The 288,358-nt window shown below is 43.0% G+C and overlaps 1 protein-coding gene and 1 pseudogene across 3 annotated transcripts; one reads left to right on the forward strand and one right to left on the reverse strand.

The window, feature by feature from the left end:
- Window positions 1-46,390: 46,390 nt before the first annotated feature.
- Window positions 46,391-212,409, forward strand: Khdrbs3 (KH RNA binding domain containing, signal transduction associated 3). Of its 3 annotated transcripts, XR_004946803.1 has the most exons (11): window positions 46,664-46,807; window positions 108,701-108,819; window positions 124,972-125,088; window positions 129,386-129,532; window positions 140,306-140,445; window positions 144,759-144,954; window positions 165,629-165,711; window positions 202,008-202,066; window positions 203,802-203,950; window positions 205,337-205,392; window positions 212,124-212,409. XR_004946803.1 is itself a non-coding variant. In XM_036208763.1 (9 exons), the coding sequence occupies exons 1-9, from the start codon at window positions 46,720-46,722 to the stop codon at window positions 203,891-203,893; spliced, it is 1,041 nt and encodes a 346-aa protein (XP_036064656.1). In that variant the 5' UTR covers window positions 46,391-46,719; the 3' UTR covers window positions 203,894-204,415. The 3 variants fall into 3 exon arrangements, 2 of the variants coding, with proteins under 2 accessions (XP_036064656.1, XP_036064657.1); XM_036208763.1 differs by lacking the exons at window positions 205,337-205,392; window positions 212,124-212,409 and having other exon boundaries at window positions 46,391-46,807; window positions 203,802-204,415; XM_036208764.1 differs by lacking the exons at window positions 46,664-46,807; window positions 205,337-205,392; window positions 212,124-212,409 and adding an exon at window positions 47,340-47,633 and having other exon boundaries at window positions 203,802-204,415.
- A 20,343-nt stretch (window positions 212,410-232,752) lies between these two features.
- LOC118597116 lies at window positions 232,753-233,525 on the reverse strand (annotated as a pseudogene).
- Between the last annotated feature and the right edge of the window lie 54,833 nt (window positions 233,526-288,358).

The following is a 288,358-nucleotide window of genomic DNA, read 5'->3' on the forward strand; positions in this document are numbered from 1 at the left end:
TTTCTTAGTCTAGTTTTGATGTTGGGCTAATGCTGACCTCACAGAAGGACTGAGAAAGTGGTCATTCTATTTTGATTTTTGTGAAAGAGAGTTGGTATCATTCATTCCTGAAACATTTGTAGAATTTAGCAACAGAATCATTTAAATCCAATGCTATTTTAGAGAGTATTAGTCATTGATTCGAATTATTTAATGATTACTATAAACTCATTCAGATCATCTCTTCCTCTGGGTGTGAATTTTACAAGGTTTTGTCTTTTTCAAGAAATTGTTCCATTTCATCAAATCATCACAGGAAATTATTCTTAATTTTTCTCATTGTCCTTAGACATCCACTGCATCAGTAGCAATTACCTCTCTTTCAATTCTGATATTGGTAGTTTCATTGTTGTTACTCAGTCAAGAAAAGTTTTAACAGAGTATCAATCTTTTTAAAAATTGGCTTTATTTTCTATTCTTTTCTTTCTTTCAAGCTTATTGTTTTTTATATATATTTTTCATTCTTTTCTGCTGATTTAAGCTTAAAGTACTCTACTTTCTTCTGACATAAACCTACATTGTTAATGCTAAATCTTTCTTTTTATATAATGCATTGTAGTAAAATGCTATAATTCCCTCCCTTAGCATTACTTTCACTGCTTCCAAAATTTCTGTCCAGTGATATCATCATTTTCTTTTTGTTTAAATTTTTCCTCATGTGAGAGGAGCTGTCATATAGGGGCATTGTGGGTCAAGGACATAGCCTGGCAAATAGAAGGCGTAGAGTGAGAGAGCAGAACGTGCCATGTTCACAGAATACAGATTGATTTTGTCTGATACTGAGAGGAAAGGCTGAGGGGGTAAGAAGTTAGACTGTGAACACCCTCATGTGTCATGCTGAGGGGAAGAAGAAGACAGAATTCTCTTTGCTCATTTTGAATCTAGATGCTGTCCTTCAGCAAGAACACAGTGCTTTGCTACCTAGGATCTAAAAATGTGCCTTATGGGGACCAACTGTCCAAAAACCACTCTGTCCAGGCACTGAGGGATACATACCATTGAAGCCTACACTTAAAGAAAGTGCTAACATGAACATAATTCTCTCTAGAGCATTACTCTAGGCTACCAGCTGCATCTGAGCATCCTCAGAATGTCTCCCACATGGCGCACACCATGGCCAATATGTCTGCCTCCCTCTCTGAAGGTGCAAGGTGGGTACACTAGGATTCCAAGATTTTTCTCCTCAGCTCTTTCAATGACTGAGCAAGATTGCACTTGTTTTTATTAAACTGTTTCCTGCTTAAAATGCCTGGGGGGGGGGGGTTACATTTCTGAAACATACCCAGTTTTCAGTACAATAGATCCAGAATCTGATATGCATTAGGTTTGACATAAGAATGGCTTCATGTCCAGCAGAAAATTGTATGTTGGGAGTGCTTAGCTAATATTGGCTTTTTGACAAGGTGCCACAAAAACAAGATGTATTCAGGGGACCATTAATTGGTTTATAAGCAAAAATGGAGTCGAGAGTCCAGAAATATGGGGCCTGGAAGGATCAGAAAGGCTGATTTTAGATTCCAAATGGCAGATAATAATATTGATAAACTCTTTTCTCTAAAAGGGCAAACAGTCTGATCAAACACTGCAACAAAAATCAAGTTTAAAATGTGGTCTGCCGCTTGATTCTGAAAGTGTCAATCAATGTACCATGAAATTGGAAGAGAACGGCCATTGGTAAGAAAGCAGAGAAACAACAGATTTGAAAAATTTAGCAGTTGGTGCTGGAGAGATGACTCTGTGGGTAAGAGCACTTTCTGCTTTTCCAGCGGACCCAAGTTTGATTCCCAACTGCCTTGTTGGTGGCAATAAACATTCATAACTCTGGCACCAGAGAATTTTATGCCCTCCTCTGGCCTCTGAGGGTAACACATACATGTGGCAGATACTCACACAGATACCCACACATACACAAATAAAAATACATCCCTTAAAGATCAACAGTCCACTAAGGCTTTGTGGGAACTATCTTACAAATTCAGATTAAATAGATCCTTGATAATTTGAAGCTCAGAGCCACCATTGGCCCTTCAACTTTCTAATAGCAAACAGTAGGCTGCACAAACTCCTTGGCTCGCAAAACTAGCTTCTGTCCAACACCTGCTTCAGATGTATTCATGGAAGAGATGAGAAATTAAATCCCTCTCCCCAGGAGGTGAAAAATGGTACCATAGAGGAAAATGGAACCAGGATATCTGTCCAAAGAGTGGAACAAAGTTTGGGGGATTTCCTTGATCAGGAAAGGATTCCTCATGAGGTATGTGCTTCAGGAATCCTACCCTGCTGTGGATCCTCAGTTGTATGTGTTTCACTGCTGACTTGTGAATGAACTTTGGAATTTTGTCTCTTACTCCTATACTGTATATATAAAGAAAAATTAATCTGTAAGTTTAGTTTTAAAGTGTCTGGACCCATACGATACCCATTGCGGTCCTTTCCCAACTAAGGAGGCAGTGCCCATTGAACTGGATCCCTGAATGACCATGAGGAATAGAACCCTCTTCTGGTAACACTGAATGATGAGTTGAAATTGTGGATCTGCTTGTTACAGCCACTAGAGTTAATCACTCTGACTAACTAATTGATTTAGAAGCTGACATCCCACACATAGCAATGCAGAAAATGCAGACTCTGAGCCCAGATCTCCTGAACCTCATCCAGCAAGTTTTCTGGTCTGGCAACACACCCTGTGCCAAATCTAAAGTGACCAGTTACTCCCCCAAGGCTTGCCTTCACTTGTTAGAATAATGAGAGGGTCTTGTTGTTTTGTGGCCAACCAATCTTGTCTAGCTTAGAACGAGTGATGGAAGCATCATCCACTGACCCAATTTCTCTCCCACTACCATGCTGAAGGATTTTTATGAAGGACTGTAACTACACAATCACCCTCCTCCTTTATGAGCTCAGACAACCTGCCCCCCTTTATTACATTTACTGTCCTTGCTTGCCAAGGCACTTTTACGACTCTGGGAACGATTGCCTCACTCTTGAGGACCCGGGAGTATCCCTCGGTGCTTCATATAACTTGTCACAATATTTTTAACAACAATTCTTTCTTGTGCGCCGCTGTGAGAACCTCTCGCCAGCGTCTCCCCTGACAGCACTGTTCAGGGCTGTAGCAGCAGGAATCATCTTCTTGAAGCAGCGCGAGGAATTTCCTCAGGCCATGCCCACCACCAGCTTCTCTGCTCTCTAAATTTGCTGTTCCTACTCTCCTCTCAAGCCCCGAGAGTTCAGGTTAGAGTGTGCAGGCCTGGTGCTTTTGCTGCATGTGTACAAAAAAAAAGAAAGAAAGAAAGAAAGAAAGAAAGAAAGAAAGAAAGAAAGAAAGAAAGAAAGAAAGAAAAGAAATAAACCATTCTGCTAGAGAGTCTGTGGTTCAGAGGATCAAGAGCAAAGAAATATCCTGACCCAAAGCAACAATGACATGAATAGCAACATTGATATGCACAGTGTTATTTTATGGAGTGCATTTCTATCATGGTACAGGAGACCAGAGAGGCAGTATTGTAACTGGTGGCCAGTCTTCAAGATTCAGGTCTTACTGGCCAACCTGGGAAGTCTCTGGGCTCCTCTCACCACCTCCACTTTATTTAGAGGCCTTGTCTTTCTTTTGTTCTCACTTAGTACCCATAGCTTATCTCTCTTGCAATATTTATCTGCTTTGAGAACAAAACAGCCATTCATCTCTGAATCCCAGACACCTTAACCAAGTGCCCGGCATGAAATGAGCAATCAATATTCATTAATCCAACATTGATTGAACACCTGCCATATGCCAGGGCCTGTACTAGGCACTGATGACACCAGAGTGAATGACACATGCAAAGCATGTGATCTCGGCAAGGTTTAATATTCGTCTGAGAAATGCATTAAAGATTAAAGGGAGCATGCCCAAGTGTAACATGGTCGTAGTCACGGTGAGTCAGAGTGGAGGGACAAGGAGATGGCCAAAGAGCCTCTCAGAGAAAAGATGTGCGGGCCAAAACCTGGATAAGAAGAAGGAGGGTGCAAGAACATTCTGCTGCAGAGGGAGTGGGCCTTAAGTTGTGAAAAAATAATAACAAAGGCACAAACAACCCAGTGAGGGCCGTGGTGTCAAAATAGGATGTGAAATAGCATAAGCAACAGACGATAAGGGCTGAAGCCATGGACGTTTGTTTATGAGGATAGTGGCAGCCACTGGAAATTCCAAGCAGGGGAGCCACATGATTTGGTTCATAATTTTTAGCAAGAGACCCAGATTGGCCGATGGGCAAGGGCTGAGAGCGATCACAGGGACAGAGAAGGAAGGCATTGCTGCTCCAGCAGGGGCAGGCACTGAGGGAGGGCATGGTGGGAGGCTGTAATGTGCTTTTGAGGTAAAGCTGACCAGAGCATGGCTTCCCATTGAGGTGGAGATAATCCAGCCTCAAGCACAATGTGCCATCTGTGGAGCAGCTACTGCCTGCCAGGGCTTTATGCTTGTTATCTCACCCTCGCATTTATAGAACATGGTTGGCTCATCCTATACAGCAGGTATTTGGAAGAAAGAAAACATCTCAGGGCTTGAGAAGCTCCATGACAGAAATAGGTATATTCAAAGTCTTTGAACTTGAACCCAGATACCAGCAAAACTTTATAGTCCATGCCACTCTAATGATGATAAACTACATGCCCTGTGATAGATTTCAGCAAGGGAGACATTCCAGGGGCTTTATTTCCTTCCTTAACATACTCTAACTACATGTAGTAAACTTACCTGGCATTCCATGTACAGTCATTATATCCTGGACACTGGCCAAAGAATGAAGTTTATCAGCTCATTTAGTTCTTGACAACTCAGTATAAGAGGGAATGAAACTGAGGATCAGAGAGCTAGTTAACTCACCCAAAGTCACTTACTTACAAGTGACCTTGCATGGTACCCATAATGAAGATAATCTTCAAGAATCACTAGGTAGTTGAACCAAGTTTGGAAACCCCCAGCTGTGTTAAGCAATGTGCTATCATGATGTTCTGTTACCCAGTGATACACAAATAGAATCTGAATTATAGAACCTGTATTATCCTTCATCGCACTGGGTACCCCTGCAGAAATCATATCAACCTCTGTAGGACACAGACTGTGGATAACCTCAGGCTTAGGAGTCAAAAGCCATGCAGACTGGGGGAGGTGATGCTGGGTGAGGTTGTCGGCAGAGACTCGGGCTTGCTCTGCAGGCGGATCTCCACAAGGAGAACAGCCCTGCAGCCCAGGGCTCACCTGTGTGGGTCAGCCTTCAGTGAGCACATCAAAGGGCCAGAAAATGCATGACAGTGAGATCTTTTCAGAATGACACAGGAGACCCTCCCCAGAATGATATTGAAAACATTGCCAATAAAAGTGATGAACCACTTTTGCAAGTGACCCGAGACTGAAACTTTTTTTTCTTCTTTGCCTAGCACGGCATCCCCTTCATCTGTCTTACATTGTAATCAGATACAACCTTGATAGAATGAAAGCAGAGGTCACGCTGAACAAACTGGCACTTTACGTGCTTGGGAAAAGGCTCCTTTGTAACAGGGAAATTACAGCATTTCTATAGAGCGATTTTTCTTAAAAGAACAGGTTGCTTTGTTCAAAATGCTGCTGATTTCAGCGCTCTGAGGAGATGGCCCGTTCACACTGTCGACCTGCAGAAATTTGTGGGGTTCCTTTTGTTTGTAGCAGCCTGCATATATTACATGGAGTGTATTAAAATAGAACATACAAGCCATTGTCAGGCAATCTTTTGATTGTCCAAAAAAAAAAAAATGCCAGACAAAATGCAAAAGGATTGATTCTATTCTCTCTGTACATTTTACCTCATGTTGGTGTCAGGTGGGAGTTCTGGGAAACAGGGTTCACCAGCTCCCTGTGGGTCCCAAGACCTGAATTTTGTCCCTAAATGGGATAAATATCCTAGGAAGAGAAGTAACACATTTAAGCAATGGTATTTCTGAGCACAGTATCTGACCATTGTGTAAAATGAAAATACCAATGTCACCCAAACCAAACTCTTGCATTTAGCTAATGCTTAAGAAAGAAGGAAATACAAATGAGTCTTCAATGCTCAGAAACCCATCTAGTGGAGCCAGGCCAAAATTTTGTGCTAATACCACAAAGTAGAGTGTGAAACTATAAGATGTATTTGAAAAAAAAAAAAAAAACCAAAAAACAAAAAACAAAAAAAACCACCGAGGTTTTGTGTCAATTGAAACACTAAGCATGCCATGTCTCAACATGAAATGTTATCAAAAATTAAGCAAAGTGTTTCATTTTCCTAGTGTCAGTTTTAACACTTAGCAATATTTTTGGCATTGTAATTACTGTTTTCATTCCATTAGGCCTTTTGTGAGTAGGGATGTTTGTCTACAATTCTAATAATCACTTATATTTTTACGAACAGATGTATTGCTTCATTAAACCTGATTGTTTATAGCTAATCATAAAAGTTTTACCAAACCAACTAAATCTCTTAATTTGTGCTTCGAGAGCATTTGTTTCTCACTCTTTTCACGTGTGAATGAAATTAGTATTGTCATTTTTTTTTCATAAAACAGCTATATTTGTGGATGGATAAAAGGAGACTTCTAATCTCTCCTAGTATTAAGAAGGACATGCTCTGACATGCTCTTTAATTGCATTTACCATGTAGAATGCTTTGTCATCTAACTCAGCAGGCAAGGGCTGCATTCATCAAAGCATCATACTTCTACTGCGTTACTTTCCCTAAGACATGGAGGTAAAAGTTTGATTAATGGGAAAATCATAAATGTGTGCACAGAACCATATGAAGAGGAAAAAAAATCCATTCTGTGGGTATCAAAGCACTTTGATTTTAGCTACACTGAGAGAAACCTAGAAATAGTCTAGAGGAAAAACAAGCCATTCTGCATCCGTGTTGCAATCCAGCCTGCCCAGTAAACTTCATTATGTTAAGCCCTTAGGATGCCAGGGTTTATGTGTTGCTGTAGTAGACACCTACTATTTCAACTAATATACCATCCCACTCAAGTCTGTCTTGAAGATCAGATGAGGATTGTATATAGACCTCCCAGAGCACTGCCTTGCATGTGTTCCCTGAATTCTAGCATCTCCCTGACCCAACCTGTCTATACACCAAGATTGGATCACGAGTACAGAGAAGGATAAAGAGGTTCCCTTGTGTAGAGCTGGGATGGTCTTTTTCCTGCCTTGGCTCACTTCTCTGAATATACCCACTGCCTGGACAATGTTATAGCCTATCAGTGTGGGCATTTGCAAATAAAATCCAATAGCCCAAACTACAGAAAGTTTGGGATGCTCTTGGGCTAAAAAAAGCAGCTCTGATGTAGAGTTAGAGAGTCTTTTGATGCAAATACCTGTTGGAATTTCCAATGATGAGATAATGAGTATTTAAAGCAGTATAGTTCTGTCCCAGGGGGTTGATTGAAATAGCACTCAGTGGAGATGGAGTGGCTAGGTGTTCTGGTACTGACTGTGGCCAGAGAAAGCCTGGGAATAGCTGCATTTGCTACAGAGGACATCTGTTCTTACTGAAATGGGCTCGGGCTTATTTGTTCCCTCCTGGACATAGAGCTCAAGTGTCTTTTCTGTCTCTAGCAAGCTATCTTTGGGGATGAGGACCCTGCTGTCTAGTGCTTCTTTCCTTACTTACAAACAGGTCAGGTGGATCAGAACAGATGAGATCTGCACATTTCTTGCAGCAGTAGTAGATTCTAACATAGTCTGAACATAGAAGTGTTGAGGTCAGCGGTTCTCAACCTGTGGCTCTTGACCCCTTTGGAAGTTGAATGACCCTTTCACAGGGTCGCATATCAGATATCCTGCATGTCAGATATCTACATTATGATTCACAAGAGCAATGAAAGTATAGCTGTGAAGTAGCAATGAAAATAATTTTGTTGTTGGGGGTCACTACAACATGAGGAACTGTAGTAAAGGATCAATGTATTCAGAAGGTTGAGAACCACTGATTTGGGTTGAGCAGCACAGAGGACAGTCACTAGTCACCACAGCAGCCCAGGAATCCTTCAAAGTCCCATGTGTTCTCAGACACATGTATCCCTTGAGTCTCAGGTGCCTATGGTTCTGTGAACCTCCACCTCTCTGTCCCATGACCCCAAGCAAAGCCCTGAGCTACCTGCTCTCTTGGATTTACTTTGCTTTGAAAGTTTTTTCTCTGGATTGTCTCAAATTGAAAGTTAGGACACTTTTCTTTCAATGGCCTGGAAAGTTGTCCTTTAATAACAGAATTGGGGCCCCTGTTTTTCAGGAGCTACCTGTGCCTTTGTTCAACTTAGACAAACATCAAGCAAAAGATAATGGTGCTAGGCTAATACAAGTATGTTTGAAATCTTTGGAGAATGGGAAAGGATGAGTAAACGTAGGGCCTTCTGTGCCATGCCACTTGCTCAGAGAAGAGCTCTGGGGCTACTGAGTCATGAGGTCTCTCATCAGGCCACCATTACCCTCCCTCTTGACCCCCACCTCCACCACCATCTCTTTTGGGCCACCACAGCTCTTACTTTCCTCTCTATCTCCTCAGCTCAGGGCCTACCTGACTGTTGCTTCCAGGTTTGCTAGGCATAGTGGCTCTGTTCTCTGTGTAGAGAGTACTCTCAAAATAAAGTAAGCCTGGATTCTCCCTGAGAGAGGAGAAGCCCCCCCCCCCCACTGCCTCCAACTCATCTGGAATACTGCATAAGCCATGTGTAGTAGCAGAACAGATATTCCAGACACCATCATCCAGCTTGTCCTGGGTTTCCCAGCTACCAAATTTCTGCTTCATCTTTTCTGTGTGTTGAACCCTAAAGTAGAGCATTAAGCAGGTGAAAGGGGGCTCTTATAATATAGAATAAGGCCCACTTCACCTGGACCAAGTTTATTGCAAGCTAAGGGTTAAGATGTTCAACATGGCTTGCTGTGTGTTTTTGTTGTTTGTGTGTATTTGGTTTCAGGGCTGACGACTCTGCATTGAACAACCAATAAAGGGCTCATCCCTTGGAGAAGCTCATTCTCCTCCCAGCAGTCATGCTGTAGTTCTTTGTCTAGGGGTAGGGCCTCAAGATATTACCTGCTTCCACATTGATGTGTCCACTGATATTGCCATTGTTTCAGTCTTGTTTATGCAGCCGTTTCTAGAAAAGACTTTCACAGCAGAGCAGACCTCCTGGGATTCTGGCTGATATAACCTTTCTGTCCCTTTCTCTGTGATGTTTTCTGAGCCATAGATGCAGGAGCTGTAATATATACGTATCTGTTGGGACTGGGCTCCTCATGACCTGTGGATCCCTGCATGGTGTGCCATTGTGGTTTTCTGTGATGGTCTTTATTTGCTGTAAAGAGAGGCATCTATGATGGGGGGGTGTCTATATCTGAGGATGTGAAACTAGGAAGGACAGGTGAGAGAGAACATGTTGCATTTGTCTTTCTGTGTCTGGGTTATTTCACTTGACATAATTATTTCTAGTCTCAGCTATTTATCTGCAAATTCATGATTTCATTTTTCTTTATAGCTGAATAGTATTCCAAAGTGTATATGTACCACATTTTCATTATCCATGTGTTGGTTGGAGGATATTTAGGTTGGTTCCATTTCCTAGATATTGTGCATAGAGCAGCAATGACCATTGCTGAGCAGCAACTGTGCAGTAGGATGTCCAGTCCTTTGGACATTGGCCAAAGAGCAGTATAGCTGGGTCACATGGTAGGCTTATTTTTGGTTTGGTGAAGAGTCTCTATACTAATTTCCAGAGTGGCTGCACCAATTGCTTTCCTACCAACAATGAATGAGGGTTCTTTTTCCAAGTCTCACCAGCATGTTGTTGGTTGTTTTGCTGATCTTAGCTATTCTGAATACTATATACATATAAACAACAAAAACAGACTCAGCAAGTTGTGGATGTGTATGTGTGTGTGTGTACATATTCTTGTGCATATACATACACACATGCATGCATGCATGTGTGTGTGTGTGTGTGTGTGTGTGTGTGTGTGTGTGTGTGTAACAATAACAATCACAGTAAATTAGGCATCAACTTGAGGTGGACATAGGATGGGTTCAAGAGAGAGTAGCTGGGAAGGGCTAGAGGGAGGAAAGGGAGGAGGGAAAGTGATGTAATTCTATTTCAATAAAAAGACATATTAAAGAATCTCTGGGGATTCTAAAGAAGAAAACTGGTAGCATTCTAAATTCACAAATGGAGGAGATAGTTAAAACATGCTGTGTGGACGTACAGGGTACTCCTACTGACAACAGATCATTGACCTTGCATTCTCTCTCTGTCTCTCTCTCTCTCTCTGTCTCTGTCTGTCTGTCTGTCTGTCTGTCTCTGTCTGTCTGTCTGTCTCTCTCTCTGTCTGTCTGTCTCTCTCTCTCTCTCTCTCTCTCTCTCTCTCTCTCTCTCTCTCTCTCCTGCTTCTGTTTCTCCAGCTTTTAGTGCAGTACTATATCTTTCAGTTGTTGTCCCTGGAAAGGAAACAAGACCATAAACTACCATTGCTTTGTATTACAAACAATTTTACTTGAAAACTATTAGACAATCTTTCAGAATGAGCAGGATTTTGTCTAGGCTATATCAACATTTGTAGGCTTGACTATGGAGATAATTAGCATGACCTAGAGTTTTCAAGGAAAGATTTATGGTCTCCAGCAGTGGGTCATAGCATAACTCTTAGACTATTAAATGGCAACAGCCATACCCACCTACTGACCAATCAGTCTAAACTGCTCTGTAATGCATCATATGACCTAAGAGCTGTCACTGCACTGAGACATTGTCACATGTACAAGGGAACCCAATTGGGTAGCGAGGAGCTGTGGCACAGTGTAGTTCCCAAGTTGTTTTGGTTACAGTGTTTATCATATCAGCCAAAAACAAGCTATAACAAAGACCAAGGGCAGAACACATCCATATACCAAAAGGCACCCAGAGTTGAAGCATCATGTCATAAAGTCTACTGCCCTCTAAAAAAAATAACAGAAACCCTGCTTTTGGGAGCAGAAGTTGGCAAAGAGATCTGGAGTGTCTTTATCTAGAGTGTGAACACTTGACTTGGCCTCTGCAAGGCACCTTCTTCACAGTTGTGCCTTGGAGCCTACACTATAGCATGATACATCTCCATAAGAATGAGTGCACTAGTCCTCCTCAAGACTCACCATAGTGTGGAGACAGTAAAGAACAACAGAGTAGAATGTGTGGATGCCTGACCTTGAGATGTTGCATCATCTTCAATGTTTAATAACATCCATAGGTTTCTATATATGCTTGGGGTGGGGTGAACTGGCCAGTGAGGTCCTTGAGTAGACAATAAATGGGCAGAAGTTGAAGAGAGTAGAGACATCACAGCCTGGAAAAGATGGCAAAGATATGCACATCTGAAGTGTAGTGTGCAAATTTCAATTCAACACATGAACAATAGAAATACCAGGGTGTTGAGAGAGAGAGAGAGAGAATAAGGAGAAAGTAAGTAAATATTGGCTAGTGTGGTTAGGCTTGACTGGGATGATGACATTTAAGATGTGACTTAAGGAGTGATAAGAAACTAATAGCCAGACAGTGGTGGCTCATACCTTTAGTCCCAGAACTCAGGAGGCAGAGGCAGGTGGATTGTTGAGTTCAAGGCCAACCTAGTTTTTAGAGCAAGTTGCAGGAAAGCCAGGGCTACATAGAGAAACCCTGCCTGGAAAAACCACCACCAACAACAACGAAAAGAGATTCCAGGTAAAAAGAACATGTAAAATGGTCCTGGGGAATAGAAGGAGCATGTCATGAATGATAGTAGATGAAAGCAAGGCATTAGAATGACTTGGACTAGAGAGGTAAACACGGAGTGATCACTTAGATCCTTGTGAGCTATAATGAGTTCAGATGCCCCTCACTAGAGAAGAAAGACACTGAGGGACTTCAGGGGAGCAAAGGCAAGATACAAGAAATGTTTTTAAATATCCCTTTGGTAATGTGTAGTCATTACTGTCTGGATCAAGGGTAGAATTCTGGGTGTCAGGAGGACATGGCCATGTGTTATACAAGGGGTCATGGCGACACTGCCCAGAGCAGCAGGAATGGGGAGGACACATGTAGATTTGCAAGTGCATTGCAATGGGAATCACCCAGGTTTACTAATTGCTGATGGATGAGACATGGGGATGAGAGAGGAATGAAGCATGATGTCAGGTTTCTGGCTTGAACCGTGACTATCATTTGTGAAAAAATTAACTGTGTCTGTAGAGGACTTAAAATATGACTATAACTGCAACCTCTTACCTCCCCCTCATCAAGAAGTGGATTCTATGACATCACCCATCAGCTCTTGTCACTATGTTGACTGAAGTACAAGAGAAATGACTAAGATGTTCAAGGTCAGCTCATAGCAGACAAGGACCCCCACCCTAAATTCTCTGTAGCACACATTCTCAAGTCCCCAAGTCACCACTGCTATGGTAGTTGTGACTACAAAGCAATGTACACAAAACTTTGGTGGCTGAGAAACTACATATGAGGCTTGAGAACTCTGAAAGTCAGAAACCTACACTGAATACAGCAGAATATTCTCATCAAGTTGGCTTGGAGATGGAGTGCTGGCCTGACCCAAAGTCTCTTCTTCACATAGTGGGGTATCTGGTCCTTTGAATACCTCTAATTCTATTACTATCTAATCTCTTTATACATTTTCTCCACATGATAGCTCCCGAGCCACTAGGCACAAACATGTTAATCCCATACTCAAGCTGTGCCTTGGGAAAGGGAACTAGGTTAAACTTGTAGCACTTTCTCTAGACTATCCCTGGAAGACATGCAGCATAATTGTATTCATTAGAATCCAAGCACTAAGGTCAGTCTGTATTTAAGGGATGAGTTTGAATCTACTTATGCTGCTATAGGCAATGATTTGTAGATGAAGACTTAGTTCTCCTAACTCTGGAAGGTGGACAGTTGTCTTAGTTAGAGTTTCTATTGCTGTGAAGAGACACCATGACCATGGCAACTCTTATAAAGAAATTTTTTTGATTGGGTAGTATACAGTTTCAGATTTTAGTGCACTATCAATGTGGTGGGTCATGGTGGCATTTAGGCAGACATGCTGCTGGAGAAGAAGATAAGAGTTCTACATCTTGATCTGATCTGCAGGCAACAGGAAATGAACTGTCTCCCACACTGAGCATAGCTTGAACATAACAGACCTCAATACCAACCCCACAGTGTAGCTGGAGAGCTTCTCTCCAGGTGCCACCAAGCCCTCGCAGTCCCACAACCCATGTATAAAATAATCACTCAGATGCTTACATTACTTATAAACTATATGGCCATGGCAGGCTTCTTGTTATCTACTTCTTCTATCTTAAATTAACCCATTTCTAGTAATCTGTAAGTTGCCACGTGGCTTGTGGCTTACCAGTACCTTACATCTTGCTTGTCATGGCAGCAGCTGCAGGTCTCTCCACCTCTGCCTTCCACTTCCCCCAATTATCTTCTCTTTGTCCTGCCTATACTTCCTGCCTGGCTACTGGCCAATCAGTATTTTATTTATTACCCAATCAGAGCAACACATCACACATAACATACAGAACCTCCCACAGCACACAGTGACACACTTCCCCCTATGAGGCCACACCTACTCCAACAAAGCCACACCCCCTAATAGTGTCACTCCCTATGAATTTATCTTGGCTAATTTCATTCAAACTACAACAGCAATCTAAGATCAAGGTTCTGGCAGAGTCAATTTCTGGTGAGGGCTGTTTTCTGCTTATAAAATGCTGCCTCTTGCTGCATCTTCACATAGCAGAAGTATAGAAGGATCTGAGGAGACCTAGCTAGTTACCCTGATCCTCTTTATAAAGTGTAATTACATCCAGTAAGACCAGGCTCTCAGGAAATAACCTTTTGCAGGCACCAGCTCTTCATAGTGATCCCTAAGGATTACATTTCAACATGAACTTTGGAGGAGTTACCAACATTCATACCACAACAGGGAAAAAATTGGACTTTCCCTCCTGTGGAATCAATGTTGTAAGAATATGGCTATGGCTAGGTAACATGTTTGATGACCTTAATTTTACCATGTTGGAGACTAGGCATCCATGAAGCCCAGATCCTAGCCATTCCCACCAAATTACCAGAGATGGGGACTTCTCTACATCCAGAATAGTCTATCCAATGGTTATCATCTAGTCCGATGTACTTGCTGCCCATGGAAAAGGTAAGTCACTCAGTTGAATCTTTTCCAGTAGGATATAATAAATTGATGGTTGTGTTAAGTCACTGAAGTTTTGGATAGTTTGTTTTATGATGATAGTTAACCATGCTACTAGGGAGATTTGGGTGTCTTTAGAGACAAAGGATGTTTGGTAAGAGGAAAAACCCATTAAGCTAAAAAGAAATGATGACAACCAGGTAACTAGAGAAGCCAGGCTGGAGCCAGCTGTATGGAGATGGTGAAAGGAAACAGTGGACATTGGTCAGATTGGGAGCATTAGAAACACTGAGTCACAGGCGCTACAGACATGGTTGTGTCCAGTTTCCTCATCTATACAGTCATTCAGTGTTGGCAGCTGCAGTTGAGTGGAGTGGTTAGTTCCCTGAGCTTTGATCCATTCACAGATGATGGAGAAGGCTTAGCACATATGACTTCTGTAGAAAACAGCATCCTGCTCTTGCTCCCTACCTTCTCTCTCAATGGCATGAGAAACTTCAAATCTGAAGCCTAATCCAAGCATAGAACCCTCATTATTGGTTTTTAATGAAGTAGAACACACTTTTTTAAAATATTATATTTGTCCAAATAATCCCTTTAAAAGACAATTTCAAAAACAAAATGCAATTCTAAATACAATTAAAAAACATCCAGGTCTCAGATGACTTCATCTTGCACAAATAACCAAGAAGCCCAGGTTAATTCTTCTTTTTATTCAAAATATCCAGGAAAAAAAAATAAATCCCCTTCCTTTCACTTTTATTCCTGAGCCACATTTACCAGGACTTTATTTTTTTTTTTTCAGCTGCAATTTACAAATGTGAAAAGCTGCCCCACCCTGCCTCCCACCAGAGACTTTGTTCAGGAACAAGGAGGAAGCAGGCCCTGCTGTGTCCTCCTTCTGTTCCTGTCTTTTTTTCTCTCACACTGGCAACACAAAGAGAAGGAAAATCACACATCCAGCAAGTCCTTGAATGCAAAACAGAAAACAGAAACACTGAAACGGAGAACTAGGGTCAGTGGCCCTTCCACATTGGGCCTTTTAGGGAGGGACAGTATTGAGGGAGATGCCTTATTTAGATTAACTCTTGTCTCTGGTACCAGAAATTAATATCAGTCCTCCTGCTCTGGTTCCCCATGACTCTACGAAAGATTTCTCTTGTGAAAAGAATGAGACAATAAGACAGTCATTTTCTTAAGGTAAGTTAAACATTATAATGTATTATCGGTATTTGGGGCAAAGGAAGATTTGGTGGGTGGGCAACGGAAGGTGGAAGTATATGCATATTGCATATTCTGTATTAATCCTCCAGAGCCCAAGGGATGCCCTTCTTCCAAAGGGAGAATCACAAAGGCTCTCTGATATTGCTTGGAGGCTTTCACAGAGCTGGAAGAGGACTGTTTGGAGCCCAGGTATGATGATCACAGGGGTTTGTCCTGGCCCCACAGTCTTGGGGTTACCTGGAGTCTTTCTTTTGTAGTTGAGAAAGGAGGAGGTGAGGGGGCAGGGTGAACACTGCATGCCAGTCAAACCAGAAGTAGAGCGAGGTGCCAGCTGGAGCTGGGCAAACCTGGTCTGAACTACAGAGAGGGCCACTTGCAAATGAGCTAGTCCCTAGCATGGTGCCTGTCACCCTACAGCACCCCACTGCTAGAGCCTTTTTGAAGTAAGACAGATATATCTCCCAGCAGCCAGGAACAGAAGATCTGAAGATACAAAGACTTAGTGACAAAGCAGAAAGTTGACAGCTATCCACACGGCTTTGGAAAAAATGGAGGCTAAGAGGTGTAAGGAAAGAGACAACCCTGGCCTTTAAAGGCCCACCAGGAAGGCTGATCCTCCTACACCCACAATTCACTGAAGCTTGCAAGCACAGAGATTAAAGACCTTGAAGCTGGTTTGTGCAACGTTTTTCTTACCCAGTAGTGAAGTTCCACCCTGTAACCTTTCCTGGGACAGCTCTGTTGGTGTCTTTTCCCAGGGGGGACATTACCTGCTGAGGTATCCTCCCCACATTTCTGAGAGGCAACCAGGGAACTTATCCCTGCCATGGAGTCCCCTAGAATTTGAAAGTGATATCTCAGACTCCCTTACTCTCCCCCCACACACACACTTGCCTTCTTCTCCAGGTGACCAACATCTGGCTGTAAGGCCTGGGCTGTAGGTAGGTCTAAGAGCACCCTGCATCACTATTACATATAAGGCTTGTCTATCAGGGTCTGTGGGCTGGAGTGTTGCCTGGTAACCTGGTTCTTCTCAAGCCCTGCCTCTATAGACAAGCATATCACCTTCTATATGCCCTCACTGCCTATGCAGGGAGGAGGGGTTGAGTGATCCTTGAGTGTCTTTGGTGTTCTCACCCCAAAAAGTCTCTCAGATTGGTCTCACCAGCAGCGAAAGAGTATTGAGCTAATAATGGATTTCACCAGCATTGCTCCTTCATGCCTCAGGGCTTGCATTTGAGGCAAATTAAAAATATAGTTCTGGAAGAGTTCAGAGCAAGTGAGGATAAAACAGGAGGAGGTTCCTCAGAAACAAGGTACTGCGAGTCACTCTGGACACAGAAGCAGATCTGGGTTAGTCTGCTATTGATGCTGTAACTAATAACCATCTTGGTGACCTAAACCATTAGCATGTATTAGCCCATAGCTCTAAAAGAGTAGACACTCCAAATACCTATCACTTGACAGAACTCAAGGTTCCTGAAGGGCTATGCTCCTTCTCAAGGCTCTAAAAGAACAGCCTTTTGTTTTTTTGTTTTTTTGTTTTTTTTACTTCCAACTTCTCCATAGGTCTACCACACTCCTACATTCTCCAGAGGTCCACAGTGCTCCTTGGTTTGACACTGTCACACATCCTTAAAGCCCACAGTGTAGCTTCTTCCACCATCTCTCTGGCTCTGTCAATCTTGTCCTGCCCTCTTCTGCATCGGAAGAACTTTATCAATACATTGGATCACCCAATCTAGGACAATTCAAGGTCAAATGAATAGCAATTTTAATTCTACATGAAACTTGCCCATTCTCTGTAAATTAGGTAACCATATATCCCAGAAATTGGACCATAAGCATTTTGGAAAGATAGTGAAACCAGACATCACAAAGACCCCAGCTCTGTCCCATAGGCTGTGATCTAGGGATTTTAATAGACTATCCAGCCTACCTGTAGCCTCATTGGCAACCCCTGATCTCACAGAATAGAGAATCTCCATGTATATATTTATGGATGTGTGTGTGTGTGTGTGTGTGTGTGTGTGTGTGTGTGTATGCATGTATGTTTGCATTCCTGCCATGTATTTGTATATGTGAGTACATGTGTATATGAAGGTGCATGCTTGGACATGTATGCACCTGTGTATGAAGATTTAAGAACAACTTGGGTATCATTCCTTGAGTGCTTTCCACTTTTTAAAGGTGTCATATTGGCCAGGAACTTCACCAAGTAGGTTAGGCTAACTGGCCAATGATCTCCAGGAATACCTCTTCTCTGCTTTCTATTACCCCAGTTCTTGGATTACATGTACACACCTCCATACCTAGCATTTAAAAACATGGGTCTGGTAAGGCATGATGCAACCTGCCTTTAATACCAGCCCTTGGGAGGCAGAGGTCTCTTGAACTCTAGGCCATTTTGGTCTATATAGTGAATTCCAGGCCAGCTGGGGCTACATAGTGAGATCTTGTCTCCGAAATAAACAATCTTGTTCCTGAGGTTCAAACTCAGGTTAGTAAGGAAAATGCTTTTACTAACTGAGTCATCTTCCCAGGAAAGTGCTTCCTGCATATTCCTTCCTTGCCTGTCCTGGATTCCAGTGAGTGGTAGTCCACATGACTTTATATAACAACTTTACTGGGTCTTTTAACATAGATATTTGTTCAAATATTAAAATATTATTGATGTTTCTGGGAACCTGTTTTTTTTTTTTTAGTTGAGATTTACAATTAAATTGGTAGATGTGGTAGTTTGAATGAGAATGACCTCCATGGTTCATATGTTTGGATACTTGATCCTCAATTGGTGAAACTTTGGGAAGGATTGGAAGGTGAAGCCTTGTTAGAGGAAGGTGTCACTGGAGAATGGGCTTTGTGGTTTCAAAATCCCATTCCATTCCCAGTTAGCTCTCTGTATGTCTCTCTTTCTATGTCTGTTTCTGTGTTTTTATGTCTCTGTGTCTCTGTCTCTTTCTGTCTCTGTTTCTCTCTGACTCTGTGTGTGTGTCTCTCTCTTTCCCTCTGTCTCTCTCTCCTTTTTCCTTCTTCCTCCTACTTTCAGATCAAGATGTGGGGACTCAGTGACTGCTCCAGAACCATCTCTGCCTGTCTGCAATCATGTTCCATGATTTGGTGGTCATGGACCATCTGAAACTATAAGTCCCAAATGAAATGCTTCCTTTTTATAAGTTGCCTTCATCATGGTGTTTCCCAGCAATTAAAAAGTAACTAAGACAGTAGATTTTAGGGAAAGCAGATTGGCCTCTTCCATGTGATTGGGCCTTATCCCACCACTTCAAGGTGTGAATAGGAAAGAAATCAATCTTCTCTCAATCAAGAGGGAATTCTGCAATCAAGTGCCCTCAGGATTTAAGAGCAACATCGGTTCTTCTGGCATCATGGGAAGATTGCCTTTGGACTTGAACTTCAGTCCTTTCCTAGGTCTCTAGTCTGTGAAATATGGACCCTGAAGGCCTCTGCAGTCTCCTAAGTGCTGTAGGATGTCTTTCTGAACATAGTGAATATGTGTTGCTCTGACTGGTTGATAAAGTCGTTTGGCCTATGGCAAGTCAGGTTATAGCTAGATGATGGGAAATTGAAGGGAGAGACAAGAAGAAAGGCAGAGGGGAGGGAGATGTCAGCACTGCCAGAGGAAGCAAGATGTGAAAGTACTGATAAGCCATGGCCATGTGGCAACTTACAGATTAATAGAAATGGGTTAAGTTATGAGAGCTAGCTAGTGAGAAAGTCTGAGCCATTAGGCCATACAGTTTGTAAATAATATTAGCCTCTGTGTGTTTACTTGAGTCTGAGCACCTGCGGGACTGGGTGGAACCAGAGAAACCTCCCAACTACACCTAGGCCAGTACCTTAAAATAAATCTCTTTTCATACAAGTACATATATGTGCAACATGTATTGTTTCTGTATCACCAGAGGATTTGAGATTTGTATTAATTGTAATTACTTGTCTAATAACTGTGTTTTTCCTGGGTGTAACTCCCATGAGGCATAAAACAGAGCCTCATTTCACATCAAGAATACACCATTAGCTAAGGTAAAAACAAGCTCCCACAAACACAGTGCCTTGTGGTGCTTTGTTTAATGATACAGGTTGGATTCAGGTCTACTCTACATGTTTTGACACCCAAAGATCCAGACAGGGTCAGGATGGATGATCTTATAGAAAAGAAAAAGAATATAATCAAATATACTCCATCAGTATCAATGCTTGAAAATGAGTGTTATTTGTTGAATATATAAATAGATGACACATATTGGTACAAAGGGGAAGAGTTGGAAAGGACTGGGAAGCTCTGTCTATTACTATCTTATTTAATCTTCATAACAAGTTGGCCAGGGAGGGCTCCTAGTTTTTGTTTTACAAATGAAGTTACTATCTGAGGATAGATATTAAGTCTGATTTTCTTTGGTTCATGCCCTTTGTCTGATTACTTTTCACTAAAGAATTCTTGGGAGCAGAAGGCAACTGAAACTTCTTAAAATATTTCTCTCCACTTTCTGAGCAAAAGCTGTCATAGTGGCAGGAAGTTTGGTTGATATAAATACACATTGCAAAAACAATTAAAGACGATTTATAAAGCTCTCAGGCCCTATAGACTTGTGTCTATAAACAATGGGTAAAGTAGAATTTTGAATGTTATCCTGCTTTACTCAGGTCTTTCTACTGTACATCTCTAGCTGGGGCTGCTTCTCTGTACAGCAACATGACTGAGTAGACACCAAACTGTGAAAATTGCATTTGCTTTTCATCATCTCCTAGGATATGGGAGTCAACGATCCGGTAACACAATTGTCGTGTGCCAATTGTATTTGAAATAATTGCTGATAAAATCAGAAAGAAAACTTCAGCAAATTTGAAAACAGATTATGGCAGAATTCCCTGGTACAATGGGCTGATATTAAATATTGTTTCAGTTCTGGAATCAGCCTTCATATTGAATCTAGATGAACACTGGGTCACAGGACTTGGAATAAAGCCAGGTAGAGTCAAGGCTCCTGTCATTCATGGTGCTTGGATTCAGATCTGGGGGCTGACTCCTCAAATATCTTACCTGTCTCCAATTCAAGTTCACAGTCATCAAAGATTTGGATTCAGGGACAGAATTACTTGAAATTAGAGTCATCTTCCTGACAGTTCCACTTATGTGCTCATGTCGTCAGCCATAAGCCCCCTGTCTCAGAAAATGGATATTGCTTTCTTCATATAAAGAGTAAGAATTTGGCTCTTTCTTTTCTTTCCAAGCTAGGTAAGCACTCCACAACAGAGCCACATTCCCAGTGAGCATGTAATTCTGGCTTTAGTCCACAAAGATAGCAAGCAGCAAAGCTAGGAGTCACACTAGGATAGTTTACTCTAAGGACTTGATCATCCCATTAGACCACCCTACCTTGTAATATGTTCTGAATGGTGGTAGTTATGTCATATAATCCAGGGTCAAAATACAACTATTTTACTTTCTACACTGATCAGTCTAATTATATTTCTACTACCATCCACTCTGTAAATGCTGCACAGAAAAGACCTGACTGCAATTAATATAAACAACGATTAAAACAGATGTACATCTGCAAAGCTGGGTCAAATTGCATCTTTTAAGCAATACATTTTGTTTTGCATGCAAAAACATCTCCATTAATTTGTTCACTCAACAAACATTTATTAGTGTCTTGATGCCAGTGGGCACCCTAATAGACCTTGGAGCACAAAGATGAATGTGATCTGATAGCTATCTTGAGACCCACAGATCTTTGGAAATGGGAACACCAAGGAAACCACATTTTGAGAAGACACCATCCTCTCCTCCCCACCCTGGACCAAGACTTTCATCGCATTTCTACCCCAGGTTACCCATAATTCTTTTCTCTTTTGGCACTGTGTTGAGTATTCTCATACTGCCCTGAGCCTCCCTTCTGTAAGCTTGTTCTCATTTCTATAAGAGCCTAGACTGTTCTTGAGCATCAGTACCATCTTTTTTTCCTCAAGTAACTGGGTATTGACTGGTTCCTATGCTTGAGAAAGCTGGACAAAATATTACCAGGCATATCACTCCGACTTTTTGCCCTGCTGGAAATCCAGTATTTACCAAAAAGAGGGGCCATGAAGTCACCACTCTCGGAGTTTCTTTATCCTCCCACATTTTTGTGCCTTCTCTGTCCTATACCACTGTGAAGGAGAATTTGCTCCCATTTCTGCATATCGGCTTATATGCACTGCTGTGGTTTGAATGTCCACCCCCAAACTCAGCAGGGTGGATTTCATTGGCTTTTTGAACTACATTCTGTTAGAATGCTTTCCTGGTATTTGGAAGGCTCTAGGTTAATTTTTCAGGACAAAGCCAAACAATTGTATAGGGTCTCATGAGAGCAACTTTCCCAGGGCATATGCCCAAGTGACCTAAAGATCACCCCACATCACTACCCCCAAAGATTCCACCAGTTCCAAATAGCATCACCCTCACTATTGAGCCTCCAATTATAATGGGCCTTAGAGAAGACAAACCATATTCAAACTACAGCTTAAGGTTATAGATGAAGATTGCAGTGGATCAGAGCAGGACTTGGATGCAGACATACCTGGAGTAGGGGGTTTCACTGGGTGTTGGCTGGACTTTAGAAAGGCATCTCATAAGCTGTGAAGACTGATGAGTTTATGTATGAAGAGCTCTTGTAATAGTGTCTGCCACAGAGTGAGAGATCAGTGCCACTTGGTGTCACCTTAAATATCTTCAGCATCTTCAGTATCACCCACCTGAAGCTGTACGATGAGGAGGGGTCTTTAAGAGGTGACCGGTCATGGAATGCTGCCCTCATGAATGGATTGATGCTGTCACCATAGAGACGGGATGTTTCTAACAGAGCCATGCACTGCTTAGCATATGCTTGCTTGCTCTTCTGCTATGCATGATTCATCCATAAGTTCCTCATTAGATGACACCATGTTTTTGGACTCCCAGACCCCATAGCTGTGCTAAATAAACTTCCACTGCTCCATTTGGGATATTCTATTATAACAAAAGACAAAGGAAGGCTTGCATACATATGCATACGATGGTTTCTCTTACGGTAATCCTGAGCTAAGGGGTACCCAGATGGCTGGTAAAAACGTCTCTAGGTGTATATTTAACAATGTTTCTCGTAACAGCTAGCAATTGCATCACCAATAGGCTAAGCAAAGAAGATCTCCTCGTCAACACAGGAGAACATCACCCATCTCCTGAGGGTTCTTTAGTGTTGGAGCACCCGCGCTCCCCCGCCGACCCCGCCCCCGCTAATCTCAGCGCCTAGAGATCTTGGTTCTAAGGTCTCTGGATTTAAACAGTGACTCCCGGTGGTCAGGCCTGTGGTCTCAGAATGGATTGTCCCACCAAGTTTCCTGGTACCCCAGACTGCACCTGAGGTGAGACTTCTTGGTTTCCGTAACTGTGTGACCTTGTTCTCAGAACAAACTATCTTGTCTATAGCCCAGATGCACAATTGGTTCTGGTTCTTTGCAAAATCCTGACAACACCCCACTTCCCTACAGTGCACGTGTGAGTTTGGTAGGCTTTGTTAAAGATTTGGTTGGTAGGGTAGCAAATGTTGCCTCACACACCACACCACATGTCTCGCCTCTGCTTGGTCCCACCCCCTTGGCCAGGGCACACTTCAAATTTTCCTCACTGTGTTATGTGGAACTATCCAGCTCCATACTCTCTGTGTCCTCACACACCAGCCCATCCTCACAGATGTGAGAAAAACCAAAAGCAGAATTCAGAGATTCCCAGTGAATTTCACTTTTCATACACTGCCTTGCAATCTTACAGTGAAAAGCCCGTGTTTCTACCTGCTAGGCCCACTACTTCACTCACTCAGCCAACTCACTGGAAACACACGTTGGCCAGCACTGTGTGGGGCTCTTGCAACACAGAAGTAAAGGAAAGTTTCCTGTTTGATCTTCTGCAGCTCATTATCTGGTCATTATGAAGCACGACCCCATTGACATTGCACTGCAGGAAGAGGCACTGGGGCCTCAGAGTGTTCACTAAGCAGCTGCTGCCCTTGTCTCCGTATACCTTTCCACCTATTCTGTCCTCTTTGCTTCTAGGCGAAGCAGTCCTTGGAGTCTGTATCACTGGGCAGCATCCAGAGAAGACAGCAACAGCTCCAAGTTAGTACCCAAGGTTTTTGCACAAATAATGAGACAGATGGGTGGAGGAGGACAGCCATGTTGTATCCTGGGCCTAGGTACCCTAGGGGAAACACCTGGCTACTGAAAATCAAGTCAACACATCTATGGGCATCACTCTGAATGGAGGACAAGGTATTTCAAGAAGAGGAGGGCAGGGCAGCTTGCTCTGTGAAGGTCAGCAACCAAATGATAAATAAATCAATGTTGAATATAGGGGGCATCCCTCACGAAGAGATCAGAATCTGAGCCTCCTCCTTAGATAGACTTCTGATAGTAGTTCTCAACAGGTTATGGTGGTTTCTGCAAAGTCAGGAAAGGCATGTCCAGAGGGTTCCAGCATAAGGTTCCTCCAGGAAAATATCAAAATGGGCACATAGTCCCTGGCAGGTAGAGAGCAATACTAAGAATTGTTACTAAGGCACTGGATGGCGGACATTGCATACTTCTGTGAACTAACTCACTTAGTACTAACAATAGCCCAGGAGGCAGATCTGGGGCCCAAGGACAAAGGAAACTCTCTGCTTTCTTTCTCTTAATCTGATTCTCATCACCAGGGGCCATACTCTCCCTGTACACAGACTCTCAAGTTATAGGTTCAAGAACTCTGTTGCCACCAGCCCTCAGGCTCAAAGGTCTCATGGCTCTGTCTGCCCTCAGAAGGATGCCCAGGAAGACACCCCAGAGGACTTGGAAGTAGATGACTTTGGAGCTGCCTGGGCAGCAAACTCTGGAGGCCTTTGGAGATGGCCATAGTTTGGAAGAAGAGAATGTAGAAGATCTCAGTGGAAAGGGACCTTGGTCCCTGGCATATGGCTTGGGGAGATCAGTGTAGAGCTATCCAAATCATGAGGTGTACATTGCCCTGGTCTAACCTGTTCTAAAGTGTATAGATTGAGATCATTATTTTTCAGATAAAGATCATTATTTTTCAGATGAGGAAACAAAGACCATGAAGGTTAAATAAATTTTCTAAAGTCTTAAAGTGATAAAGAGACAGCCTGCTTTCCAAGACTCTTCTTAACTCTATACCAGCTTCCAAAAATTGAGACCCCTGCTCCCCAAGGCTCAAGGACTCAATCTATAAAAAGGGTTCTGTTATTAGCCCTAATTTGAGGGAAGATGAAAACCAAAAGTGAGGTTCAGAGGTGATCATTTAACCACTTTGTAGCAGGGTCACTTCGGAGTCACCTTGGTGCTAAGTGATGCCAGCCACACATCTGCTCACATACTTGTGTGTTTGGTATGGTGGTGGTTTAGACAACTGGTGTTCCAATTTCCTCCAAACTGCAGACTGAACATAAAGAAACAGTTGCCCAGAGAATTTCTGACCTTATTGTCCCCTGGAAGACATGAAATCCCAGGGGTCCTGACACAGGACTGAGCATTAAGGAAGGTTAGAGGCAGGACAGCAAAACAAGGCACAAAATTACCATGTACAAAGAAGGCTGAGAGACATGAGGGCAGAATGTTATCTTCCAAAACTATCATAATAATCATTTATATTTACCGAGCCATTTATTATTCAATCTTCAGCAATCTATGAAAAAGGTTCTGTTATTAGCCCTAATTTGAGGGAAGATGAAAACTTAAAACTGAAGTTCAGAGATGAAAATGTAACCAGTTTATAGCAGGGTCACTGCAGAGTCACCCCGAGGGCAAGAGAAACTGGACACGCCTCTGCCCTTAAATGACGTGGAGTGCTGTCTCCCACTTGCCTTGGAATGTTTGTAGAATTAGATGAGTTAAGTTGGGTTTGGAGGTAAGAGCTGACAGGCCACCATCAATCAAGAATCCAGACTTCATCAGGGCAGACACTTAGGACCCAACAAAATGGAAACCCTCCTCAGAATGTCAGATTTCCATTAAAGAACCCAACATTTTCACAGTAGACAGAAACATTTCCAGTGCTTGCTTCAAGGTAACAATTATATTAAGTACGTTAACACTGAATCTATCCCACAGCCCATGAGGCCACTCTGTTCCTTTCCCAGTACATGCTGAGCTCAGAGCCGAGAGTGGTGATATGAGTAACTGATGCCCATTGGAAACACAGGGCTTGACAGTACCTTGGTGAAGAGCTTGCATGGTGCCTGACACATGGCAGGAGTTTGGTTAATGTGAACCGAATGAGTGCTTAGTAGGAGGATGAGGGCATGAATGAATGAGTTAAATACTTCTTAATCTAATTAAGTAGGGGAGACCAGAATGATGTCCTCTGTGTGTCTGTCTACTCACTCATTTTCCCGCAGGGCATTCAAGACCATACAGATGCAGCTTGCGGACAGCTCTAATTACCAGTTCAGGAAACTTTTGTACCAAGGTGCACTGCTTTGATGTCGCACCTGTAAGAAAATAGGGAAAAGCTTGATGAGTTTCTTGTCCACATTATGGAGATGAGCTGTGAGGATGAGGCGGCAATTGTTTTTATTCCTTAACCAGAGTTCCAGAGAGAGAAGGCACATGCTGAACTACACTGTTTACACCTTCCTTTTCACTGGCATCCAGGGGAGCTTGCAGCTGGCTCAGTTTGTTACCAAATAATTAGATGGATTAAATGATCTATTTGAGCATAATGGTTAGTTCCTTAAGGGCTAAAGCCCTTAGGGTTTTTTTTGTTTTGTTTTTGTTTTTTTTTTTTTTTTTTTGCATCCTACAGCACGGGAAGTCTGTAGGTAGAGTACATTCTTAACAAATGTGATAGTAGAATTTTCTTCATTGCACAAATAACGGGGGGGGGGGGGGGGGGGGGGGGGCTGGGAATGACAGCTTGCAGGTTCACTGTTCAGTGGAAGGAGAAAATGTTTTGCTGACAGCAAACATGCAGTGATCTGGAGTTGGAGGAGACCTGGTTGTGATTTTTACCTACACCCTCATGGAGCCCCTGCGATGTATGGTACCCATACTTTAAGATGGAGATGTCAAAATGAGAGAAATATTTTTTCCCCAAGTCTTGCCATTGCTATGAATCGAAAGTCAGAATTTGAACTCAGGTCTGTCTGATACACTCCATTGCATCATGAAAACAAAATTCTCATCTGTTTTGAATGTGAGTAGGACTAGCTGAAATTCTTTGCTCTTCAGTGGACAAGGCTGTACTGACTTTCATTCTATTCACTGCATTGTGGAAGTGCCTAGAGGTCATCAGCAGCTGACCCCTGCCCTGTGCAGAAGCAAGGGGGAGAATAAAATTTCCTCTATATTTGTCCCACTATCTTGGTGAGTGGGGGCTGATAGTTGTCTATCCCGAGTCCTGGAAGTACTCTCAGCTATGAGCAGACAAGGGAAGGACCAGCATGGCCATGGATGTCACCTTCTTATTTCTATTTCCACCCCAAATGTTGATGTACTGTGCTATTTTTGGTGGTAGGGAGACAGAGATGGAAGAATAAAGGCAGAGAGAACGAGCAACGGTAAGAAATAATAGAAGGAAAGAAGGGAGGATGAGAGGGAGGGGCGGAGTGGTGAGTAGAAGGAGAGGCGGGTGAATTGTTCCTATCAGAAATCTGTTCATCTTAAAACAAAGACTTAGATACAAAGGATGAAACTACTACAGGGAAATATCTGAGCACAGTTAGCAAAAGAAGACAGTATGTGCAGATCTGAGATATAGTCTGGAAATAACTAAAACTAAAATTTAGTAGAAGCACCTTGCCTACTGTAAAAATTTCCTTCTTCCTTTCTCCTCCCTCCCTTCCGTCCTCCTCCCTCCCTTCTTCCCTTCTTTTTCCCTCCCTCCTGCCCTCCTTTTTCATTTCCTTCCTTTCATTTACAAGAGTTTCTTTACAGCTACATACCACAGAAGGGAAAAAAGGGGAGATGTATTATGGGAAAAGTACTTCATATTAAAAAATAATGTTTGATGTCCTGTCAACAGGTATTTAAATATAATTTGTCTCTTTGCTTAATTAACTGATTATTGCATAGAACTTATTCCTTGGTGGGACTTTGTTTTATTAGCACCATTACCTAATGAGGTAGAAAATTATTTCAAGCTATTTTATAAAAGTATTTTGAATATTGATGATGGTTTTGTATATCAAGTTAAGCGTGGACTACTTGGCTGTACTTTTTTTAATCTCACCCTCATAGGTCTTCAATCAATTGTTCTATGTTAACATGATGCTCCACTTCAGGGTCAAATTATGCTGTAGAATAACACAGCCTTTAAACATTATATGGACACATATATGCAGATGTATGTAGCTAGATAGGACAAAAATTATTGTTTCAATGTTGAGTGTGGTGGTGTATGACTTTAATCCCAGCAAAAGCAAGTGGATCTCTGAGAGTTGGAAGCCAGCCTGGTCTACATAGTTCCAGGATAGCCAGAGCTATACAGAGAAACCTCAAAAACAAAAACAAGTTTTAGGAATCAGTTTATAATGGGATCAAGGAATTTATACATCATGATTTATAATGAGATCCAGAGTGTCTGAGTGGATTTTACACTCATTAACTGTTGAAGGGACAAAGCCTGTGAGTTAAGGCAAGGAGATTCAAGGCAGGAAGGCAGTGGAGAAAGCATGGGCTTGCAGAAGAGAAGTCCCAAGTTACCCCATTTCTGCTCCTGACCTTCCACAATGTGTTTGCTATGTGCCTTCCCTAGGCCAGGAAAGGAGAAGATTTCGTGTGCTCCCCTCTGTGATTGGCATGTGGTCCTCCATGGTTTGCTCAGTAAGTGTGTGAACCAGTGAAGGACTGAACTTTATTTGAATGGTGTTGGAGAAGGGTAGGGATGATAACAGGGGTCCTCTGTGCCTTAGTCATTAGTAGGAAAAGAGCGGCTTTTTGGGTCACATAGATTTCAGTTTTAATCAAATAAAATGGATTTTTTAAAAAGGTGATTGGCTTTCTAAACTTGGCATATAATTATACATACATATGTACAGAACAAACTATTAAGGAATTTAGCACTCATTTTTTCATGCATTTCTGGGTAAGCTCTGAAATAAGATGCTTATCTTGAGCACATACTAAGAAGAGAATGCCCTCCATTTAAGCCTTCTCACCCCCACCTCCTTAAACAGTTTCTGGATAATAGCTCCAGATCTTTCTTTTTACACTAAATGCTTAAACTGGTTGTCATTGTTGTTGTATTTAAAACTAGAAGCTTAGAACAAACCACCCTGCTACAAATTTGTTGGACTTGAAATATATGCTGATGGCTTAAATAGCTTATATTAAATATCTTTAATCTATAATTACATGAAGAATGTGCTACCAGTTCACATGGTTAAATAGTATTGGATTGTTGCTTTTTTCCTTTTTAAAAGATTAAGTCTATTTTATAAATTATGTTTATGCATTTATGTCTGAGTGTGGTGTGTGTATGTGTGGGTTGGTAACTGAAAGGCCCAGAAGAGGGCATGAGGTCACCTAGAGTTGAAGTTATAGGCATTTGTGAGCCACTTAATGTGGCTGCTGGGAAAGGAGTTCCAGTCTTCTGAAAGAGGAAGAGCAGTACATGCCCTTAACTGCTGAGTTATCTCTCTTTCTTCTCTTTCTTTTCTCATTGAACAAAGAAGTCGAGCTGGTGTCTGCCTAGAACCTTCACCTCTACTCACCAGTTCTCAGTGTTCATGGTACTGGGATGCAGGCTACCAGAGAAGAAAAGTGAACAGCAACTCAGCTACAAAACCCCTGGCCTACAATGGTGACCTGCTTGCATGATATACAATAGTGGCATAAAAGTTGGTGGAGTAACCAACCACTATTTTATTGGATTTAAGGCTTACTCCATGAGATGGAACCCATATCTGACACTGCTTAAGAGGCTGAGAACCTGAGACTGGATAGGCCATGGGCCTAGGGGAAAATCAAATACTCCTGTTCATCTAAAAGAATATAGTAATAAAATGACTCCTAATGACATGCTGCCACACGCATGAATCAGCTGGGGACAATAAACAGTCTCACATTATGTGGTGGTTTGCATGAGAGTGGCCCCCACAGGATCATGTATTTGAATGCTTAGTCCACAGTTGGAACTGTTTGGGAAGAAATAGGGGGCATGTATTTGAATGCTTAGTCCACATTTGGAACTGTTTGGGAAGAAATAGGGGGCATGGATTTGTTGGAGGGTATATATCACTGGGAGTGGGGCTTTGAGGTTTCAAAAGCCCACAATTACACCACAGTCCCTCTCTCTCTCTTTCTTTCGTTCTTTGTACCTTATGCTGGTAGATCAAGATGTAAGCTCCCAGCCACTGCTTTAGCACCATGGGCATGGTGTCTGTACAACATTAGAAATGTATGTAACTAAGACAGCTTTTGAGATGGATGCCCTGTCAGTGGTGGTGCAGTGAAACAGTGTGCATCTGGGATGGACTTTGGAGTGACAAGTGTACAGGTGTATATCCAGGTCAGGTGAGAAGTTATAGAGACCACTTGGACAATGGGCCCAAGAGGACAAGCACAGTTATTATTCTTGGAAAAGAATAATTATCATTATTTATTAGTTCAGGGCTTTATAGACCTGAAAGCTGAGACAATTTTCTACTTAAATTTCTTTATCCTCGAAATGGAAACCATACATTTTTTGATATTGCATACACACACACACACACACACACACACACACACACACACACACACACAGTGGGGGGTATGCAAAGAATTTGTCTACCTCCTCCTGAGGCCCCCAACCCAATTCTAATCTTTTGACCTCTTTGCATAGCCTCAGCATCCTTGTCAGAAGTGTGCCCTAATTCTTGTTCAAGAAAATGTGTCTTCTTCAGGGAAAGTACTTAATTCAGAGATTCTTCAGCCCCTGATTCCAGCTGTGAGGAAAGAGTGAAATCACTAGCAGCAGAATCACTGGGCTCATTTTTCTCTCCTGATTCTCTGTTGCCTCTCATCCAGTGTTGTCAGGACTTGCCAATTTAGCAAGTCTCTAGACCTGTGCAGCAGACAAAAAGAGACAAAAGGGGAAATGAATGAAAGACAAAGAAGGAAAGGGGAAGATGGGGAGGAAAGTAGGGAGTAGGTGCTATTTCAGCCTTGCTCCGGGGAGCATCTGAGAGGAAAGTTAGCCTAGAGCCTGATTTTCCCAGATCAGGTCAAATCACCCAGATCATCAAATCCTATTGTAACTCAGAATATTCCCGAAAGAAGTGGACAAGAATCTTCAGCAGACTCCATAGGTGGAAAAAGTTCCAGGCAGATATAATACAGGTCTGAAGCCAGAACATGGAACCTGACCTGAGGGCTCCATTGCTGGAAAAGTTTCCACATCCTCAAGGATTTCTCTCCTTCCCTCTTAGCCCACCCTCAAATGGGGAAAAGGTGGAAACAGGTTACTGAATGCATCAGTTACTTTTCTCACTGCTATGACCAAAAACAGTGGGGAAGGCATGGCAGTTGGAGGATGGAGCAGCTGGTCACATTGCACCCTCAGGCAGGAAGTGGAGAGAGATAAATGTCCCTGTGCAGCCCAAGACTCCAACCCATCAAACAGTGTCAACACCTTTAGGTTGGATGTTCCCATCTCAGTGAACTCAACCTAGAAAACATCTCACAGACATGCTCAGAAGCTTGCCTTTCAGGTGATGCTAGATCCCATAAAGTTGACCATCAATAGTAACTGTCACATGGAATCATTGTGAGAAGTGATGAGGGAGGTTTGGGAAAAAGTTCCAGCAAAACCCAAGTGGTTGACATGCCTGGCAGCTCTTGGCTATGACTCTGGTAGACTGAGTGGTGATGGGTAAGCATCCAGGGTTGGGAGATAGCCCCTTATGGCTTTGAACTCTGATGTACAGGGATGTGAGCAATCTGAGAGGTTGGAATTGCCAAATTTGATGAATACTTATAACTGGAAGCAGATGGAGAGACAGCCAGCAGCCAGCTTTTGTTAATGCCAGCCGCATGTGAGAGTTACTGCTTAGTATGTATATGAGTCATTTCTTCTACAAAATGGGCTGGAGAGGTTACTCAGTGGGGAAATGTCTGTCACTCTGGTGTAAGGGCCTGAGTTTAGTCCCAGAACCTCTTTGGAAGTGACATGCTTAGTAGGTATTCTTTTGTTTTTTTCTGTCTGTCTGTCTGTATCTATGTCTGTCTGTCTGTCTGTATGTATGAATGTATGTATGTATGTATGTATGTATGTATGTATCTATCTATCTATCTATCTATCTATCTATCTATCTATCTATCTACCTATCTATCTTGACAGGTTCTCATTTAGCCAAGGATAGCTTTAATCTTACTATGTAGCTAAGGTTGGTCTTGAATTCCTGATTCTCCTGCTTCTGCCTGTGTGCTGGGACTATTGGTGGGCTTTCCCATATTCCAGTATCATTCTTTATCACTAACCCTTTGTGATTTGTCTTTTGAGAAAACTAAATCACAAAGAGAAATATTACTACATTTCTTTGCTCACATAATAAAATATAAAGCCGTCACTTATTGAAGATATGTATTATCTTGATAATGTTCTAAGCACTATTCTTGCATTCTTCCATTATGTCTCATACCAATCTTGTGAGATTGGCACTTGCAAATTTGATGTTTTATTTAATTTCAGTCCATAATGACATTGTGAGGATGATATTCATAGCTCCAATCTTATAGACACTGGGTCTAAGTCACTTCTTTAAGTTTATAGAGCTGGTTACTGGCATTACTATCACCTCCAGTAGATTGTAGGTTTTATGAAGTCAGGAACCCTGTTGCTGTTATACCCAGATCGCAGGGACCCCCAAAAGACCACCATGGAGACCGAATCCCGTATGTTAAAGCAAAGAGCCTTTATTTTCAAGCTCTGAACTTAGACTCTCTGTCGGATGCAGCAGTGAAAGCAGAGAGCCCAGAGCCCGAGCAGAGTGGAGTTTTTAATCATAGCAGAGGTTGGGGTGAGGGGATTTTTCAGGGTTCAGGACTCTGATTGATTGGCTGACATGTGTCTAGGGGTATAGGGAATGTTTGGAATGTCAGGCATTTCGCCTTAAATGCAGGTCTCCCTGGGTGGGGTCAGCTTATGGCTTTTCCTGGGTCCAAGTGCTGCCTGTCAGAAGCTGGGTCTGGGCTTCTAAGCCTGTCATGGCAGAAGTATGGTCTAGCTGTTTTGGGTCTCTCCACGGTTGCAAAGTCTGGCACAGTAAAGGACACAGAACATACATACACATTATACACTGAGGCAATATAGAGATGAATACCAGGGGGAAAAACATGGAGGGGTTTCAGACCTAGTGAGGAGAATATTTTCATTTTGCTAAGGAATAGCTGCAGAATTGCTAGCCACTGATTTAAAGCATGTTTTTCATTTGTTGAGTGAGGTAATGTGTGTTTGTGTGTGTGTGTGTGTGTGTGTGTGTGTAAGGACAAATGGTCATGGGCACATTCATGTATAAATGTATGCATGCCCACTTGTGTATTTCTATATGTGTGCATGATATGGGATGATGGGCTGAAGTTGTAAAAGGTCATGTAATCTTACTTAGTTCATGACCAGGCTGGGAATGGAGCTTAGACATCCCCTATAAGCCTAGTATATGCAAAGCCCTGGGCTCTTTCTTCAACTTGCAGAAAGAAGAAAGTGAAATCAAGACTTGAAACTCTACAACCTGTGTCACCCACAGGGAGAGGCTAGCCACAGAAGAAACTTCTTTCTTGCTGCAAAGGAAGAGGATAAGGAAAGAAAATAATAAAAAATAGGCTAATAGGTTAATAGTTGATGCCACTGTACATTACATTAAGACACACCCATCTAATTTATTAATAGTATGTATGTTCCCCAGACTCAAAGGTCTGTGTGTCTGCAATGATGTTAGAATAAACCCTCAAAGTAGGAAGGACCAAATCCTGCAGCCTGTTATTGGGTTGAATAAAGAATCTGACCTTCATCTGAACCAACCGTGTGGGAGACCCTGAAGGGCTTTCAGTGAGGAAAGAAAAACCAGACTTGCATTTTTAAAGATCGGTGTGGTGCAGCGTGGCCAGTTGTCGAGGGGGATGCCAGCAAGCCTAGTATCAGTGAGCCCACTGGACCATGAGACAGAAGGGAGGGTTGATGGGGAGTGGGGGTGGGGCCGGGGGGGGGGGCAAGTCCAGGGACTCTTAGAAAAAAAGCCACAGGACTTGCAGACAAAGCCACTGGGGTGCCCGGAAAGGGCAAGGCTTCCAGACCTCTGGGATAATGAAGAGACCATTCAAGGGGATAGAGAATCCCAAGAGGGAAGAAAATGGGAGTGGAGTGGGGGAGAAACCTGGAGCTATTTGCAAAAGAAAGGACAACTATTTCCTTAGATACAGGAACACAAAAGCAAAACAAGACCACAGCAGTTCCTTAATCAGAGACACACTTGATTTAAGAACCCTTAGGCTAATTGAGGGGCCTGTTACAAAAGCAAATTTGACATCTTGGAGAAACTGTTCAAGGACAAACAACCACGGCTTCATGCACCCTGGGATCTTTGGCTCATTCTGAAAGCCTAGTCAAAAGCAATGTCCCCTGTACTGGATGGGTTTCATTTACTTCTGTGAAGTAAACTGTCCTTTTCCTATTACAACAGGCTCTTCAACACCAGTGGCATTATTTCTGTGGTGTATAATGTTTTTTATTCCTCTCTGTATTTTCGAAAACTCAGAAAACAAATCATCAGCATGGAAGCAATTTACATAGATTTTTTTTTTTTAAATGTACTTTATATAGATGTTTGGTTTGATGAGCAGCTGTGGTGGACTGAATGAGAAATGTCTCCTATAACCGTGGACATTTGAACACTTGGTCCCCAGTTGGTGATGCTGTTGGGATAGGCTTAGGTGGTGCAGCCTTGCTGGGCAAGGTTTTCACCGGGAGCAGGCTTTGAGAGTAAAAAGCCGCCGTACCTCCTTTGCTTGTTTTGTGATCGCAGTAAAGGATGTGAGCTCTCAGCCTCCTGCTCCGATTGCCATGCCTGCTGCCTGCTGCCATGCTTCTCTGCCCTCATGGACTCTTACCCCTCTGGAACCGTAAGTTCAAATAAACTCTTTCTTCTGTAAGATGCTTTGGTTATGGTGTTTTATCGCAGCACCAGAAAGTAATTAATACAACATCCTAATTTTTTTTCAAAGGTGCTCATGAACTTGCTGCCATATCAACCATGAGCTGAGAGATCCTGTGTAAGTGACTTGGGTGAACAGTATTGCTCCACCTCCATATTTCTGTGAGGGAGATGTTTCTGACTGAGGAAAATGAAGTGTAGTGGGGTCCTTTCCTTGCTGAGATCTGTCACAGCTTGGAATTGAGAAGCCAGCCTCCAAAGTCTATATTCTTTCTACTCTCTTCAGAAATACCTTGGATATGATTTGAATGCATGCCCAAGGGCTCACAGGTAAAAGCTTGAACCTCGGTTGGTAATAATAAGAGATGGTGGTACCTGTATGAGGTGGAGGCTTGTGGATCTTTTTTTTGGGGGTGGGGGGCATTTGAGACAGGGTTTCTCTGTGTAGTTTTGGTATCTATCCTGGATCTCACTCTGTAGATGAGGCTGGCCTCGAACTCACAGAGATCTGCCTGGCTCTACCTCCAAGTAGACAAGTAAAGACATGTACCACTACCACCCGGCTTTGTGGAATATCTTAATTCCTTTGGGCACTGCCTTCAGAAAGGTAAAAGCGGTGTTCATGAGAACCTGGTTAGGACCTGAGAAGGTTGCTAAGAAAAAAGGAAGGAAGACTAGCCCATCTCCAATCTCTGGATCCTATCTCATCCTGAATTCTTTCTCTTCCATGTACTCACTGGCTATGAAGCTCTCACCATAGGCTGAACTGATGGGACAATCAAATTCTGTATTTCAGCTCCTGAAACCCCAAGCTAAGTAAAGTTTTCTTCTGTATAAAGTCCTCGGCCTCAGTTCTTTAGTACAGAAACTGAAAACAGACCAATACAGGCTCATGGGTTTTGTTTCAAAGTAGAACAACGGAGTCCTCTTTTTGATAAGCAAGGTAAGGGGGAAAAAAAAATCAAAACCAGCAAAACAACTGGACATTGTTTTCCAAATTTTATTGATTCTGCATTAGTTAATGATGCTATCTGTGAAATAGGTTTCCCAAATTAGCTCTTCCCTAGACTTCTTCATTATTCACAGTTTCATAGATGAAAGACAGGGGAACTCCTTCCTTGAACTGAGTGGCTGTCCTGTGGTTGATGGGACAGTTGATACAGGAAATCACTACCCCCGTTTCACAGGGGAAAAGGAAGAGAAACACCTTGACTAGGTCCAAGTACACAGTAGTAACTCTGGGAGGAAGAATTTCATTTGTAACCTGCAAAGTCCACTGCTGTTCATCAGGGGGTATTGTTGGGGCTTTTGTTTTGTCTATGAAAGAAAATGTCAGATTACTCTCAGGCCATGGAATGCTAAACAGTGGATTTGAGTGACTTGTATCAATAAATCACTGCTTGATTTTTGCTGACCTTAATCTCTTTCTTGGATAGACAAACATAGTTTTTATTTGACCTCAACACCCAAAGGAGGGCAATATCTCAGACCAGTATTAAATATTTAAAAAAAAATCAACTTAAAAATTTGTTTACTGCATTGGAATTATTTTGTTTATCTAAGGAACCTTTACAAAAACAAAAACACACTGTGTATCTGGTCAGTTTGTAAAGCACTCACTGTGTACCTGGTCAGGCTATAAAGCACCCACTGTGTACCTGGTCCTGTGGTGTTTTCAAATATTAACTATTTTATCTTCATAATAATCCAGTACAGTAGGTACTGTTGTGATTCTCCTTTGATGATAGAGGAGAGTAAAATGTAAGTGTGTTAAATAACTATCTCAAGGTCACATTGGCATGAAGAAGCTGGCTCCTTAAGGTATCATCTTACCTATCTTGCTAAGTGGCCCTGAATGTCTTAGGCAGAAGATGAGTCTGTGGTTCTTGTGGGTTTATTCCCTTGAGGACTAACAGCCCCTACTCATGGAATCTGCTATATCCTCCACACCTGCTCAGATGACGAAACACTTCCATCAAATTTAACAGTGAAACAGCCTGGTCCTACTCTGGAAGAGGTCAGAGAGGGCGCTGTCCATGCCCTTGCTGCTGATTACTCCCTTTTCTTCTTTTAGGAAGAAGGGATTTGAACTCACCCTGTATGCTGCTTGGATCTGCACCTCTAATAGCAGATATATATTGGGTGCTGTACACTGTCCCAAACACTTTTTATGGTTTATGACTCATCTAATTATCACTGTTTTATATAGTGAGATGATTTCCCTCCATTTCATGGATAAAGTCCTGAGAAACTAAACAGTTAAGTAGCCCACACACTCAGTATGAAGTGACAGAGCTTGGGTTTGAACCCACATATTTTGTGCTGAGAACCTAGTTTTCCTCCTATGAAACAGAGAACTAGTCTTCCCAAGCCACATGGTTAGTGTGCGGGACAAGCGTGGTATGAAATTCTCTGAGTCCAGACCCTTCACATTTTAAATGGCACATGAAGTTTCTCTGAATGTGGACTCTTGTTTGGAAGTCATTTTTGTGTTCAGAGTCTGAGCAAGATTCCCAAATGACAAGGGGAAAAGTGAACCAACCAGAAAAGAAACCGAGACCAGTACTGGATACGCAAATGAGTAAAAATGTAAATATGTGAAGTGTGAATATGGAAAAACTCTTTACACCATAGCACATGGCACAGTAGTTTCATCATCCTTTTATCCTCTGAACCTACTGCATACCCACTTCAACCTCCTTCAGTGTCTGGAAGGTTCTGCTCTAAGTATGCCATTTGGACTTCCCTGACTCCTGCTTTCTGCCTGGACTCAGCCTAAGGGAGGTACCTGCTGGAGGAATGAGGTAAAAGCATGAGGCTGGGGCGCTTGGGCCCCTGGTCATTCCTAGATGTACCACTGGTTGGTAAGGGTCATGTTCCCCATCTTCAGCTCCATGTTTGATGAAGGTTTTCTTCTACCTCTACAGCTGGTAGTGTTCCTTGCCTCTCTGTACAGGCTGGATTGCAAAGCTTTCTGCTGATGTCTCACACAGTTACTCTTCCCTTTTAGTTTCTTTCTCCCTGCCCTAACCTTGTAAATAACCTCTTTGTAAAATCCTGTTATAGCCCTTTCTGAGTGCTCCATCTCTTCCCTCTCAGGACTCTAATAAATTGAAAGAGAGTATAAGCAAAAAGAAAATTGAGAACTCGCTGTTTGATAACATGGTAAGAGAAAACAATACACTATTACAATAGACATTTTCTGTATGTGGGGGCATATGTGTCTGTGTGCATTTGCTCATCTCAATGTTTCATTTGCTGTGTGAAGTGTCTTACCACGAGACTCTGGTTTTAAGCACCTCTTGGAGAATAAACCAGCTTATACCTGCATGATGCTGAGGTTGACAGCTTGGTGATAAATAGGGGTAGACTAAATAGACAGGGCATAGAAAATCAGCATCGATAGAAAGTCTCAAAGCAGTGTCTGATCCTAGACGGTCATCTCTGGTGACTGTAAGAAATGATGGCCCTCAGCAGGTAGCACGGATTTGCCTTCCGCAGTTACTCTCCCAGTGGCTAGAAGGAAAATCTCACCAAACACTAACTCCTGACTTTACTCTATTCTCACCAAGCAGGAATTTCCTGCCTGAATCATACCCAGAGAAGGCTGTTTCCCCTGCTATCCACAGTCCTCACAGGAAGCCAGTCCATCCCTCTTTCCTTCTTATCCCACATACCCTGATCCCAGGAGTTGTACTCAGATGGATTCTAAGATGTAAAGCCCTAAGTGTGTGTGTGTGTGCGGGGGGAGTATTGTCTTTAAATAGTGAAAACTACCTGATACAACTATTTTAACTTTTGAAGATTGTGAGACTCCCTGGGAGAATATCTGAGAGTTTGGTTGTAGCAGTTTGGTGATATTAGTAGTAACAGTAATAAATGTAGCCATGGCAATTGCAGATGCCACTTCAGTTGGAGGCTGTCTGTTGCTTACCAAGCATCCACTGTCTCTTTTTCCTCACTGAAGAACTCCAATGTTGTTGGAGATGGCAATGTAACCAAATGTGCTGGTTATTTTTTTGTTAACTTGGCACAAGGTAGAGTCATCTGGGAAGAGGGAAGCTCAGTTGAAATAATACCTCCACCAGACTTGCCTGAAGGGAAGTGTGTACGTGTGGGATCACATATTTTTGATTAATGGTTGATGTTGATGTGGGAGGGCTCATCCCACAGTAGGCAATGCTAACCCTGGCCAGGAAGTCCTTGGTTGTGTAAGAAAGCAGGCTGAGCAAGCAGGTAAGCAGCATTCTTCCATGGTCTCTGCTTCAGTTCCTGTCTTGACTTTCCTCGGTGACGGGCTATAATGTGGAAATGTAAGTTGGTTTGGGTCAGTGATTTATCACAGCAACAGAGAACCCTACTATAACACCAAGAAAGCATTGCATCTGTCACATCGGCCCCTTGCAAACAAGGATACCCACTGCGGTATACATCTTTAATGATACTTCATGGGGCTTCAGGAAAGCATCTCATCAGCAGCAAAGGATGAGCAAAGGCTAACCATTTCCTCTTTGGTTCTTCATGATTCCTTTTCTTCTTGTCTGGGATGAAGTCATGATACCCACAGTGGAAAGGGATCAAATTTGCCAATCTTACAATGGTGATCATCAATGGCATCTTGTAGCCACCACACTGGGTGTGCACACAGCATACTTTGGGACTTTGTGAAGGATGAGATAAGGCACATTTATTTGGTTAGGTACTGATAGCAGGCCTTTAACTCTGGATCACTTACTTCTTGTCACTCTGTAATGCCCAGTGTCAAAGCCATTGTTCACACATACATGAAGAATTAGCACATGAATGGATGTTACTATTAGTGAGGAATTACTTATAATGCTATTTAATCAATTGAATTTAAAATTTAAAAGAGCCCATGCTCTTCCCACTTCCTGGTGCTTCTTGGAGTCACCTTCCAAATATTTTGCTCTGGGCCATTATCTGGGGTATGCTTCTGGAGGATACACCCAAGGCTTTCACAGAGAACCAAATAAGCCACATGTCTAGGCTCTGCTATGGGCACAGCCTGGGACAGATTCCACGTGTTCAGAGCCCCACTAATCAATACTAAAACTAAATAAATTACAGTTTTGTATTTTTTGTTAATCACTGAAAATTTTGAATTGGATTGTGATGTGCTATGGTGGCTAAATACTAGATTCTAGAGATATTGCCAAAAGGAATATTAGAACTCATTAATGTCTTTAGATTATCAACTACAATATTGAATAACATTTGGAATACATGGGGTTGATTAAATGACTTCCTTAACTTCTGTCTCTCTTTACATTGTTGACTTCTAGACAATTTAAAACTATACACATAGCTCATACCAACTCCCCTCCCCCATAGAATGGTGATATTCTACTGACATGTTATCTGTCCTGGGCTCATGGGACCTGGGATCAGCATTTCACATTTATCTCATGAGGATCATAAAATAACTCTTTATAGTGAGTGATAGCACCCTCATTTTTCAATAGACACCTGAAGAAGCTGCTTTACCCCCAAGTCTGTCGCTGACTAGGAGGAGGCTGCTGGCTGTGTTTGGCTATTAGGGTGGTGGCTTCAACCACTGTGTCCTCTGGGTAACTCACCATGTGTAACTGCAGAGATCATTGAGCTTTCTCATTGATGTGGTGATCGATTGCAGATCACTTGCCAATGAGTAGAGCTAGAGAGACCAAGTAAGATCCAGTGAAAAGGTAACATTAGCTAGAGGAATCTGGGGTACTCCTGCCTGCCAACTGTCCTCTGAGGCAGAACGAGGTTGATTAAGGATGCCCTGCCTCTCTCCCCCATTAACAATAAGCAGGATCTTGGGGAATGTATATCAACCTGGTATAAATCCAGGCAAAGTAAGGGTGACAGCTGAGATTTGTGGGTGAGCTAGCTGTTGGTTGTTGAGAAACCAAAGAATGAAATGTTTGGCCACACATAGCTTGTCCTATAGTCACTGTCAAAAAGTCCACTTTTGTTCTGAAATAGTTTCCTTGGGAATTCTATGCTCTTATATGAATATACAACTTCAACTTCATATTTGCTTTTTCCCACAGACATTTTTGGTAAGCTGATATCATCTTGCTTTAACTACAGAAAAAGAACAGTTGCAAACTTGTATTCGTTTAAAAATGATTTATTTTAGTTTTAATTATATGTATATGTTTTTATCTGTATGTTGGTGTGTGCATGTTAGTGCAGATGCTTGTGAAGGCCAGAAGAGGGTATCAATGTCCTAGAACTAGAATTATAGGCAGTTGTGTGCCTTGGGTGCTGGCAACAGGACTCAGGTTTTATGCAAGAACCTCAAGTGTTCTTAACTGCTGAGCCATCACTCCAACCTCCAACACTGGCCTCTTTCTTTTCTTTTTCTTTCTTTCTTTCTTTCTTTCTTTTTTTTTTTTTTTTTTTTTTTTTTTTTTTTTTTTTTAAGGCAGGGTTTCTCTGCATAACAGCCCTGGCTGTCCTGGAACTCATTTTGTAGACCAGGCTGGCTTCAAACCCACAGGGATCCACCAGCCTCTGCCTCCTGAGTGCTGGGATTAAAGGCCTGTGTCACCATGCCTGCCTAACACTGGTCTTCTTATATGATGCCCAATGTACTGGACTTTAAAAACTTCATCATCTTACCCATTAGCTGTTCAAGTACAGATAATTTGATACTACCAAAAATATTGTATTTTGGATTATTTTACCGAACTCAGTATGTACAGTTTTACTGTTAACCACCCCCCCCCCCCAAAATCACATTCTAATGTAGACAGAATTGCTTTGTGTGTAACTTTATATATCCTGACAAGAAATAGTGGGCTAGTAGATGGACATGGATGTTTTTACTATAGTGGCAATAATGTTTTACATTTCAGCCGTGCTTTTCAAATCATAGCATCTTACAAAGCACCAGGGTTGGTGATAACTTGGTGCATTCTAGCACCACATATCACCCTTTTAGAAGAGGATGATGTGAAGGATGCAGGGTGGTTTCCACAGCAAGGAAAATAGTAAAACACATTTCCACGATGGCTGGATCAGAGAACGCACGGCAGTTCCCAGGGTCTTCTCTGCAAGTCTTTATTGGTCTCATCAGATCTCAGTAAAATAGGAAGAAAACAACTGTTACTTCTATCTACAGTTTCCAGGCTTAGAAATAGAGGCAGGAGGATTTGGAATCTGGAAAGAGCAGCAAGGCAGGTCCTGATGGGGTCAAATATGGGATCCCTGCCCCCCCTTTTCCTGCCTGGCTTATCTGTACACACCTGTCTGTCATGGGTTTGACCCTGGATATGCCACTTCTTGTTCCTTTGTTGCTTTGTGTGCCTACCTTTGAAGACAGGATGGCTTCCCTGACCTCCTGCTTCTCTGCTTTTCTATGCGTTGTTCCTTTTCTTCCCTTTGTTCTGCCCACTCCCGTGCTTCTCTTTTTCCTTCCCTTCTCCCTGTTTTCATTACTTCTTCCCTTTTCATTTTCTTCACATTACAACCACAGTCCCTTCTTTTCCTTCTCGGGCTGGCATCACAGTCCTACCTGGAGTTCTTTTCCATAGAGACCTGGCCAAACCCAAGTGGCTCTCACGCAACACTTTGGGGAGCATGTGCTTCCAAACTTGGCCACGAGGGGGTGTGTGCGCAATATCTATGGCACCTTTCCTGCTGGAACAGAAGTCAGATGGCTTCTGCTGTGGTGATAAGCAATGTGCAAGAGGACCTACCTGGGCTTGCCATCCACCAGATACAAAGGGGATTTGCAAAGCATGTGGATAGAGAGCCAGCAGGCTAGATGTCTCTAGGTATGTGTGGTTGGGCTGGAAGACATGGTTTTCCCTGTTTTTAGGAAAAACATTCCACTGGGTGGAATAGAGATAATAGATTGAGCATAAGGGTACGTGTGAGTGTGCCTGCATGTGTGTGTGCACTGAAGCGCTCGGTGTGTATACTCACGTGTGTATGCATGTGCACATGAGCAAATGTATCCGATTCTCCTTCCAACAGCTGGATTTTACCAATTTTCTTAGCCACATTTCTTAATCTGAGATTCCTTCCAGCTATCCTGTGCACTGAGCATGGAAAGCCTCATAGAGCCACTCCTGATCTCACGAGGGGCTTGAACTCTGAGGATTCCTGCCTACCAAAGTGTCTCCTACCTCTCCAGGGTTGCGGTCAGCCCTTTCAGCCATGCTCACAGCTCTGGAAATCTGTTTTCTGTGGCAACAACTGGACTCAGAGACCAGAGTGGATCTTCTTGGTGTCTTTTGCTGCAACACGCTGATGATGGATTTCGAGGTGAGGCTATGCCATCTTTTGGTGCCCTCCTTACATGACAAAGAGATCTGAGTAGGAGCGGTGCTACCAGAACCGCTTTATCAGGAGGAATGCTCCCCGGGTAAATGACTGCTTGCAGTGAACTGACACTGGGCTAAGGAGCGGAGCGGGTTCCCAGGACCCAGAAGTTGAAGAATCTCGGCGTGGTGAGTGTGAACAAGGGCAGAAGTAACGCTGGTGGAGAGGGAGGAAGAGTCAGAAAGCACTAACACTGTGCCCATGAGGAGGTTGGTGAGGTTTAAATCTAGTTGGAGGCTCGACCCTGCAAACTAGAGACAGTGAGAGCTGGTGTGAGCTGGGCAGCTAGCAAGCAACTGAAACGGGGAGGGGGCAGACCGAAACCTGATTTGGACTTCTCCACCCACATGGATGCGGCATAAGGCTCACCTCTCTTAAACAAGTAGAAAGAGAAGTTTGTAGCATGGGCAGCAATCCTTTCCTATAAGGAAACTATCTCACAGACGCAGAGCCTGTGATTGGTGCATGCCCTGATGATGTCAAGCACTACAGCAGTGTCTGACTCACTAGAGTTCATGTCAGTGGCCAGGGTTATGTCATCTGTCTCTCCTTGGGAGCAAAGGGCTGGAAGCAGGTGGAGATCATGAATGACAGCCACCTCACCCACGGGGCTTGCAGAGACCGGCTGGGCTTCCTCTGGTAGCCTGCAATGGTGGGTCAGGTTGGCTTGGAAAGTGCTCCTTGCATCTCAGGGACTGAAAGGCAAGTCCCTGACCTGGAGCTGAGGAAAAGGTAGTCCCCCTTCCTTACATCAGCTGAGGGACTCCATGAAGGGTGGACAGGAACTGTGGAGCCTTGTGCAAGATCTGTAGTGCCCTTGCCATGAGATGCCTTTGGAGAAGGCCCCTTTTGCCGTCCTATGCCCTCTAAATCCAGAGGAGTCTCTGCACACGGTGTGTGCTCGGCGAGAACCAGAGTATTCTGGAAAGGTCTCTGGCCTAGAAGCCCAAAGACCTGAATGTAATTACTGCCTGCCGATGTCTGCAGGAAAAGTTCCAACTTTTCCCGAGACCTAAGTGTCTTACTGTCTAAAGGACTTGAAAACTTGGGACTGCAGGATGGTAGGTTCATGAAGAATGGCACAGTCAGTGGTAGACATGGAGTGCCCTGCGTTGGAGCTTATGATCCTGCCAGACTGGTGGGTGGGGACAATTTCCTGATCCTCCTACAGGAACATCAGTCTTCTTCCCTGGAGGACCTGGCATGGGCAATCACAGTGCTGGGCGCCTGCCCTTTCCGAAGGTTCTGTGAGGAGGAGGAGGAGGAGGAGGAGGAGGAGGAGGAGGAGGAGGAGGAGGGTTCCAAGCAGATGCTTCCACATCTCTGCCATCAGCTTGGTGATGTCTAATCCTCCCCAGCTGCTGGCGGGGTCATGGCATCTCTGCCAAATACTTCAATGGGGGTGGGGCACAGATCTAGTCTCACAGGTCTCAGCTCACTACCTGGGAAGGTGCAGGTGGGGAAGGTTTAGAAGAGGAGGACCTGGAAACCCAGACTTACAGTGGTGGGACCGTTGGCAGAGTATGAAATGACTCAGCCTTAGTGCTTGATGAGGAAATGGTGATAAACAGAATCTTTGCTGTATGTATCGAGAGGACAACGTGTAAAGCTGCCAGAGCAGCCTGACACTTAGTAAATACTTAATAAAGATAATTGGTAAATGCTTAATAAAGATAATTATCAGAGAAGGTTTAGACTACCATTGAGGCAGAAGATGGGAGACAGAGAGCAAGAGGTACTTTCTCCAGGCCCTCTGTCCACTTGCCCTCTCTCTTCCTTGGTGATTCTCAGAGAATCAGCAGAACTCAAGTCTAGGGAGAAAAAAAAAAGACAAGCGAGAGGCATGTGTTTCCATTTAGATGTAAAAGGAGAAAAATTCTCCCTCAAGAATCCCACACCTGCCATGGGGTACTGCTGACAGTACTGGAGGTCCAGATGTGAGGTTCGGACTTGAGGCACACTGCCTGACCAGACCAGCCTGGGGCTCAGGGTCAGAAGCAGGATCTACCATTAGGATCCCTTGTTGACGCTGCTGGGGGTTGTGCTCCACATCCCGCAGCGAGGACCACACAGATGGTGTCTGCCTGCTGCCTTTCAAGGCTTCTGTGTCAGAAAGCAGCCATGCAGGGGAGACTGCCGACGAACAGCCAGGCTTTCTTCTTGTGCTGGGTGCTTGCGAAATAGCAAACCCTCATGAGCTTTCTATAGAATGACCTCTCATCTCCACTTGTCAGACAAGGAGACTGAGGCACCGGTGACCTAACTTGGCTAAAGGGCCACAAACTAGTAACCATTTCATTTTACTGCCTCCTGACAGTTTTGACTAAAGAGACCCGGGGACACGCTTGCAGGGGATTCTGGAGTTGCACCTTACTATGTACAGGGCTCAACTGATCAGCTGTCTGGAGGATTCCTTCACAAACTTTTCTGGTGCCCTCCCCATATTCATCCTAGGCATTAGGCGTTGGAGACCTCTCCCTCAGACAAAGCTTGCTGTGCCCTGAGATAGTTCTGGGCTATGAAAGCAGAGTTACAGTTCTATGAATGGTTTCAGAACACAGGGAAAGGAAAACGAAGCGATTCAGGGGTCTGGGGAAGTCTTCAGGGCTCTCAAGGGACTATGATCCGGACTTGAACAAGAACTCTGGAATCCCTGGCTTGGTGTGGGACATTTCTCCCACACACTTCAAGGGATCTGCAAGGGGCCTAGGAGAGCCTTTGCTGGGGTTTGGTTGGGTGTTTAAGAGGGAGACATCACCACCCGAGTGCGGTGTGGTAGGTTCCCTTCTGGGGACAGTTGGAGACTCACTCATCCATGTCCCAGGCACCCGCATGTTTATCGCTAAGGAGAAGGGCAACTCCGAGCAAGTCTTGGAAGACAAAGACAGTCTGAAGGGCAGGCGCTTTTACGTAACCGACCTCTGCGCCAAGGGTCTCAGGAGACTGGCGTTCCAAGCCCGATCCCGGCGTTATTATCGTACAAATACCAGCGGACAGCAAAGAGACCTAAGTTAGGCAAGTCCGCGGAGCTTTTGAGAACGAGGCACCGGGGTCGCATCGCCTGTTCCCCAGAACCGGGCCCGGTGAACCCGGAGTCCCCAGGTTCTGCCCTTGTTCCCTTCTCCCCAGGACGAGTGACCTTGGGCACGCCACTTGACCCGTGAGCCTCAGTTTCCCAACCTGTGCACCTACAAAGCAATGCTGGGCAGCTTAGAGACGCTTCCCGGGGAGCCAGGGGTAGAGACCGGGGGGGGGGGGGGGGCGGGGGTCGGGACGCGGCCCCCCACGATGTCCCCGCCGCGGGCCCGCGCCGTCCCAGTGCCCCCACGAGGCGGCGCGCGGCGGGCGGTCGGCGCAGCGCGCAGGCGCGCCGGGCGGGGCGGGGAGGGCGCGGGGCGCTGCGCGGCGGCTCAGAGCGCGCGGGGCGGCGCGCGGGGCGGGTCGCGGCAGAGCTAGGCGTCCGCGCGGCTGGCTGGCGGGCGAGCCCGAGCAGCGCTCCTCGGCTTCCCGGCCGGCTCCTTTCGCTCATCCCGCCGCCGTGCAGCTCGCGGCCCGCAGCGCGGTGATCTGGGGCTCCACGGGGCCGGGCTGAGCGGCCGCCGCCCGCCCCGAGCCGCCGCCGCCGCCCGGCCGCCCGCCCGGCTTGGCCGCCGAGGCGCCTGGCGGGGTCCGCGCCGCCGGGGGCGGGCGGCTCGGGCTGCGGGGCGGCTGGCGCGCGCGCGCCGCGGGGCGGAGAAGCGGGCCCGGCGGCCGGCGAGCATGGAGGAGAAGTACCTGCCGGAGCTGATGGCGGAGAAGGACTCTCTGGACCCCTCCTTCACGCACGCCCTGCGCCTGGTGAACCGAGGTGAGCGCGCCGGCCGTTAACGGCACCCGCGCAGCTGGCTCCCGGGTGGAGGGAGGAGGCCGGGCGTCTGTCTGCACGGGACTGGAAGCGCATCCGTGGGGACCCCGGTGGACCCAGGGGAAACTTCTGGGCGAAACACAGCGAGCGTGCAGGGGCCTGTGTCTGGGCCGATGCTGGATGAGCCCACTGGAGAGGGAGAGTGGGGCCCCCCAGGACCTGGGGTGTTCGGGCTGTCCAAGGAGCTGGAAGAAAGCGCTGCGGGGAAATGGATGGGCTTGAGCGGATTGGCTGCGCAGGAGGTGAAGGGAACAGGTGCTTGGGTTGTTAGTGAAGTTTGGGGACCTTGGGAAGAGGTTTAGGGTCAGATTCTCCAAGCAAGATAGAGGAGGAGGACCCCATCGTCCCCGAGGGAGGAGCTCAGTCCCCTCTCCCACGATCTTCTGTGTGTGCCCAGGCAGCCACGGGCTGGGCAGTTTGCCGTTCCTGGGGGCGGGCACTCATGCCTGCCTGGCAGTCAGGCGGCCCTTGGAGGACTCAGTTTGGGAGAGGAGGCCCGCCAGAGAGCCCGTTCTTGCTCGCCCTTTCTCTCTTTGAGACAAGCTGGGCGGGTGACCCTCATTGGTGGCAGGCTTAGGGTTGAGCATATTGCCAAAGGAGCCACCCGCCTGTGCCATTTTTCACACTCCTCCAACCAGCGCGGGTGGGAAAGGAGTCGGAAAGTGCCGAGGACAGAGACACCAGGGTTTATGGAGGCACGCCTACCCAGAACAGTATTCTTCAGGCTCACTTTTGCTTTGGCTTCCTGAATCATCTGCTAGGATGGAAGGTAAATGAAGCCAGCCTTGCCCGGATCTGTCTGCTACACCCGGGTCCAGCATATTTGTGTTTCAGAGGAAGATGGGCTGGGGACCTATGGCCTTCTTCTTTTTTATTTCTTTTTCTTTTTTCCTTTCTCTTTTTCAGGGACATGACCGAGACGTTATCTGGTCAGATCTGTAACCATTTTATGAATCACTCTGTACAGTGGTTCCTGGTTATGCTTCTCTCAGTGCTGGCCCTGACTCTTTTTATTGTTGAGAGAGAAAGATGAGGCAGACATATTCTATCCCTGTGTAGATACCTGTGTTTTAGAACCGCGACCTCTGCTACTTGTCTGTTGTAGACAGTTGTCAGGAGTAGGCTGTTGTCGCCTGCTGGGGGTGGTGGAGAGACTTCCCTTCTCCACGAATTTAAGCTTCTTTGAATTGTTGAACGGAAATACATTGGCAAGCCTCTCCCGTTAATGACATACTTATTTTGATTTCTCTACTATAGCAGGCTTGAGAAAGAGTCATGGGCATTCGCTCCTAAATTAGAGAAAAAGAATTTAAGTTTTACCGCCTGGCCCTTCTGAACAGTTTTGTAGTTAGATTTCTGCAGTTTGATTTTTTACACCTCACTCTTCGTGATTTACATATATCTTTTGCTGCCTGCTGGGCTGTCATCTCTGTAAGAAATTTCTTTGTACATTGTGTGAGATCAGTGGATTAGAAATGGTCTGGACTGTGAAACCAAGCACAGTTTTCCTAGTGAAGAGACAAAAATCAAACCAGGCATGTACTCAATTAGGGAGACGAGTTTTAAAGGATCATGAGTTATTTTTAAAGTCGGGGATTATGTTCCGTGGCATATTGTCATAGCCTTGTGTTGTTAAGATGTTCACAATTCTGTCCGTTCCTGCGTCTACTGGTCTTAATAATGGCTCCATTTCCTGAACCAGATACTGGAGAGGTGTTGTTATTTAGGGCTTGTTTGGTGTTGAACTTGGTTGCCTTGGTTTTCATCCGGAGTGTAATTCTTGTAAGAAGAACATTTCTCACCTGTGAAGGAAGCTCTGGTGCTAGGATGCTCCTGTTACTGTGAGTTTTTACATGACTTGAGATGGAGGCTGATATCCAGAATGTAGTGCTCTGTCATTTAAAATATTAATTATGGGCTGTTATGTAACTCCAGCGTTACAAGTGCCGTTTTAAAAACATCGGGTCTGAAGTCAGCATTCGGGTGATTGTTGGCAAAGTTTCATTTGAAATCTGAGAAAGCATTGTTATTCTTATTTTGCTGTGTTTTTTTCCTATGAGGAAGGTCTCTTTTCAGAAGTTATGCTGGAATCTCCAACAGTAGGGAATGGTTGGCACTATGAACCTTTACTGTCCTGTGGCATGTAAGAGACTCACTCGGCAGCTAATGTCTCCAAAGCTCACAGTATTTACAGAGTTTCCACGGCACTTTGAGGCACTTGCTATCGACCTCCGTCCTCACACTTGCAGCCCTGTAGGCAAGACAATCAGTGCTTTCCCAGGAGGGCTGCTGGGACCCCTGCTGCATATTAGCCTGTAGGTCCTGAGAGTTAATTTGAATCCACATCCTCTGTCTTGAAAGCCATTCTTCTTTCTACATGCGACTTCCCAAAAAGATAGAATGAACTCTTCCTGCACGTTAATTTAAAACACTATTGAAATCAATACAGTGACTATGATTGTCCCTGGATAAGTTAATGTAAGAGAGGGAAGTCATGTGTGTGCTTTGGGAAGATTGATGTTGCTTTAAAAGATAGTGGTCTCCTCCTGTACTTCTTTGAAGAAGCAGACCTCCGCTGTAGACTTGGGGATTGAATGCTGAGGCCAAGGCACCTGCGAATTAAAGCTTTCCTGTGACCTGTTGTTTAGTTTAGTAATCAGCACCGTGCGGTAATGAGACCGTTTGTCCACGAGACATAGTCATTGCAGAATGCAGTATTCATAAACATTGATCAGTGTCCTGGCGAGTTATTACTGTTGATAGTCTTTAAGTAAGGACTTGGGCGGATGTGCAGTCAGGTGCGCTCTCTTCTAGTATAGGTAGGCTTCTACCTTTTTTCCAGGCCAATGTTTTATGATGGACATTACTTACTGAGTTGATTTTTAATTTCCAAAGATAGCTTCTCTCTCTGCCCCAAATGTAAAATTTTATTCCCCAACAAAAGTAAGGCTAATGCTTAATTGATATGAAAGACAAAAGAAATCAGGTTTGATAAGAAATGAGAGAAATCGGGTTTTGGGGTCCTCTCACTGCTCCCCACTTGTTCCCACAGACTGCCTGTGGGGTAAAGTGATACTCCTCTTGCTAGGGAGTTGGAGATGCGAGTAGTGTGGCATGCTCGCATTTTATTAGCCCGTAGGAGATCTACCCACTTACTGAAACCCTCTCCAGAATGCCTTGTGTTCTGATTTAATCTAGCACTTTGGTCAAGGTTGGATGGCTCTCTGTCTGAGTCTGTCCAAGGCAGTCCAAGACACAGCCCGTGTTTTTAATGATCTGGTTATGTATGGATGGGTCGCTGTTCCTGGCCAAGTTAAATTTAGTTGTTGGTGACAGGAGGAAGTGGAGTAGAGGACACCAGAGTGGGGTAGCCCTTGTGTCCACACTGATAAGGCCTTTGTTGATATTTCAAAATAAATGGTTTTTATGGTACCTCAATTTTTCAAGTAAGAGGGTTCTTTGCATTACTTAGGCTGTATGTGGAGCTATCTATGTGCAGAAAGAGGGCCATTAGCCCATATTTCTTTGCGATGCACGAAGTTCGTGGTGTAGCATCCATTTTTGGGGAATCCCTTTTGCAAACCTTTTTGTTTTGCTTGAATGTGCTCAGACCTGTACAGTGAGGGCTCAACAGTGAGCTTTGTGCTGGGTAAGGTGTGTGCTGGGAGTGCGATTCCCAGCTTCATCCAGAGGAGGCTGCCGTTATTTCGGTTTTGATTGTTTCTCCTCTGCTTGTGTGTGTTTTGGTTTGTCTTTGTAGGAAATGGAGGTAGTGCTTCAGATTGAGGTCAGCCACTCCCGAGTTCTATGCAGTGCCTTATGGAGAGATAGTGTTCTAGCACATGGACCTTGGGGACCCAGCCTGGGTGCCAGGCTTCTTGTGCTGGGTACTAGAGAGGAGGTGAACAACTATGCTCCACTGTGTTTTATAAATGTCTTCTTTCCTCGGGCACTTAGTCACTAGGCTGTCTTTCTGGAATACGGAGTGACTAGGAGGTCCAAATGAGCTAGGACAGTGTTTCTGAGGCCCTCTCTCTGCCTGTCCCGGGTGATGCTTGTATTCTTTCTATTACCAACACCCCAGGATGGAGAGGTCCTTGGACCTGGCTTTCAGTTGTAGAACTTGCCCTGCATGGCACACTTTCAGGATGTCAGAGAGACGGCAAAACTTGGTGGTTGGTTTTGCCATGCTGCTCTGTACAGACCCCCGGGGTCTGGAAAGTGCAGTTCCTGTAAGACTGTTGGCTAATGACAGGCGGAGACTAGGAAAGCCTGGCTCCGTGATGCGCTGTTGCATTGCCTCTGTTTCTGCCTGACCACACTGGGTTGAGAGATGCATGATATGGCGTCTATTTTTATTCTCCCCCTTCAGATTTCTGCTTTAGTTCCCCGTCTACTTTCCTCTCTCCACCAAAGAGGAGGGCTCTATTGCTTTTTTCTTGTCTCCAGTCCCAGCGCTTACCTCTGCCCTGGTGTGATGCTGCTGTTCAGATCTCATCACTCTGCTGGGAGAGTGGGAGGCAGACCTAGCCTCACCCGGCCTTGTGGCTTCAGGAGGTAGCATCAAGTGTCATGCTTGGGCCTTGCAAGCTGAACTCCAGCCTTCATGGCTGTGCTGTAAGGACCATAAAGGTAATGAATGCGAATGTGCGCTTGGCATTCAGAGCCACAGAGAGCTCTGCTCCTATCCTCTGTGGCGTGCCAGGCCTGGGGGTGGGGATGAGGACTCTAGTGTGCACATCACTGAGGAAGGAAGGCAGGCTCTAAATGAAATGTGTTAAAGCAGGCAGAAGAGCACACCAGGATCCTAAATGTGGCAGAACAGTAGGGGTCTTTCTCCAGGAGCTAATGAGAAGATGTAGTCAGATCGGCTTAGAATCAGATGTTTATTTACTTTTTTTCTTTCTTGAGGAACTTGATAAATCAGTGCACTCTGGTGTAGTCAGCCTTCCTCCTGAAATCCACAATGAGATGATAGTTTTTCTTTTTTAAATAGAGTCAAAGTAGAATTATGGAAGCCCTTGGAACTTGTCTTATAAGCCTTTTTACCTGAAGGAGTTAATCTGCAATTCCAGGTACCAGCCAGAAACTTACCTACCTACCTACCTACCTACCTACCTTCCTTCCTTCCTTCCTTCCTTTTTTTTCATTTTTATTTTTTTGGATAGGGACTCATTATGTAGCCCTGGCTGGCCTAGAACTCACAATGTAGACCAGGCTAGCCTTAAGCTCATAGAGATCCACCTGTCTGCATCACCTCATGAGTGCTAGGATCAAAGGTGTGCACCACGGCAGTCCTGCTTAGCCAGAAGCCGGAAGTCAGAGGAACAACTGAAGGTCTGTGGATGCCAAATGCCAACTTCAACATGGGTATCCAAAGACCTGTTTGCCACAGTCACTTGTGTGGCTGAAAAAAGAGAGAATGGCATGAATTTTTACCAAAACAGTAAGCAGAGTGATTATAATTGGTTAAATGCAAGCTACCACATAGAGGGCCTCTTTGGTGCCAGGTGTGTCCTGTACATTATCTCTGACCCACACCAGATCTTGCAAGGTAGGTAATTTTATCCCTGCCTTGCTGCCTTGGTTCCTCCCCCCCCCCCCCCAATGAGGCATCCTTAGCTCCAAAACAAAAAGCAGTGGAGGTGGAGCTTATAGTCAAGTTGGAACTTCAGATCTTTGTGTTTTGAGAGGATGCTTTAAGAAAGGATATGCAAGGCTGTTAGTGTTGTTTTTAAAGAAAAGTTTGAGTATGGTAGAAGCCCATTAGGAATTTCCGTTGGTGATGATGAATTTTTAAAAGAGGTGTCTGAAAATGTGCTTAAACAGAAAGGTAGCTTCCTGTGCTCCGAGCTCTAAGGAGCACTTTGGAGGGTTTTCAAGGTGGGGATCCAGACTTAATGTATGCATTTCGTGAGTCAGAGAGAACAGGATAACATGGCATAGAAAGTGTGCAAGGGCGTTGAAGAAGTCCTATAGAGCTACAGAGCTCTTTGTGTTTAATACTCGATCTGCCAGGACTGCTTCAGAGTGTATTCGATTTTCACTTAGTTTGTGGTAGAGTGAGGAAGTTTCCATCCTTTAAAACCAGGCTCCAAAAGAAAGAAGGAAATAAAGAATGTTGCGTTAACACACCAGATCACATTTCCACAAATAATAGTTTGGGCTTTCTGGAAGGGAGTGTATTTAAACACATGTGCCTCGTATTGCTAATGGTAGCAGCTGCCATTTATCAGGGGCCTTTTCTTGTTTACATGCTTTATGTGTATTATTTCATTTGATTCTTCTAATATTCTTAAAAGAATTCATCATTTTACCAATGAGAAAACTGAGCTCAGGAAGGTCAGCTAATTAATTAACCCAGCTCATGCGCCTTGGAGCACCAGGTAGAGTAGAAGTAGGTAGGCCCTATGACTGGTGTTGCTGGTTCAGCTCCTTGAATTACCTGCGAAGCGTTGCACAGTGCTCTGCCAAGCAGAACAGATTCCCCGTGTGCAGAGGGGCGGACTGGGACTGCTGCCAGTGTGGAGACTGGTGGCTTACTTTGGAACTAGCCATACCGAACAGGGACCAAACTGTGCGGAAAGAATCCTGTGATTATGGAAGGTGACACCCTTCAGGGTTGTCCATTTGTATAATTTGTCAGGCCCTCAGTGTGCCCGTCAGCAAATGTAGGATGCCGTGCTCTGTTGGCATGATTGATGGTTTACACATACGTTATGCAGAACACATAGTAGGTCCTACATTATTATTCCCTGCTGTTTTTGTAGACTGTCCTGAGACAGATGTGTGAGGTCAATGCCGGGGTCACTTTCCAGACACACAGTGTCGAGTGACACCCTAACACACAGGTCCTAACTCCATTGTGTACAGTAATCTTAGTATGATACTAGTATGGTTTTGGTTTTCCAGTCCTGGAAGTATGGGAAGAAGAATCCCTGGCTTAGGAAGCCTCTTACACCCCACCACAATCAGCAGGTAGGGTTGATTTCATGATGCTAGCTGAGGCATAGCGCCCGAAGCCTAAATTTAACAAATGAAGTTCCATAAACATTTCTTATGACTGCACAGCTTAAAGCGTGTCTGGCCCCGCAGCCTCCACAGCACAAGAGAGCTAGCTCTGAGTTGGAGGCTGGAAATTTCCATGGTTTTCACCAATCAGCTTCTGCTGCTATTTTAAGGATTTTAAAGGTGTTCTGGCATATTATCGGTGCTCTTCCTTGGCATGGTAAAGGGCATGGATGTGCGACGGCCACCTCTTTGATCTCTCCTTTCAGCATAAATCCAACACTTGGGATCGCTATTGGTTCGAGGTCCCATTGAGAAATGAGAAGGGAGCAGGGAGGGGCAGTTTTCATTCTCATTTTCCTGGTGTTAGTCTCCTGATCATGATATACATGATATACAGTTGTGCTCTCCTTGTCTTCCACTAGATGGCACTCCACATAGCTGCTGATCGGCTTCTACCTGTGCTAGCTTAACTCCTGAACTGAAATTAGTGTTAATGGACAAGCTTGAGTTTCTTTGGGTTCTCATGCATTTCTCTTACTTTTTTCAAATCTAGGGCTGTTTCTGGCCAGCATTTCGGAAGACAGTGGCATGTCTTTGTCTAGTTGCCAGGGTTTCTGAGTTCCTAAGGGGTGCCGTGCTCAGTTGCTAGTTTGCTTTTCCACACATTTCTTCCAGTCTGGTACTAACTACTGTGTGAAGTTGGTTTTGCTCATTCTACAGATAAAGTAATGGTGGCCACAGGATCATCTAAGTGTTTGAGTCATGCGGCCAACTTAGAGAGGGCTCTATGATCGAATGGAAGACTAGAAACACTGGTGTGAACACTTTCTTAAAGAGATACTGGGGTGGTCTGGCTTGTGGCTACAGGCCATTGCAGTGTGTTTCTTGGAAGAGGAATTCTAGTTCTCGCAGTCAGTTTGCATTGAGGCATGTGTCTCAAAGTCATAGATGTGCAAGCAAGTGACAGTAGGGAAAGGTCTGTCACCTGGTGTGGGGTTTTCTGCTTCTTGTTGCCTTGAGTGGTGAGTTAGAGGATCTGTCCTTACCAGGTCCAGAGCCTTGGGGGAGTTTTGAAAAAACCAAGCACAGCTCTCTTTTAAAGTGATTTCTAGCAGGGCTGAGTACTGGATCACCGCATCTAGATTCCAAAAATTGTTTTTCAATGATGCAAGTAATGTGTGTTGAAGTATTTTGAACTACTAAATTGAACTGTGAATATTTAATACAGCTAAATTGAACCAGCATAGTTCTGTCTCTGAGCTGACGACGTTCCCAGCTTTGTAAATGGCAGTGATGTTTAGTGAATTTGTTGTCACTGACATGAAGTGACAGTGCTAGTTAACGTGAGGTCTTCTTTGGTCCCCACAAGCTACCTTTTCTGTCTTGGTTTCAGACCCCAGCTCTCTCTTGCCTGTTGGTCAGGGCAGAGTGGACTGCCTGGTTTCTGTGGGGAGGGACTGGATTTTCTTACTGCCTCATATATGTTCATGACCTCCTGATGGGGAGGTGCACATGTCACATGGCTGTGCCCTCTCAGTAGTAAACACCTCTGCCTACTTCCCCACAAGAAGGGCCTGCCTTCTTTTTGAGCACTGATGACGCTCAGCTGTGATGCTGGCCTATCACCCAATCCCATACCCATTTTGGCCACTTGACCCAGTTGAGGGGTCCAGATCCAGAGCACACATTGCAGCCAGCTGCCAGATTCCCAGTGTGTTAGCGTCAACAGCCCTCTGCTGTCCCCTGCCTCTGAGGACATGCCAGTGCTCGTAGGAAGTGTCTCTGAGTTGGGGCTGTCTGATTCTTTGGCACTGTTGTGGAGGTGACAGGTTGTGTGTGAGGGCACGTGGTGCTGGAATCTTCTCGGCCCTTTTGATCAGGTTGGTGACCGGTTGACGTTATGCTGGCATCTTCCTGACAAGTAAACTGTCTCCTTTTGTAACTACTTAGACCATTTCTGGGGTTATACTTTAAAGCTAAATATTCCATGTTTGTCAAACTGTCTAGCACCTAGTATTTCTTACCTGAAACATGGCTGTGGATGTGGTATTTATAAAATGGCAGTTTTCCTACTCCTCCACTCCAGTTACATTTATCAATCGACAGTCTATGGAAAGGGGACGTTTCTTCTCTTTTGCCATTCTCTGTCCCTATTCCTTTTCCCTGCCCCTCTGTTCAGTTTATCTTATTTATCTTGCATGTTCATGGATTATTTTAATCAATGAGTTATGACCCTTTACTGTATAAACATGTTCATATCCCACATGTGCTTCTTGGGAGCTCTTTGCCTTGTACCCTTTTGATGGGAATATCACATGGGGGTATAGCTGGCCATATATATAATATATAATATCCATGGGTCCCATGTCCATGCTTTTAACCAGGGATATATTATAGAAATATTTGAAACAAAAATAGAATCTTCTTTAAACATGCACTTTTTTTTGTTATGTAAGTCATACATGATTACATAGTATTAAGCACTAACATGTATTCTGGTGATCATTTAGTGAACAGAGAAGACACAGATAGCTCAGTGTAAGTAGGCATCACACTATTTTATACACAGAGCTTGAGCATCTGTGCATTTGGGTATTTGGGGCAATCCAGGAACCAGTCACTGAAGGATGCTGGAGAGGAAACAGCATCTTGTTCCAGGGCTCATTTGCTGGTCCCTTTCTCTGAAATTAGTGCTGTCTTAGACAGTGCCCTGGTTTCTTTCATCGAGGAATGCTCTTTCAAACCCGGGTCTGGGCTGCCTCAGTGTCCTTACTTCCAGGCCCCTTGCTCAGAGGTCTGGGAAGCAGACTTGTGTCTGTTAGTGTGTCCCCATTGTCTTCTTGTGAAACACTGTTTTTTCTAGAAAAACCCAAGACTAGATATTTTTTAGGTATGCCTTCTATTAAACTCCTGTTAGTGTATCAGGAAAGCATGTAAATGAGTGATTATGTGTGCACTCTGATAAAGCTTTGTAAAAACAGGCAATGTGCAAGGCTGTCTTGGGGTGAGTCAGCCTACCTCAGACTGCTCTCCTGTTGCAGACTGAGGATCAGATCTGGTAAGTTTTGTTTTCCCGGTCACCCACAGAGGGGGCACAATAGAAGGTGTTGTCTGAATTAAATGGTAATTGAGCTACATCTACTATAGACCACTCATTTCCCTTATGTAGGTCTTTCCAACATACTGCGACTTGCCAATATACCTGGAAGATAAGAGTCTTTTTAAGCATTTTATGCATGTTACTCAGTGTTTCATTATTGTATTGGGAAATTAATTTTGTAAACATAAGCGAGTATGTTTTCTTGGCATGGTGAAACAGGAGATGCCTTCTGTGTGGGAGGTAAGGAAGGGGAGTGTGTGCCCACACACACACATGTAGAGGCCAGAGGCTTAGATCAGGTGTTCTTCCCAGCTGCACTCCACCTTATTTTTTCAGACAGGATCTTTCACTGAAGCTGGGGTTCGCTGATTCAGCTGCACTGTTTGGCCAGCACGTCATAACGGTTCCTTTTGTCTGTTTATCCAGGCTAGGCTTACAAGCATTCTGCTGCAGCAGCTGGCTTTTTGCATGGGTGCTGGGGATCCCAGCTCAGGTCCTCATGCTTGCATGGTGAATACAAATGCAGCCATCCCCCCTCTAGTACTTTCTTTGTAAAGCCCTGTCTAAAGGCAGAACCAAGCTGCTGCAGGTCATGGTCCCTGACCCTCCTGTGGCCTCATGTTACTTTTTCAGGCTCAGCAGAAAGGCAAGATTTTGGCATCAGTCATCTGAGTGAAAAAAATCTCAAAATTACATTTTTCTTTTCATTATAGGATAGACTTGTTTCTCAAAATTGTCTTGATGTAATTTATTGTTTTAAGGAGGGTTTTCTCAGGAGTGATCCTATTCCCAGAGGAAAGTCTGGTGTTAGGAAAGATCACCTGTGGTGGAATCACACAGTCTGTACTGGAGCAGTGGTTGGCACCGAAGCAGAGCCTAGGTGGCTACAGCACACAGCAGTAGCTTGACTAGGAGATGTGATTACACCACGTAAGACATCTCTAATGGCCTGGAGCAAACTGGGCTTTTCCTAATTGTCTCCTTTTCATATTATTATCATCATTATTATTCCTAGAAGTCTCGCATTCATCAGCAGGCCTTCGTGTGTTTGTTGGGAGCCGCAGGAAGTGTCCTCAGCCTTGTCTTAGATGGGTTGACAGTTCTGCCCACAGACACTTTATGACTGAGTGAACTTAGCCTACTTTTGATTGCCACTGGGTGGCTGACCTTGGAGACCTTGTTACATCTGCAGGGGTTCTGTTTTGTTTTTTTTTTTAAATAATTGTTTACTCTTTGGTTCTTACATGAATATCGTGAAGATGCTATTCCTTGGTGCCCCTGCATCTCCGTCTCCTTCCATACCCTGGCAAAAGACTTTCTCTGCTTTCTGACATAATACCCATTGTTTAGTAAAATGCTCATCAAACCAGATAGTCAGAATCCTCAGTGTTCAGTCTGTTCCATAATTTTTTAAGGCACAGTCTGTCTGTAGCATAAATTGGTGTCAATTTACTGTGTATCCCAGACTGATCTAGAATTCATGACTTTGCTGCCTCAGTCTGCCAGTCCTGGAGTTACAGGTATGCGCCCCCAGGTCCAGAGTATTGCTCTGTGTTTTCACGGTCTTCAGTGACTTAGAAGGCTAAGGAGAGAAGAATTAAGAGGTGTAATTTACCAATTGCTTGATTGTGTTCTGGATGATTCTGTCATATCACAGTTTCACTTTTCTCCATCCTTGGACAGTTCAGCGGTGCATTAGCTTTGGTGATACATTCTACAGACTTTAGTGTTCTCATTCCTAAATGGTCCTGGGAGAATCTGTGTGAAGTGCTAACATATTGTCATGTCCGTAAAATTCAGCCATCCTCCTTTCCCCAAGTCTAGTGAGCTAGCAGCACACACGTTACTGTTTTTAACTTTAGGGAGTCCAGCATGGACTAGTAGGCCCAGAGTTTGTGCTCCTTGGATACTTCTTTGAGATACTTAGAAGAGGGCAGAAGAATTTTTCTCTCACCTGTTTTGGTAGCATGTTTGCTTGCAGTAAAGAATTTGTAGCGATTTATGTAGAGTTGGAGAGTTAAACAAAGGAGAAGCATGACTTTGCACTGAGGAAATCATAAACTTCTCGGGGCACCTCCAGTAGGCTGGCAGGGTGTGTGTTTCTCCCAGTCCTTCTCAGGCCAGAGCAGGGTTCCATCCTTACACAGTGGGAACACGGCTAGGCTGGGCGAAGTGCTGGAACACAGAGCTGGCTAATATGTTATCTCTGCTTAAAGAGTTTCCAGCACAGTGGGGAGGCAGCCAAATTAAAAGACATTTATATTGTAGGGTGGTAAGTGCTGTAATAAAGACAGCCTGGATCCTGTGGCCCTGCTTAGGAGCAAGCAGTGCATTATTCTAGTCAGGGGAGGGAAGAGGGACTTCAGAGTGGCCCTGATGGAGAGCTCAAACATCCTTGATTCTTGGGGGAGGAATGCTTTTCCTTAGCGTCAAAACATGGCCTCTCTGAAGACTGCTGCGTGCTCCTTGTCTACTGTGTAGTAGAAAGGACTCATGTCCTCGTCTGTCTGTGTCCCTCGTCCAGCGCCTCTACCAGTACTGTGCACTGGTCCCACTGCATCAGTCACAATGGAGTTTGGAAGTCACTCTCCCAGGAGGACCTAACTAAGCACCTTAGAGGTGGGGAATGTGCCTCAGTCTCGCGCCTCACTGTCCTGTGCCAGGCCCTCAGAGCTTAGCCTGGAGAGGGTGGGCACAGCATAGCTGGTTGCTCCCCGTGTTTTCATGTGGGATTCCTTCTTTCAAGTTGCTTTGGCGAGCGAAGGCAGTAGATTGTTTTTCTTGTGAGTTTCCAACAGCTGGCCTTGAGGAGATCTGTCATTTCTCAGACACCTATGTCGGGCTTGTGCATTCTGAGGTTTGTGGATGAACCATGACAGGAGAGGGCTAGCCAGAAAGGCAGGCCTCTCTTGTCACCTTTTCCTAGCTTACTAAAGAGTGTGTCTAAGTGACACAGTGCACTGCTTTTTAAATGGGATCTTAAGCGTTGCTGCCACTGATGCCAGTCCTGCACACCCTTGATCTCCAGCTGCTAAAGTGGAGCAGAGCACCGTGGTACAGGGCCAGGAAGTGTGGTGGAGCATGGCCTCATCCCCTAGAAAACTCAGCAGCCCCTGGTAGCTTCTCTAGCTCTGACTTTGTGTTGACTCACACCTTGCCAGTGGACTTTACATTTAATGGTAGGCACCATGCAATTTCTTTGGGGATACTTTTGATGTATGTGGCTACATCAAATGAGAATGTTTAGGCCTAGATCTTCAGATCCTTGAGTGTGACTCCTCCTGCCTGTCTAGTGCCTGCTTACCTCCCTGATGCTGTATCTGGAGTGCAGAGGCCACAAACCTCTGCACAGGAACAGCAATAGATTAATGAGCTTAGGGCTCTGTAGAAAGCAGCCCCAGGCACCTTCCTTTCTGCTGTCTTTCTCATGGGTGTACCCTGGTTCTGGTTTGCTTTGTTGAGAGAGGCAGTGGCCCAATCCACAGTGAATAGTATGTTGGAGCTTTCTTGCTGAAGAAGTCACATGATAAAAGCTGGTCAAAGAGAATTTGAGGAGGGAAGATCTTTTGGTGGACAGTATTTATTTGTTTATTCTCTATCTACTTTTTATTTTGCCCTCTGTGGCTCAGACAAATTGGTGTGTCAGAGCAGTTGGTTAGTATGCTTGGTTAAGGCCTTTGGTTAAGGGACCCTTGCTATACTCTACAGACTCAAGTAAAATGTGTACTTCTGTTGCCCAAGTGAATTGCTATTTCCTAGTGAAGTAGTGAAATATGAGGAAACTAGTTATGACAGACTCAAAGCTCATTTAATGCACTTTAAATAAAAGTGAATTTCTATTTGAATGATCTATAAGAGGGTCTTTTCTAGACATTTTTGATCTGTCTGAAAATGTAAATAACAGACCTTTCCAGTTAAGTTGACTTGGCTTTCTTACATGAAGAGAAGATGATGGTCTCAACTGATAATACATAGATATACCTAGAGGAGTAGTGTGGCTTTTTCTGTTTTGAAAAAAAGTTAAACTATTCACAAAAGATTTCAAACTATGCATTGCCTTGAAACCCACCTTCGTTAATTTTAGGTTGCTGCACTAAAATACTTGAAGCCAGTTCCCTTATAAAGAGGCTTCTATGGTTCATGACTCTAGTGGCTGGTGAGTCCCGACAGCATGGTGTTGGTGGTTAGTTTGCTGCATCAACGAGGCAGAGAAGTGGAGGGGAATCCCACTGCATAGAGAAGGAGCCAAAAATCTAGGCAGCCTGTGTTCTGGCAGCTCAGTCTTAAAGAACTGGTCTAGACCCAAACCACTTTAGTGAGACGGCATCAAATCATACCTGGGGTGGCTCTCCCCTGATCTGTTTACCTTCAGGGAGTTGATCACTAAAGACCAAGCTTCCACAGCACGAAGTTTCACCATATCCAAGCCAGGCAAAACCTAATCCAGTGTACTTGAAGGTGGCCAAGTGCTCAGGGGAGACACCCAGAATCTCTTGCTTAGTGTCTGAAAATTGCAGCTTCGCTTGAGTTGGCTCCTCCTCAGACCCCGGGTATTTCTGTGTTTTGTGATCTATCTTGGTGTCTTAACACCACTGCTGCAGCTACTGAGCCTGTGTGATTTATCATCCTCTGAGTTCTTTATGGACAAGACATGGAATCATCACAGTTAAGATCATTACAGTTAGGGGGTTGGGGATTTAGCTCAGTGGTAGAGCGCTTGCCTAGCAAGCGCAAGGCCCTGGGTTTAGTTCTCAGCTCTGGGGAAAAAAAAATCACTACAGTTCAGTAAGAACTGATGTCCTTAAGAGATTTAATGAAAGGTATGACTGTGTAAAAGAAGCAAAATTATTTTCTTTTTTGTTTTCAGATTCAGATCTATAAGATCCACTTGAATCTGAAAATCTGGTAGTGTGTTCCTTTTCTATGGCTCTTGTAACAATTATTACTAATCCAGTGACGTTGTTAACTCCCAGTCCTGAGCTCAGATCCCTGTAGATGCTTTTGAGTGTTCTGGAGGCTCTGTAGAGAATCTGGCTTTTCTGACCTCTGGAAACTAGCCACAGAGTGGGCTTGTAGCTCCTTCCTTTATCTGCAAAGGCAGCACCAGGAGACCATTGTCTCTGTTCTGGCCTTTGCATTTGTAAGGCCTTTGTGACTGCACTGGGCTCACCAGGGTAATAGTGACCCTTTAAGGCCAGCTTAGACCCATCTATAGCCTTTCTCCACACTACTTAATGACATGGGCTCTGGAGGTAAGGTCTTTGGAGGAAGCCAGTTTTCTGCCTGCCACAAAGCTTTTGGGTGTGCCGCAGGAAATGAATGTTTATGGGTGCTTAGAGTATCTACAGCCGGCCTTTCGAGATTTTCATGTGCTCTGATGATCTCAAATTGTGCACCAGGCTCTTAGAGACATCACATGAGTTGTTGCTGCTACAGACTGACTGCTAAAGATGGGCTTTAAAGCTTGAGTTCCTGCTCAGCGTCAGGCTGTGTTGGGAGATTGACAGACAGTGTTTCCCAAGTCCCCAGACCTATCTTCTGAGATGAATGGCATCCATTCCATCCTACCAGTGGGAAAACAGGCTCTCATGGAGTTGTGACTGGCCTGAGGTCACATGGCTGGCTTAAAACTGAATACTGCAAGTGGAAGGGAGCCGCTCCCAAACTCATTGTTCAGATTACAGTGGGGGAGAGGTAAGGGTGCGGTGGAGTTGGTTTCTCTTTTCCACTTCACTGAGGCCGGATTTGTCTAATACTCAAGAATATCTGCAATGGCATGTCAGAACGACCAGGGAGCTAATTGACTGACTTGGTGACCTCTCCCTCCTTTCCTCCTCCCTCCCCCCATTTCTCCCATGCTGCTTTTTATCCTCTGTATACCGTGCCTACCTCATTAAGTGTTATTCTGGGGCTGCTTTTTTAACTACCGCTTTTGGTTTCTCCTAAAGTAGTTTCTTCTCGTCCTGATACTCTGCGGTCTGTGAAGTGGACACCATTGTCTTTAACCTCAATGGAAATAACCTCCGTGGATGGGCAGATTGGAGGCCGAGCATCAGAAAGGCAGGCAGAAGAGCATGCTTAAGGTTACCAAGCACAGTGATGGGACAAGACTTCGATTTGTGCCCATTTGTTTTCAAAGCTCTCTGGCTTCCCACGTGGTTGGGTGACTAAGAGAGAAAAACAGAGCAAGAAGAAAAAGAGGTAAATGCCAGTGAACGGTGGCAGCTGCAGAAATGGCAGTGGTGGTGCCCGCTTGCCAGGTGAATTGCACCAGCCATTCATTGGTAAAAGCAGAAGTTCAGAGCATATTGTCATCAGTCTGTAGTGCTATATGAGGACCTATGAAGGAACTGATCTGTTGTCTAGTTCCATGTGATTAGCTCTGGGCTAGTCCATAATCAGAACTAAAACATCATAATGCTAGTGGTAGCTCCCACCTACCCTCTATACAGGTCTAGGGTCTATTTTCCAGGTCATTATTTTATGTAATCTTTGCAACAGCCTCCTGAAGATGGGTGCCAATGCCCCCATTTTAGAGCTAATGCCACTGAGCCTGTGAGACATTAGGTTTTAGCATAAGTGAAAACCAGACTCTTTCTGGAATGGAAGACTGTGCTCATTTTGCTGTTCTATGCATCTTATTTCAGCATATTCAACATCATTGACAGAAACAATTCCATAAAACTCAGGGAACTATAGAGAGAGAAACTCAGAGTGCCCGACATTGTAATTATACAGAGAAAACATCAAAGGAACACAGGCATGTGCGTTTTAAAGTAGGTAAACCGTGCTTGGCCCGTACATCCTGGATCTGCTCCGAGAGCTGGCAGCAGCTAGGACTCAGTTCTGCACTTTACATACCTTGTGGCGCCTTGTTCTTGTGCTTAGTCATGTTGGGGCTTTTTCCTCCTTCCATAGAGCTTTTAGACATCCAGGCTCCTTCCTCTCTGCCCCCTTACCATTAAAAGAAGGTAAACCCTGATCTGATTTCTCTGTGGAAGTGCTGTGTGTGCTAATTAAACACTCTGCACTTGGCCAGTGTTTGGAACTTGCTAATTACGTTTATGAACTCTTGCTCCACATTAAACACACAGCACAATGGTCAGGGCTGTCTGGAAATACCTTCTTAAACCAATAATTATTGTAGTCGCATTGTTGTGCAGCCCCAGACCTGGAGCCCAGTGGACGGCAGCGAAATGCTTTCAACTGTGACTAGTGCCTGTGTTGTGGTTTGCAGTTCCCATGGTGGTGTGTAATTGCCATCACATTGTGGTAGAGTTGGCTGTTGCCATGACGGCTAAGGTGGGAACAACGAGGCGTTTTCTGTGCTTTGAAATCTTGGGATGCTGATTAGCTGTTGGAACTCGATGCTCTAAAGCATATGAAGGAGAGTCCTGCACTGGATCCCATGGTTCTTTCCTGTAATGATGTTCCCTGGCAGGAAGGCATCCTGTTTCTGGCCTCTTTCTGCCACTGTCCACTTTTCCTGTTGCCCCCTCAGCTAAGCTTCCTTCAGAGGCCTCTGAGATCTGCCAGGGCTTGAATTTTGACTGCAGTCAGGACCAGATCATTCCCTTCTGACGCAGGCACTGTTTCTGGGTTCAGAACACTTTCAGATGTAGTTTAGAGTATAAATGGAGAATTCCAGTTTGCTTTGATGTCACTTGGGGCTGTCCAGTCATTTTGGAAGACGTTGCCATGTAATGATTAGAAATAGGCCTTAAGCGTAGTTTGTCTCGTTGCCCTGCTTCTTAGCTGTGTGTCCTGGGGGCAAGTAACTGTCTCGCCCTACATTTCCTCATTTGATTCAAAACATGGCTGTAGTCAAAGAAGCCACCTTACAGGACTCAGGGTGAAGGATAAATATGCTGCCAGGTGTAAAACATTATTGCCTGACAGGCAGCAGCGTTCAATAAATGTTATGTATTGCTGTTATTACTTTACTGTTGTCGATTTGTTTATGTTGACTGCCAGGACCTTAACTGTGACTATTGAATAGAAAAAGTAATCTGCCTGGACATACATAAGAGAGCTACACAGTGTGGCCAGTGTTGTGCAAGAAACACCTCCCTCCTTGGCTACCCTTTTTACTCGGTTCAGAGAGTGCTTTTTAGCCGCCTGACATGATCCACTACCATGCACATCTTGCCGACAGTCAACTCCATGTATGCAGTACTTTTTCAGCTATTCACTTGTAATAGGTGTTCCGTAAGCAACACCGAATGAATGGACACTAGGTAGGAAATGGCTAGAGAAGAAGAGAAGACTGAAAAAAAAGTGTAACCTTGTCAAAATGTCATGGTGGTTGTGCTGGGTGCTGGAAGGTGTCTTAGGGACATGTAGCTCGTGGTTTGTTTGCAGGGAACCTTCACAAGAATGACATGCTTGAGAGGTGCATTTAAAGCTTCATGAGATTGAAGGGAAAGAGAGAGAGAGAAGATTCAGGACATCCAAAGTCATGAGGCTCTAAAATAGACAGCTGTGAATTCCAGAACGATGACATCTTTATGGTTAGGAGAGGATTGTTTATAAGATCATTGGACTTTGTCCTGTAGCAGTGCTGCAGAAATTCTATCTTTAAAACATTATTTAGAATTTCCGCTTCATCTTATTTTCAGAAATTGTTACTGTGTTGTGTGTTCATGTGCATAGCTTTATGTGCATTTTCTTATGACATGTAGGATGCCAGCTTTCAGAAAATATCTATAGCATATAGATATGTTTATATGAAAATTTGTTGTGTACTTTTAACTTGTATTTTTATTTGGTTACATATCTTAAAGCAATGGCAACTTTCCTAATGCTATGACCTTTTGACACAGTTCCTTATGTTGTAGTGACCCCCAATCATAAAATTATTTTTGTTGCTACATCATAACTGTAATTTTGGTACTGTTGTGAATTGTAATCTAAATATATGATATGCACGATATCTGATATATTTTTTAAAGATTTATTTATTTATTATGTATACAGCATGTATGACTGCAGGCCAGAAGAGGGTGCCAGATCTCATTACAGATGGTTGTGAGCTACCATGTGGTTGCTGGGAATTGAACTCAGGACCTCTGGAAGAGCAGCCAGTGCTCTTAACCTCTGAGCCATCTCTTCAGCCCCCAGGATATCTGATATTTGACCCCTGTGGAAAAGGGTCATTCGACCCTCAAAGTGCTTACAACCAACAAGTTGAGAACCACTGTCTTAAAGTAATGTTTATGTGGATCTATCTGTCTGTCTGTCTGTCTGTCTGTCTGTCATCTGTCTATCATCTATGTCTATCTTTCTGATGTTACTTGCACACTTTCCAATGCTTTTTGTTTTTGTTTTTGTTTTCTGATAGGGAGATTATCACCAAACTGGTCTAAGAAATTATATAAAAGCATAAATATGTTGCTATAGATCATTAATTCTTGCTAAATATGAAGCAAGTATCTTTATCAGGTGGACTTGGTTGGCTGCAAGCGGATCCATGTTTCTTTCAATTAATGAGCTTTTAAGATAGCTTTGTAATTGTAAATGGTTCTTACTGCTTGGTAGAGTAGTTTAGAGATGTCTACTCCAGATTTATCTTACTAGGAAATGCTGTTTAGTGGGGCTTAATTTTATGCCATTATCTATCTGTATTAGTGTTTGGCTTCAGTATTTGGGGTTAGACAAACCTATGGATGGTGAATGTCAGCCTGGTTCCAGACATCCTTTTGAGAACTTATGCTATTCTTCACAGTGGAAATGTTTGGGAAACAGACAACTTGAGGAAGCAGCAATATATATATATAGTGTTAATGTATATTGATAATGCTGATATATATTGATAGTGAATACTCTGATTGGAATCCGGTTATTGCCAGAATCATAAAGAACCAGTGTTCAGGTTGAGGCCATAAACAGTATGTATGTGGCAGTGGAACTGAGGTGGAAAGGGGGTATGTCTTGATTATTGTAGCTTCAGCAAATAGCTAGCTCCTGGTCATAGTTGACACTGAAGGAACATCTTCCAGATGCTGAAGCCAGCCAGACATTACTATAAACTATAGTGTGGCTGTCCTGACTGTTTTAAAACTGTTATCGGCGTCTAGCCAGGAAAATGTCCTTTGTAATTCTGTCCAACTCCTCCCCATGGCATCTGCGTGTATCTTGCTCCCTTGCTCAGCTGTAGGCCTTTGTCTTCTTCCATTGCTTATGGCATGCTTTGGGCCCAAAAGGAAGTCAGCTAAAGTCAGATGCAGGTTCAGGCCTCTGTTGTTTCTTTTCTGCTCAGAGATTTAGGTTTCTTTTCTTATAGAGATTACATTTTAATTATTATGGACATATGTTATAGGTGCAGAGTTACTTTCATAGTTTCTTGTGCAAGATCACTTGTCTCCTCTACTCCAGGAAGAGTGCTTTATTGTACTTGGAGAAAGGGAAACTTTTGAGCTTTTCTCTGAGAGAGAGGAGAGGAGAGAGAGAGGGGGGAGAGAGAGAGAGAGAAAGAGAAAGAGACCAGGGCTTATGTCTGCAGGTGGAAGTGAGGAAGGAGTTCAAGGCCAGTGAATGGCTGTCTTCTCTTTCTAGAGCTGTAAAGATTACATCGTGGCTGTGAACCTTGAGCCTAGGCATGCATACAGACACTTTTCTGTGATTTGACACTGAGGTCTAGCATTCCTGAAAGGAGTGTGACCCAGGAACAGTGCTTCCAAGCCCCTAAACTTAGTGGTAGGTCCGGCTGTGACAGTAGGTGAAGATTCCCAAGAAAAATGTGGTCTCCATTTGAAGGTGTTTATTTTATTGAAATGTTATTTCTTAACTGGGGGGTAGAATTTTAGTAAAGCTATCTGGGTTATGTAATACATGAACTGTGTATGCAAGCTTGCTAAACATTCTCTGGTTTATTTCTGAGAAATCGGCAATTTGGAGTAGGCTTTGTTTGTTTGTTTGTTTGTTTGGTTGGTTTTTTATGTCAAGCTGGTGTTTCATTTCTTCTAAGTGGTTGCATTTACATGCATAATGTTCCTAACTTTTCTTTCTTGTTTTGGGAGTCCGTGGTGCCGTCCTTGTGCTCACTTTTGCTAGTGTAAATTCTGTTTCTTTCCCCCCTTCTTTTCCTTTCCTTTCTTTTCTCCCTCCTTTCTTTCCATGCCTGCCTCCCCCTTCCTGCCCTTTCCATTGTCCTTAGAGTAGGAACAATCAAAGAATAGCTTCCAGCTTACTCAGTTTTTGTCTTCTGATGTTTTCAGTTTCATTGGAACTTAATCTTTTTATTAACATAAGATTTCTTCTAGATTAGCATTTATTTTTGATCTCTCTTTTAGTTTCTTTAGGTGAGTCTTAGTCGGTAGATTGTGGACATTTCTAATAAAAATGGTAAAGTAAAAAGTTTCCCTCTAGTGGCTATGTACTATAAATTTTGTTCTATTCATTTTTAATTGAAAATATTTCTTAATTTCCATGAAACTTTGTTTTTGACCAGTGCTTATTTATCAGTGTGATTTTGAACTTTCTGTAAGTGTTAAGTATGTCCTAAGAACCATCATGGACTTGTAGTTTAATTCCAGTGTCGTCAAAGACTATAGTTTGTGTGAGTTCAGAGTTTGGAGTCTGCCCAGGGTTGTTGCATTGCTCAGGTGTGCTTGCCTTGGTGACCATTCTCCATGCTCTGCAAACCCTATGTTGTTGTTTTGGGGGTAACCCAGCTGACCCAGGTGGTTGATGTTATTTTTATTTTTATTTTTATTTTTTAGATAAGATGTGGTGATATAGTGCAGGTAGGCTGTCCTGCAACTCTTGATCCTCCTGTTTCAGCCCCCATGAGTGCTTGGACTGTAGACATGGACTTAAGTTATAGCTGCAGAGTTACTTTCATATTTTCTTGTTCTAGATTACTTGTCTCCCCTACCCCAGGTACCAGAATAGTGCTCTATTGTACCTGGAGTTTTAGGTGAAGGGTTTCAGGTTGGCCGGCTGGGTCACCACATCTGGCTTAAAAATATTACTTCACATTCAAAAATATGTAAAAGTCCAATTACAGTGACTGGTGATAAAGTTCTGTTGGATTAGAGAACAACATTGGTGTACCCATTGTAGCTGTCCTCAGCACCAGTTACAGGAAGGTTGTAACCAATGTTCTCAGTCAATTCTTTTACATCAGCACTCCTAGAGTGGGAGCCACTGTGAGCTTTGGAGTCGGACACTGGATGTGTAGCAGCAGTCTGCCACTCATTAGTTCTGTGAAATATGATTGGGGGCCATAAAGAGATCATGAAACCAAATATTCTGGTTCTCATAAGCACTCAGCAAAGGTTTTTTTTTTTTTTTTTTAATTTTTTATATATTTTTTTTGTTTTTGGTTTTTTTTTTTTTTTTCCTTTCTGGTTTTCCTTAGTTTCTAGACTGACCTGTAGGTGCCTGCTTGACTAAATAAATACAGATAAGTGTGGATTTCCAATGTGGAATGATGTTTGACCACCCCCACCCCCCCCCCCGACTTCCTGCCAGAGAATCCCATTCCATATCCCAGGAGTGAGAAGTGATTTCTCCTTAGGTTTGGCCAGCCTAAGAGCAAATTCCTTTTTTTCTGCTCCTCACTTTCCTCCTGTGTGCCCGGAGATCCTATCATGAGGTTAGAGCAATTCCAAAGGCACTTTGTGATGTTTTCAGGCTGCCTGTTCATGGTCAAGTTTGGAGCCCAAATATGTCCTTAAGTTTGAAATTCAGTAGAAAACTGTACAGAAAGTAGAGTATGGACAATATTAATACCCATGTTGTTGTAGGGAGCCTGTCAGATGACAGCCTCTGAGATGACCACTCAGATATAGTATATAGCCAATTGAAAGTCTTTATTCCATCTGACTGGAACTCCACTCAGGTATTGAGGACTTAAGTGTTGCCGGTTAGACAAAGGAGCTTGTAAAGGCAAAAACCACTTCCTGGTATCTCACTCAGCAGCTGCAGGGGGAGGTTTACACAAGCAAGCAGTTTAACAGAAGCTAAAATAAGCTGTTAGCTGGAGGTAGGGTACTGCAAAAGCAGGCAGGCAGTTTAACTGAAGCTAGGATAAGTTAACTGGGGCACCTTGACCTCAGGTTCCTAGAATGGAGTTGGGTAATTTCCCATCAAGGAGATCAAATTCTAGTTGAACCTGAAACGGCCTTAGCAAGAATACAAGATGGAGGAACCTCTGCTCTGTCTTGTCCTGTCACAGTGTCTTCTGAGTTAATGTAAAGTACCTTTACAGGTAAAAGTAATAAAAGAGTATCAAGACTACAAAAACAAAAACAAAAACAAACTAATAAAGCTTTCTCTTGAGCTTTAAGAAAAAGTTTTTGTTTGGGGGGCTTCTGTTTATAATAGGATTTATAAGACTATTTTCTGATTTTTAAAATGTAATTAGTGCAAAGCCGGGCATGGTGGCGCATGCCTTTAACCCCAGTACTCGGGAGGCAGAGGCAGGCGGATCTTTGTGAGTTTGAGGCCAGCCTGGTTTCCAAAGCGAGTTCCAGGAAAGGCGCAAAGCTACACAGAGAAACCCTGTCTTGAAAAACAAAACAAAACAAAAACCAAAAACCAAAAACAAAACAAAACAAAAAAGAAATGTAATTAGTGGAAGAGATAAGAGTTGAGTGGCAGAACAGAAGATGGATCTTGACTAGGGAGGCAGGCACGGTGCGATGACACAGCTCTGGCGAAGTGAGGCTGCTGTGTACATCTGTAACTTGATAATGCTTTTAACTCAGAATCCTGGAATGTTTACTCTTGGGATTCTGGATTCTTTTCAAATCACACTCATGCATGTATGTGTTTTGTGTTGGGTTCAGGGAGAGAGTAGAGAGATCCATTTTGAAGTAACGACAGGTGCTTTGGTAATGTGTGTGATTTCAAGGTTCCATCAGATCTGGGCAGCAGAGGTTATTATCTTGGAGCCTGGAGATAGTTGATAGCTGTAGAAATGGATTCACAAAGTATGAAGTGTGGACCAAAATGTGAAGCCCTTAGGTGGGACAGGCCTGCAGGTTAGAATGGAGTTTTCTGAGATGACGATGACATTTTTAAGGCGTTTTTCTATGTGGTGATGTTTTTTACTCATATTGTCTATAGGTTAAACTTCAGATCACTTAACAGACACCAAGTAGTGGGTAGGGGCACCAAACCATGCAGTGGTGATCTTATTTTCACTGCTAGGTACTTTGAGCTTCAAAAATAGAAAGCAGGTTTCACCTAGGAATGTTCCTGATGGAGCGGTAACAACTTTGGATGTTACTGAATGTCACCTCTCGTGTCCACTTTTAAACAGTACTCTTTGTGACTAACAAATGCCAGTGTACAGTATTTCTGGATGCCATAGTAGAAAGTTGTCTCAAAAAAAGGATCACAGGATTACTGCTAAGCATTCATCAGGAGAGAAGGCCTCTTCTGATGCGTGGATATGCTGAGCAGGTATCAGAGCTATTAGCATGTTTGTGGAGTGGGTGGGACTTACTTCACTTTGTAGTTTTGTGCTGAATGTTGTGAGTCTTAATCCATTTTACATTTTCTTTAGACAGTAATCAAATACTTCTGTATCCAAGGAGCTAATTTACTCAGAGAAAACTTGATGTTAAGAGTTAAGATATATAGGCCGGGCACTGGTGCACGCCTTTAATCCCAGCACTCAGGAGGCAGAGCCAGGCGGATCTCTGTGAGTCCGAGAGGCCAGCCTGGTCTACAGAGTGAGATCCAGGACAGGCATCAAAACTACACAGAGAAACTCTGTCTGGAAAAACGAAAACCAAACCAAACCAAACCAAACAACAAAAAGTTAAAATATAGCAAAGAAAATCGACAGTAGGAACTATTTCTAGGTAGTTCTTCTTTAGTTCAGGGTCAAGCTTGTTGGTTTGTATGTCTAAGTGTTCGAGTACTGTGTCATGGATGCTCCTACACTGAATGGGCCTTGAGTGTTTACCAAACACTAGTTAACTGTAGCTCAGTTGGAAGGTGCGTCACAGCATGAACATGTTCCTGGTTCAATCCCCAGCAATGCAAAGAAAACACCCAGTCAACAGTGTGAGTGCCTGTCCAGTTTTGGATGCTACTCTGTGGCTCTGTAGGTCCCTCCTAAACTGTCCCCATTGTGTTCATTGCTGGAGCTTAGGAAAGGGGGCAGCTGCAGTATGGGTCTCTCAACTTTGTTCTCTTTCAGAATTTTCTTCTCTGTTCATTTAGGTTCACACATACTCTTCAGCTGTAGAATTGGTTTAAGATTTATATAAATGTCGACCATGGCCTTGACAAGGATTGCTGACTGGGATAGTTGAATGTGTGGAGGAAGGTCTTGTAAACAGTATTGCATTCTTACCTGTGGTTGTGCTGTGTGTCTTCATTTTTCAGGTAGTTAGGTTTCTACCTGAGTATTTGCAGTTCCTAGTGTATAGACTTCATACCCATTTTATCAAATTAATACTGATGTCATATCTTGATTCCACTGTGATGTTATTTACGATTCTGATATTTTGTTTTTGTTCTGTATTTAGCCATGCAGTTAATTACTATGTAGTACTCCCACATGCAGCCACTCTGTTTGAACTCAAGGTTACTTCTGGTGTTTTTGTTGTAGATAGGTTGGGACTTCTAGACCATTTTATCTAAATAATGACAGCTTTGCCTTTTCTGAGTTTTAAATTTTACATTCAGTTTTCATCTCTTTCTGTTCTGAGTAGAACTCCTGCCACAGTGCAGACCTATCTATCCTCTGAAGAAATATGTGTCATAGGAGTAGTTTTGCTTGATTATGGTGTGACCTTAGGTTCGTTTTCTCTCTCTCTCTCTCTCTCTCTCTCTGTGTGTGTGTGTGTGTGTGTGTGTGTGTGTGTGTGTGTGTAGAACATGTGAAGACCAGAAGTTGACACTGGAAGTCTTCCTCCATCACTCTCTACCTTCTGTTTTGAGATAGGATCTCTATTCACCTGCAGCTTGCCAACTTGGTTGGACCAGGGGATCTGGGGTCCTGCTGTCTCCAGCTCCCAGGCACTGGGATTGCTGTTGGGGATCATGCTTGGGTCCCCAGATTTGCACAAGTACTTTCCTGACTAAGCCCAGCCCCGCCTGTACATTTTCAGAGATCGTCTTTGGTCTTTTTCAGGTTGAGAAAGTTTCCTTTTACTCTCACTTCGCAAAGAGCTTTTTAATTATTTCAAGCATTTAATGTGTTAAAAGTTTTTCCTACATTGCTACAGATCCCCACAGTTTTCTTTTTAGTCATTTAAATGTAGTGAACCCTGTTGAATTGTTTTCAAATGTTAAACCATGTTACCTCCCTGAAATTCTCAATCCTCTGAGCTCATGTATTATTCTATTTAAAGCTCCTGAGATTCCTGTTGCTAATATCTATGTGTGGTACATTTCCATCCACATTCATAAGGAATAATAGGTAGATAGGTATGAGGGTGGGCTTTATTATCTATTTTTGAAAATGCTTACCAGGATTTTGCACCAGACTGATAAGATGGGCTTGGCATTTGTGTTTCTTCTCTGTTTTGGAATAGTTTGTGGAGAACTGATAATGTTCTCTTCTGGATTTGCTGGAGCCCTGGAGGCCTGGGAGTGCTTCATCTCTGATCACAGTTCTCTGTTCTGACTGGCTCTCCATGTCATCACCTACATCTTAAGTGGCCTTTGGTAGTTTGTGGGTTTTATGGCAATTAACTGTCTGGCTTGGATTATCAAATTTATTGGTTTGAAACTGTTGATAACATTTTCTTTTATTTTAAAATGAATACAAGATAGGTGCTGGCACAATTTTTCACCTGATATTAATAATTATGCCTTTTTAAATTGAATAGTAACCTACATTTTTTTCTTTTTCTGTATTCTCTTTAATTTTTATTTTTTAATTTTAATTTTTAATAGGGTCTCTGTTGCCTAAGCTGGCCTGGGATTTACTATGTAGATTAGATTGGCCTTAAATTCATGTTTATTCCTCTTACATCAGCCTCCCAAGTGCTGAGATTAAGGTGCTGTCCACTATGTCCAATTGATTTTTCTTTCTTTCTTTCTTTATATATATGCATGTGAGTATGCATGCCTGTGGAGGCCAGAAGAGGGCACCAGGTCCTCTGAAGCTGGAGTTGGGGGGGTTGTAAGGCCCCTCACATCGGTGCTGAGAACCAGACTCCAGTCTTCTATGTGAGCAGCAAGTGCTCCTAGTAGTGAGGCCATCTCTCCAGCCCCATGTTCTCACCACCTCTCATGTTTGTAATTTGCTTTTCATGTATTCGTTTCGTTAGTTGGAAGCTTAGACTGCTGGACTGAAAGGTTTCTTTTTCTACAGATGCATCGAATGCAGTGGTTCTCAACCTGTGGGTCATGACCCCTCTGGGGGTTGAACGACCCCTTTCACAGAGGTCATCTAAGGCCATCTGCCTATCAAATATTTACATTATAATTCACAGCACTAGCAAAATTACAGTTCTGAAGTAACAAAGATAATTTTGTGGTCAAGAGTCACCACGGCATGAGGAACTGTGTTAAAGGGTCGCAGCATTAGGAAGGTTGAGAACCATGGATATAGTGTTTTGCACCATTGTATACTCCCTACTGGTTTCAGAAGATGTCTTCCCTCACCATCATCACCAGCCCCTCCTCAGGCGACCTGTTCCTCCATCTCCAGTCTGTGGCTGGAAAAGGGCAGATAGTGGAGGTCCCTGATTGTGGGGGTCATGTGTCTGTCAAATGGCAAGTTGTTTGCTTTCTGTGAGAGGGTCTGAGTGGAGGCACTGTTTTCCCTTGCTACCTAAAAGAGCTTTGTTTTTCTGACCTTGTCCATTTTTTCTGAGCACCAAGCGGAGGAGAAAGCGGAAGTGCTGTTTTTCCCAGCACATCTTAAGCTGATGTGCTGGCCCACACTCTGTGTGACAATTCGTTACCACTGCATTTTTTCAAGGCTGCCACATCAGTACTCTGCCAAGGGTGAAGCCTTCCATGGGCCTCACCTGTCTTTGTGGACATTTATCATCTTCAGAGTTTGTTTTGTTTTGTGATCTCAGTCTCTGAGTGGCTCCCAAGTACTTTGTAGATGATCCAGCTCTTTGTTTTCAAGGGACAAGCAGCCTTCTCCCTCTGCTTTCAGGGGGGTGTCAGCCTAGTTGGTTCTCAGATACCTCCAGTTGGCTGCTGTTAGAACCACACAGAATGCACTCAAATCCAGAGTATTGTGACAAGACTTCAGTGTGACATCTTCTGTGAGGAAAGTGATACTCTGACTTGCTGAGCTTCTGCCCTGGAGACAGATTTATCCCCTTGATCAGCTTTCATTGGTCCTTTGTGATTTCACGTCATGTGTCATAATAGACATAATCTTTTCTTTACAAATTAAGGTCAGGGATTCTTTCCTGAGGGTATCCTGGCCATCATGAACTGGATGAAGAGGTAACTGAAAGGGTGAGAGGGGGAGAAGGGGAGAGGGAGGGAGGGAGGGAGAGAGGGAGAGGGAGAGGGAGAGGGAGGGAGAGGGAGAGGGAGAGAGGGAGAGAGGGAGAGAGGGAGAGAGAGAGAGAGAGAGAGAGAGAGAGAGAGAGAGAGAGAGAGAGAGAAGAGCTCAACAGATATAAGCTGCCTCTGAGGAGCTGGTCTAAGATGCAAATGTAAATTACTTATATTTCAATTTTGGATATATGATGTTTTCCATTTTACAAAATGTGCTTTAAACCAATAAGTGCTCTTTTTGAAATACATGTTCTATAGAGATTTGTTTTCTTCTAGGGAGGTAGCTAGGTGAGCTGGGGGTGTATTTAACTTGAGCCCAATAGCACATTTACCTACTCATCTACACCTGTATGAACCTAGATGTGGTTAGACAATAGGAGGAGAGAGGAAAACGTAGAGGAAAGGGTAGTTCATGCAAATAAATGTGGTGTGTGTGTGTGTGTGTAGGTAGGTAGGTGATGCAGATAGATAAAAAATGATGGGTGAGTAAATGAATGAACCCTGGCAAGAAAATAGTGAATTGAAGAGAGCTCCTGAGCAGACTCTTAAGTTTCAAGGTTTGGGTAGAACCCAGAGATGCAAGAAACCATGGAGGCATGGTAATTCTTTACTTAAAATCCACCCATCTTGATACATACATTGTCTGTTTCCATATGGTAAACCATCCTAAGTGCCCCATGCAGTTCTGTGATTAGTGGGGCCCTGCCTTAGAGATTCTTAACTTGGACTCTTTTGGCCCTCAGACTAGTTGGGCCTGTTCTCTGGGCCAGGTTGCTGGCTGTGGGCTGCTGGCTTTCAGCAGCAGGAACTCAGAGGCTGACATTGTTGGAGTCATTGCCAGTTAACCGCCAGCAACTTCCTTCACCTTGGTGTTAGCTACTTAGAGCCATGGGGCAGATTTTCTAGAACCTGGCCCATGGGCAGGCATGTTGGAGCACCTGGAAGACTTCTTAGGTCCTTGGCCTGCTGTGCTCTTTGACAATACCTCAGAAACATTGCTGCGGCAGCTGCTGGCACTGCAGCACACAGCACAGTTGTGGGTTTCTTCATTGGTTCCCTAAAGTGCTCCAGGTGAAGAGCACATCGATCGATTGGGTGCTGTCTCCTTGGGAGGAGTAACAGGAAGACTGGGGCCATCTTCGCTGTTTGTATTGTGATGCTTACAAAACGGGGCTCATTTGTTCACATGGCTGGCTGGCCTTTCTAGCTCAGTTGTAGTGTTGAGGTTGGATGCAGACACTTCCTCTGGCTCGTAGCATCTCTTCTTGCCCCTTCAGAAGATCAGTTCAGCTGTCAACCCCCAAGTTCCTCGGGTGGGCTGAGAAGGGGGCTTCTTACAAAAGGTCTGGTCTTAGGACCTCTGCAGCTTCCTGTGTGGCCTTTTCACTCCATTATCACTGAAGTTTTTGTGGGTGCTGCCAAGGCTTCGAGGGGTTCACTGCCTTTAACACAAGCATCTCTCACCAATCAGGAGTGACATTCCTGAAAGCTTTTTGTCTGGGCTGGAGGCCTGAGCCTTAGGCACAGCCTGTGGAGACTTAAGAACAAATGAAGTCAGAGGGCATTTTAACCCTCTAAGGAGCAGCAGTTAATGAGCACCTGCCACTCAGCTTCTGCTCAGCAGTGAGCTCCCCTGTGTCTGTAACCTGTCAAGTAAGTATTGTCCCTCAACCCTTAAAAACAAAGTAAGCAAGTACAAAAAAAACCAACAAAAAACAAAAAACAAAAAAACCCTGCTTTTAAAAATTATTATTTTTCCTTGTTGCTCCTGGAGAGTAACTCAGGGCCTGGCATGTTCTAGAAGCAGATACATTAGAACAATTGCAGCCTATTTTTTCTCTCTTTAAAAATGAGGAAAGGGTGATCCAATGAGCAAGCTGCTTGTGCTGTTCCATCTGACTCCTCAAAATGTATCATTCTGCTCATAACTGGGTCGCTATCTTGTGGCTTATGTGTGCTAGGATAGAAGGAGTCTTGTCCTCTGCACTAAGTGGTGTGACTCCCTCCTCTTCCTGTTCTGCCTGTGGACCTGGCTTTGTGATTTCTCAGCTGCATATGAAGAGCAAGATGGCTTCAGAGGTCATTAACTCAGACAAACACCCAGTTCTATCTGTTTTACACTGTTCTGAGGGACTGAAACCTGGGTACTGTCAGAGTCCAACACAGCCCTCACCTTAAAGAGAAGATGAGATTATTTATTCTTGAGCCATATGTGAGTGACCCATGAGCACAGATGCAGATTACCCCAAATTCCATGCTCCAAGTGAAAGCAGTTTCATGAAGTCTTACAGGTTCACAGAACAAAGAAAAGGTCAAGCCAAGGCAGGTTTAGAATACAGTCGTGGATTATCAGAAGGTTGATGACGGCAAGATGGCCTCAGCTGCCAGTGATGATGTGTTCAGCTTTTGGGTGGGTGGAAAGTGAGGGTCTGCTAAGGCAATAGATGCCAGATGGTTTTATCTATTAGTCATGAGATGTTCTCACACAGAAGAGGGCAAGGAATGGCTGTTCAGGGGCTAAAGCTGGCCTGACATAAGGTAATTGGCCTCTAGACTTGAGACATTCCAACTTCTCCACCTCACTGTGTTCTAATCAGTCAGCCTGTCTCTGCAGACACAGCTTCTTTCCAGGAATCTCCTTGACAGTACTGAAGACACTTCCTTTGAGCTAATAGAAGCACTTTCCGTCATTAAGGGAGGCCTCCTGAGCTGAGCCGTCCTAACCGTGCATCCAGGCCTGGTCACAGCTCTTGTACTGAAAGCCTTTCAACACCTCTGAGCTTCCTTTTTCCTCCTGTAACCCTGGAGTGAACTGGAGAAAGCCCTCCTGATGCAATCTTCTGTAGCCTTGTGTGCCCACCTGTCACAACACTGATCATCGCCCTTCTCTGTAGTAGGAAACTTAAAGAGCCTTATTGATAAAACTCAAACCCGAGGCCAGTTATTGGGGTGAATGCTGGAAGATCAGAGACACAGAACAAGCCACAGTTTCCTCACCTCGCCAGTCCCTCAGCTGGTTTTGTTTCGTCAGACTGGAAACTTCTGAGTCCTCCTCCCAATGGCTCTCAGCTGAACTGTGTTGCTCCAAAGCTTAACTAACTACATGCTTTTTCCTCCCCTAATTCCTGGTCCTCACGCCTTATATACCTTTCTGTTTCTGCCCCCACTCCCTGGGATTAAAGGTTGTGTTTCTGGGATTAAAGGCGTGGGTCACCATGCTTAGCTGTTTCTAAAGTGGCCTTGAACTCAGAGATCCAGATAGCTCTGCCTCCCAAGTGCTGGGATTAAAGGTGTGTACCATCACTGCCCAACTTCTGTTATGGCTTACTCTTCCCATTTTCTAGCCACCATTTCTGGCTCTGTTCTAGTGGCTGTCTGTTCTCTGACCCCAGATATGTTTATTTCGGGGAACACACAATATTTCAGGGAACACAATACCACCACACTTCTCTGTAATTCTCTCTCTAATGTTGGACTTCCCTACTGTAAGTTATGTGCTAGAAAATGTGTCTTGTCTCTGGGAGGGTTCTGCAGACGGCATAGGCTCCACCATTGTCAGACTAGAAGATAGATAGGTAAAAGTGACTTCCAGCCTGATGGTTGAAGGTTTACTGTTTACTGTTTTCATATAAATAGGGTACTCATGCATTCAGTCATCCAAAATATACTCTGTTTGCAAGTTATCCGAGGAGCTGAGGAGGGACAGGGACTGAGAAGTAAACCTGCTGTTGAGATAGATCATTTGGGAGTGAGAGGATACGTGGGAATGGCCCCTATGTATACTGTCTAGCATCAGTGTAGTGCCCGTGCATGGGCAGAACTCTGCTGTAGCATTTAAAACCATTTTTATCAGTGTGTGTGTGTGTGTGTGTGTGTGTGTTATCTATTGCAGTGGTTCTGCTCACTTTTCTCTCGAAACTGACTGGGTGTGGGATTTCTCTGACTCTACAACCATAGGCAGTTTGGTTACCCGTCCTTGTGGACAGATATCTGATTGGGAAGGAAAAGAGGTGGAAGGCACAGAGAATGTGGATGTTGCAGATGTGGTTGAGATATGTAGGCCTTTTCAGGGCCTTCTCTCACCTTGTTTCTTACTGTGTTATTTCGAAGAGCATACATGAAATGTGAAGATAGTACTAATCGGTGATACCTTTTACTGGCTGTCAGCGTTGCCTGCCTGTATTAGCTTTCTGTTTCAGTTCATTACAGTGGTCTCACACAGGCATGTTATTATCTACAACCATATGGCTAAAGAGGGAGTCAGAGATGAAGTAACTTGGCCAAAGCGATGGAGCTCTGAGGGGCTGAGACGAAAACCCGCATCTGACCGGCTCCTAACCCAGCCTTTCTACCCCCGACACTGATGTATTAAATCTGCTGGGCTGCGTGCTCTTTTTCTTCTGTAAAATGCAAGGTACACCCTTTTCCATCTGCAACTTGATCTCTTTACAGTATAATCTCCTTGTTGGTTGTAAAGTCTCCTCCGCTCTGACTACAGCTAGCAAGCCACACTTTTGTTAGGGCTGATCACCTGCACATTTAGTACCTCCTTTCACTGCAATTGTTTGATGTCCTTAATTTCCACTCTGGAAACATCAGAGTGGTCTCAGTGCATCTGTCTTATTTGCTTTATCTTTTTGAGTTTTAACCTTGCCAGGAGGAGAGAAATTTGCTGTGGATTTTTATTTGATCAATGACACTTTTTTTTATGCTGCAGAAATGAAAAAAATATTTTCCCCTTTTATGTAGTCCTCTCTGCTACCCCCAAATTGAAATGAAATATAAGAACAGTTGTTTTGTTGCATTTAAGATAAAGTTCATGGTTGTAGTCTTATATTTTTGGTTGTGAGCCTAGCCTTTAATGGCTGAACCATCTCTCCAACCCAACATTTGCTAGTTTTTAACAGCTAAGGTTAACGTTTGGGATTTTATTTCTCTCTCTCTCTCTCTCTCTCTCTCTCTCTCTCTCTCTCTCTCTCACACACACACACACACACACACACACACACACACACACACCCCAGAAAACCATGTTTTTCTATTTTTAGATACAGCATCTCACTTAACTGCAGGTGTTGTGTCCCGAGGACAAAAACATCACAACTGTGACATTCAGACTTGTGCCTGCAAAGATTCCAGAAGAGGTGGGCCGGGAGTGCAGAGGCTAGGCTGGGAGACTCACTTCACTGTGAGGCGGTATTTGCCAAGACCAGGTAGTTTGGTGACATTTTGAAAATAAAGTGGTAGAAGTAATGAAGCAGCTTCCATGCAGAGGATAACTGCTCCCTGAGTCTCTTGATGGCCCTCTGTTTCCTGAAGCAATTGGCATCCGTTACACAAACTAGAACTTGATTCATTAGCAGGTGAGGAGGTCTGAGTGTTGGAAGGTTAGGGAGAAGGTTTTGAAATAAACAAGGCTGCTTGGAAGAGAGCAGCCTGGAAAGAGAGCACACATCCATCCCCCTCTTCTCAGGAGGAGGGCTTGTTCTCAACTATAGGCTGACCCTCTTGGAGAGAGCCAGAGGGCTCAGAAATACTGCCTAGAAAAGGGTGAACACCAGAACACATGTTAAGGTTACTTAGTCTAGTTCATGGCTGAAATAAAGAGGATTGCAAGCCTTAGGATTGCTTAAAGTTCCAAGATTCTGAGCCCTGATGTGCCGGAAAGGACCATTTGCCACGTTCTAAGATTAATTAAGACAGTGGATTAGTTTTATCTTATTTCATATATATGTGTGTATATATATTGCCCAAATGTTTGTCTGCTCTTCAGTAGGTCCTCAGAAAAGACTGTTCTCATTGCCTTCTGCACTTCAGCTATGTCTGAGAAAGTTCTAACTGAACAGACATTTAATTTATTCAATAAACACAAGCAAAGCTGGTTGAATTCCAGGCTCTTTGTCTTTCATCCTGTTGTTTTCTTTCTTAGAATTTAGGGACTTAGAACCTATCAGGCATTGAAGCCAGATTCCATAAAGGCATAAGCCTTGGCCTTCACACTTGGCAAAGCCACATAGAATCCCAGTCACCAAGTGAATCTTGTTTGGGGCAGTTTTAAGTGTGATGTTTCTGAGTTGTAGAAATCATTTCCTGAATGCATTTGAAAGAAACAGATTTGAGAGGAAGAAATAGGTTTTTAATTCACCCGCAGTAAGATTTGTAATTGTTTTATCAGTTGTCTAAAAATACATTTTATGTAATAAAGATTGCAGGTTCAGGAAGGAGATGCTCTGAAGTGGATTAGGCCCTTTAATTACTCGTTCACTCACAGCAGGGGATGCTGGGATAGGGGATCCAACAGCCAAGACTATCCTGACATTCATAGACTCTAGAGGGGAGGGCCTCTGAGTTTAGCATAGTGAAGGTACCAGGTAGGACTGGAGGTGTGGTTGACCCTCTGCAGGGACAGCCTCTGTGATCCTTCCTGTTAGAAAGTGGGAAAGTTGGAGTGTGGAAGTATTTTTGATTTTGTTCTATTATCTGTTCTTCTGAGACAGGACTTTGGTAAAAGCTGTCTAAGAACTCCTGATCCTTTTACCTCAGCCTCCCAAGTGCATAGATTACAGGCGCATGCCACCATGCCCAGCTCAGCCTTGTTGCTGCTCATCCTTTTGTGTCGTGTAATGGGATTTTCTATACTGTGCTCTGGAGCCTCGGAGTCTGCATCTTTTAAAGTGAGCTTGCAGTCACCAGTACACATTTTGTGCTACTGTTTTGTAGTCCTCTTCACCCTTTGCAGTCGTCCTTCCTTCGTCTATGACCTTAAACTTAGCATGTAGTGGATGAATTTTTCTCTGCAGTTTGTGCGCGTATACCTTACACTTGCTGAATGTTATTGGAGTGTTTTAATGGTAAGGGACTGCATGGCCTGTAGGGGATCTCAAAACCCCCCTTTGCACCTGTACCTAGGCTTCCCTAGATTTCTTAAGCCATGCCACAGGAGAAGCTCAGGACATGCATTTGTGGACCTTCCTGTCTGTCTCCAATTGGCCTACCTTGTCTATAGCTTCTCTACCTTCCAGTCTTACCGTTAGACACTAGATACTGCCCCTTCTTTCCCGTACCTGACATTTTCAAAATTTATTTTTGACATGTATGTAACGCATGCTGATTGCTTCCACCCACTCTCTTCTGTCTGCAGTCGGCCAGCTGCACATTGGTGTCTTTAAGCTTTGCTTTGTGGCCCACTTGGTTTTGCTGTGGCCATCTCCAAGAGTGTGGGTATGGATCTGTTCACTGGGCCCTTGTAGACTTGCTAGTGGCCACACAAATAAAGATGGCGACACCTCCCCACTTCCCGAATCCATCAACAAGCCAGTAGTTCCCCAGCGACGGATCAGACCTCATTAGCTCCCAGGACCAACTGTTAATAGGCCCAGTCTTGTGCAGGCAATCACAGCGTCTGTGAGCCCTTGATTGCCATGGCTTAATCATACCCAGAAGGCAGCGCTTCGTAGCCCTCTTCATTATCATCTGGCTCGTACATTCTTTCTTTTCTTTTGATACATTTTCTGAGCATTAGGGGTGTGATATAGATGTCCAGTTTAGGCCTGAGCACTCAGCAGCCACTTATTCTTAGCACCCTAAGCAGCCATGCGCTTCTACCCTCACCTGTCTTCACTGGAAATGGAAGCTTCTCTCATCAAGGTTGAGAGCAGCACTCATCTATGCGTATAAGTATAAATATTTAAAAGGCAATTTGACAACATGTCCATTTACCAGAACAGCAGTAGTGTTAGGTAGCCTATAGGGCCTATGATCGTCCCAACCATGGATTTTTGACCAGGTTTACAGTACCAGGCATGTATTCCTAATTATGGAGCAGGGCTCAAATCCAGAGACTAGTTGGTTACCCTCACAACAGGTGTGTTCCTGTTGCACCAGTGTGCCGGGTTGGTGTTGGAACGTGCAAGGTCCACAGCTGCATAAAAGTCATTGTCATGTTTTCTTCCTCAGCAGCCTATATGGCACCTCCCTACACTATAGCCAGCGAGGAGAGTGCTTTCAGTTCAGTTTTAGCTTGCTTTCTCTATATCCAGCTCAAAAGTGTGTGACATCTTCAGCAGTGGGTCTTATCATCTAGTTCTGATGGGCAGTCAAGAACACTGGCGATACCATTACTGACCAGTAACTCATAAAAAAGACATCTCATACCTGATGCTGGCATTTTCACTTGGCCATGAAGAAACATGGGTGCAAAAGATAGAGTTGGTTATGTGTGGTTTCTAGGCCTGGTACCTGAAGCATACCATTAATCTTCAGGACTCTAGAGCCAGATGCTAGAACTCTTGGTAGTCAAGGTGACCAGATGCTACCCATGTGATGTTTTATTTTTGTATTATGAACCAGTTTATAATTTGAACCTACTTTTTAAAAACACTTACCTCTTCTAAATTAAGTTCTTATTTCCTTATTATCATTAATTTATACTTGCTTATTGCAGGTGCCGAGAAGCTAGACAGTGGTCCCTATCTGGAGGCCGTAGGTTAATGTGCTGTTCTGAGAATATCGTAAGCAAAACAGGTGACTGAATGGCTCCATCAAACATGGGGCTATTTTTGCTTTTCCCTCTAAGCAATTTACTTTTACATTCATCTTTGCTCATGTTTTGGCTTCATTTGTTCCCAGACTTTAAGATCATAGAGTTTAAAGGACTTGGCTGGTCACAGTGCTTGTATGTAATACCTGTAATACAGTTCCTTTGTCAGAAGCATAATTAACAATATGATTTGTACATCCACTGCCTTCTGGTATTCACAACACAGTTTGTAAACTTAATTAGTTTTTGGAATAGCAAATATTTGGAAGATGATAAACATTTTCTCTTTGAATAATGTGTTGAATGGTTGTATATTCATAGAAACGTACTCTGTGCTGCTTGAATTAGGATGCTGATAGATACACTTGGCAAGGTGAGCATCACCTGCAGTTCGTATTCTCAGATTATAATGTCTCCCTGTGCCTTTCACAGAGGACAACAGAAATTCATTTAGCCTCCGAGAATATTCATTCTGGTTCCATTCCTTTGAGAACATCTATGCTAAGGTCATTACATAGATTGCATTTTCCTGAATGGTGATGGCAGTCATTATGATATCTACCGGGAAGAGGGGTAGTCAACAAACACAGTGGTGAGGCAGTACTGAGTCATGATTACCCTCTGCCTTCCATCTCAGAGATGTCGGTAGCTGAGACCCAGTGTGGGAAGCTACTCCCTGCAGCTTCTAGAGATGCCATAAATTATGCTGTGTGCCCAGGCACACTTTCTGGGCCTTTTCTTCAGTGCCTCATTACCACCAATAAGTCACAAATGAAATTATTTGGCTTTTCAAGAAGTACTGGACTAGAAGAATCAAATCAGAAGGTCTTTAATATCATAAAAGTAGTAAGAAGGGGAAAAATGCCTAGAAGGAAACCAGAGCTCATACACCAAAGGACACCTGCTGGGTGGAGGGAGGAGAGCAAACGGGTGGTGTTCTTTATGTCAGCACAGTGACACTTGCCACCAGTAAGGAACTAGAAGTCACCTGTCACTTCATTTCCCAGGCAGACCCCGAGTCCTTGGGTAAGCTTGTGCATACACTTCACCTGTTGAGCAACACCCTGTTGTAGAGTGTGGGGCAGAGAGTCTCCACTTCTCTTTGTTTTTATACCTAGCTGAAGGCCATAGGCATTTTGCAGGACCTTTGGGAATCTCATCTACTTCTCCTGCCTAGTGTGAGTTTTGAAATGTGTAACTCCTAGTTGGGGATAGGCATAGACAGCAGACAGCTCTCTCAAGATTTTTGATGTGTCATCAGATGTAATCGCCCTTATTTCCCTTCATTGTATTTTACTGGATTTCTTGAAGATATCAATCTACTCATAACCCCCAAATATACAAATAGTGAAAATTCTGATTGTTGGGTTCGTGAGGGCTTTGTTCCTTTTCATTTTGTTTCTAATTCCAGTAGTTAATAGCCTCTGAAATTCCCCAAACTATGCACACCTTCAGAGGCTATGGTCACTTCCCTCAGAATACAAGCCCCTCCTTCTGAGGGCCTTTTTCAGATTCTAAGGTAGCAAATGGTGACTCTTGGTTCCAGTTCCTGCAGCATCCCCATCAAATAACTTCCTTTTGTTCCTTCATTGGCTTGCTGCAGTCCCGGTGCTCCCTCTTCCTTCCTTCCTTCCTTCCTTCCTTCCTTCCTTCCTTCCTTACTTCCTTCCTCCCTCCCTCCCTCCCTCCCTCCCTCCCTCCCTTCCCTCCCTCCCTTCCCTCCCTCCCCTCCCCCTCCCCTCCCCCTCCCTTCCCCTCCCCCCTCCCCTCCTCTCTCTCTCTCTCTCTCTCTCTCTCTCTCTGTCTCTCTCTCTCTGTCTGTCTCTCTCTCTCTCTCTCTCTCTCTCTCTCTCTCTCTCTCTCTCTCTCTCTGTCTCTCTCTCTCTCATGCTCTTTTTCCTAATTTTTCAAGGCAGGGTTTCTCTGGATAGCCTTGGCTGTCCTGGAACTCATTCTGTTGACCAGGCTGGCCTAGAGATCTACCTGCCTCTGCCTTTGAGTGCTGGGATTAAAGACATGTGCCACCACCTCCCAGGCAACGTGGCACTGTTTCTAAGTGACTTCAGTATTCTCCCGTGATCCTTTCTACTGAAGCAGCTGGCGTAATTTCTATTTCCCTGACTGGATCCTGACTGATAAACCCACTTGGGGAGTTCTTCAGCTATGGGGAAAGCACCCAGGAACCTGCAGGCTATAGTCTTGCATGCCAGACACCATGCTTGGAGTTCTGGAGAGCCTCAGTGATCCCAGCAACGACGAGCATCCTGCAGAAGGCAGACTGAGCTGGAGTGAGAAAAGCTTAGTCTGAGATGCCCGTCAATCTACAACAGTGGGTATGGGGCTGAGAGATGACAGTTTAATAACTGGTGCAGGAGGTCTATGTGTGAAGTGAAGTGACAGGGACTTCCGTTCTGTTAATTCAGATCTTGCCTATTTGTTAATGGTTATCAAGTCTCACTGTGCTACCAAGAAGAATGTCATCGTTTATTTGTTCCTGTCCTTTCAGCAGGTGTCTTTGGATGCATGCTATCTATATTCATGGCACAGAAAGTGATTTGGGACTTAGAGAGATGAATGGTGCAGTTTTCAGTGTCTAGGAGCTAGTCGGTGAGACAGATTGTGAAAATGTGTGAATCTCAAGGCTGAACGGAACCTTTGTATCCAGCTTGCTATCAGATGATTGACACTCCAGGCATTGCTGAGAGGCTGCACTAGACTGGGCTCTTGGCGGACTTAAAGCTCTGAAGTAGCCACTTCTAGATTAGCCAATGCTGATGGATGCTAGAATCCTCACGCCCGTAAAGGGAACTGATGCTCCTTTGCAATTTCTCCTGATTTAATTTCCTCAGTTATGATACAAGATAAGTTAGATATAAAACTTTAGACTCACAAATATAAGATAGATAGGATATCTTCTTTAATATTGTAACTATAATTCTTGCTTGATATTTGTTTTGTTATATGTAATTGTACTATGTAAAAGTTAAAACCTTCCTTAAAGAAAAAAGAAAAGGGGAAGTGCTGTGGATATCGCTCTGTGTAAATAAAGTTCTGATTGGCCAGTGGCTAGGCAGGAAGTATAGGCGGGACGAGAGAGAAGAGAATTCTGGGAAGTAGAAGGTTGGGGGAGACACCGCCAGCCACCGCCATGAGAAGCAACATGTAAAGACACTGGTAAGCCACGAGCCATGTGGCAAAGTATAGACTAACAGAAATGGGTTAATTTAAGATAGAAGAAGTAGATAACAAGAAGCCTGCCACAGCCATACAGTTTCTAAACAATGTAAGTTTCTGTGTGCTTTCTTGGTTGGATCTGAGCGACTGTGGGACTGGCGGGTAAGAGAGATTTGTCCTGACTGGGCCAGGCAGGAAAACTCTAACTACACTGATTAGTCCTGATTCTCCTCAGCCTCTTCTTACTGGCCATACTTAACCAAAAGTACTTGTGTAACTGTTACTCTCTCCTGGACCATTATCCTTTAGTATAAGCATTTTGAGCAATTTCAGTTGCTTAACTAGGCATTGCTGACCAACCTTTTCCGATTATTGCCTATTGTGTAGAACTTTTTAGGTTTTTCTCGTATTTTCCTCTCTTAATAAAGTAGTGATACCTCAGCTGTGTTGCACATCTCTCTGCCTTTGCATATGGCTTTTGGTGAGCCAGTTGCCATGGGTGCTGAACCCATCACCTGATCTAAAAACACCTTTGGATCGCTGGTCCTTTTGGTTTTGGAGTGTTTATCTTAGCCTATCACTGGTTCATAGATCATCAACTCGTACTTATCATAGTTAAATAGACAATTGAACACCTGCCTATGGTAGTCACTGTTGGCTTCATGCACAAAAGCTCTGTCTTTACTCTGATTCTGTGTCACTCACCCAGACAGGCCACGTTAGTAACAAGTGAGTCACACATTCAGCCTTAGAGTAGATTTAGCAGGTGAAACGTCTGGATTGCACATTCACTGAACTGTATATGTCCTTTATGGTTGAAGGACACACTGAAAACAGATGAGTGTTATTGGCAACATTATTTTCTTTGTAAGACCCCTAGATAAGCTTAAGGTCTAACTCAGTTTAGAATATAAAAATCTCTACCTTTTAAAACGACACCCCTGAAGGAAATCCCAGCCTGGTTGTCCGGTGTCAATAGAGGCAGTCAATGCATAAAATGTGTCTGGAGGATCGTCTAGTAGGGGGAGTTCTCTCCCCAGCTTTAGGGTACATGTGGACATGTTCATTTTCAACAGTTGTATACATCTGTACCAAGATGTATCATGTCCTCTGAGGCTGTGACTGTTAAAGTATATGCTAATCGATATTTCAGAAGTATGTTAACTTTCTGTCATGCTTATTAAATAAAATCTGAGTGACAGAATGCATGTTTATGCTGCAGTTTTATTTTGCTATTCAATATTTTATACTCATTTGATAGTTCTCAGATGGCTAAGATCATAAGATCACACATGTTGTGTGTTTGCATGTATTATTCCTACATTAAAGTGTGTTGAAAGGTCTTTGTGTGTGTGTGTGCGCGTGTGCGTGTGCGTGTGTGTGTGTGTGTGTGTGTGTGTGTGTGTGTGTTGGGGCTGGTGGGGGAGGAGGCATCTCTTGAGGATTTCTTGATGCCTTTTATCTCTCTCTCCTGGATGTTTCCTTTGGGATCTAGTTGTAACCTCAGACCATTATATTTATCTTTAAAGTTGTGTTTTAAATAAAAGTGACCCCTTCAGATAATAGCATACAAAAAATGGGATTTAGTGTCTTACACTTCTTTGCAGACACTTATTTGCTTTCACCTTTGTGTGTGAGTAGGATAGATTATGAACCTGACCTAAACGTGTGGTAACGAGATGATGAATTCTGCTTTGATTTTATTTTGAAGTTGGTCATTGTATGTATTATTGTCCATCTAACCAATAGAAAATACTCATTTGTAATCTTATTAGCTATGAAAGTAATAGAGAGTAAAATGCTTGTGTGATATGGTTGTTATAGAATGTTATTAGTGTAGTCATTTTTCTATCTCGACGTGTGGTAATGCCAGCGGGATAAATGAGAAAGACATTGAATCTTCACACAAAGGAAATGGGTTTTATAATGAGTGTGGTCTGAACAGAACTAATCTCTTTCTTGGATCATTACTCTACCTAATCATAAAACTTTTTTTAATTCAAATCCTTGCAGGGTTCTAATTGGTGACCTCGGAGCCTGATAATTGTTTAAGATAACTGGTCCTTTGCAGAGTACTTAATGGTGTTTGCAATTAAAAGTGAGAAATGGGCTTTAATCCTGAGGTACAACTAAAAGGTAGATTTTTCTTTTTCTCAGTCTTTAATAGTAATTCTTACTTTCTTCTATATATTATTGACTTAAATCCTTACTAACTCCAATTATTCAAACACAGTCTGTGGGCTTCCTGAATATTTGACAAATGCTTTGAGTTATACTAAAGATAATCTCTCTAGTCTTTGGAGTAGCCAAGGGGGTTATTCTGTTTGGGAAGACAAGCACTGGCCGGCTTTGTTGTCCTTGTTGCCTGGCTCCGTCTTTCTGCTTGTCCTTTTGGTGGATTGAGTAGTCAGTGAGCCAATCCTTCCTACCTGCTTCAACAAATACTTTAGACCTTCCTTTTTGTATTGTCAGATGAAGGTGGTCTGAAGAAGAGAAGCGTGCCAGCCTTTGTCGTTAGTACCAATAAAATTGCATGTGACCATGACCCCGGCCACTCACCCTCTTTCCCGTGTGCACAGCTGAGGTTGCAGCTGCTTGCATATGCTGTAGGCTTCTCCATCTATAACTTCCTTGATGCTTCTTTTAGGTTTCTTAGCAAAGAGTGGCTGTCAATGAACTTCCTTTCCATACAGAAGTTTCTGGACAATAAATTTGCTCTATTTTGTTTGTTTACTTTTGGAAGATTTTGTTTTGTCTCAAAACCATCGTATTTGCAGGGTGGTGGTTGTGGAACAGAAGAATTTGACTCATACAGTTCTAGAGGCAAACTTCAGCTCTGCCATTTGTAAGGAGAAGGGAAGGGGTAGTTTCTGTTCTGAGCAGTTTCAAGGACTAAATGTATAGAAGACTTCCATTATATTGTCTAGAATATAGTAATTGACGAACTCCTTAGATTCCTTCTACTAATACTAGGGTCCACCCAGTTTATCTTTGCTCTTTAGTCCTTATTGTTTCCAAATTACAACAATCATTTTTATTAATAATTTAGAGTTTAAAGGCTAGAACACAGTAATTCTTAAGGCCTTGGAGTAAAGAAGTAAACTTAGATTTCATTGACACAGTGAACAAACATATCTTTGTATTTTTTCACTATAATGGCCTGTGTGTGTGTGTGTGTGTGTGTGTGTGTGTGTGTGTGTGTGTGAATAGAACTATATAATTAAGGAGAAATCAAAGAGACAGTACAAACAATGTAAAGGCAAGAGTTGGCAGTGGTGCAGAAACCTTTCACCCTCTTGGGGAAATGTGAGGTAGTACAGCCTTTATGAAAAACTGTGTAGATCTCAGAGTTAAAACTAGGACTGCCATTGAGTCAGGCATCTATATGAGGGAAGTTCAGACACTAAGCAGAAGAAATGTCACTCCTTGATGTTTTTCCTGGCACTTCACATCGTAGCTGAGATGTGGAGTCAGCTGTCCAGTAGCAGATAAACACATAAGAACATGTACAAACTGCCCCCTGTATATGACTCAGGGAACACACTCCAGCCCACTTACTGTCCTCAGACACTAAGGTTATTAGGCTGTAGGAGTCCAAAGCAGAGCTTGCCAAGGTGTCTGAGGAAGCAAAGCTGGTTCATTGGCAGGGCAGGATCTTGCTTGCAGTTGTTGGCTCTTTCCCATTGGTGCAGTGTATGTTTCCTTTTCCAGAGTGATGGTGCTCTGAGAGCTGTTTTTCCTTCCTTCTGTAGGAGTACAGGGAGGTACACAGCCATCCTAGGTAGTCTGGCCTGATCACAAATTTGTTATTGTAAACAGTAGCTTGTTACCCTGGCTCTCCTGGAACTCACTCTATAGACCAGGGTGTCCTCAGACTCAGAGATCTACCTAGCTCTACCTCCCAAGTGCTGGGATTAATGGCATGTGCCACCACCACCTGACCCGAAAGACAGTTTTATTAAAGTTTGTATGGGGGAGCAGGTAGGATAGACAAGTTGAAAATCTCTCCATTTGCCAGGAAGAAGGGAAATGGAGGGGAAAAAAATCAAATCAAAAACATACCTTTTAAGTTTGGCCTGGTGGTCAGAGAAACAGTGAGAAAGCCCAGAGTGTCAGGGAAAGGAAGATTAGGGATCTATATTCAGAGGGCTCTGTCAGGTCCGGCTTCTGCTGTCCTAGGGCAAAGAATTGCATCAGGGACTCGTGGCTGGTTGGAAATAGAAACAGAGAAAGCTTTTTAAGAAGGGAAAAACAGTAGACTGCGGTGACACACTCTTTTAATCCCAGTGCCCTGGAGACAGAGAAAGGCAGCTCCCTGAGTTCCAGGCCAGCCTGGTCTATATATGGAGTTTCAGGCCAGTCAGGGCTCCCAGAATGGGGATTGTCTAGTGAATTGAGGAAAGAGCCCTAAAATATTGAGCCAGGAAGCCTGTAACTCCTCTCCCATTTTGCCCTGGTTCTCAGATGAAGACTAGGCAGTCTTCACTTGCTAACTGGCTACTTTTGTGTGCTAATCTTGATGTTTCAGTCTCCAGTCTCTCCTCCACAAATGTAACAATAATCCAAAGCACCTTTATTTTGTACTCAGACTCAAAGTCGCTCCTGGACAGTAATAAGGAGAAAAAGTGAGGAGCGAGGCCCCGGGCCTCGTATGTGCAGAGTGGCTTAGGCACTTTCTCCTGTGAATTGATGATTCCATCAACCTTGTGGGATTGCCTGCCTGGGAAGTAATCCATAAGTAAATTCCAGTGGTCAGCAGCATTACTTGGCTTTCTTAATTACCCTTGAGATGTGAAATTAGTAATGTCATTTTCTTTCCTCTTTCTTTGTCCTTTCTTCTAGATGAATGTGGCTGTCATTTCCTTATGTGTAGGTTTTAACCTTATGTATTTTCTCTAAAAATATTTGTTCCAATTAATGAAAATTAGTTTGTTTCCAAGAGTGCTTCCTATTTAGAGCGCCACTTTTCCCTCCATTAATGATGTGTTTACATTTATTTATGATGAGCTTATGCATTCTTACTAGGCAGTGACAGGTGTCTACTCTGACATGTCATTTTTTTTTTCTTCTCATGGACACTCTTTGCAAGATGATGAGCTGAATGAGTCATTGGCAGTTAGGCAGGTTTTAGCATAACAAAGTCTGTTTTGGATGCAGGAGGTGTTCCTTTAGGCCTGCATTACTTAATTAAAATAATTTGTAATGAAAACATTTATGGGGTTGGAAGTTAAAGTTTTGTTTTCAGACCAGCAGGTGCAGTAACACTGTAATAATCTGTCAGGTAGGATTTCTGATGGGCGGAGATGCTGTATATGTGTCTTTTAAGATCAATCTTGAACCCCAGCTGCACTGTTACACTTACTTTAAACTTGCTTTCGGAATGTTGAACATGTATGTTGTTCTTCTTACATGAACTCCTCATTTTAGTATAGATTTTTTTTTTTGATTAATGTTTTTAAAGCATTGGTTGTGATTGGGGAAGGCTATGGTTCACACCTCTTCTGCCTGTGTAGGTTGGTCTGCATTAGTAAAGACCCTGTTACCCTTACTTACCCTTCTTTGTGGTGCCGGCTGATCTCACAGGTCTTAGACACTCTCATGAATTCCTAACACAGTACCTTTTAAACACTACTAAGTCATGACATTTAGAAGAACACTTCATCAGTGGTTACCACCTCTTTATGCACTTGCTCAGTTCATTCCAACTATTTTAAAACAGCTCTTCAGCCATCTAGAAACCATGCATGGAGCCCTTGCTGTCTCAGTACTAGAGACTGGAACACAGCAAAGGTGTAGGAACAGAGGCGCCTGGCTTCCCTCGGCCTCATTCTTCTGGGGAGTAGAAGACTAGGAACATGGAGTACAGTGACACATCCCCGACAGTTTCTGGACAGTGGGAGACCTGGGCTCAGGGAATGCTCTAACTTAGAGTTGTATACAGAGCTGTTATTTTGGGGTTGTTAAAAGTTAAACTAGAGAAAAAAAATGCTGCCATTCAAGAACAGCCTGTCTCAGGAGACACTTTATTTGGTAAATGTGAGACACTCAGGTAGAAGTTGCCTCCGTCACATTACTGACCTAACTTGAGTGCATCATCATCCCTCCTCATGTTGACCCTGTGGGATAGGTGCGCTGATTTCTATTTTTCTTCCCTTTTTTGATGGGTAGTCAGTGACACAGATTTGGTGACCCTTTTGATAGCCATTAACAGTAAATGGCTATCATTTCCTGAGCTCTTTGAGGTTTTGTATTTTAGTTTCTTCTTGGAGAGTTTGTCTATAGTCTGGAGTCTCCAGAGGATCAGAACTTTATAGAAATCTAATCTAATCCCATACACAATAAATTCCGTATATAGTGGCTTACAAGGCTATGGTCCAGCTAGCCCAACAATGGCTGTCTAACAACTGAAGGTCCAGAAATCCAGTAGTTAGCTATTGAGTCCACAAGGCTGGATGTCTCAGCTGGTCTTCAGTATACCTGGAATCCTGAAGAAGTAGGCCCTAATGCCTGTGAAGCAATGGACTTTCCAGCAAGAACAAGAGTGGGCACAAGCCAGCAAAATCTCCCTTCCAAGTCCTTTGTATAGGCTGCTAGCAGGAGGCCTGGCCTGGATTAAAGGTGGATCTTCCCACCTCAAAAGATCTAAATTAAAAGTGGGTCTGATCACTTCAGATATTAAGTAAAATTCCTCACAGGTGTATCCAATCCCTTGGGTTTTAGTTAATTCCAGATGTAGTCAAGTTGACAACCAAGAATAGTCATTACATATCCACCCCTCATCAACTTGACACACAATCACATCTCCTTATATCATGCTAATTCCCAAATAAAAACAATAATCAGGTCATAATTATGCTTAACATGATGTAACTATCCAACATACAACCACAAACACATTGTATTTTTAACTAAGTGATAATATCTCATATTAGTATCCCTTGTACAACCTCAAACACATAAATTTTACAATAGGTGGTGATGTCCCTAGAGAGACATTCTTTTGGTATTTCAAACCTTAAATGTGATAATCATTAATATTCTCCTAATTGATGTTACATTACATAATAACTCAAGGAAAGAAAATACAAATATCTGTACAAACACATTCTTAAAAACATGACAAATAATCCTCAATTATAATCCTTGTTTCTACAACTGATCACATGGGCTTAGCTGGTTTGTATAACTACCTTCCTCTACTACCCATTCTGTATTTCCTCCACCATTAGCAAGCCCTCAGCAGGTCTTGGTTCCTTTCCTGGAGAAGTGACCTATACCTTCATCCTTGAAGGGTCTGTGCCCTTTGTCATCCTGCCTGGATTGATAATTTCCCCATTGGATTTAATCACTGGACATGGTAGCACTGAGAGATTCCCTAAAGGATCTCCTGCACTCCAGACATAATCTTTCTTACATCCATTGTGGAGAAGCAATTCAATTTCACTATGGCAATCTGGATCAATCACCCACTGTTATTCCTTTCTTAGCCTGTTGACTTAAGGCCATCAGAAGCCCTAAGTGACCAGAGGGAGGCTGAGCTTCCATTTCATTGGAATGTTTCTGTGTTTCCTGGCAGGAGCACCCTCCCTCTGTAACCCAAACTTCTAGGCCAGCAGAACTTACAGTTGTGGGAACAGCAAGCAAAATTTTCCTAGTGCGGCTCAAGGGGGGATAGTGAGTGGAACTGTTCCCTTTTCTACCTCTTGATTCCTGGACCCGTGGGTCCTGGCTATGAGAGAAACTCTTCCATATATTTTTATTGGACACTGACTCAAAGCATATACTGCCTTCTGAAGAACGCTGCCTCAACCCTCCAGGCTGCTGCCACCTAACTGGGGCTCTGTGTCTTGGATAGGCCATTCCATCTTTGTCAGGACGGCTGCTTCAGGGTGGTGGGTAACATGGTAACACCAGTGGATTCCATGATCGTGGCCTACTGTCGCGCTCTCTAGCTGTGAAGTGGCGTCCTTGGTCAGAAGCAATACTGTGTGGAATGCTGTGGTGGTGGATAGGCATTCTGTAAGTCCACAGATAGTTTTGGCAGAAGCATGACACACAGGAAAGGCGGATCTATAACCAGAATAAGTATCTTATATACTCCAGTAAGGACAAATCATCGTCCTTTCCTCAGAGGAAGTGGTCCAATGTAGTCAACCTGTCACCAGGTCACCAGAATCAGCATCAATTCAGAACTAGTATCCAATAGACCCCAAAAAGTCTGTTTGATTCCTTCATCCAGTGTCCAGTTACCCTTGTACAAGGCCATAGATCCCTCTGGGGAAGGACTGGGGAAGTATTAACAGTGGGACTGGGGAAGGCTAACAATAAAACTCTTAGGTATTCTTTTAAGGCCCTTCTTCAGGGGAACATTGTCATCCCTTTTTAAGGGGTTCTAGGTCTGCAAACAGACTCAAGTCTGGAAATTGGTTCTTGGGCTGTGATTCTCTTTTGCCATGCTCCAGTGGAATTTTTCTTTGATTTGAGTTTTTTGTTTTTCTTCACTTATACAGAGAAACAAACGAGGCATCATGATTGATTAGCCAGTACCAAAGGTCCGTACAAGTCACGCCAGCAGTAACATCACTTTGCCTGTGCTGCCCATTACTGGTCAGCCCGTTATGGACATTGCTGTGTCTGGGCTGCCCTTTACAATAGTGATAGTCTCTCCCCTTTGGAGATTCAGTGCTGCCACCTGGCCCCTGCTACCTGGAGCCTAATTAAACCCAGTGCATTTAGTCCATCCAGCTGAGCAGTAGCATCTCCAACACGAAGGTCTGTCACAAGGAAAAGGGTGACATCAAAGCCCTTCAGATGTGCTAGTGGCCCTCTCACCATCTTATAAAGTAGGGAAGGACATGTCTTCCGGGTCTTCCCATTGTAGAGGATTAGGCTTTACACAGCATACCCAATCCCTGATCCTTCGAATCCTGTTGTTAACGCTAAGACAAAGATGTCAAGCATTTCCAGATACTTTTCAGAAAGCCAGCTTTTGACAAATGCTTCAGCTAACCATTCAAACAAACTTTTGACACTGTTTTTTAAACTGTGCGAGCTTCCACACTAAACCTAGAATCTACTCAGAGGGCCCATATCAGTAAACTCAGCTTGATCCAGTTTTATGTGCCTTTCATGATTATTGCACACTCTTACAATCCATTCCTACACATATTCCCCAGACTACTGCTTGAATGAATTAGCAAACTCATTAAGCTCTTTAGTAGTGTAGACCTCGTGGACTACACTTTCTACCTCTACTTTAGGAGCCTGCTGAGCCTGAAGTCTGATTATTGGTTTTGAGACAACTGTCTGTGGGCTCTGAGGGACATCATTATTGTCTTGCCTGGCATCTCCTTCAGAGAAAGTCACTGCTGGTTTAGCAGACAATGAAGGATTAATTTCCCCAGTCAAAGGTAGAAAGGGTAATATTGCAGGGGGTGGTGGTGGGAGCATTTCTTCTGCGAGGGTGGAGAACCTTCCGCAGGTGAGAGAAACCTTTGAGGATCGGAGAGTTCAAAGCCATCATCTTTAATAGCGTCCTCCCACACATCCCCATCCCACCAGGATCCTATTCCTTACCAGCCAGTGCCCTTACTGTAACTGCTGACACCCTCAGAGGCTGGGACTTGAATTTTCACTGTAATTCCGCCAACCTTAGGATGAGGGCTCTGTTTGGTTTTCTCCAACTTGTGCTCTGTGGCTGCTGGAGAGGAGTCTCTTCTAGACCATGCTTCCTTTACACGGTTTCTGCACATGTGGAGCTGGTCAGTTTTAAGACCGAGCTCCTTGCTGTCCTTCACCATATTCTGAGATGCTAGAAATTGGTTAATTTTTATCACAGAGCTCATTTTTTTCCTCTGTCAGTTTATCTAGAGATGCTGGGAGCAACTGACCAGCATCATCATTTTCCTTATTTTTCCACAAATTATCAAAAGCTTTATATAGTCAACAAATTCATTGCCCTTCACAGTTAGTAAATCAGGATAATCCAGTGCCTCTGTCTGCTTAAGTTTGTAAAATAGTTTACACCATGGGCTCTTTTTCTCTTAGATGGATGGGCTTCAGTAACTATAGGTATTGGCAAAATGGAAAGCCCATTTCAGATATTTATGAAATTCATCTTTATACTTCTGTTGGTCAAGAACCACTTCTGGTACCAAAATCTGCATTATTCAAGGTTCTCTAGAGCAGTGGTTCTCAACCTTCCTGATACTGTGACACTTTAATACAGTTCCTCATGTTATGTTGACACCCAACCATAAAATTATTTTTGTTGCTACTTCATAACTGTAATTTTGCTGCTGTTACGAATCATAATGTAAATATTTTTGGAGATATGGGTTTGCTGAAGGGATTGTGACCCATGGGTTGAGAATCGCTGTGTTAGAGAAATAGAATGTATAGAATGGAGAGAGAGAGAGAGAGAGAGGGGGGGGGGGGGACTGATTGATTTTTTTACAAGTTGTGGTCAGCTAGTCCAACAATGGCTACCTGTACATGGAAGGGCCAGGAATCCAGTTGTTGTTCATTCCATGGGGTTGGCTGTCTCAGCTGGTCTTCAGCATACATTGGAATCCTGAAGAAGCAGGCTCCAGTGCTGGTGAAGGAATGGATTTGCCAGTGAGAACGAGAGCAATCAGGCAAAGAGAGCAAGCTTCTGTGTCCTTTATATAGGCTGCCAGCGGGAGGTGTGGCTCAGATTAAAGGTGGATCTTCCTACACACACACACACACACACACACACACACACACACACACACACACGCATTCTGGATTAAAAGTGGGTCTTCCCACTTCCAATCATTTAAGAAAAAAATCCGTCACAGTTGTACTCAGGCCCTTGAGTTTTAGTTAATTCCAAATGGAGTCAAGTTAACACTCAAGAACAGCCACCATAGTTCATCCGTCCCTAGGAGGAATTCGGCAGTCAGCATTGGATTCTAGGGGTTTGGATTCCAGAGCTGGGCCTGTCTGCCATCCCTCTTCCTACTGTGGGTGCTGATCAGTGTGTGTTTTTCCTTAAAATGGTGAAATGGACCATTTGCATTGTGTGTGAAGCAGGGAATCTGGAGGCTTTTGCACATGACTGGGCCTGCGCCCTCACCTCTGCTTTTTCTGGTGCCATTGCTGCTTCTGTTGGAATGTCTTGGTTTTACTTAATTCTGTAGGGTACTTTGTCAGTAGAGGAATCTTTCTTCACTCTTCATTTGGGTTTGGTTCTTGATCAATTCTTGATGCCACACAAAATTCCTTTAGCCCTACTTTCAAACCTTAGACAGTCACTGTCACTGAGGCTTTGTGATTTCAAGCTTCTCCTGATATGGAAACAGCACTTTTCACAGAGAAGCCTCAGTGCAGGAGAGGAAAGAAAGAGGAGCAGATGTGCCTATGTTCACAGAGTCTGGGGACACTTGGGGGTTACAGCTTTCAAAATACTGTTACATCTCATTTCAACCAGACAGAAATTGTTAGTTGTTCACAGTAGCTGATGTTGAGACGTAAGTTCACCAGAGAACAGACAGGGACACTTTTAAAGCTGAATAGAACATCTGTATTACTGGCTGATGGCTGCTCGGGAAACTTGCCCCTGCTTGCATCCCAGACTGCACCGCTCTCTGTCTTTTATTCACAAAAACCTCATCCTTGTTGTTACTCATAGTTAGCAAGAAGCAGAACTACAGAAGCAAAAGCAGAATTAGTGCATTTAGGGTCTTTCCACTGGGGGACTTTCCTGGGACCACTGATTTAGCCTTTGCTCTGGTTTTGACAGGTGGTGTAGCCTACATGCTGGGTTTCAAAGCCTGAATGGGCCTTGTGACATGGCATCAGTTCTGCTAAGGTCTGGGCCTGCTAAGGTCTGAGCTATGGCAGAATCAGGCCAGTGAAGTCAAGAGGGATCTATACGTCCTGTTACAGTAAGGGTGGATGTCGGGTATTGTGGTGAGTGTCACACATGCATCACAATGGGCTGTTCTTTTGTGTTTACACATGTGAGATAGCCACAGCCCTGCATTCATAGAATGGAAGGCAGCCGGGGCAGTGCAGAAAAGGGCCTGCAGGAGGTGATTGTTGAACAGGTGTACAGTTTCGTCTTTGCTGGAGGAGAAAAGTTTATGTGGTTTGTAACAGTGAGAATGTACTCTGCAAGACCTGAGCATGGTAAAACCCATATGTGTTCTTTAAAGAGAGAAAGGCTTGGCTTCCGATGGTAGAGCATCTGCACTGGAATGTGGAATCCCTCCTCCTTAGTCTGCCTTTGGCTACCTTCCTAAGCATGGGCATCCTGCTCTGTAAAGTGATGTAAGCAAGGAAAACTTGTAGAGCGGAAAGAGAATCCACAGTCCTGTACGTGATGAATCATTGTCTTTAAAGTCATAATAATCAGGTCAGCATTGCTATAAGTGATATCCCACCATTCATTGCTTCTCCTTGCCTTTGCTGTGTGGTTTTCTGTGTCCTGAGCCCAAGTGGAGTCTAGACAGACCTGTCACATGCTTTCCAGATTGCTTCAGGTTGCCACAGCCCTTACATGTCTGCTGCTTTCCACCTTCCCTGCCACTCTGTCCCTTGGAGGTGGTGTGGACAGCCCTCTTTGTCCTCTGGTCTCCTGTTATGTCCATAACTATATGCTTTCCGCTGTCAGGACAAGATGGGCAGTAAGGAGAAGTGACACCCGAGTGTTTCATTTCTGTGTTCTCCCTGTGGTGTGCTGGAGTTTGACTACTTGTCTCTATGCAAGTTCACGGCTCGCTTTGGTGCTTCTCTCTCAGTACCTCCCTTCTCTCCTACTCTCTGGCTCCTGTCCTAACTCCCTCTTCCTTCAGCTCATGCCAAGTCTTACCCCTGACTCTACCTTGCCTTTTCTCCCTCATTCCTCTTCATTTTAACCCCTTGAGCCTTTCATGGTTCTTTATTGCTTTGGTTATTCATAACATTGTTGGAATTTTTAAAAAGGTTAGTTTTATTTCATGCGTTTGGGTGTTTTGCCTGCATGTATGTAAGTGTACTGAGTGCATGCCTGGTCCACACAGATGCCGAAGTGGCTGAGGGTTCCCTCTGAACTCGACTTATTTGGATGAGTGTGAGCCACCATGTGGGTGCTAGGAACCCAACCCAGGTCCCCTGCAAGAGCAGCAAGTGCTCTTAAACACTGAGCCATCTCTCCAGCCAACATGTTTTTGTGTGTGGCCCTTTGTCAAACTGTTCAGATGACCCAAATTTATCCATTTCTTTCTGGAATCCCATTTTCCAGGTCAGTTACTCAACAAGAAAGAAGCTCCAGGAAGGCCATGCTACAATGTGAGAGTTCCAAGCTAATGTGTTTCATAAAAAGTCTAAGTTCTATATGTGCTCAGCCCAGTATTGGTGAAATTATTAAGGCCATTCCACGTAGTTAAAAGGGAGGTTTATTTTTTGGGGTAACTTACAAATGAAGGGATAGGTTGCAGGGTCTGGGAAAGGTATGGCGCAGTCCGGCGGTGTTCTCTGGAGAACTCTGCTTGATCTACCTCCAGCGTCCAAGGTCCTGGAACCAAGAGAAGCCTCTCCTCTCAATCCTGGGTCTTCCTCAGCCCCGCCTTGTGGGCGTGACCATTACCAAAGCCTCAATGGGGGTTGGAACTTCCAGGCCAATGCTGGGATGGCTACCCACTACAGCCCAGGAACTTATTGGTTTCTTAATGCATTTCTTTCCATTCTAGCTTGTAACAACAATCTATACTCTACCCCGGACACACACACACACACACACACACACACACACACACACACACCTTACCCACAATTCACATGATTCATTGGGTTATTGTTTCCTCAATAATGCATATGGGTTGATTCCTGTTGTTGATGTGTGTTAGGGGAGGCCTAGACTTTTGAGTTCTGACTCTCCTACTAGTTACGTGATTTTTAAAATCATCATGGAAAATTGTGAGTAACATCCACCTGAGACACTGGGGTGGAGTGAGAGCAAGCTGCTGAGACAGTACACAAGGTGTAGGTGATGCTTTAAATGCTGCGTCAGTGTCATCTCCATTACTTGAAAGTCATGTGTGAGGGAAAGCAGTCTGCTGGCAAAGGCAGACCCTAAATAGGAACTAACGGCTGAGGAATCATCAAAGAACAGTGTTCAGGTACTTGAAAGTTGTCTCACTAGAAAGTGGGATTTTGGCTAGATGCAGTGGCTCGTGTCCCAGTATAGGAAAGAAGGCTGAACACCAGTGCCTCATGTCCCAGTATAGGAAAGAAGGCTGAACACCAGTGCACCAGTGCGACCCAGTATAGGAAAGAAGGCTGAACACCAGTGCACCAGTGTGTCCCAGTATAGGAAAGAAGGCTAAAGACCAGTGTGACCCAGTATAGGAAAGAAGGCTGAACACCAGTGCACCAGTGTGTCCCAGTATAGGAAAGAAGGCTGAACACCAGTGCACCAGTGTGACCCAGTATAGGAAAGAAGGGTGAATACCAGTGCATCAGTGTGACCCAGTATAGGAAAGAAGGCTGAACACCAGTGCACCAGTGTGACCCAGTATAGGAAAGAAGGCTGAAGACCAGTGCACCAGTGTGTCCCTAGGAAAGAAGGGTGAATACCAGTGCATCAGTGTGACCCAGTATAGGAAAGAAGGGTGAACACCAGTGCACCAGTGTGTCCCTAGGAAAGAAGGGTGAATACCAGTGCATCAGTGTGACCCAGTATAGGAAAGAAGGGTGAACACCAGTGCACCAGTGTGTCCCTAGGAAAGAAGGGTGAATACCAGTGCATCAGTGTGACCCAGTATAGGAAGGAAGGGTGAATACCAGTGCATCAGTGTGACCCAGTATAGGAAAGAAGGGTGAACACCAGTGCATCAGTGTGACCCAGAATAGGAAAGAAGGCTGAACACCAGTGCATCAGTGTGACCCAGTATAGGAAAGAAGGCTGAACACCAGTGTGACCCAGTTAGGAAAGAAGGGTGAACACCAGTGCACCAGTGCGACCCAGTATAGGAAAGAAGGCTGAACACCAGTGCACCAGTGTGACCCAGTTAGGAAAGAAGGCTGAACACCAGTGCACCAGTGTGACCCAGTATAGGAAAGAAGGCTGAACACCAGTGCACCAGTGTGACCCAGTATAGGAAAGAAGGCTGAACACCAGTGCACCAGTGTGTCCCTAGGAAAGAAGGGTGAATACCAGTGCACCAGTGTGACCCATTATAGGAAAGAAGGCTGAACACCAGTGCACCAGTGTGACCCAGTATAGGAAAGAAGGCTGAACACCAGTGCACCAGTGTGACCCAGTATAGGAAAGAAGGCTGACAGCCTCAGACTTGGTGGGTGGTCATGGTGGTACACCACAGGGAAGAATGGAAGGGAGGCAGATGTGGAGGCACCCCTGTGTGGTGACTTCAACAGGACATTCAGTATTAGCTCCCATGCCTCTTTGAATATGGTGTGTACCTCATTGGCTGTTCTCTCCTTAACCTTTGCATTCTTAAATGAGCCAGGTTCATGTCCCATTTGCTGCTCATTCTAAGAGTTAGCTCTCCCCTTTCTGTGTCTTTACCCACCGCATCTCTCGACCTGTCTGCTTTTCACTTTCTATGCACTGCCCAATCCCCTTTCCTCTAGGACGCTTCTGCTGTGTCAGCTGACACTTAGTGCAGCTCCCTGTTTGTACTGAATGGTCACTGTTTCATCTTGACATTAAGAACCTGGCCTGCCTTCTCATGCTTCTGTCCTCCTTCCTCCTCCTCTACATGGATTGAACAGACCCCCCCCCCTCCTACTTTAATCTGCCCATCATCTGTGAGAACCCAGGGCCAGGCATCAAGACCTGGCGTCTACTTACTGCCTCTGTGGTTGCAAGATTTTGTAACATTATAAGAAAAGCGAAGAGACCTTAGTAAAAGTTATGATTCTCACTGTGTTGATCAAGTACCCTTATAGTAGTATCTCCTGGGGCCACATGCCCTCACTGAGAAATCCACATTCCGTTGCCTATAATTCTTCTTCACCAAATATTTTAAGAATTTAGGCCTGATTTTTTTTCTGGTTTTTAAGTACTCTTGCACACCCCAAGCTGTAAGCTCCTTTCTGTAGCATTTTGTGCATAATATTACATTTGTCTGTGCTTTGCTCTGTAGATTCCCTTCATACATAGTATATCTCAGAACTAAATAGGCTTTAGATAAATGCTGCTTAGTATTCTCTTAGGGCAGGTGAATGTCAGTTTGAGTGTTACAGCTCTGCAGGGAAAGGTATCTGACCTGAAGCTGGAGTGAGGTGGGGGATGGTCTCCAGGCAGGATGTAGCAATCCTGCTCCTCTCCTTAAGACAGCTTTGACTGCTGAGCTTTGCTCCACCTCCCACCCTCCCTTAAAGAGCCCTGCTTCTTCTCTCCAGCCCGAGATGAGATATTGCTTCTTTTGCTTCAGTCTGCTAAAGCGGAAACCCCTGCAGAAATGTAGCAATCTCCTCCTGCGCCTGTGAAAAGTTGTTACTTTTTTCTGTTCAGCCCCCTAAGGGTTTTTCCTGACCAGTCCCCCTAAGGGGGAACCTCAGCAAAGGTTCTTCTGTTCTATACCATGGAAAGAACTCTGTTCTGTGCCATGGGAAGAACTTTACCCGAAACTCTTTTAAGAAAGAGATTTATTTGGGAAGGAGGAGTCCAGGAGAGTGGCTGCCTTTGCTAGCGTGGAAGAGGACAGCCCACAACTGAACAGGCAGAAGGGCTTATAGAGGGCTTCTTAGGGGTGGAGCTTCTCCAGGGAGATTTTCTTCTCAGGGATTGGTTAGTTTTCCTGCTCAGGGATTAGTTGGTTTTGTTGGTCAGGGCAGAGTTGACTATGGTTTCAGGGCCAAACTGTGTTTCTTTCACTGGCCCTTTTTAGCCTTTGGTTCTGGTTTTAGGGCCAGGACATATTTCTTTCACTTGCTCTGGTTCTAGGGACAAAGTGTGTTTCTAAGGTTTTGGATTCAGTGTAAGACGAATTGCTAAACGGTCTTATTAATAAAAACCCAGAGCCAGATGCTGGGGTAAAAACTGAGAGATCAGAAAAGCAGAAAAAAGCTATCCACATTCTTACCACATGGAAATCCTCAGCCAAAGAGAGCTACTTCCTGTATACCCATGCCTGTATGCCTTTCTGTTCTGCATCCCACTTCCTCCCTCCGCCCAGATACATCACTTCCTGTCTGTCTGTACAGACCTCCAGACCTCTATGGTTAGTGCTGGGATTAAAGGCATGTGTCACCATGCCTGGCTCTGTTCTCCAGTGTGGCCTTGAACTCACAGAGATCCAATTGGATCTCTGCCTCCCAAATGCTAAGATTAAGCCACCATTGCCTGACTTCTATGTTTAGTACAGTGGCTGGCTTTTTCCTTTGATCCTCAGATAAGCTTTATTAGGGTTCACTATATATTAGGGAACACAATGAATTACCACACCACAGTTCAGGACAAAAGTGTTTCTAGATATAGTACTTTCAGGTTGGGAAAGCATGGTAACACAAGGTAGCAGTGTGTGACTGCTGGTCCCATTGGACCTTCACTCGGACTGGAGAGCAGATAGGAAGTTAAGCACAGTATAAAACTTCAAGCCCTCCCACAACCTGTGACCCACTTCCTGCAGCAAGACTCCATCTTCTATGCTTCTACACTCTTCTAAAACATGGGAACAGCCGAGGAACAAAGGTTCAATCACATGAACCCATGGGGACATTTCATATTCATACAAAGTATAAACAGAGACTAAAGCAGATATCATTACTGGAACCGTTTCTAAGATAACAGAGGCTTGGCATATGTAGCTTGGGAACAGTGCTGCCTCCCTCTGTATTCTCTAAAACCTCCATCACACACTGACTAATTCTGAGTGGGAAGGGGGCAGTGTATTCAGTGAAGGAGTGTGGTACCAAATGTGACCCAAGAACAGTGAAAGTTGGATCCCCAATGCATCTCTCCAGGAAGTCTGATGAAATCCTTGTTTGGTTACTTCATTTTGTAGCCATTGAAAGGGACACGTGAATGGGGGTGGGGAGCTTCTAGGAATCTGAGCTGCTTTTCTGTCCTGAGTAGCATAGGCTCGAGACTATGAAACTACCAGCTGGTCTTGATTTTAGAGGTTGTCTGGTACAGTTGAACTCCCCCCCCCCATACATATTGTATTTTACTGGATTTCTTGAAAACAACAAAACTACTCATAACCACTAAATATGCATATAATAAAAATTATAGTTGTTGGCCTGCAGAGATGAGATAGTTCAGTAGTTAAAGTGATTGCCTTGAAAAATGTGAGGACCAGAGTTCAGATCTCTAGAAACTCATGTAAATGCCACAGAGGCAGAGACTGGATCCCCTGAGCAACTTGGCTAACAGGACTAGTAATATCAGTGAGTTCTGGGTTTGATTGAGACACCTTGCTTCAATAGATAAGTCTGGGGGATGGGCAGACTATCAAGGATGACTTCCTGCACTAACCTAACCTCCATATGCACTTTCAAACACATGAGGATGTACACCCTCTCACACTTGTACTCACACTCATACAGAAGTGTGTGTACACACATGTGTGCATACCACACAAATGGGAAAAAATCTAATTGTCTTAAAGGAAATTTTAGTTTACCTACTTTGTTGACTCTTATGCCAAAGATTATCTCTAATTACTACATGAATAGATAATAAAAATGGGATTTCTTTTCTTTTACTAATTACAGCTGAAGTCTTGGATTATACTCAGCTAACTTTTGACTTGCTGCTGTTTTCTTAATTTATTCTTTGAAAATTTTAACCATGTATACAATTATGATCATATTCCCCTCCAGTTCCCCTAGGTTTCCAACATGTCCCTCTCTAAACTACATCACTGACTTTCTCTCTCCCTCCTTCCCTCCATTGTCCCTCAGTGCCTCCCTCCCTCCCTTCCATTCTCTCCCTCCCTACCTTTCTCAATAATCCACTAAGTCAAATCAATACTGTTCCTAAGTGCATGGGGGTAGGCCATCCACTGGATCTTAGTCAACCTACCAGTGGCCACTCCCATAAAGAATGATTCTCCCTTCCTCAGCATCTATAAACTGCTACTGGCTCCTGCATTAGGTAGGGGGCCTTTTGAGTTCCTCCTCCACCCATATTTGAATTTCGACTGGCTTGTTTTTGTGCCGGTAACTGCAGCTGTTAATGAAAACTAACCAGTAGTGAAGAAGTTTTCTTTGTAGGGTATCAGTTAATTTCTTTATGTCCTTTGACCAACATGTGTGGTGTCTCAGCAGTTGGGTCTTACCTCGGGGTTTTGGTGGGTAAGCAAGAGCAGTGGTGTAGCCTGGGTTGTTTTGGGGACCTCTGGGGTCTTGTGACTGATGCTGCAGTTTAGTTTAATAGCTATGACTTCTGGGGGCAGCACTGTCCATTCATGCAGGCTTCCCCCATTTGAACTACTACTTAAAAAATACATTTGAAATAATGTTACCAACCGGTAAGCTTCCATAAAGCTTTTCCATAATCCTTAGTTAATTCATCTCCCACTACCCCCTTTTACACTTACACCTTTAACACCCACTATGTCACCCTTTCATACATCATGTGTTCTCTTCCCTCCAATTGCATTTTAATTGGGTTATAAGTTAGGTTTCCATATTCCTTTCCTCTAGGTTACTCCAAAGGACCCAGTGCTTTTTATTGAAGAATATGATTATTAATTTATCACAGCATTGATTCTGAAATTTCCAACTCGGTGTTGATTTATGGGAAATGCCTGAAAGTTTCTCCTCTTCAGATTCTTCCCTTTCTCTCATTTCCTTCCCTGCCACTCGACTCCCTGTTGCAGTGTTTCCTGGTACCATGAGACCTCGAATGCCAGCCAGCTTCCCAGTGATCCTGTTCTGGAGATGGAGTGAGAGTGGGACATGCACACCCCACCCACTGCACCTGCGTCCTCCCGGGGCAGAGACAGAGACAGTGAGACAGAGACAGAGACACATACACAGAGACAGACAGACACACACACACACTATTGGGTCCGGAGTCTTGAAATAATGGGGGGGCAGACCACCAAAATCTATTAAACCAGAAGCAAACTCTATTCCAGGGGAAAAGAAAAAATACACAAAAAACATCACTGTGGTCCACAAAAGCTTATCAGCTAGCTGAGACCACAGACTGCATGCTAGGAGTCACGTAGAAACAACTATTAAAAGTTAACTTTGGTCCAGGCAGTTGCCAGCTGTAAGAGTCAAGGCACTTAAAAGTTCACCCCTGGCTGTTGACAGAGGAGCTGGCTGTAAAGCAGATAGTCATTGTTAGCAGGTAACCTTTAGAGCTGATGACTGTCAATTTTTATCTCTTAAGCTTGTAATGTTATATTTCTATATTCCTGGAACCTTCAAAACACACACACACACACACACACACAGAGAGAAAGAGAGAGAGAGAGAGAGAGAGAGAGAGAGAGAGAGAGAGAGAGAGACAGAGAGAGACACAGAGAGAGACAGAGAGAAACAGGCAGAATGATATATGCAGTTTGTCCCCCTTTGTGCATTCATGTCATCCCCATCTCTCTCTCTCTCTCTCTCTCTGTCTCTCTGTCTCTCTGTTTCTCTCTCTCCCTGTTTCTCTCCCAGCCTTGTGTCTTGGCAGTTGTTGGGGGAAGCACCTGTGCCTCTTGTACACAACCAAGTGCTGTAGACAGTGCACAAGGAGAGTGAAGATGTATACTCCTTCAGTTCCTGAACCTTGCACATAGCAGCGCTGGGCAGTAGATGTTTGTAGAAGTAGACTTTCATTAAGGAAACTGTGAGATGCCGCCTCCATTTTTCCCACTTAGAGTAATAGCTGTCCCTGTGTGCTCTGTCAGGATCAAGCTAGGAGGGATTCATTTTCCTGATCCTGATACTTCCCTGAGGAAGGAGAATCAGTGAGTTTTAGAAGAATGAACCTTGAAGAAGATGAGCTCATTCTAGCTTCACGGGGAAGGAGAGGGGGGCTCATTGCAGAAGACACTTGCAGTGGCCAGTGCTGGATGTATGAGGAGGTGGGCTGCAGTTGGGGAGCCGGATGATGGAGGGTCATCTAAGTTTTCCAAACCAACTTAGAGCCAATTTTAAAAATTTACAAACAAATTGAAATAAAAATATAATTAGATAGTTGTCCACCTTTTCTCTCCTCCCTCCAACCTCTCTCATGCCCCCCTTATTCTTCGATTCATGTCTTTGAGTCAATACTTGACAGTACAAGCTTTATAATGTCCCAAGAGTGGTGGTCAGGGCACTGGTGCTGTGTAATGCTGAGCTGAGAACAGGACACAGGTGTCCCCAGGGGCTTAGTTATTGACTTTTTGTTCAGTTGTTTAAGTTTGTGTTTGTCCATTTTTACCTTCAGGAGCACATATAGCCAAGGGCTGCTTTGAGAGCCATTCTTTATGCCTTTTTCATTGATGAAGATTTCATCAGTAAAAAAAGGAGATGTGTCACTACTTGAAAAAATTATGTCGGTTTAATTAACAGTCCTCATTTCTGCATTTGCTGTCTTCCACAGTGGGGCGAGCCAAACCCCACACCCCAGTTCTGGCTCACATGCTTCATGGCTGTCTTTTTGCCTCCACAGAAATAGAGAAGTTTCAAAAAGGAGAAGGCAAGGACGAAGAGAAGTACATTGATGTGGTGATAAATAAGAACATGAAGCTGGGACAGAAAGTGTTGATTCCTGTAAAGCAGTTTCCCAAGGTAAGACCAGAACTGGGGGCTGCTGTTAGCCTGACCCCAGGGGAGCTGACACTCGAGTTAGAGGCTTGTTGGACTTCACACACTTTTGGAGCTAATTAAAACTTTTTAGTGAACTTGGTGATTTGATTTTCTTGTTTGACTTTGTTATAAATTACAGAATCATGTCATACTAGCCTTGTGCACAGCCTGCCTTTCTCTTCAGTTTCCTCATTTAAAACATGAAATTGGGTGGTTTAGAACTAAAATTGATGTGACTGCATAGAACAGTATTAGGCATATGCATGCATAAACACCGGTTGGTTCACACTTTCTTTCAGGTGATGTAAGTGGTTCAGGCGTACTGTTGTTTATACCATTGTTCATTTCTTCGTGTTGCAGAGTGATAATCCTTACCTACAGTACTGGAGCTAGTTTAGATAGTATTCAGTTTGATATCATTATTACATTGCAGGAGTATTTTACTATGAGTCATTTTCTGCAGGCATTTTTCATTTGTCTGGCCAAATATCAAGTATTTAATTGGAGCTATGTTCAATTTTTCAAAGAACTCCAATTCTTCTTTCCCCCAAAGTAGTTGCACAATGTGAGGTATCTATAGGTAAAGCATTTGGATTGTGCCTGCGAGTTCCACATCTGCAATATGTTGCACTAGTGGGGTTTTGTTGTTAGCATTCATTCTGTTGTTATGTTTTTTTTTTTTTTTTCTTATGTTCTGATGACTACCAGCTCTGTGTATTTTGTGCCTGCTGTGTGAGGGGCACATGTTTGACCTGTTTTATCTGTTGGCTGCATATGTTTTGATGACTGACTGGTAGGAGCTGTTTATGGGCCCTAGGTACAAGTCTTTTATTATAATTTTGTTTTCACATTAAGGGTGGTGTTGCATCTCAAATGAGTTTTGTAAATTGTGTAACTTAGAGGTTTGCTGTGGGTTTTCTGTGTCCTTCAGCAATCCCTTTGTTGGAAACGTAACCCTAGACTTGACTGTCAATCATGTTTGGAGGTGGAACCTTTGGAAGGTGCTAGCTAGGATTAGGCAGTTCATGAAGGTGGGGTCACTTTGATGGCATTAGTAGCTTATACAAACAGGTAGAGAGAGACTGGGGAGACAGCTCAGTGAGTAACATGTTTGTTGCTCAGGCATGAGGCCTTGAGTTCAATCCCCATGTACAGGAGCATAAAGGCCCTCTCCAGTGGACAGCCACACAACCAAGGATATGTGGGGAGCATGAATTGGTCTTGAAGGGTTTAAAAAAAATGTAGGGGGTGGGAGAGTGGGAGACACAAAGATGGATGGGTAGGGAAGGGGTATGTGTGAAGGACCAATAAAAAAGTAACACACATACACAATTGCAAATTGTGGTACTCTGCTCTTGGATGTCTCAGCCTACAGAACTGTTAGCCAGTAACCTTCCATTCATTAAAAGTGCCCTCTGTTCAGGTAGTTTGCTATAGCATCAGAAGAGGGAATGAGGCAAAAGTCAAGCTTGCTTTTTCCCTGTGAGAGTATTTGCTTTTCTCTTCAGGATTTGATGCTTTCTGTCCATGGATTGATTTAGCACCTTTGATGGGAATCAAATGGCTGTGGAAGTGAGGTTTATTTCTGAGTCTTTGTTCTGTTCCATTGATGTATTTATGGATCCTGATGCCAGGACCACGGTCTTGTTTACCACAGCTTTTTATGGAGAGACGTGAATTTAAAATTGCTCCAGCTTTGACCTTCTTTTCTGGATTTCTTACATATTCTGGATCTTTTACAATTTCACATAAATTTGTGAATTCGTTCATGGATTTCTACACAACGGCCTGCTGTGTTCCGGCTGTATTTGTGTTGTGTCTGCTGATGGCTCTGGGGACTGTGCCCTCTTCCCAGCTCCAACTCTTCTGTATCTGAATGTGATTTGGCTCTCCGTTTATATAGACATGCTCAGAGTCCTCTTACAACATTGCTTCCTTTCCTAGTGTATTGTCTGTCTGAAACGCATGATTATACTATCAGAAATCAGATATTTCCAACCATTTGTCCTCTAAGCTGCTAACACAGCATTTGTTACCCTTATTAGCTGGTTTTTTCTTTCTTTTGCTAAATTACTGGTTTTATTAGGTTGTTCTGTTAGGATTTGTTCTATTAACATGCTACCTGCATATGCAGCTTTACTTCTTCCTTCACAACATTCAGGCCTCTCATATTTCTGGTATAATACTGAACACAGGTGAGGGTGGGAGCCCTCTGCTTCCCCAGAAGAAGAAAAGTGTATGATTCCATTATCTCTCATCATGGCTTTACTTTTAGTCAAGAAAATTTTAAGAACAAATGAATAGGAGAATTCAGGTCTCATGTAGTTGCCTCTCCCATTCACCCTCTGTTAAGCAAACCTGCCCCTTTTGGGTAGAATCAGGACAGAAGTCAGATGTTCCTATTACCTAATGTTGTCACAAGTGTTGTGCTCCATTTTTATAACTCAGTAAGGTTATTTAAGAAGCAGATTTAGACAGTCTTAAAAGAAAAATATTAGCCTTTAAAATGCAAGGTAGTCTATATGATTTTGTTTAGACTTCTGATTGGTCAAAACCTAGATCTAATGCAGTGAGTGGTTCTCAGCCTTCCCAATGCCGTGACCTTTTAATACAGTTCCTCATGTGTGGTGACCCCAACCTAGAGCAGTGGTTCTCAGCCTTCCTGACACTGCAACCCTTTAATACAGTTCTTCATGTTGTGGTGACCCCTAACCATAAAATTATTTTGTTACTACTTCATAACTGTAATTTTGTTACTGTTATGAATCATAGTATAAATGTCTTAAGTGACCCCTGTGAAAGGGTCATACTTTTTTCTTTTTCTTGTTTGTTTTGTTTACCTCATTTACTCCAAGTGTTATTTGCATGTTTTTTCTGGTGTGTGTGTGTGTGTGTGTGTGTGTGTGTGTGTGTGTGTGTGTGTGTGTATTTAAGATAAGGGCTCTTGATGAATGTGTGAGTGCACCATGGTGTGTGTGGAATTCAGAGAACAAGCTTAGGTGTGGGTCCTGGCCTTTGACCTTCTTTGAGACAGGCTGGCTCTTGTGGTTGGTCCCAACTGCTACTCCAGCTAGCTGGCCCACAAGCTGCTGGGGATTCTTCTGTCTCTGTTTCCCATTGCTGCACCCAGCTTTCCCCAGCTTCTGGGGACCACAGTCAGGTCTCCAGCCCAACAGGTGTTACCTCCCTTTATGCCATCCAGAAGAGTTCAAGCAGGTGCTCGAAACTCTTGGGCATTTAGTTCTGAAGTCCCGGTCATCTCATTGTATTAGGCTAGCATTCTCTCATCTTGATTAAGAGTTGTGTTGTCTGTCCTGTTGAGTAATTTTCACTTGTATCCAGGACATTATAAATGTACATTCTGGCAAGTCTCAGTTCTGTTATGTTTCTCTGAAGGACACTGATGCTGCCTTGTTGGTAGCTAATTAACCAGATTATATTCAGAGTGCAAACTATTAATAAGAGCTGAGCTCTTTCTTAGCTTAACTTTGTATCTAATGGCAGAGTATATGGTTACAGGCAGGTTAGATCTTCTATTCTAACCCTTTCAGGCTTCTTCCTCAGAATGTACCTATTTTCTGTTACTTTCCTGGGCTCGTAATCATTGGCTTTGATAGTTTGTTCAGACTTGGACAGTTTATGGTTGACTCCTGTAGGTATCAGATTGTGACCAGCTTTACTCACAGACTTAGGCAGATTCATTTTTATATAAATAAAGTATGGACAGACTCTTTTTTTTTTTTTGAGACAGGGTTTCTTTGTGTAGTTTTGGTGCCTGTCCTGGATCTCACTCTGTATACCAGGCTGGCCTCGAACTCAGAGATCCTCCTGGCTCTACCTCACCAGTGCTGGGATTAAAGGCTTGCGCCACCACCTCCCATCCTGGACAGACTCATTATTAAGCAAAGACGGCACATGTAATGGATAGAATGATGAGCAGACACAGCAGCTCTTTTTAATAATATTTGGGTACATGATAATTACCCTGAAATTGATACTTCATTGTATATGAGTTCTTGTGTGGAGTAGTACATGAATAGAGTATCTCAAAATCTCAAATACTCCTGTTCAGTATCAGCTTTGATGAGATAGGAAGACATGTGATTTCTGTAAATAACAGATTTGAGCACAATCATTGTTTACAGTGTCTGGGGCAGGCTGGAACTCACCAGTCAGCATTGTATGAATATGTGTATGAGCTACAGAAACTCTGTGCTAATGTAGGTTAGCTGTCAACTGCAGGAGAGTGGAGGATTGTCCTGTGGGAGTAGCTGTAGGGACAGTACAGTTCCTTATGGAATTGATACAGGCTGTAGGCTTTGAGCCTCTGCAGCAAGAGAGAACTGTTGGATGTGGAGTTCTAGTGAATAAAGAGCCTTAAACTTACTGAATCATTTTCTCCTGGTGACTGGTCTTATGCCTGAATTTGACATTATGTCTTTTCTGAGCTGGGTTTGTTATGGGAAAACCACAGTGACTCAGTTATTGGTTTCAAACTCATTTGATTGGGAAATACAGGTGGCTAAGTAATGCTTAGAATACACCTGGCTTTAGAAAGATGGGAGTCTCATTTTGACACATTCAAAGAATGCTGCTTTGAGGAGGTCAACTCTTGCAGAGGTCAGCCATGTCAGGATAACAAGTAAGACAGGTTGACATTTGGGGTTTTACCCTATTGCTAGGGCATGCTATGTAAGTCAGGTGCATTAGGGAAATTACAAGCTATTTCATTTGGTGAGGAAGATTATTTCAATAAGATAGGCAGATTTGAATACAAGACATGAAGGAATTGGTTAAGGAAGAGAGTGTAGGATTTACTTAAGCTGGTGGGACTGTGTACTGTTCTAGTCTAGAGTGCCTTTTGAGGTGTCTTAGAGGAAGCATGGTACATGCAGTTTCGTGTTGAAGGAGATTCTGTGGACCAAGTTAAAAGATAGAGTTATAATGTTGAGTTATGGTTCTCTGTCTACACAGTTGACTTCCTGATGCTTGGTAGATACATGGCAAGATGTTCTGATGGAAGCTGAGATCACAGAGTACTCAGCTTTTATAGATTATTATTGTTGTCCTATGCAGACACGTGCATATTCTTATGGGAATGTTTAGCTCATAGATTAGTCACAGTCAGAGATTAACAAAAATACTACAGTTGAGTGATTATAATAATATGCTGTTGCAGAAGTTACTTAAAACTTATGAATAGTTTATTTCTAGAATTTTTTTTTTTAAATTACCAATTTTGGTCTTAGCCAACTGGGTTAACGGAGCCTTCAGAATGAGACACAAAAAAAGCTGGGAAATTCTTATTTTTAATTTTAGTAATTTGATGGCTGTTTTTAAATATCTCTTGGTATTCTAACATGCTCACTGTACTGTTTGTGGCTAAAATAATAAATTTTAGATTAAAAACCTGTGGCATTGAGTGTTGGGAATCAAGGTGGTTGCTGTTTTCCCAGGAGCTCTGTGTTTTAGGTAAGCTTCCTATCTTAATGTTGGCAGACTTCTTTCCTTTCTTTCCCCCTTGGTGCGAATTACAGACAGTTTCAGATCCAGCTATTGGGTTGTTTACTCCATGGAAATTGTTGGTTTAGTTTCTCTACATGGCAAATATATGACGTGGAAATACATTAAAGGCTGAGATTTTCACAGACAGCTTCCTCCTCTGAGGATTTATGTGAAGCTGTTATTTTAGGTGTAAAGCTGACAGTTTACCTGTAGAAATAAGATGGTAATGTGTAGTTAATTATCTCTATTACTTTAACTAGGAGTTAGTTTATTTGTGGGGAACAGTACAGTTTTTGTGAATTTTAAGTTTTTGGACCTGATGATGAGCCCTAGGCGTGAGTGCTCCATGGTCCTTTACCCCCAGTCATGCTGTGTGGTTCTTGAAAATGCATGGGAATGTAGTGTTATGATCACATGCAATGACCGTCACTTTAAACATTGTTATTTCTTTGTTGTAACATGTAATATCCTCTTTTTTAACATTCTGATACATGCGTTGGTAATTCTATTGCCTTCCTATACAGTCAATCACACAAACTAATTCCTCCTGGTTAACCAAAACTTGGTAGCAGCATCTCCCCTTCCTTGCCTTTTCCCTACCCAGTTTTTAAGTACTCACCTCTCTTAGAGTCCACACAGATCATGGGATATGTGTCTTTGTAGCTGGCTTATTTTATTTAGCATAAATCTTTTTGTGTTCATCTATGTTGTCACAGTGATGTGATTTTTTTTTTTTAATGCTTCACCGTGTTCCATTCTGAACATATTTCACTTTTTAAATCCTTCATTCACTGGTGGGCACTTTGGTCATTTCTATAACCTTGGTAGTAGTGGCTAATGCAGTGAAGTTGGGACCTCAGGCTTCTCACCAAGACGCTGATCCATCAGCATCTGTATTAGAGTTTGCTGTGATGAAATACCCAGTGCACAGGGCTGTAGGGCACTAGCCACAGCCGCAAAGGTTTCCATCCATCCTTGTGGGCTGTGATCGCAGAGCAGAAGAGAGTAGCCCACACTGTGGGGCCGAGGGGCGGAGACACAGGTGGAGATGGAGAGATGGAGAGGCGGTACACCTGCATCACTGCATCCCTTTTCACAGGTAACTTCTACCACATTGCCAAAACAAGTAGTTACTTCGTAACTGAACAGCACAAGGTGCATACAGTGTGTATGCTAAGAAGCTTGTTTGCCAGTAGAAAGAAGAGTCAGCGTTAGGAGCTGGTGCGACTTTGTTTTGTATGCAGTTCTTCTTTCTGCCTATCAGCTCTGAGCATACCGCTGTTCTTCTCCACATGTCCTGCACTGTAGACAGGCCTGATGGCCACAACTGAACTCCACAGGTCCTCGTGACGGTTTGAATCTTTCCCTGTTGTTTTGTTTCTCTTCATTGCAGTAAACAAGGATGCGGTCTATTTTAGTGTCTGTGCTCCAAACCAAGGCATCATTTTTGCCTACTCGTTACCACTGTTACCACTTCATTAACCCCGTCCCACTCACCCCTCAGATATTTCCTACCTTGACTCCCCTTCCTCTTTCTCCCTGTATTTTCTTGCCACACTTTGTGAATGCTGTCATCCTAACCCACACTGCTGTAAGAGCCTCTTAGCTGTATCAGTTTCTTGCCTTTGATTTTAAATCCTTCAATTAATCCCCCTCCTTTTTATAAGTGGATTGATACGATCTCTGGTTTTCTGGATTAACATTTTCTAGTTATCTTACGTACATCTTCCACTGGCAAATTCAACTTTATCAGACGGTGATGAGAGATATGTAAGTTAGGAGTCCCTAAAGTGTGTGTCACCTGCACATGCCTGTCCACATCTTTGCCACCTGCTCATATAATCTGGAGAAGTTACTTGTGATCTCCTTTCTTTTTTTTAATTTGGTAATGTCTGAGTACACTAGGTTCTCTGCCATTTACAAATCCCATGTTAAAAGCCACACTCGATAGAGCAGTGCTATACTTTCCCACCAATAATAGTTATATTTGTGAGGAACATTAAGGCATTTAAATAATAGCATTTATTGGCAGCTTAAATATGTTACAATAATCTCGGTAGCAAAGAGAAAATTGGCATAAATTGTTGAACAGTGCTATTAGATTTGAGGGGTAAATAAGCTTTAATTTCATAAGTATTTACTGAAAAGCCATTATTCAGGAAAGGTAGAAAATTGAAGTGAGTTCTACAAAGTTGAAGAGAATGTATAATGTTAGCGGTGGAGACATTCATTTCATTAAATAATATAGGCCGAAGGGTCAATTAATGTAAGGGAGGGAGTGGGGCAGAGTTTGAGGGAGCGATGGGAGGTTATTTGGAGAGTTCTTGGTGCAGTGGGAATGTGATAAGAACAGTTCCCACAGTTGAAATTATCTCTGTATCCAGTCTGTTTTGGTGAGCCCCACACCCACTGTTACCACTGACTTTTCAACCATTGGTAATACAGTAGTGGCATTTTAAAGACACAAACGTGCATTGTTACAAACCTTCATACATGGAAGGTATTGGTCCTGGGCATGCCTAAAGTGATGATGCACAGGAGGTGTTGACGGTGGCCATCCCTGTGAAATATACCAATGCGCCTGCTTCGGCCTGCTCCTTACCTATCAGTTCCTGAGCTCTTAAATTAATTTTCAATGCATACTTTGTATTTTGTTCAAACATTAAAAAATTACCCAAACCCTTTGTTCTTTAATGTAATTCAGCCTTATCTCTAGAGAATAGGTTAACATTCCCTGATAGGTACCTCCATTGTTTTATATTGTCCTGGGATATATATATTCATTTTGAGAATTTTAAATACACATTAAAATTTTGTAAGATCCTTGGGTAGAAGATATTCTTGGTCTGTTAGCACTGATATTCCAGAAACCTAGTTCCTGTCATCTGTGCCTGTTCCTATTCTATGCTGGCTTGTACTCAAGGCCCCAGTAGTTACTGATAGAACTTGAGTATTAATTTGGATTTATGTTTTCCACTCAATTTTATATGCACAAAACGTTGCTTGCCTCCTGTAAACAAGGTTTTATACTAAGTTGTTGTTGAGGTACAAGGATGAGTGAGACAGGGCCTTTAACCACGGAGAGACTACTGCCCTGTTCTCAACTTGAGCAAACAAAGCAAGTAGTCAGGTAGACCTTCCCAGTCTTAAAAACACCATGGTGTTTGAAGCAGTTAAGCCTCCATGGTTGATTGTGGCTGCCTGATCAATTCCATCTGTGATGGTGTAGCATGCTATACCGTGCCAAATGACTCCAGATCAACACGCATACCCTTTGTCTGTCCTGAAATACAGCTTCCTGTGCTAATAGCATCAGTAGGACTGAATCAGATTAGGCTTGAAGAACTGACGGACAGTGTCTCTTTCCCTAAACCAGCCGTCCAGCCCACTATTGTAAGTGAAGTCCAGTATACACAGCCAAAGGACAACCAGGGAAGCCAGTGAGGACTGTGGTTCCCAGGATCCAGCCAGCACTGGCTTATGAGCAAAGGGAATAGGGCACCCCAGAAGTGAATCTGCTCACCCCCATGAACATGGTTGTTGCATCAAGTTTTGCCATCCTATTTTTTGCCTCCCAGTTTCTTTTTTTCTTTTGGTTTTTCGAGACAGGGTTTCTCTGTGTAGCTTTGCGCCTTTCCTAGAACTCACTCTGTAGACCAGGCTGGCCTCAAACTTACAGAGATCCACCTGGCTCTGCCTACCGAGTACTGGGATTAAAGGTGTGCGCCACCACTGCCCGGTCAAGATGTTGAGTTCCCTGAAAATGGAGTTATGGGTGGTTGTGAACCACTTTGTGGTGCTGGGAATTGAACCCAGGTCCTCTGCAAGAACAGCTAGTGTTCTTAACCACTGAGCCATCTCTCCAGCTCACGCCTCCCAGTTTCAGTGTGGATTGTCTCTTCTGAGACTCATGTGGAAAATGGGTTGCCTTTCTGGGGGTGTTGGGAAGTGGGGCCTTTAAAAAAGATAAGATCTTTATCAGGTAGTGAAGTCTTGATCTCTGGGCAGGATTAGTTACCAAGAGAAGTGGTTGTTATTCAGCTGGGCTACCTCCTCAGCATTCCCAGGCTTGCTAGCCTTCTGTGTTCTTGCAGATGTTCTTCTGTGTTAGCATGCAGTAAGGGGCCCTTCAAAGGCAGCCTCCAGAACGGTGATCCTTTGAAAACCACCCAGTCTCATACCTTCTGTTATAGCAACAGTAGATGGCTCCAGATGCCCCTTTCCCTCCTTGTGCAAGTTTCTCAATTGTGAGCAAATAAATAAAATGGCTGTTGTCCAACACTGTTAAGTTTGTAATAGTTTGAATGTAACAGAGTTGATCCAGATAATAGTAAAATGGAGCCCTCTCCCCAATTTACTCTGGAGTCATTAAGGCTAGGAAAGAACTGATTGTCATCTATGCTTGTACTGTTTCTTTAGTTAACTTAGATAATGTCTTGGTAAAGGTTTCAATTTCTGTTAATAGAACATAACCACCATATTCTGTGTCAGTGTGTTGACTCAAATGGTTTAGCTCCATTTAAAGTGTGGTAGTGGGACAATGGAGAAGACTCAGTGGATAGGAATGTCTGATGCTCTTCCTGAGTTCTGGTCCCAGCAGCCATGTCCAGTGGCTCACAACCACCTCTTCCAAACCTCTAATGGAACAAAGGTCATCAGATCTAGCAAGTGCAAGTTCATTGAGTAAAATGGCATCAGGAACTGCCAAGTGTCAGTGAGCTCACGAGTTGGTGGTCCCTGTTGTTAGCGACAGTTCACCACATAGTCCTGCTTCTGCTTAGCTGTGTGGCCCTGGTGACCCTAAGCTCTTTATTCTAGTGCTCATTCCTCATGCTAAATTTAGATTATATACAGTGATGTATAATGATGTTGCAGAATGACAGAGGGATTGAGATGGCCAATGGCAAATGCAGAGCTGATATGGATGCAAGGGCAAGTGTCTGTAGGGGACCAGATAAACATTGTTGAGGATGTGCACAAAATGGACAGGGTAAGAAGGATGTGTGTTTGGATGGCTCCTCCGGTGTTCTCCTAGCACAGGCCTATCATACTGTTTGCCTTTAAGTCTTTTTGTTTTTGTTTTGTTATGGGTGCTCTACATATATGCCTGCATGACAGAAGAGGGCATCAGATCCTATTATAGATGGTTGTGAGTCACCATGTGATTGTTGGGAATTGAATTTAGGACCTCTGGAAGAGCCAGCCAGTGCGCTTGACCTCTGAGCCATCTCTTCAGCCCTTTATTTAAGTCTTTTAAATTACCGTGTATGTGTGTGTGTGTGTGTGTGTGTGTGTGTGTGTGTGTGTGTGTGTTGGAACTCTGTTCGTTCCTTCTGTGTAGATCTGGAGGATTGAATACAGGTGAAGAAAAATGTGGCTTTCTCAACATAAATGAAAAAAAGGCAAATAGTGAGGATTCCTCCTCTTATATGATCTTGCACCCATCCCACCCTTGGTCAGATGTGTTCATATTTGTGTTTTCTGATATGGTTTTGATATGGCCTTGTGTTGGTGACTGCTGGTGGTCTATGGTAAGTTATAGGTGGGGATGCTTTACTTGTATGAATACCCTAGCTCTTCAGTCTGCACTGTGGGTTGTTCTGCTTTGTACAGAAGGAAGTTGTTTGCTGTGCAAGCGAGATGTAGAGTTGTTCTCTCAGCATGTATATTCACAGTGGAGCCACTCAAGGCAAGGCACAGCCTGGAAGCCATTGTCGGAAATGCGTGGAATAGCTTAGAGCGAACAGGAGGATCCAACACAGGAAGCACATTTTTCCTTTTTAAATTTGGTTTGTTTTGTGCTGTCAGTGATCAGATCTAAGGCCTTTTACATGCTAGGCAAGTGCTCTCCCTCCAAGCATCAACCCCAGTGACAGGAGCTTTGTATTTTGAAGTTCTTTTTTGACTTCTTGTCCAGAGTGTTTTTATTCTACAGCTTTACTGATACAGTTGTGGCTTTCCCAACGTAAACAACAGAAGATAGGTAGGTGCTCAGGTTCCTGGTCCTCAAGTCTTTACTGCTTCCCCTTTTCCCCACAGACTCTGTTCACTTCAGGGGTAGTTTGTTTATGGCAGAGCATGGAGGGTTAGGAAAGGTGTGGAGGGTGTGGAGATTTCAGAGTTGAATAAAGTATGTTCTGCAGTACCAAGAGTCCAAGGGAATGTCTTTAAATAGTTTGGTTTGTAGAGCAAGAAATTCAGAAGTGAGTGGCTTCAGAATGTCAAGAGAGGCTTCTAGAAAAGTGGATGGAGGTTGGTAGACAGGGAAGGGGCTCCAAGGAAGGCCTAGGTTGCACATGGCATTGGATTTACACAAGGTTTGTGCCTTTCATCTATTTGCTATTGCTAAAATGTTATATTGATATTAATGTGGACAGTTTTAGGCAATGACCAAAACACAATGAGGAAGTGATTTCCAGCCTCCTGGGCAGAGGAGATAGGCAGAGGTCTTGGCTGTGTATGTCTGTCCTCTGCACTTCCCTTTTCTGTCCTAAAGTCACTAATTCTGTTCAGTCCCTTCTCCTCTTCAGTCCCCCTACTGATTTCGGTCTGAGAAACTCCTTAACATCTGGGGGTTACCTGTGCCCCTGCCTTCTCACTGAGACCAGGGGCTCACAGACAGCTTAGCTCATGCCTGACTGTCCCGGAGGCCATTCGTGTTTGCTGTCTGTCTCTGTCTCTTAGAAGACATCATCATCTGTGTGTGTATCTCACTTGTCATCGAGCAGACCTCGGTACTGGCAACAGGCTCTGGACTGCTTCTGTTTCTCACTCGGCACACAGACAATATTTTGCCCTTCTTCCCGGAGGTGACTGATGGGTTAGTTGGTTCTGGGTATTTCAGGAGTGACTGCTTTGTCCTTGTCCCCAGTTCATCAGAGAATTGTGGATTAAGGATTCTCTCCTTTCTTCCCTATGGGCCCTGGGAACAGAATTATCCTTCAAGAAAATGTCAATCTTTATAATTCAGTGACTGAATTATACCCTCATGCTATCGCAGATGCCTGAGTTTCGTGGCTTTCTGTGTGTGCCAGGGAGCTGTGGGGTTAGAGTTCCCTGGGATAGATAATTTGCAGCAAGTACAGCTATTTTTTCCATTTAACTTTCACTCCTGCTCTCTCAGCCAAGCTGCCTGGACTGTGTAGAAGCATGGTGGCTACACTTCGATGAGTCTATGAAGGAGAATCCTAAACATTAGGACATAGGTTCACAGAATAGTGGTACCACTGTGTTCTAGTCAGAGACCTGCTATGGTCAGGTTTCTCTTTCAAAAGGACCCCTCTCTGTTGATGGAAGGAAGGAACTAGAAGGAGATATAGAAAAAGGCCTCCAGCAGTTGTGTATGAGAGGAGCTAGCCAGCAGGTGGCTGGTAATGTAGGGCTGAAGCAAAATGGACAGACTTAAGTGTATTCCAACATAAGATTGCTAGCATTTAATTAATTAGTGCCTTAAACAGTTTGTATGCTCTCTGCACAGGCGTTGTAAATAGCGCACTGCACACAGAAGGCCTGGCCAGGACCCTCTGGGTAAGTCAATCTGGAGATGGCCACTGGGGTACAGGGAGGTGGTGCCCTTTGCTGGCCTTGGGGCTCTAAAGAAGAATGCTTTTGAAACTTTGAGAGCAGAGCATTCAGTCAGTTCTCAGTGTTGACTTAGAGTCAGTGAAACATCCATGTAAACTAGTCAACTGTTTGGTGAGAACCCAAACATGGGAAGCCTTTTAACAGAAACCCTTTGTGTTCTTCAGGTTTGCTTGTGATTGTCTCCAGGGAAAAGTTTCAGATCACATGTATAGAAGGGCAGCTGGTCTTCCTCAGCAAAGATCATGGTTATTGCAACTCATATGCTCTCTCTGTTGAGAAATACTCACTGATGTCTATTTGCCATCCTGGTGGTTGTGGAACTTTTCCTGTGTGTGTGGGGTGTGTGTATATGGGGGTGTATAATCAGCATGTGGCAATAAATCATTGCTTCTAGAAATGATAGCAGTTTCATTTTTAATGCAGATGAATAAATGAAATTATTCATTACATTTTGACTTAATGGAGAAATGAATGCTGAAATGCATTAGTTCTTACTATCTTCTTGCAGACATAGTTGCCATACTAAAAATTGAACCCTGAATTCAGTAAGACAGACTATGTTTATAAAGTCATTGCAGGGACCCAGAGAGGGGCTGTTGCAGCAGGGATGAATGGATGATGAAGACGTAGAACATAGACAGTGCAATTCTATTTCACTATCAAGGAAAATGTAACCATGAAATTTGCAAGTGAACGGGCTGAACTAAACCATGATATACTGAGTAAGCAGTCCCAGAAAGACAAATGCTACATGTTTTCTCTTACTTGTGGATCTGGCTCCAAATCTTTAGATTTGTGATGTCACCTGGAGTAACAAAAGGAGCCAGGAAAGTAGAACAGGACCATGATGAGGGCTGTAAGGATGGAGAATCGTGGGACATGGGTGCTGGGAATGGGGAAAGGGGGAAACTTGGGTCGGGGGACCCGTGTGTCAGGGAAGGAAGGTAACACAGGGGGGAGGTGTAAAGGAAAGATAAATAACAGTAAGAGTAGTTGAAAAGTGCATGGGGGGAGCTATAAGGAGACGTTTTATAGTCTTTAACCTACATGCACACATACGTACATATACACGTGCATACATGCTTTCGTACAGTGTGTTTGTGTATTCATATGTGTGTAGTTTCAATGGAGTTACACCACACAGGGTAACAGTGTTCCCCCAGGAGGCATAGACTAACAACAAAAACCCCAGTGCCAGGCAAAGGAAACCTCCCTTCTAGTTGTCTGTCAAGGGAGTCTAGGAGACTCCAGAAATAATACAGACTTTTGCCATTGCTTATGATTACATCGCTTAACTTATATATTATACCTTATTGCTGAAGATACCACACACTGTGGACAGAAGACTTGGAGGAATGGAGTTAGAACTCAACTGGAAGCCAGTTATTCCAGGTGAGGACTGGCTCGCACAGTATCAGGAGCTATGCTTGCTGCCAAGGGAGAAACATGACCAATAGTCCTACCCAGCTGTAAAACCTGAGAATCAAGACAATGACAAGCCAGAAAAGTACCTCTGCTAATTCAGTGGTGACACATCTTCAGGGTCATCAATAGCTATCTAGGTTGGAAGTAATTTGTGTTTGTTACTGTAAACCTACCCAAATGTTACCCATGGCTGGTGAGGTCATGGACCCTCTAGGAGAACTTAACTGCTGTTAGTTTACTAAACAAACCAGTATAATTTCTAACTGCATTCTAAACACTTGTCCATATACCCACACATAAGTGGCGCTCACCCCTCAACAAGGAAGCTTTTTTACAGTACATGGGTGCCACTATCAAGATCCACAGTTGGTCACAATGAAGAGAATAAGTGACCATGGAGAGCCCAGCTTCAAATGGCACATCTACAATGCACATCTTCTCTTAATGCTCAGGGAACATGAAGGAAGATGGGGTGGGAAGATTGTAGGTGGACCAGGACATTATCTGTGGGACTGTTTTATAGGGAAGCGGCACACAATGAGCTAGTTAACATGCCATCCTGGATGGGGCCGGTGTGGGGAATCTCATAAGATTCCATCCCTAGATGAAGAACTACAGGCAGTTAGTGGCTAGTGGGAGGGAAGAATCAATCTTCTCCTGTGATGAACCCCCTGGTAGGTTATCCAATCCCAAGTGGTCAGCTCTTAACACATTCTAAACACATGTACATATGAGAAGTGTTCAATGGACTCAGCAGATTGTGTGTGTGTGTGTGTGTGTGTGTGTGTGTGTGTGTGTGTGTGTGTATGGAGGGATGATAGCTGGATATAAGTAGAGTATTTGTAATTTATTTCAATTACAGAAAAGCTTTTGAAACATATCCATTTCTCATTTTAACTCCTTTGTTCAAGGTGTTTCTTGCATGTGTGTTATATGCTAAGTATTATTAAAATAATTTATTCTCGCTGAACCACCCAGTTCTTAAAATGACCCTGGGAGAGTGGTCGCTTTCCTCTTGTCCTCTGCACAGGAGAAAGAACCAAGAACACTGAGGACGTGTAAACCACGGTAGTCTAAGCTCAGAGGCTGTGTGCTCAGTAACTCACTTCTCCCTTGCTTATTCAGTTAGAAACCATAGATAGATATCCAATTACATGAACATCCTGCATTCTCACATCTACTTGCTTTCTTGTGACTCATTTGTCAGTCACTGACTGAGAACTCACCAGGGTCAGTCCATTCATTGAGAATGAACTCACCAGGGTCAGTCCATTCATTGAGAATGAACTCACCAGGGTCTGTCCATTCATTGTGCTGACGAAACATGAGAACCTATGTGTCCCATTCCAGGATAGTTTTTCTCACCTGTGTGCTCATCCTAGCCCTGTTTGTGGTTGGTAGGAAGTTCATAATTACCGCTGTCACCAAAATGGCTAGTACAAAAGATGACTTTTAAAATTTTACCTCTTTGATACCACTTTGGAAAACTGTAATTTATATAGCAGGAAGAAAAATGCTTGTTAGTGATAAGTGGTGTTTGGTAGTGCTTCCCAATGTTCAAGGCTGATAAAGTATTTTATGATTTGAATGTTACAAATATGGCTGGTTTGTTTTTCCTAGTTCAACTTTGTGGGGAAGCTTTTGGGTCCACGTGGCAATTCTCTGAAGCGCTTACAAGAAGAAACATTGACAAAAATGTCCATCCTTGGAAAAGGTTCCATGAGAGACAAGGCAAAGGTAATATTAATTATAGACAGTGGCGGCCTTGTTGGTCATGTACTATGATGTCTATTTATGTACTATTATGTCTGTTTGTCATCTGTTGTGTTAACACCTAGTGTTTAAGAGCTAAGTAGAAGCTCAAGGATTATAGGAAAATGTATAAAGTGATATATTTTGATGCCCTGTAGAAGATTGAGTTTCTCTGGCTAGTTCCAGAACACATAGGGTCTTACCATTTGTACCTTTTAAGAATCATTTCCAAACTCAAACAGTAGTGCTTGCATTTTTTTTTTTTATTCTGAATGCAGCATGGCACATTTTATAATGAAGAGAAAGAAAAGTTACCTGTACTCCCCACCCTTTTACTTAAATTAGTCCCTTTGGGATTTTTTTACTGTGTAGATTTTTTTATATACTTCTGCATGCTACATAAGGATGTGTGGTCAACAGTGGACCATTATGGCTGTGGTCTCTTAAGACTCCACTGTCCAGTGCTACAGCTGTGTCTGTAAGTGGGATGCTTCACAGTGCTCACAGAAGAATGTGGCTTATAATGCACTTCTTACAACGCCTTTCAGCCATCAAATGATGTATGATTGAACTTGACTTACAGTATGTGTACATTGACTTCTTTTCCTGCCCTTTGGTTGATATGCTCATTTTGTGACATTTAAAAGATGCCTTTAAATGTTTTCATAATTGCTTCATATTCTGAAAAATATTTGTTCTTCATAGAGGTATTTGTGTTATATGCCCTGTTGTTTGAGAGGTTAAAAATTACTAAGTTACTTTATTGACTGGGAATTTTCACCTGACAGTGCTTCTTACGTGGCTCTCTGTTGTCTAGTCCCTCTTATCGTTAGTGGTTTGCATTACCGAGAACCAAGCGCACATTCTGGAGTCACCCACTCTGACACATCAAACGATGGGTTTTAGATCTAAAGTTACTCAAATAAAATAGTGTTGCCTCTTAACAAGCTACGTCCATCTGAATGTCGTTTTCCTAATATGAGAAATATGCCTTTAATCTGTGTTATACTTAGGAAATAGGACAGATGAGAACCTTTTCTTATGTGCTAAAGCCCAGACTTGGGAACTTGGGGCACTATCCCGATTAACCAGAAGAATCGGCTCCATTATCAGGTTAACAGTGAAGCCCTGTGTCTCTGACAGCAGTACTAGGGGAAGTGGAAAACACGCTGTGTATCAAACGCACCCCAAGTTTAAGACACAGGTTCCAGAGCCCCCAAAACTTTAGGGTAGAAACTCAGTGTTTTCAGTATAGGTGTGAAACTAACCTAGTGGCACGTCGGTGTCACACCTCACAAGTGAGGACGGCAGCTCAGCTCTCTCCCAGTTATGTCTGCACATCCATTCACAGTCCTAGTTTGTGCCTGGCTGTCCATGCAGCAAGTGGGATCCTAAATACCACCAGCTTGCTATCAAAGTTTAGCGATCCTTTCAAATTATTCTGTCTAATAAGGCTGTGGCTGTTCTCTGCTGCTGGCACACTTGGCACCTAAGAAGGACAGTAACCAACCACTCTCAAGAAAAAGGAGTCTGTGTTGTAAAATAATGAAGAGCCCCATCCCTGTCACTCTGGTGACTTCGCATACAGCCTGAGCAGCTCTGAGCTGTTTGGAGAAGAGGGGAGCGCCGAGACGTCTGCCACAGTAGTTCCTCATGAATGCCTGTCACTGAGTGTCTCCTCTGCGTTTGCTGTACAAGCACCCTGTTTATAAGCTTAGACCTCTACCCCAAAGCACTTCTCCCATTTCTGTGTCTGACCACATGGATCCATCACCAAAAATGTATGGTGATTCTGTGTTTGGCTGATCATTCTGTCAAGGCACAGAATAAGGCAAGGAAGAGAATATGTTGTACAGTGTGCACTCCACCCAACCACTGTCAGTGGAATAGACCCAGAAGTCTATGTCCCTGATGTCATGAGCCCTACTCTGCTTGTTGGCCCTAAGCAGAGCAGTGTAGAGTCAGGTCTACTAATTCTCAGTCTCTTCAGAGATTTCTTCTCATTATACCATTCCTCTAGAAAAACATTCAAGATCCTGGAAAGACAAGGGGTGTGACCATTGTATGCCCATACCCTGTTCTTCTAGAATCAGGGAGCAAGCAGGAGTGTGAGCATGGGCCAGGAGGTAGCAAGTGGGAGAAATAACCATGACAACTAAGGTCTCCTTTCCAGGAGCTGTCTCAGTGGTTTAGGCAATGAAGATACTAACTAGATCGACATCCTGGGTGTGAAAGACTCCGTTTTGTTTTGGCATTTGGGTATTTAGAATTATTTGCATTGGGCTGGAGAGATGTCTTAGAGCTAAGAGTACTGACTGCTCTTGCAGGGGTCATGAGCTCAATTCCCAGCAGCCCCCTGGTGGCTCACAACCATCTATAATGAGATCTGGTGCCCTCTTATGGTGCTCAGGCATACATATAGACAGAACATTGTATACATAATAAATAAATAAATCTTAAAAAAAAAAAAGAATTATTTGAGTCTCTGCCCAAATGGTACCAATACAGTTCTCAGATTTTCATAAGTATTCACACAGATGTCAACCCAACTCTCATAAAGAGACTGAACTTGTATCTTTGTGTTGGATCTAGTACCCTTCTTTGGCTACCTGCACTAAAATCGCCAAGGGCACTTCTGGCTCTTCTGTGTTAGCTTTCTATCACAGTAGCAAATACTTGAAATAACCAGTTTACAAAAGAGGAAGGGCTTACTCTGGCCCACACTTTTGGGGGTACCACCCTATGATGGATTGACCACATTGGGGATCTCTAGTGAGACAACACATCAGAGTCTGTAGTATAAAACAGCAAAAGCACTCGTAGCCAGCAGGCACGAGAGAGGATGGGACTGGTACCTACTGCTTCTTTCAAGGCACACCTCCAATGATATGACGATCTTGCCTCCAAGCCACCTCCCCCAGTCACCTTTCTGGGGACTGAACTTGTGAGGGACACCCAGGATCCTAACCTTAGCAAGCTCTATGCTCTGTTCCTTTTCAAAAAGCTCCCTCTCCACTCCACCCTAGCAGCTTTCTCTTCCTTGGATTTCACCAAAAGCAACCACAGGTGACAGTTTAAGTAACCGCTTTCTCGTTCGGTATGCACCATTGGTATCCCATTTGCTGGCCCGTAGCCAGCTCTTCCCTGCTGGAATGCTTGGACATTGATTGCAGTTGATCCTTTTAGTAGTTTAACATTAGCCTGCATAAATTCTCAGTCAATCATGTTTGTTTCTAAAGAGATAGCCCTTACTTCGTTTTAAAACTCTGATTTGGAAAAAAAAAGTCACACTATGTTCTAACAGTGTTCACTACTCTAGCAAATTTAACAAGAACCTGTTATGTTCATCTACACCATGCTGACTGCTGCCGGTGGCTGCCTTCCTGTACGTGCAGTGGTGCTGCGGTCTGTCGGGGCTGCAGTTGATGTCAGTCATTGTTCTGTCCATTCTGCCCACATCATCTACGTTAGAGGTGTGTCCTGCTCTAGACGGAGCGCTGGACACTCTTCTGGGGAGTCTGACGTCAGCAGGCCCAGGAGATAACCCTGCACTAGTGCGGTCCCATGTTAAAATCCTTCCTGATGAGATAAAGGCGCCCATCCAAAGTCATGAGTCAAGTCTGCATCCTTCCCCAAACAGTACTCTTCCCTTCATTAGGAAGCCATGGAGCAGCTTTTTGGGACTCACTCTGGATGGCACAGTGACTAGTCACAATACCTCCTTCATGATCCGGCTGAACTTTGGGATAGAAACGAAAAACATAATCCGGCACTTCACATATCATTAGGCAAGATGGGCACACAGGGTCTGCTCTCTGGCAGTCGCCTGCTAATGAGGGAAAACCAAAAAGAAAGAAGTGGACTTGAAACATTTTTGGTTGTTTTGAATTGTGGTGAAGCTTGGTGTCAGCATCCCAGAAACAGCAAGCATCAATAGTGCAGAAGTGAGCTGGGCACTGAGCCAAGTAGAAGAATGGAGTTTTGTGCATAGCTAGGGTAGATAATGGGGCAGGCAGGAGCAGACAGGAGTCAGCATGTGACCAAGGGCAGATGATGCCTTAGGGGCAGCATCAGGACAAGGGAGACTGCATCCCAGCAGGATAGGCCTGTCCAGGGTTCCTGAGAACCTGGGAACAATAGGATCAAATTTGTAGTTTAAAACCATCCTGGGTTTACTGTGGAATCTTCCGCAACAATCATGTCAAATACATTTTGGGTAATTTTTGCTTTGATTTTTTCCTGTTTCAAAATGTCACATTTTAAACATGATTTTCTTCTGTAGGAGGAAGAGCTGAGGAAAAGTGGAGAAGCAAAATACTTCCACCTCAATGATGACCTGCATGTGCTCATTGAAGTGTTCGCGCCCCCAGCAGAAGCTTATGCCCGGATGGGGCACGCCTTGGAAGAGATCAAGAAGTTCCTCATCCCTGTCAGTACTTTTCACTGATCATTGACTTGTATCTTAAGGTTGTGTCTTTGCCAAAGCCTCCGTGATCTGATTCCCAGTTGTCAGTTGTGTGACTGTCCCTGTTAAGAGCTTCTTATTTGTCCTGTATCGGAGACCTCACAGTACTTCTTTTTAAAGCAGTGATATTTTAGACAGATTAGATACTGCCACCAAGTTTATAAGACTAAACTATTGGAAGAGCAGAATCACTAATTCAGATCTTGGGACTCCAAGATAATTTTTTCTGTGATCCTGAAAATGTGACATAAATTCCATGCTGTTCCTTAGTCATTAATGTCCTTCATGTGCCTGGCCTGTGATTGGTGTGGGACATACAGACTTAAATAAAAGCATCCCCTGTGTCCTTGAGGAATGTGTAGTTTAGTGGATGGTTGAGTATAGTGTGCAGGCATGCATGTGATGCTCAGAGGCTCAGAGCACAAGGGCTTTCAGGAGTGTACTCTGTTAGGGGTCACCTGTCACCTTTCAGAAGCCAGACACTGCCATAAAAGTGATGATTTAAAGGGAATATATCCCTACCTTTGTTCTGAAAGTTAATTTAAGTATTTGTGTGCTAAGAGTGAAAAATGCCTTCCCCCCCCCCCCCCCCCCGCTTTGGCGTGTTCATGATAAGCTAAACATTTTGGCTCTATAGACAGTTACTCCAGAGAAGCTGGCACATCTGCTAGACATCTGTTTGCAGTGAGACTGCCCTTAGAAGTCCTGTTGGAAGATTGACTTACATACAGTGTGGATTATGTTCATATCTGTTATCAAGAAACCATTACATTTATATTAAAGTACATTTTTAGTCTGGATTTCACTCAACAGGTCATACCACTGAGCTACACCCTCGTTTATAAAGTATAAGAATAGTACTCACTGTGTGGTAGACACTTGTAAACCAACAATGACAATTACTTCCCTCTGCAGTTTGTAGTTTGACAGAGAGGTCATTGGGAACTGTGTATTCACATAGATGACTGAAACTGGAGATATGGCAGTGGGGCAGATTCCTTCTCCATGGACGGCTACATTTGTACATCTGGTGGCCTTTATAGTCTTCCTCGGGAGGTAGGGTCTTATTTTTCTAGCCTGGAATCTGGACTGGCTAAAAAACTTTCTGTCTAAACCAAAGTTACTAATATCTCCTGCTGTCGCTTTATACATGTTTAATAGTATTCTTTGATTTAAGGATCTTTTTGCTGCGTGGGATGGTTTGCCCCTTTAAACTCTTCACTTGGGTGGCAGGAAGATCTCTGTTAAAGTCCAGCCTGACCTACATACCAAGTTCCAGGCTAGCTGGGGCTACATTGTGAGATGCTGTCTAAAAAACAAAACAGAACATCAACCAAAAAAAACCCACTCATAAGATTCTTCCATTTAAGTCCCTTTGTGTTTATTTTTGTGTATGGCATGAGTGGAATCTAAACTTGACTGTTTCTGCTGTCCTCCGATTGAACTGCCTAGCTTCAGTCTATTTAAGATTCTCAGTTCTGCCCCACTGATTTATAGGAAGCCTGCCCCAATCGAGATGCACACTTTTCCTTCATTCTTTCCATGAACTTCCAAGTTGGCCCAGGCTTCCCCCAAACCTCTGTCTTTCTGCTGTAAGTAGTGTCCCCTGCCCAGGGCAGGTGTGGAGGTGCCCTGGTCTGTTTTCCTTTCTCAGAGTTGGCTGGGCTCCTTTGCATGTTTGCTTTAGTATCAACTTCTGACTTCTGGAATATCCAGCAAAGATTCTGCTAGATGTTTTGTTGAATCTGTAGATGAGTTTGGAATTAATTTTAACTTTGTATCTTCTTTTCTGTGAATATGAAGTACTTCTCATTTTCATAAACAATATTCTTTAATAACTTAAAAGTGTTTTATGTTTCTTCAGGGTCCAGCCTGACTTATTTTGTAAAAACTGTGTCCAAATATTTAAAAAAAATTATTTTTATTTTATGTGTATTAGTGTTTTACCTACATGTGTCTCTGTACCATATGTGTGCAATGCCCACAGAGGCCATAAGAGGGTATTGGATTGTCTTGTGTGGGTGCTGGGAATCGAACCCTGGTCCTTTGTATGAACAACATATTCTCAAACTGATAAGCCATCTCTCCAGCCTCATTTCCAAATATTTTATGTTTTATGATACTGTTGTGAATAGAATATTTATTTATTGATACAATTGATTTTCTTCATATAGGTTTTGCTCTTTAGCCTTGCTGGATCTTTTTACTGTTTCTAGAGAGTGTTTTTAAGAAATAGAGGCATTAAAACATAGAAGGTGATTAAATAAAATTCTAGTTAACTGAATTATTAGGATTCTGAATTATTTAGTAACCAATCACAATGTTACTAAAGACCACTCCTGGCATTCTGGGTGCCTGTGATGTTTTCCTCGGTGTCTTTTGTCTTCTTTGTATGTCACCACCGCTCCCCAGTCTTCTGTTTTCCTACTGCTGCTGAGATCAGATGATCCTGTAGCTTTTCCTCCTTTATTCCACTGATAGTAGCATATCACATTGGTTGATCTATACAGCCACGTTTGCATTCAGTCTGTCTTCATATACTGCCCTCTTCACTTGTTGCAAGGTGTGGTTTACTGGGAGACTGGCTTATGGAAGTGTTTTTACTCCTGTCCTTTCCGGTGTTACTTTCTGTGTAATGGAGCTGCCCCACAGTACTCTTTCTTTTGAGTTTTGAAGAGCTAACTTTAGTCTTTCTTATAATGTACACTTGTAGGTGGAATTTTCTGTTCCACCAGCCACTCCTGAAATAACCAAACAGAAATTTATTATTAATTATAGATGCTTGGCCAATAACAGGCTTATTTTTAGCTAGCTCTTAAAATTTAAATTAACCCATTTCTGTTAATCTATGTGCTGCCTGGAGGCTCGTTTACCTCATCCATGTACTTCCCATCCTGCTCACTCTGCTTCCCATGACATCTCCTCTGACTTGACCCTTCTTTCCAGCATTCTCTCTGCCCTGAAAATCCTGGTTAGCTATTGGCCAATCAACTTTTTATTAACATTGAGAGCAGCATGTCTTCACAGTGTACAGAAGGATTATTCCACAGCATCTCCACCTTTTTGTCTAATTAAAAAGGGAAGGTTTTAACTTTAACATGCTAAAATTATATACAAAAAAACAGTTATCAAGTAAGAATTACAGTTACAATATCCAGTCCATCTGAATTTGGCAAAATAGAGAAAATAGTCCATCAGCTGTCCTTTCCTGAAGAGTCCAGAGTTTCATAACTGATTTATTTTCTACCATGATTAGGGAGAACTCCAACTGTAACTGTCTAGTCTTCATCCCCCTCAAAGACCTGAGAAGGATATAATATTATCTGAGTAAACAAGAATTGCACAGCAAGCAACTTCCAAAATTGAGATGACAGAAACAGCTGGCTACCTGGACAGTTACCCTGGTTTCTTCTGTAATGCTGAGGTGTACAACTTTGGCCTATAGGCCTAGCATATCTGAAAGACTTTACTGTGAAGCAGGAAATTTTGAAGGACTGTCCTACCTTGTCTTGGCAAAGTTGGGCAGTTCCTTTTTTTTTCCTCCTGCTGGTCCAGTTTGGATAGCATGCTGTCAGTAGTTGAAGCAAGAGTTGTTTTTTGTCCAAATGGCTAGCTTTTGCCATAAAATAAACTGCATACAGAGGTTCTTTGATGCCCATCATCTTCTTTTGAAGCAAATTGGTACTATCAGAAGCAGATGAGTCTCACTGTCACAAAAAGCCTTAGGTTATGAAACATATTAAATGCCATATTCTGTAGGTCTTTGAAGTGTTTGAAGACCATCTATCTATCTAAGACCATACATACATCTGTGTATGACCTTGAAAACATGCCTAATATGATTATAAGTTTGACTATTATAGATGACTATTAATCTGTATTTCTTAATTGTACATTGCATTTTTAAATGAGCTGCATAAACATGACACTCCATACAAATAGAAACAGGTGTAGAGTATAACAAAATTAACTTTAAATTTGTATCAGTACACCAAAATCTATACCAATATAAAACATTTTGAGATTGTTGTTTATTGAATTAAAGTAGATTCAATAATCTACCCTTTTTTTTCTATCATTCCTATATCATATCCCCCTTTTCTCTTAGATATTTGAGTTTAACTGTGTTATTTAGCTCCTTTTTTAAAACTATGACCAATAACAACTTGTAATCAAGCCCCCTAAACAACGAGAAATATCTATAATTTCATTGAATAACTGAAACCCACTCATAGCCCATCTCTTGGGAAAATGAGCATTGTATTTTAGACTACTTCCTGTTGTCTCAGGGTGCTGGAATCTTTAGGAGACCCTTGGAAAATTGGGATAATGTTTAAGTCCTGGGAAAGTTGGCGATATTATTTGTTGTCCAGTCTCTGTGCAATGGGAAAGTACAAGACTTATCTGAAGTTCTGGCTGGAGTAGTTTGTGAGGCTGGACCATCTGAGCCAGTAGCCTTGAAGCTATTCTGGATGCAGAACTCTGAAAAGACCATAACAGATGCTGGATTACCTGGGCCATCTTTTTACATTGGTATCAGGTCCCCTTGTTTTGAGACTACATTAACTTTTAAAGGTAAAATACATGTCTGTATTAATACAGGTATAGACTGTAAGTTGTACACAAGTTAGCCAAAGGTGATTTTTTTTTTTGTCATTGTTTTTTATGTTTGAGCAGGTAAAACATAATGTTATGTGTTTTGTAGTTTTTGGGTTTTTTTTAGTTGTTTGTTTGTAGCAAGGATTTTCGGGGGGGGGTCTTCCCTGATCAAACCTAATCAATGTCAACCTGGAATGAATCCACAGGCTTTTATTTCCTCTAAAAATAAAAGCATGACCTCTTTCCTTAAGGAACATATCTTTTGACTTATATTTTGAAGTCAAGACATTTTTTTAAAGGTATAGTAAATCTAAAGACAGCACAATGACATTTAGGATCCAGACTCTCTGTGTATTTTCTCTCTTTACATGGTTTACTTTTTTTTTATTTTTATTTTACTTTACTGTTTCTTTTAGGACTTTATTTTTAAACTGTTTTTAATCTGTGACTATATATACCTTTCTTTTCTCTCCCAAGCCTATGTATATTTTTGAATGCACTATAACCCACTTAGATTTTGTTTTTGTTTTTTTTTCAATCTGGATCTGTCTTTATTGAACATCTGTATTGCTTTTATATTGCATTAGATGAATTTTAATCGGTTATGTCAGCTGCTGACACAATTTAGCTTAGTGAATGGTGCTAACACATGGTCATTGGTGGTTAGCTCCATGGTACAGGCAGGTGCTAGAAAATGTGTCTTTGTATTCAGCTGGCATGAGAGATGGAAGACTAGCAAACCAAGTTTGGCTCCATTTCAGGTCTTATGTGGATATAGGTGCCCCATGTTTGTGCCAGATAATGCATTTATCTAATTATTTTTTTATCAAAAAAAAAAATCGGGAGTCAAATACCCAGGTTTAGAACCTGAATGACCAGAGAAGTGGCGGAGAAGCGACCAGTGACCTCATATCTCTTCCCTTCTTCCATCCAAAAAAGACATGAGATCTGTCTTAGCCCTGCTTTACTACTTCCTACCTCTTTATCTGTCCTCAGTCCTCCAAAACCTCTATGGTTAATTTTTGTCAGCTAGTGGCTAGCTCCGCCCTCTGATTCAAAGCCAGTTTTATGGTCAGAATCCATTCAGAATATCACACAACATAGACCTGCTTCCATTTTGATTTTCTGGGAGTGAATTTACTTGACTTACATGGTGAAGAGTAGGCTTTATAAATCTTGGTTGGTGGTTTGTGCCCACAGTTATTTGGCCATGCTTCTGTCTGACCCGTGGCCCCTTACTTGTAATGAGTCTAAGAGTCACTTTGTTTCTGTCCATGACACTTTGTTCTTTTACTGTGTCTAGAGTTTGGTTTTGAGCAATATGCTATCACATGTCTGTCATGATTTTGATGGGTAAACTTCGTAGATCTGTAAGTTTATATTTTTCTGTACATGTGGGGTGTTTTTAGTTATTGTTTCTCTGTGTTCTTCTTTCTCTTCCCTGCCGTCAACCCTGAATGACCTACCCATAAGTCCATGTTGGATTACCTGCTCCTGTCCTGTAGGTACAGGCTGGTTTTTCTTCTTCATTCTCTGTTTCTCAGGTGGGCTTGTTTAAATGGCTTGTTTTCGGGTTCCCTAGTTGGACCATCTCAATTCTGCTATGGAGCTTCTCTGGGGACTTTACACAGCAGTGATTTGACTTTTCCATTGCTTCTTTTACAAGTGTAATGTGTGGCTCATCTTCAACACAGTTGCCTTTGCCTGCTTTTCCTCTACAAGAAGTGTTCACATTTTTTTTTTCTGCAATGTCTCTTTATCTGCTGTATTTGAACATGCTAGACTTTAGATAGCACACTGAAGCAAATCTGAATTTTGTGTACTTTGCTTCTAAGGAAGCAGCTGGTGTTCTGGCTTCCATTTCTCTTATAGTCCACGGGATCTGTTCCCTTCATGCATTCTAGGTGTGTTTATGTCTTCCTCTCTTGCTTTTATTGTTTTGTGTCCTCCAAGAAGAGAACATGCTATGTCCAGGTGGCTTAGTTGTCACCAGTGCCTAGTCCAGGGATGTGTGCTCAGAGCCTTGTGTAATTTGATTTCCCTGTTGCCCTGCAGCATGGAGTCCAGAGTGGTCATGTTCACGTCTGCCTTACATTTCATTCCTTCCTGTTGCAATTCCTTGGTGTCTCCCCTGCACAGACTCACTGTCAGGCAGGTGTGCGTGGGAGCTGATCAAGGTCTTGCCTGGCCCATGTCTGAGCCCCACTTCGTTCCTCTCTCGTGAGCCAGTGTGTTGCTTGCCTCTCTGGAGGTTGAAGTGTCCAGCTTGCTGATTGGTTGTTCTTCCTCACTCATTTCCTGTTGACATTTTTACTGCAGTGGACATGTTGCTGCTGGCATGGGTGCTTTACCCTTTATTCCAGAATAAGTGAGGCATCTCCTCCGCACAGTCGTGGGTTTTTCATATTCGGGCCAAAGAGGAGGAGGGATGGCATCCCCAGGCAAGAGCACCACAGACTCTACAATTTAGTAATTTTTCATGAGTGATTTTACTATATTTTCATTGTATTATATGACTTGAAGCCATTCTCAGACTCCTTGGATGGTGTCTTTAAACAATTTTCCTTTCATTGTTCTTCATAAAGACACTTTCCTCAGTTATCCGAAATATACCATCTCTACTCATTATTTTTTGTTTCCTAAAATTTATGTGATTTTGTACATTCGTTCCTGTGAGCATATCATGATACTATTTTTTGTATCTGCATTATATTGTATGCACATTCCAGAGTTTATTTAGCTGGTCTTCAAATAATGAGAGTTAAAGTTATTTTCTATAGTTACAGTGTCAGCACTGATCCCTGGAAAACCTTGAACATAAATACTATGGTATTTTGGCAAATAATTATGAATAGTAATTTTTTTGTCAGAGAAGACATTAAATTCCAATGTTACTTTTTACTGTTACGATTTTTCTTTTTCTTTTTTAAAGTGTGCGCTGCATGCTTTCGCTTGTGACTGTTATAGGACAACGTGTAAGAGTCGGTTCCAGAGTCGGTACCAGAGATGGAACTCGGGTCGTCATTCCTGAGTTTATCCTCTGAGGCAGTCCACCAGTGCTTTAGCATTACTTTTAATGAGTCACTTAAAAACTTTTCCCACTTTCTCCAGGCTCACATGACAGACTAAATTTAGTGGGTAGAAAAGTCATGTACACATATGAGTGCAAATGCATGTGCATGCACACACACAGAGTTGGGGGAGATGGGAGGAGAGAGAGGGGGGAGGGGAAAGAAAGGGGGGGGGAGGGGAGAGGAGAGGAGAGGAGAGAAGGAGGGCTACAATTCTAATCCCCTCTCCAATTCTAACTGTTGATAAACATGTAGATGTTTCAGTAGTTTTATTTTTCACCTGGAGAGTTAAAGTTGTGGATCCATAAACGATCATGTATGGCTTAGTTGTACCTATGATGTATCACACCTGCCCATCTGATATTACAAGTGTAAACCAACTAAGTCTTTCCTAAATTGCCTTAACACATGGCCATAACCCAGTCATTCAGTATCTGTGTGTTTTCAAATAGTTTTGCAAAGCTGATATTCAAAGTGGCCTGTATTATAAACATCTAATCTTTCTTAGGGCATAGGATTTTAACTTGACTTTTCCAGACTTTTCCTGATGTCTAAACAGTACTTTAGCCATGATCTTTTAATCAAATCTATTTTTAGCCATCTACAACTATCACACCTCCCAACAATTTTTCCACAGGGCAAGTATTAGCATTTTTCTAGCACATTTTATTTAGAATGTGCTCTGCAAATTGTTTATTAACCTTCACACGTTTTTAGCTGATAAAATGGCTGGTAAGGTATTAGCAGTCTTATTTTAGACAGTTCAGAACAATGGGAAGATGCAGGTGACTGCAGTGGGACACAGGTAGGCCTGGGAGAGGACCTGTGTGTAGCCCTCCCGTCTGCCAACAGCAGCGGGTTCCTTCCCAGTATGTCCCTTCCTTCCGAGGGTCTGTTGCAGCTCTCTTCTTGGCAGTGCTCAGGGGTTCCTCCTATTCCACAGTGCCTACCAATTGTTTTGCTTCATACGTAGGGACAGTCAGGAAGACATGGTTTTAGTTGTAGATGCACTCTTTGTTCCAGATTTTTAATTCAGGTTATAAATACTCCAGGCCACACCTGAATTCCCTGTCCACACTGCAGTGTGCACATGGTTTTCCAGTTTGAAGTCCCCCTGGTGCCTCTGAACTTGTGAAACCTTGTGTCAGTGAGTGTGGTTGGTTGTTTCTGCTCTTTTTTAAATTATGAAAGCCCGGCCTTAGCTTGGCTTGTTGCTTGCCAGCTTTTCTTAACTTATCCCATCTTCCTTTTGCCTCGGAGCCTTTCCTGTTCTCTTCTGTAAATCTTACTCTTACTCTGTGGCTTGCTGTGTAAATGCGTAGCGGGCCCCCAGAGTCCTCCTCCTTCTCTTGCTCCTTCCTCCTTCTCCCAGGTTTCTCCTTCTATTTATCCTCTCTGCCTGCCAGCCCTGCCCACCCTTTCCCCTGCCTCACTACTGGCTGTTTGCCTTTTTATTAGATCATCAGGTGTTTTAGACAGGCACAGGAACACAGTTTCACAGAGTTAAACAAATGCAGCATGGACAAAAGTAACACACCTTAAAATAATATTCTACAACATGTGAGTGCCTCTTTGGAGCCAAATGTCAGGAGACGCTCCTTCCTTCCCTTTGGCTTTTAACTGCCTTTCACTCTTTATCACACTGAGTTGAATCCCCTGTGCACCTTCTCCCTCCATCCCATCTGGTCAAAGGGTGGCCTTCCTGTTAGCCAGTGCCCAGACTTGCCCCTGGGCTGTTAGACTGTAATGCAACACATACTTTGTGTGGCTGCACTCACCTGACACCCTGGAGCTTTCTCATTCTTCTGCCTCCTTACAGTGTGAAAATTTGTGTTGTCCTCTCCAGAACAGTAACCTAAATGTGCAGTTTACTCACTAAAGATTGCTAATTTGTCTCAGCAACCTTTGTTCTAACTATTTAAAGTTACCTTTAAAGTGACACATGGCTTTACATGATTTGGTTTTTGCTTTCTATTTAAGGCCTGTTATTGTTTGTTTATTATTCATTTTTGTGATACTCTTACTTGTGTTCCAGGCTGTCTTGGAACTCACTATGTAGTGTAGCCTAGGCTGTTCTTGAACTCAATGGCCCCATCTGCCTTAGCTAGTATCTCTGTTTTGTGGAATTTAATACTATGAGTAGTTTTTAATCATTCTGTGTGGAACTTTGAGCCACCCTTCTGATGAATGGTTTCTCTTCCTCAGATGGGCCCTCCTGTAAAGAAGCTCTTTGGCTGCTAGACAGCTAAGTTAGACTTTCTTCTTTGTAACTATTAGAAAGCAGTGATAAAACAGTTTAAGCTGTTTATTCTGCGTCTTTGTTGACTACCAAATGGAATTGCTGAGGGTTAAGGAGAGGAAGAAAGCAGGAAGGAGTCGCAGTTTCAGAGTTTAATTGCTGCCTTGTGAAAAATGCACAAATCTGCCGGAATCAGATTACTCAATCAGAGTATACATCTGGAATTACCTTGTTTGTGCAGCCTAATGGTTAGTGATAATTGCCAACTTGACACAGTTTAGAATTTCCTGTGAGATGGACCTCTGAACATGCCTGGGCTAGGATTATCTTCATAATCTTGGCTATCTTAACTGAGGTGAGAAGACCCACCTACTATGTGTGGGACTAACCCCCCGGCAGGGTCCTGGAGTTTGTAAGGGTGAAAACGTTAAGCACTCATGTATGCATATGTTCATTGCTCTCTGCCTGATATGGATGTGCGGTGACCAGCTCCCTTAGGCTTTTCTGTTACGCAATGATATGTAGATGCTCAGTAGTTAATGAGTGAATGGAGCTGTGATTAGCAATGTCCAAGTCACAGCTATGTGGCCTTGTACCATTACAGATATCTCAACTGGAAATTATGTATAAGAAAAGGAGAGACATTGGCTTACCTATTATTTTAGTCAAGGGGGAAAAAAACCTGTGGTTTTCTATTTTAAAAATTCATTTTATTTTAATAAATTTGTATTTAACTGCTTTCCTGACCTCATTTTCTTTAAAAAAAAAAAAAAAATGCTTGCTTTATATTCTAAGTGCTTTTATATTTTCAATATCTTTCCTGTGCAGGATTATAATGATGAAATCAGGCAAGCGCAGCTCCAGGAATTAACATATTTGAATGGAGGTTCAGAAAATGCAGATGTCCCTGTGGTTCGAGGGAAATCCACTTTGCGTACAAGAGGTGTAACGACACCAGCAATAACCAGGTTGGTGTAATTCCTTTTTTTTTTTAGATTGGCTTGCCATGGCAACAGTTTGAATGTTGCTGTCATTAATAGATGGAAATAGTTGTCAGTATATCTGTACAAACCTGCATTCAGACATTGTGATGCCATAGGCAAGAGACTGGCTTTGGTGTGAGAAAGTTGAACCTCTGCTGACATACATCCTGTACTACTTCCTAGCTGGTAGTTGTTGGCATGCTGTTATTCTTCCCAGCACAGATTCTATAATTCCTTGAGATGAAGCTTTTTTTTTTATGTCAGTATGTAACGTTGGTACCATGAGAGGACACCCTGTGCATGTACTAACTGCTCCATACTAGGCTGTTCTCCACTTGTGCTGAGCATAGTATAGTGTCAGGCACTGAGAGGCCTGTGAATGCCTCTGCCTTTGTGTCCACTCTCCATGACCTGGGGCTGCTGAAAACTACTGAGCTAACATGTGGACACAGTTTTTATTTCTGTCTCTATACTGATGATTAGTTTATAATAGGAAAAAAAATGTTTCAAGGAAATTATAAAAAAAAAAAAAACAACCCTGAGATGGCTATCTTAAAATCGGAGGAGAAGTTGGGCCTTGGCAGTGGTGGCTCACACCTTTAATCTCAGCACTCAGGAGGCAGAGCTAAGCAGATCTCGGTGAGTTCAAGGTCAGCCTGGTCTACAGCACAAGATCCAGGACAGGCATCAAAACTACACAGAGAAACCCTGTCTCAAAAAACCAAAAAGAAAATAAAAATGGGGGTGGGGGAGAGAGATAAAACTTTTTGTTATGAAGGTGTTTTTGGAAACAGTGATTTCCTGTGTCACCTGAGTTCTGGGATGTCAGCTTGCACCATCAGCCCCAGCTAGGAATTCTAACTTTTCTTTTAAGCTGGTAACTATGTAGACATTTATTTTTCAGATACACTATGTGATGAGTTTTAAAATAGGAATCATTTTATATCTAAGTTTATTTGAGGAGTGAAAGTTACCTCCTTCGAGTGTGCTGGTTAGTAGCAATTTGTGCTACTGTGTTGTAGGCCAGGCCGGAGCATAGGCACCTCGGATCCTCCAGGAAAAGAAGAAAGAGCTAAGGGTTGCTGTGGATAAGTTTGTGAGTCACTGTGTGGATACTCAGTAAATGGGAATGTTCATTTCCACTTTTTGTCTTGCTTGAAATAATTACTTGTAGCTGCCATGACTAATTGCCACAAATCTGGCATCTTTTAAGTAGAATTTTCTTGTTTTTGTTTTTGTTTTTTCTCACAGAAACAGAAGCCAGATGTCCAAATTCAGTGTCATTAAGCCCAGGGTGAGGTTTTGGGAAGGAGTAAATCCTTTTCTTGTCTTTGCTGTTCCTAGTGACTGCAGGGGTTTTATGATCTGTGGCCCCATTACTCATCCCTCCTCCCATCTTCATACAGTCTCTCCCTCGTCTCTCTCCCTTTTGTAAAGGGTGTACAAATGCATGGATGGCCTGCTTAGGTGATCTGACGTCATCATTCCATCTGAAGATTCCATCAGGCCTTTTCCCATAGTTAACATAATCTGCAGAGGTTCCCTTTATCCAGACAGCGGAGTAGTGGTTGGCTGGTGTGACATTATTCAGCCCACTAGAGTTGCTGTGCTAGTTTTATCTTCATGTGATGGCAACTTACATGTTTCCCCAAACTATGTCACATGTAATACAGAATGTTCAGTAGATATTTTTGAAAGTCTTCCTCCAACTTGTCATGTCTGTACATTACCACTTTCTGCTGTCTGTTGCCATGTATGGTGGACAGGTATTGTGTTTTGGGCTGAGTGTTACACTTTTGCAGATATAGACTTCCCTTTGTGGACTGAAATGTCTTGTTCTAATCTTCTTTCCAAACGAAAGAACATACATGGACAGACAAGAAACAGCCTCCCAGAATGGACATTCCTGTTCTGTCAGGCTTTCTTTTAGTGATATAGGTAGCTATATGCTGTCCTGCCACATGTGAGCTTGGTCTTACTAGATTATAATGCAGCTAAAACAAATTCCTATAGCCTAGTGATGTGGTAACCATGGTAACAGTGACATAAAGCTGTTGTGCCACCTGTCCTGTAAAAGCAGAACATGCACAGCAGTGTACACTAAGTGCAGAAAGTTCTGTTCTCTGTAGTTTATGAAAGTGTCCATGGACCACATCTAATGGGTTCCTGTGACTAGCCATCATTTAGTAATGCCTGACCACCTGTGGATACAGAAATAGGTATCACCATATTGGAATTTAAGTCTATAAATGTTCTTTTGAATGACAGATACATAACGTTATGCAAGTAAATTTGCTACACAAAAGCACATGTTCTGGTATGTATTATATGTATACAAGTATATAATCAAATTCATCATGTTACCTAATAGCTCTTACATATCACATGGTCACATAGTAGCTCCATATGGGTCTCTACTGACTGGAGAATGTCATGGTGGAGCATGCCCAGTGCCAGTGTGTGAAAAACGTAGCATTCCTTAGATCACTAATAGATTATAATTTGGGGCTCTTTCCATGAAGGTGGAAATGTTACCAAGAGGTAAGGAAGAAAGATGCTTTCTTTATTCTCGAATGTAATAATTGGAGAAGTCCCTTCCTCTGCGCGTTTGAAACATGATTACTTAAAGCTATCCCCTGTTGATGGTTCAGACTCGAATTTATCTTGAGTTTTCTTGGTGGCAAGTGAGGACGAAAGCCTGGTACTAGATACACAGTGTCTGAATGTGAGAGAAGCCATGATGCAAAGGTACAGAGAGCACAGTACTGTCCAGTTCCTGCGTGAGATCAAGGTCTCAAGCTTGTAATCTCAGAAGCCAGCCTGGTCTATATAATAGGTTCCTTGCCAGCCAGGGCTATTTGTGAGATGATGTCCCAAAAGCTACAAACCGTTTTTTAAAAACTCCCTGGGCTGCAGTACAATGTTTATGGTATTGCAGGATCTCTGGGCAGCTTCTCCAGACACTGGCTTTTATCTCCATGTCTTAGTTACTCATGTCTGTCAAACTGAATTTATCTTATCTATATCTTCCTTGTTTATTCCCCACTAACATGGTAATTCATAAAAGCCCCCACATCCCTAGTAGAAGGTATATGTAGTAATCTCTCATCAGTGACTGCGTCAAACTCTCTCTTAGTCACATTATTTCTTACCTAATTGCATGAATAAGTTTGCAGGGCATGTGCCTTGTGGGCCCACTTGGAGTCTCAGAGTAGAATTGATTGATTGGTTTTGCCGGGCGGTGGTGGCACATGCCTTTAACCCCAGCGCTTGGGAGGGAGGCAGAGGCAGGAGGATCTCTGAGTTCAAGGCCAGCCTGGACTACAGTGTGAATTCCAGGAAAGGTGCAAAGCTACACAGAGAAACCCTGTCTCGAAAAACCAAAAAAAGAAGAAGGAGGAGGAGGAGGAGGAGGAGGAGGAGGAGGAGGAGGAGGAGGAGGAGGAGAAGAAGAAGAAGAAGAAGAAGAAGAAGAAGAAGAAGAAGAAGAAGAAGAAGAAGAAGAATAGATTGGTTTTAGAATCTTCTAGCATTACCTCACCATTATTACTTCAGGATAAGGATCTGAAGTTAAATCACCCAGTAATAACATTGTAATAAAAGTTTTCTGTTTTCATTGCCAAGGAAAGGACTAAGCTTATTCTTTACCCACAGTCCTCTGTGTGCGGCCTGACTCCAGCTGTGGTCCAGGAGACCCCAGAGGAGATACTTACAGAGCAGCACAAACGGAGGGGATGTGCACCCCAGGCAGCAGCACAAATGGAGGGGTGTGCACCCCAGGCAGCACACTTCAGTTTCGGCTTTTACTGCACATTTGCGGACTGCTGTGGAGGGATGCCTGCTTCTGTTCCTTTAAGCCTATTGTGTGTTGGTGGTGGGTGGATCTGCGACATACACTTTGAATCCCTTCTTTGCTCTGCATGTTTGCAGGCAATTTTAAGATCTCGCCACATCTCAGACTTCTTGTCCATAGATGAACAAGATAGGGCCCAGTCAGGTGTTGGAATCACACTTGCTGTCATTCTGGAATGACATCATTCACATGGCCTCCCAGAGGTCAGAACTTCCCACTGTGACTACAATGAAGAAATTAAGTCTGCCTTGGATATTCCCACATTGTATCATGCATGCTAGCTGCCCAGAGACATGGTTGTTTACTGTGATTTATTTGTTTGTGTTGTCCTTACTACATTTTACAGAAGTATGGAACAGTTATTTGTCTGAGATATCAATGTGTGTGAAGAATAACACGTTAGAAAATATGGCAGATACTGCTAATTTGACCCTCTTGCTTACAGGGGAAGAGGAGGAGTCACAGGCAGGCCTGTTGCAGTTGGGGTACCACGTGGGACACCAACTCCTCGAGGAGTCCTTTCCACCCGAGGGCCAGTGAGCCGGGGAAGGGGACTTCTCACTCCCAGAGCAAGAGGTGTCCCCCCAACTGGATACAGACCTCCACCGCCACCCCCAACACAGGAGACCTATGGAGAGTATGTAAGTAAAGGTGGCAACTTCTGTGATCAAGTTGATCCACTTTGGATATTGTGTCATGGTCATGTTCTCTGGTTCACCTCCTCAGCTTAGCAAATAGAGAACATGAAAGTCACTTAGCCTAGAAATTCAAAAGTATACGCTTGATTTTGCCAGGCAGCTTGAAACTAAGGCAGAATTCAGCTGTGGGGAATGCAAGACAGGGTAGAGGAGATTGCTGATAAACTCTTCCATGAGTTGACTAGAGCATTCTTTCATATTCCATTTCAGGTTGAAATATACCAAAATAATGTCACCTTTAAACGTTTCACTTTAGTAAATTATAGATTTGTAGTAGAAGTTCCTTTCAGTCAAGAAAATTAAAATTCTACATTTCTGCACCAATTAGTTTACTTTCAATTCACTAATTCTCAGATATAGTTTGTAGTTAAGGTAAGAGAAGGAAATACACCTGTAGAAGTCAGACAGAAGGGAAGGAACTAATTTAGAACACCAACCCTCGGGATTCTTGGTATAGCTTCCTGGCTTATCACAGATGGAGAAAATGAGAAGTCAGTAGATGGATGGTTCCTGCCAGTGACTGTGGGTACTGAGGGGAGTCCACAGTCAGTTGTCAAAGGCTGTAGTGGCGGGGATGAGATCCTGGCCCTAATGGCTCTTACTCTCCTGCTTTATGGAGATACTGAGCACCTCTTTGCACAGTTTCTAGAAGGTTACAGTTACCCCAGAGTCACTAAAATCCTCTTTGGTTCCATCTGTAGCTGTTTTGCCTTGCACATTCTGAACTTCACTGGGATTCCATGAATGCTGTCTTCTTCTGCCTCTAGACCAGGCCCACGCCTTGGGCTTGGCCTACACTGCTCTTGCCATATCATCTGCCTCCTTTTTCTGCTTCTGTGTTGGTCAGCTATTGCTGCAGAAACTCCTGGGGGCAGTTGCTGAGCTGCTGAGATCTTGAGCATTACAGCTATTGTTACTATATTTTTCCCACCTACACTGAACATGTGGTAGGACCAGCATGGGCAGTGTTTGCCTCCTCCGACTTAGCAGAGAGCTCTGTGACTTATACTCAACAATGCCATCATCCCATAGCATAGGGTCTCCGTTCTGCTGTGCAGTCATGGAAGGATGTGGCTCTTTTCTCTTAAAATTGCTTGTTTTCCTGTTTCGTTGTGTTCTTGGGAAACTGACAAAGTGATGGCCATGCCTGGAGTTCTTCCACAGATGCTGACTCTTCCTAAAGGAGTAGAGACAACAAAGGGAAGGAGTGATCTTGAAGTCCTTGTAGGTACATGCCACCAGTCACTTTATTCCCACCTAGCTAACCTTGGCTGCTCTTAGACCAACATGGCTGAATGATGTTCTAGAAATTGCTAGGCAGGGATTGTGGGAAATTGGATCATGGAATTTTTTGTACGAATCCTGATGGTTTTATAATAAAAACCAAGAGCCAGATAATCATGGTGAAAGCTGAAAGATCAGAAAAGTAGAGCAAGTCACAACCAACACCTCTTACCTCACCAGCTCCTCAGCCTGAAAGAGCCAGTTACTGTCTCCTCCTGCCTTATATTCCTTTCTCTGCCCAGCCATATCACTTCCTGTCTCAACCTTCCTAGTGCTGGGATTAAAGGTGTGTGATCCCAAGTGCTGGAATTAAAGATGCGTGCCACCACTGCCTGAGTCTGTTTCTCTTTAGACTATATTAATCTCGTGTAGCCCAGTGCGGCCTTGAACTCACAGAAATCCAGAGGGATCTCTTTCTCTGCCTCCTGAGTGCAAAGGTTAAAGGTGTTTGCCACCACTGCCTGACCTCTGTGGGTAACTCTGTGCCTGGTTCTGTCCTCTGATCTTCAGGCAAACTTTATTTCTTAGTTTACAAATATATCACCACAGGAATTTATTTCACCATCCATTTGGAATGAGTTAAGCAAGTTAACGTTTGCTGGTTTCATACCCACATGTTTAGAAAGTTAGATTCACCTTTCCATATCCTCATTAATCTTACAGTCAATAAGGACTGCTTGAGAGCCTTCTGTGTGAGCCACAGCCACATTCTCTGCCTTGGTGTGTGTATGCTGACAGCCTAAAAATTAGTTGAATAAATTCAAACAGTTCTTGCCCAGTGGAGGAAAATAAAAACAAATGGATCCTTATTTTTGGTCCAAATGCAGGGGGGGGGGGAGGGGATAGGGGTGTTGGTTGCCTGTAGCTCTGAATTTTGTTCAATTTTTGATAATGAGAAAATAGTTGAACCAATCAAATTAGTGAATTGACAGATAAATATTGTGCAGAATAAATTTACTCTGTTGGGTCTCAACTGCCATGGCAGTCCTGAAAAATATTCCTTGATTCATTTTCAGGAGCAAAGATTGAAGCATTCTGAAGGAAAAAGAATCCTTCATTATTTATTGTGCCCCACACTCACACCTGGTTGTCTCCAAGGATCTTAAAGCCGTGATTTGCACATGGGACCAGAGCTACTTCGACTGTACCCACACCCTAGTCTTGCATTCAGCTTACTGACAGCCGCTTTCCATATTGCTTTCAATTGCCAGGAAGGCATCAACTCCAACTCTGTGCATGCAGGCTTTCCGAGTACTTTAGGAGTAATAGCAGGATGCAGGAAACAGAACACTGTCAAAGGAACACACCTTCCCCAAGCAACTCCTACTCTGAAGAGCTCAGACTACAAATGTGATCACTTAATTTCACATCTGTTAGTCATTGAAATACCTTTTCAGATTAATAGCCAAGCTGAAGGATTTTCCCCACTTAGCCTAGCTTTTTGTAATCCCTTGACACAGTTAATGTAGAAAGGCTTGGCGGCTGTGTACTGTAACTCGGACATCACTGTTGGCTGGTGCAGGAAGGAGAAAAGGCCACCTCCCATCTCTTATGGTAGCTTGCCATTAGCAGCTTCTCAACTGTTGCCTCTTAACATTATCCAGAGAGGACATCACCCAACTGAAAATGTCCCTCTTCTAGTCACAGGAATAGTTTGGTAGTCTCTGGCATGTGTCTAGGCATTGGCCATTGGTCTTAACTGTTTGAAATCTTGATGGCCAGTCAGTATTTAGCGTTCATTATTGTGTGTGCAAGGTGTATTACCAAAAAAAACCCAAAAAAACCACCACCACCACCAACAGAAGAAACTACCCCTAGCTGTGTTTCTTCATCATTTTCTTTTTCTTTCTTTTTTTTTTTAGATATGATAGGCACACTACAAAATACTGAATCTCAAATCTAAGAGCCTTGAATAAAACACACACACACACACACACACACACACACAAAGTAGCTGTTCATCTTAGAGCAAGTGGAAAGACTTGTCTTCTTAGGACAGCTGAACTGTTCCCTTGAAGTGGAGTAGCCATAGACCAAATTCTAAACTCTGAGGGGAGGGGCTTCCCCCCCTGTACTCACTTTCTCATTTCCAGCCCCGGGTGGTATCACATCCGCTGACACCGGGCTATACCTGAGTCAGTGCCGACCAAGTGGATGGGCGTGGGAGGATGCCTGTGTTGAAGAAGGCTATGTTTTAGAAAGTTACCAACGGCAGCATTCTGCTGAGACCTCCTCCTGTGTCTCAGGAGTTTGCATTGAGCTGTGCAGTACAAGCGTCTGTATTTACCTGCCTCCGAGATCTCTAGCTTTCATGAAGAGAAACCATGTCCTGGTTAGTTTTTCTTTAGCTATTGGCAGTTTCTGGCACACTGTTTAAGAATTTACTGACTGAATAGCCCTACTGAACAAGATAACGTTCCTTTATGGAGGTTACCACTGACTTGATTAAATGCGATTCCATTCCTTTCTGTTCGGTTCTTACCTATTTTATGACACCCTAAGTTGGTAAATGAAAATGGAGAACTACTAGGAAGAGTGGATGGTGATAAGGATGAAAACAAACCAATAACCTAAAATAAGGCCTTTTCACTGTTTAAGGATGTCAAACCATTCCTGTCTCTGAGGACTGTCCTTCTGCAATTCAGAAATATGAACTCTAAAGGTGTCCTTGAGGCTGGAGACTTAGCTTCTTTGCATAGCATGCATGCTGCCTTGGATTTGATTCCTGGCACTACAATGAATAAGAATTTTAAAAGTCCTTAACAAATATTCAGTGACAAAAATTTTATTTCCATAACCCTTGTTTGATTATATTTAACCAGCTCTGTTTACTTTTTAAAAATCGATTTAATACTTACTGTTTGAAGTGATTATTTCTAGAGTAAATATGGGGGCACAGTATCATATAGTTGCTTATTTAAATCAAGCCCAGAGGAAGCATCCTGTGTGTGTGTATTTGTTTGTTTTAAATCCTGGCATGCTTGATGCTTTGTTGAGAAAGCCTGTCTGCATGCTTGAGACAGTCCATCATCATCTTCTTCTTTGTAGTATCCCAAAATAGAAAAGCATTCTCATACAGGTTGAGGCATAAGAAAGACTCAATTAATGGGCATGTTATGATTGGTTTTGCTGTCCAATGAACTCAATTGTGTAATATGGAAAGCTGAGGATGCATAGGACTGTCCTGTTGAAAGTGGATGGATTTTTCCCTAGGTGAGTGGAGAATTGCATCCTCTGGTAATGCCTCCGAGTCCAGTGTTTTCATCAGTAGTTTCAATCACAAAGGATTCTTTGACTCAGTCAACCAGAAGAATGTTTGCTGGATATATGTGTGTCTGGGGTTATCATTCCTGAGAGCCTAGGTAACACATGCAGAAGCTGTGGGTAGAGCTGGCTAGCCACGGTCAACCCAAAGCCTTCCCTTGATTAGACTTTTCTTGAACAAATATTCCAGGAAAGCAAAGTAGTTCACTATCTGTTTTTTCCCAAAATGCAGAAACCAGATAATGGATGTGTTTTTAATCATTGAGGGCATTGCATCAGGGCCTTGCTCTCTACTTTAGGGTTGTAAAATTAGCCATAATTACAGTAACCCCACATCTCTTTTTCTGGAGAACAAGAAGTTCCTTTCTCCTAGTGATACCAACTTATTTCTTATACCCATACCCAAATAATTACGTAACTGAGAATTTAATTAATGTAGCCTATAGTGTGGCGGTTCTCAGCCTGTAGGTTGTGACCCCTTTGGGGAATCGCATATTGGATATCCTGCATGTCAGATATATACATGATGATTCATAACAGTAGCAAAATTACAGCTATGAAATAGCAACGAAATACTTTTATGGTTGGGGATCACCACAACATGAGGAACTGTATTAAAGGGGCACAGTGTTAGGATGGTTGAGAACCACTGCATTCTTACTTAGAGTTTCTTCCTGAACAGTGGGCTCCCAACCTCATGTTTCAATTGCTGTGTAACCTCGGCCACTTAGCATTTCGCTCCCTCTGCTCTTTCTTGGCTTTGTTTTCCATAGACTGTGAGTTTCTTTCTTCCCTTGATTTAATCTCCATTTGCAGGAGTCTTTCACAGGGCCTGACAGTTGTAGATGTCACCTAAGGGTATAGGAGGTGGCTGGCTACCTTGGCCATTACTATGTTGTCTAGTACCCAAGTTGTGGCCATGTATTTACACACTTAGCCACCTTCTTAATGAAGTAAAATTGGGTATCTTAAGCAGTTTTAGCAAACATTAGATGGTTCACTTGGTGAACTAAGAGATATTGAACACTAGTGCCATTTCATGAGGAATCTGTTATTCCAAGAGGCTAAAGGGCTTTTCACTGTCCTTTAGGATGCACTTCTGTTTGGGTCTTGTCTGTGTTATTTAGCCTTTCTGGGAATGAGTGCTTCTCAGTCTGCAGATGCTGATGATTGAATGTAGCTGGTAGATCTGCAGCCAGTCTACATGTCTGTAGCTTGGCCCAGCCTGAGGATTCCATAATGGAGCTTTTTTCATTAAACCTAGTTTCCCTTAACAAGTCAAGAATAAGAAACTAATGTCATCAAGTAGAAATTCTGATTTTGAAGAGAAAGTTACAAAAGAGAAAAAGTAAATATTTTAATGATTTAGTAGTTTAGTAGAAGCAACTAAAACTGAATGGCTTGGATGTTGGGAGCTTTAAAATAGTTTTGAAAAAATTGTTTAACTTGTCTGTGTACATGTACAGTTGAGTGTGTGTCAGCAGGTCAGAGAACAGTTTGCAAGACATGGTTCTCTCCTTCCACTGTGTGGATCCAAGCTTAGGTTGTCAAGTTTGGCAGTGAGCATTTTGCTCACAGCTATCTTGCTGGCCCCAGAAATGGCTTTCAAAAGTCAAATTAATTGAAAATATGCACTTGCTGTCCTTCATGATGCATAAACTTAAGTTGTCTTTGAAAGGCTATCATATTATTCTTATTCTCTGACTTATTTAGTTATGATTGATTGAGCTTTGACACCTAGGTAGTATCTCCTGCTGTCTTAATGAAGTGCCATCACTCAGTGTGTAACATGAATCTCCTGCCTCAGCTTGGGGGACATTCTGACTATAGCCCTACAAGTTGGTAAGAATGATGAAGGTCTTTCCTTCAGCAGAACTTGGGTATGTTTCTATTAGCCAGCTCTAGTGTGCTTATTAAACAGAGTAGGAGAGTGTCCTGAAATTGCCTTGTATGGTGTCAGCTTGCCTACTTGATAAATGCCAAGGGGAGGTTGTGCTCTATAAAGAGACAGCAAAGGCTCCTAGCCCCTGTACCTTCTTTCAGATCCCCAGGAGTTAGCACACAGGCATCTGAGTGCTCTGCAGGGGTTTGAGTGAGCAGTGAGCATGCTGTTGTTAGTTTCACTTACACAATTGTGTGTGCAACTCAGAGAGCACTTCTGGTTGTGCCTCATCTGGAAAGAGAGAACAGTGTTCGCCAAGCCTCAGATCAGGACCCAGCCAAGGCCACAGTGACTCCCAAGAGCTAAGAGGGAATGAGCTAGGATTGGGGACCAATTCTCTGGTCCCTGAGCTAAAGCTTTTGTTTCCATTTTTCTCACTTATGTAATGCTATAGGCTGGAAGAAATAAAAAAAAAGTGAGCAAAAGACTACAAGAACCAGAGCTGGAGGCAAAAATCGTCAAGTATACATTGAGGCATAAATGGCCATGCATCTTTTGTCCCAGCAGCTGCCCTCTGGCCTGCTAACTTAATAGAGGTGATGCTCAGCTTGTGTTAAGTCATCATTGGCTGGGGGACGGGGGGAACAGTAAGACTTCTTCACTGGTTTGTTGTGTTTAGATAAATGGGCTGGTGATACCTAAAGTTACTTCATTCATGAATGACCACAGAACCATAGAGCAGTACGCCCTTGTCACTGATTCAGATTAGTGAATCATTGTGCTCTGAACTGCTTTGAATAAGAGAAAAGGCAGCTGCCATTTACTTGGTGATGGTGAAGCCTGGCACATTAGGCAAGCCTTGCCTTGCCACTTCAGGGGAATATTTGCTCACAGGATGTCAGCTGTGGCTCAAACCTATTTGAAGAGTCGGGGGTGCTTTTGAGTAGAAACAGGCCCAGACCCCAGGTTCTTTTGGCAGACATTCTACTTGCCCTGTTCTCTTACTGTATAGCCCATTAAGGCCGTTCTAGATGGAAGCCAATTTGAAGAAAAATGATATTCTCACCTGTCACTTGGGAGCACTTTTCCACTTCCTCCATTGTGCAAATTCTCCTCTTTTGAAATCCCACTGCAGGAACATCAGGGAAGCCATTAGGGAAAGCCAGGCATGTGTGTGAAGGTTACTGTCACTCCTTGGCATAGTTTCTGTGTGAAGAGTCAAAAAAGGAAGAATGCGCTCATTCAGGCTTACCCGGCGGCTTTGGGTTTTGTTGTTGTTTGATTTTGTTGTTGATGTTTTTGTTTCGTTGTTTGTTTGTTTCTGAGACAGGGTATTACTGTGTAGACCAGGCTGGCCTTGAACTCAGGGATCTGCTCCTCTCTGCCTCCCAAGTGCTGTGATTAAAGGAGTATGCCAACACACCTGGCTTCACCTGAAGTTTTGATCCTGACAGATTTTAGAATATTGTGCAGAAGAGGGCTTTGCTGGCAGCGCATTTCCCCAGTACAGCCACTGCTGACGTAATGTTGATCCCTAACTGCTTCAATTATCTTGTTTGCCATAGTGAACGTTTTAATTAAAACAGTGCAGATTTCGATAAGATTATTTATGAAAATACATTTTAAAAAATATGATTTAAAAAGTCCAGGGACACCTTTATTTAGATAAAAAGCCACAAATGTTCTATAATTTCTTAAATTTACTATACCAGATATAAGAGTGAAGAGCAACAATATGAAATTTGCTTGAAATATCAGTCAGGAGCCTCACAAGGTAATCCTTTTCCTAAACTGCTTGAATGGAAAATTATATAAAATAATTCCACATGTTAAATACATGAGTCGAGGCAGGATGGGTAGGGCAGACAGCTTTTCTTTCATCTCCTTCATAGCTGCTTTCAGTTTAGACCAGCCTTTCTTTCTGTTAGTATCAGATTAGCCAGTAGTGTGCCTGGTGTCCTCAGGCACGTACTGCCCTCATCTTTATCTGCTTACAACCCTGCTTCCTTTGGGTGGTCGGTCTCTTGTGTAGATGTATTATTATTGATGGTGGACACTATGACCCCTTTTTTATCATCAGGGCTCAGTGTTTAGGAAAGACTCAGTGTTTGATTTCTTGACAAAACACAGTTGACTTTCCAGATAACAATATTCATAACTAACTTGTGTGCAAAGAATATGAAAGAAGACCAAAGACAGAAGGTTTCTAGAGGAAATAGCATTACCCTCAGGTAGGGAACTGGTAGCATTGAGGTGGGGTTGCCTGAGGTAGCCAGAAGGGATTTCTCTGGAGATTCCCAAACACAGAGAAGGGCGCGTTCCACAGACTAGTAGGAGTTTGGTGGCAGTGTGACACTGTTGAGGTTTGTCACCATCTTTATCCTCATAGAGGTGTTTTTATGCTATGTAGTTTATTTTTAGAGAAATAGAGTGTCAGGTATATGACAGCATGTGGGTAAAAGATACTTTAGAGCTATTGCACTTGAATGTGAATATTTAAAAAAATAAAATGCACCTACATCCCCAAGCTGGTGATAGCTCATGAAAGGCTCAGGAGTAGACAGGGTGGCAAAGCAGGAAACACAGCCAGCTGGATTAACTCTTTGCTCTGCCTCAGTCCCTCATCTACAAATAGAAATAGTAACATTTAATACCTGGGGATGTTATGAAGATTAGTTAGATCGTCATATGGAAAAGACTCAGGTTGTATCTGCCACTTAATGCAACACCTAGGTACTTCTGTTGTTATTGACTCAGAAGTCTAATTACATTTATCAGTGGAGCCTCATTTTTCAGGAAGAACACCAATACAAGTCATACCAACCAGTGCAAACAGGGAAAAGTGGTTTCAGGTTTTAGCTGGGATTCAGCATAATAGGAGTGCCCTGCACTGCTGTGGGAGTACAAATCTATCCGTGTACTTTGGAAAAAGTTTCTACACTAGTTACAGCACTGTCCTTCTCCCCTCCCAGGACCTCATGGTAAGTCTGAGTGGCTCCCAGAATCAATACACCAGTGAGTACATCAGGAAGCTCAGTGGGAAACCCACAGGCAAAAGCAATCTGAAGACTGCCCACCCAGGTGGAATCACTAAAGAACCTTCAGCTAGATCATACAGAACAGTATTTTGAAGGGGTGGGGGGGAGACATGGACACCAGTCATTGCTATGTACAGCAGTGTGAATGAATCCCACAAACATCAGACTGAATGAAAGAAAGATGGCCCAAAATAGTAGCTATTTTGACTCTATTTGCATAAAACTCAGAAGCAGCTAAAACTCTCAGGTTGTGTTGAAAATCATGGTGGTGGTTTGGGGAACAGATAGCAATTGCAGAACGACATGAAAGTTGTTCTAGGAACCGTTGCATTCCATTTCTTGATCTGGGTGCTCTTTACTCCTGAGCTCCCACAACGCCAGTCTCTAAGCTGAGTTCTTAGGATTTTTGCTTTATGACTCACTTTGCTCTTGAATAGAAAGTTCAAAGATTTTATCATCTTGTGAATTAAGAGAATCTAACAGATAGACCTGATATTGTCGTCTGAAACAGAACAGCCTATCGTCCTTCAATCTGAGGACTGCATAGTGATCTGAGGGGTTCTCAGTGATCATCTGTAGGACTGGATAGTGATCTGAGGTTCTCAGTGATCATCTGTAGGACTGGATAGTGATCTGAGGTTCTCAGTGATCATCTGTAGGACTGCATAGTGATCTGGGGGGTTCTCAGTGATCATCTGTATGACTGGGTAGTGATCTGAGGTTCTCAGTGATCATCTGTATGACTGGGTAGTGATCTGAGGTTCTCAGTGATCATCTATAGGACTGGGTAGTGATCTGAGGTTCTCAGTGATCATCTGTAGGACTGGGTAGTGATCTGAGGGGTTCTCAGTGATCATCTGTAGGACTGGATAGTGATCTGAGGTTCTCAGTGGTCATCTGTAGGACTGGGTAGTGATCTGAGGTTCTCAGTGATCATCTGTAGGACTGGGTAGTGATCTGAGGTTCTCAGTGATCATCTGTAGGACTGGGTAGTGATCTGAGGGGTTCTCAGTGATCATCTGTAGGACTGGATAGTGATCTGAGGTTCTCAGTGGTCATCTGTAGGACTGGGTAGTGATCTGAGGTTCTCAGTGATCATCTGTAGGACTGGGTAGTGATCTGAGGTTCTCAGTGATCATCTCTAGGACTGGGTAGTGATCTGAGGGGTTCTCAGTGGTCATCTCTAGGACTGGATAGTGATTTAAGGGGTTCTCAGTGATCATCTCTAGGACTGGGTAGTGATCTGAGGGGTTCTCAGTGATCATCTCTAGGACTGGGTAGTGATCTGAGGGTTTCTCAGTGATCATCTGTAGGACTGGGTAGTGATCTGAGGGGTTCTCAGTGATCAAGGTGTAGGACTGGATAGTGATCTGAGGGTTTCTCAGTGATCATCTCTAGGACTGGGTAGTGATCTGAGTTGTTCTCCTGTGAACTTTGAAAACTACCCAAGGAAAGTTCTAACAGAACTGTGAGCTGGGTGCTTTCAGCTCAGCCCCTGTGTTGGTGGACCAGCAGCCTTTTCCCTGTCTCTGTAGAGCTCACATCACTGGGCATACCTCTTGGCCAGTCATTAACCAGATGGAAGTACACTTGGAAGAATGAGCCGATCCATGTACTTCTCTGGCAGCCATGGATTCCTTCCGAAAGTATTCCTCGGGTGCCCACTTAGTGGCAGGCACTGGGAAAAGGAATTAAGCTCTTGTTCTTGGGAGGTTGCTTGCACACTGGTAGACAGAGCCAGAAATAAGTACTGGGTCTTAGCAAGAATCTGCTCCCTGGCCATGTTGCTGTAAGTACAAAAGGTGAAACAGAAACAGCAAGCAAAGAAGGACAGTTGAATCCATAAAAAGTGAAAAAGCAAAAGAGAAAGAAAGATGTGGGGAAGAAGAGTTAGTTACTCATTCACCAGCCTAGAGAAAAACGAAGGTCTTGGACAGTAGGCTTGTACTGTGGCTGATTTTCTCTTGTAGTATCCTTTTCTCAGCTATCACTTTATCCTTTAAATCACAGAATATAATTATCGGTGTGATTATTTCCTCAACTGTCTCAAAGGTGCTCCATGACGAGTATCAGTCCAGATGCACAGGAGCACAGCTGATTTTACGTCTAGTTGGTACCTTAGGATATCCGGCATCACATCCTCTGGAACCCTGTTTGAGAGAGACAGCTATGGACTCATGTCAAATCCTAAAGAGTGTAGCAGAGAGGCTGATGGGATCTTTAAAGAAATCCGAGCTTAGAAGGATAGAAGTTCCAGCATGCCATGGTGAAGTGGCTAGTAGACTTTGAATTAGAGTCCAGACTGTAGTTCTCCCATGGGAGCCAAGACAGTTGCCTTCTTTAATGCAAGAATCTCAACTCCATGGTGGCAGAGGTGTTTGATTCTGTTCACTAAGTTTTCCAACAGTTCTAGGCATATCATGTATGTTCACAATCAGTAGAGGAATGTTAGCATACCCAACTTAGTGGTACATACACGTAACTGCAGTGGAGAGGCTGAGGCAGGAGGATCACAAGCATGAGGGCAGCCTGAGCTATGTAGTGAGACCCTGTTACCAACAGTGGGGCCTTGGCATGATGGCACAGTAGTACACACTCAGTGAAATGGTTTCCCCTCTTTCCTGTCATTGGACTATTCTAGTTTAACATTGAAATTTTTCCTACTTACAGTTTTATCTTTCCCTTGCTTGTAAGATTTCTAATTTAACTATCTCACTATTTCTCTGTTCTGTGTTTTGAGTACCTTAGAAAATCCAACCAATGTACTTCTATTTCTGTTAGGTACAACATGAGTGGGAGACATTCTATTAGTGACTGACATGCATGTCTCGAAAGGCTGTATCGGGATCTGTACAGAGTCACAGTTAATCTTGGCGTTCAGTTCTTTAGTTACGGCATAGCATTTGCAGAGTAGAAATTGCAGACCTTGCATCTTGGGCAAGGTTTTCAGAGTTTATCTTCTTCTACGGAAGTCATACTTGGATAGCTTTGATTTTTCTTTGACTCAGTAGTCCTAGAGTTAAAAGGATAGGGCTTTGAATGAGTTTGAAAAGTACTGGGCCAAACTCTTTCACCTACCTCTTTTTCTTGGTTAATCTTACACCATCATTGAAAATAGTGGGAGCTGTGTTTTGATTCCCACTCTGCAGATTACCAAGTTGAGGTACTAGAGGTTAGTGAGATCCCCGCGGGTATGCACCACATCCAGTGCCATGGGTGAATTCGGAATGTGGCTGTCACATTCCCAAAGCCTGGTCAGAGCAACCTAGTGAGGCTCTTATAGCCACAAGGTGAGTGGCTCCCCATGACACACCAGGGATGCATATGTCATATTTGATGTGGGAAGGCTTTTATTTAGGGTTAGTAGTTCTGCAGCCTGTGTCTTCACTTACAAAACCACTCAGATCATATGTCCATTGTCATTAAAGATACCATTGAAGCTCCATTGCCAAGGATATTGTTTCCCAAAGTACTAGCTAAAACAAATTTGTAAAAGTCTTTATTATTTGTTTTATAAACTCAACATAATCATTGTAAGCCTTAAATCTGCTGAAGCTTTTCACACTGTATCTGTATGGAAACTCCTCACATCGCAAAATGGCCAGTTGTCACCCTAGTTAAAATGAAGTATTCATAATATAATTATCTCCCTTTAAAAGGATGCCACACTGAAGCAATATTTTTTTAATCACTCTTTTAAATTCTCTCAATTTAAAATGGTTTCCCTGGGTTTAAATATTATGCTTGATTTTACTTGTGACAGAAATAAAACTAGTGGGCCATGCTATTTCCTCTGTCCTTGAAGATGGCTTTAACGCAATAGTGTTCTGGTTATCTGGACATGTGCCACCGTGGGAGTGGTACAGGAAGCATCTCCACCTGTGTCAGACAGAGCACATGTCCCTTGCTGCAGTCTCTTGTCACCTAGGGGTTCCTTGTCCCAGAGCTGTGTCTAAGCTGAACCTGCAGGTATATGCTTGATGAAAAAACAAGCTCTGTATGCATTTGCCCAGTTTTCAATAACATCATTCTAGCTTTCAGAAATAGAATAGACTTCCAAAGGTGGTCATTTGCTCAAGGCAGAGAATAGGAATCTGAGTGCTTGCCAAAAAGGGTGTAAATGCAATATGAAAACAAGATTTTCAACATTTTAATAAGTCCTGTGCTTGCTTTCTTCTGTAGTGTTACCTTGACGTGCATTCATCTCAAGGAAACATTGACTGTATTTCCTGTGAGTTGGTCATGAATTCGTTCTTTTGTTCAATCACTCAACAGATGTTGCTACATTTCCTGCTCTATGTGATAAGAGACCATGCCCTGGTTTGTCCCCTGCTCCCTCTGTCTTCCCCATGCACTTAGTTATCACCTCTATGTCACTTCCTGTAGGGCTTCTTCCTTCTTTCTCATGATCTCCCTCTAGTTCTCTGCCCTGTGCACACACATATAAAGATAGACTTATATGCACACACATATAATTTTAAATCTACCTTTCACTTGTAAGAGAAAATATACAGTATTTGTCTCCTCCTGAATCTGACTCATTTTGCTTAACATAATGACTAACTGGGAGAAGAAAAGGAACCAGGTAGGTGATGTAGGGGAGGGCTGTGGGATACCAAAGAGAACAAAGTATAATGATACTTGTGCATGAAGATGGGGGTGGTACAGAGAAAGGGAGGATCAGGAAGTGGAGAAGAGTAGAGACTGGTCCTAACTCATAGGCACCCTCTAGACTGGAAAGCATGGAAGGAGTCAAAGAAATAATTATAGGTGCCAAATATATGTAAGTTATCAATTATGATAGCTCAAAAATGATAGTTCTGTTTTCAGGCTAACATTTGTTATCCAAGAGGGTGCCAGAGGAGAGAACACGTGTAGAGGCACCACCAGTGAGAAGCAGAACTACTTCTTGAGCCTACACAGGTGCCCACTTGGTCTGTGTCTGTATGAGCCAAGAAACAGAGAAGTCAGGAAGCACAAGCCTAGGTTTGCATTTCAGCTAGTACTTCTAGGAGAATGTTTAGATGTAGATGCACTATAGAGCCAAATGCAGATTCCCTGCTTTGTCCATTTGTCCAAAGGATCTGAAAACTTCGGAAGGTTTTTATGAACTTAATAATGCCAGATAGACCCCAGGCTTCATGTCAGAATGCACAGGGAGGCTGTGAGAGAGAGAGATTGAGGACATACAAACAGATTCTCTGGCTGGACAGAACTACAGCAGAACTAATATAGAAGTGCAAGGATGTCCAAGGACGGCCTGTGCATGCCTCAAGATAACATGAAGGGGCTCCCAAGATACTTCCAGATAATTAAATATTTGGCTTGAAATACATTTCTGCCACCCAGTTAAGGCATTTATTGTCATTTTAGAAACACCTAGAACTGTGAAGAAGCTGAGAAAAGCTCAGGACGAGGTGAGAGAAACAAACAAGATTGTCTTGTTTTTACCGAATGTCTGGCAGAACAGTGAGCATTGTTGAGTCCTCATTATGTATGGCTATGGCTGGTCTGAAGGAAGCTTTTAAGACAACCTCAGTTCATACTATAATTGAAGTACAAAGCAAGTCATCACAGGGGAGCAGTTACAGAGCCATGCACATTAGGGTAAATACTGACATTGTACAGACACAGTGGGCTATTTTTTTCTGGTTGAAATTTTGTAACAGAATTGAAGCCACTCATTTGAACTTTAGCCTAGAAAGCTGATTAGGGCAAGTGGCAGCACGGGCAGAGACAGTGGAGACACACCTGGTGAGCTGGATAGGTTTCGACACTGGTGGCACAGAAGTGAGGCAGACAAGTGGATGAGTGTCATGTCATAAAAGAGAATCACGTTTAAGAGATGATGTGGAAGTGTGAGAAGTAACACAAAGATCTCCAGTGTAAAGAAATTTCTAATGTATTGGCTGTGCTGGTGAAGTGTGGTGAACTCCTGTCTCAAGTCCTACAAGATTGAGTAGCTTAGATGTGTGACCCAACCAAAATCTCAACATCTTTTCTGTGCTGCCTCATTCATCTGTTCAATTGTATGTTAAATTATATAGGAATAAAGTAGTGCACTGCATAGCATTGTAGTTAAAATTTTGAAGTTTAGTCATTTATAATCTTAAACATATGTCAGAACTCTTTACTTGAATGTAGTTAGATTTTCCTGCCTGGCCCAGTCAGGACAAATCTCTCTTACCCGCCAGTCCCATAGTCGCTCAGACCCAACCAAGAAAGCACACAGAAACTTACATTGTTTAGAAACTGTATGGCCGTGGCAGGCTTCTTGTTATCTGCTTCTTCTATCTTAAATTAACCCATTTCTGTTAGTCTATACTTTACCACATGTCTTGTGGCTTACCAGTGTCTTTACATGTTGCTTTTCATGGCGGCGGCTGGCGGTGTCTCCCTCCAGTCTTCTACTTCCCAGAATTCTCTACTCTCTTATCCCGCCTATACTTCCTGCCTGGCCACTGGCCAATCAGAACTTTATTTACACAGAGCGATATCCACAGCACTTGAACTACACTTTGTTTACAGACATCTAACATGTTGCTAAAGAAGCTGTCACCTGTGTGTTTTCCAAGTTGTGAGTACCCCACAATGACTTCCTTGCACATCGGGCTTTACAGATGACCCTTTCTATTCTGCAGGATTGCCAGCTAGGAATTTCTACAACAAAGGGAGTCGTGTCACTCCAAATCCAGATGTCCATTCCTTAATTGGTCCTCCAGGGTAACGTTCCTGGCATTTCCTCATCATCCCGCTACTCATGTTGTACAGTGTTCATTCCAGCTCTCAGCCTCCCCTGATGCAAAAGTTCCGTTCCTCTCTTGCTTTACACCTTCAGTTCATTTGGAATAATTAAGACCTTTCTTTGAAAAGGAAAGACTAGTTTTTCTCTGACTTCACACTAAACTTCCTTTGCTTGTCTCAGTTGATCTGGACTGTCTCACCTTGGTGCTTACCTTTGACATGATGAGTTATAAGGGTCTCTGACTGTCAGTTATCTCTGCCCCACTCTGTTGTATGTCTGCATACTCATTAGACATAGCAAGATCTCTATCCTTGGTGTTTACTACAGTCCTGGAGTCAGATTAGATGATACATGAAAAGTTTAAAGATTAGAAATGTTCCTGTTATTAGTTAGTGCCAGCTTTTAGCTTAGTAGTTGGTCACAATTTATGTTACTGTGTTTGCTACTGCTCTGTTAATGAAAATCATCTCAGAATTTGTTTTATGACCACTTTGAATTGACCATTGAAAGATCATAGCAAAGTTAGTACTTTACCTTTAACTCTGAAGAACACTGTGGCTTGCTTTTTGTGTTACAATTTTATTCCTTTTATATGACTCTGTCACATTTTGTATTCATTTCTTCCTTTGTGACAAAACATTCAACTATATAGGCAATCATATATAATTTACATAAGACTTATTCCTGCAAGTTGGTAGTATCCATTTATGCTGATACTTGTTTTATAAAATCGAAAGCTTTTGAAACCTTCTATTTAGATAACTGTTTTTTTTAAGTCAAATAAAGTGAGTCTGTAAATGCTTTTTAAAAGTGAATACATAATGACCCAAGTCAAGATAGTTAGCAGTTTGATTTTCTTAAATAAAACTATACCTGCAAAATATGTCCAACTATTGTATCTATTTCTTTTTAATTTAAAAATACCAGGACTGGAAAGTTCAGCAGTTAAGAACAAGTACTGCTTTTGGAATGGACTGGAATTCTGTTCCCCAAACTCACTTCAGGCAGCCTTTAGTTGCCTGTGTACCTGTAACTAGGCTCCCGGGAATTTTGATGCCTTCTTCGGCCTCCATGGGTATCTGCATTCATTGTCCCATACATACACACCAACAAGCATGAGTAAAAGTAAAATATTTTAGGACTATGAGGTGATCACTTTCGAGCCTATTATGTGACTCTCCTTTACACATAGTAGCTTTTGACATTCTTCACCTTTTTGAGTTTTATTTAAACTCCAGGAAAAATGTGCCAATGTGGAATTGTGGGGTACCACTTGAGAATGCTTATGTCAGGGTCCTCATGAAGTTCTTCATATGCTGGACATGTATTTGTACTTTATGATCCCTTCTATATAGTCTGAGGATTTGCATAAATCTATAAAGAGATTCTGATATGTGAATAAACTGCACTGAGTTAGAGATTGTGCATCCTGGATACTGATACTCACATTTCTTTGACCAGATATGGTACATTTGCCTGCTTCCAGGGGCTGTGTACATATTTGAAATCACTGAATTTCCTGATGTTCTAAGATGTTATTTATGGACCATTTAAACATTTTAAAAATACCAGTAGATCCAAAGCCACTGTGTAATTAACCCGAAAACTTAGAGCGAGCTATAGGACAAGATACAATACTTTTGTGGCCTAAATACCAGTGTGTAACATGTCTGATTCCATTTTACAAAAACATTGCTTTTCTTGTTTGTTTGTTTGTTTTTTTAGTTTTTTGAGACAGGGTTTCTCTGTGTAGCTTTGAGCCTTTCCTGGAACTCACTGTAGTCCAGGCTGGCCTCGAACTCACAGAGATCTGCCTGCCTCTGCCTCCCAAGTGCTGGGATTAAAGGCATGCGCCACCACAGCCCGGCAAACATTGCTTTTCTCGACTATTTTGAAGTTCACAGCCCTTTAGAAATAACAATGAGAGGCAGAGGCAGGAGGGTCTCTTGTGAGTCTGAAGCCAGCCTGGTGTACATAGAGCTCTGTCTCAAAATTAATTAATCAACATGGAGAACGTGTGTACCCCAAAGAATGAAAAGGGTGGCTTTTCTCTTGTAGTTACTGTCTTTTCCTGGCTGAGTTATAAAAATTCTTTATCTATTCTGGAGAGTGAACCAAATCATATGTATTATTTGTGAATATTTTCTCCCATACAGTGCATTATCTTTTCATTTCTTTTAAATAGTGTCATTTGAAAATTAAAATCTTTGATTTTTTCCATATTCCACAGCTCTGTGCTTTTGCTAGCTTATCAAAGAAATCACTGATCCAAGGTCATGAAACTGTATAGTTATTCACGCTTAGTTTCTGTTCTCAGAGTTCTTTACCTGTTCACATACAGATATGATGCATGTTGTGTTGGTGTTTGCATATGATGTGAGGTTGTCATTCAATTTTATCTTGTTATGTATGGGTCCATCTGCAGGTGTGCCAGCATTATTCATTGAAAAGTCCCCAGTGAGTTGTAATTAAAAAGTGAATTGCATTTAAATTTGAATGGTAATTTCTGACTTTCTTTTTCTGTGTGCCTGTGAGTGGTGTATTGCTTTGGATAGTGTAAATTATTCATCAGATATATGGACTTCTTTATTTGAGTCACTGTCCTGCAGGTGTGTTTTGCTCTTATTGGATGTATTGCTCTGTAGACATAGTATTATTTATATATAAAAATAAAGTTTGTCCTTTATGTTTACCTGAATAGGAAGTTTTTCATGTACCTTCAAGTAACTGATGTTTCTCAATTCTCTGAAGGGGTCCCTTTGTTTTCCTAAAAAGTGTATCTACTGCTAGAAAGTTTTCCATTTTTATCTGCTAAGTAGTAATTCCTCCTTTATTTTTGAAGGAGCATTTCTTTGGCTATAAAGTACTGTACCCAGTGCCGCTCACGATGTTCAATAGTCACTCACCATAGTCCACTCTTCTTGTCTAAGCTTCTTTTGTGTCTGGAATCTGGGTTCTCTCTGTCTTCAAGGCACTGTCCTTGCTGTTACAGTCAGGATGCTCCTGTGTCCTTTCTGGCATTTACAGTTATGGGTCTCTGAGGTTTTACTGTTTGGAAATGTTAAGCTTCTTGGGTATGTAAAGTTTTTCATCAAATTGGGAAAGTTTTGAATGAGTTGTTTCTCTGAATATTTTTCTCCTCATTCATTTGGTGTTGTTCACAGGTCTCTAATGTGTTCTTTTTTTTTTTTTCCATCCTATATTCTCAGCATGTTTATCTTCAAGTTCAGTGACTTCTTTCTAGTGTTTCTGCTGATGAGACCACTGAAGTTTCTGCTTTAATTACTCGTTTTCAAGCCAAGCACTTACCTTGGATTCTCTGCATACTGATAGTCTCTATTTGGTGAGGTGATATACTGAGGCTCTACTTGATCATAACAGTTTAAGTTCCTTGGATATGTTCAAGATGTTGGTTTAAATTCTTTGCCTAGAAGATTCAATGTCTCAATTTCCCCAGAGAGGATTTTTATTATCAGCTGTTTTTCTTATAGAGAGACCATATTTGTGTGGGTTTTTCACATGTCTCAATTTCTTGTTTTAAACTAGACAACAATATATTAATTAATCGTTGACTCTAGGAGTCATATTCTTCCAGGATTTATTTGTTTTTATTTTATATTTCCGACTATTCAAAACAAATTGTGTGAAGTCTGTGTGCGTCAGGTGTGGCCACTTTCATCTCCTCTGCATTAACTTCAATGCCTGGCTTCTACAGGGAGTGTGCTTATGTATAGTCGTACTCCTAGCCTGCATGCACATAACTCAGCATTAGAAGCCCATTCTTCCCCCATGCTGGATCTCAGGGTCCGTCAAAAGAAACATCTCTGGGCCTGTGGTCTTTTCTGAGTCATGAGATGTAGCACTGAGGTGGGCACCTCCCTCCAGGTTCCCAGGAATATTTTTTTAATGCTGATCAATTAACCCATTCACCCAGTATTTTCCACAATCTCAAGCAGCTAAAATCTTAAACAAGTGGCTCTAATTATTCTCATCAGCTAAGCCACAGGGAGTGAGCCTGCTGTACTAAGGAGAGCCAAGTCAGAGCAGATGAAGACGGATCACAGGGAACCATTACTAAAGGGTTCTTACCAAGATTTAGCCATGCTTTCTTTGTTTGTGTGTTTGTTTTTAAATAAATAATCTTTGGCTCTCTGCAGCTCTATGCTTCATTTTCTGAATCTTGACCATGGCGATCTTAGCTATAGTTTCCAGCACGTGCTTGCTTTTTTGAGAGAACGTTAGGAGCTTCTCGCTCTGGCCATTGGACTGAAGCCACAAGTGCACTTCTCCTCACACTGTGGTTAGACTCAGTGAGCATCAGCTGGTGTCATGCAGGGACTGGAAACACAGTGTTCCTTCTTTCCAGCACATCTTCTCAATGTCCCTCCTTGTGGTGTATTTCAGGACTATGATGATGGGTACGGTACTGCATACGATGAACAGAGTTATGACTCCTATGACAACAGCTACAGCACCCCAGCCCAAAGGTAAGAGTCACCCCTCACTGCCAGGCTATACATGAGCTTGACACAGGACCCCTCCACAGGGAGGTGTGACTGTCAGCTAATGGGGCTGAACTGACTTGTTGTTTGTTGTTTCTTCTAACTGGAGAAGTGGAATCTGCCCTTCCCAGTACCATGTATTAACACCCTTGGAAACTATCATGCTAAAGCACCTGGACTTGAGAACTACGTTTAATGTTATCTACTCTGAAAATTTGCCCCAAGTGTTTAATATCATCCTAAGGAAGGGTGATATCCTCAAAGTGGGTAGCCGTTCAATCCTAAGGGCACCAAATGCCATAGGAACAGTGAACATCCTGCCATTCTGGAGAATAGTAATGTCAGAGCTTGGCTTGCTGTTCACAGAACACTCTGCCTTCTTAGCATGATGCACCTGTCTCCCAGCAGTTTCAGTTTTTGTAAATGTAACCATGCCATCCTGATGAGATCCTTTCCTGCCAAAAAAATTGTATACACCAAATACTGGTCCTGCAGTGACGGCAAAGCCTAAACACAGGCTCTGTGTCTGTAGTGATGGAGTGTCCAAGAACATTAGTGGATGTGATACCTGCCACTCAAGCTGTGAGTGAATGCATGGGTTCTCTTACTATATACTCTTACTCTATAAACTCTGATGCTGGGAAGATGTACCTCATTCTTGATATTGGATGTTTCACATGAAACTATAAGATGTGTAGTTGGGTCATTGTCTCTTCTATTACTTCTATTACTCTTTGATTCCTTTCATATATGTATATATTTTAGGAAGCTTCTGCTCTATTAAGTTTCCACTTGGCCATTTGTTAATTGTCCCACCTTGTATTCCCTCCGTTGGCCTACCCTCACACCCCCTTCCAATTTAATCCTCTCGTCTAGCTTCTACTTTCGCTCCTTTTATAACACTAGATCCCCTTGCCTTCTGCATACTTACCTCCTTTACTAGCTACCTAACCTCTGTGGTTATTTAGTTTGAAACACATGTCTAAAGTTAAAACAAAATTCACATATGAGAAAAAACAGGCAATATTTATTTGTCTTTTTAGATCTTGGTTACCTCACTCAGGATAATTTTTTTTCTCCATTTATCCCCAAATTTCATAATTTTATTTTTCAAAGCAGTTGGATAATATTCCATTGTATCAATATACCACATTTTCATTATTCATGTCAGGCTATTTTCCTGTCTCTGGCTATTATGAACATGGATGAGCTAAGATGTAGAGGCCTTGGGTTCATGCTCAAGAATTGTATAACTGGATCTTGAGGGAGATCCATTCCTACCTTCCTAGGAGCTGCCACATTGATTTCCATAGCAGCTGGACAAACTTCCAGTCTCACCAGCAATGGATGAGTGTTCCCCTTATTCTGCATTTTCCCGGGATGAGCTGTCATTGGTTTTATTGATCTTGGCCATTCTGACTGGGATAAAAGTAAATTTCAAAGTAGTTTTGATTTGAATTTCAATGGTAGCTAAGGATATTGAACATTTTTAAGTGTTTCTAAGATGTTTGTTTTCATCTTTTGAGAACTCTGCTTAGTTCTGCACCCCTTGTTGATCCTTTTTTTTTTTAAGTTCTTTATCTATTCTAGCTCCTGTCCCTGTGCCACATGTGTATTTGGTAAAGATCTTTTCCCATTCTGTAGTCTGCTGCTTTGCTTGAGTGCTTGTGTCCTTTACCACACAGAAGATCTTCAGCAACATGAGGTCCCATTTATTAGTTGGTCTTGGAGCCTGTGCTCAGTGTCCCATTCCTTTCCTGTGCTGATGAGTTTAAGCCTGTTCCCCATTTCCCCTTTTATCAGATTCACGTTTTATGTTGAGGTCTTTGATCTGTGTGGAGTTGAGTTTTGTAAGATTGTTCAACATGCAGCCATCCAGTTTGACCTGTACCGCTTGCTGAAGATGCTGTCTTTCCCCCAGTATTTTGGCGCTCTCTCTCTCTCTCTCTCTCTCTCTCTCTCTCTCTCTCTCTCTCTCTCTCTCTCTCTCTCTCTGTGTGTGTGTGTGTGTGTGTGTGTGTAAAAACCCAGGTGTACATAGATGTCTATAGTCTTCAGTTTGATTCCATTGTTCAGTGTGTCTGTTTTTATTACTATAGCTCTGTAGTACAGCTTGACATCAGGGATAGTGAGACCTCCAGCTACTATTCAGAATGGTTTTAGCTATCTGGAATATTTTTATGTTTCCCCTTCTTTGTTGTTGTTGTTGTTGATGCTGTCAAATATTGTGTTGGAAATTTGATGGGCATTGCACTGAAACTGTAAATTGCTTTTTATAACATGGCCATTTCACTATATTAATCCTGTGGATCTGTGAGCATGGGACATATTTCAATCTTTCGATGTCTTCCTAAGTTTCTTTCTTCAATATCTTAAAACTTTTATTATACAAGTTTTTCACTTGATTGGTTACAGTTATCCCGAGTTTTTTTGTTTGTTTTAGTTTTAGTTTTGTTTTGAGGCGACTGTAAAATGTACTGTTTCCATGATTTCTTTTTTAGTCTATTTGTATTTACATATAGAAAGGTTACTGATTCTTGTGTATTAATTTTGAATCCTCCTAATTTGCTTGGTGTTTATCAGCTTTAATAGTTTCCTGATGAAGTTTTTAGTGACTTCATGTATAAAATCATTTTATCTGCAAACAGATACGTTCACATTTTTCTTTCCTGTTTGAATTCTCCTGATTTCCTTCCATTGTCTTTCTGCTGTAGCTAGCATTTCAAGGCTTTCATGGAATAGGTGTGGAGAGTGCATTGCCTTTCTTAGTTCTGGATGTCAGTGTGAGCTTGCTCTAAATTCCCTTGATACTGTTGAGATGTGCCACCATACTCCTAGTCTCTCAGGCACTTAATCATGAATGGGTATTGGATTTTCCAAAGGCCTTTGCTCCATCTAATGAGATGATTATGTGGAATTTGTCTTTCACTTTCTTTTGTATATGGATTACATTTAACACTTTACATATGTTAAGCCATCCCTGCATCTCTGGGATGAAGTCTACTTAATAAGGGTGGATGATCTTTTTGATGTGTATTTGAATTCTGTTTTCAAGTTTTGTTTTTTTTGTTTTGAGAATTTTGCATCTAAGTTCATGAGAAAGCCTGGTTTATACTTTTCTCTTTTAGTTGGTTCTTTGTGTTGTTTAGCTGTCTGCATAATAGTGGCTTCATAAAAAGATTTAGGAAATGTTCCTTTAGATTCTATTTTTTTGGACTAATTTGAGGAGGATTGGTGATCTTCTTTGAAGGTCTGGCAGAATTCTGCAGTGAATCCAGCTGGCCCTGAGATTCTTTGGGTTGGGAGATTTTTAATGATTGCTTCTATTTCACTAAAGGCTATGGCCTGTTTAAACAACTCACCACAGAATAATTGTCTATTTCTTCAACTTGATTTACTAGATCATATATATTAAGAAATTTATCCATTTATTTTAGGTTTTCCAGTTTGGTAGATTTTGGATTTTTAAATATATCATTATGATTCTCTGAATTTCCTGAGTGTCTCTTGTAATGTCCTCTTTTCATCTCTAGTTTTATTAATTTAGATCCTGTCTCTCATCTTTTGGTTAATCTAGCCAGGGGTTTGTTAATCCTGTGGGTTTTTTCAAAGTATCAACACTTCATTTCATGGATTCTTTGTGGGTTTTTTTTTGTCTGTCTGTCTGTCTGATTCTGTTTCACTGATTTTTGCCCTGAGTTTGGTTATTCCTCCCACCTATTCATTTCGGTACTGTTTCTTCTTGTTTTTGCAGAACTTTCAAGTGTGCTGTTGTTATCGATATGAAATTTCTCCAGGTTATTTTAATATAGTGACTTAGTGGTATGAACTAGTGTCTTAGAACTGCCTTATGTCCCTTGGGTTTGGGCATGTTATGTTTTCATTTTCATTATTAATTTTCTTCTTGACCTAATGTTTATTCTGTAGTGAATTGTTCAGCTTCCATGAGTTTGTATGCTTTCTGCTGATTCTTTATTATTATATTTAATCTGTAGCATCAAATATGATATATGTCATTTTCCTGTGTTCTTATATCTGTGGAGACTTGCTTTTTATCCCAACATGTGGTCAGTTTTGGAGAAAGTTTCATGGGCTGCTGAGAAAAAAGTATGTTCTTTAGTATTTGGGTGGAATGTTCTGTAGATTCATGAGAGGTCCATTTGATTTATGACATTATTTAACTCCAGCATTTCTCTGTTTAGTTTTTGTCTGAATGAACTGTCTTGGAGAGAGTAGGTTATTAAAGTCACCCACTGCCACTGTGTTAGAGTCAATATTTGATTTTACATTTAGTAGTGTTTCTTTTACGAACTTGGTTGCTTTTGTGTCTGTTACCTAAATGTTTAGAATTGCAGTTTCCCCTTGCAGGATGTTTTGCCTTTGAGTATGGGCTATCGTTCCTTATTTCTCCTGGTTAGTTTTAATTTGAAGTGTTGTATGCTAGGTATTGAAGTAGCTGTAGCTATTTGCTTCTTGGTGCCATTTGTTTGGAATACCCTTTTTTTATACTTTTACAGAGTCAATATTTACCTTGATATTAAGGTGTATTCCTTGGATGTAGCAGAAGGACGGATCCTAGTTTTGCATTCATTATTTTAGTCTGTGTCATTTCATTGAGAAATCAAGACCATTAAAATTGAAAGTTAGTAATAAATACTATTTGTTGATTCCTGGAATTTTGTTGTTACAGTGTGAGGTTTTCCCCTCTTTCAGCTAACTGTTCTGGGATGGGATTGCTTATTTATTATGTCCTCTTGGGTGTAGTTAACCTTCTCTTCAGATGGGTGCCTTTAAGTGCTGAGATGGTGGATAAAATTTCCTTATATTTGTTTTTATTGTGAAATGTTTTTTCTCTCTGCCTTGATGTGATTGATAACTTTGCTGAGTACCATAGTCTCGACTGGAATCTGTGGTCTCTGAAGGTTGCAGAACATCCATCCAGACCCTTCTGGCTCTGAGTCTCCTTTGAAAAGTCTAATAGATCAGCCTTTATATAGGACTTAGTCTTTTTCCCTTGCAACTTTTAATATCTTTTCTTTGTTCTATACTTTTAATGTTTTGGTATATTTTGTATGTACTGAGGGGTTTTCTTTTCTGCCTTTTTTGATGTTCTGTATGTTTCTTTTATCTTGATAAAGGCATCTGTTTATTTAGATTGGGAAAATTTTCTTCTGTGATTTTTATTGAAAATATTTTCTGTGCCTTTGACCTGGGTTTCTTTTTATTCCTGTATCTCTAGTATGTGTAAGTTTGGTCTTTTCAAAGTGTCCTAGATTTCCTGGAAATTTAGTTTGTAGATTTTTTTTTTTTTTTGCATTTAATGTTTTCTTCTATTGAGTTATCCATTCTATCCTGTCTTCAAGACCTGAGATTCTCTCTTCCATGTCATATACTCTGTTGGTGAAGGCTTGCCCCTGAGATGTTCATTTGACAGCCTGAGCTTTTCATTTCTACTATATCTCAATCTGGGTTTTCTTTGGTGATTCTGTTTCTTTGTTAAATTCTATTTTCATGTCTCGTATTGTTTTCTTCATTTCATTCAGCCGTTTGTGCTTTCATGGTCTTCTCTAAGGGAACTATTCAAATCTTCTTTACAGTGCTTGTTAGTTTGGAGTCTCTGTGTGTCAGCTAAATTACTATTGTAATATGGCTGTTGGTTTCTGCAGGCGACATATTGCCTTGGTTGTTCATCTTTGTGTCTTTTGAGCTGTGGTCTAAGCATCTGGAGTTCTGAGGTTTGAGTTGTTTCTTGGTGTAGATATCTAGTCTCCTTTTTGTGGGATGGGTAGTGTGTCCTGTGGTTTCTACACATTAGAGAGAGATTCTGGGTCCCATTCTAGGATGGTTATCTGTGGGTCCCCACTAGAGAGAGTGATTCTGTGGGTCAGTGGGAGTCACAAATGTATAGAGATGACCTAGAAAGAAAGTCTGAAAGGGGCAGCAGCAGCAAAGGACTAGGAGGATGCTGGGTCTGCACCAAGAGGCCATGTCTCAAAGGGATGGAAGTGGCCTTCTTATGTTTTGATTTTGGTTTTTCAAGAGTACCAGTCCAATCTAGCATAGTTACCATAGGTAAGAGCATAAAACAAACACATTGCAAGACTTCAGTCCAGATAATCTTCTGTTTCCTGAACTGCCTTAAAGAGCCAGATTCAAAGCCCTTACAAATAAGACAGTAATGTCACAGTGAGTCTCTTGTAAGCAAACAGAATGAAAAGCAAGTTACTTAACGTATACTCTAAATCAAGATCAGAGTTTATTGGCGTTTAAGCCATTACTTTCATGTCTCAATCTAAAGGACAATGGCAAGAGTTGGGTCTGGGCTGGTGAAGCTCGTGATCTTTTCACTTAAATGTGGTGATGCATAAACACAATGGAAAGCACTCCTTTCAGTCCTTCGGTCATTGGGTCAGTGGTTCTTGGATGTCTGTCAAGTGCTAGGCACTGCTCTTAGGGTCTGATGCCAAAGACTGTCAACATAGAGCCTGTCATTGGAAAGCTCACTGGCTGTAAGGAATCAAATGTAAAAATACTTAATTGTAAGCTATTCTGAGAAGCCTGAAAATTTTCATTGGAGAGACTACAAAATTCCAGTTTGGAATTTATGGATATATCTGAGAGAATAAGTAGTAAGGAGTAGCCCCCAGATGGCGGTCAGGGAAAGGACCACATAGCAAGGTGAGGCAGGCACGAGGAACATCAAACAACAGCAAAATACCTTGTGTGGGGAGCACTCATAGTGTAACGTGGGTGGAATGTCTCTCTGGGGGCTGAGACGTAAGACTTGGAAGCAATAGGGAGCCAAAAGAATGGCGTGTTTAGACTTGAATTTAGAGAAATTCATCAGCCGATAGTGTGCAGAAGCTGGGGGCTGATGCTTAGCGTAGCTAGGGGCAGCATCAGTTAAGAGGCTGCAACACTGTAAATTATAAACCCTAAGTGTCAGGAAATACTCCCTAAAGAAACGGCTTACATAGCAGTGCAGCCACCTTCTCTGAAGTGAGGTTTTCAGTGTCACAGCTGACCATACCCAGGAGCACACCCACGAGAGTTGAATGTGTGCGCAGTGCAGCAGGAGCCCAGCGATGTGAAACTCACACTTCTTGGAGAAGAAGACTGCTTCACACAATTAGATTACTTGCCAAATACCGTTCAACCTAGACACGGAAGCCAGTGAACCTTGGTCTGGATGGCGTAGAATAGGCTTATCTGACCTGCTGCTTTTTAGTAAATTAAAATGAGAATGCTGTTTTGCACAGTTGTCTGAAGAAATGTTTTGGGTTTTTTTTCTTTATATTAGTATGTAATAAAATAGTACAATATTGTTTTCTTGTGGTTCTGAAACTGAGGCTCAAAGTCAGCATGTCAGTAGCTCCTGCTTCACCTGAGGCCTTCCTCTCTTTGCCTGGCAGGCGGCCACCTTTCCCCTGTATCCTCACAGTGTGTTTCCTAAGTGAGTATGTCCTTGGTGTCTTTGTGTATCCAAAGTTTGTCTTAGGAGAACATTAATCAGATGGGATTAGAACCCATTCTTAAGCTTCATTTCAAATGAAACCACCTCTTTAAAGGTCCTGTCTTCAATCACAATCATAATTAGGGGTTTCAGGGCCCAGGGTTTCAGCATAGGACTTTAGGGGGAGGGTATACAGTCTGTCCCATATCGCATAGGTACTATAACTATGATACATGTGCAGCATGTGTCTCAAAGTTAGGAACCTGATAGAAAGCAGAGTATCCCTAGTATCACATAGTGTCAATATGGAGACCATCTCTCCCTTCTCAGTATCCCCTAAAATTCTGCTAAACTAAATCTTGAGATGCCATCATTGCATAAGGTTCAGAGAGCTTGTCTGAAATTCAACTCAAGGCCCACCAAATATGTAAAGCCCTCTTGGCCCCAAATTTCGTCTTTCCTTCCATACCCTTGTTTTGATTTCAGCTGCTTTTACTAATTGCCACTTGTGTTCCATATCTGGCGTTCTGGTGTGGATAAGTGTTTTCCTTTGAAGGCTCCTATGCTAAAGGCTTGAACCACAGCTGCTTGTGCGGCCCTTGAACACCCTAGGAGGTGGGAGGCCTCACCAGAGGAAATGGGTAACTGTGGGTTGGTCCGTGCGAGCATCCTGTCCCTGACCCCTCTCTGGCTCCCTGCTTCCCTCTACCATGAGGTAGAATCCTCCTTCTCACAGGCTACCCCCACTGGTGATCAAAAGCTCTGAAAGTGTGCCAAATCAAGCCGCTCTCCACTTAGGTTGTTTTCTCAGGTATTTTGTCAGAGATTAAAAGCCTAATCCATGAAACACTAAAAACCCCTGGTATTTAACGCTTTCAGATATCTTAAGAATTGTGTCTTGAAGCCTCATTTTTATCGGATCTGGATTATCTTAATCAACAGAACTTCACTTAAGCCACATCTTTAATATTCAGGCTAAGACAGCAAAATTAAGAACTGGAGTCTTACAGCATAACATTAGATCCTTGCAGCAAATAGCACTTCCAGCTTCTGCTGTCAGAGAACACACAGCCTCGGGGTCAGGACTGGGTAACACCTGCAGTGCTGTGTAGCACCGTGTCTGTAGGCTCGGATGTCTTACTTTACACATTGCATTGCTGTAGAATTTATTTTATACATGAATACTTAAAGTCTGAAACATATTCTGTGCTTCCTTTGCGGTTGGTTGTTGCTTCAAGGTTTCCTTCTTGATCCTTCTAGAGAAGTGGAAATCATGAGCAGAGTTTGATAATGCCCCATCCTCTGGAGTCACCAGCATGAGAGCTGTGAGAGCCTAACATGTGTCCACTGTCCCCTGAGATGGGCTGGAGCTTACACATCACACTCCAGTAGACATGGCGTTAAAGCCATGTCACTATTCATTCACGTTGTTCAAATAAATGGTGCAGGGCTTTGAAGTGCTTTGTGGCTGCCATTCTCTTTCTCTTAGGCACGCCTACACTACGTGTAACTGGCTGCCTCTAGGGCTGCACTACCTGAGTAGAGAATTGGAGAGCACCTCATACATTAGTGTTTTCAAGTTTCCGCTTTGATGTGTTACCCTTAGCACATGTTATACATAGACATAGAGCAGTTACAAGTTACAAGTTCAAAATCCTTTCACTTTCTGACACAGGTGCATGGTCTGTAATATTTGGAGACCTGTGCTGTAGGAGGTTTGGACTCTGGCAGAACTGTCTGCAGTCCCTGTCTCCCCACCCACCCACACACACACACACATACAGAGTCATACTTTCAGGCAGTTGATTCAAGCTTTCTAAGCCTCTGTTTATAAGAAAGATAACTGCTTTTCCTCCAGAGGATTGAGGAAAGTATACCATTCACTGTTGTCTGCTAGACGACCAATGGGGAGAAAGCTAATACAGCCTTCCTTTCACACCTCCAAGTTACTTCTCGTTTCACAGGTGGATGACTGTAGGAAGCCTACATTCATAAATCCAGAAGGACTCTGTGGGCAAGTAATGCCAAGCAACAGTGGGTGGGCAGGAGGACCCTGCTCCAGACCGCCCATCTGCTCCACCAGTGTCTAGATTTGCCATAACAGAGTGATGGGAAGATGGGCAGTGGCAGAACAAGACAAGAGGTGGTATAAAGATGTGTACTGTCCGCTGAGTGGAGCGCCCTCTTCAGAAAAGACTTCTAAGCTCCGCAGTCCTGATTACCCTTATGGTGCTTTATGTTGCACAAACAAGCATATCAGGAGGTTTTATACATTTAATTCTTTTCTCTCAATTTTTAAGTATCCTGTCTTAGAATCAGAGTACAGTGGACTGTCCCTGCTTTTGTAATAGTCATGGTAATACTGACATTGTAGTATAAAACAATGCAGTTTATTTAATTTCACACATTTAGCTAATGCATTGTCAACACAGTTACTGGAAAGAGGAATATAACTGGTCTTTTGTAATTTGCAATTATAATAACTCATTGGAAGTTATTGATTGGTCCCTGTGGGTACACAGCTTCAGAGTAGCTATAGTGATGAATGTGAACAGATGATGAACGGCCCTGACCTGGCCTGACTTGAGCTTCCATAGATCCCACTGTTTTGCCTCCTGGAAGCCCTGCTCCCAGATGTAATCCCTTCCATTCTGCAGGAAGTTGAGTTAGTTTACATCTGACATCTTACCTACAACTTTTATGACAGTTATAGCACTTCAGTCTGTATTTCTAAGCAACTGTGAAGTAGCCCAAGAAATATCTGGCCCTTGTAGCAATCACAAGTACAATAAAAAAAAAAAAAAAATCTCAAAAGGTGTACATATCCCCAAGGGAGTCAGGCGACAACATTTTGCTCTGAAGGATTCATTCCATACTGATGGACTAATTTCCCATCGCACCCAGGTTTTGAAAGTACTTCCAAGTGCATATTTCATCTTCTAGCATCTCTGAGATTTTCATGAAGATACTTTAAATTCCTGAAAAAGCAATTAAAGATGGCATCTCAATGTGCCATTGATCATGTGAGTTGTTTGTGCATCATCTCCAGTGTCATGGTAACCCGAGCAGTGGATTCTTCTACTTAAGAAATCTGAGGGTTGAGAGGTTCCACAACCTTCCTGGGAATGCACAACCAAAGGGACTCAGGCTCAGGCTTTTGTCTGACTCTAAAATCATTATCCAGCCGAGAAAAAAGTTGTATTTAAAACTGCATGGCAAAGCACCACATCACCCCTTTACCAAATCGGTAGACCTATTAGAAGCTGAGAATGCTCTGGTGGAGTTTTGAATGGCAGCTCTGTCCTCTGTGCCTGTTGTCTACTTTGTGGTGGTTTCAGTCGGCACCTTTAGCATCATAGTACAGTATGATCTCTAGAGCTGACCTGTGAACTTAGAGAAGAGTTAGAAATTTCACTTTGTAAATGCCAACCTGCTGCTTAACTCAAGGTGTGACTGTTTTAACATCAGACACTCTTGTATTGATAACAGCTAGTTATCATCCAGGAGCACTGTGTAATTATGATTTGGTCTAGGATTAAATGTGTTCAACATGCTTTACAAAATTGTTGCCAAATGTTGTTATTTACAGTGGTGAGGCCCTCTGCATGCAGCATCCCAGGCCATCAGATGCTTTTCTTTACATAGCTCAATACTTCAAAGGTGTTTTTTTTTTTGTTTTTGTTTTTTAAGAAATCAAATTGAGCATTAAAAACTATCAACACATATTGAAACACAGTCTGAAGCAGACATTGACAAAAGATACATCCCAACCGAAATTAATACTCCAGTCCAATAGATGCCTTGATTTTTAATGGAAAACTCCATAGGGGAAAAGAAAAAAAAGCAGGAGTGGGGCAGGGGGCAAGGTAATGCTGGAAAACCAGGTGACAGACCTAATAAAGGAAAGGAAATCAATGACACTTGCCAGAGGACAGCAGGGAAGCTTCATGGACTATGGCAGTGGCATTGTGCATTGCAGGAGGCAAGCTGAGCTCTAATCTGAACATAGCAGAGGCTGGGGGTGGGAGATTTGCAACAGCCAGTAGTGGGGTACAGAGGATCTAGCTAAACTGACAAGATGTCTGAAAAGCAGCAGGAAGTGAGCAGAGGTTCCCTGCAGCTTGTGACTTCAGGGTTCCTTTGGCCCCTGCCTTTGGCCTGAGGTGAAGAGACTTCAGGGTAGACCGCATGTGGACATGCAGCGGTGCTGGCCGGTGGCCAGGAAGCAGAGATGAGGATGGGGCCCCTTGTCCCTGGCAAGGCTGCAGCAGTGTAGCAGTGACTTGACGTTCAGCCCAGGGGCCCCAGAGCCGCTGTCAGCTTCCTCAACCATTGCATTGTTTAGTTAGCACGGCACCTTCGTTGCATTGAAAATGATCCAAGAAATTCGAAGGTTCTGTCAGGAAATTCTTTAACTTAAGAAAGAAAAGGATTTTCTCCCTGCGTTTCCTAATGAAGTTGGGGAGAGTCAAATGTGTGGCATACCTACCAAGTGTTGGTTACTGTGTTAGGTGCTTCTAAGCATTGGGTTTGCCTGTCAGTCCTTACTCTTAGAAGGAATTGCTGAGAACACTCAGACTGCATTCCTATCTAGTTCAAGACCAACCCCCTACTACACGCTTTGCTCCAGATGTGTTCGATGACTGGGCATGGATGTGTGAAGTCAGCGCCATGAAGAAATTGTGACCACCTGTTGTTCAAACAAGTGGCCCCAGATTGCCTGGGCTGTCTTTTATTTATACAGTTTCAATGGTTTGCATGAACAGTTTTACAATTAGTTTTTACTTCCTGAAGTTTCTAAATATGGTTATAATACTTACCAGTTTGTTCCTTTGTTTCTTTCCTCTCCTATCCATTAACTTTCCCAACCATAACCCTCACCTCAGTGTTGTAAGCCACAAAGGAGCTTTTGTAACTGGACACACCTACAGGTAGAACAGTGTGCCCAGTTGGCAGCATGTGCGGTTACAGCGTCATGCAAAGTGAGAGACAGTTTTGTCTCTAGTGGTTAATATTTACATCTGGCACTGTCTGGGTTTTCACGATCAACTCACCAGCCGAAGCTGGATCAATTCACTCTACATTCTGTACTACGCTCTCTCTTCCAGGATTTTCCATTAATCCTATAGGCAACATAACTTGGAAACTTACTCTTAAAGGTTGACACTGTTTCTCTTGTTCTTATGTCTATCTCTCTTAACTTTTTGGGTATTGGCAGAGTTATTAGAAGTGAGAGAACTGTGGGTTTCTACAATTCTACTTCATTCCCTGTCTCTAGACTGTTCCCATTAACTCCTGATATCATCTGTTTCTTAATATTATTCCAAGTCTCTTGTGGTTAAAATCATTCTTTCCAGAACAGTTATGTAAATATGTACTATTAAACTTCATGACCTATTGTGACTCCTTCAGGCCAGCAGTTTGGCTAGCATGTTAAAAGCAAGGAGAACAGGTAGCACACATACTCCCAAGGTCATGCCCAGAATTATGCAGTGAACTGTCCACAATTTTGGCCAAATGAGTCAGTGTCTCCAGGGTCTTGCCACAAGGAGAGCCAATAATGGTGTTCTTAGGCTTAGTTCCCCAAAGAAGTCACATGGCTCCCACCAAATCCCTGTCTAGTTCTTCTTGTAAGCATGTGTGTGGAGGAGGTTGGGGGCATTGCAGTTAATGAACAGAATACCTGAACAGTGCTCACATGCGGAGTCTTTGCCTTTCCTCCACAAGTATATGGGAGCACACTGGGGGCAAAGGCAGGCTAGTGGCAATAAATCATTTGCCACTGTCAGTTCACTGTTTAATGTTCTTGAGAATACATGAGATTTATCACTGAGGACTTGTAGAATAATGGTGGTGTATGAAAACAGAGTCCACCAGGGAGATGTACAACATCATTTGGATTTAGCGCTGCCATCTGCTTAATAGTGCCAAGAAAGACTACAGCAGCTCTTATGATCAGCCACTCATAGCAGTGACAGATGCTATGCTAGGTTAGCATATAGGGAAGAGTTCCTTACCACACTGTCAACTGTGCACATGACAGGCTGTCTGAGCAGGGCAGGTGTTGCTTTTCAAACCCCAACTTTAAACCTTCGCTGTACAGTTTTTAAAGGTCTGCTAAGCAGACCTCTCCATGTCCTTTCTCTGTCTCATACAGTCTTAAAATGTATTTCTTTTGGTCTGTTAAAGATTTGTCCTACTAAGTTTTACCTACATGGCATCTTTTTAAGCAAAATTAGTGTTTTATTATTAAAAAGGAGGGGCATAAGTAATGTTGTAGAATTTTTTTAAGAGATAATAGTATATACTTAGATTTAGGTACCAGTAGGGAGCGATGGAGGAGGGAGGGAGACAAAGGAAAAAGGACATCATACATTCTCAGGACAAGCAGTGGTGTGGGCCTCTCAAGAGCTACCCATGTCATCACTCTATAACTGAAGGAAAATGATAGAACTCTTGAAGTAAGGTCTAACTCTCCCAGTTGAGCATTGGGTTTAGTAAAGAAAAGAGTACCTGTAAATTCATGCAGACCTATATATAAATTCTAACTCCTTTACTCCCTAATCTGGATGAATTTGGCCAGGAGACTTTTTTTTTTTTTTTTTTTTTTTTGAGTCTTCTCTACAAAATGGTAACAGTAGAACTAACCTGTGAGTGTGTGTTTAAATGAGCTGGGACATGTAATGTTCCACTGAGTCACTGTAGCCATATGCAATAGATACTACACACTGTTGGAAGCCTTTTACAGTTCATAGAAGGGGAAATGAAGGGGAGTTTAGATATTAGGAGCCTCTTTTTATTCCTGGAACCTTGGACAGTCTTTCCTCTTGATACAATACCAAGAAATAAGCAGAATGGATGAATGATGCCTGCTTTCTCAGATTACCCCCTAAAAATAGTCGAAAACTCTGTTCAGTTAGATTGTTACAGAATACTCAGATCTGCCAGTAGGCCTGTGGTCAGCTTCATGGGTTATTAAAAAGCAACAACAACAAAACAGGGCAATGTCTGAAGTCTTCATATGTATTCAAACCTCATTTATTAGACAGTGTTTGAAGCAGGTGATAATGTGGATTGTATTTCCCCTTGTATAATTCATTATAAAGGGATTTTCTTTTCTAAAAAGTTGTATTTGTAGATGTGCCAGGACTTAACAGTGCCATAGTGAGTACTTGGCAGTAAGAACTCTGTGAGAGAGACAGGGGGACAGAAAGAGCCTGAGGGGAGGGGACAGAGACAATAAAAGCTCTGTGAGACAGCATCCAGGTAGAGGATTGGGTGAAGAATTTAGTTTCCCACTTGCCCTAGTAAGACAGATTGTCAGGTAGTGATATAACTACTTTCACTGGGTAATGCAATCTGGGGTCAAGTTTCTTTGGGACATGTCGATTTCGGGATGTAGGTGGAAGGGCAACACCTACATTAAATAATTGATATGGGCTATTTATATTCTAATAGCTCACCACCCAGCTGGCAGCTTTTGTTCTTTCCCAGCTGTTTCATTAATACAAATATGTGTCCTGATAGATTTTATTTATTTTTAAGCAAATGGGTTATAGTTTTACCTTTGGCATTTGTTGTTCGTGTACAGCTGTGTGTGTTCCCAGCATCAGAGAGAGGTTCAGGTAGGATGCTCAGTGGGTAGAAGTGTGTTTCTTGGGAATCTGACACAGCCTGCTGAGAAGCAGCTGTTTGTGTTACTTCCTTATCTCAATAGCCTCATCACCAAAATGGGAATAAATGGCTCCCTCACCTACCTCTTATAGTGGTGGCGGTTGAGGAGAGAACTTAGGATCAGTCTGTTTAATGTGAACCCCAGAGGCACAGTGCTCTCAGTGTGTTAGGTATATCCTGCCTCACTTCTGGCATGTGTGGGTGTTTGCCTGTGCTCACTGCTGGTGACTGCTGAGGTGCTCAGGCTGCCTCCCTGACTATCCTCCGTATAGCTGCGCTATGTGACTCGGTGTAGGATGAACGTTTAAAAGCAGTAATGCTCTCTACTCTATGCCTCTTCATTCCTGTTCTGATGTTTTCATTGATGTTCTGTAGAAGACCAGGAACTAATGGATGTACAGAATAGTAGGAATTAATCACCCAGACTTCCCTGTCTTCCTTAATCTGTCACTTAGAAACACTGCTCTGCCTCAGGAACACAAATTTATGTTGATCATGAAGTTCAAAAGATAGAGGCACTGGGCCAATCGCAGTCTTTTAAAAATGATCAGCAAAAAGTATTGGTGATGCTCTTAGGGATTGTCAAGCTTAGAAACATAAGTTATATTATTTACATATATATTTTATATCCTGATTTTTACATGTAGAAAAGAAACTATGCATATAAGCTTAGCCAAAGTAGTAGAGATCAAAGTGTCTCAGGTAAGGTTGAATCAATAATTTATTAATTAAAAATAAGTGTTTTACCTGTCCTGGCTAGTCTTTCTGTCTGGATTTGAATCACTGACCTACTGTTTACCCAGTGTGACTGGTAAACTATATAGCCTGTGCTGTGTGGTTAGAATACCAGCTACCTATTGCAACAGTCACGAGTTCCTGTGAGGAAGCAGTGTATCTTCAGGAAGAATTGTTCAAAGGCTCATTTACATATTCAAATTAAGGCATACCTTGACAAGAGGTTTCTTGGACTGGATAATATCTAGTCTCTGTCTGCTGGTACAGTTTTCCCTATTGGGAACAGGAAGAAATGTCACTGAAAGTGTGAACACTGATGTCCTCTCCAGCTGGTTTCCAGAAGCCTGTGCAACAATTACAAAGCTTGTGTCTGAACAAACACCTCTTTATTATCTTCCAGTCAGGGTCTTGGAGAAGGTCAGATAGCTCTAGTTTTATTTTTTAACTCTACAGAAGCTTTCCACAGCAACTGTGATTTGAGAGCTGTTCCTGCTGACCAGTAAACACCATATAAATGAGGTTGTGCACATATTGAAAGAACACTGCACAGTGTCTAGTAGATATTCGCTAGGTAAATATTCCTGTCCCCAACAAGTAAATTCCTGGCATTTCCATGACATCCTCTATTCATTTGTTCAGCAAATGTCCACAGGGTACTGACTGAGCTCTTGTCCTGGGTACTCAAGAAGAGTTGGTGAACTAAATGGTGATGATTATAAATGAGTTGGGAAGGCTCAGCTTTGCTGAGAACGTTGGTTTAAGATTTGAAAGCACTTCCAGAGCTTGACGGAATGAAAGGCATCTGTGAGAGCAGTAGTCTGTGTAAAAGTTCAGGAATGGTAGTGTTTTCCTGTCTTCTGCCATTCTAGATGCTGTATTTTCTTCTGTTTCAACTCATGAGTCCAAAATCTTATGAACAGACAGCATTACATTTCCCTTTGAGATACTTTTAAGCAATTCGTTATAAGAACTTTTTAAAGAGTATGTTATAGTAATTTCCGATCTAAACTTAATAGCAATACAATTGAAATAATTTACACATTTAAACCTTTAGGTTAGTTTGGTGGCAGAAGCAGGCAGATTTCTGAGTTCTAGGCCAGCCAGGTCTACACTGGAATTTCCAGGACATATTTATGACTACATGGTGAGACCCTGCCTCAAAACAAAACAAAATAAAGCCAACCAAAAGCTGTGGGGCTGCGAGCTGGCTTCATGTATTGCTCTTGAAGAGGACTGAGTTCAGTTCCCAGCACCCATATTGGGTAGCTCACAACTGCTTATCCATTTTCAAGGGATCCAGTGTCCTCTTGTGACCCCCAAAGGTACCTGGACTCACATGCATGTAAGCGTGTGTGCGCGCGCACACACACACACACACACACACACACACACACACACACAATTAAAGTTTTTTAAATTAACTGAAGAGTTATAGGAGAGTGTTATTTGGACACAGCAACATCATCTGTGGCAACAACTATGTTCTGTAGAGTAGTAGCTGTCAAAGGTGTCCAGACCCTGGTTCCCACACTGGCACGTGTGTCATCTTACTGCATTGCAGGTGGGACTTTGTCTATTTGCTAATGTAAAGAATTGAGTTGAGCAAATTACCCTCAATATCTGGTGGGTTGATATAAACCAGAGGATGTGTCTGTGTGGAAGAAAGGCAAAGATGAATCAACCCTGCTGAGTTTGAGGAGGGAGGGAGGGGCTCCAGACAGATATGAATGGCCTGAGGCTGAAGGGGCTGGGGAGTGTGCAGATTCTTCCCCGGAGGGAGACTCAGAGAAGGTGTGGCCTTTGCCCCTTGATTTTAACTCAGAGGACACTGTGTCAGCTAAGTAGCCCAGGTTAGCTGTGTTGTTTTAGTAATCTCCTGTAGCAAACAAGCAAACAAACAGAAATGCAACCAATACCTAGACCAAAGAATGCCCTCTGCAATTGTAGCTGTTTCTGAGTGTTCAGTTATTTCCCATAAAACATTCAGCAGCCAACAAGAATTTGTGAGACAAGGAAATATAATAATCAAGAGATTGTTAGTTGCCAAAAATTGATATAAGTAAGGAAATAAAATAGCAAATCAGCATAAAAAATATTGAATGACACTATCAACCCTTAACCTAACTAATACTAATAGCAGATGCATTCACAAAAAAAAACAAAATACTCATTATTGCCAAGAAAAATGATAGAACCTCCTTCAACACAGATAATATCTGTGCAATAATATAAGATTCATCAAGTTTCTGTGGATGACAGTGAATGAAAAAAAGGAAATAAAAAGGAAAAACATGACTGCGCCTAGGTATGGTAGAGGAGAAAGTTTATTGTAGATAAAAGGGAGAGCATAGCCAGAGGCTGGGACGTCTGGGAGAGTACAGAGTGGACATGACCCTGAGCTGGGCCATATGGGGAGAAGGGGTAGGTAGAGGGGAGAACCAATTCAAGAGGCCAGGAGGGTGGAGGAGAGATGAAAAAGACCAAGTAACCAAAATGGTTGGACTATATAGGGAAGGCCAGCTGCCAGGGCAGCCCATCCCCTGGACTTGAGGAGTTTGGGGGAGGGGGAGGGATATGCCAGCCAGGAGGGCCCTATAACAGGTAGAGACTGAGGGATGCTGGAAGAACCTGGTAGCCCACTTAGAGTTCCCTTTGGTATGTTAAGTAGGCACCTCAGCCTTTTGTCCCAGGTTTGTGACTTAACAGACAATAAAAAGGAAGTGGGAAATGTATGAAAATCCAAAGCTACCATGGTGTGGAAGGTAAGACAGTGTCAACAACAGACAAAGATTGACAGTATATCAAAGAAACAGGGGCATTAACTGAAGGCTCTCCCAGTCGCCAAAGCTAAGGAATTGGAGCAGGACAACATATGCTACTTGATTGTTAGTGTCAATCATATTTAATGGCACAGTCCTGGACACGTTAATTCTGAGTGTTGATACCTATTTGTGTCAGAATCTCCCAGGTCACAATACTGAAAAAGTTTTAAAGTTTGGGGTAATGAGCTTCTAAATGATAACATCCAGAAACCACAATTCCCAGTGAAAAGGGCTGGGAACATCCACTTTTTAGGGTAAGAAATTAGCATAGTTTGCATTGTTGCAGGACAGGCACCCCATCACAAACCAGCCTCCCCAAGAATTCAACCAAGTTGAGTGATCTTCCCAGCTCCAGCTTGTCCAGAGTAAGAGCACACTAAACAGTGTGAACTAGCCCTGGTTAGCGATGTGAAGTTTGAATCTGGGCCTCCCCCACCCTAACCCCTTTTTTTTCACTTTCACGATTGGTAACACTTTCATGACTGCTCCAGTTTTTAGGGGCAGGGGGTTACCATGTGTTGAGAGTTACCAAGTGTAATTCTGTTGGATTCCAAGATTCTAGAACTGATCCTTTCATCTATATATCCATCACTAGAAAAACCAGGGTACTTGGTAAATGTTATTTGAAGTTGATGAAGCTTGCCGAAGAAAATGGATTTCTGTTGAATTCCCAAACCATAATGAGAAATTTGCAATTTGGGATTAGGGCTTTGTGAGAATGACTTTCAAGGTAATTCCAGTAGCGTTTATACTTATTAACCCCTGTACATTTGATGGAGACCCCAGGTTTTTGGAATAGCTGCATGATGGGGCAGTGATGAAAACTTCTTTTTATATGTGAGTTCCTTATTTTGTGTTTATATTCTATCTAGCAGATGAAATCTGGAAAGCATAACATTAAGTGAAATGACTCAGACCCAGAAAGACAAAAAAACACGGGTTTTTTTGTTTGTTTGTTTGTTTTGTTTTTTTCTCATACACAGACCCAGGAACTTTTGATGAATTAAAACGGTTTGCCTGAAGAAGCTAGCACAGTTTCTGATTGATTAAAAAGTCTATTTACAGAGAACAGTAAAACATACAACAGCATCACCAATATGGTTTTTGCCATATTTGTGGTCTGCGCATGTGTGTACAGAATGGATAGCAATGTATCACATACCGTGTAGGAATATGACACAGACTCAGGATACTGATAATTAGGTAATGCTCATGTGATAACTACCAGTAAGAATACCAAAAGAAAATGTGAGGCTTTGAGAAAATTCTCCTCTGCTGTCATTCAGTCTTTCCGGAAGTAGGAAGAGTCAGGACAGTTTTCTAGCTTATTTTCTGAGACCACCGTACCAAACCTGACCCCAGCATCAGAAAGAGGCATTGCAAGAGAAAAACAAACCCAGGTTGCTACAGACAATAGTCACTTAGGATCATACATGTAAAACGCATTCACCAAAATATCAAATCAAGTGTAGTAGTGTATGAAAATGAAAGTTTATCTCTATAAATAAATTTGCCTCATTACTGAAAGGGTTGAATAAAGTGAGAGTCCTGTACTTCACCACAGTAGATGATCATCTGTGATCATTTCCAGAGATGATGGAATCCACTAGATAGAACTTGATGTATATTGACAATGACAAGTAAAAATCGGGACAAATGGGAAATAAAAGGTAATTTCTGTACATTTGATAAAATTCATTTCCAAGGAAAAAATTTAAGTGATTTTTTTTTAAACCAGCCAAGTGAAATATCATATGTGAAATACCTCCCTCTTCCCTGTCAAATGGAATATGCTGCTTTCCCAGACACCGCTCTTGTTCCCTTGGTGCTGAGGGCCTCTCAGAGTAGCAAAGGCAGGAGGAGAAAGTGGAAGAACAGACCTGAAGGGACCACCTGGAAAGGATGGCGCTACTCCCCAGGGACTGAAAGGACTGACAGATTTGCTGCAAAGTTACTGGAACTGATAAATGATTTGGTTGCAAAGTATAAAGTATACAAATCACTTATTTCTGTGTATCAGCAACTAATATCTTAGCACTTCAAATAAACCACATTAGCAACTTCAGAAACTAAATACTTGGGAGGCAAAGGCAGATGGATCTCTGTGAGTTCGAGACCAGTCTGTGAGTTCGATCCACAGAGTGAGTTCTGGGACAGCCAGAGCGACACAACGAAACCCTGTCTTGAAAAACCAAAACAAACCAACAATTGAACCTAAATACTTAGGATTGCTTTCTAAATATTGTTTTTTATTTTTTTAATGTATGTGAATGGTTGTTTTGCCTACAGGTATGTCTGTGCATCACATGTATGCCTGGTACCCACTGAGTCCAGAGTGGGTGTTAGATCTCCTGGAACTGGAGTTATAGGTGGTTGTAAGCTACTCTGTGGGTACTGGGAATTGAACCCAGGACCTCTGGAAGAGCAACCAGTTAGCCACTGGCTATCTTTCTAGCCCTCATATTTATTCTTTTTTAATATTTTTTAGTTTTTATTGAATTTATTCAAAGTACATGGTCTGGCGACTTAAGGACATTTTCATACAAATGTAGGTCATACATGGAGCTTGTTCTTTTTAACATGACATAAAATTCACTAGTTAAGTTAAAATTGTAATTATTTTAGTATATTTCCAGAATTTTTCTATCCCTCCAGTTAGCTCGTTTATACTCATTTTTCTTATCCTTTCATAGCCTCTGCTCCAGATAGCCCTGGTTTACTTTTATGTATGTAGCTTTCCTCTTCTGGATGTTCCTTACATACATAACCACACACTTTGATGGAGTGTTGCATTTTTAGACCAGTTCACATGTAACATGCCAGTTTCCACCATGCAGCAGCCTGCCTCTGCCACTAAAGCAGTTACATCGTCACCTGCTGCCGGGTGCCTTTCCGCCCTCAGCTGGGCTGCTGTGCCCCCCAACACAGCTCGCTCTCCTGTCTCCCGTCTCTCTTGCCTCTTGCTCCCCACTTTGCCTTCTCTTTCCTCTCCTCTTCCTCTTTCCTCTCTGTCTGTCTGTTCACTCTGTCTCTCCCCTCCCCCAGTAAGCCTCTTGCACTAACTCTGTTGCATGTGGCATGTTTGCTTAGTGGCATGCCTTGGCAGGGCCCGCTGAAAGTACCCACTTCGCCTTTCTTTTTTATCATTACGTAGCATATATCACTTTGTTTTTTATTGCTGAGTAAGACTCCATAATAGAGGTCTACCTTTGGCTTATTCGTGTGGTAGTGGTGATTGCTGGGATGTGCCCATTGTAAGCTGTTACTGGATAATGCTGCCAAGAGCATTTGTGCTCGAGTCTTTTTGTGGACTTGTTTGTGGGTAACTGGGACTTTGAAAGTACTACATTAAATGATTTGTATTTAACCTTTGAAGAAACTTTGCAGCTGTTGCCAGACACAGCGGTACATGCCTGTATGCCCAGCATATGGGCGGGTGAGTGAGGAAGATCCCACATGTTCAAGGATGGCCCACCTGAGTAGAGAACTTGAGGTGTTTGTGTTACGTAGGGAGGAAGAGAAGGCAGGGGAGTCCACTTGTTTTTAAAGTGGGATTGCTGTTTAGAATTCTCACTAGGAATGTGTGAATTGTCAGTTCTTCTCAATTCTTCTGTACTGAATCATTAACATTAATATATAGAGTATAATGATAGCTATTAAATGGAGGTAACTTAGGATTTTGGAGTATATGAGAAGATATTGTTAGATGTCAATCCCCTATCCCTACCCTCTACTATCTGTAAAAATCATTACATCAAAACTGCAGTCTACATTTTGGTTTTTCCAATAGAGCAGATACAAGGATTGCCAGTAAAAACCCATTCAAGATTGACAAGCGAGCCAAGGGAGCACTAAACCAGTTATAAAATGCTTGCTTGATAGAGCATTTCTGGTACTATGTGATAGCAACAGACCTCAGTGCCAAGAGTGCACCTTGTCACCCACTGTAGGTTGGATTGGCTAAATAATGCAGGTTGATACACATTGAACTTTAATCTCCATTATGGAGTGCACAAGGAGGCCCTCTCTCAACTCTGATGTCTCCCCAAAAATGATCTTACTGTTTTTTAACTTGAACACATATTCCATTATTTTGAACCTCATTCTTAGCAACCTGTCAGCCTCCTGTTTCTCCAGAACAATTCTTGAACCCCTCTCCCCTGCTCAACTCCTCTGAGGCCAGTGTCCCAAGCTTCTCTGTCTTGTATTTTTCTGTTGCTTGTATCTGGAAAAATCCTGTTGTGGGGACTGAGTGGTTTGTGCTGAAAGGTATGTGTGGATCCTGGCTCCGCCCTGGCTGTGTGAGCATGAGCAACTACACAATGTCCTTCTGAAACTGTATGTTTAACTTCTGGGATGACAGAAGAGTGCTTCCCTTCCTGGAAGTGCAGTGCATTTAGGAAGTGGCAATTAGGTGTGGCCAGTGTAAGACATTGTCCACCATTGTTACTGTCATTAGGCTTGTGTCATTAAGTATAAGTGCTTCGCTCTTAGCATCGAATGTTGGCAGAATAGATCCTGTGACACCAGCATGTATCAAGGGAGGATATACTGCTTTAATACTGTCAACTGCATCTTTGAGTAACTGCTCAGTTTCATTTAGATTTTACAGCACTCTCAAGAAAGGTGCATTTTCCAAACAATGTTTCTAGTGAGAAAATAGAAGTAACTGCCTATATTTACACAAAGAAAGCTGAAGCCTAGATTCTTGCCTGTTTGCCTCTAAAGCCTGCTTATTGGTAACTGTTCCCTTGATCTTCTGAAGTGGGCACAGTAACATGGAAAAGCCTGGTTTAAGATGAAGACCCGGTTGTGTAGGAGAGTCCACCTGGCATTGCCCAGCATCACAGTGGTGCTGCCTCCGTGTGTTCTGTGAAACTCACATAGGGAGCATTGTTAGAGGCTTCTGTGTGGGGGTGGGGGGTGTCACCTGGAGGGACTTGCTGTGGGGTTCTTACCAACAAAGGATTATTATCCTTTTACATGTTGTTCCCCCGGGAATCTAGTTAAAATTCATTTTTTTTTCCAATTATGTGATCCCATTACAGCTTTTAAGTAGGGAGTACAGGAGGACCCGTTTTGTTCCAGTAGGAAGCATGGCCTGGTCTCTAGATCAGGACAGAGGCACACACACACATTCAGATCTTTTGGGCTCTGTTCCCAGGAATCGGCCCAGTCAGGTGTTTATTTTTCTGGGGGCAGAGTAGAAGCAGTTGCAGGTTGGTGATAGGACAGTGTGGCCTTAGACTCGAGGCCTCCTGTGCTCCGTCGCCTTTAGCTCTGCTTTCAGTCTTGATGGTTATTACAGTTCCCTCCCTGAGTGGTCTGCTCTCAGTCATGAAAGGAGCTGAGAAGCAGAGGGTTTGGACTGATGCATTGTCCTGATCCCCACCCCAGTCCCTAGTCCAGCTGTGTCCGGAGTCTGCTGATTTCAGAAGTGGGTGGGGCTGGAAAGGTGACTCTGGCCAAAGAGCACTGGCCTCTCTTGCAGATGACACAAATTTGGTTCTCAGCAGCCACGAGGCAGCTTACAACCGTCTATAACTCCAGTTCCAGGAAGTCTGATGCCCTCTGTTAGCCTCGGAAGGTACCCCCCTCACACATATATGCAAGCACTATACTCATACTAATATAATAGAAATAAAGCTTTCCATAAAGAAGGAGAAACATATGTTGTGCAGGCAGCCTATCCTGTTGCCTTTCTCCCTTGACACGTAAATGATTTTTTTTTTATTTTATTCTTTTCTTTTGCTAAAATAGAATGTACTTACAGCAAAGAAATGTATTTCTATCTGAAACAAAAAAAATTGAGTGCCTGTTTTTCCTGGGTATGTGACCCAAAGGGGGCTGTTTCTTGCACCTTGGAAGTGTCTCTGGCTTTTTCTGTTAGATTTGGTCATGAGATTTTTAATTCCAGTAATCTCCTTTGTCACCTGAAGTGACATACCTTCCTTTCCCAGCACTCAGGCCTATCACAGACTGTTGTGATTGATGGGTAAATTGGATGGTCATGAAAAGCAAGTCAGAGTAACTGGACTTCTTCCAACTCTGTGGCAGCCTTACCCTGGGTCCTCACAGAGATCTCTCGGTCTCTCTGAAGCTGCTTGCTCATCCCACGTCAGACTGAACGTCTTCAGTTAGCATGTCCTCTTCCTTTACCTGGCCTTTTTCTTACTTGTCAATGCAGACCTTTCTTCTTCCTAGAAACCTTTCTGTGTCCCCTAAAACTGCTTGGGCAATAATCTCCCCTCCCTCCCCAGGTTCCACACAACTCTGAGCTCCAAGTTTCTATAGAACCACGCTGGGCATACTTACTTGTCCCATGAAGGATTAAACCTGTTTCTTTGCCAAGACCAAATTGTGTTGGCTGTTGCATTCCCAGCCTTGGCACATAGTAGGTGCTGTGTCTCAGCTAAATGAGCTTGGAATGAAGACAATGCTGAAGAGCCATCAAGTTCATCTCTCCCAGCCTAGTGTGGGAGCTGAGTGTGTCTTAAATGGTAGACAAGCATTGCTTTCAAACTAGATTTATGAAATGGAATAGCCAAATCATTGGGGAAGATGGTGTGTGTAGATGACCTAGCACAGTACATCATTTATAACAAGGTGCTTCCATGACTACTGTCCTCCAAACATCCCACATGTATTAGTTATGTTGCTGTTACTCTTATAAAATACCCTAACCAAAGCAATTTATGATTTAATTTGGCTTGTGTTTTGAGGGGAAAGCATTGTGGTAGCTGATTACATGGCATCCAGTCAGGAAGTCAAAGATGGATGCTGGTACTCAGTTTGCCTGTTTTCAAATTCATTCCTGACCCCAGCCCATGGAATGGCACTGCCTTTCCACTTCATAGAACCTAGTCTAGATGATCTCACAGCTGTGCCAGCAGGGTTGCCTCTTGAGCAATTCTAGGTCATGTCAGACAGTTGTGGTTGCAGTGGGTCTGCCGTTAACATAGAAGGAGCTCTGGGGCACAGGCATCTTCCTTGATTCTCTCTGAGGTGTGTGTCTCCCAGTGTGGAAGCTGGTACTCTCTTCTTTTTGGCAAACAAAAGAGAGGAAAGGGATTCAGAGCCTCTCTGGGAGATTAACTTTAAACATAGAATAAAAACGTTCTGGCAGATGGATGTGTTGGAGTGTGTTACTGTGACAAGCAATCCAAGTTTAATATCTGAGTCTTTGAAAATAAATTCTCTTAACTAATTAAGATAGTGTAGCCTGAATGCAAGTAGGTAGGCCACTTGGTGCTCCTGAGATCAATTTTTTCTCTTTGATTAGACAAAGTACTAGCTAGCATGTTCATACCATGTGTAGTGGAGGTGACACTTAGAAGTATTTCACAGAAGAAAGGGGATTTAGGAGGCAACTGGTATCTTTGATTGGCATTTAAAACATTTTTATTAGACAAAGCGATTATTACATCTGAAATGAGGCTTTACAAACTTAATTATAACAATAGGGGTAGGAACAACAGTCAGCATTTATTTTGTACTAAATGGCAGGCCAGTGAAAGTGCTTTGCATGTGTGAACCCTAATTACCTCACATTCGTCATCAGCCTGTCATCTAAGGCACAGCTGCAGCAGTGACTTATGAGGCATTACAAGCCACTTTCTTCATTTATGCATCCTTCCTTTCTGGGTTTGATTGACCATTTTTTATGTCTGAGACAGTTCTAGAAGTTGAATCTCCAAAGACTGAACTGCCTACTCAGAATGCTGCTGCTTCCAACAGGGAGAACAGCATCCATTCCCAACAGAGCCCTTTAACCAAACCCTGGCATTGTAGTCCTTACAGTGCTGGGGCTCCGTAACGGTCACCTGTGTTCATCAATACTTCACACCTCATCACACCTAGTCCTCCAACAGCCCTGTGAAAGGTAGATGTGAGCTGGGCAGACATTAGTCTGAGGCACGAGGAAACAGTAATGACCACCCTAGACTTTGAGGATTCTAGCAGGCTTGTGGGATCCTGTGCTCAAACCCTGGTGCATTATTTCCCCTTGTCAGGCTCCTGATAGCATTATTAAAGCAAACCTCCTCCCATGTGAACTGTAAGGGACAATTTATAGGAAATCTAAATGAGATTGGGAAAGGCTAACAGTATCCGTGGGGTCTGGCTGCTGTGATGGGGTAGTCATGGGCAGAAACAGCTTTTGGGGGTCCATGTACCCATGCACAAAGTGGTAGGATCTGTGCAATGTGAGACCAACACCAGCATATGTAATGCCTTGGGGAGCATGTGGGCAGAACCTGGAGTAGGAAAAGCCTCTGCAGGAGGACATCCTGTGGTCACTTGTACCCTGTTTGCCTGAGTTAGAACCCCAGGCTAGATGCCTTGGCATTCTAGGTGTCAGCAACCATAATTCTAGGGAAGTGTCTTGAAGGCCAGATGTTGCTGATTTTGTGTATATAAGGCCTTAGGCTTAGAGAAATTGAGTAGACTTTTCATTGACAGGGATCTTTGTTCTCCTGGCTTTACAATTTACCAGTTCATTAATTGAAGGACGTTGCTTAGTCTACAAAATCTGAATGTTTTCTAGTTTGTGAAATAGGAATTGAACCTGAAAGAATTCTGAAGAGTGTGTGTGTGTGTGTGTGTGTGTGTGTGTGTGTGTGTGTGTGTTGTAAGTGAATACAGGTGCCAGAGGAAGACAAAAGAGGGTGTCAGATCTCCTGGAATTGGAGGCACCAACAGTTGTAAGCCCCCTAATGTAGGCTGTGTTGACTGAGCCTGTGTCTTGTGTCAGTATAGCAAGTACTCTTAACCACTGAACCACCTCTCAACCCTGTTCAGTTCCTAACATACTTAGAAATCCTCAATATGAATAGATTAGTAAAGAGTCATACTGTTTTTCTGGAGTAATAATATGACTTAACAAGGTAAGTAAATAGGCTGTTTTCATAATAGTTCATTGAATCTAAACTGACACTAATGCCATGATAAAATTCAGATTTCAATACCTCTCAGTTTTATAAAATAAAATGATCATTAAATGTTTTAATAGTCAGTTTTATATTTTTAAAAAGATTTTATTTTAAATTATATGTATATGTATGTGTCTGTGAATATGTACACATGAGTGCAGGTGCCTGTGGAGACCAGAAGGCATTGGATTCCCTGGAATTGGAGTCGCAGGCAGTTGTAAGCTACCCTGTGTGTGAACCAAACTTGGGTCCTCTGCAAAAACAGTATGTTCTTAACCACCGAGCCATCTCTCCAACCCACCAAATAGATACGTGTGTGTGTGTGTGTGTGTGTGTGTGTGTGTGTGTGTGTGTGTGTATTAATTTCTATTTATCATTGAGAGAGAAAACAATTTTCCCTCCTGTCATTTTAAATTATATTTTTGGAGAAAAAGAAAAAACAGAATAAATGTGTGATGGTTTTTAAGTTCTTTATTTCTGAGGTTTAAGAATGTAAATTAGTGATAGGCTACTTGCCTAATATGCCCAAGATCCCTACTTCATCTTTACTGCTTTTCCCAAATTGTATTTCATAGCTTAAGAACATGAGAACATGATTTGACCGTTTCCCTTTTGTCACAGGTGCCACCAGCCCAATGGTGGATGTTCTCAGAGATGTGATCTCTCTCAGCCAGGTTAACCATCAGTTCTGAAAGGTCTGTAATTTAGGAAATCAGGCTACTGCACCTTCCTCTTAGAGACGGGGGGATTTCCTGATTAGAATAAAAATGTGTCCTGTCTTTTAAATTGAAAATTATTTAAATTGCTGGCATACCATGGAGATACTTTGGATTCAGTTTTAGACTGCAGAAATAAAGAGAGTTCGCAGTAAAGCAACCCACAAGGTTCCCTTCCCTTTCCCATGCATGTGTGTTATGCTGGCGCTGTACTCTTGTCTGTGTGCAGAAGCATTATGCCTGTGAAAACAACGTGCGTACAATTAAACAGGATTGCATTGCTGGCAATGCTTATACTGATGTGAGCCCTCAGTGAGTCATAATCTTCTTGGTGGTAGGGAAGTGTGGTTTGTAGCCACTGTCTTAATTCTTGGTAAAGCACCTACAACTTTCTCCACATGATTTGGTGCAAATACCAGCACGGTGAAAAAGACAAGCATCTCAAGTTTTTATTACTGTGACAACATTTTTCCTTCGTGTATACTGGGTTTCCTCAGGCCACACATTGAACGCCATGGCTCTAGGCCATTTCAAAGATGTGACAGTATGCTGTAGGAAAAAGATGGATCATCCTTGGATCCAGCATCACCAGGGTGGAGCAAGTCATCTAAATTATGTTAGGTGAGTGCATGCTTCTCATGAAATGGATGGCCCTCCCACGCTAAGCTGTTGGTGGGCAGAAATATCTGCTTTCCGGTCTGTCACAGTGAGCATTTTGAATGCAAGTGTGAATCCTCCAGTGAAGAGGAACAGTATTGCCCCTGTTTCCTCTGAACACATTTTGCATAACATTGAAGACAGCCAGAAGTAAGGTCAGTACCATCTCCTTTCCCTCAGGGGGTGCATTCCCCTGTGGGTGTAGGGTGCCTGTGGGAGAGCAGGTGAGCAGGAATCCAGGAAAGGCCAGGAGGCAGCAGAATTGCTGGGAACAGGCTGGCTTGACTTCACTTATAGCTTCTTTTCATCAATTGCTACAACCTGATTTTATGGGTTTTTATTCAATGTCCTCCTGAGGAAATATCATTAAATATTATGAAAGAACTATTAGGTAAGGAAGGCTCTGGTTGAAGGTAGATTGAAATTTTTTTAGCTATTTACCCTGAAGGAATTTCAGATCTTCAGTTATCAATGATAATGGGAAAATAAGAATACTCCCCAAATTTCATTTGAAATATTACTTTTCATTTATTCTACTTTATCTATAGAAATTCTTCATGGTTAGTATAAAGATTAATGGCTCTGTGGTAGAATAGAAACACTGAACAGAGAACCTGTCCTAGATCAATTGCCTATGTCCTATAATAAGAATTTACCAAGTATTAGCTTAAATAGTAATTTTATGATAATATATACAGAAAGATTTTCCTTAAAAAGACAAGTCAAATGATTGGAAAATCAGCCTTGTAAATTAAATTCAAAAGGTGTAGCACTTAGTTGTCTGACTGCAGAGGGGGATTCAGCAGTGCCCCAGCCTAAAGTCATCAGAACCCCAGGGACAGAGCACAGTTGCGACTTCATTGAGATTTTACTGATAGAAGGACTGATTGTAGCCCCCATGTTCATGTCCATCTGCAGGTTTCTCTGAATCTGGAATGCTGGCATATGATGAACTCATAGGGAAATAGTCTCATTGTTATGATAATTAAACCATGTGCAGACTTTCAGAATTAGGACTTAAATGATATGTAAACTAAAAGGAATTTAATTGAAAAACACAAAACTGAATGAAAATATCTGTCTGCTCCACCTACCACCCATCCTTTCTCGAATTCTGCCCCATGAACAGTTAAAAAGAAAGAAAGTTTTAAAAAATTTCCAAGGAAGGAGGGAGGAAGCAGCTAAAACCACCAGGTGGGGCAGGATGTGGCAAAACGACCTTTAGGAGAAGGGTACTGTGGAGCGTGACTGGCTATGGGAAGGGCCCTCACACAAGCAGCCATGATTGAGGGCGCTTTCTCTGGTGGGTCCAAGACTTGTTTCTGAAGCATGAGGCCTGGCTTGGTCTCTAGACCCAGCAATACAAAAGAGCAGTGTCTGCCCAAGTGATTGTTGTGATAGCCCAAGGCCATAGGTCTTGTAGTATCATACCCTGACCCTTTCCTTACCACCAAAAGAAATTATTTTATGTAATGTGTGTGTGTGTGTGTGTGTGTGTGTGTGTGTTGCATTGACAGACAAGCTAGCTAAGAATCTGAAAAGCAAGAATTCATGCATTTCCAAAATTTACAAAGCTTTTTCAAAACATCAGACTCAGCATACTGAAAATGGCACACTTTGAAAGAACACTTCTCATAGAATGGATGGTTTTGTAATTAATATCTATGTGGATAAAAAGACATGGCCCATAATGGCCAAACAAGGTCTGAAATAAGATGGCAATGGTCAGGCTAAAGCTACAGAGGCCAAGAGATGAAAGATTCAGCTTCTCACTTCAAAAGGAGCCCAGCAGGATTACCAGAGTAGGCAAATACAGTTAAAGGGAGTGTGTAATTGCCACTTGACAGTATCTAGAATTGCCTGGGAAATGGACCTCTCTGGGCATGTTTATGGATCGCCTGGGAGATTGACCTCTCTGGGCATGCTCATGGGGGATTATCTTGATTATGTTAAGCGATATGGGAAGGTCAGTCTTAACTGTGGACAGGGGATTCAAGACTATGAAATGCACAAATGGAACTGAATATATGGAACTTGCAATTATCCCTGTCTCCTGACTGTTCTGACCTTGCTGCCATGATGGACTGTACACCCTGAACTATAAGCCACATAAATCCTTTCTCACTTTGTCAATATAATTTTGTCATAGCAACACAGAAAAAAAACAAAAACAAAACCCTAAGATTTCTAAAAGCAAAGAAGAGTTTTCTATTCACTTTGAAGAAGATAACAGCTGCCAGAGAGGTAGGTGTGTAGCAGGTCGTATGCCAGAGATACAGAGCAGGGGTGAAGAACTTAGCAGTAATAGGCTGTGTATTACTTTGCTGTCTGAAGGCTAATTCCAGACTTCATAGCTTTGCAGATGTGAGGGTTGCACCCAACCGACCTTCCAGCCTTGGTCTTCTCCTGGTCATTCTTGCAGTTAGGTTAACCTCAGCGTCACGTTTGGTGAATAAAATGGAATTAATATTACCTATATAATGGGTTTGTGAAGCAGTGTCTGATATGTGGAATATCTGATATGATATATAAAATATGATTATAAATTAAATATATAATTACATATTTGCCACCAATGCCTTCTTTATAGTGAGTTAATTAGGTACTTTCCCTCGAGAGTCCAGGAAGTACTTTTTAGTCCGACCCCCTTCACTTCTTGTATCCTCCGCTGTCCCTCAGCTCCTCTCAGACAACTGCACTGACTAAGCTTCTCCCTTCCTTCCCACCTCACAAGACACGGCTATGTGGGGCATCCATCCACCAATGCTGATGACAGCAGCCTGCAGGAGATTCTCAGGAGTGGATGTGGCACCTTGTTTCTGTGTCTACATTTTCAGCTCAGTGTCTCGCACACAGAAAGATCCCACTGTGTTCTTGAATCTATGATTCTGCTCAGGCTTAGGACCTAATTTTATTTTGTCGGGCTCCTTCTACATTTACAAAGTAACAGGCTTTCAACCCTTTCATCTCATTCCTTTAGAACTAGAGGAGGAGGAGGAGATGCCTCTGGTCCAACATTACCTACTAATAACATTGCAGATCTTCAGATTGCCTGAGTGCATAGTCAACTATGTTGTCATTCACTCACTCACTCACTCATTCAGTGTTTTACGTTTTACCTCCTGTGGTCTGGACATTGTTCTGAGGGAAGCTGAGCCATATCACTGAATAAAACAGACAAACATCCCTTTTTTTGTGGATCTTGCCTTCTCACTTAACTGAAAACTGGGGAAGAAGTTGTCCCTATCAGTTGGCTGTGCTGTGCAGCCAAGTAAAGTGAAGGATCACAGTTGCCATGTGAGGTGGATGGCAGCAGTCTTCCTGCAGCCCTGGCTGGAGTGGTACCAGCAGACTTGAGAAGGTGTGGAGCCACATACAAAACTCCAGACTTTCTGTTCTCAGCATGCTAGATAGATTTGTTCTGGTTAGAGGTAGTGGCACTTGGATGGGGCAGGTTGAGGGATGAGTTCAGAAGGCTGATGTGAGCTGGAGCTTTTTGAGTTTGAAGTGTCTTTTAGAAGTTTAGATGTTAAAAAGGCAGTTGGCACATGAATATAAATCTTAGAAGAAACACCTTAAAAGATTATGTAAATTTGAGAGGCTTGAATGGTTAGATTTTATTTAAAGAGACTGTATAAAAACCACCAGGGGATCTGTGTAAATAAATAAGAAAAGAGGGTTAACATATGAACACAAATGCTCCAACCTGACAGGTCGAAGAGAAGTGGAGGGATTGTCGGGCTAATGGTCAAGGGGACTCCAGTGGTGGAAAAGAGCCAGGGAGCACCTTGCCCTCCTCCGAGCTAAGTGTTTGAGGGGACAGGAGCATGGTGACTTGGGCTTGAAAGATTTGACCTTGTCCTGCCAGAAACTAAGAGAGGAAACCACGGAGAGAGGGCTTAAGAAACAGGACTATTTTGTGTTTTAATGACATGATCCTCAGGCATTCCAATGAGGTGATTAATCAGGGGACAAGAAGAGTCCAGAGGACTAAGACCTACAGGGTGAAGGATTACCCACACACACCCTGAAACACCCCAGCCTCAGGGTCGGAGAGCTGCTTGGGAAATTCACTGCACAGTGTTTGCACCCAAGTTCAATGTCATCGTTGTGGATATATGTTGGGGGACAGGGGGCTAGTAAAGAGACTCACTCTGCTTGCTTTTGCTCCCAGCTTAGAGAGATGAACACTTAGAGCAGTGGTTCTCAACCAGTGGGTCACAAACCCTTTGGTCATATATCAGATATTTACATTACATTCATAGCAATAGCAAAATTACAGTTATGACATAGCAATGAAATAATTTTGTGATTGGGAGTCAGTACAACATGAAGAACTGTATTAAAGGGTCCCAGCATTGAGAACCAGTGTCTTAATGGGTTTTAAGAATGAGTGAGCTCATTCCTAGTAAACTGAAGAATGGAGCGGATCATTTGTGAGCTAGACCACCACCTTACTGACAGCTTCTCCAGGCAGGAATTATGCTGAGCATTGGGGCTTTCTGTGGTCACATCATTCATTGGGGCAAGGGTGTAGAGGTCTGGGGAGGTGACCAGGAGAAGCCTGATCTTAATCTCTTGGCAGGGGAGGTGCTAACCTGATCTCTTCTAATGGAGGGTGTTCAGCTTCATGTTTTTTTTTTAGGGGGGGAGGTGTTTGTTTCTATTTATTTTAAGTTGGCCCTAAATGGAGTTTTCTTAGTGTTTGTTTCCCCTCTGGTCTTAGTTTGTTACTGGGAAATAGGACACATCTTTGGTTAGTCGACATTTGGAGTACACGAAATGAAATGCTGTGAAAGCAATTCAGATGAAGCTGACAGGTTGGAGAACGGGGCGCAGCTGCTCCAGCTTCCTAGCTCATGACAGTCTTGCAATAAATAATCAGAAGCTGGTGAAATGATAGCAGATGTCAATTTAAAAGTTTCCACTTGTCAAAACTAAGATTGTCTTATCACCAAACCAATGCTGGGCCAAATTATGCTTCCTTTTATCTTCCTGTCCACTGGAAAATATTCATGACCCCACCCACGCTGAGCTGTGTGAGTGCTCTTCACAAACAAATTTCCAGCCGGAGTGGATGTTCCTTACCAGTGACGTCATTTAATCAATGAGGCAGTTGTTACATTCTTGTGTTTATTAGTCTCGAGGCTGTCTGTCATCTTAGCTCTGAGGTAAGCTTGATTGGGAGCTGATTCCAGAAACGAGTACCTTCAGTCTTATGAAGGGCACTCTCTCTATCTGTGCAACAGGTAAACTTCTCAAGAACTGTGAAATTTTGTCTGAAGAGCCATGATAATGTTACTTCTGACTTTGGGGTGGGGGGAGGGGAGCAAGATTCCTTTAATCTAGTTTTTTGAAAGCATTATTATTTATTCAATTTATTTGCAACAAAATAACAAGGTATTTTGACTTATTTGGAGTCAGAGTCTGTGGCTGAGCCTTGGAGAACACTATGGGGTGAGGGAAGCATCAAGCCAGCCCGACTGAACTGCCACTTAGGGCCTGCCCATGGGAATGACATCACCAGAGACCCTGCAGGCAGAGGCCAGAGTTCAGACACAGGTGTCTTGACTGATGTTCAACATTGCCTCTAAAGCTTTGTGTTCATCCGTGTTTAGCTGACTTGTAAGAATATGGTTACCCAGCTTTACAGGGTATCTCTCCTGCATTGTGCACTTAGAGAAGACCTATCCTGAAGGTCATTCTGGCCCATGGACACTATTAGAACTTGATAATTCTATTTAAAGACACTTGAAAACACTGGGATTTCTCATCCTGTTTCCTTCTTTTATGTTTTGCTTACTCTGTTCCTTCTCAGCCCTTCTTCACTTCCATCTTTCTGGCCCCTCAGAACATTGTGCATATGTGAGACAGTGTGTGTGTGTGTGTGTGTGTGTGTGTGTGTGTGTGTGTGTGTGTGTCTTTGTCTGTGTGTACACCCTTCTTCACACACTGATCCCTCTATGCCTGCAGTGGAAGCCTCTGATACAGACCAGGATGAAAAATGATGACAATAGCCTAGGATGGGAGCCAGCCTGACTCTGAATAGAGAATTTCTGTGTGAAGGCAACATTTAGGCCTGGAGGAGAGACTGAAAGCATCTCTAGCAGTAGAGTACCTTGAAGCTGCATCTCAGTGGAAGAGCACTTCCCTGCTGAGGGCGGAGGGGAGCCAGCTGACTTCATGGTGCCTTTGGATTGTCTGGTCTTAGGTCTTTTTTTCATACAAGGAAGGAAACATGGGGGTGAGGGTTAAGGAGTAGGGTATAGCCTCCAGTTGGGGTCTGTGCACCCAATAGACTGAGCTGTGCTGTTACCAGGGAGATTTTAGGCTGGTTCCCTAGCCGTCCTCCCCCGTAACATGGTGTGACAGCTCTCCTACTTGGTCCTAGAGCAGGTGGATCTCAGCAGGCAGCAAAAGCCACCATGTTGCTAGAAGTGTGGAATGCAAGCTGGGGTCCATTGTGCTTGGCCTCATGTTTGGTTGTTGGAACTTGAAATAATAAGGATGCTTGTTTCTTAAAAAATTGGTGGGAAAGAGGAAAGCCTATGGAGAGAAATGGACCCTCTTCCTCAGATATGCAGAACACTTGTGGCTTGGTGGCCAAACTTCTGTCTGTAAAATCAAAACAGTACCACACACAGTTCAAATGTACTATGAAGATGAAGCCTATTTTTATAGTATCTACACAAAGACAGCAATGGAAGGCTCTCCTTGCTGCCTCAGGAATGGTAGATTAGAACCTAGACATACCTATTCATTGCAAAGTTCTTGTAACTCCCCTGCAATGATTCATCTGTCACTCCCATTGCACACCGTCCAGGCACCCAGGGGTGAGTTTTTTGCCTCTGACTGTAACATAGTGATGCTGATGGAGATGAGAAGCAGAAGCTCTCTCGGTGCCTGCTGTTTTAAATGGATGAGTAAAGTGCCCAAAACCATCATGGTACTGAGTTCTGTGGAAAGTATGCAAGAATCAAAGAAACTATGTCTGTCTTTTGGAAAGAAGTAATGCTTACTGCCTCCTGCCCATCCCCCACAGCACCTGGTGTGAGCCAGCCCCTCTGAGGACCCCAGTCTTTCCCCAGCTGTGGTTTGAAGGAAGACTCAGGAGTTTAGAGCCTTGGATAGTCAAAACATCTGTCTTCTCTCAGCATTCTGTCATCTCAGGAGGAATTAATTCCACTTTAGCCCTTTCTATTTTAGTTTATCTAGTTTTGAGTACTTCATTGGCTATGATTTAACCCACAGCAGAAACAGCTTGTGCTAACAGTGTTTTCTTTTGTTCCTGCAGCGGAGCTGATTACTATGATTACGGGCATGGACTCGGTGAGGAGGCTTACGATTCCTATGGTGAGTGAGTGGCCATAATAATCACAGAGAGAGCGGGCGAGTGGCCATGGACAGACCTTAAAAGTCCTTATTGGAAGGGAGATCCATACTTGTCTTAATGATGGATTCATTTTGCGTGTGGACCCTCCTCTTCTCCATTCCTCTGTGTACACCTTGCTATTGTCAGAGGCTCCTTTAATGGTTAAATGCAATATTTAAAGATAGCTAAAGTGTGTTATAGGGCGGCCATGAGTTCAGATCCCACTCATGGGTGTTTTGTTTGGGTTGATGGTCAGTGCTGACCTTTGCTCACTGCTTTACCACAGTAGGTTGCCAAACTGCAGACATTTGCTGGCATGGATCTTTTTGAAGGATCTTTGTTCCTTGAGAGTGAAGGAAATGAAGCCATTGAGACTACAGCTCCCATACTTCTCCCTCCCCCATCTTTATATTTTAATTCATCCCCAGCCTCAAGACCTCAGAAAAATTATACTGAGTCATTTCATAAAGGTTACAAAAGCTGAGCCATAGATGAGACACAAGGGTCTATCAGGCTCATTAGGAGGTAACTCCTCTTAGTTCTGCGGAGCCCATAAAGGTGCTGGGGAATGCATGACCAGAGTCTCAATATGCTGAAAGATGACAGGTTTAATTAACAGAATTGACGGTAGTGACAAAATGATAGTAAGAAATGCCTTTGCTACAGGGCAGAGAGATCAGGAAATAAGAAGCCTCCATTGGTAGCAAAGCTCCAAGAATGCCTGGTGTCCTGTGCCAGTGAGTCAGGATCCTGGGAAGTCAGCTCTGCAAAACTTCCCAAACTTAACCGAAAACCCATTTTCTGGGAGCACTTTGAAGTGCATTTTGTTGTATCACCAGCCAGGGGCTATTTTTTTTGTTGTTGGTTTTTGTTTTGTTTTGTTTTGTTTTTTTGGTTGTTATTCATAATAAACATTTAAGAGAGATGCATTGGCTTGGTGAGTTCTGCCTACTTAAATTTGTACAAGTTAGCCAAAGGGAGTGACATAGATTGCATGTTTGTATCAGAAGAGGTCATTTTAAGCATTTTTCTCTCACAGCTTTTTAAATTGGTCTCTGATGACACATGGCTTTTTGATTGCTGTGTGTTGCAGCAGGGACTTAACTGTTTGCTGTCTGAGACCTGGGGAAAAAATAAATCAGGGAAAGTCCTGACACTGGACTATTGAATTTCAGGAGGTGAAGACGATAGAATGTCTGTGGTTAGTGACTTTAGGAGGTTAGACAACAGGGTCCTGACGTGGTGTCCCTGAGGAAATCCCCACAGTGTGCTCCTCCAGTAGAGAACCTGTCAAGAGACTGTGATGCTTCCTTTTTCTGTCTGCCCTTCCCACTTTGACCTTGTTTTCCCCTTTTCTTTTCCCAAATTACCTGTGTTCATTTTCCTTTTCTTTGCGGTTGGAAGAAATTAGAATAGTCCTTTTCTGTTCTCTTAGAGTTTCATTTAAGGCTGTTGGATTTGCTCTGTGAGGAAATTCTTGAAATTTGTTGCTGTTTCCAACACAAAGGTCACTCTCTTCTCAAGGTCATTATGTCACTGGTGACAATATCATCCTATATTGTGTTCACAATATTTTTAAGTGAAGCCCTTGTGTTTCTTTTATTAGTACGTCATAGACACCTATCTCCTGTATGACATTTACCGCTGGTTCTGACGGATGAAGCTGCTGGGACCCCATGACAATGGCCTAATTATGATTCATCTTCCTGATTTTAGGGCAAGAGGAATGGGCTAACTCAAGACATAAGGCTCCTTCAGCGAGGACGGCGAAGGGCGTCTACAGAGACCAGCCATATGGCAGATACTGATTGTACTGTCTGATGTTGTGAAATAGCCAATCTGCACCGTCCTGTATACTGTTCAAAGTAATTTTTTTCTATGAACAATCCCTTTTTAAATAAATCAAAATGCTTAAAATCTGAATGGATGGAACGTAAAACCACTTTGTTGAAGCATCCACTTGGCAGGGAGAAGGAGGACATGTAAAATTTTGTTATTTGCAGTCTGTATATGAAAACTAGGTCACGAAAAGGAAAAAAATAACTTTGATTAACTAGTGTTAAACAAAAAGATAGGTTTACTAAATATGTTAATCCGTTCTTTTAACATAAGCCTCACCTTTCATTTTAAAGGTTTCCATAGAATTTAGTTATTTTATCTTTCAGCCATATGCTAGTTTTTTTTTTTTTTTTCTTGCCAACTTGCGTAAAAAGGGAGCCAATTACAAGTGCAGACAATGTGGTATTCTTTTGTAACTCGAGTCTTGAAATGTTCTGTAGTGTTAAGCAAAGTCTCCTCTTGCTTGATACTAAATAAACTTTTGAAAGAAATTTGGTGTGTGTGAGCTAACGCTTTCATGTTTCTCTATTTAAAAAGGCCTTCATAAATAGCTGTAAACAGGGAAAGGGTTCCTCTAGCAGTGTTTGTCATAAAAGGGTCACACTAAATACTGTACAGCTCATTTTAAAAGTGGTATAAAATTAAATGTGCCATGATATACTCACCATAGGTTCAATGCGGTCTAAAGAGTCCACCTGGTATGGAACTGCACAAGTGGCACGTTAAACCCACGCCAACCAAATCTGGTTTTAAAATTGGTTTTAAAAATAACTACTGGATTTTCTGAAAAGGATGTGATCAGTTTTCATCTTGTCGAGCGTTTTTCCACTAGTGCAACTTTGGATTTTTTATGAGACTTTTGGTACCTTAATGAACACCTCGCTCCATGCTGGAAACATAAGCACAAAGTTTTAAAGACACTCTGACTTGACTAAATGAGGTCGCACTCGCCAAGGCTGAGGATGTGTAACTCTTAAACGGTCTTCATTTCCAAAGGTAAATAAACCAAATAAGGTTTTAATCTCACTTAATTTATCTTAACATAACTAATACAACCAGGGAGATTACAACTTAGCCAGTTTCATTATCCAGTTTAGAAAGGTTTTAAGATCACCTAAATTCTCATTTTAAAAAGTTTAATTTGTTTTAGTAATCTAAAAAGCCTTAGTTTAGCCAGTTTAATTGGGGCCAATTCTTCCCTATTAAACAACTGTAAAACCTCATAACTAGTTGTATGTAATACATCTTTTGGTTAGTAATTGAGGGCGTTCTTAAAACTGACAAGGGTTTAATAAAGTTATTCGTTAATCATTTGGCTTAAGTTTTCATTGTAGATTATGTAAAATATTTGTCTTTATTTTGGGGGGTTTCCTTGCATCTATGTGGAGTAAATAGATTTCTTCTTTTGTTAGGAAATGTCGACCACCTTGGACTGTCAGAGGAGCTCAGTGTGACAGAGCAAACAAAGGTAGGCACCTCTTGTCCTGTGATGCAGAACTGCTGTGATGTTAGACTGTTCTTGAAATGCAGTGGGGTGAAGCAAGGTACCCAGCCCCCACACACTGCTTCCCATGTGACCACACAGCTAAAAGCTTCTGTGTCCTGAATGGGTTGGAGGCTGGAAACTGGAGGCTCAGGCTGCCAGCACCTAGATTCATGATATTCAATGAGAATAGAGCAGTCTAGTCAATAATTGGTAAGGGTTTTCTAAATTCTTAAGTTAAAGAGAGCAGTCTGTCAAACTGAATGCTTAATGTGAACCCTTTATTTTTATACATATATGTGAATGTAAAAACTTAGAAATGTCAAGCAATTTTTCAAAATAGTAACTTGGTCTTGTAGAAGAACAGTGTTTTGTGCTTCTGAATTTTGAAAATTAGTACTTTTATAAAATAAATATTAAAGCAGCTGTTTCATAGAATTATTCCTCCTTCCTCCCTCCATCCCTTTCATTCTCCTTCCTTCCTTCCTTTCTTAAATCTGGCAATCTGTTAAGCAAAGATCTATAAAAGAGAGAAGGTACAGTTAATTTGGTCTCATTTTGTAGACAACCACCAACACCCAGGTCCTGAGCCCCATGATCTGAGATTTCTCTTTTAGGGTGTGATGTTTGGGGACGTTATTGTGGGTTTGGGTGGTGTGTGTGTGTGTGTGTGTGTGTGTGTGTGTGTGTGTGTGTGTGTGTGTGTTTGAGAGTCGCTGGCACTCTGTAGCCCTGGCTGGCCCCTGAAACTCATTGCATGTGTAAACCACTCCTGGCTGGATCCTCTCAAGTGTTTATATCTGAACTCTGCCACACAGCTGTGCACATCTGGGCAAGTGTCCCTGTCAGTACCAGGGAAATTAAGGCATGCTGTCATATTCCTAGTTCTATAACTTTCAGTGAATGATACTGTAGGAATTGTTTATCCTGACAGTGATACAGTCGCTTGAAAGTCGGTGGTCAGGATTGAATTCATGTATCTAATATAAAGGAGAAACATACAAACTTTTCTTAATAGTCAGAAGTAACTGAAACAAATTGCCCAGAGAAAGAAAATGAATCTCTTCTAATAGAGGAAAATTGTGAAGTTTATTGAATTAGTTTTTTCTTGGGTTTTGCCTTTTTTTCTGATATGGAGCAGGGGGGGAATGTGACATATCACATTAGAGCTTTTAGGTTGCTTTCTTTCTAAATTAGTATTTTTGTTCTTGTTTAGAAATTGACATATGACATGTCAACTAATAAACTTTTCTTTTTCATGTTTTACACAGTAGCTAGTTCAGTATCATAGAATTCTGTGTCAAAACTGACACCGGCTCCAGTCACAATGTTGGCCAGGTTGTGGTCCTTTGTACAGGTTCCAGGAATACCAGGCCCTTTCCTGCCAGCTTCTGAAAAGTACTTGGACTCAATGACTCACACCCCATCCTGAGTCAAGAGTCAGTCCTCACACAGGCTCCTTAAATCAAGACAGTGGATAGACAGAGGGTGGCCTTCTAATCTCACAGCCAGGAATGTTATGTATATTTCATTTTTTCAGAGTCTGAGGCTTCATCATTCTGTGAAAGGGGATGACTTCAGAGAATAGGAGCACTCTGGACTAGGAGTGCTCCTACTTGGCTGCTCTGATGTTGCTCCATTGTGACCTGTGGCTAAAGGGGAGCTCCTGGCTGCAGAAGCTGTCATCAGTCATTGCAGAACAGTCATTGTCACAACAGGCAAGATTCAGAGCAGAGCAGGGACAGGAGGGGGGCCAGACATGCCCCTAGGGACCCACCTTCTCCAGACAGGCTCACCTTCCACCATTCCTGCACTTCCCCGTAGTCTGTTCACAGCTTGGGTCTCCCAGTGGATAAAGGATTGAGTCATCAGAGCCATCCTGGACTAATAGCCTCTGAAGACTCACCTAGGGACGGCCTTTACGCTCCTCCTAGGCAGTGCTCAGTGCACGCTGGCTGATAGGGTTAAACCTCAGGATGGTCCATTGCCTGGCCACCACTCTCCCAAACCCCACTCACTCCTGTCGCCCCACATTATGCTACTCTCATGTCTCCTGCTCCTGGCCTGTCTCTTCCTTGGAGTCCACCCGATTTTCTCATGTGATGACACTCAAGAGTTCTGTGCTAGATATCAATTAGGTAGTGGGAATGCAGTGACTTAAAAGATACAGGACCCTACATTAAAGTAATTTGAAATCCACTTGTGTTGGTGAATCAATACTCCATGCTCTTTTGCACATGGGAGCCAGCCCTAACCTTCAGGACTCAGCCATGTCCCCTCTACTGTTAACTATACCCTCATCCTCTGGCCTTTCTGAACTTGTCCAGTGTCTTCTCTGCTTTTAAGTAGGGCATCGTCCCCTGAACTCAGCCCATGTCCCCTCTGCTGTTAATTAGGCTGTCACCCTCTGCTCCCTGAAGAGCTGGTTTTGTGACTGTTACTTCATTTCTACCTGGATGTCGTCACATAGTAGTTGTAGGCTGTGTCAGTTGCCAAGAAAGTGCTTTCATTTAAACTGTTTCATTGAATTCCAATTACTCTAAGCGTTGTTGTCTGTGTTTCATAAAGGAAGCTTCAGATGATGAGGTCATTGTGTTAGTTACAAGTCCTCGTAACTCGTGGAAGCAAGGTTTGAATACAGCCACTTTGATCTAGACCCTTTGAGTTTCAAAACACTACTTTTTCCAGTCTCCATGTTACACACGTGTCATCATGCTGAAGGCTTCTTAAAATGAGGAGCAGCATGCTACCTTATGTCCCACTGGGCATCATCCAAACATTGTGATTATCCATGCAGCCACATTCTTTCTTTAGGTCCTAAACATTATGTACTCATGGTATTCCAAGTCAAATGATTTTTAGTATTCACTTAGGGTAAATACCTTCAGAGCATCTGTATGGCTACAGGCAGAAAGGATATGGAGATGAGACAGTTCCTACCCTTGTGGGTACCACACTCTGCTGTGGAAAATAGCAAGTAAAGTGCCAACCAGCCTGGCCTCAGGTACACATAAGGTGCTTTTTACATGCTGGACAAGGGATGCAACACCCAGGCAGGCTGGTTAGAAAAAGAGGAAGTTGCCAGCAGGGGCTTAGGGCCAGATGGAAGATAACCTCACAGGACAGGTTGTTGGAGCACACTCATCACCCAGTGTGGTAACCTTGGGTGACATGGCTCAGCTCCTCTCAACTGTAGGGTCCCCACCTGTGAAATGAACATGGCAGAACATAACTGCCTTCATTGGGCTGTGCAGGTAGAAGCATGCCCAGAGCAAGGTCAAAGGTCTTTGCATTCTCACCTGGTGCTGTGTGCATTTACATAAGAAAGTATGACCTGGAAGGCAACTTCAGCTATGTTAGATGATGAGAGACAAGGAGATGATCTTGGCAGGGCTGGTGAGGGATGTGATGCATATGCAGGGTCTTCTTTCTGCTTGCCTTCTCTGCCTACTGAGACCACACCTCCCTGCACTAAACTCCATCCGGAACTCAGTGTGAACCTCCTGGGGCCTAATGTACAATGAGTGCAGAGGACCCAGGTGCCCTGACATCTTCAGCCTCATCTCTGACTCATCACAGCCTCAGGAAGGTGGGTTTAGTCGATCAGCATATAAAGAACTGTGCTAGCTGAGATCCTCCTGGGGTGGGGGTCACAGGCATGTCATGGAAATAATTGCACTGCCGATAGTCTACTTCTCTCAATTTAGCTCAAAATTACAGAGATACTCATCATGATGAACAGAGAAAGGTCCCGTATAAAACTGATGTCTATCTATTGAGCATAAAATTAGGCTTATGTTTCCCCTGCAGTGCTCTGTATGGACAGGAAGGAGAGAGCTCATCATTAACTTGAAAGTGGCACATTTATCCTGCCTCTGTTCCCCTCTCTGGGAAAGCTGTAAATCAGTTTGCCATCCTCATCCCACCCTTTTTCTCTAATGGGAAGTTACCATCACTTGCAGATGACACTAATCCCCAGGAGAACTCCTCCTTCAAGGAGCTCATCCCACCTCCAAGCCCCCACTTCCCTCAGGGATGAGCACTCAGGCTGAATTATCTTCAGCTCTTCCTGTGAGTCCTCAGCTCTGAATGGAGCCCTGCACGGTCTTGCTCTCATCTTTTCCACTGTCCACAGGAGGGGTTTCTCCACCTGCCCACTGCTCCAAAGCCTTGCTATGCTGCAGACCCCTGACCCCTTGTGACACTTCCTGTCTGCGCCATTCTCTGCCAGTTATCATATGTCCCTGCCCACCGTGGCCCAGCTCATAATCTAGCACTTGTCTGTCAATTTCAGTGAGACTTGAAACATACCACACACAGGACTCTTTCCTCCCTGGCCAGTATCTCTGTCCCCAGTCCCCACACAAAGACCCTTGGAACATTGTGAATTCTGACACAAGTGTTCTGTGACTAGGTATTTGTCCTTCTCTCCACCATCAAAATATAAATCCATGGTGCAGACCTTATGCATCCTAGGTTGTGATTAAGCAATCAAAAGAAAGGGTGGCTTCATGTCATATAGTTTAGAAAAAATGGATCAGGATTTCTTTGGTCTTCTCTTACAACTTCATAAACGGGTTGTGAGGTGGTGTGTGTGTGTGTGTGTGTGTGTGTGTGTGTGAAATAGAGAAAGGGAGAGAGACTTGACTGCCAGTCTTGGCATGATTCGTGTATCTGCTACCCAACACAGCTCCTAGTATCTAGCTCACACTGACATGAAGGGGCAGGTGGAATGGTGAGCAGTTGCTGCTGCTGCTGCTGCTGCTGCTGCTATGTGCAGAACATCTGGCACATGGTGGGCTGGGGTTATGCCTAATATAGACAGCCATACATGCCCATCTTCATGCCTTACAGGAGGGGTGAAATCCTCACTATCAGATATGCGTTCTCCCCATCCAGAAGCTTGCTTACTTGAACAGTTATCTTTAAGGGCCAGCCAGGGCTTTGTACCATGCACTAGCAAAGGGTGCCTCTTTCTTGGAACCCTGGGCCTCTTCGAGTAAACAACCTTTACAGTGTCTTTGCCCATCTTTCTGTCTTCTCTGCCTCTCTGGATCCTGCCAGCTTGCCAAGGACCTTCCTCTTATCTGCAGCCAAAAGAGCCTATTTCTGTCAGAGATTACCAGCTGAAAACACTCAATCCAGGGTGAATTTTGAGCTGCTGACTTCATTATGTGGGTTGTCCTTCACCCCTCAGTAAGCTCCTAGGCAGACTTAAGTTAGTACTTTACATTTTATGAACTTGAAGCATTTCAAAGTCATTCAAGAAATGATCTCTGTCTAAAGGTTGTTAGACCTGCCGTATTAAAAGTGTTCGCACTCTATGTATTAATGCTTAGAAAAGCAGTTTGCATCTGATTCTTCCATGCAGTAGTGGCATGGTATGCAGGCAGCTCCAACTTGCTTGCTATATTTCTGGTACTATGTAGGAATAAAAGACTCAGTGACAGCAGAAGTGAGGCAGAGTGAAAGCAGTGTATCTGGGTCTGTGGAAAGGGACAAGGGTTGAAGCTGAAGTGGGGTTGGGAAAGTCACCATCATGTAAGCAGGTGAGGGTGAGAGAAGCGCTAGAGTTGACAGTCTAGAGTGTAGGTGATGGCTGCATGGGCTCGCTTGTGTGTTTGGGGATTTATTAGCTGTTACTAGGATATGGGGTTGCCAGGAGACACGTGGAAGAGGATCCTTTGGAAAGACCAGAAGGTTCTAGGGCTCAGCAGCCTATGAATGATGCTGCTTTGTCCCCTAGCACTGATGTGTGTTTGTGTGGATGGAGCATTGTGGGGGTCCTGCTCCCACTTTTCCCCTAGGGTACTCTTGAGTAGGGAGAAGTGAGAAATATTTAGATAGAAATATAGAAAAGAGAGACAGATAGAAATACAGGATAGCCTCAGGAGGGCCTGGATCAAGACCCACTGGCCCCTTCTGTCTCTGCTAAAGGGCTTTTAAAGGAATGCCAAGGGGTGGAGCAAAAGACCTCCCCCTTGCTAGATCAAAACATACTGCATGGCATAGCCAAGTGCAGACCCTTCCAAACACCTGGTAACCATGCACATGGTCAAGTTATCCCCTTATGCAGCCCTGTTGGGGAAAGCAAGCTCAGATCTCACTAGGAAACCTCTTTGGACCCCAACAGAGCATGACACAGGCCCTGTACTGGTGCTGCTGCATTGGGGGTGGTTCTCCTGAGTGTCACTGGGCTTTTGAACTAACAGTTCTTCCACGGAGTGTACCTGGAAATAAGTAGTCTGGTGTTGATTAATAAAAGGGTGGTTTAAACACCCAGCAGTTCAGTCTCTTGTTTGACAAGGAAGAAAGGATGGTGCCAGAGTGGAACCATGGGAATATCACTGTTAGTCCAAACAGTTGGTGTGACACAAGCATTACCATTCCAAATTAAGCCCTGAACACCCCAGTGCACTGAGCTTGATAGGTGGCATGGTGCTGCTTGTTCATCCACGGTCGGTCTTTAATCCACAAATGTTTGGTGCCCTCACTTCGGCCATTCTCTACCACACTGCTTCTCACGGTCTTTAATCCACAAATGTTTGGTGCCCTCACTTCGGCCATTCTCTGCCACACTGCTTCTCATACGTGTCCTGTGCATGCTGACTATCTGCCTGAGTGCGTCTGATGCCTGAACTTGGCCATTTGGCACAGATGTCATCATTGTTGCTTTGTTGATGTGTACAAATGTGTTTCGTTTTCCTCTTTTCCAGGAACTGCTTCTGTTACGGGCTTCTTAAGGATAGTCACCTCACCGTCGTGCCTATTCAGTGAATGAATCCACTTGGGAACTTGACAGTCACCAATTGATTATTATTGTTTTGTCCCTGATGTGTGTTTTTGGAATGTTTTTATGAAACAGTTTTTAATTTAAAAAGTCTTTTTTTTCTTTTTAAAGAAAGAATGTTTTATTTTGTTGTCTCAGAAACAAACAAGAAGAATGATTTGTATTGTCGCTAATAAAGGCTCCCCCATCAAAATCTCTTCCATTTTAATATAGATGAAGACCACAAATCTAGTTATTTCTTCATAGCTCTATGAAGTTTGCATACTAGAGAAACTTGTACAACTACGGCTCCCCACAACAAATCAAGAAGCTGCACAGATCACAGATTTGAGAATGGTTTTTCCATCTCAGTTATGGGCCAATACATAAGTTAGGCAAAATAGTCCTGCCCAGGTTAGTCATGAAGGCTTCTGGGCAGTGGAGTGGTACATGGTACAGAGCTGGACTTCTGTGCCTCCCTGTGAGTGGCAATGGAACATAAAGGTCAAGGTCTCTGTGTCTAGTGTTACCATGTTCCCTCCCCTTTCATTGGTTGCTAGTGTGTTGTGATTTTAATTCCATACACCCCGGACGTGTGTGTTTTATTCGTGAAGCTTGCACAGCATGCTTCCTGATCTTGGAATTTCCAGAGCTGTCTCACACCTTGTCTGGGTGTTGCTTTCTTCCCTCAGACGTTTCCTAGAGGCACTGACTTTTTACAGCATTGTAGGTTTGGGACATTGTGTAAACACAGAATAACTTTGAATAGTTTAACTTTTTCTTATCCTATTAGTATGCATCCTAAAAACATAGTTGTCGTCTGCTGAAGTTCTGACCTTTGTATTTATCAAATGTGCATTTTTCCATCTTCTGACTATGTGATATGCAAAGTGTGTGCCACTGAACACACAGCAGTGCTCCACAGCCAGTAGGCTGCTTGTAGAAGAGGGTGAGGGCTACAGTCTGGAGACACGCTTGGGTAGGCCATGCCCTCAGCACACCCTTTAGCCCATTTAGACAAGTAGAAACTTGAGCCTGTGAGCAGGCTGTGATAAATGGAAGACTCTGAACCTTTCGTACTTGCTGATCCACCTGAAGCCCTGTGGTTGGGAGCCTCGTTGCTCACCTCTGTCCTGTCCCCCTGATTGTGCTTTTGGGACCTAAGTTCTGGCTGTTAGTCCACCACCTTCATTTATCACATATGTCTGTATAAAGAATGTCTACATGCAGCTAACTACAGAGAATAATGGGGGGGGGGGGCAATCCTGAAGAGGCTTACATTCTGGTGGAGACGGGCCACCACCCACAAAATGGAAGATCAGGTAGTGGTGGAGCTATGGCAACAGGAATAAGCCCCACTCCACCTAGGCTGGTTGAAGAATAAAGTGATGCCTTAGACCAGTCAAAGCAAACAAGGAGTTTTATTGAGACACTGGTGAGTGTAAAGGTCCTGAGGTGGGAGCATTCCCAGTGTTAGGTGGACAGCAGGGATGTGAGGAGTTAGGGACTGCCAGAGTGGAAAAGGGACTGCCTAGGACAATGAAGCAGGGAGCTAGCTAGAGAGGACAGCCTGGAGGATTACCTCTGAGTTTAGTGGGGGCCATTAACAAGATGAGCAGAGAAGTTGAACCAAAGAGTAAAATGATCCGGTGTGTATTACCCTGCTTTGGTAATTATCAGCCAAGAAATCAGGTAGTGACTATTCACAAAATAGGCTATAGTGGTATCTCATAAAGACCATGGAAGGGAAGAGCACGCCAACACAGTGCAGGATGGCAGCAATGGCCAGATTTCAGGTGGATTTGGAAAGGAGAGTGCTTAGGATGTGTGAGATGCAAGAAATGAGAGGGATGATGGAAAAAAAAAAAAATCCAGTCCAAAGCCATTGAAAAGTACTGTCTTCCTGAGATGGAAAGATGGGTCCTAGGAGGAGCAGGGGATGGATACATGGTGTCTGAGCTGCGCATGTGAAGGGGAGGCAAGTTCAACTCAAGAGGACAGCCATCATCTCTCCACATGGAAGAGTCGTCCTCCTCATCTTTAGGCCCTTCTGCCCTGGCTGTGCAGCAAGCCACTTCACAGAGCTCATCCCGTCATGTTTAGAGGCCCTGAATGCCACAGCTTCTGGGCCAGTTGCAAGCCTTCACCTTACCTCCCATGCCCCTACCTACCTATTCTCTTAAATTCCTGCTCAGCTAATTATCGGGTAATTGACATCTCTGTCATCTTTAACAGCAGTTGCTGCTTGATAGCCTCCTGATTGCTGTAGAAAGAGGAATTCAACTGTAATGTGGACAGTTGGGGTGTTAACACAGGGGAGGAGACAGAATTGCCTTTAGCTCCCGCTTAGAACTTCACTTTGGAGGAGGTACTGGTCCTCCCTGGTTGTTTCCAGAAGGGACAAAGGAGGGATCAAGTGGCCCTGGGTTCCCACTGGCTTGTTGACATGGGAGCTGGTAAGGAAGACCCACCCCCTCATGACTACTGGAATATAATAGAGTAGGGAGGCCTGGTTCTTGTGTGTGCAGTATTGTCTGCATAGATAGGCAGCAGTTGATAAAATACAGAGCTTCCACGTGGTGCCTCTGGTGCAGGGAGTGTGGTACCACCATACAGCCACTCTGAGGATATCCCAGCCTCCCACAGCATCTTTCCTAATACCACTGTGGTGTCACTGCTTCCAGGTAGACCTGAAATTCACAGCTTTCTATTCTGTGTGTGCAGCCACACCCTGCCTCCCTCCACAATTGTATGTATATCTCCACATGGGCTACGTCTTCCTACATGTCTTCCATGTGTCATTTCAGCCAGCCAAACATGGCACACCAAGGAAATAACTAGCATGACTCACCAGTCGGGGTGGAGGAGGCCTCCAGCCACTTCGGACTGGACCAACAGTGGGATCAACTCTATACCTGAGAATATCACAGTTGACTAGTCATGGTCTCTCCTTGGCTGGCCAGTCCCTGCAGTCTTTGTGTGCCTCCTTCCCAAGTACGCAACTCCAAATACCCCAGGCTGGCTATCTATAAACAATGGAGATTGGGAGGTCCACACACTCCCTTCTGGATCTCTTCATGGAGAAGGACAAAGGACCCTGCTCTAGCCTCTAGATGAGGACATATCCCAGTCACTTCCCAAATGTCTCCCTTCTCACTGCTGCCACACTGGCATTGAGTTTGAATGTTTGAGTTCTGGAGGGACACTAACTTGGGAGCGAAAGTGGCCAACAGGACAAGATGGATAATCACGTGTGACTCATCCCTGGGTCTAAGGCCCAGCCTTCAGTAAGTGCTGTTGGAATGTTTGCACATGGAGGACACTATCATTTGGGGGGAGGAAGGTGCCAGGGGAAATCTCTCAGCACAGAAAATTCACAGAAGCTTCTCCATCTGAAAGGCAATTCACTTTTCCTTTGGCTGAGTTAATTCTCAGAGACATGGGGGCCCTCCTTGACATCCTCCCATCAACGGCTCTCAAGCACGGAAGGCCAAAAATAGCCATTCTCCTGTTTGGTTTTAAAGGATCTCAGCAACTCCCCATGGTTTTAAAAATAACAGCTACTGGCTTTTTTCCAAGTGCATTTAACTACATTAGATGCTAAAGCTCTGTGTTCAAAGTGACAATCTCATGGAGTTGTGAAATGGTTTCTGTTATTGTGCCAAAAGATTTTCCTCTGGTTATCTGAGGATTCTGCCTTCATGTGACCAGATTGGCCCAGTCTGGATTAATCAGCTAGAAGCCCTGGCACAGTGGTTTTTTTCATAGGCGCTAACAGCTCCTCACACTCACTCTTGCTTGGCAGAGACTTAACAGCACATCCTTCGCTTTGCCTCTGCCCAGAGGTTGGTCCTGTTTCCTAATTGCCACCTGTGCCCCCACTTGACCCCACAGTGACAAAACCTAACCATGTGGCTAAGCAGTTCTCCAACCTACCCACAAAGCTCCGCCTTCTATGGCTCTCCTCAGCCCCTAAATGCCTGTCTTCACTCACTTGACTTCAGAGAGGGCCTCTTATGGCCCATGGTCCTCACTGGAATTGACACCTGGTGTGTGATTTACTCACACTGGGGAATAATTCTACAACTCACAAGTAAATGGTACCATCAGTGATTATCTGTTTTCTGAAGGTTGGAACCAGGACCCATTCTGTCCCAGTCTCAGGAGGCTTAGTGAAATTCTGAGCCGACTTCACATAGCCATGTTACCCACATCTCTCCATTCCTTGCCATATGGGTCCTCTCACAGCCTGCCTCAGTATCCTCACAACCTGGTATCACCTTCCTCAATATCAGTGGTCCAAGTGAAAGCCTTTGAGAGAAGGAAAAATAAGAGAAGCCACAGCCATGTCAACCCTATATTCAGAAGAGACATTACCTCACCTGTGGTACATGCTATTGGTCAAAAGCCACCCTGGTTGGAGGTCATGGTGTAAGGTTATGAGCCAGGATGCAAGACAAGTAGGGGCCACCTGTAAGCTGGCTTCCTACTGGCAAGTCCTCTGGCATCTGTATTTAGCACCTTTATCCTCAAGATGGGACCACAGAGCATTTCTCACAGAAGCTAGGAGGAAAAGGTGATAACCATGCTACGTTCTTGCAGTAAGCCCTGAGAAATAGTGAGAACTTGATCTGTACATTCATCATAGAACTTCTCCCACACTCAGACTTGAGATATAGCATGTAGATATAGCCACCCTCACCCCTCCACACACATCAGTCCCACTCACTGGTGCTCAGATCCCCAGCCTCACAACTCTGTCTGGAAGTTACGATATTCTGCAAGATAGCCCTCTTGGAAGCATTACTCCATGTTTCTCTGGGTCTCCAGTCTTTATCCTGTGTCATCTACCTTACCCTGCTTTAAACTGGCCTTCCTGGATTTCAGACCATTTCCACACTAAGTTCGTTTGATGCTGTTTAATTGTCTCTAGAGTAAAGTTCAAACTCCCTAGGCTCTAAGGGCCCTCTCCCTTCTGGGACAATTTCCCTTCCCAGTGGCTCTTCGGTCTCCCTCCTGAACTCTATAAATCTGCCTGCATTGAACTCACACTGCTCAAACAACCCACTTTACTCCTGCTCTAGTCTTGGGGCTTGTTTCTCTTTCTCTGCAGTTTGTACCCTTCACACCTGCGGTTTGCACCATCATGAACTGTGCCTTTCTTCCAACCTGGTGCCCAAGAGTGTGGCAGTGTCCCTAAGTGTGTTATCTCAGCCAGAAGCACTTTCCATGCTCTTTTTTCTTACCCCCAGCCTAGCACCTGCTGGACACTGGTCACAGCATTCCAGCATCCATATGTACTAGATTCCTCTTATGTACAGGCGTGCAGAAAGTGGACGATGGGGTAGGGAGTTCTAGCTGAAGACTATTGAACAGAGGAATGATACACTTTCTGGGGCCCTCTAATGTAGAGCCTCTTCCCTAGACCCACACAAAGCAAATGTGTATGTGTGTGTGTGTGTGTGTGTGTGTGTGTGTGTGTGTGTGTGTGTGCCTGTGTGCAAGTGCGTATGCACCAGCTAAACTTAAAGAAGGCCAGGATGATGCACCATCACCCTTGCCTGAGTCTCCAGTGGCCTAACATGGAGGTGAGGTTGAGACTGGACCAAACTGACACTATTTTGTGGTCTTTGGGGGATATGGCACTCAACCAGAGTGCAAATTGGGTGCATTTACAAGCTGGAGGTGGTTTCAGCTTCAATGACGGCCATTGCTTCCTCTTCCCTGAATTCCTCCCAGCTCCTGCCCCTCAGACCCTGTGAGCCGGTGATAGAGCTGCTTACAATGGCTGCCAAAATAGCCAGCATGTCTGGAGAACTGACTGTCCACTGACCAAGCCTGAAAGTTAGTTAGAAAGTGTATAATTCCTCTGTTCAATACAGTCTTCAGTTAGAACTCCCTACCCCATCGTCCACTTTCTACATGTCTGTACACAAGAGGCATCTACTACATGGGATGCTGTGGCCAGTTCTATTTGGGAGGAGTTTCTGGCACTTGGGTTCTTCAGGGCAATACATCAAAGGGGGGAAAGTATGATAGAAACACACATAAACTGAAAAAACATTTGCACAAGTCTAGCACCCATGCTGGACCCAGAGTAGGAAGTCCTGCTCATGAACCAAGGTGGTCACCATGGGAGAAGATTCTGTGTGAGGAAGGATGGGGAAAGTGCCCAGTTGCCTTACTGCAGAGGTACAGAGGGGGCTTAACAGTGTTTCCCTCCAAGACCCTTTGGCAGCCTAGGAAACTTTGTCCTTTTAGAAACTGCCACTCCCTCCCTGTGGTGTCTGCTGTTCCTTACCTTCCAGCCACACTTCACCCCGTGATGCCTCCCCAAGTCACCTATTCAAGAAGGTGGTCCAGCTGCAATTGAACCCTGGCACGACATGGGGTCCTTTAGCTATATTTCCTCTAAGGCTGTGGCTTCCAATGGCAGAGGACGGTGACCACTGCTCCTGCCAGCCACACTTGTATCATGTGACTCATGGCACACACCTCACATCCTTGCTGGGGTTTGATCTTAATTTCCTTGGCTGAATTGGCATGCCCTTGCAGACTGAGGCCCCAACTCTCCTGACATTCTTCATGCCCCTGGTATCCTAGCCTCATCTGCAGCCAAATAGCATGCTAGGCCCAGTCTTAGGTATCGAGGCAGCTGGAGCCAAGCACCAGTGGAGCTCAAAGAGGCTCTGCTTTTTCTGCCAGTATTGGACACCGGCTCCCATACAGCATGTGGCTTGCCTGACTCCCAGTCGTGGGTTTGAAGACTGCCTCTCAGAAGCCAGGCTGTTCTAGTTTGCTTTCTGTTTCTGTGATAAACACCATGCCCTAAAGTAGCCAGGGGAGGACAGGATTTATTTAATCTACACTTCCCCGTCCCAACTCCCCATTAAAGGAAGTCAGGGCAGGAGCTCAAGCAGAAACCATGGAAAGAGGCTGCTGGCTGGCTTGCTTCCTGGTTCGAGCTGAGCTAGCTTTCTTCTCCAGCACATGCCCCGCCTGGTTAGGTCCTCCCACATTAATCATTAACCAAGACAACTCCTCCTGGACATGGCCACAAGTCAATCTGATCTTAGCAATCCCCCAAGTGAGACTCCGTCAGATGACTAGATTGTGTCCTTGACAGCTGAAACTAGAGCTCTGCCTTCATCTCCAACTCTCCTTCTCCAGTGGTGAAGCAGTATGCGAGATCTCTGAGTGGGTTTAGATGCATCTGTTAAGTAGTGATGCCACCCTCACTATCCTAGAAAGTTGTCAGACTCTCAAAAGCCCAGGCTGAAGGGACATAGCTGGACTACAAACAGAAGGAAAGTAGGGCCATTGTGAGCCCCTTTTGTGTCCAACCTGTGAAGAATACAGGGCATTCCTCTCTTAGACAGTTCTCAGACTCCACTCAGGAAGCAAAAGGAAGAGGTGAGCAAGAAGATCCCAAACACACACCCCTTTGAAATACCGAAATTGGGCAAAGAAACGTTGAGCCCTCTAGTCTCATGTGATATTGCACCTGAGAAAATGTCAAGGTAATCTCTTCGAAATGCTGTGCATCACTTATCTGCTTTCCACCCTGACTTCCAAACCTTGTGGCCTGCAATTGTTCAGGGGATGGCAGTGTCCCAACCCCCCAAGGGAAACTTCCTATTATGAAAACAGTCTAGACAGTGGGATTGTATCCTCTCCCTTTGAAGGCAAGAGCTAGCTCCCTAAATTCATGATCCCAGCAATGACCATATGACTGGGAATATGGTAAAATAATCCCCACACAAGTATGGGGACCTAAATTCAGACCCCCCTGAAATCCACATAAAAAGCAAGTGTCAGCCAGGCATTGGTGGCACATGCCTCTAATCCCAGGACTCAGGAGGCAGAGCCAGGGTGGATTTCGGAGGTAGTGCTGGAGAGCTGGGTAGTAATGATGAGGAAAAGCTAGCAAGATGACCAACCCAGCTACCACCCAGGCCCAGAAGCAGGGCTGTGAGTTGGCTCACCCCAACATCCACTGAATCTATACACTGTTGGAGCATGTGAAGGGGACAAACCTACAAATCCCAAACATCAGGATCTCCAGGACACAGGATAACAACAAGATATCCATGAGGAGCCCTAGTGAGTGCCCATTATAGGTGGTGTAGCAGAAACCAGAGACCTCAAGCCAGACCAATGACTCATGGCCAGTGAACACTTGCAAGTAAACCTGAAGGAACTAAAGGGTAAATTGTGTGCCCCAACAGGACACACTACAGCTTCAACAAAATGATGATTCCTCTTCTTCTTCTCCTCCTCCTCCTTTTTCATTTTTGTTTTTGTTTTATTTCTTTGTTTGGTTTGGGTTTTGGTTTTTCTTTTAAATTTGGTTTTGATTGGAGGAGAGGAGGAATTTATAAAAGCAGAGGGCAGATGCAAGGAGATAAGGAGATAGTGGGACCAGAACACATGATGTGAAATCCACAAAGAATTAATAGAAGTAAAAAAAGAAAAAAAAAGAATTGCAATAAATATAACCAAAAAGTAGGGAGATGAGATTAGGGAGATAGCTCAGTCTATAGAGTGCTTGCTTCTCAAGCAAGAGTACTTGAGTTCGATTCCCAGCGCCCACCTAAAAAGCCAGCCATTGCTTTTGTAATCCTGGCACTGGGAAGGTAGACACTGGTGAGTCTTAGAATCCAGTGTAATCACAAGGGTTTTTATAAGAAGACACCAAGAGAATCACTGTCAGAGAGAGGAGCCATGAGTAGATGTGTTAGTGGAGGAAGGGCCAAGGAGCATGGCAGAATGGATTCTTTCCTATAGACTCTAGAAAGGGGCAGAACACTCCTCATACCTGCATTGTAGACTCATATAGAACATCTGACTTACAGAGGTGGCTAGCAGTCTGTGCTGGGGTGAGCCTCTAGGCTTAGCTGGATAGCAGTCTGTACTGGGACAGGCCTCTAGGCTCAGCTGGATTACAGTCTGTACTAGGGCGAGCCTCTAGGTTTGGCTGTGGTAGAGACAGATGCACACATCTAAGAGGTGTCAGCAGCCCTGGGTGCATGGGGAAGTGGATTATTCTGGAGCTGGGCTGTCCTGCCTTGATGACCCTGTCTTGGCTGTGAGATGCAGAGCCGGGATACATGATGCAATCTGTCACTCCTAATTTTCTGACCTGGATTTGCAGATAGATTTTTTTTTTAAGGTTATTTAAGAGGAACCTCAGCAGGAGATAAATGGTAGGGAGAAGTCAGGGCAATTTATTTTTCATTTCCCTAAAATACCAACAACATTTTACATTGGGTGGGGAGAAAACATGCAGTCTCATAGCCTCTCAAGAGAAATGTATTGTCCTTGTTAGCTATGTAATTGAATTCATAGACACTGGCAGACTTTTATCATTTTAACTGACTGAATTCTGTGTTTGGTGTTCTCTATTTCCCCACCTCCACTAAAGGACTTAGCGTGGTTTCCTGCAATGCATATTGCAGTGCGGAAGGATAGAAGAGGAAGAGAAGAAAGTGAGGGGAAAAGTTACTGAGGTTGAAGAAATGACGAACAGTCAGAGGATGAGACTAGTGGCCACGTGCCTGAGACAGGCCCTTGAGCATTCCAGCAGTCCTGGTGAACAATACCCAGGGATTTAAAAAGCTTGTTGTCCACAAGAAATGTCCTTCTGAGTGTGTGGAGGAACACAGAGAAACACTCCATCAGCCTGAAGGAAGGATGCCCAGGGTGGTAAGGGGTAGGAGCAGGGTAGGAAGGAAGGGATGGAATCCCAGAGGACACAGACCTGGGCTACACATAGTTGTTAGAGGCAAGTAGGGAAAATGGAAAAACCATTCAAGCGAAGAGCAGTGGGAGCTGTGCCTGGTGGAGAGCAAATGTGTGTGGTGACATGGAGGTGCTCACACTGTGGGGCAGGGCAAGGCCAGCATAGCTCAGGTGCCTTGCCATGCCCAGGACCCCAAATTTGCCTTGTGGGCAGAGAGGGGCTCCATGGGTGTAGGCTAGAGCATCAGCAGCTCTGACCACCATTAGCGGTGCTACAGGGCCATAGCCACCATGCTGGAAGAGCACAACTTGTTGCTTGCCTGTAGCCTCGGGCTGCATGGTCAACCTGAAGGAAGCCTCTGAGGGACAATGGCAGCACAGGCCCTGAGAGCCCCATCCTAAGGCAGAAGACAGAGCAAGGGGTGTTGTTGGCCCAGGGAAGGTGGGTTGTCATGCCAGTAGTCATGGAGTAGGCATCTAATCAGGCCTGTTAGCATCTGTGGATCCAAATTGGATCTGACCAGATTTCTCCAGAGCAAGTACTTTTGCCCCTGTGTATTAGTCAGGGTTCTCTAGAGTCACAGAACTTATGGAATAAATCTTTATCTACATCTGTATGTGTGTGTATATATGTATGCATGTATAAGTTCCATGTATATATATTCCATTAATATATGTCCCATATCTATATGGAAATTATATGGAAATAGACTTACAAGCTACAGTCTAACTGATGCAACAGTTGCTAGCAGTTAATGGAAAGTCCAAGAATCTAGTAGTTGCTCAACCCCACAAGGCTGTGTGTCTCAGCTCATCTTCTGTACATAATAGAATCTGGAATAAGTAGGCTCCAATGCCAGTGAAGGAATGGATGTACTGGCAAGGCAAGGGAAAGCAGGTAATGAAGAAGGAAACCTTACATAGCCTTCCAGTGGATGTGGCCCAGATTAAAGCTGTGTCATCCTGCCTCAAGATCCACATCTCCAGCCTGTGATTTCCAGCCTCAAGATCCAGATTACAGGGAGCCCTTCTTTTCTGGATTGTAGCTCATTCCAGACATAGTCAAGTTGACAACCAAGAAGAGCCATCACACTCTGTGACAATCTTGGCACAAACCACTTGGCCTCAGTTCCCCATTCCCCTCAGGAGGAAGAGAACAAGTTTTGACATTGGGCTGCTCAACCTCAAGGCCAAGTTCACTTCAAGATGTGTGCTATTGCCTCAGAGGCCATGTCACCCTCGGGGGCTTCTGTAACCTCATCATGTATGATGAGGTACAAAAGAGTGAATTCAGAGTTGTATCACATGGGAGAGCAGGTAGGCAAGCCTTAGAAGATGGCTGGTCAACAGTCACCCCTTTGCTACTCTTTCCTTAGCTGCTTAACTACAAGGAAGGTAGTATGAGGGGTCATCTGCCAGAATGAGAGCTTTCATCTTGGTAAGTTGCCTCATAGTCTAAGATAGAGCTATGTCCTGACCATTGTGTTTACCTCCCTTTCCTGGCCCATCCCAGTAAAGACAGCTGTCCATGCACAGTCTCTTTGGAAATCTGACATTTTGGTTCACCTCTTCTTGAGCTATGCTTAGTAGCCATTCTTGGCTCCAAGGGAGACTCAGCAGTGCTGTCTTGTATAAAAGGCATAATCTTCAGGAAATAGTCACTCGTTGGAAAGAAAGAAGAAAATGAATACTGTTCGACATAAACAACTCCTCTGGTGCAAGATGCTGGCTGCATCGATCTGATCTCCCCCGCACTAACCCCCAAGCTCTCAGTCAGTTCTGACCTTGGACATGGAGAATATATGGTTTTTGCTCCCTGACCACCTGGAAGCTAAGAAGAAATGCGAGATTGCTCAGGCTGGGAGGGGCTTCCTGCCTTTGTTGGTGGTGTGTGTGCTCAACTTTTTTCCAAGAGAACTTATCAATGAGAACAACTGGCAGAGTTGGGTCCACTTGGGTGGAGCTGATGTTCTAAGACTCACCTTGGATACACTCACTCTCCAAGCCCTGAAAGACCCCGGGCTGCAAGAAGCAGGGCACTTTGCAGGACTCACCCTTCTCTAAGACTCCCAACACAGGCTTGCAGACCACAGGTTGTTCATCCTCCAAAGCCCTGTCAGATTCAGGCTAACCAACTTTCTGGAAGGTTCCATGATGAAATTAGCTGCTTATGGGTAGGGGATGTCTTAATACTTATCTCCAGATTTGGGGAAGCACTTCTGCCAAATAGAATGTCAAAAGGTGGAGGCTTCCGGGGTACTCAAAAATCTCCACTCCGAGTCAAGATCAAAGCCAAAGACACAAAGTTCACTAAATTCTGTGCAGGAGGGAGGGGATGGTATGACATTATCCCCTACAGTACACCACTAACGGGCTTTCAGCCATAGCCTCCCCTTCCTCCAAGCTCCTTTACTCACCCACATCTCCCACATTTCCCACTGGCAGTCTTGTCTTTATAGTTCCTTCCATCTTGACAGAAGACAGCTTCAGTGGTGACCCATGCAGTGAAATGCACGGGAGACAAAGCAAACCCGAACAATGCCTTTTGTCCCTTCCCAAAAGTCATTTGTCAGGTTCTACCTGAGTAGGTCATCACACTGGTTTCTGACTTCCCTTGGCTTTCAGGCATGTCTGTGGGCTGGTGGAGGTTTGTCGAGCACAAACTTGGGGACCCTGGAGTCTCTACCACCTCTAATCCTTCTATCAACACCCCATTAGAAGAGCTAATAAGGAAGAATACCTCACACCTTTTGGGACAGTGTCATTACCAACCCAGAGCCCCTTTCCATCTTGTGTGGTTGCTAAGGTGTATCTGGAACAGTGTATCCGGGGCCTAGTGAGACAGCTTCCCACATAGGGGGTGAACAAGGACATGAAAGGGGCCAGACAACAGTCACAGTGTTGGCCTTGAGTGACAGACTCGAAGAAAGAATGAAAAATTGCTTTGGAAAAAAAAATGCTTGTATCTTCTTTATTTATTTATGTGTTTATTCATTTATCATTTATATTCTGTCTACTCCTTAGACAGGATTTGAGAAGTCTTACAATATTAAAACCCATATAAAAGAAACCAAAAAAAAAAAGGAACCTCTACAAAATAAAGATCATTTTAAAGGGGCGAAAAATACCTGCGTACGAGCACTTAGGCTGAAGTTGTTTTTGCATCTGAGCTATGAATCTAGCTCCAAACCACCTGGAGGTAACAGAAATGGTGACTGTTACTCGCCTGAGTGGTGCAGCTCAGGGTTGGAGGGAATAACTCTGGGGTTCCTGGGCCTGGCTCCCTTTCCTCCGGCCAGCAGTGCCATGCCTGCAGCTACCTCCAGAGGCTAGTGAATTACTAAGGAGGATGCTCTATAGCACGCATGAACTGCTTAGTCCCGCATTTCTCAGCTGTCACAATGGGCACTGGGGACACAAGCCCCAGAGAACATGTGAGTCCTAGTAGTTTACATTCTGGGATTTGCAGATTTGTCTGCCTTGTTAAGATAACTGAGAACAGCCTCAGGAGCAGCTCTGTCGCAGCATCCAGAGGCACACAGGGGGCTCTGAGAGGAGTCGACTGAGGGCTCAGCCCGAGGGTCTCTGAGCTTGATGAGGGGCCATGAAAGGAGGAGAGGTGGGGACAGCCTTTGGGGCTGGCAGGTCCTGCATGGGCTGACCCTAGGGAAGCTGTGGGAAGCATAAGTTCCCAACCACAAGCTTTTCTGGTGGCAAGGTGGCAGGGATGAATACCTCCCTTGCCACAGGTAGGCAGAGGAGGAGAAAAAGGTAGAGACTTTGTAAGGATGCTTCAGTGTCAAGAGTTTGGCATTCTCCCACCACACAGCAGAGACCTTCTCCTGTAAAAGGAGAGGTGCTGGGGAGCCTGAAGCTAAAATCCCACTGAAGTCCCTTGGAGACAGACCCTAAGCATCCTTATTGCTGATCCCAAACCCCAATGAAGTCCCTGACTTTGGGCATCCTTACTGTTGATCCAAAGCCTCACTGAAGTCCCTTGGAGCCAGACCTTAAGCATCCTTACTGCCGATCCAGGTCAGAGCCTGGGCAAAACTTCAGACTCCCAGCCTGGCATCCAGATAGAGTTTTCCATGCCCATGTTGGCACTGCAACACAGCCAGCTGTGCTGGGTGCTCTGAGGCACATCCTGGGCTCTGTCTGGAAAGATTCTATTCAGTAGGACTGGGAACAGGCCAGCCATTTATAGCTGCATGGTTGACAGGATAACCAGTCTAACTGTGCTGGAACTCCTCCATGCTGCCACTTTGGTATGTTTGTCCAGGGGGCATGAAAACATCTAGTGACAGGGAACTTGTTCCCTCTTATGTTGTCCAGCCCACTGACCAGCCCCTGACGTCGATAATCTCTCATCTCACTGATCCTGCTCATGGCTACTCAAAAATAGGTTCAAATGAATTAATGTCTTCCGTGTATAGTGTGGTTCTCAGAGGTTGCTAATCCAAAGAACACTGAATTTGGGACAAGACTGGGACAAACATCTGATGTTTGATCATTCATTGATGCCTGGGAATGAATAGATCTCTGGCGGGGAGGTACAACTCACAGCCTTTCTCTGCCAGTAAGGAAGGAGAAGCCTGGTGAGTTTAGGGAACCTGCCAGCATATCATAGCAGAGAAGAGAATCTCCCTGCAAGCAGGCAGGGAGGCAGGTCCTAGCTTCCAGAATATTCCCTGCATTAAAGTAGCCTCACCCTGCTCAAGAGATCTTGCTCCTTTTGTTTGCCTGCTCCGTAGCCCTCAGTAGGTGGTTTCCATCTCAATGTGGCCTCTGAACAGTATGGACAGGTCACTAGGACTGCTGACCAGCTAACACTACTGTGAGGGTAAGGTGAAGGTATGGAGAGGGAATTCCTGCTCCTCTTGTGTGGAGTACGCCATGGGAGTATGAGCCCCCCTACATGCTGTAAACTCCTGGTGGACACTCAAGTTTAGATGCAGGCAAGCTGAGAGGCGGGTGGGACACTATAGAACACATCAAGCACAGCTTCAGGAGAAGACACAGGTGTGTGAGGAGCATTCAGGGATGTATTTTGATTTGGGTTTAAGCATCCTCCAAAGGCTATGTGCTGAAGATTTAGTACAAAGAGCAAGCAGTACTCTTTGGAGATGGCAAAATCTTTTGGGGGGGACATGATGGGAGAAAGAGTCAGATCACTGAGGGCATGCCTTGAAATGTGTCTTGAGACATTAGCTCCCTCTCTTCCCCCTCTCTTGCCCCCTGTTCACATTCCTATTCTCCCTCTCCCCCTGTCTGTCTGTCCCTCCATCCTTCTGTCTCCAGACTTACATCTTCAGCAGGCACAAAAGCACCCACTGCTGAGTTCCCTGGCACATCTCCCATCTAAGACTCTCTCTGAACCTGGGCCAGCAACATCAGCCCTGCCAGGCTCATCAACTCTGAAGCCCTGGAGTGTGCCCAGCACCCCTGTTATGAAAAGCTCAGGTGCTGCTGATCCAACTGAATTCTAAGATGCATTGGCTACAGAGGGTGATTATTGTGTGTCTCATTCTGGTGACAAAGTAGCTAAGGTGTCAAGCTGAAGGAAGAAAGGTGTCTTTGTGTTCATGGTCTCAGAGGGCTCAGTCTATGGTTGTTTGGCATTGTTACTCAGGTAGGTAGTGAGACAGAATCTCATGGGGGCTGATGCAGCTAGCCATAACGGTTATTAGAAGTGTGATGTTGTTAAGAAGCCCCTCCACCAAGCCTCAGTGTCCTGAACAATGGCTTAGGACTCAGATGTGCCTCCTTCTCCCACCATCTTGTTGAAATTGGCTCCCGACTTTTCAAAATCACTTAGAGAGTGAAAAGAGGAAAGAAACATGAGAATCTGCCCAGTGGAGGAAAATTCCTGCTGATTTTCCTATAGATAAAGGCTGCATGCTCCCGTGGAGAGCTGCACTCTAAAATAGCAGCAGAGCAGGCAAGACAGGGCAACTGCTCAGGAGGAAAGAAGGGCAGAGACACTGAAATGCATTCATGGGGGCTTGCCCTGATGAGATTGGCTTGCTGCACACAGCAACAGAGGTTCGATAAGGCCCCAAGACCGTGATGCCCTTCCATGGTGGCTCACTGACTCTTCATATGAAGTTGGGTGTGGGCTAATTTATGATTCTAATTGCACATGTGGACAGGATCTGAAGTTTGGGACTTGAATCATAAAGGAGCTGGAGGCTGAATTTACACAATAAGCCTCTGTGATACTCCTAACATGGTAGAAATGTGGCAATAGTAATTGTTTAGCCAGAAGTACACGGGCTGCAATATCGAAAATTAGTGCTTTTTCTTACTGTTGGTCCTCAACCTTAAGGTACCCGTGAAGGATGATTCAGTTTTCCCTGTAGGCATATCCACCATGGTGTCGCTGGGGAAGGTCACTTCATGCTTTGGAGCTTGTTTTTTCATGAATCATGTGTGACTAATTTTATTTACTTGTAAGATTGATGGGAGAACCGAATGTCAAAGCTCACATGAACATATCCAACATCTACCCTGATACCTAAATGGAGAGAAAAAGCAGACACAAGGGAGAGAGTTGCTTGTGCCCAAAGTCTGTGTTGGCATTATGTGCGTGATTTTTTACCCCCAGTTAAAGTCCTGCCTGTGAGCCAAGCACTGGCCTAAAAGCCTCTTTGAATTTCTTCACAGGATCTTGATTGTGCTATGCAACAAGCATAACTCATCATTTTGCATACAAGGAAGACGTCAGGATCTTAGATTCACATTCCTGTCCCATCTCCCATCATCATCCCACAGTCCCACCCTCCGTGGTTGATTATGCACGGAAAGGCTCATGAGACATTCCTTACCAGAGGCACCGCTCAGTATATGCTCAGTGCTGAGCAGAAGGAACAGACATGCTTTCCTAGCACACAACCATGCCCACCCCCGCCCCAAGTTGTATCTGCAGCCACTTTTCCAGTCCAAGTTTATGAAGACACATGGGCTTCATTAGGCTGGGCCTAAGCCCTAATTCATCATCATCCACACACCTTTCAGAAAGACCCATGTGTTCTAAGAGGAGTGAACGTGGTGTCAGGCAGTGCTGTTCTGATTAGAAACAACAGGCGAGGCTTAGAATCGATCTAGGCATTGGAGTCTGGCTCCTTGCAGAACTCTCCCAGGCAGGGACTCAGAGGGCAGGATGACCAGGTTGTAATGATGATGGATGACCCAGCCCTTGACTCTGAGCTTGAAGGCGGGGAGTTGAATCTAGGGCTTATGGTTTAGTGAGATACTGCCTGAATCTCTCTTTCCCAACCCCATCTGGTGCCTCCACAAGGGGGTCCCTCAAAGAGTGGAAGGGGCAGTTCTAACACTGGCCAGCAGGGATGCCCTGGAGGGCTTGTGGGATGGATATCAATCACCTATCTATCTGCAGCTGGAAGGATGGTGGTCAGACAGAGAGAGTTGTGGGCTAGCTCATCGGCAAATGGCTCCTGCTTAAGAGGAGTTTCAGCTTTGACAAGGCAACAGATGAGCCCTGGAAGAGGGTGGGGGACAGTTTTCCTTCTTTGTCTACACAGACTAACCTTAAGATTTTGCTCGGGTGAGTGTACCTTGCCCTTCTCCAGGAACATTGAGCATGTGATGACTCTTCCAGCTCTCAGCTCCTTTATCTGTTGCAACAGTTCTACCATTAGCTGGTTATCCAGTTGAGGCCAATGAAACATAAAAAGATTACCAAAAGCGACTCAACTGACAAATGGTTCTGCAGGATCCAAGCCCCATTACCCATTCAGAAACTCAAGTTCCCCAGCTCCCAGAATCCCCAGGGTTTAGTGCTGCAGAATACTTGCAGATGGAGCATGGCCTCTACTGTGATCCCATTTGCTCTATTATTACAACATGAACCCTTTCTGTGTCTACTTCCCCCTCTAGATTATAGGAAAAATTGTGTCTGGGAGCTCTTCACTTCCCAAGCATTTAAACCAATCCCTCTCCAAGACAAGACTTTGCTGATGTTATTGTAGCCTGTATAGGTATGGATGTCCATAGGAACGGATCCCATAGAATGGACGGATATATGGGTAGATAGACAGTCAAGTAGAACAAAATTTATTGGAGAATTGTATCACATGATTAAGAAGGCTAATAAAACCTCATGGCCGGCCATCTATAAGGTGAGAACCAAAGAAGTCAGTAGTAGAGTACAATTTTAATCCAAGGCCAAAGTTGATGACACAACTTTCAGTCCAAGGATGAACATCAAAGAACTGTTAGAAGTTTCTGAGCCCAAAGGTGGAGACCTGGAGTTCTGTTACCCAACAGCAGAAGTGTGTCTTCATTCTGGAACAGAGAAACAGAGATTACAGTTTCCTGTTTTATTTTTGTCCCTTCTGGGATCCCAGTTTATGGGTTGGTGCTCAGCTACATTGAGGTTAGATCTTCCCACCCACCTCCAATTCCTATGCCAATCTCCAGAAACACCCCTGCAGAACACTCACAAATGATGCTCTATCACCTATGAAAATATCCCTGGTTACCTAAAATGAACCATTTCCTTGAGCCCCAGGGCATGACACCCACGGGAAATAATGTTAAGAGTACTCTTAGCAATTAAAAAGAAATTAGGAGTTTTTCCAAGTCATCTGAAGAGGTGAAGTCCCTCCTGACCACAGAGACCCTAGTTCAGTGGATACACAAGACCTGGTGCTGATCATACAAGGATTTCATCTTCATTGCAACTTCCCAAAGATGTCCATTGCTTTTCTTTGATGTATCCCCTCTACATATGCAATCTGCTAACTAGTCATTCAGACATCCCAATGATTGGGCTGGCTGTCATGGGATCATAGAACTGCTGTTTAAGTCCAATGTTTTACTTGATAATGGTCTTAAAAGATAAGACTAACAATGCTGGCAGACTCATTAGAGTATGTCCTTACGATTATTATATTTTATCATTATTTGTTGTTAATGTTTCATTGTACCTGATTTATAAATGAAACTTCACCATAGCTGTGTGCATATATGAGTAAATATTATGCAGTCTTTCATCCCTTCATGACAGAGATTTGTTCTGAGAAACACACCAGTAGGGGATGTTGTCATTGTGTGAACATCATAGCATATTTATACAAACTAAGACGGCTACAGAGTCAGTAGGTGATACAATGGGACTACCATTGGACATGTGGTCCATTGTTGGCCAAACGGAGCCATCCAGAACAGGATAATATATACAGGGTTCACTAGTATCTGTCATTTCAGGCATGCTTTAAGGGTCTTGAGTTATCCCCTGAAGCATGGTCCTAATTAGTCTTAACAATAAAAACCAAGAGTCAGATATCAGGGTGAAAGCTGAAAGATCAGAGAAGCAGAGCAGCAGTCTACTAGAGACTTCTTACCTTTATAAAATCTCAGACCAAATGGGGCCGATCCTATCTCTATGAAACCTCAGACTAAATTGCGGTAAGATCCTGTCTCTACCTACCTTATATTCCTGTTTTCATCTTCCTAGTGCTGGGATTAAAGGGGTGAGCCACCACCACCCAGCTCTGTTTCTCTTTTAGACTAGTTCAATCTCATTTACCCCAGGGTGGCTTGGAACTCCTGATCTTCCTGTTTCCTTCTCCCAAGTGCTGGGATTAAAGGTGTGTGCCACCAATGTCTGGCATCTATGGTTAATTAGTGCCTAGTTTCACTTTCTGATCTCCAGGCAAGCTTTAATTGTCAGAAACACAAACAAAGTATCACACAATAATCACCATTTTTGGCGGGTGGTGTTCTATTTTACTATTTCATGATGAAGTTTGCTTATGTTTGTTCTAGAAGTCACAGAGTTAATAGGCAATTGTAAATCTTGTGGATGATGCAGTTTCTTGGTCCCTCTGAAGTTCTTTTACCCACACTGTTTCATATATGACAGTATACACTTTTGTAGTTCTCCAAATACTGAAGCCTGTACACTTCTTTGCCTCTAATTGGACTCTTCTTTCTAAATGTTCTTTCTCATGGCCTATCCTGCCTCTTCTACCACTTGGATTTCAATCTTGTCACCTGGAAAGTTTTAAGCCCTGGAGCCCCTTGCTTGTCATCATCTGTCATCTGTTGTGGATGGCCTTCTCTCTCTTCCATTGGATTCTAGGCCACTGAAAGACTGGAAGCCTTGTCTTTTGAGTCACCCAACTTTTTCCTATGCTCTAAATGCTATGGCTGAACATATGAATAATGATACCCTACCCAGATATGAGCACACAGAGCTATCATTTCTACCAATACTTAAGTTAAGAGCTTCATAAGGATCTCGGTATTCTTTTAAATTTAAAAATATGGTCACCAGCAGGTTAATTCAGAACTGTGAATAGTATTTCAAAGAAAACAATGGAAGGAGGTCTAGGACAATCATATTGCACAATTGCACAGCATGCAGCAAACTGGAAATAGCCTGGCTTTTGTTTGCTATCAGAAAGGCCTGCCTGTGTGTCCAAGAAGCAGGAACCTCAGTTCACTGCTGGATGGAAGAGGAAGACTTTGTTAACTCCAAGAAATATAGTAATATTGGGCCCCAGAAACTCATGACATGGAAATCATTTAAATCTTTGAGAATTTTAGAACATCAGCTAAGAGGAAACAGAGTTGTTCTAGTATTTTTTGAGTGGTACCTCCTTTTCAGTCCCATAAAAGACTGATGCTAGCTTTCATGCCCCAGCCTGCATCATCCAGGTGACCTCCCATGCCTCCAGCCCAATGTAACTATTGTGTCTGAGTTGGAGGGAGCAATGTTGGTGGGACTATTTATCTGCCATTGTTAGTGATTTTCTCTAGATCCAGATGTGTTTTTTTTTGGGGGGGTGGTTCACACTCATCTTGGTTCAGGTGCTTTCAGTGTGCATCCTCCTGAAGGAGCATCCTTTTGTAAGCCTTGGTTTTCTGCTTGTAGGCTGACAGAGGTCTGTAGAATAGCCAGTACACAAAACTATGGTTTGTGCACAGTAAAGACCTTGTAGAATTCTGGGCACTTCATATCCATGAAGTAAGGAACAGGGTTCTATACCATGTGCTTATTTCTGTATTTCCTTTTCTCTCCTTATGGAGAGGGATGAAGAAGATCCCTTGCAAGCAGCAAACTTAGGGAGGTTGCCACTGCTAGATCTTTGTCAGTATTTTTTTGTAACTCATTTTTTTTAAAGTGTCTACATTTGACATTCCTCTGAGATGATGTATTTAACTACCATGAATCATTTTCTCTTCTGCACAAAATTTACTGGGTATTTACTATGGGAATGAGCCATAATGTATTTATCTAAAAATGAAAATTGAAGTAGGTAGTTCTTACTTCTGGAGCTCCCATGAAGATCTATCTTAACAGGTAGGGATAGTCACTGTGGATATGGGTACTGGCTAGGCAAGAACTGGGGATTGAGCACTGTGGTTGTCTGAATGGCGAATGTCCCTTATAGTCTTGGGCCTTTGAATATTTGGTCCCCAGGTGGAGAAGGTGTTTGGGTAGGTTAAGAGGTGTGTCCTTGCTAGAGGAAGTATGTCACTTTTGGTGGACTTTGAGCATTAAAAAGCCTACTTCCAGTTCGCTCTGCTTTTCCCTCAGCTTCTTTCTCCTGCCTCCATACCTACCACTTGCTGCCATGCCTCCACTTTGCCAGAATGAACTCTTATCCCCTTAGAATCAAAAGCCAAAGGAAACTCCCTATTCCTGAAGATGTGTTCATCCTGGTGTTCTATCATAGAAACAGAAAAGTGACAAATTCAAGTCCCCTTGCCAATCACGTCTGTCACATGCAGGACACCAGAAACATGCAGGATATATTTCTTGCCCAAAGAGGGGAGATATGGACATTTTGAAGAAGAAAAGAAGCCACTTGAATCCCCACTGGCCTGAGAATACTATCAGTAGACACATGTCCTGTTCCTTCTCTTTGTGTTCCTATCTTCCTCAAGCCCTGCCTGTAGAAATTCAATACCTACGACACAGTATCGACTCCTCTGAGTTCCTCAACTCTGCCCCTTTCTTCCTCTTTCTTCTCTCTCTCTCTCTCTCTCTCTCTCTGTCTCTCTCTCTTTCTTTCTTTCTCTCTACCCCCTCTTCTCTTCCTTCTTTCCTCCCTCCCTCCCTCCCTCTTTCTTTCTTTCTTTCTTTCTTTCTTTCTTTCTTTCTTTCTTTCTTTCTTTCTTTCTTTCTCTCTTTCTTTTTGTTCCAAAAGGTGAATGTGTATATGTGTGTATAAAATAGTATTACTTGAATACATATAAATATATGTTCAACTATTTATTTTCAAAAAATTTTAGTATCTTTGGAAATTTTATGTTTATTTATTTTTTGAAAATTTCATACATGTATGTATAGAATTTATCTTATGCATATTAACCCCTTATTCCTCTCCTTCAACTTCTTTGCCAGATTCTCTCATCTCATCTCCCTCTCAACTTCCTATCCACTTTTTATAATTATTTATTTGCTTGTTTATTTACTTTAATTGTTCTCATTTTGTTATCCTTTCTTTTTCCACTCACAGAGTTATCACTTTAGTTTTTTGACCCTCTGAATCCTAGGCATGGGGCACCTACCAGTGACCACACTCCTAAAAAAACATGACTCTCCCTCCCGCAACAGACACCAGCTTCCAGTAGCTCACCAGGTTATTATGGGGCTTTGAGAATCCCTTGCTTCCATGCAGGAATTTTTTAACTAGCTTGGTCTTATACAACTTTTATGTAGATAACCATTGTTGCTGTCAGTTCATGTATATAGTAGCTATATCATGTTCAGAAGACAGCATTTAACAGCACCCCCATCCATCTTCTGGTTCTTGCATTCTGTCTGCCCTGTCTTCCAATATGTTCTGAGTATTTGGTGGTGACGGTCGGGAGATCACTGATATAGATGTCCCATCTATGGCTGAGCACTGAAAATTGCTTATTCTCAGCACTTTGAATAGTAGTGAGTCTCTTCATTAGCCAATGTCTACTGCAATTAGAAAAACACATGTATAATATTTAAAAAGGAGTTTAAATGGACTTATCCTATAACAGGGGACAATGTTACCCCAGATACCATTGACTATCAAATAAAAAACCCCAGTGTCAGACATAGATTATCTCTTTTGGAATTTTTGCTAAGTGGTGGGGGGGGGGTGTTCCACAGACCTCCCCAGACTTCACAGTCTATTGCCATTCCTGTTGATTAACCTCTAGCATTTTATGATAAGACCCTATTGCTGAAGACAACACACATTTGAGTCATAGGATATAGAGAAATCAAGCTGGTACTAATTTGGAAGTTTCATTCTTAGTAACTTTCATAGTTCTGGAAGGTTCTACGCATGCTACTAGTAAGGGTGGGTGAGTGGGGATTGTTGTCAGCCTTATCCAGCTGTTAACCCTGAGAGCTATAGTAACAATTGGTGTGGCAAGACATGTCTACCAGTGCAAAAATGGTACAAATGTTGCAGGAGTTTCTTAGTTAGGATTTTTATTGCTGTAAAAAGACACCATACCCATGACAACTCTTATAAAGAAAACATTTAATTAAGGTGGCTGGCTTACAGTTTCAGAGGTTTAGTCCATTACCAACATGATGGGGAGCATCATGGCGATGTGTTGGAGCTGAGAGTCCTACATCTTGCAGGCAACAGGAAGTCAACTGTCACACTAAGAGGTATCCTGAGCATATGAAACCTCAAAGACCACTCTCACAATGACTCAACAAGGCCATACTCACTCCTACAAAGCTACATCTCCTAATGGTGCCACTCCCTATTATGGGGGCCAATCACATTCAAACTACAATAAGGAGTAACCACAACTTCTTGATTGGCTTTAAAGCATGCTCAGTACGTGGTACCAATAACTGAGCCAAAGCCTAGTGGCTGGCTGGGTCATGGTCCCTAGTAGGGAACCTAAAACTTTTATTCTGCTTAATGGATGTAGGAATAAACTGTCCCCTAAATTTTTAGTTTCTTACCCATAGATTATTGTATCTCACAAGCTCCAATAGAGAAGCTTCTTTTTGTAGTAGAGAGTGGTTAATACAAAGACCAACAACTGGCCAACATGCAGAGAATAAGAGACTGCAGAATGCTCACCTCTAAATGAGATATTTACACCAAACCCTCTACCCATGAGACTAAGGAACCATCTCAGAGGAGGCATCAGAAAGATTAGAAGAGCCATAAGGAGTGGATATTTCTAGCAAAACAGTATTTGCTGGACATGATAGTACAATTGCACACAGGAAATCATGATGGCTGATACCATACATACAAGACTTGTACAAAATCATTTCAGAAAAAAAAAAAATTCCAGCATGAATGGGAGAAGAGATCAAGAAATCCCAAGACTCCCCTGGGGATTCATTTAAACTTGGTGGATTCAGTACAGGCAAGTCCAGTCCCCTCCTTCCAGGCTGAGCAAAGTGTCCCTGTGTAAGCCCAAGGTTCCAAACAGCCAGCTCATGCACTAAGAACAGGTCCGGGTCCCACTGCCTGGGTGCCTCCCAAACAGATCAAGCTATTCAATTGTCTCACTTATCCAGAGGGCCTGCTCCAGCTGGGGATTCCATAGCCGTTGGTTCATAATTCATGTGCTTCCATTCGATTGGCTATTTGTCCCTGTGCTTTTCCAATCTTGGTCTCAACAATTCACACTCTTATAGTCCCTCCTCTTTCTCGACAATTGGACTCCTGGAGCTCCACCTGGGGCCTGGCTGAGGATCTCTGCATCTGCTTCCATCAGTTATTGGATGAGAGTTCCAGCATGACCGTTAGGGTGTTTGGCCATCTGATCACCAGACTAGGTCAGATCAGGCTTTCTCTCAACCATTACCAGCAGTCTACAGAGGATGTATCATTGTGGATATCTGGGGACCTCTCCAGCACTCTGCCTATTGAATAGCTTGAACTGTTTGGGAGGCACCCAGGCTGTGGGACTGGGACCTGTCCTTAGTGCATGAGCTGGCTGTTTGGAACCTTGGGCTTACACAGGGACACTTTGCTCAGCCTGGAAGGAGGGGACTGGACCTGCCTGTACTGAATCCACCAGGTTTAAATGAATCCCCAGGGGAGTCTTGGCCCTGGAGGAGATGGGAATGGAGGGGAGGGGATGGGAGGAAGGTGGGGGCGGGGGTGGGAAGGGAGAGGACAGGGGAACCCATGGCTGATAAGTAAAATTAAAACACAAATATATATATATAAAGAATGAATGATTATCCTATGTCCTGGACCAAGTCCAGTAGTAACTTCAGTGATACGGTCTTACCATTTAGTCATCATGGAAAACCAGGAGTAATGACAATGGACTATTGTTTGGGAATGCTTCTGGGTCTTCTCTGACCAATATCTGCTGGGAAAATGACCTATGCTTAACACTGAGATTTTAATTTAATAATTTGTATCTCAGTTCTCTGTGGTTTTCAGGGTATTAGACTATTGTGAGAGAAGCCATTTCTAACCTTCTAACCAAACTGGGAAACAAAAGGCTCTTCTCCATGAATACTATGGACAATTACTCACCATCATCTCTTTACATCATCCTTCTGCACCCTATACTCTCCCATTCAGCTCCATTCACTTACAGGTTTTTGTTCAGATCTTCCCTGTCTCTCCAAGAATGCCCCATGTCTCCCACACAAGCATGCTGAGTAGTCCCCTAAGTTGTTCTCCTGGAAATAGACTTCAGCTTTGGTGTGGTCACCAGGCAGTCCTGCTTATGTAAAAAGTGATTTCAGTACATTCTCATTAAACTGACTGGGGATTGGCAAGGGTAAATAGGGAGATATGTATCCAATCCTACCAGTGTCAGAAAAAAAAGGTACATCAGCAGAAATGGTCCCGAACATTTGGGGATTTATTTATTACACTTTTTTCTTTGGCTTAGCTCTGGTTTTAATTTCCAAACTCCCTTTTAAATTTCAATCCTAATGTTAGTTGCATCACATAGGATGTAAGTAAACAAGGGAAAGAACGTCAATATCCAATCAGAGTTTTGAAGGGACATTGAGGCATTATTTGTTTAAAAATGACAAAGGCACAAATGGAGAAAGGAAACAGAAAAATGAGATGGAGTGTTTAGTTTGAGTAGTGAGCAAATGTTAATAATGAATAGAGAAATTTGTTAGGATTGACGTATTTCTCATGTTGGGAAGATGAGATATAGGACTTTAACACAACTTCTAATTTTCATGTTGAGCCAACTGAAAATACTGGGTATATAAGTTAAACTGTCTTAATACTGGAATTTTCATATCATACAAATGAATACATATGAATTTGTGTGATAACTTGATTAATGTCTAGTTCCTCTGCTGATCTGAAAATTTGAAGGGAATAAGAAAAATATCTGTCTTCTGTTTCCTGAAGTTAACAGGGTATTTGCTAAGTTGTAAAAGCTTGTAAAATATGTCATTGAAAGAGTACAGAAGGACGAGAAGGGGAGTCACAGGTCAATGGGGATGTGAGTAGAGTAGAGATCTGACTTTCTTATGAGGTCAGGACTCGTCAGGACTCCAGTATGAGTGTGACAACACCACACAAATCAATGTCAGGCAGAATGGGGCCCTTGGTCCCAGCATCTCAGGATGAGATATAGAGAATCTGTGGGTGCTACAAGGAAATCCTTTGGAAAAAAGACTTGGGGATGGATGTGAGCATGTAAGAAGTGTATGAGTCATTGCTCTGGAGGTCACATCTATTGTATAGGAAGGAGGATTCTGCAGTGGGAGGAGTATAGTCACACTGAGCCTTTACTCTATTCTACCTGGGGCTCTGAAGTCAAATGAGCCTTTATGCTTGTTCAGAGGTGAAGCAAAGGAGATGCACTTTTGTGCTTCTACCATTGACTTGCTAATGGATGTGGGGTAGTCAAGGAGGTGCCTTGAACTTGGACAATTCCACAAGAGCACTATCAGTCAACAACAAGTTCAGCACCTCAGGCAACAAGTTCTTCAGACTTGAAGGGACATCTTGATGGTTTCCAGTGCACCCACCATAGGCATGAGGAGAATAAAGGATCAAACAGTGGGTGGAAGAAGCATCTTGCTGCCCACTATGTAAAAGTTGCGGAGTAGGGGAAGACCCTGTTCCAAGCAATGTCAGGAATGCTTCCTGTTCCTTAGCAAGAAACCCATGGGTTCTTGGGAACATGGATGAGACCCTGAGATCTAATCTGTCTTGGAGAGAAGGACAATTTGCTCAGAATTGGAGTGCTAGCCTTCATTGTGGAAAGGGAAGCAAGACAAGCTCTTTCAGCATTTTTTCTGGTTCTACAAACAAGATGGCATCATGCTTAAGTGTTTGATTTTCATTTTGAAAACAGCCGATGTCTGTTTCTGAAGGTCAGGAAAGTACAGAAAAGTAGGGAACTATGTAGAGTCCTCCTAACTGGAAATGACCATAAGAATTTGGGAATATTTTCTTATTCACTTTTAATCTCCTTGTAGGCATCTTCATTGAGTTAGTTAGATCTTAATCATCATTTCATACCCAGACTGTTAACTCTGATATGTAGTAAACTATTGGTACTGGATGCATGTTGTTTCACCAACAGGATTGCCATAATTTGTCTCACAGAACAATTTAATTATTTTCATATTATTTTTGTTACAAACAATGATGTTATTATAATTTTGTGTATGAATGCTTACAGGTATACAATTAATTAATTAATTTTTTTTTGCCAGAGCTGGGGATCGAACCCAGGGCCTTATGCTTGATAGGCAAGCACTCTACCACTGAGCTAAATTCCCAACTTCTTAATTATTTTAATTATAATTAATTAAATTAAATAATAATTTAATAATAATCATAAAATTCTTATTATGAGATATCTAGATCTAAATGTATGAACATTTCTACTGTCTTTTGTGCTGATATTTTGTGTATGCTCTAACAAATAAAGCTTGCCTGAAGATCAGAGGCAAAGCCAGTCATAGTTAGCCTAGTTAGTTAGCCATAGAGGCTAGGTAGTGGTGACACACACCTTTAATCCCAGCACTTGGGATCTCATGCCTTTGTTCCCAGTACTTGGGAAACACACACCTTTAATCTCAGCACTGGAGAGGTCGAGACAGGAAGAGATATGGCTGGGCAGAGAAAGGAATATAAGGCGGTAGGAGACAGGAGCTCAGTCTTTTTAGCTGAGAGGTGGCTGTGACTTGTTCCTTTGTCTCTCTGAGTTTTCAGCATTTACCCCAATTTCTGGGTCTGGGTTTTTATTAAGACCGATTGGATTCATGCTACAATCTTTGACTGGAAGTGACTTTGAAAGTATTGATTTGTTCATATGTCTAGAAACATGGGTAAGGTACTTTGTCATGGCAACACCAGCCAACAAATTCAGGGTCTGTGAAAGTACACTTAAAATAGTAATTGAGTGAACAGACATCCGAGGGAGCTTACATGCTGATATGGATTCTAGGGGAGGCTTTGGTTCTTTTTACTGGGTGTAGAGGTGGGGAAGACAAAGGCTATTGCTGCTTCTGTGGGATGTTCTGCTTCTAGGTCACATTTGAGGAAGAGATTCCAACCCTATGGGATTCTGGTTTCACCGAGAAGTTCCTGTCAGCCTTCTCCTCACCTATGATCCACCTTATAACATGGAACTCAGACTCATCACAGTAGAGCAGACATCCCTAAATAAAGGCTGATTTGGGCACTATCTGTACAGTTTTCTCCCAAGCTTGGCAAATATATTGAATACACAAGAAACTTGCTTGCATCTCTTGTGGTCATCACTTAAAAGAGAATATCTAGGGTTACAATCCTAGTGGACAGAGCTACTCTGAACTCAGAACCACATGTGTGCTCACACCTGAGACAGTGGTATGGATGGGTGTGAGGCACAAGTAATATGGGAGTTCCCAAAGGACCAATGAACCACACTCCCTGCATTTTCTTTGGCCAAGAGGACATTGATTATCAGAATGCAGAGTGCAAAAGTGCAGGTACATATGGTCAGCATCAACTGGACTTCATGTGTTCAAACAACAATGAAGAGAGATACATGTAGATGGTAGGGGGAGTCCTGGGGGATATACAGTGAGTTGGAAGGAGGAAATGTGAATAGACACAATAATATTTCGTTGTACACATGTATACATAGTTAAGACTGGAGGATACTTTTAAGTGCTGCATACTGAGCCTTTTCCTGTTGGAATCTAGTTTTATTGAAATGTTAGCTATTGATTGACATGATATATTTCCAGTAGGGGTACCAGATGATGAGGCACCTCATGGAGAGTTAAGCACCTGGAGATGTAAGGCTTTCTGGCCCAGCTCACAGCCGGACAGGTCAGCAAATGCACAGATACCATTAATGTCACTCAGCCAACCCAGATGAAACTCACTAGGCCCAGATCAGAACCTTTGATCTCTGTCCCAGGCATGAGTCCTGGGAGTAGGCATGAAGGAGGGTTTTTATTATGCATGCCTGTTTGGTTGTTGAGGGAGAGGCATGAAAAGTAGTGAGTGGGTGCTGAGACAAGCCATTACTCTTTGGGGTGCTTTTCAAGGCAAGAATAGATAAGTAAGCAGTGGAAGTGGCCTGTGTCTCCTGAATCCCCCAAGTGCTGCACACTCAGGCAGAAGAATGAAATAAATGTCTTGCCTCTTGGCTTCTTACTTCACATGCTCATGTTTTATGGAAGTGTGAAGGCTTCAGCACTCCATACTGATGATTAAATTGGGACTGTTCTCCCCAGGGATCTCATTTTCTTCATTGTCAACAAGAAGGACACAGACTAGGGGTTCTTTGAACAAAGCAGGCCCTTGGAATATTTGCCCTTCAGTGTTCTACATACCACTGAGCACACTCTTTTCATACTGAGACCTCAAGAAGAACAGCAAGTGTAATTTCTGAACACCTGAGTTTAGATTCCCAGTGGACATACAATGGAATGTATGTCCATTGTATGGAATTCAGTGACATCCATGAAGGTCTGCTGCTTCTCAGCTGATTTAGCAGTAAGTCTGTAAGACAACCAACAAAGGATCATTCTTCTCCTCCATCTTCCTGGATACTTCCAGAAACAAGATGGGCTTCACCACAGCCAAATGGCAGCTGGGTAGGCAGAAATCACTATCTGGGATGGTGCTTTTCCACTGATAAATCAAGTATTACATAGCATTATTCTCCAGTAGCCATGAACTTTGATAGTTTTTAGAAGGGAAGGATGATTAACTTCGCTCTGTATGACAGTGGATTTTTCAATAAACTGAAGTATATTTAGAACTACCTGGAAGGCACATGCCTGGGCACATCTGTGAGGATATTTCCAGATAGATTTAACTAAGGAGAGAAGGTCCACCATCAACATGAGGGGCACTATACTCATAGACTAGGAACCCCAAAGAACAAAAGAAGATAGAAGCCTACAGATCATCATTTTCTGCTTCCTATGGACACAATAAGACCGACTGCCTCATACTTCTACCAGCATGCCTTTCTTGTCATTATCCAAACCATGAACCAAATAAAACCTCCTTAAGTTACTAAGGTATTTTGTTATAGCTGTGAGAGAAGTAACTAACACATCCTTGGAGAGTGAGTGATTGGGGGCAAGATTAGGTTAGCATGATGAAAAAGACCTGATAAACTGTGGGGAAGAGCTAAGACTCTTTCCAGTGGCAATGAAAAGAAGTAAAGAAAAGCATGGCTTATCTTGGTTTTGAAAGTCTTGTCATAGCTAATTAGAGAACCGGGTGTCCAGGAAGCAGCAGTAGAAGCTGGGGTTCAAGGAGTGTTGGGCAGTCATTACTGAGGAGTCTCATCTGGGCCTAGATGGCTGCACTCAACACAGGGAAATGACCTCTCAGCAAGCAATGAAACTAGGAGATTAACATACAAATTAGGGTGTTTATGGATGTGAGAGGTGCTGGGACAGGCAGATCAGGAATAGCGTGTCAAGGATCTCTCTCTCTCTCTCTCTCTCTCTCTCTCTCTCTCTCTCTGTGGGATAGGTAAGATGGAATTTATTGGAAATATAAAATGTCAAATCTGTCTGTCCACTGGACTGGAACATAGGGGAGGATCTGGTGGCCTGCTGCTGGGCAGTGTCTTGATGAGCAGTGTCAGTAGTGAGGTGATGAACAAAGATCACCAAATCCCATCAAATGGTCTTATGTCTATTCATCACAAGCCTATGCCTCTCCCTGCACCACCACTAAACCACACACAAGCTCTACCCTAGAGCCCCATAAGAGGGTCTGGTGGCCGAGTCCAACCTAGTGCAGATGGGAGTGCCATGCTGTGGGACAGCCCTAGGCTAGCCCAGCTTACTGGGTTAATTTTTTACCACACAAAGGTATTTCAGTTTCCAAGCTTCATATTCTGTGGCCCCATCACTGGACTCAGATTGAGTCTTTTAAGGTGAATATTTCTGGGTAGAACTCCATTGAGCTCCAATTTGGTAGGTGTTCCCAGTCGAGGCATAGAAGGAAGGAAGACAGGGCAGGAGGCTACCAAGAAACCTGGGGGAGCTTTATGGATGGAGCAGGATGTTGATGATGTCTACTTCACATTGATGACTGGTGCTTGTTATCATCCTTGGATTCTTGCCCCCACCATGTCCACTTTGTCCTTTATCATCATTGTTCATACAGGAAGAGGACAAAAGTAGAACCCAGGGCCAAAACCAGACCTCCCTAATCTGTCATCCAGTGTCTCTGGGACCAGTAGTTTGCAGAGGCTTTAAAACTTATAATAGTTGTGTTTTTAAAATTAAAAACATTTCTCCCTCATAACTGAGATATAATTAACAACTCATGCTCATACGTATGCACACAAATGGAAGATATACAGCATGATGTTTTAACATATGGATCCACTGTAAAATGATTACAAATTCTAGTTAACACAAGCATCTCCTCACCTCCTTACTTTTTCTTTATGGATGAAGACGCTTCAAATTCATCCATCTCTGCTGGAATTTTCACTGATTCAATTTTGTGTATGTCTTGGGCATGTAATCCCAGCCACTGTGAGTTCATCAGCACAAGCACCATGTCGTGTCCTGAAGACAGCATCTCACAACACTCCTTGACATCCTCTGGCACATGCCTTTTTTATCTATGTTGCTTGGATTCTAACCACTCCCTTGGGTGAGAGGGTGAAAAGGCACATCATCAATGGCACAGACACTGGGAGTCTGTTGAAGGCAAATACAAACTCCTTCATTCAACAACAGGGAAGGCCTTATATACCCTCCTCACAGCACCCAGTTTGTGTGGTCATCCCTCATTGGCTGGGTGAGATCAGGAACTCTGACAGTGGCTGTTGCCAGGCCCTCAGGCAGACTCCAGGTTGGCTCATAAGGAGTACCTTATGTACTTGCCTTGGCAACTGGTCTGAGCCAACTTCCCCAACCTGATGGGCCTGTCCTACTACAAATCCCCTTGTTTTTTTGATACAGGATCTCACCATGCAACATTGGCTGGCCTGAAACTTGTTATGTAGACCAAGCTGGGGCAGTAGCTCATGAGACCCCACTTCTTAGTGAGGAGTTATTGGTAGTTGATAGCCAATGGGGGAAGGAGAATCATTATTCTTTGGGGCTAGAGTAACTGGTGGCATGTTCATTTTCTAAAAATATAGCCTTCAGTCCATGCACATACAGGCATCACTAAATTATCTTAGTGTATTATTTTTATTTCATCTTAATTTTTGAGATTTAATTTTAACTTTGTGTTAGTATTCTCCTGAATGTATGTCTGTGGATCATGTGTATGCAGTACTATATAGACTTAGAACCCACAAATATCTTCCCACCTCCTCCTCCTGAGAGCTGGTATTAAATGTGTGTGCCATAATTTCTGGCTCCTCTATTTTTTCTGCCTCCTCCTTTGAGATGGTTTTTGAGACTCGGGGGTTGATAAAGATGTCCTGTTTAGGGCTGAGCACCCATAGTCACTCCTTCTCAGCACTTTGACCAGTTATAAGTCTCTGCATTGATTGCTGCCCACTGCAATAAGAAGTTCCTCTACCATGGTTGAGAGCAGCCCAGGTCTATGGTTATAAACATAAATATTTAGAAAGCAGTTTGACAGCATGGCCATTTAGCAAAATAACAACCAGAGCTTCCTCCTCTAGAGCCTATGATCTCCCAGGCATGGGCTTTTGACCAGGTTTACAGCAAAAGACATGAATCCCTTCTATGCAGCAGACATCAAATCTGATCAGAAAGCAATGGGGTGGCCCTACAATAGCCACAGCACTATAGTATCAGAGGGTTCATCTTGCCTGATGGGTCAGTATTGTAGCATGCAGGGTCCAACACTGGGGAAGATTATTGATGTCTATTCTCCCTCAGCAGCCTACCTAGCACCTTCTGGCACTGTGAAAGCTACCTAGCAGGAAAGAAGTTTATCGGTAGGTTTTAGATTGATTTCTCTATGTCCTGTAGCTAGAGTGTGTGGCATCTTCAACAATACAGGCTTACGACGTAGTTGGTGGAAACTACATGGTATATATGCTGCAATTTTTTATCCATTCATCTACTGACTGACACTCTTCATGTTTCAGCTATTGGAAATAGTGCTGCCATGTCCAAAATGATACAGAGATCAAATAACTCAACAGCAATAATAATAATAATGATAATAACCAATTAAAAAGGGCAAAGGACCTGACATGTGTATCATAAAGTACATTTTACAGGAGCACAAATAATCTTCCAAGGGATACTCATCCCATTGAGTGCAATGAGGACAAAGTAAAAGGCAAGTCTGCAGCTGAACCTCCTGGCTGTGCTGCTGGGTGGGGGAGGGGTTTACATTTATACACATCAAGGTGTTAGAAACAGCATCTCACATCTCCCCATGGGAACTAGTGAGCCCTGCAATCATTACTACAGGCTGCCCTGTTGTTTCTTAGCCCATGTCAAGAACATCAATTAAGGGAACTCCAAAGCTCCTGCACTCTGCAAACTTCAGTCGCTGAGCAATTATCGAGTCTCTCTGCCTGGCAATTATTTCCTCGCTGGCCTCTTTCATGTCTCCAACTCCCTAGGGGCACTTGTGCAAGGTGGGGACCAGGTGACCCATTGTAACAACTATCTTTTCTCAGGGGCTCAGGTTGCTGCATAGGGACACAGATGGATCCACAGTGGAGTTAGAAAGACAGGCCACAGTGGGCCAGGAGGCCAGAGTCAGGTTACTGCTCTGTCCTTTGGTCTCAGTGGGCATTTCAACAGCCTTGAAATGAGGGTGGCAGGTTTTGCTGCAGGGGAGCATGGCCTCCCTAGCAGGGCATCAGGCCTATTTCACTGTGACTCCTTAGTGCATTTCTGAAAATAGACAGAACCAGTGGCTTCCCCAGGGCAGTCTTTCCGTCTTTCTTTGTGTCTCTCTTTACATCTCATGCACTCTCTGTCTCTGTCTCTTTGTATATTTATGTCATCTCTGACTCTTTCTCTGTGTCTGTCTCTATCTGTTTCCATCTCTTGTCTCTCTGACTGTGTGTGTGTGTGTGTGTGTGTGTGTGTGTGTGTGTGTGTGCACAGACACACTTGAGTGGGCATAGGTGGAGGCCAGAGGTTGACATTGAATGTTTTCCTTAATAGTTTCTCCACCTTATTTTTTTAAGGCAAAGTCTCTCACTGAGCCTGGTACTCAACAGCAAACCTCTGGGATACAACTGTCTCTGCTCACAAGTGCTGGGGTTACAGGCATGTGTCACCATGTCCCGCTTTTTACATGAGTACTAGGCATCCAGACTTGTCTAGTTAGGCCCTTAACCCCAAGCCACCTTCCCAACCCCTGGCTTTCTAATTTTTGCTTACTGTTGCATCTCACAATCATGTAATAAATTCTGGCGTGACTGTTATTCAGCATGAATAAATAAATGGAAGGGAGGGAATGGGAGAAGATCATGATGATAAAAGCACACAGGCTTCTAGAGATGTGCATCCTGGCTTGTAGTGATGTGCGGTGGTAACTGTGAAGCCCATGGGAAGATGGCCATATTCTGTACCCATGTTATACTGCTCTTTCTGTATTTAAAGAGCTGTTTTCTTGGAAGTTTGGGGCTCTGAGATCAAGAGGAAGAGAAGAGGCAAACTGCTGAGCCACTTTCAGAACATATATATCTGGAACTAGCTGCATCCTGTCCTTAACCTGCTATTCCCCACAGGAGTTCTGTAGCGTGTATTTCCCACAAATGAGGTCATTCGTCTTTGTAACCATGTTGCAGCTATCAGAATCAGTTCTTAGGAGATGAGGAGAGGGCTCAGTGGGTAAAGTGCATGCCGTGTAAACATAAGAACCGAAGTTCTAATCCCCAGAACCCACGCAAAACCAGGCACAGTAGTGTTACATAATCCCACTGTTTCTATAGCTTAATGAGAGAGAGAGAGAGAGGAGACAGAGGGAGACAGAGAGGCTGAAAGTTTCTTTGCTACCTAGCTTGGTATATGTAGCAGAGAACAACAAGAGAGACCCTGTCTTAAACAAAGTAGAAGTAAGGACCTATACTGAAGGTTGTCCTGTAATACACACACACACACACACACACACACACACACACACACACACACACACGCTCCTCCCTCCCTCCCCAAAGGACCTATACTGAAGGTTGCCCCCCCCCCCCCCGCCACGCATACTACACCACACACATGCCTCCCTCCCTCCCCAAAGTAGATGGATGCTTCAGTCCTCCCATCCCAATCCTTGGCTTTCCTCCAGGTCCACTCTCACATTGACGAACAAGGTCCCATGTGACAAAGGTTCTGAACCCTCCTAAAACAGCATTACCATCTAGAAATCAAGTATTCCAATACATGAGCCCGTGGGGGAGACTTCACATTCAAACCATGTGTTACTCTAATTTTTCTGGATGCTTGGTTTTCTGGATTTGGCCATTAGGATTCTTTTTTTCCCCCACCAGCTTTTATGCCTTTAAGACATAGTCTCTTCATTAAAATAAAATTATTACCTCAATCTCTGGCACAAGGTGTTCGACGTTCCTCTTGTGCATTCCCCACATTGGCCTTGAAAATAAATTGCCGTTTGTCAAGGCTCCCCATTTCCTTTATCGAGGAACCAAGAACAGGACATAAGAGAGTACGGCTGTCACCAGGCACTCATGTTGTCTGTGTGCCTGATTGTTTCTGTATTGATCTGTACGTGTGATGCTGTGATGGGTTAATACTGGTATGTTCACTTCCAGCCCACCCTCAGGTTCAGCCTCATTTTCACACCTTCTGTCTTTCTAAGGCCTTCTCAGACACTGACAAATCTGGCTTTGGTCTTCCTTAATGCTGTCATTTATTGAATCAAGTCTGCTGTATGGAAAAATCTCCTCCATCCTTTGCCATCATCCTTCCGTGATAGGACCTCCCCCCCCCTCAATTCTATGTGGTTCTGACTCCCAGCTGCTTGGCTGACTCTTTATCCTTCCTGGGCTTCAGAGCCGCACCTGAGGCTCCCTTCCAAACAAACAGGCCTTCCTATGCCCAGGCTCTTTAATGATCCTTGTAAGTAGTAGTTCCCTCCCCTGGGCTCAGCTTCTTTCAGATTTTGAAATATGTCCAATTCTTTTTATTATACAGTTATTTACTCATTCATACAGAAGACACTTAATAGATGTTTGCTATGTGAGTGAAGGAAGGGCACCATAGACAGAAGCTCAAATATGGGCAGGAAGGGGAAGCAAGTCCTTGTTCTGCCTGCATTGATGGAGCCAGAACCAGCATCACAATGATAGAAAGCCAAGATCAGACTCCATGGAGTTCAAAGTTCCCTGAAATGAGCACTTGAAAATGAATAACTTTCAGCATGGGAGACAGGCTGTGTCTGTGTTTGGAAACAACCCTCTCCTCCCACAGAAGGTGTATTATATAAAAGTGAGTGGAAACCCTGAAGTCACAGGTTTGTGTGTGTGTGTGTGTGTGTGTGTGTGTGTGTGTGTGTGTGTGTATGTGTGTGTGTGTGTACATGTTCAGCAGAGCTTCAGTACTTGAACACCCTATCATTGGTATGTATGTGAGCACATGTGCATTAGGGGCTCATGACACACTTGGATACCACATAATAGGTATGTGTTATGTTCAGAAAAGGCTCAGAGCACACTTGAATGTCATATCATTCGTGTGTGTGTGTGTGTGTGTGTGTGTGTGTGTGTGTGTGTGTGTGTATGCACACACATATGTGCCTGTGTGTGCAGATGTGCAGCAGCGGCTCAGGGCACACTTGGACACCACACCATTGGTGTCATTGTGACCTTCCTCTTGAGATTTTAGTACTGCAAGTTCATTGTGCAAATGGAAATGTGGTCTCCTCTCTCAGATGCGATAGTTTTGATGTTCTCATGTATAAATGCATAAAAAGAAAGATTCTTTTCATACTTCATCTACTTCCTTGTCAGTCTCGGTTTCATTTTCAATTCCCTCCTTTAGTGTCCTAATTTCCTCCTTGATGGATTGCTTGATTCCATCTTTAGGAGCCCAGCTTGCTGCTGAGGGAACCAGTTTTGGGCTGAACTCTCAGTCTCTCTCTGTCTCTGTCTCGATCCTTTCCTCCCCTTTCCACACTCCCTTCCTCTCCCCCTCTCTCCTGTCCTCTCTCCTTTATAAAACCCTACCACTAGCAGCCTTGGAATGTAGACATTGTCCTGAAGCTGTGATGTAGACCTCCCCACCCCCACCACTCTGCAGGCTATGGCCATGAAAACTTGAGTAGGTAATTCTGGGATGGGAGAGTGGGAACTGAGTATGGGAAGTAGACCCACAGAATACGATGTGCTCAAGACATTCTCGCTGTCATAATCCATTGCACTTTCTTCTGCAGAAACATGTTGGCTATTTACTCTTTAGTTTCTAATTTTTTTTAATGGTTTTGTTGGGTCACTCCATGCTATGGTACTACTCACAACATCTGCTCTTCCCTTCTCAGGATAGGAGACAGGGATGTCCAGTGGCTTTTCAACCAGCAGCCAACACATCACAGGCTTGGCTGGAACCTGTCTTCTGCTGTGTACCATGTCATCCTCAGGTAGAGTGGACCTCACAATTCAGAATTATAATTACTTTGAATCTCAGAGTATCGATGTAGTGTTTTGAGGGGTCCAGAGTACTCCACTCTTTCACAGGCAGCCCTGCTACTTAGCAGCCTGTGAACCATAGGGAAAAAGACATGATTTGATTCTCACCTGTCATTTGAGCTCTCCTCTCACAAAGGGTCAGAGGGGACTGTGGGCAAAACCATAAGTCTCCCTTAGAATTCCTACCAGTAGAGGACTGGTAGGTGCTGGTTCAGCTGAGTGAGTGAGGGGATACACAACTAACAGCACAAACTTCCCTGACCTCAGAATGTCAGGAGACTTATCAACCTCAAGGCCTGGGTCTAATGTATGTGAAGTAATGCAAAGTCTAGATATGGCGCAAATCTGCCTGTGCCATGCACAAAGCCCCTTTCCCTCCTGAGAGCTCATGGCTTCTCCTCAGTAGATGAGAAAATAGAAGGCTGCCTTTCAGAGTTGTTTAAAATTTGTGAGAAGATGTATATATAATGTGCTCAGTACATGAGAGGCGTTCAATAAGTTAGAGAGGTAATAATATTAATAATAGCTGTGATCACGATCCCTTGTTCTTAGAAAGCTGCCTTGCATGCAATGGGTGTTCTATAAATTATTCTGGTTGAGTTAATTCTCTTTTGATACTCAAAACCATGGGATGTCCTGACTACAGACAAAAAGGCTCACTCAATAAACTGTTTTGAAGTGTCCATAAGGGGCAGAAGAAGGCATTTCTATGCTTTGTGTTTTTACAATCTCACCATCTGCTACAGTTTTTAGATAGGAAAATATGATTGTCAATTAAGAATCTGAAAGAGTTCCCTTTATTCACACACACACACACACACACACACACACACACACACACACACACTTCATACAGAGCTGGAGCTGCTGCTGGCTAGCTGTAATTTACCACCTCATGTCCCAGTAGAGAGAATTTGTAGCTGGATTAATGCCCCTTTCTCTGGTAGTAAATCAATTCCATACATGTGGCCATATTTTCACCCAAACGACAGGCAGCAATGACTGCTATTTTGTAGGCACTGTAGGAGAACTTGGGGATAACTTCCAGGCCACCAGGCATCTCCATGAAAAACAGACTCCTGTGATTTTCCTAGGGAGAGTCATTTTAGAAAGCTTGGCTTAACAAGTTCAAAGGAAAATGGAGCTTGGGGCCTTGATGGAGCAACTCAGTCTGCCAGGTTAGGCTTGGTACTAGAACCTCAGCCTCAGAAGGTGGCTGATTGAGAAAGCCTCTCTTGGTCACTCTCCTCTGTTGTAGGATAATCTTTTTGTACACCATGAACATGTCTCTGTTTTACCTCACCTGTCTAAGACACCTTCTGATTGGTCCAATAAAGAGCTGAATGGCCAATAGTTATGCAGGAGAGGATAGGCAGGACTTCTGGGGAGAGAGAGGAACTCGGGAGAAGAATCTGTGAGGCAGAAATTTGCCAGCAAGACATGGAGGAAATCAGACATATGGTACCGAGGAGCAGGAATGAGCCATGCAGAAAATCATAGTTGAATATAAATGGGTTAATTTAAGTTATAAGAGCTAGTTGGGAATAATCCTAAGCTAAAGCTAAGCTTTCGTACATAATAAGAATCCTCTTTGTCATTATTTGGGAGCTGGCAGCCCAAAGCAAGTCTAACTACACTCCTCTTTTCTTTCACACCCTGAGAGTTGTGGACTTCTCCATCACACCTTATACAGGTTCTTCCCCATCCTTCCTAGTGTGCAAACTTGTCCTCCATGACACTTTGTCATATCCACTCAGCAAAAACCTGGTCTAGGTTAGGGTATCTATGGTGTTCTCTTAACACCCAGAACATTGTTGCTGAATTCTCACAGGTGTGTATGATGAGCTTGCTAATATCATCCATAGTGTTTCCTTTCTTTGGCTCATATCTTTCCTGTATAGACTACTAGATCTCTGATAAATGAAGTCCAGAGTATCTTTGGGTATTGAATGAGTTACCAGCAGTTGAATGAATGAAGCAAGAAGACAATGGGTATGCTGCAGTGGTAAGGATCTCACTGCAGTTGGTTTGAAGGCTTCCCACTGAGTGTGAGACTTGAAAGGTACATCGATAAGGTAGGGATTACAAGCAGATAGATGTGTTTTGGATGTGTGCAACTCTGATTCTTGGATTTTGAAGGATGTAATTTTTAGTGGTATCTCTCTTCCTCACTAGTGTTTATGTTCAGTTTTTTTTCAACATATAGAAAACTACACAGCTTTCTGCATCTTGGCACAGGAGCTCATGGGGCTTGAAAGCTAACTTGGCTCTATGTAGTCAGAGAGATGGAATCACTCTTGGTTCCTGATGAGGACTATGTACTTGTTACTTATCATTGTCATGTCTCTCTATATATCATGATTGTCTTCTTGTCCTTTGTCTTAGTTAAGGTTTTTATTGCTGTGAGGAGATACCATGACCATGGCAATGCTTATAAAGAAAATACTTAATTGAGGGGGCTTGCTTACCATTTCAGAGGTTAAGTCCATTGTCATTGTGACAGGGAGCATGGCAGTGTGCAGGCAGGCGTGGTGCTGGAGCTGAGAGTGCTACATCTTGCTGGCAATAGGAAGTCAACTAACAGTCACACTGAGGGAAACTTGAGCAAAAAAGACACCACAAAGCCAGCCCCCACATTGACACACTTCCTCCAACAAGGCCACACCTCCTAATAGTACCACTTCCTTTGGGGACCATTTTCTTCCAAACCACCACATCCCCCTTTCAAAGAAGATACTCTAGGCAGGAGGAGGCAGGCATGTCATGATCCTGTGTCCTTCATCAGTTTGCAGCTCAGACCTTCTGGGTGTGAGCTGGCCCATTCATCCCTCACAGATACTAGACTAATGGGTTCATCATCCTATCTTTGACCTGGCCCTGGTTGGTTTGGTGCATTATTTTCTTCATGGGCTCCCTGTCAGCTTTGAGTAAGCTCACCAGAGTCAGGATAGAGGCTGGCCGATGCCACCTGGGACAAAAATCTTCTGACCATTTACCCATGGTAATTCCTTTCTTTTTTTTTTTTTTTTTTAAAAAAAACCATGATAACAGAATTCTCATTTTGCTAAAAGAAGCAATGGTCTGCCAAGAGATTGTATTTTCTTACCACCTTGTAGTTGGGATTGGCAACAATGCTAAAGACAAACGATATGCATATAGACCGAAGTTGTTGGATAGACTCCTTCGGTCCTTCTTGCAAAGGACCTTACCTAGCTGAGGAGTCCTTATTCTTCCCTAGCATCCTTCCCAATCCCTGGAATGAAGATGTGGTGGCTACAACTTAGATATATATGCCGTGGGTACAGAATAACTGATTCTGGTGCTATTGCCAGCTGCAGCCTTTGCTCCTGGCTTGTGAGCAGCTCCAGGGCACTGGGCAGGCTTCCCACTTTCTATCTGGAACTTTGCTACCTTCCTGGGGCCTTCTTTCATGAGAATGCCTCATTTATTTCCCAACAGACTTCTGGCCAGTTCTATACCTGCATAAGAGTCCTCAACTCAAACCCTGACACCTGTTCTGCTGTGAGGTCACTGGTCCTTATTTATCTGATTGTTCAAAGCTGTCTGATTCCTGCCAAGACTGAAAGGAGCAGGACTATAGTGTGCAAAGTCCCGTGCTGAGAATTTTCCCACAATTTGGACCTGCCAATCATAAGAGCAGTCTATATATGAGAATATTGGTTTCATATCTTTGCAGATGAGAAAGGAATTATCAAGGTGATTCTACAGCATCATCTACACACTTTGTTTCACTTGATGATGTGATAGACATAGACAATTTATTTATGAGTGTGTGTGTGTGTGTGTGTGTGTGTGTGTGTGTGTGTGTGTGTGTTTGTGTACACCATGAATGCATATGGAAGTCAGAAGTGTAGATACTCTTCTTCCTGGGAATGGAACTTAGGTGGTCAGGCTTGGCAGCAAGCACCTTAACCAACTGAGTCATCTCTCCAACCCTAAAATGAAATATATAGAAGACATCTCTAGTATCATCATGTTTATGTTCCAAGGAAAGGAGATTAACTGACATGGTAACAGGCACAGAGTCAGTAATTAGTATGTCTAGACAACTACACAATATTGATGGAAAGGGTGCTTCTCTCAGTTCCTGTCGGCTGCATATAGTCCTGGGGGTCCTTTGTTTCAATTTCTGCCAGTGTCTTAACATAACCTTCTTTGGTGTGTCTGTGCCTCCTCTTCTAATAAGGGCATTAGTCATTGGCTTTAGGTCACCCCTTTATCTTAAAAGTCACAGAAGATTAAAAGAAGGTGATAATCACTGGTACCAAACAATACCTCCACATTTTTTTTTTCAGGAGACACAGCTGAACCCACACTCCTTTAGTTTATGTTTGGCTGTGGCCAGGCTGTGCTGCACTGAGCTCACATGGTAGGGGCAGGCAGCACAGGACAGCAGCAAGGGCTGCAAATGTCATTCATTCGAGAGACTCTGGGACTCTGGACCAGGGTAGGCACAAAGGCCATGGAAGACAGGGGATAGATTCAGGACACATTTTGGTTGCAAAATAGACAGGTCCTTCTGGGAGAATGAGTGTGGCGGGGTGCATGGTTCTGTATAGAGAAGCACCAACCATGGCACCTAAATGCTTACTCTGTGCTCCAATGAAGTCACTGCAGAGGGACATGCTTGGCAGCACTTTGCCAGAGTCACACTAGAGGGAAGGTCATGTTACAGTTCTCCTAATAACGGAGACTTCCAACAAAGCAATGACAGTATCACATACATTGTCCAACCCTCCTTGTCCCAACCAGGTATCTGCGGACCCACAGGGCTACAATGAAGATGATGGAAAGACCCCTCAGATTTGGCTCACTTTGAAGCTGGTCAAGTTTGCAAAGGGTTAAAAGGCAAAAACTTTTCAAGCATCCAAAATGAAAGCTCTTAATCTAACTCTGTGTCCCCTTGAGGACTGCTGTTGTGCGGGTCAGTCTCCTTAGTGCTTATGCTGTCCAACTGAAGTTTTCTGTTCTCTTTTCAGAAAATGAAGATCCCCAGGCATCCGGAGCTGTGTGTGGGGAGTTGGGGCTATTTCTATTGACTGTGTGTTGCCTTAATGGCCCAACATTGATCTGAGCGATCGACCTCTGGGTTTCAAATAACGGACACAGTTTCCAATGGATCCAGATAATTAAGACTTCTCAAATGGCAACTAATAATTTGCATTTGCAGGGCAGCCATCCTCAGGAGCCTGGGGAACCCATGGCTGGTGCGAAATGAAAGGCAAAGCTCATCTGGGTTGATCCCTGCTAATGGAGTCTTAGAAAAATCATTTGACCCTTCCAACCTCTCTCACCAATGCTATCCAGTGACCTCAGGGAGTTATTTTCATTTGTTGGAAAGCACTTGGGACCAGCTGGAAGCATTATGGGGTCTGATCCAGTTTTGTTCTCTGCCATCATTCCAGATGGCTCTGACTACCTGGAGGGTCCATGACAAAGGCCCTCTGCTGCCAATCCCTCTCTTCTCAAATGTGCCTCCTAACCCCAAGTTTGGGCCTTCACGCCTCTTATCTCCTGTGTCCATGCATCCAGGACTGAAGCTGAGGTTCCTGTGAGAGAGGGCATGATCTAGACACACCTTTATTCTATGTCCTCACCCCTACCTCATCACAAGTAGATACAATCAATGGGCATCAGCCCGGTCTCGGGCCTAGGCCACCAAGATGAGTGGACAATCCCTCTGTGGAGTATCAAGTGTCCTTGGCCTGGATGAATCCAACCTCTTGGGCTCTGGTCATCTGGCAGTGAGAAGAGCTTGCCCTGGAAACTACTGGCCTAAGGACAATAAGAAAAGAGACACACAAAAACGATTCCAACTTAGAGCCTTCGGCCAGCCAATGACACCCCACATAATTCAGCTACCTCACAGCCAGTCCGTGGGACCTGATGTATGACAACTAGTGTTTACTGTGGCATGCTAGCCATGGGTTTAGGAAGCAGCTTGTTATGTAACACCATTAGGACTGTAGCTGGCAGATAATTATCTTGATGTGTGGTGTTTATTTGTCTATGAGCTCATATTCCCTTAAAATTACCATGTCAAAGGCGAAGGCCACGCTCTTAAATACATCAGAGTCTCTCTACAATAGACACTCAGATATTGTCCTCTGTGAGTAATTGTGTGAGAAGCAAATAGAGGAGAAATAATGGAGAACAGAGGATTGGCTGCACCACATGTCACATGGACAGCAGGGCTTATTGAGTGCTAACCATGGGCTGAGCAGTGCTGTCACACTTTTAAAACCCATTTTTTATTGACTGTTAACATCTCTGTCAGCCAAAGAATCAGGCTTTAGTGAGGTGAGGGGTTTTCTCAAAGCACCAGCCACAGAAGGAAGTGGAACTTCTCAGTCCTTTTTCCGTCATTTGGAGAAAGAGCTTGTTGGCCTCTATGGTGGGAAAAGAAGCCAGAGTTCCAGGACCTTCCTGTGTCTTCACAAAAGCTGATGGAGCAAGGATTTGCAATGCTACCTGTTTGCTCACAAAATTATGCCAAGGTGGAAGAGGCACAAAAGCTCTCCCAGGTAGAATGGAGATGTAAAAGGCTAGAGTGAGAGAGATCTAAGTGGGTGCAGAGGGGCAGAGGGTTCCTTATGCCAAGCAACAGCAAGACCACGGAAGTTGGACCAGATGGTTCTGGGTGGGGCTTATGGTGTGCAGACAGAGTCCATTCAGTTCTGATCTCACTCAGTGTGATTGCACAGTGATCTTGCTTCCTTGACTTCATCTGATCTTCTGAGGGCTTCTGGTTGCTCCCCGAGTTCAAGCCTTTTTTCCCCCAGCCTCTCATCAGACCCCCGAGACAGCTAAGGTTCATCTGTACTGATAGCCTTCTTCTACACTGCCTTATTCATTGTTGGGCACTTAGACCGGTGTGTTTGCTCTGCTGGAGTACTGGAAAGTATTATGCATGTGCTAGAGACTGCTGGGAATTACTTAGTGACCACAGAGGTACACACTGTGACCCTCACTTTATAGGGGAGGGCACCAAGTCACAGAGGTACTATCTACAGACTTATGTGGTTGGTAGGACCTGGGCAGGCTGACCACTAAGATGAACCACTCTCCCCATTTCTCTATGTATATGTGTGTTCTCATTTTGTGGAACTAGGACCAACTTAAATGTGCTAGTGAGGCAACTGTTCTATAACTGAGCTACATCCCTAACCCATAAGATGTGCTTCTTTACTAGTAAGCCATGCTTGTAAACTGAATAAACAGATTCCTGTTTCCTGCTGTATCCTCTCTTTTTCTCTCTCTTTCTTCTCTAGGAAGCTCACCTACCTATCTGGTATCCTTTTGTGAGTTAAACAAAGGTTCTCTTCCTACCAGGCAGAAACAACGCCCTGTCCAAAAAAGAATAAACAAGGTTTGATGAATTTCACATGAGCTGATTTTAGCCCTTCCCACTTGTACTATGCACAAACCAGTCTCCGGTGTTATCAGCTGATGCCAAGCATAGCCACTCTCCGGGCTCCACACACATGAAGCATGCTTTCCCACCCATAGTGAAGGCAGTGGGCAGCTGTACTCACTCCCTTTTGCTGTGGTTAGCATCCAGACTACAGCTGAGGTGGCCCTGCCTGGGGACAGGGCTGGCAAGAACACAATGAAGAAAAAAACATCCCCCAGGAAAAGGATGTGATGTGTGTTGGATTCAGAATGAAATTTAACTTCTAAGCAGCATGTCTCTGAGACAAGAAAGTACTGTCTGTCCCCTTAAGCATGTCACTGTCACCTGCTGAGGAAATATCCACAACCATGATGAAGACTGACATACATGCATCTCTCGAGTGGGGCCATGCACAACGTATACAACTGACCTGGACAAGGCATCATCTCTTGGAACCTCCTTGTAGATGTGGGTTCCTGAGAACTAAGAGATGCAATACTTAAACTTAGCCCAAAATCTGAGGAGCAATGGCCACTAGTGTTATTGTTGCTGTTAATCAGGTTGCAGCTCAACAAGAGGGATGGTGCTGGGGAAACTCTGGTGTTGGTCTAGGCCCTGTCCCCTGCACCACTGCAGTGGGTTTTTGTAGTCACTTCCCGAGTATCCTGGGCATATGATGTGTCATGAAGCTGTCACCACAAACGCTTCTGTATGGATCAGAAACTGACTCGTGCATTATTCAGTGACTTGACTGGAACAAAACACACAGTGGTTATCACAAGCAACACGTCAGTTCCTCTGACTCTCACTCTGTTGTTCTGTGTTCTTGTCTGGCCCCTGGAGTACTCGTGGTAGGGTGGCAGGGACAGTGATAATGGCTGTGCATGTGAGGCACGCTCACGCAAGTGTGTGTGTGTGTGTGTGTGTGTGTGTGTGTGTGTGTGTGTGTGTGAGTGTGTTGTGTATAAACTGTATGATCCTTGTGTGTTATATCTGGCATGTGTATGTATGTTATCTATATATGTACTCTCTGTGTGTTGTATATGTATTGTCTATATGGTCTCTGTGAGGGGTGTGTGGAGTGCGTGTGTATTGTGTGTCTTTGTTCAAATGAACCTTTGCTGGAATGTTCTATTAAGTTGGCTTTTGTCATTGTCCCAGATTTATTGCTTTAATTTGTTTCGGCTCTTTGTACCAAAGAGCTGCATTTGTTCTCTCCTACCTCACTTTGAACCTGCCTGTGGGGCATAAAAATATACTTTTATATTTCACTCTCTGTACTTTTTTCCTCTGGTGACCAATGTTAACCAAGAAAATGATTTACCTTGGATTCGATGGTCAGCAAACTGTTTGGTCGTTTGTTTCTGTGGCACTTCTGTGTTTACGGATAGAGGTGTGAAGACACGAACCAGGACCACGGAAGACCGTGGGACTCCTGTGAGGAGGTAAGCTGGTATTTTCCAAGGACTGGTCTTTCTAATGCAATTCTGTCACTCAGTGGATGTGCGGTACCCTGCTGACTCCCCCACCCAGGGCCGTGCAGACTTCTCTGGGATCTTTCCAACCCAGGCCGTACTCTGTACTCTTACTGGATCACTTGTGAGATACATAGAAATGCCTGACTGCTTTCCTCCCTTCCACAGCTCCACGGAGGCCACTACTGGCCTTCCACCACTGAATCTGACAAAATGATTGAGGTGTCTTGGGACCATGTTATTCAAAGCTTTTGTAAGTCACATTGATAATGTCTTGCGGAGAAGTCCATGGGGGAAGGAAGAAATGATAGAAAAGAGAGGGTGCAGAAATGGTGAGAGGGAAAACAAGAGGGGGGAACTGGAGTCAGAGGCCTGAGCATTAAGAAATAAAACCATGAGTTCCAATTCTTCTCCGTGTGATCCAGGCCCGCCATATCTGAATCATGCCAGTGTGTGGCTGGTAGGAGCAGGTCACATGTTGCTTTCTTGTATCAGGGAGGGCCTGGGAGCCAGGTCCTGGTGGCAGATGTGACAGGTGCCAAGGTAGCTGGATTTCCAAGTGGCCCTGGTCCACACCTTGCCCGTCTCATCCTGACTCCCCTTCTCCGTCACCTTGCATCCTGCATCCCATCCTTCTCTCTGTTCTCACCCTTTTCCTCTTCCTGCTGTTTCCCGATGGCCCTCCCTGGAGGCAATTATGACCAGAGTTGGGGCTTGACACCGCTCTCTCTCTGCCATTTCCTTCAGTGTTTCTGGGGTCCACATTACACGGCAGTTTCCAACTTTGATTTCAGGACGCAGTCTGGGGGTGGGGTTTGAATGAGAAATGTTGAACACTTGTTTCCCAGTGGGTGATGCTGCTGGGGGGAGGCTTAGGTGGTGCGGCCTTGCTGGAGGAAGTGCATCACTAGAGGCAGGATTTGAGAGTTACATCCTCACCCTATTTCCAGTTTGCTCTCTTTGCTTCTTGAGATGCGCTCGCAGCTTCCCTCTCTAGTTGGCATTGCTGCCTCTTGCTGCCATGCTTCTCTGCCATGATGTACTCTTACGCCTTTGGAGCCATAGGTCAAATGAAATACATCCTCCCTTCTTTACGTTCCCTTTGGTCATAGATACTGGTCACAGCACTCAGGGCAACGGTGACCATACCAGCGGGGCTGAGTTCTTGTCTCTCTCTGACATGGAGCGCAGGCTCATGGTCAAGGGTATTCTGACATACTATGGGGAGCAGCAAGGGGGAAGTTGGAGTCCATCACATGCTGGACCTTTTCTGTACACTGATTATCACACTTCTTGGAAAGCACCTAGCTGGAGTCTCTGGAAGTTACGGATTTCTCCTGACCCTTGTTCAGCCTCTGTAGCCAGAAAAGTAGAACCAGAGTCATGGAACTTTAACCAGCAGGCCCACCCCATTTTTGGGCATGTGAGGAACAGTCAGTGCTGGTGGTAGGGAGGCAGAGACTCAAATATGAGGTTGAGATGGGAGCTGATGGGGCTACTGGACTCTGCACATTCTGCCTCATTGGAGTGAACAAGTCATACATGGCTGTGTTCCCATCAGCCCGACAATGTGTGAGCACTACCCAAAGATAGACATTGAGGATGCACCCACCTACAGGTGCCTGGACTGGAAGTTCCCCACCATAAAGGTGCCCTGATGAGAGGTGTTTATATCTCAAGGTACAATGGGCTCCCGCTGGAAGGCCCACAAGCAGTAAGTCTTCCTCTGAGATGGAGTACATGGAAGGGTATTTGCTTTTACTTTAAAACAAGGACTGCCAAGGTTTCGATGTCAAAGGCCAGAGAGTAAATATTTCAGCCTTGAAGTCAGGGTCGGGAGGCCTCTTGCAACTGCTCAGCTCAGCCATTTAATCAGAAAGGCAGCCACAGACAGCCAGGAGTGTTCCGTGTAGTGTGTGAACGAAACTACTTACCAGAGAGCAGGCTGGGTTCCCAGGCCTCAGTTTTCCATTTCTGCTCTACACTTATCTCAGATACATTGTACTCTCCACCAGCACCCAGAGCATGTCATGCTTGGCTAGTGGTAGGTCTGCTCTCTTGTTATGAATATAATATTTATAATTCTTCAGGAATTTCTTTCAATGTATTTTGATCATATTCACCCCTAAGCCCTCCCAGATTCCTCTTCACACCTATTTGTCCCACGTCATTCCTTCCGTTTTTTCTTTTCCTTGTCTTTCCCTCCTTCTCCTTCTTTAGAGGTCATTATCTTGAAGCTGAAGACCTGCTCCACTGGCCATTACATCTTTCCAACCCCTCTTTTGCAACTGTGAATGGGTACCCCACCGTCAGTTGCCCCTCTGCATTTTGACCTGCTGTGGCTTTCTGCAATGGTCTCTATCAGAATGCTTCTGAGCTCTCATGCTCCTTTGCTGAAGAGCCGGTGTCCTGGAGACTCCAGGTAAGCTGAGACTGGGAGCCAGTGCCTGGGACTGTTGGATGTAGGTGATGTTGTACCTGCAGGTGCTTGCTTTGCTTGAGTGAGTTTGTCTGGAGCAGGAAGAGGGCACAGAGACCAATACCACACAGGATTTCTCCTTCCTGGCTGTGGACCAAGGCTATATCTTGAATCCTTTATTTCATACACTCCAGAGTGGCTCAAGGAGGCAGGAGGGAAGTTATGGAGCTCCAGGATAGATGGGGCCCTGTGAACAGGGCCTGTTTTTGCAACTTGGATACTCTCATCAGTGAAGGTGTCCTCACAGTAGGCAGAAAGAAGCAGTTGCTGGACCATGAGCACTGTGCATCCTTGCAAACCTGAGGGAAGAGGCCCCAGAGATATGCTCTCTTAGTTATGCCAGGGGGGCCCAAAAGCAGTTGGAATTTGTTCTTAAAGGGACAACCTTCCTTCCTCTCCCTCTTACTGTTGGAGCCTCAAGAAAGCCTGTGAGAGCCTGCTGCATGGAGGGATGGCACCCTCATGGCTCCAGAACTCAGTGGGTACACTGTTTTCCTAGGCTGATGTAACAGATTACACACACTGAGTAGCTTAAAACATTCATTCTATACCAGTCAAGGAGGGCAGTGTTGGTGGGGTTGGATCCCCCAGAGTCTTGGAGGGAGAAACCACACCAGGCTTTTCCCTAGTCTTCTGCTCACTGCCAGCAAGCCCTGGTTTTCCAATACATCACATTGAATTTCTGCTCCCATCTTCATAGGCCTTCTCTCTATGTCTCAAATGTGTCTCTCCTTTCCTATAAAGGAAGTGCAGGTTGGATTTAGAAGCAGCTTTCAATCCATTCTGTTTCATGCTGAGAGTCTAAGCTTAATTGCACCTGCAAAGACCTGATTTCCAAGTAACAGCATCTTCCTAGACACTTAAGAGAGTTAGGACTTGAACATGCTTTCTTAGATACATAGTTAAGTCCATTACAATGGGTTGTGCACCACAGAGGAAGCTCTGGATCCACTCTCCTCATCTGCAGGCTCCTTTGATATCCTTGCCTCTATTCATTTCAACCTTGACCCTCACTTTCTCTCCAATTTCTAGCAATTCTGCTTCCTGGGTTTCTACTGGGGGAGTGGCTAACATCCACAGTGCACCACCCTGGGCCTGGGCTAGAGAGAATCTTAGCATGGCTGAGAGCCCTGATCTGGTGCCTGGAAGTCAGCAACACCGGGTCCATTTGTCACTATAAGAGTCTCAGATATCTTTTTCTCTGGGAGTGAGTTTTCCCAGAAAAGGTTTTAAAAACAACATCCTAAAAGCTTTTCTCAAAAACCACACCTAAAAACAGAAGCCTTGCCTCTAGCATGTGGACTCCTGGCAACAGGGGGAAAAAAGGTAAGAGGAAGTGGTGTAAGTGGAGAGGAGAGCATTCAGTAGCATATTCTGTGGGTCAGGTTGGTCCCAGGAGGGGGCCTCCTCCCCCTTCTTCCTTTTCTGTGGTTGGTTAGGACCTTGTGCCTCCACTTCTCTAACAGAACGGGGAGGACAGGCATCAGTCAAGAGTTCCCGTGAGTCTGTAGTACAGTGCTACCTGCCATTAGCTTCTAGAAATTGTTCTAACTCCTATGGGCCATAGTTGCCTTGATTTTTTTTTTTTTTCAATTGATGGAGTAGAAAAAAATTAAAGCAGGACACAAATGTTGGAGTCCAGTGCCTGGCACAAAACTGCATCCACATAGACCCAGAGTGTGTGACCCTGAAGCTGCTGGCTTGAGTCTTATTGTCTGCTGGTCTTCCCTTGAGCTCTTTTCCTTCTGTAAAGCTGAGGTGGATGATCAGGACTGGGGCATCAATGAACAGGAGTGTGTTGGAGAAGAATAATGATGGGATTAGCACTCAGCAATCTGGAGTCTGAGAGCAGGTTTCATGCCCAGTGAACCCCAGGCTAGTATCGCGGGTCTTTATCTGTAGTCCCTACTCATCACATGTGGCTCGGCAGCCCCTTAGGTTTAGAGAGCATATTCAGAGAGACAATGGAGCTTTTGTGTACAAAACATCATCGTTTGCAAGCACCATGCTTGTAAATATACCATGGAAAACACCAGGAAGCTGATAAAGTGACCCCACCCAACCTTTCCTTACAGGATGCCTCTGTAGACACAGGGGTCCAAACCTGCTTCAGTTCTGACTCAACCTGTTCTGGGTCTCTATAAAGGATGAACAATGGTGATGGATTTCCTGTTTCCTTCCTCTCCCCCGACCCCCACACCCCATTTCAAATGGAAGGGATTCTAATTCTATCTATCTATCTATCTATCTATCTATCTATCTATCTATCTATCTATCTATCTATCTATCTATGTCTCTGTGCGTATGTGTGTGTGTGAACATATACATATGATTTTATATATAATTATATGTTTATATTTTAATATCCCCAAATAGAAACAACTCCTCCGGGTTGCCTGATATCTGCACTTTTAAAAATACTGTTCCCTCTTCTTCCTGCTTCAGGTAAGTCCCACCAGCCCCTCAATGTGCAGCTGGGACACATTACTCTTCCCTCCAGGCATCTAGACTGGGGGAGGGTTTTGTGTCTTTTCCCACAGTGCTCTTTGGAAAGACCGAACTTTTCTGGTCTGTTTTATATTGTCATGGACTAGGTTCTTGGGTGAAATTTAGTTATCCAGGCCAATATCTCCATGTTCTTAGCCCCTAGCACAGCCACGGTCTGTGATGGGGAGGTGTCACCTACTTCTCTTTTCTATGCTGAGGCCCCAAGGACTAGTCATAGACTCAAACATGCAAATCAAATGTATCTGCTTCAAATTAAGCTCATATTCTTGTCCAGTGGGGGTAGAGTTGTTTCGTAGGCAATAAATATTAATAAGAAAAATAAACCAATCTTTTAGGCTTCTTCCCCCTGGCTGCCACCCCAGGGTTATAAATTATGTACTGCCCGAGTCTGTTTTGACAGCTGTGATAAAGTGGGTTTCAGATTCAGAGAGCGTCGCTCCTGGAAGAATGCAGCCTTGTGCATTTTCAACACAATCACACCCCCTATCCCCTCCTTTTCTGTCTGGAAGGAAGATTGGACTGGACTAGCTATTTCTCTACTTTGGGGTCTTCTCTCTTACCTCTGCCAAATAGACATGGTGATTTCATATTTTTTTAAAACTACATTTTCACCGTTATAACAGAACTCAGAAGGCATTTAGTGGGAGGGAAAAAAGAAACCCTTCCTTTAACCTGGACACAATGGTCCAGGGGGCATGAATGGCCCTGCAGATCTTCCTTCTTTGGGACCTGTTCTACAAAACAAACTCCCACCCACCCTTCTGACCTTAGGGCAGCTCCAGCTTCTTTCTGGCTCTTCTAGTCTTCCATCATCTCTCTTTATTCCTGCGTTGCTGCAATCAGGCTGACCCTTGAGCCCAGCCCCTCCTCTGCCACTTCCCATCTGGATGATTTCCAATCTCACTCATCCCATGTTTCAGCAGCTGTCAATACTCCCCTCCCTCTGCCTCCTGGGCTTTCCTTTAGGTTCATCTGGACTTGCCTCCTTCCTCAGTAGGGCACACACCAAGCGTTCCCACAATGAGTTTTCACTTATAACTTGTATACAATGGTAGAGAAGAGTCCAGTGCCCCAATAGCCTCTCAAGTGTACTTCATTGGTAGCTGATAGAATGATAGTTCTAACCATTCCATCAAGCGACTTACACCTACTCTTGAACTTCTTATGTGCAGAATGGCAGAATGAACACTCTTCTATACTCTTTTTCTTTGGTCTTACAGACATATCTATAAAGAAAACTCAAGCTATGGTGCTTAGTAGATATGTAGCATTACTAAAAACTGTACCAAGAGGTATGTTTATATTATAAAAACATACATATATTTACATAGACATACACTATGTATACCTTACATATATGTGTGTATTAGATAACTAAGATGCTTTATTCCATTATTGATGGGTATTTAGTGTTTTCCAGCTTTGGATGTTTATAAATAATGCTATGAATATTCTTGGACCCACCTTCAGATGGGTATAAATCTTGGCTTCTTTTATGGAATTCAGAAGGGGAATTTCTATGTCATAAACTCTCTGTTTTGAATCACTGCAGAAATAGTACACATACACATGATTATGTAGGAGGGTCTAGATACCACATAGCTTGTAGTTATTTAGGATTGTGGAACTTTGGGTCCATTTTTAATTAGATGGATTAATTTTTCATTTTCAGGAGCTACATATACATTCTGATTGTGTGTGTGTGTGTGTGTGTGTGTGTGTGTGTTTACTTGGACTCAAAACCAGAGCCTTGGGTATACTAAGAAAGTACTCTGCTACTTTATACCCCTAGCTCTAGTATGTATTCCGAACTTTAGTCATTTTTCAGATATATGGGCTACATGATTTTTGCCAGGCTCTATCTTCTTTTATTACTTTCTTGCAGATGTTTTTTAATGAATAGACTTTAGTTTTGAAGAAGTCCAAGTTATCAATCTTTCCTTTATAGGCAGTACTTTTTTTGGTATGGTTAGGGAATCTCTACCTACCCAAAGATCATATAGATATTTCCTGTTTTCTTCTAGAGTCTTCATTGCTTTACCCTTCACATTTATGTTTATGAACGAAGTCACATTAATTTTCATGGTTGTATGAAGGTTGACCTGGGCCTTTGGAATGGCCTCTTACCTGGCATACCAGCTCTCTTCATTGCATTGCCCTGATATCTGCTGCTAGATTGGCCACTCATCCCCAAGCCACGTTGGCTACACAATTTTATAAGCCATTTTGTGCTTCTTTGACTGCCAAGTCTAAAGGCCTTAGTATTGCATCTAGTGCCTTTCAGGATGGAAGAGCAGCTTACTTTTCTAACTTCACTCCCCATGAATCCTCTACACGGATATTCTAAACATAGTACAGTGAAATCCGCTGTGGATTGAAGATTGACATTTCTCCACCCCCCGTAAAAATACACTGAAGTCCTGACGCCTTGTAATTCAGAATGTGACTTTGGAAACAGGGTTTTTATGAAAGGAATCAAGCTAAGATTGATGAGTACTTTCCTCCTGTGGAAGTTTGCCCAGTACCTTCTAGCACTATAAGCGTTAGCCAGTAGGGATGGAGCCTCTAGATCAGTATCAGCTTGACTTCTGAAGTCATGTTCTATAGCTCAATATTACCCATGTGTGAATGCAGCAAGTAACAATAATGACTGGCCTAAAAAGAGATACCACAGATGCAATAGTGATGGAAATGTTATGGGAGCAACCAAATACTTCTGGTTGGATTTAAGGTCTACTCCACAGGATAGGACCTATATGTCATACCATTATCAGGGTCAACAAACTGTGGCTACATAGGTCTTGTCCCTAAAGGAGAATAGGGAGAACCTATTACCATTCATTATTCTAATGAATAGACATACCATTAAAATGACCTTTGATGATATCACTGTACCCATTGATTAGTGCATCTCTCTACTCTTATCAGAGGAGCTGCTTCTTGGTAGTAGATGTCAATCAACACAGAGCCCCACAACTGGTCAACATGAAGAGGAAAACACTCTGCAGAGTGATCAGCCCTAAATGGAACATGCATATCATATCTCTGCACAAGGCTCAGGGATCATTTTAGAAGAGGGAGCAGAAAGATTGTAAGATCCAGAGGCAGTGGAGGAAATGGTGTTTTCCAGACACAACACGGAGGTTGTACACATGACTCACAGAGGTTGTGATAGCAGGCACATGAGTGGCATAAGCTCAAATTAGACAAGATTCCAGCACAAAGGAGGTATGTGGGCACAAAGTCCCTCCCATAGCTGAGGAGCTATAGCTGATACCTGCTGAGAGAGGGAGAGATTCAGTTTTCTTTAAGGGAACTCTGTTAGATTGACCAGCCCCAAGGGGATCCCCATACACCCAAGAGTATTTGTGCAGCACAAATTAGATTCAATGGGTTTAATAACATAAAAAAGAGAACATAGTATTGTATGGGTATGGCAGGGTAGGTGGATCTCATAGGAATTGGAAGAGGGATCATGAAAATGACCAAAAAACATTGTATGAAAGTCTCAAATAATTAGTAAGAATAATATTTTAAGAAAAGTAGTCAAGCTAAAATGAAATAATTATAGCGTTCTTTACTCCAGCATGACTGATATCCTTATAAAAAGGGGAATTTGGCTATGGGCACACATCTACAGAGAAAGTCATGTGATATAAGACAGAGGTCAGAGGATGCTCTGGAAGCACAGAGACATCAAAGCTTGTCAGTAGCTACGAGGAAAGAGGAGAACAAGGTAGTGTCAACATTTTCTTACATGTCCCAGAATGAAGCAACCCTGTAGATAACCTACCTTTGGATTATAGCCTCTAAAACAGCCAAAATTTAATATTTTTTCTGATTAAAGCATCAAAATGTAGGTAGTTTGCTATGGCACACCTTGAAAATGAAAAGATCTACCCCCACATCTTTGGACTTGTCTTATCTGCAATACCCAGCATGACTCCAGTACCAATACCTAACACTGTATAATAAACTACACAACTGTGATTAAGACGACAGTTTGTTATTTCTCATAGTTCTGTGGGTTTCACTTGACTGTCTTCATTTACTGGTTCCTGCTCTGTCTTCCATAGTTTGCAGTCACGTGGTATCTGGGGCCAAGCCATCTGAGCACTTGGCTGCATTGCACATTGTGGCAGCCTTTACACCTACACAGGGACTGTGTTGGGAGACACAGAACATCTGGAGGCTTACTTCTTTTTTTCTGGATTCTCCACTTAGCTAGCCTAGTGTCTCTCACATCATGGCAGCTTTAGGGTCATCCAACCATTTGTGTAGAACACTGTATCTTCAAGCATGCATGTTCTAAGAGACCATTGCAATATATATACTTGATGTCACTTCCTCTGTACTATATTGGTCACAGTCATAAATTAGTTCGGATTTTAGGAGTAAGAGAGTGAGTATTGAATATTGGTAGACACCAGAACTTAGGACTCAATGAGTGGGTAGGTAACTGTGACAGCTCTTTTTTTTTTTTTTTTTAATGCACCTTATCAACAAGGGTTTGTCTCTGTCCTCAGAGGATCTAATGTGCATTAGGGAAGGGAAAAATTAGATGAGTAATTTAGTTAGTCTTTACTCAATTTCCTACCATCAAAAATATCTCCACATGCTATCTAGAATTGAGATAAACCTGGAAGATAACCTATAACTGCTTCCCTGAATAACATTGTGCCAATATTATACACAGCTCACAAATGGCCACACAACACATTGCACAGAGACACAAGGAGGCTCACCAAATGTATACAGAATATCACCCCACTGTAAAATTTGAAACGTAGAAAATGCCTAGTTCCAGGTATTATCTGGCAACTCAAGTTAAGAAGCACTGTCAAAACAGATTATCTCATTTCAACCTCATGGTAGCAATAAACATTTTCATTATGTATCACAGAACTGATTGATATTACCCATGTAATGGAACAAAGATATATTTCATGGATGGAGTTTCAGACATACAGATTGATCCATACGAGGAAACAGCTCTTCTCTGGGTAAGCCAATCCTAGATAGTGTGATTCAAAGTCTGCTACTGTGAGTATAGTAATGTCATCAGGTGTGCATCATGCATGATTTAAACTGCTTATAGTGTCTATGCAGGCATCACTAATCAATCAAGGATGTCTATCTGCCACATTGAGGCATTGACTCATAATCTTCAACATCACTCTACTAACCATGTGAGGCGCTAGATAGCATTAGGCTCTGCATCCTAATACTCATCTGTGTCACCTATCTGGAAGCTGACAAAGCCTTAAATGATATCTTAGGCTACATTTTGGTGAATCTCTGTATAATGGAAAGGCTACATCTTTGAGTAGAGACATTTCATTTGTAAGGGATAGTCTCTTTTTATTTAACTCTTGGTTTTTTGTTTGTTTGTTTGTTTGTTTTGGTTTTTCAAGACAGGGTTTCTCTGTGTAGCGTTGCACCTTTCCTGGAACTCACTCTGTAGCGTAGGCTGGCCTCAAACTCACAGAGATCCGCCTGCCTCTGCCTCCCGAGTGCTGAGATTAAAGGCGTGTACCACTACCGCCTGGCAATTCTAAGATACATACTGCTGCTCACTTATTCACCTTCCCACACACACTTCAGTATTTCTAACTCCAAGGTTTATCTTAACATTTGTGTGACTATCTTGTCACTATTGAAACAATGGTATCTTATTCAAATGACAGAATCTTAGAAGTGAGAAATTATTATATCCCTTTATAAATGCATTTATTTGTCTAGTATATGTTTGTTTGTGTTGACTATGACACTACATGATAGATAGTTAGGCTATATTAGGGAATGTAATATAGACAGAGAGCTGAAGGCCAGAGTTTCTCAGTCTTGGTATGACTGACATTTGAAGCTGAATAATAATGATGATGATGGTGATGATCACGATGATGATGATGATGGTTATGATGATGATGATAATACAGTGAAAGTCTGTCCTTTTACTTTGTTCTGTGTAGTCTGGAGGATGATCTATAATTGCCATACTTTTTCCTTTATTTTAAATGAGTGAGTTTATTAAGTACACAGTGTGCTAAAGCTAAAGAAAGAATAGCAAGATAGAAAGACATACAGACAGATAGCAAAACATCATCAAATCAGATGCTTAAAATATCTAGCAGAATCTAACAGGGGAAGATCCCTTAAGACAGCCCTCTAGACAGTGTTCCCAATAGAGTCTGGGGGAAAGCAGAGTGTCTCTTTGAGTGAAGCCCCTAAGTAAAAGAGGAATAACACCAGAAACACAGCATTAACAAATTGGGGGCTCACAAACATGCAATAGAATCCAACTAAAGAGGTAGAGGCACCCTGCTGGAGTTTCTGATTGCACTGTTTCTTTGTGGAGGAGTGTCCCATGGCTGAACTTCCTGTGGTTGAACTAACCGCTTCTCCTCCTCACTGCAGGCACCTTTATGTGTGAAATAAACTACAGTGACCTCGGTAATAGTTTACCCTGCAGCTGTTTTCAAGGACATGATGTTTTCATTTTGGGGCTATTTTCCTTTCTCTTCCCTCCATGTTATAGAGTCAGGTGGACCAGTCTATCCCTAAACAAGGGTCCTCGGAGAATACTTTGAGACAAATGTATTTGAGCCTGTGATGGGAGATAGCAGATTTCTTGAGACCTACATTGTACTGAATATTTATAAATCATTATTTTAATGGGATGGATAAATTTAAAGTACAATGGAATTCTACTATCTATCTATCTATCTATCTATCTATCTATCTTCTAGCTATCTATTTATTTATCATTGATCTCTACATAATATATCTATCACTTCTATATCTTTCTATCTATTTATTATCTCTCTTTCTATTTATCTGTATATCTTCTAACAATTTAAATCAGGGCAGTTAATATTTACATCTCCTTAAAATGTTGATTCATACATAATTGGAAATATTTATGAGATACAATGTGATGTTTTCTTATACTAGATGTACTGATAAGATTGGTGTGATATGTCCATGCTATTACCATGACTGAGTGCCATGAATGCTAATCTTCTGCTGTACACAATTCCTATGCCAGGCTAATGTGGACCATGTTCCTCTTTGTACTCTGTAACACCAGAATGTATTATTTTACTCTGACTGCATTTTAGCACCTGCTCTCCCTTTCTTTTTTGCTTCATATCTTTCATTAGATTATATGAAATAAGTCAGACACAAAGAGACAAATACCAGATCTTCTCTCATGTGTGGATGATAATAAAAGCTGATCTAAATGCAGGGCCCAGAAATCCTTATAAAGCAATTATAATCCTGAATTCAGTGATACAGATCTTACTGTCTCTTTATTCAAATGAAGAAATGGAACAGGTTAAAGAAGTTGACAATACCATTGAATGAGCAGCAGAGCCAAGATTCAAACCTTGTTATGCCTAATCTTAAAGACAATGGAAAACCTGAATAGTGCTTGAAGAAGTGCTCCAGGTCAGGGATGCCTTGGGCATCTGAGCTGGCCACCTAGGGAGGACCCAAATTAGCAGGCAGCTGGAGTCAGAAGCTTGTGTTGTCTTATTCAGTCAGGGTCACTGGAGCTCTCAGGTTAGAACACTCGGGATGGCCCTGTGCAGCAAGGTAATGGAAAAACACCACAGACTGTGGCAAAAGTAAATGAGAAACACACAGAGAGAAAAGTGGAAAATAACAGATGAGAATGAATACAGAAGACACAGGCCAGCACAGAGTGGACCTTAGCAGGGGGATAAGGTCAGCACTTCCTGTCACAGCTTGTTTGAGCCCGTGAGCAGCCTGTGATTTTGTTGAGTGCTGCTGTCTGAGATAGCTTGGTTCTGCCTGTGGCTCCCTTCCATGGGGCTTATGGACACCCATGCTTCCCATCTCTACAGGTTTTATAGCCTTGATTTGGGCTTGAAATTCTGCCCATAGGGCATGCTTGAAGTGTCTGCAGGTGATCAGCCAGAATGAAGCGTATCATGACATTTGGAGATTGATCATTTTACAAAGAACAAGCAATGGTGAATGACAATAGCCCAGGGATCATGGGGGAATTGGGGTTATCTAACATCCTATACTACTCTTTCCCCAGGTGCTCATCTAGATAGGCAGATAATGTCCATAGTAGATACTTTACATTTGTTTACTCATTCATTCATCTAGTCAACCAATAAAGCTATTGATCACTTATTTATGCCAGCCAACTGGATGAAACTATTGACCTCATATTATTTGAAGAGCTGAACTTACCTTGTGAAACTCCATCCCATGCTGTCTATGACTCAAAAAATGTCTATCATCTACTTGCATTGATTTGCCCAGAGCATAGTCACTGGGATACTATGGAGAATTGAGACTTGGTCTTATTCTCAAGAAGCTCAGCTTTAGTGTGGTGATAGAATGGATATGTATTTCATCAGGTAGCTAAAATTTACACCAAGAAGAGGGCTCAATTGCTTTTCTTCAAGGGATGCACAGTCCTCTGCAAGGTAGAGATGTGTATTCCCAAAGGAAGTTTAGAGCTTAGGGTATTATGATCTGTTAGACCCAACCCAACTAGCATCCTTGTAAAGATGTCACATGGAGGCCAGAAAAATAAAGAGATGGTTCAACTCTTGATGAGAAATGAAAGAAATTAGATAATAAAATGAGTCCAATGGTGTGTGAAGATCTGGACTGGGATTAGTCTCTGAAAGGTCCCAAGGTATCTGTTAGGTGTATCAGTAAGGTATTAATACATAACAAGTATTTATCGACCATATGTTTTCAATGTGTCTTTGTATGTATGTGTCTCTATGTATGCATTTTTATATGTGTGTGGGTACACATCTCTGTGTGTGTATGTGTGTGTATACATGTTGTTTATAAGGTGTGGAGGCTAGAGGACAATTTCAAGTTTTCTTTGGTGCCATCACTTTTTCTTTGAGGTAGGGTCTCACCTTGGCCTGGAATGCACCAAGTTCACTAGGTTAGCTGTCCAGTATGGTCTGGGATTCCCCCGTCTCTATATTGCCAGTGCTTGGATACTACCATTCCCAGTTTTCCTTTTCATTTTTTTTTATTAATTTTTTTCATTTGTTTTATATATCAAACACAGTTTCCCCTCTCTCTTCTTTTCCTATTCCTTCCCCAACCTCCTGTCTAACCCCCATTCACTCCTCCTCTGTTCAGAAAGGAGAAGGCCTCTCATGGGAGTCTACAAAGTGTGTCATATCACATTGAGGCAGGACCAAGTTCCTCCCCCTGTCCCTGGTGCACGAGCTGGCTTTTGGAAAACTATTCCCCATGCTGGGATGCTTCCCCAAGACTTGATGCAGTGGGAGGACCCAGATTCTTTTTTTAAAATATAATTTCTGAAAACTGAACTTCGGTAGGAAGAACTTTACCAACTAAGCTATCTTGCTAGTTTCTCCAACTAATCTTAAAAAATTGATTAGTGCTAATGATTTAAAGGTCTACTGTGTTTTTATTCTGGTTGGTTGGCTGGACTGGCCTGGCTGTAGAATGGACAAGGCTTGGTTTCCCACATGATCTCTCTCCTCCCACCAGCCAGATATAGGCTTAGAACAGGCACATGAGCATTTTTATTGCATGCAACAGATCAAACCAAGTCACATGCAGTCTAGATTTAAGAGCTGAGAAGTAAACACCAGCTCTTAGGATGAGGATCTGAAAAGTTGTATTGTAAAAGAGGAGAGTAGACATTGGGAAGTTAGGAGGGTTAGACCTCTCTTGTAATCCTTGGACTACAGAGTTAGAGACCAGTGAATCAGCTTGCAGATTCTATTTCCAGGCAATCCACTTAGCTTACAGGCAAGTTTTGGAGACTTGAGTGTGAGGATTTGACTCCTATGTATAGAGGTCAATGAGGGTCTCAGATTTTGTGGGTCTCGCCCAAGCAGACTAAGCTCTAAATTTAGTTCTATTCAAAGTAGGACAGGAGAGCTATTGCAATAAATAATTTAATGCATAGTCAGGTGAGACTGTACCCCAGAGTGGCTGTAGCAATTTCTTTCCATCATTCTTGGTGGGTGGAGGCAGCAAGGTAATTTCCCTCCCATCCAGCAGAATTGCTAACGTGCCTGGTGTACTTCCTTCTCTGCTTTGAATGGATTCAGGTAGCACCCATATAGGGTAGAAATCACAGCTATACTCTCTACTTCCTGGAATCAGAAAGACCAAGGAAAGGGCGATCCCATGGAGTGTTTGTGTATTTGAACTTCAAGTAGAAATAGGCTGGTGATCTTGGCTCCTTCACATGTTCTCAGTTGGCTTTTGGCAGGTTACTTAATCTCTCCAAGTCCCACTTTCTACACCTGAAAAGAAGACATAGGAAATGGTGATCTCTATTTAGAGTAATGAGATTTGAATGAAACAACAAACACATGTGACTACTTCTAACAGATGTAAACCTATAAAATATCACTATCATTTTAAAGTGTTAATTACCCTAGCATTCAAATGTTAAGTGAAAAGTACCTGGTCTACAATTAATAGAGGACATGCTGTGTTTGTCTTTCTGGGCTTAGGTTAGCTCATGTGGTACAATATTTCCCAGGTCTACCCATTGACCTGCAAATTTCATGATTCCATTTTTTCTTTACAGCTGAATAGAATTATGTTGTGTGTATGTACCACCTTTTCATTACTCATTCATCAGTTGATGGACATCTTGATGGTTTCTACTACCTGGCTATTGTAATAAAGTAGCAATGAACAAGCTAAGCAAGTGTCTGTGGAGGAAGATCTTAAGTCTTTTGGATGTGTGTCAAGGGGTGATGTAGCTGAATCATAAAAATAATTCTATCTTTAGCTTTTTGAAAATCTCTAAACTTATTTCCATGGTGTCTGTGCCAATTTGCAACTCGACCAACATTGAATGGTTGTTTCTCTCCCCCTACATGCTTGCACTTATTAGCAATTGTTATCAGGTGCTTTTGTGATCTTGACCATTCTGAGTGAGGTGAGATAAAGTCTCAAAGTAGTTTTAATTTGAATTTACCTGATTACTAAGGATTTTGAACATCTTTAGAGATATATGTTAAACATTTGTTTTTTCTTCTTTTGAGAACATTTTGTTCAAATCCATAGCCTGTTCTTTGATTGGGTTGTTTGTCTTCTTGATTCTCTGAGTTCTTTGTATATCTTAGATATTGACATTCAAGTGGATATATATATGGAAAAGTTTCTCTCACACTCATTGGGCTTCCTTTTTACTTGGTTTATTGCTCCTTTTGCTGTAAAAACATCTTTTAGTTTTATGAGTGTAGTTGTTAGGTTTTCTACTGCTGTGAAGAGACACCATGACCACAGCAACTCTTATAAAGGAAAACATTTAATTGGGGCTGGCTTATGGTTTCAGAGGTATAGTCCATTACCATCATGGTGGAAAGCTTGGCAACATACAGGCAGACTGGTACTTGAGAAGGAGCTGAGAGTCCTACATCTTAATCTGCAGGCAACTGGAAGCAAATTGTCTCACACTAGGCATAGCTTGAGGATAAATGAGACCTCAAAGCTCACCCCTAAAGTGATACTTCCTTCAACAAGGCTGTACCTACTCTAGCAAGGTAACAGTTCTTAATAGTGCCACTCTGTATAGGCAAAGCATTCAAATACATAAATCTATGGGGGGCATTCCTATTCAAACTACCACAATGAGGTCCCATTTTTCAATTGTTGGCCTCAATTCCTGGGGTAGTGGAGTTGTATCCAGAAAATCCTTTCTTATACCTGTACCATGAAGGGTACTACCTGTGTTTTCTTCTAGCAGTTTCAGAATTTCAAGTTTCAAATAGAGGTATTCTACCTATTTGAATTTAATATGTGTGGAGAGTGATAGATACGGGTGTAATTCTATTCTTCCACATGTGGCTATCCTGTTTTCCCAGCACCATTTTTGTTTTTGAGAATGCCGTCTTTTCTCAGCATGCAGTTTTGGCATCTTTGCAGAATTTCAGGTGACTGTAATTACATGTGTTTACATTTGAGTTTCCTATTCTGTTCCATTGACCTACATGTCTGCCTCAGTACTAGTATTGTACTATTTTTCATTCTATGGCTCAGTAATATAACTTGAAATCAAATGTGGGAGACCAGCTCCCACCTTTTGAAGGTTTCTCATGAAAGAGGGATAAGAAATATTAGGTAGAAAGAATGGATGAGAAGAAAGACAGAAACACAGGATAGATTCAGGAGGGCCTGGATCACTATTCAACAGCCTTTCCCAATTATTATAAAGGACTTTTTATAACAATTCCAATGGGTGGGGCAAAAGACCTCTACCTTGCAAGATCAAAGCACACCACAAAGCCAAGTGTAGCCCCTTCCAAACACCTGGTAACTATGCCTGCGAACAAATCATCTTATTATGCAGCCCTGCTGGGTAAAGAAAGTTCACATTCTTGGACCCTGAGTAAGTTCTTACTAGGAAACCTCTGTGGCTTCCCACAGTTAAGTCAAAATGAAAGGCTGCTATCTGACTTGGACTTGTGCAACCGATGGTAGTGTTGGCTTAGTACTTTGTGAACTAACTGGGCTTCCATTCTCTTTACCCAACATGACCAATGTGATATGAAATTCCCTGAGCCCTTGCCTGGTCTTAGGAGCCTGTCAAATATATTATCTAGCCATAGTGACTAGTTCAGGGCTCTACAAAATGGCCAATTACATTTATTCCCGAGATTTTGTCAGTGTAATCAATAAAAAAGTCTTTTTACTTTTATTGTGTCAAGTGCTCTAAGGACCTCATTAATAGGGTGCTATTGAGGCCATTTTGCCACTGTGGAGACAATATGAGGAAATGAGAAGCAGAGAACATTGGTACTGTGAGATTAAGAAGCAGAATCTGGTTTCATAGTGTGTGTGTGTGTGTGTGTGTGTGTGTGTGTGTGTGTGTGTGTGTGTGTGTGTGTATTTCACATTGTGCTTGTATGAAAATGTTCTTATGGAATCCCATACCATATACAATAACATGAACTAATAAAAATTGTATAAAATATTTGAAAGAAATAGAGTTTAACAGGGCTTGTGAATTCTGTTTGACTTCTGGGCTTTCTGTTTATGTGGACTATGTTTATTATTTATTACGGTTAAAGTGTAGTTGCTTTTCTGTTGTCAAAAATAAGTGATCCTCAACCATGGAAGAGGGTGAAGAAAAAATTAAGAGCTTGAAGATGGGGAAGAATATTCTGAAACACTTTATTCTGGACAGGACCATTGCACATATGCACTCACAGAACCCACAGCTACATGCAGAAGACCTGCACAAAATCAAGCCACTTAAAATTTGAGCACAATCCAGGCAGTGGTGATAGAGCATGCCTCTAATCCCAGCACCTGGGAGGCAGAACCAGGTGGATCTTTGTGAGTTCGAGGCCGAGTGGTCTGCAGAGCGAGATCCAGGACAGGCACCAAAACTACACAGAAAAACCCTGTCTTAAAACACCAAAAAAAAAAAAAAAATAAATAAATAAAAAAAATGGAGCATGAATTGGAGGGGAATGGGGGCTCTCTTAACATCATTCGGACTCAGTGGGTATTTATTTATTTATTTATTTATTTATTTATTTATTTAGGTGATTATTCTCTCATACAATACATCTTGACCACAACCTTCCCTTCAACCACTCCTCCAATTTCCCTCCCACTACCTCTCCTCTCCTCAAGATCCCCTGCTCCTGTTTCCCTTCAGAAAAGAGCAGGCTTTCCAAGAATATCAACTGAACACAGCATACCAACATGCAATAAGACTAGGCACAAACTCTCATATCAAGGCTGGAAGAGGCAACCAGTAGAAGGTTCTGATTCTTCCTCAGTGGATATTTTCAAAAAGGAAAATGGAATGAAGTTGGGAGGGAAGTATGTTGAGGGCCTCAGAGGAATAGGAGAAAGGGAGTCGGATATGTATAACAAGACACAGTGTATATAAACATGTATACACATATATGAATTTTTTAACTCTTTTTTTATTATGTGTTTTAATTTTATACATCAGCCATGGGTTTCCCCGTCCTCCCTGTTCTTGCCCTCACCCTCACCTTCCCCCCAGCCCCTTCCCTCCATTCCCATGTCCTCTAGGACCAAGATACCCCTGGGGATTCATTTAAACCTGGTGGATTCAGTACAGGCAGGTCCTGTCCCTCCTCCCAGTCTGAGCATGTGTCCCTGTGTAAGCCCAAGGTTCCAAACAGCCAGCTCACTTTTCAAATAAATAAATACATTTCTTATAGTAGCAAAAAAATTCATTCTGAATAATGTCATGTGACTTATTAGAATTTCAATGTCTGGTTCTTAAGTTATGCAAAAATAACACCTATTTCCCAAGGTTATGGATCAAATGTGTGTGTTAAGGGGCATGCCCAGAACTGGAAAGGTTGGCTTGGGCCAGATCCACCAATGCCTGAGTACTACACATATTACCTTGGACTCTATCAGCACTGGGATGTTTGGAAGTGTTCCTCTATTGTTGGTTGTAAACAACCCACTGTCTGTCATCCATTAGTGGCTAGGAGAGTTATATACATCAGAAGGGAGTAAAAGAGGATGGGAAATGACGGGCATAGACCTATTAGTCTATGAAAGCTCCACAATACCTTGCTAATTTTGTAGATGCTTCTAGTTCATTAAGAATTCTATTCATTACAGTTTCACAGGACTCTTTGTACCAGGTGGCATTAGATTATTGGAACTGAATCCCATGCCTTCATTTGCTGAGTGCCCATTTGAGAGCTGATGGTGCTTTGAGAAATTTTCTGCTCATTTGCCTTCTGCAAACTTTGCTGTTAAAGGTGTGGACACTGTTTGCTGAGAAATGCTGTTTGTCTGTGTATTTCCAGTCTTTAATTTTCATTTGGCTTTATTTGAATGAGGAGCTGTTGAGTATCTACTGTGTACTAGGTGTGGTGCTCGGAACTGGGAAAAGAAAGATAAGCAAACATGAGTGGTTCAGATCTTCCAAGACATTTAGAGTTTAGTGAGAAATAAAGTGCATAGAATATTTTCATACAAATTTATGTTGAAGACTGTTATTACACTGGAGCTTCAATTATGATGTAAAGAGTATGCTAGGTATTTCACAGGAGTTATCTCATAAGAATCCTATCAGCCACACGGGAAAACTGTTATTCTGACTGTATATGTAAGGCTGGCTCAAAAAATTGAACTGACTTATCCAAAATGCTTCAGAGACTCCATGTTTCCTACCACAAAATCCTTTCACACCCACCTCTGGGTGTGGTGCTGCACTATTGTGGAGACATCTTTTATAGTTCTTTCTTACTGACCAGGATGGCTAGTGAGTTGTAAGGTTGTTAGTTGACACTTCTCTTCTCAGAACATCTCTTTAAAAAAGAAATATGGACTCAAAGAAGCATCCTTTCTCTGCTCCTCATTTCTTTTTACTCATTTTCAGGACAGGCTGTGGCAGCTTCTTGGACCATGAGGTAAACATAAGAGTGGAAACTAAAGGTAGAGAATTGATGGAGGAGAGATGAAAGAAGTCTGCGGCTGTTAGCATGGCCCCAAATTGCTCACTCCAGACTTACTTATTTAGTTTAGTTCTTGAGTCTAATTTTGTTTTATAAATTTATCCTTCTCTCCTACAATACATCCTGACTGCAGCCTTCCCTCCCTCCACTCCCCCTAGTCCCAGCCCCCAACTCCTCTCTCTCTCTTACATCTGCTGCTCCTCTGTTTCCCTTAAGAAAAGAGCAGGCCTCCCAGGGATACCAACCAAACACAGCATAACAACATGCACTAAGACTAGGCACAAACCCCTATGAAGACTGGATGGATGAGGCAACCCAATAGGAGGATAAAGGTCCCATCAGCAGGCAAAAGAGTCAGAGACACCCTTATTCCCATTGTTAGGAGTCCCACAAAAACTCCAAGCTAAACAATCAGAACCTTTTTGCAGAGGGCCTAGGGCAGACCCATGCAGGCTCCATGATTGCTGCTTCATTTTCCACGATCCCCTATGAGCCCTGCTTAGATGATTATGTGGGCCATGTTCTTCTGGTGTTCTTGAATCCTCTGACTCCTACAATCCTTCTCCCCCCTCTTCTGTGGCATTCTTTGAGCCCTGCCTAATGTCTAGCTATGGGTCTCTGCATCTGCTCCCATAAGCTGCCAGAGGAAGCCTCTCTGATGATGACTGGCCTGGGCACTGATCTATGAGTATAGCAGACTATCATTAAGAACCATTTCATTGACTTTTTTTTTCAGTTGGGTTTTGATCTATCCTAGGTCTCTGGACCATCCAGCTTCAGGTTCTTGGCCACCCAGGCAGTGTCAAGCATGGGCTTGGGCTCTCATGACTTGGGCCTCAAATTAGGCCTGTCATTAGTTGACCACTCCCACAAGCAATGAGCCACCATTGCCCCAGTACATCTTGCAGGTAGTACAGGTTGTAGATAGAAGGTTTTGTGGCTGGGTTGGTGGCCCATTCCCACCATTGGAGTCCTTGCTACTCCAGACTTATTTTAATGAAAGAAAATAACCTCTTTCTCACCCCCTCTGCTTTTCAGGCTTTCTTTTCTATCTGTGACTATTTCATAAAGTCATGGGCCATAAGCAATAGGGCTGGAATTAGAAATGGGAACTTTCTCAGTTAAAATCTCATTTGACAATTGTGATGTTGATTCAGACATTCATGTGTGCCTTTATATATATGTACCTGTCACTGTGATAGGACACAACAATGATAGCAGCTATGCCCAGATGTACACCAGTGCTGGTGATCTGAACTCCAATCCTTGTGTTTGTGGCAAGCACTTTAGGGGCAGAGTCATCTCACCAGCCCCAACCAATTCTTAATATACTTACAAGTTGAGCATTTGGAGGTGGGTTCAGCTGGACAGTTTTTCTAGTCTTGCCTGTCTTGAGAGTCCTAAATGATAGAACAAAAGCTGAGCATTACCGAGATACAGAGTTTGTTAGCAACATAGTCAATCAAAGCCTATTATTCCATAGACTGATATCTAGCATTTGTTATAACATATTGTAGTCATTAACCTTTGTTGTTAACTAGACACACTGGGGAAGAGGGAACTTCAACTAAGGAATTACCTCCCATCAAATCAGTTTAACCTATGGGCATATCAGTGGCGCATTATCTTGATTGTTAATTGATGGAAGTGGGCCTGCACACCGTGAGCAGTGACATAGGTTGGTAGGTATGTATAAGAAAAGTATATGAATATGAACCTGACAGCAAGCCTGTAACCAGCATTCCTCCATGGTTCCTCCCTTTTCTTCTCTCTTAACTTCCATGGTGAAGGACCTGTAAGCTGAGAACCTTTCTTTCCCAAGTTGTTTTTGGTCATGGTGTTTAACACATTAACAGAAAGCAAACTAAATTACATTCATAGGTTTTTGACTGTGAACTACTTGAGAGCAGGAGGGAATATGAAGAGAGCAAGGGAAGCAGCCTTTTATGTTTTTATGTTTAAAGCTTAAACTCAAATCTTCTCTGATCCTCCCCTTGGGGTTGAGTTAAGTTTTATTTATGCACAGTGAGAGATAAGAATCTAGTTCCATTTTTTTTTTTTTTTTTTTTTTTTTTTGCGTGTGGAATCTGTTTTCCTCAGCACCACTTGTTGAAGATGCTTTCTTTTCCAGAATCCAGTGTTTGGCACCTTTGTCAAGCATTAGGCAACTGTGGTTGTGAGGGCTTATATCTGGGTCCTAATTCTATTCCGTTCTTTGTGTCTGTCTTCATTCCAGTGCCATATTGGTTTTATTACCATGGTTTCATAGCATAATTTGAAATAATTTAGTTATACCTCCTGTGGTATTATTTTTGTTTAGGATTAATTTGTCTATCTTTGGTCTTTTGTATCTCCCTATACATTTTTAGATAGGTTTTTTTTTTTTTTTGATGTTTATGAAGTATGATACTAGGATTTTTGAATTAAATTGCATTGAATCTGTAGATCACTTTTTGTAGAATGGTTGTTTCACAATATTAATTCTTCGAGTCCATGAACATGGGATGCTTTTGCATCTTTAATTATTATCACTCTTAAAATCACTTAATCCAGGCATGGTGGCACATGTCTTTAATCCCAGCATTGGAGGCAGATGCATGTGGATCTCTGTGAGATCAAGGCCAGCCTGGTCTACAAAGGGAGTCCCAGAAGAGGCAGGGCTGTAATGCAGACAAGCCATGTCTCAAAAAAACAAAAACAAAAACAAAAACAAAAAAACAAAAAAACCCCCCCAAAAAACCAAAAAAAACCCCCCAAAACCCAAAAAACAAAAAAATAAAAAACAAAACAAATGACTAAATTTGATGAAATTCTCAGGTGCTTGAAGAATCTTGTAGCAGAATGGTCAGAAGGGACCTTTAATACTGCAGATGTGGTTTAGAGGTTGCTGTGATCAGTAAACTGTCACTATCTAGAACAAATCCCTAACTCGTCACCAAGGACTATAACTTCCCTTTCTCATTTATCCATCTTCAAGTATGTAGGGGAAAGGGGCCAGCTAAAGAAACCTACCCTGACCCTGAAGCCCAGAACCAGTGAAAGAAATACAGCCTAGATCTGAGACCCAAGCCAGTGAAAGAAATATGCCCTGGCCTTAGAATTAGAGCCAAAAAGCTAAGAAAGACCAGTGAAAGAAACACAGTTTGGTTCTGAAAACAGGGTCATCTCTGCCCCTGACCAAGGAAACTAACCAGTCCCTGAGCAGGAAAAATGAACTAATCCCTGAACAGAAAATTTTTCCCCTGGAGAAACTCCACCCCTAAAAAATCCTTTATAAACCACCCTGCCTGTTCAGTTGTTGCCTGTCCTTTCCCACCTTGGTAGAGGCAGCCACTCTCCTGGACTACTCCTTCCCAAGTAAATTTCTTTCTCAAAAGTCTTGGGTGTGAAGATCTTCATTGACCAGCACAGAGAAGAACCTTGCTGAAACATCCCTTAGGCAACTGAGCAGAATAAACCTTGCAGAGACATCTCTTAGGGGTCTGAGCAAGCCAGAGCAGAAAATAACTTTTCACTGGAGCTGGAGAAGATTGCTACATTCTGCAGGGGTTTCTCCTTTAGCAGAGGGAAGCAAAAGAAGCAACATCTTGGGCCAGAGAAGAGGCAAAGCTCTGCTGGGAAGCACCCTTAAGTGGGGGCTGAGCAAAGTTCAGCTGTAGCAGCTCTCTAGGAGAGGAGCAGGATTGCTTTATCTTGTGGGGAGACCATTCCCCATGGTACCCCAACTCAAGGTATTGCCCAACCCCCTATGCAGTCAGGATACCTTCCTTCCAGAGCTGAGCTGTCCCATTGACAGCTCTAGCTGACAGAGCCTTTCTAGCAGCTCAAGGTACTACCTGACTCCTTGAGCAGTCAGGATACCCCCACTCCCCACCCACCCAGAGTTGCAACACTCGCTTGCTTACAAAGTGTATAAGCATCTTCTGGGGAATCGTTCAGTAAGTCAAAAGAAGACTCCTGAAAACCACTCCATCATTACTATTGATTGTGTGAGATGTGATTAAGCCAGAGTAAGGCACTGTGTATGGGCTGCAGGGTATTTGTAGGCATTTCATTAATTTGATTAAGGTAACTCAGATGATAAAGAGGAGAGGTCAGAACCTGGATATAGGTCTTCTGTGTTCTCTATATAGCTCCTTGGGTATAGGTATGTGTGTTTATACTCCTTCAAATATGCTTATGTCTCCTTTTAATACTCTCTGTTTCTGCAAATACACATTGATTACCTTATGTATTAGGAGTCTCAGTACTCTAGGCAGTGGAGGTATGCTATAGAGTAATAAAGCACTGCTATTTCATGGAGCTGCCCTTGTGGTTATAAAGGAAAAATAGTGACCACATTACCGACTACAGTGTTTTAAAAGCAATTCTAAGTGCAATAAGGACTCAGTGGGTGGGATTTCAGGAGGGTGTCCTAGAGGGCATGTTTGAGAAGGGCTTCATTTTCTGGTTGTCTCTGCTTTATTACCTGGTCACTGGCAAACACAGGTTTTGTGAACCTGAAACTTATATAGTTACAGGACTTTAAGAAAAATAAAAGATTTTAAATAGAGAATTAGGTATAAAATGAGTGTTTTGAGTATGATATATCTCTCAGTTGATAGAATGCTTGCATAGTTTCATGAAACACTTGAGATTGATCCTCACTATGGTGTAAGCTTAGCATGGTGGTGAATGCCTGCAACCTTAATGCTTGAGAGGTGGAGGAAGAAGAATTAGAAATTCAGAGTCAACCTCAGAGACAGTTTGAAGCTAGTTTGAAATACATGAGACCCTATCTCAAAATCTATCTATACATCCAGCATCTATCTGTCTGTCTACCTATCATCTATATCATCTATCATATCTATCTATCTATCTATCTATCTATCTATCTATCTATCTATCTATCTATCTATCAATCATCTCCATCCATCCTTCTATATACCTATGGAATGAGAATAGAGGTAACAAGATAGGTACCTACAAAATCTAAAATACTCCCACTAAATTATAGATGTAACCATCTTGTTAATAAGAAACAGAACCAATTGCAGAGTTAAAAACCATGAGGTCAGAGCAAGAGCAGAAAACCTTACCCTTTACTGCTTTTACTGCTTTTGTTGTCCTTCCTCTCTGCAAGAGACCTACTTCTGTGTGTCCTGTCTTTTTTTATAGACTTTCTGTTCTGTTTTCTCATTGGTTGTAAACCCAGCCACATGACCGCCTCGTCATTGTCTGTACAGACCTCCAGGTTTTCTATGGTTGGTATTGAGATTAAAGGCATGTGTCTGCCATGCTGGCTGTGTCCTTGAACACACAGAGATTTACCTAGCTCTGCCTCCCAAGTCCTGGGATTAAAGGCGTGCACCACTACCGCCCAGCTTCTGCTCTGGCTTGCTCTGACTTCAAGGCAACTTTATTAACATACAAATAAAATCACATGTCAATACAAATAAAATATCACTATACTAAATCCAGAAAAATAACTAATTTAAAATATTTAAGAGGGCAGAGCTCTGTTGTATATTTCTTTTAAGATCTGGAGTGTATAATCTTTGACTCTTCATGAGACAATTTTTTAAATAATTTCTGATTGGAAAATAGAAAGCTTGCAACGGTTTTTCTTCTAGCATGGTAGGGTAAGATGTTTATACTGATAGTTTAGTAAAAGGTTTTCACACTTTTTAGCCATTCTTGGTCATGTCATGTAAATACTGAGAGTTACTGTCAACTTTGTGACAACTCCAAGAAAATTTTCCCATAAAAAAAAAATTTGCAAAATTTCTAAACATTTTCAGATTTTTATGTGAAAGCATTTAATATCATATCATATTTGAGCTCCTGACTCTCATTAGCCATCTTGCTAATGGTGTCCTCTTATCTTTGTGTACTCTTGAGTTTTGGGGGCAATAGTTGAAGAATAAATTTTGTTTCAAATCAGCCATAATTGGAATGTATTTTTTATGTATACTAGAAATGTATTGGGCTACACCAGTTGAGTAATAGGCTATTCAAGAGGCTTGCACTGCTGCTAAGAGCAGGCTCACTCTGCCTTGTAGCAGTTGACCAGATTCTTGTGATCTAAGAGTAATTTATCTTATAATTTGTTTCTAAATATCAAGATGAATTTAATTGCTTTTTACCTTCACATTTTAATTTTCTTTCCATTAATTTTTAATTGAATTCTTCTCTTCTTTTTAATATATAGATTTAAAGATAATCTAAGAATGGGTTTTTTGTAAACATACAATTTTATGACCCTGTAAGTTATCTCTTGTTTATGGGAAACATTCCAGAATTCTCTTTCAAATTATAGTTAAAATGTAATTTATAAATTTAAAATATATTAAAAATAATTTATAGTCAGATTTCTCTTTTGTGTTTTCAAAAATGTTTGTATTTTTAAAATGTCCTTGCCCTCACAAACACATTTTGAATAGCTTTATAATAGCCAGACCATTAAATCTGTAAGAGATACCCCAAATATGCATGTATTTGTGAAATAACACATCAACAATTTGAACTTGAAAAGAAGACACTCCATGTAGTTAAATACCAGTCATCAACAGCCCCAGTGCTGTGGAGACATTCTACAACAGGGGGAAGAAAAGCAAAGTCCAGTATACAAGTTGTGACATTTTAACATTTCTTTTCAACTAATTTATTTATGCATGCAAAACAACGGTCTTCATTATAACATTTTCACACATACATGTCATAATTTGTTCTTATTCACTCTCCTCTTGACTGCCTTTTCTCATCACCCCTCTCTGCTTCTCTCTGGCCTCTTTTTTCTCTTATGGCTCAATGTACTTTCTGCCACTCTGTCATATGGACATATAGGTGCATATATATATATATATATATATGTATCAATGTATCATCTATTTAACTATCAATCATCTATCTGTCTATGTATCTACCCATGTATCTATGTATCTACTATATATCTATTTATGTATTTATGTACCTATCTATCTATGTATCTATCTATACATCTATCATTTTAAAATTTAGATTCTGCCTATGAGAGGAAACATACAGTATTTGTCGAAGTGTGACTTGCTTTGCTTAACATAATATTCTCCAGTTCCACCCATTCCCCTACAAATTTTGTAGTTTCATTCTTTACTGAGAATAAAATATTATGTATATGCATCACATTTTCGTTATTCATTCATCTGCTGATGGATAGCTAGGCTAGTTCCATAGCCACCATAAAAAACATGGATGAACAGGTATCTGTCCCTATAGTAGGCCAATTTATATTCCTTTGGGCATATTCCCAGGAATGGTATGGATAGATGATACAATGATTCTTTTTTTTGCAGTTATTTGGAGCATGTCCATACTGATATCATAGTACATGTACTATACCTTCCCACTATCAAAATATAAAAGTCCCTTTTGCTTCATATCCTCACCAGGATTTGTTATTTGCTTTAACTTTAATGACGACCATTTTGAGAGAAGTGACATGGAATCTCAGTGTAGATTTTTCCTGTTATAATCTTACTGACTTCCTTAAGTATTTTTCTCACTCTAATTAGTTTTGAGAATTTTGTATAATGTATTTTGATCATATCCACACCCTCTTCTGACCCCCTTCAAGGTCAACTATCCTTCTTTATCCAGTTAACCTGGTGATTCCCTTTTTACTTTATTGTGTAATGTACAGTTGGTACTGCTCATATGCACCTGTGTGGATGGCTATCTACTAGAATGTAGTCACCCTCAGGGGCTGCACCCTTAAAGAAAATATCAGTTGCCTATAGCTGCTTACTTAGGGCTAGGATTTCATGCCCAGCTCCCCTCTCCATTCTAGGATTTTGCTTGGCTTGAGTTTACATGTGGATTCTTAATTCTATTCTACTGATCAGTGTGTCTACTTTTATGTCAGTAGCATGTTATTTTAATTATTACAGCTCTTTAGTTTAACTTGAAATCTGGGCTGGTGATAACTCATTTTTGTTGTTGTTTTTTCTGGGTTTATTTTGGTTGTCTTGAGTCTTCCGCACAAGGTGTTGAACCACGGACTTCATGCATGCTAGATAGCTACTCTATCAATCAAGTCACATTCCCAGCCTCAAGCTTGTTGTTTGTCTTATTGGTATGTTTTTGAAGTGGACACAAGGCCCCTTTTTCTATAATAGCATTATTTTTCATTGAATGGGCAATTAGTAATACTCCAGAGCAAGCCATAAAGCCATAAGATCCCAAAACAGTTTTTGCATTGACAGACAGCTATCATTTAGTGTTAAAAATTTCTTGCAGAATTTTCTGCTAAGAGACTAACTCAGGATATTTACTGTGGGTCAAGATTAGTTATATCCACTGCAGAATCTGCAACACTGCAGCAGAGAGTGGTGTCTGGTTCATTGTGAGCCATGTGATGGTACACACTGCAACCCAGCAATACACATCAGTGGTATTCAGACCGAGCGGCCACCAGCACAGAAATTTATCTATTAGTTTTTTTTTTTTTTAAAGATCTTCTTCAGAGGCACCATTTCCATTTGTTGTATGCTCTGTTCATTCCATAAAAAATAAATATTACTGTGATTGTGATATTGAAAAGACAGTTGAGTTTTAGAGATTGGAGCATGTTTTCTTAAAGGCCACTCATTACAAGAGGCTAGCATAAACAATCACAGACCTTGTTCCAATCAGTAAATCTAGCACAGCAGCACTGCCTTTGACCCCTGTACCGATTGCATGGTTTGGACGCATTGTGATCTCCTCTTGTTCCCGCCTTCTCCTCTTCCATGCTCTTGGTTTTCGTTTCTCATAATCTTTGCCATGTCCATTGCTGTCATCTTGCTGTTACACTTTTGCTTACAGTGCTTGGCTTCCTTCTGTTTATGAGTTTGGCCAGCAGAGTTTTTGATTCCTACTGTGAGAGGAGAGTTTTTGCTTTGGGAAGATTCCACTTTCCTCCCTCCCTTCTTTTCCCCCTAAATTCCTTTTCCCCCTTTCTTTTCCTTCTTTTGCCTCTACCTTTTCCTTCTACCAGACTTGCATTTTCTTATATTTATAGTTTGCAATATATATACAATTCATATGAAATATGCATAAATGGGAGCAACTAAGATGCTTTTAAAAATTCTT

The sequence above is a fragment of the Onychomys torridus genome, chromosome 16, assembly GCF_903995425.1.
Source record: "Onychomys torridus chromosome 16, mOncTor1.1, whole genome shotgun sequence".
Lineage (NCBI taxonomy): Eukaryota > Metazoa > Chordata > Mammalia > Rodentia > Cricetidae > Onychomys > Onychomys torridus.

Coding starts and splice junctions, on each gene's coding strand:
- Khdrbs3 (XM_036208763.1), top strand. CDS start 46,720: ATGGAGGAGAAGTACCTGCCGGAGCTGATGGCGGAGAAGGACTCTCTG. Junction 129,533..140,305: donor TCAAGAAGTTCCTCATCCCT/GTCAGTACTTTT, acceptor TTTCCTGTGCAG/GATTATAATGATGAAATCAG. Junction 202,067..203,801: donor GGAGGCTTACGATTCCTATG/GTGAGTGAGTGG, acceptor TCCTGATTTTAG/GGCAAGAGGAATGGGCTAAC.